The sequence below is a fragment of the Tinamus guttatus genome, unplaced genomic scaffold (assembly GCF_059628265.1).
Source record: "Tinamus guttatus ecotype Peru unplaced genomic scaffold, ASM5962826v1 Tinamus_guttatus_pri_ptg000629l, whole genome shotgun sequence".
NCBI classification, from domain to species: Eukaryota; Metazoa; Chordata; class Aves; order Tinamiformes; family Tinamidae; genus Tinamus; species Tinamus guttatus.
In genome coordinates, this window is record NW_028289163.1 from 948,052 (window position 1) to 1,171,613 (window position 223,562).

The window sequence follows — 223,562 nt, forward strand, 5'->3', positions numbered from 1 at the left end:
TCTGCAGGAGCCTCTGTTGGAGAAGCTGGTGCTGTCACTGCACCAGCAGGCATGACAGACTGGGTTAGGTTTACCACTAGGAAAGCATACCAAAAGGCAAAAAGAATTAAAAACTTACCCAAACCACCGGTAGGAAGAGGTCAGGAGACGCTGATGGAAGTGTTGTGAAGAGTGGGTGCTTTTATACTGCTCTTGGATAGCTTGGGGAATCTGAGGTTTGGTTAGCTTCAAACAGAAGCGATTACACGTCACTCCTCACCAGCATATAATCATTTTGCTCATTGTTTGCCATTATTAGGCAATTCCCAGTTTCCCCCACACCTTACTGCATCATCCCTCCGACGGCAGCAGCTTCTCCATGGATGAAATCTGTGCAGGCCACTATGAGGCAGAGAATGAGCATTTAGTTCTTGCACAGCTCATGCAAAGAGCTCATGACCCCACCGGTCATACTGCTTACAGACCTGCAGATAAAGAATTGCAGAGACAAATCCTTAGACAACCATTGTGCCATTGGAGAACCCCAAAATAGATCCTTAATACAGCTCAGAGTTGGGGAAGGAGTCAAAGGAAAGAGTAATCACAGAAAAGGATCTTGCTTCACTCCCACCTGAAGCCGATGAAGGCAGTGGGTTGATAACAGGAAGGATTTGGTCACTGAAGTTTTCAAAGGAAATGATCTATGGGGTGTAACACTGTGTAATGATGAGGCAGGGAGGGCTGTAATAATCAGGATAAGTTAGAATTTTCTTTTGCATCATCTAGATAAGCTGCATGTGCAATAAGTATGTAACACAGCAGGTCTTTACAAGCAGTGGTGGTTCATGTCCACGGGGATGATGAGAAACTGGATGTTAGTGTCCCCTTCACATCCCAACCCTCAGCCTGGCTGAGCTGTGGCTTGTGCTCCAAAACAGCCTCTTTGCACATAGTCTATAGGATGCAGAAATCTTAATCTACATGATCAATCTAAAAAAATGAATCCAACTGATAGCTTAACTCAGTTCTCCCCTGCCCACACACAGAGAAAGTCACTTATTTGTTCAACACAAGAGGCTAAACCAGGAGAAATGGAGAGAAAGGGGCTGGAGACTCTCAGAGGAGCTTTTACATGGAGGCTGCCTGGGGAAGTGGAGCTGCTGTTTTCTCACTGTCCCCTAATTGCTAAATAATAATTTTGATTGTGTCGTCAGTCAAGGTAATCGTTTTGTAGATCGTTTCTCCTAATGGAGCAGCTCCACCTTGAATTGCAGGACGTGGCACTGTGGCTGCAGGTGTTTCACACGTCCAGGCCCAGGGGATTAGCATCTCTGCTATAATCCCTTGACTCCATTGGAAGCTGATTTACTTTGATATGAAGCTTCAGATAACCTTTGAAATTACTTTACTGTCTTAGAGCCTCATCAAAAAGGCAAGTATTTTCCGTGGAAAGGTTGGTTCAGCCTTGGTTTCCTGCATGTGTGGTTTCCTTCTAGGCAGTGTGACAGAGATTTTTCTTCCTATCATATCTTGGGGCTGTTGATTTAAGGCAGGACAACTGCCTATTTTCATTTTTATAGTTCTCCGCACAATGGTTCTTGACTCTGAGCCGTGGTGCGGGAGATGAAAGGCCGAGGATTTGGTGTGTCCGTGCTCCTCCCGGCCAAGGCAACAAGAACCCAGTCGCCGGCTCTAATTACCGCTCTGAGAAACCGTCAATCAAAAAAATTACCCAATTCACTGGGGTGTTGTGTCAATAGGTGGCTTTGTGGAAAGCAGTGAAAAGGCAGATATTTTGCATTCTCCCAAGGTACAGTAAGAAAACACTGAGAAGGTCCAGAAAATAGGTGGAAACGTTGAAAGGGGCCGGTTAAAATACAGGGATTCCTATGAAGACCCAAAGAAGAAGCTGGACCTGGAGAGTCAGCAGAAAATCCCAGATTAGCATTTCCCTGCTCCTAATCTTATTAAGCAGCAATAAAGCAGTAAATACCAGCAATGCCCAGACTCTTTATTTGCCACCCTAAAGGGACAGAAACTGCACAGAGCCAGGACAGAAGACACTGTATTTCCCAAGGGGATTGGCACGAAGGGGCAATGCGATGTGAGTGCTGGCTGGGGATGACCTTCCTGGGGGTGTTGAGCTTGAGTGCTGGTTTGGTGACAGCTACCGGGTGATGCTGCATGTGGGGAACAGGCGCTGGGCACTTTTAGGTCAGAGCGACCCGGGCACACAGGGCACACAGTGCTCAGGACCCTGCAGTGCCGTCCTACCCTCCTACCACGCAGAATGGAGAAGTTTGATCCAATATCAAAGGCTCCCATGGAGAGCCTGGAGCGATGCGCTGCATTAGCACCCTGTGGGAGCCGTTTTGTCCAGACACCTTTCAATTAGGCGAGATGGGAGCCGCCGCTGGGAAGAGCCAGGCTGTCATTACCAGGAGCACTTCCCTCTTGGAAAGAGCTCCCTTCCTCTTCCTCATGCCATTCCCAGGGACCTTCACGGCCTCACAGACTTTGGGAACGTGTGCGGTCAGATAGAGGAGATAGCACTCCAAAAAGGGGTTAAAAAGTTTTGCTGTTTGGCACAGCTATTGCTTCAGAGCCTGGACGTTGTTTTTATGGACTGACATAAAAGCATCACAGGGAGGGAACAGCTATTTGCATCTCGGGTCAATCTGCCTCTGATCCATTACGTTTGCAAGAAGAATACGTTTTGGTGCATGATCGTGTCTTACCAACTCAAGATTTGGAAGCTGAAGTGTCTTGCTGTGATGATTTTCAGGGCTGATTCATGTGTAAGGATTAAATCTTGATGAGGGATATGGCATTGCCCAGTCCTTGCCCAAATGCGTGGGGGAAGCATTCCTACCTGCTTTAAAATGCCGCTTGCTCATAATGCCTTAATTGTTGCTACTTGTCAATCTTTTTAATAGTTCCACAGTCCTGGCCTTAATACTGCAATTTATCACAGCTCTTGTAAGGAAAAACTGTGGGCCCGGAGAACCAATGCATTGCTTGAGGTCAAGTAACACCCAAATCCATGGTACCATGCCAAAGTCCTCAGATTTGGCAGCGGGTTTTGCACATTTGCCGCTTGGTTGGTGAATACTTCACCTGTAAATAAGGAACCAAATTCTCCCAACCACCTTCTTGCCCCACCTGGTTGTCTTCCAGGTGCTGCCATGCAGAATTGCCTGCTAGTTTGTTTTTATCTCGATGGTCCAAAACTAAAACCCAGTTGCGGTGTGTAGGAAACGCTGGGATTTATGCTAAATGTGTAAAGAGACAGCAGCAACCAGCTGCACTCCCAGCCCCTGCACTGTAGTAGCTTTAAGACAACAATTATCTTTTCCATGAAAAGTGATCCCCAGCGTTCAATAAAACACCAGTGAGTGAAGGCAAAGCAAAGCAGCAGGGAGTGATGGGCAGGATGGCTGGGCAAGGGAGCCCTTTCCCCAGTGAGAAGGAGCCCGGGAGGCTCTTGGTGCCCGGCCAGGCTGCGAGGCCATCGGTGCTGCCGTCTCCCGTGTCCCTGCTGCGCCGGAGCCACAGGAGGGCAGCAGCTGCTGAGGAGCATCAGCCCCAGCAACCCGCATGGGCAGGAGAGCCCAACCTGCCCGCAGAGCATCCCCATGGCAAGAGCCAAGGCTCCGCATCCCCCGGAGCAGCCCGCTCCTTCCCCATCACCTGTGTCCAGCTATGGGAAGAAGAGAGTGTCCGGCTGTTGCTGAGTGACTTGGAAATGTCTCTGCACATTTACTAGGGCTGGTTTCTTGCTTGGGTTTCCTATTTCTCTTTGGAGGGGGTTAAGTTATTAACAAAACAACTCATTTTAAGTGTGGTCATATAGGGGATGGAGTTGTACCCCTAGAACTAAGGAGTCCAAACACCTTTCCGGAGACCCTGTTGGGCCAACAGCAAGAGCCAGGAGTCTTGGTCATTCACCTAAAAGGAATCAGCAAAAAGCAACTTACTGAAAATAATCAGTTTACTAGAAATATGTATACATATCCTTAATAGATATGGAGGTCAACGTGTGTGAAATCATGACCTCTGTTTGCAAATCTGAGTTATTACAGATTCTTGGGGAATGTAACCCCAGTAATAGACTGTTAGCCTTATATTAGCGTGCTGCTTCGCCCGTGTAATTCCTCGGCAGGTGTCTGCAAAGCGCCCCGCAGCCCTTTGCTCTGCGGAAGCCTTGGGATGTTTCTGGGTGGGTATAATTGCCCAAATGACATGATATTACCTGGGCACAAAAAGACCATGACTCAAGTAAACACACACACGTACGCAGGCATTAGAGAAGGAGAGGATGAACAGCATCTTTAGTATAAAAACAGTGTCTGAAATTGCTTGGGGTGAGCAGGATGGACTTCATGCCTTAAATGTCCCCTGCCTTGATGGACCATCAGTGGGGTATTCCGAGGTCCTTGGGCTTCAAACAACCAGAACTCTCAGCAGTAATGAACTCCCAGACCCCCACACTTTCATGTGAAAAAAGCATTCTTTGCAAAAGCCAGCCAGGAAAGATTTAATGCAGGAATATGAAGAGTATCTTGAATACAGGTCATTTTTGTTTATAGAAGAGTAAGGCCTCCAAACAGGACTGAATATGGTGCTCACTGCTCCAGCAGAAAGACTATTTCCATGCCTGAGATCAGGAGACTAAAAAAAATACTCATTTTGCTATAAGCTACCTAGAAATTTCTCCTGCCTAGCATTTCTCTGAATAGGGGTTCCACTCACTGCTTCCAGGACAGCAGCAGCAGCCTGGATTAGGCAACAGCAGCACATCTTGGCCTGCACAGGAGCATCAAACCCTCCGTTTTCCCCAGCTGTTGAGTTTCGAGCAGTCTGAGGAGAGTCTCCAGGGCAGCTTCTCTCTCTCTCTCCCCAAGGCTGAGTGTTGCTGAAAGAGCATTGGAAATAAGTAGCAGAGGAAAAAGGAGATCAGAAGGCCAATGGTTTGATGCAGCAGCCTTTTAATGTAAATGCAAAGTGGAGTAAACATTTGCAGAGAGACTAATGCAAACTAGAGAGAGTATATGTCTAGAGACAAGAAAGCTAAAACTAGTTCCCCCTTCCAGCATGACGCATTTCACAGAGATATGCACTTTCCTCACACTTGCTGAGTCTGACATTCAAATTCCATTTCCAGTCCCTATGCCTGATTCCTCCTTAACATACGGTCACTGTCAAACGGGGTAGAGAAAGCTAAAAGCGCAGGTGGAAGATGCAAAGCCGTAAGAAGGAAGAGATCGTTAATCTAAGCTCAAGCATTATACTAGCACTCCTTGTAGGGTCCTGATTTTTGGAAGTGCTCCCCTTGACTTCAGCAGAAAATCAGGGTCCTCAGCACCTTCAAAGCCATGCCTAGGGACCAACGGCCATGCTCCTTCGCTTCTTTTCCACTGAGCAGTCACTCAGTTTCTAGACCTTTCTGCAGGAGCTCCTCTTGCAAGGATGGGTCCACTTGGTGGAGTAGGTGTAGGAGCGCTCCGGGACGCACTTGGTGGCACACACGGGCTCACACCTCGGGGCGCAGGCGGGCTCGCACCTCGGGGCGCACTGCGTGACGCAGGTGGTCTCACATCTCGGGGCGCACTGCGGGATGCAGGCGGTGTCACACCTCGGGGCGCACTGCGTGACGCAGGCGGTGTCACACCTCGGGGCGCACTGCGGGACACACGTGGTCTCGCATTTGGTCACGCAGGGCTGGACGCATGGCTGGGGACATGGCTGCACACACGGTTGGATGCATGGCTGGACACACGGTTGCACACACGGTTGCACACACGGCTGGATGCATTCCGCGCTCGTACTTCCCACCGGCACCCCTGCGGCAGCCTGGATCTGCCCGATCTCCGCTGACTCGGTAGAGCCCACGAGCGTCTCCTGCGGGTAGGTGGTGAGGATGGGCCCCGGGATGGTGACCACGACGGGCGGCGGGAAGATGATCACCCGCGAGTCGGGGCAGGCCACCACGCAGGGCTCGTTGCAGGCGGCGGCCAGGGGCTCGGGGCATTTGGCCTCGCAGGGGATGGAGCATGGCTCGGTGCACAGCGCTTTCTCACAGGACATCTTGCCGCGCCGGAGGAGACCTGGGAGCCGTGGGAAGGAGCAAATGCAAAACCGAGTGAGCCAGTAGGACAGGATGAGTGCGCGAGCCCTGCAGAGCCACGGAGCAGCAGCTAGACTGCCACCACCCTGCTCCACTTTGCTTTGCTCCTTTTCCTTAACCAAATTCAAGCTCCAAAGGCAAGAGAGGAGCTAGGTAATGCATTGTTGCAGACAAAGTGAACCATTTTGTCTTTCGCAAAGGGATTGCTTATTTTCCAACTTGCTGAGCAACAAAGTAGAAAATGTGGGTGAGGCTTGGTTTGACTCAAACAATTTCTTCCTCTTTTTTTTTCCCTTAGCTATTTCGGACATGTTGCCAAAATGCACATTATTCATCTGAAACTTCTAAGCCTAAGACCTTATCCTCATGGTCCCACCCTTTCATGCTATTACATCTATTTTTGAATTAAGTCACAAATTCTACAGCAGAATGAAAGCCATAGGTGACTAAACCAAAACAGATCCAAAAATGTAACACACACTACAAAATATTTATAGAATAGCAGCTGACTCTGCTCTGACTCGAGCTATCTCTCCATCGCGGTGTTGATATTGCCTGTCTCCATATGCCTCTCTCCTAAACTAGATGAATTTCAGAAGCCCCAAGTCTAGAACAACACTGCCAAATGCATACTGCTGGCTAAGATATTTTAAAGCTAAATACATGAAACCTCACCAAAGTAATGGAAATTAGATATCTTTAATATGATCTAGATTTCAAATGAATTTTTAAACCTCAATCCACCAATGCCTTTAAATGAATACTTAGCAAATGGCTTCTTTATGAAAAGAAGCTCCTGAATATTGTAAAGAATTGCAGAATATGTATCCAAAACGCAGTCCTCAAGGAAACCCAAAGATCTCAAAAGTGACATTTTTTTAGCAGTAAAAGGCTACATCAGAATCCAACTTACTCAGTTCACGGAGGAGAAGTCAAGACAACCTGCTGGAAGCTCTGTGAATCATGAATGGGTTTATATACCGTCCTCGACCACCAGGCTGATGCAAGAAAATAACGTCATATTTGTGCATTAGGTTCCATTACTCCCCAAACAAAATTTGGTGTATAATTACAGTAATTGTTTTGCTTGGTGTTTGTGTTGATTACCCTTTTCTCGCCAGCATGTGACGTGCACATTCCCGGCTGCGGATTCCTTTCATTTCCCAGTTTTAAGCATCAAACCCATTCGTGCAGGGCTGGCAGTGGGACGGTGGACGGCAGGACAAAACCCCGGCTTGCACAGAGCCCTCCTGGTCCTGTGGCTCCTCCGAGACGCAGCAGGACAGATCCCTGCAGTTCCCTAGAAAAGAGGAACATATTTTCTATGCTTTGCATCAACACCTGCAAGAATGCATAAGGACCTAACCTAGCATTAGCAGCAAGCAAGCTGGCTAGTCTAATGCTTGTTAGGATGTGTTTACAGAGACAACAGTCACTGCATGACTGGAGTGTCAGGATTGTCCTGGAGAGACACTCCTAGCAGAGCTCAGACTTGCCCATGGTGGCCCAGCTCCTCACATGATGGTCAAGGAGCTTCCAAGGTGAGGAGGACACACTGCTTTGTGAGGGGTCATTGTGGGAGCCTTGGCCACCGCTGAGCATGAGAGGTCTCTTTCCCGGCCATATAGTCCTCCCAAGGCCACAAGGAAGAAGCACAAGGAGAGAAAGCTTTTTGGGGATGGTGAGAGGGACCCAGGAATTGCTCCATCTGGCTTGGGTGAGATCACTGTCCGTCCAGTCCCTTCCACAGTGGTTATGGTCACATTCGTGTCGGAAAAAATGCTGGTGAGTATAGAGAAGAGTGCTGTGGGAAACCCGGGAGAAATGAAGGGCACTCTGGGAAAGCTCACAAACCTGATTTATCCCTTTTTAATGTACGGGTATGCCAGGAAAAAATGGGGATCGAATTAGCTAAGATCCCTCAGGAAGACTATGGAGGACTAGGAGGTACTGTACTGATTTGTCCCCAGCTTGACATGCCGAAATGCAGCATTTCATGACATGTTTCTCATGACCCATCACCCTCAGATGGCAGAAGTACAATGCTATAGAAATAGGTATTCTGATGTGGAATAACAAATATTTGGTCAATGTATTTTAAAGGATTAGGATAGCAAATCCTAATCCTGGCTGGCTTTCAATCAAAAGAAAAAACAAAGGCATCCAAATTCCCCAGGTGTTTTTTCATTACCTGATTCAGAGGATCACATGGGCGACCCTGACATACATATTTCAAAGTGACGCTATGACTCAGTCCCATGGAGTTTAGTACTAGCAACGTATTATTAACATCACAGCGCCACAATACTTTGCATGTATTAAACATTAGAGGGTGTTTCCAAAACTATTTGAAAGCATTTCCTCAGAGCATTTTCAACAAGCATTTTTGCCTAGAGGATCCTACAAAGTCATTTTACTTCCAAGAGATAATTGATAGCAAGGACGTTGCAACATAAATAATAAACACAGATGTCGCACATGTATGGAAATGCAGGTGGGAAAACAAACCCAGAGACTGTGCAACGTGTGTGTTTACCTTGCTCTGGCTGGCAGGTCCCAAGAGTTTGAGGCAGCCTGGCCAGCACTGCCCAACTGAGTGCACAAACCCGGTTTTTACCCCACTGCTCCACGTGGGTCTTCTGCTGAGGGTTGCTTTGAAAAGCATCACTTGGGAGCTGTTGAGAAACAGGAAGAAAAAAAAAAGGCCAGTCTCAATAATACGTCTTTGGAAAAGTGACATGAGTCCATGAATGCTCTGGCAAAGCTCCCAGGGCAGCATCCTCCTGGATCAAATATTGGCCTGACAATATTTCCGATATGGGAGAGATGCCCCCGCTCTGCCTCGCGCTCCGGCTGCGTTTCGAGCTGCGGAGCATTTTGTGCACAGCCCAGCAGGAGGAGCAGGGCTCACGCAGGAGCTGCTGGTGGCACCTCCCAGGCCAGCTGTCCTTCCCGGGACCAGGTCCAGAGGGAGCTTTGGAGCCAGCCAGTATATAGACACACATACATATTTCCTTATTTACGTTTGTTTGTTTATATCAAATCAATGGTTGAGAAGTAATTGTACTATCACAGTTGGTTTCAGATAGCTAGAAAAGCGAAATAGCAAATACCTTTCTTTTTATTGTTGTTACAATATAAAAATATGACTCTCACTCCTGTTTTCCCACTGGATTTATAGTGGGGTGAATATTGCTTTTCTCTCCCTTAAAATTTCCTTTGAAATCTGACCAAGAAAAAGCTTTAAGCTCTTACTGCTTCCACTGGCCATGGGATGTCCATGAGGACTCCTTGCTGCTGCTTTGCTTTTCCACTGTTCCCTTCCCGGAGCTCCAGGGTCATGGGAGAGACCAGAGGAAACCACAGTTGATATTCCTCTGTTTTTGTTTGTTTTTTATTCACCTAGAGGTGCTTCACTGTTAGTCAGCAGAGCGGTCTGACCAGATTCAGCAGATGAGTCACTCCTTTACGGGAAAGTGTCTCAGTAACAATTAGGAGGAGCGGAGAGCCAGAGCTGAAGGGCATGTGTGCCCAAATCTGAGCATTAGGTGCTTCATTAGGAAATCTGCAAAGAGAGATCTTCACATATAAGAATTGTTACATTGCAATGAACTTAAATGGATATTAAAGGTCCTTATTGTTAAGGAGAACATGTCTGCAGTCACTTAATAGGTCTAGGAAGGCATCAGCTGATCTGCCTTTCTGAGCCTATGCCAGATGACATTAGGAAATTGCAACATGTTGTGCAAAACCCAATGGGTTCTGGCGGGTTGTTTCCCACCGGAGCACAACTCCGGTGCGTGATTTTCATATCACTCCTCCAGGACACTGAGACACACCTCAGCATTACCGCAGAATTACCCCAAACTTGAAAACAAATTGCAGAAAAAAAAAATCAGGATTGAGTTTGAATGCAGCATAGCTTTAATTGCAGGAGAAGTACAGCACGCGTTGGGCAGAGCATCCCGTGGAGCGGCCAGGATCCTGCCCAAGCAGTGGGAGTGGGACAGGGCTGCCAGGACCGGAGAGGTGGCCCCTTCAGAAGCCACCGCCGCTGCAGCTTCCTCCTCCCAGGGAGGATGCTCCAGACGTGTAGGACCTCCTGTATCCGTGGGAGTACCCCCCGATGCCGGAGGAGCGGCCTCTTCTATAGGAGCCCCCAGTGGAGGAGGACATGCCACCTCCATAGCAGCCCCCAGGGGCAAAGGATCCACTACCGCCGTACGAGCCAGAGCTGAATCCCCCTCCATAGGAGCCCCCCACTCCCCCGGAGCTGAATCCCCCTCCGTAGGAGCCCCCCAATCCCCCAGAGCTGTATCCTCCATAGGAGCCACCTATTCCCCCAGAGCTGTATCCTCCATAGGAGCCACCTATTCCCCCAGAGCTGCCCCCACCATAGGAGCCACCAATTGAGCTGCTTCCTCCATAGAAGGGGCCCCCTCTAAAGTTTCCATCGTTGGGGAGCACGGTGCCCACCAGGCTCTGCTGCGGGCAGGAGCTGATGATGGGGCCGGGGAAGGTGACGATCACGGGCGGCGGGTAGACCACGGCGCGGGAGTCCCCGCAGGAGGTGACGCAGGGCTCGTTCCAGGCGCTAGCACATGGCTCTGGGCAGGTCACTTCACAGGGTGGGTAACATCTGCTGCTCAGGAGCTGTCCACCTGAAGACATCTTTTGTGATGGAGATCAACCTGCAGCATAATTTAAGGAGTAGAAGTAACATGCAAGTGCAGCTCCACATCTTTATACAACCTCTGTTGACTACAAAAGCTCTATGTTTCCTGCTAGAATTAATCATATTTCCTGTAACATGAGAATTACTTCCGTGGAGATGCTCTTTGTTAACCCCATCTGAAGAACCATTCTGCAGTATGTGTAAAACTAAATAATAGACACAAAGACACCTTCTGTGGCAGTCCAGCATTGCCAACATTAAGGGACACAGCTTTCTAAAACACCTTTAGCTTGTTCTAGAGAGTATCTTACCACCCTCAGCACTAACCATTACTTCTGCTGAGGACATTCACTAATATAATAAACTCAACTATGAGTTGGGTTTTTTTTTTTTTGCTAGAAACAATTTTGACAGATCCTGTTGGTTAGAAACCAACAGCTGTTCTTGCTATCTAGTAATGTGCATGTATATATAAACATATGTATATAAAAACTTATCTTAAGAAATGCCCAAGTATTCATGTGTACTATTGGAATTACAGATGTGAAACAGCAAATATTTAATTTTCAGCCTCTTTTTTTAAACAACAGAGTTTAAAAAACCTCTTGCTCTTGTGCCTTGCCAGAACACAGCCCTACATCTAGCACCTGTACCCACTGAACAGCTACAAAGTCTCATCTATGAAAGAAATAAAACAAGGTTGATATAGCTGGTCATTGCAAAGCCTTGATGTAGGCTTCGTTCCCAAGTTCAACACCAACATCCCCCAAATAAAATAACAACATAAAGGATGCGAGCTTACCGGGTTTGCAGTGAAAACCAGATGAATTGAAGCTGCTGGTGAACCCAGAGCGAGCACTGCGCTTTTATATACCCTTCAACCTGCCGCTGCGTACGCAACACGCTTTCACGCATGGGCCTTAATAGTTAGCCAGCAAAATATTTTGCTGTATAAGCTTCTTCTAATTGTTCTAAGTGCTTTGATAACTGATAATGATTAGTAAATCAGCCTCACATTATAGAATATGCACAACACGCCCTTTGTCTCGCTTTAATCCTTAAATAGTTTTTATATTCTTTTTTTATTATCACCACCTCCCGACCTCATTTGGATTGCAGTGGCACTGAACTGGGCCCCGTTGGCTTTAAGCAAGCTGAAGAATTTGGCCCTGTCAGGAGAAATATTCTCTGTTCAGCAAAAAGACTCCCTTTAAATTCAAAATTGCAGAGAAAAGAAAAAAAAAGAAAAAAAAAACATATTTGCATTTTTTTGGACAAGGAACACATGTGTGTAGAATGTGTCTAATTTTCTTGGAATCTAACCAAAAATTTATGTATCTTGAGAGGTGAAGACTTCTTTCAAGAAAGCCTCTCTGGTTCTCTTAGATGAGTAGTTAAAAGTCTCATATTTTAGTAGATGAAGCAGTCTGTAAGTAGAAAAGTGTCTAAACAGAATTTTCTTTTTCAATAATCAGAAATCAGGGGAGAACATTAGATATGATCAATATTTTTGCCACATTATAACATATAAACATGATATTGATATGCACCAGCAATATCAAACACCCTGCTCTCATGCTTTATTTCTGGATCAAAGTAATGTAGTTCTGGATTTTGACTCAGTCATAGCCGTGAGTAGGGAAACCTACCCAAGCCTAAATGGTGTTTTTCCAAGCTGCTCCACTTTTTGCATTATTTAATGTTTATATCATGTGCTTCTGACATATTCAGACCTGGTTAGAAAATGGAACACGGAGAGCTTACAAGGTCAAGATCTTGCAACAGAATGAGAGCGAGTTCTGTCAGGCATCAGTGGGCAGCCCTTGATTTAGCAGTTTTGAAAGTCAGCAGTTTTGCTCCTCGCTTCACATGAACCTCCCCGGTTTCCCGCTGTTGAGTTGAGAAATACCAACTTACATAAAGGAACCTAGACAGTGACTGCTGCTTCTCCCCACATTTCAGCACCACTTGAGTGACTTCTATGAGAACCCAACTCTTTGCAACTCAGGCTTGAAAGAAGAAAAATGGAGTATTGTGCAGCAAAGCAATTTATGAGCTGGCTGCATCCCTCAGCCAGGTGCATCTAGACTCACTTCCCTTTCAACTCTTGTAAGGGCTAGGAATGATACCAGCTGCTAGTTAGTGTTGTCAGATTTGAAGGATAAAATAAAACACAGGGCGTGAAGCATTTGTCAAATGACTCGGAATTGAGAATAAACTAATGACCATATCACTTATGAAAACAATTAGAACAATTACAGAAATTATTCATATGGCAAAACATGGTTTGGCAACACTCAAGCTGCTCTTGCACAAAGTGTGGCTCACATCCTACCGGTGGTCTGAGCATATATAAGAGCCCGGTGAACGCTTCAGTCTCATAACACCTGCTCTTCTACAACTTCTTCTACTCTCTTCCAGATCTGGTAAGTTAGATTTCTTTTATTCTCTTTACAAATGATTAGGAAAATTGTTCATCATTGACTAAGGCCTCAGTCTTCCACTAAGAGTGTGATGCTCAGTTGTTTGTCTTTTCTAATATATATATGTATGTGTGTGTTGAGATTTAAATGTATGTCTTCGTAGAGAAAGATGTGAATTGTAAGACTGGATTCTCCAAGACACTTGGAATAGTCCGATATTGTTAACAGACTCTGGGGTTGTGTATTAAAATACAAAAGAGGAGCTAATTCCAAAGACAGGCCGTGCTTGGTTTTGCTCTCCTTGAATATCCATTTGAATATAGCAGGAGAAATCAAGTGGGGAAGTGTCAGTTGTGTTAGTTCATGCATGTGCATGAAACTACAAGATCTACAGATCTACAAGCGCTTTTCCCTCTGGCTTTTGAGCATCACACTTAGGCTTTATCACCTGCTGCAGGTTGACCTCCATCACAAAAGATGTCTTCAGGTGGACAGCTCCTGAGCAGCAGATGCTACCAACCCTGTGAGGTGACCTGCCCAGAGCCATGTGCTAGCGCCTGGAACGAGCCCTGCGTCACCTCCTGCGGGGACTCCCGCGCCGTGGTCTACCCACCGCCCGTGATCGTCACCTTCCCCGGCCCCATCATCAGCTCCTGCCCGCAGCAGAGCCTGGTGGGCACCGTGCTCCCCAACGATGGAAACTTCAGAGGGGGGCCCTTCTATGGAGGAAGCAGCTCAATTGGTGGCTCCTATGGTGGGGGCAGCTCCGGGGGAATAGGTGGCTCCTATGGAGGATACAGCTCCGGGGGATTGGGGGGCTCCTACGGAGGGGGATTCAGCTCCGGGGGAGTGGGGGGCTCCTATGGAGGGGGATTCAGCTCTGGCTCGTACGGCGGTAGTGGATCCTTTGCCCCTGGGGGCTGCTATGGAGGTGGCATGTCCTCCTCCACTGGGGGCTCCTATAGAAGAGGCCGCTCCTCCGGCATCGGGGGGTACTCCCACGGATACAGGAGGTCCTACACGTCTGGAGCATCCTCCCTGGGAGGAGGAAGCTGCAGCGGCGGTGGCTTCTGAAGGGGCCACCTCTCCGGTCCTGGCAGCCCTGTCCCACTCCCACTGCTTGGGCAGGATCCTGGCCGCTCCATGGGATGCTCCGCCCAACACGTGCTGTACTTCTCCTGCAATTAAAGCTATGCTGCATTCATACATTTGCCCAGTATCTTCTTTCTTATCTTTGCATCTACAATCCACATTGATTGTGAAACACAGCGCCCAGCGGCTGGCTGACAGCCCAAAACTTTCAGGCTTAAGTCTTTAAAAGAGAATTGGGCAGCTTTAGCAGGTGGCAGGACTTTCTGAGGAATGAAAACGTTGCACCCTGTGACACATTCCCGAGTTCTTGCCACAGCGTGGAGAACCCGTTTCCCCATGACATGCGGTTACGTGTCTCTCAACTACAGAGACACATAAAGATTGCAATCTACTTATCTAATTGGTTTCAAATGGAGCCTATTTCTTCAGTCATATTAAAGGCTTTGCTAGAAGCTCATGAGTTCCTCACCTGTAAGGATCATTAAATTAATCATAAATTTCTGTATCTTCTTAGAACGCAGGAGACTTAAGTAACTGCTTAGTTGCTTTGGTAGTCTATAAGTTCTTTTTGTCTGTCTCCAGAGAAGCTCTCAAGGAAAGTTTGCTTTATTTCTAATTTCACTCCATTTGATTCTGGATCTCCCTCATATATTTGCCAAATAACAACACTCAGATTGAATAAAGCCAGATTTTAACATATCTTTGCATACAGTAGTCTTACCTTGGGAATTCAGTCAGTCTCCTCACTTCTCTTTTCCCAGCAATAAACATGGAACACAACACCTGGAAGCAGATAAAATATGCTTTTGTATCAACTGGCATTCTTTAGGTACCTTTGAAAACATAGCTACAATGCCTGAAGCTCAACCTTCCCATGGAAATCACAATAATTTCTATAAAATGAGGTTCTAATCAACACATTGCGACAGAATGGATAGACAGACTCTTCCAGGAGCGAAAATCTCATTCTACTATAGAGAGGAAAAGAAAGTGAATTTTCAATCTCAGCTGACCACATCACAACTTAATCGACATTAATCAGTTTGACCTGCCCTGAAAAGGTCTTACTTCTGTAGCTGGCACTTTTAGATCTCAGCCATCACCTGACACAAAATGAACCCATTGCAGTAGTGGAAGATGATTTATCCAAGGGTTACCTATGCCAAGGGAAACTCTGTTGGCAATAGGGTGGTATCTGTTCCTGCATCAGCACAAATCACCGAGTCAGCAGCCTTAGCAACCTCTGCGCCCTACGGAGCAGCAATCCTGAACTGCTTTGCATACTTAAATTTTGAATGTTTCATTCAACCATCTCTTTTCACAACACCTGTATTTCCTAGGCAATTATTATCATATCAAAAAAGGATAATTGATGTTATTAAACATGCCCTAGGAAGCCTACTAGGCTAGGGGAAAGGACAGGACAAAAGTGATTTGGGGCAGAAAGAGAATCTGAACAGAATTTTAACACGCAGAAGAATTTTAATGAAAAACAGTTGCAATTTTACTATCATTTTTGGCCCTGTTAGATTACTTGCTTTGCACTGGCACAAGAAAAACAGAGCTCTGTAATTGTGAAATGACTAGTAAAAGATGGTATTAATTAAAGATATAGCATAACAGGAAAAAGAGGTGTGGGTTGGATTTCAGAGGTAGCAAGCAAGGGTGGTTCCCCACTGATGCAATGGGCTTTCCCTAGCTCCAGAACCAGCCCCTGCAAGAAACTGGATCTTGTGCTTTCATCTCCTAAGTCATTCTGCAGTCTGGGTGTATTTGGGCTGTCTTAATACAAGTCAGTTCCCAGAGCAAGATCCTTGGCTACTTCTGTAGGACCCTTCGCTTCAAAAGGCCCCTATCCTTGAGGGGTCCCCAGACCTGTCAAGAAGTCGCCGTGCTCCAGGATTGAATCTGCTTCTTCCCCTTCCAATAGTTATAAGCATAGTCAGCCGTAGACCTACTAGAAGAGAACAACTAAGATTTCTCTAAATCAGGAACTAAAGAAAAGGAACAAAAGAAAAGAGTGAGAAACCTTAAAAAGGCTTGATCAGGAAGGTAACTGGTGGGGTGGGGGAATGGCAACTGGGAAGGAAAAAAGGAGGAGCTGTGAAATGAGGAGCACCTGGAGAAGGATGGGCTGCACCTGATTTGTACTGGGGCTCTGCTGACACCTGAACATGATGGATTCTTGGCTGCAAGTTGCTTATTCCAGCTTAACCTCCAACCCCAAGAGCAATGCCAAGCAGCACTGGTCCACGTGCATCATGGAATCACTACTTTATTTTATAGACCCCTCCTAAAATAATGTAATTACCGTGGGAATAATAGGAGTAGAGGTGTTCAAAAATTCCTCATGAGCTCTTCTCCTGACTGAAATTCCTGTTTCATCAAAAAGCCTGCAGGCATATTATTTTAAGTATTTCTTTTAAAAATACTAATAAAAATATTTAAACCACCTGCAAAGTTAAGGTGGAAGAAATAATTTCCCAAACAACGAGCATGCGTGAGGTACATTGCAATCCTTAATTGTGAGTGAGCACGAGGGCATCCACGTAATAGTCGCCCGAGGGATCTCATGGTGATGCTTAACAAGCACAGATAATTTACAGCATAAATGCTCCAATTAAATACCCAAACCACAAGGACTAGGATATTCAAAGGAAGGAAATGAATGCTTTGCTTGACACAGCACTCTTTGGCACAGCCTACACACAAACCCTCTCTTGTCGTGAGGAATATCACGACCAAAACATCTCCCAGAGAACGATATTGTTTCTGCTGCTGGGACAAATTTCTCAGGACATGCCCCTGGGTGCAAGACCTTGTCTTTTAAGTCTGACTCTTAAGTGCATATGAATGAAATCCCCCTTCCCTTTGGGTCTACCACCTGGGACACTCAGACTCGGTTCCTATAGACCGGAGCCTGGCCTTGCCTCCTGCCGGAGTCGGGACACGTGCTCATTCCGGCACCTGCTGAGCTTCTCCAGGGTTATTAGAACAATTCCTCATGGATATTCAAGACTCACCTGGAAATGACTCTGAGTAACTCATTTGGCTTCAAAGTTGGCTCTGCACTGAGCAGGACTGTGTCAGGTGATTTCCAGAGGCCCTTCCGACCAAAATTATTCTCCAATTCTACTACATTTATTAGTATGTTTATTATGAAGAACCCCTGAAGATTGATATTGACCATATGTAGGACTTTATTCTTCTCTGATGATAGCCCTTCACTAACACATCAGAGCTGGTGGGTGTCCAAACTCTGCAGAAAGTTATCTTTGTTTAGACTCCTTTGTAACCAGAGAACTGCATTGAAATGAAAGTCAGAAGACAGTGCTATGATGCAACAGAATTTTAATACCAACAAGAGTGGAATGCACTCTCGCAATATGAGGCAATGCAGAGACAAAGAACATAATTTCCATCTCAAGAAGGACCACAACCAGTCATTCAGAGGAGCACAGAGCTCACAAGACCTTCTTTCATCTGTACCCTTTCACAGCCAAGTCCCACTACCTGCTTTTTCCCTCTATTCAACTTCAGAAAGAACAAAATATAATATCAGCAGATGGTAAATTAGTGCAACATTAGGATCATAAGCTTTAGGTAAAATACAGCACAAAGGAAATGAAAACACATGCTGAATCAGAGGGACACCAAGTGCTCCTACTGCCTTCAGCAGGAATAGTGGCTGCTTGGCGTATCTGATATCCAGGCCTGTGTGTCAATCATTAGTTTGCATCTTATTGGTTCTTGTCTTAGGAGTCTTTCTTAAAGACTTAAAATGACCCATAGTTTCCATAGCGATACCTATAGAACCCTCTATTGAAGGAGGGGAAGCAATTTCTACCAAATCCTGATAGAAGTGAGGTGCGGTACATACTGCTGAGACGAGAGCCTCCACCACCACAGGAGCCCCCCACTCCACCGTAAGAGCCCCCGGAGCCATAAGAAGACCCCCCACCATAGCAACTGCCAGATCCATAAGAACCGCCAGATCCATAGGAACCACCAGATCCATAGGAACCGCCAGATCCATGGGAGCTGGAGCCACCACCGTATCCCACGCCTCCGCCTCCATATGATGAACCCTCAAACTCAGGTATGCCGGTTCCCACTACGCTTTCCTGAGGGCACGAGCCGATGATGGGTCCTGGGAAGGTCACAACAACGGGCGGCGCGTACACGATGGCTCTTGAATCTGCGCAGGAGCTCACACATGGCTCGTTCCAAGCCTGAACAAATGGTTCCGTGCACGTCACTTCACACGACGGAGCGCAGCGGGCGCTAAGCATCTGTCCGTAGGAAGACATCCTTGCAGAAGCCAAGTCAACCTGATAGAGTGGGCAGCCATGGGAGCCAAAGATCAAACAGTTTTAGAGTAGCTTCGTTTGCACGGATGTGTGGAAAAGTATCCACCCTCAATAGTGCTTATCTCATGCTGCAAATGCTTTCTGAGGGTCCTGCCTCCCCAGCTCATCTCTCCAAAGAAATGACTACTGAGACTTTGAATCTCACCCATACTGTACTTACTCATCTTAACTGAGCTGCCATGCAAGTCTGTACATTTTTTGCCGTCGCTCACCCATAATAACAAATTTTAACCTCTCTCGGTGAGGTCCTCATTGGCTAATTTTATTGATAAGCTCTTGGAAAATGCAATATTCTTATCCAGTATCCTGTTCCTATACTTCATAGAGCAGCTCTGCCTTTAACAGAAGGCTTTACATCTCTCTTACATCTCTTGTATCTCTCTGTTCTGTATATTAACTTGGTTAAAGAAAGAAATGGTGCAAGGACAGCATCTTTCACTAATTCGTCAAAATTGCTACTATTCAGATTTATCGAAAAAAAAAACTCTATTTGCAAGTTGCTGTATCCAAGATCACTTTTAGACAAAAGACCTACATCAATATCGCTAACATAGGATGTAACCCCCATCCCCAGCTATACATTAATTTCTGTAATTATGAAGGGATGCAGTCAATCAGACTTACCCTGTCACCAAGAGGGATTAGGCAGCAGAAGCAGCTAAAGAGATCCAAGCTACGAGCACTTTTATACCGTGTCACGGAGAATAGAGAATGGGAGACACTTTTACGCAACCGTTAGCCGCATCTTGTGAAACACACTGTTTTCCCCAGGTAATGCCTTCCTTTGTTGCAATCGTTTTGATAACAGCTTATGATTATCAGTTGGTTTCCAATCCCACATACCATGATGCATACATTTACCCCATCTTATCTTTTCACCAAAAATCTCAGGAAATGGAATTTGGTTTGGCTTTCACTTGACGGCTTGGATCATGGGGGTAGCTCAGAGATGGGTCATCAACACTCTGCTAGCAACTACCAGAATCCAGTTTATCATTTGACATCTCACGTAACAACAACATCTGGGGATCCTGGGGAATTTTTCCATTTTAGAGGTAGTAAATAGTATTTTGCATGTTTTATGTTAAGTAGCTAATAATGTCCCACCAATGGCAGTGGGGACATATGTCCCCATGCACGACACAAATCGTATCCTGATTAAGCCGGCACTAGTAGACAACAAGGCAGTTCATTAGCTCAACCTATGACAAAAAAAAGTCCATGATTAACCACATCAACACAAACCTCTTTGCTATTTTCTTTTGACAGATTTTTAAAACTATATCTCAGAAATACAGGTGATTTTATTTCTGTTTATTTTTGTTTTCTGAAATCAGTGCAATGGCTGAAGGAATGCGCAGCCAATGGAGATATGAGAGCAGGCTGCATAGAGAAATGAGTCACATAATTTGCGGGAATAAGAAGTAACTAATAATTTCAATGATTAGCAGCTGAGCCAATTAAAACAGTTACCAAACCAAATATTATATAAGAGTAAATAAGGACTTCTTTGTTCTTGAGGTTGTTCAACAGCACCTACGACAAGGTCAAAACAACTTCCCCACTGCCCACAACACCAGCTGCACAAAATCACACTGGTTTGACCCTCTATATGGTCTCTATACCTTCATTGGCAGTGGTAAATGATGGTGAATCTGTGTTTTATTGAATGTAGGAAGAGCAGATTGGTGTTTTCAAGTCCAAACTGGGGCGAGCCTTCATGTTCTGTTCCTTGAAAAATGACAGATGAAATGCAAAGTGGTAGTTGGCAAAACAGTAGCATAGCTTTTAATATGACCTAAAACTCAGTTGCCTTATGTCAGTAATTTATATCAACTGAGTAGCTGATCCCATATATTTGCAGCAAAGATTATTGTAAAGACAGAGAAACACCTATCTTCCTTTAGCAAATGAAGGTTAAACACGTAAAGAAGTATTGTATTTAATACATATAGAAATAAAGCTAAATAAAATACACAGAAAAAAAGGTTGTTTCATATAATAGACCACCTCAGGGGTCTTCTGCTTTCCTATAGAAGAATTATTGCTTCATTAGAGAAAATAGCAAACTACATCAACCAGCAGCATGGCCCCAAACTTGGCTTTGCAACATTCAATGCAAACTCACCTCATGCAAATCAATTCCAGAGCAGAGCTTGAAAGATTCCTTATCTTGTTGGGTCTTTTTGTCCTGTTCTTTTGATGTTGTTGTTGTTGTTGCCAAACCTTATTGATTTTCTTGTTTCAGAAATCGCGGCGCTGCTCTCTGCTCCTTACGCACTTGCTTTGCATATGGAGATTAAATCTTAAAGAGGAGGCCGGTGTAATTGCTAGTCCTCTCCCCTGTTCCATGCTATAATTTTCTGAATTGGTCTGAAAGCTCATTTGCCAAAAAGGAAATAATCCATATCATTGTAAGAAAACCTTATTCTTAGTCTTCATTTTTTCTGCAGATTTTATCATGATAATTCAGGCAGATGTGGAATATAGTGCTTATAAGGGAATAACATATCCTCCAAGGTATCAGCATAGATAAGACATGAGTCATATGTGTCAGAGAGCAATCTGAGGGCTAGGGCACTTTTTGGATCCTGGACATCCCCGTTTTGGCTCAGGTCTCCAGTGTGGCAAGTGATCTCACCTGGGAAACTGTTTAGAAAACAACTCACTCTGGAGGGTTAATATTACTGAGTGCTTTTTCTTTGCCCGACTGCAAAACTGAAGATGAACTAGGGAGTTCAAGGACTAGCTCAGCACTGTCTACTCTTTTATATCTATCTGTATGTGTAAGATAAACCTCTCAGCTCTTCACCAGAACAAGACGCATTGTTGCAAGCATCTGAAAATGGGACTTAGAAAAGTCCCCGCACTCCTGGTTTAACGTCCCTTGAGAAAAATCCACCCTGCTCCCAAGGGCAACTCCTGGTCAATGACCCGCTCTGCTCCTCTCCCATCTGCAGCCTGGACATCAGTCCCCACCTCCAAATATTTAATGGCAGCAGGTAGCCCTTGCTCATTAAGTGCAGCGCTCATTACATGGATTTCATTTCTTATGAAAAGGACTGGTTGCATTTTCAAACAAAAGGTGGTAATTAAATAATTATATATTCAAATAACTCTTAAACTGAAAAATGCTTCCCTGCCACTCAACGCAAGTCGCTGGAGCACGGGAATGATTGTGCCACCATAATCGCTCAGTGTATCTTTAGTTTCCAAAACCAGAGCCAATGCTCTTTGGTGTGATGTGCAGCTCTGGAGCAGCAACGCATGGAAACAGGAATCGACATTCCAGCAAATATAGCTGGGAATAACACATCTGTCCTGCGGTGCAGAGCTGGGCAAGGGCTGGATCTTCTCAAATGCAGCAGGTAGAGCTGCAGAGACTTGTTTGCTGCCGGTGAGGAGGGATTTGGTGAATTGAGTTTTGAGTTGCTCAGACCAAAGCATCGCCCTTGAGCAAACATCCCACTTTCAATACCTCCTCAGCTTCCAGCATCTGTTGATACATTTGGCATGAACTCGTAGCTCTGCACCACCTCATGGCTCACAGAGGTGTGGCACCAATATCCAGTTTAATAACCTATTAATTCCAGTGCAGTAAATTAAACCTTCATCCTGGTTCGTTATCTAATTAAGCCTGTCAATCTCAGCAATAAAAACCAGCAGGCTGGCAGCTGGCTTTTGGTTTCCTACAGCCTGTTAGGTGGCAAAACCTGGCCCAGGCCCTTCTGAAATCCTTTATAGGCAGGATGGAGACAGAAGATGCTTTTGCCACTGAAGAGAAAGGGACATAGAGCTCTGCTCTCCACAAGTGGCATGAGAGTTTTCTGCTTCTATTAAAAAAAGCAACTTAGAAGTCATCTTCCACTGGTAAAAATCCTTTCCTGAAGCCCATTGAGAAGGTAGATCATTACCCAGGTGCTGGAACCACTGACAGGATGGGGTGGAGGGAGTGATTCAAGAGTGGGTCTCCAGGACTCCTGATTCCCGAGAACTCCACCCTGCAGACGACCTCATTACACTATTTTTCACAACCCTTTTTGCATGAGCCAGGCAAACAACAGCAGGTCTCTCCCAGCCCTGTTTCCCAGCTTATCTGGGGTGACGCCCCGAGACCCAGCTCACAGACCCAATCTTCTCAGATATATTAATTACCTCTTTGTGTTGGATCGATAAAGTAGGGCATATGCTAACACCTGTGAGACAAACAAGCTGATTTGCAGGAGCTTGCATTCTATGGAAGGAAAATAATCCAAGTTGCTCCAAATTTGCAGCCTTTTGGCTTAGCACCTGGAAAACCAGCAGAGTGACAAAGCAGCAGATTTATGAGCTTTTTTTTTTTTCCTAGAAAGATGCAGCAAGCTCAACACGCATTGAACAGCATCAATTTGCCAGTTGAGGGATCCACTGTTTATTTGGGAGACTCACTTTGGAAAAAAGAGGTTTATTGAGGGTAGGGAGGACACATGGACAAGACAGAGCAAATCATTAAACAGCAGCTGCCACAAACTGCTAACCAGACTATGTGGAATTAATGTGTTTAGCCAGTAGGCACCTGCCAATCAAGGAAAAGAAAACCAGAAAACCACTGTGATAATGCAGAATCTGTTTAATAGAAGTAAAAAGACAGGAGGAGGCTGCTAAAAGCAATAACACAGGTGGGTTCAGTGTGCCCTTCTGATGCTGTCTCTGCATTAAAACCTTTCTTTCTTCTGGTGTGTATTTCTCCAAATATTTTTCCCTTTTCTGTGCATTACACCAAATACCTTTGTTCTCTTCCTGCTAAGTAAAGCATAGAGAGGCGCATTTTTATTTCTGCTACACTTCTTCCCTGCAATGAAAGTGAGACCCATGAGCAAACGGAGTACAAATATAAATATATTTATAAGAGGAAAAAATGGGCTTCTTGTGGCCTGGGAAAGGTCGTTCTCATCAGCTTTAGCAGTGGAAAAGGCTCATTAGGTCTGAGCTGACTACAGTTACATTCATCTTGAAGCAACATTTGCTTGCCATTTTCCTGGCAAAGTCATGCAAAAAGAACAAATTGCCCATGAGGACCAGACATAGACACTTCAGGCTTTCTGAAAATAAATGCTAGAGTTGGAGGGAATTTTATGAGCCTTATCAGCTGCCAGAGAAGACACTGGAGGAAAAGGCTGAGCTAACATGAAACATTATTTAAGAGAGAGGCCAGTGGGATGGATGAGGTTGGGACTGGCTGGTGGCAGAGCTAGATAGCTGAGCTCTCCGTTTCTTTGCTGTCTGTGTTTTCCGTATCCGTGTTCTCCGCCTTTAGTTTCTCCTTCTCAGGAGGATGCTCTTCCCTCTGGCTTGCAGGGGACGAGTAGCGCAGGTAGCTGGGCCGGTTGCAGGGATGAATCCAGCGGGACACGTATATGTACGAGGTCCGCGGGGGCCGCTGGGGCTCGTAGCACGGGGGTGGCTCCGGGCACGCAGCTCCTGCTCGCAGGGATGCTGTGCATCCCTCCGGCACCGCAGAGCTTCCCACCAGCGTCTCCTGCGGACACGTGCTGAGGATGGGCCCCGGGAAGGTCACGACCACAGGAGGGGGGTATATAATGACACGGGAACCTGGGCACGACACCACGCAGGGCTCGTTGCAGCTGCTGGAGAGGGGCTGCGGGCACCAGGCGTCGCACGGAGGGCCAGCACAGTGCTCCCCGGCCAGGGACATCCCGCAGGAACGGCGGCCACCTGGAACACACAGCGGAGAGCACAGCGGTGTCATCCAACACCTCCCCCTTGCATGCTTGCCCTTCCCAACACAAGCAGGACCACCTGCTCCTTCCACTTGCACCCCAAGCTTGGCTCGGGTATTTGGGGTACGGGGCAAATTGCTGCTGCTTCAGCATCTCTATGTGAGCTGATGGCACCCAGAGATAAAGGGCACTGCCTTCTCCCTTCCCATTCCCAGCTCCCTTTCTCCATTCACCTACGGATGTCCTATCCTAAATCCTTCTCCCCCAGCATCCACCCTCCCAAAAAAGACCCATAGCCCTCTAGGGTGCACCCTTATCCAGTCACCTCCAGCCCCACACAGCCACCAGTCATCTAAGAAGGGCCAGTTGGTAGCCCCAAGCTAGAGGATGGGTAGAAATCACCTAGGATGGTTTGGTCTGTCCATGATAGCTCCAATCCTGGATTCCTGCACCTCTCCCCAGGTTGCAAGTCGTAACACACACACAGATGGACCAGATAGCAATCTTTTTCTTTGCCCGTGCTATCTTCTCTCTTGGCGTGGAGGCCAAAAGGACCCGGTGGTGGTGATGGGCTGTGTGGTGCTCCCCTCCCACAAAACCCAGCCCCAGGAACCTCCCTAGGCCTGCAGAGATGATTCGTGGTGAAGCTGAGAGCTCCAGGGAGATTCACAGCCTCTAACTTACTGCCAAGCCCCTGGATCCATCTCCCAGCCCTTTCGCAAGGGACTAATTACAAACCATATTTTGAGATTTATTTGTCGGAGATAAAAACTGCACCATGTTGGTGACTGCCTGTAAAGGGAACACTGCGTTTCTGTAGCTGGAGGAAAATAAGCAGCCACAGAGAAATTAAGCCCCTTCCAAGGTAGGTGACCAAATAATTCCCAAGAAATGCCTGTTATGAGGGAGAGGTTGAGGGGATCCCTCTCCTGCCATGTCCATTATTCCATGTCTGTCATTAGCCACCTTTATCAGAAAACCCCTTTTCTTCCATGCAGCAGGGAAGCAATGTCCACACAGAGCTTCTTTCTGAAAATGCTATCATTTGGGGAGGTCAAGACAGGCACAAGAAATCTCTGTCACTGTCTAACACCTCAAAAACTACACCTCACTAATTTGATGGATAAAAAGCACAGGGGAAGCAAAAATTTAGAACAACTGGCCTGAGCATCTCAGATCTGCTCCAAATTTCTTTATAAAAAAATTACTACCTAAATTGCACCTGAATTAATCTTAAAATACCTTTCATTTTGGATACCATATACACACATATATATGCATACATACCTATAAAATAAGGTTTTTATAGGAAAGCCAATCCCCATGGATAAAGCTTTAGGGCAGATGTCCAAGTACACAACTATATATTTTCTGGCAGGCTTTTCTAGAAAGGAACTCAATAACCCCTATAGAAACCACAGCATGGCTTAATGTTAAATCCCAGCTCCTGTTAAAGCAACATCTTGTTTGATATAATTAGATTGAGGTGTGAAGGACTTACCAGCTGTCCAGAAGAAGTCAAGAGAAGTGGCCAGAGGTGCCCCGAATCCTCCGAGTTTTATAAACTTTCTTCAACATCCAGGAAGATGAGACAACCTCCATGCATGAGGTCTTAATTACTTTCCAAACATTTTTTCCCGCATGTGTAACACTTCTAATTACTATAATTATTTTAACACTGTTTACAGGCATTATTCAATTCTCTATAGCACATACTGTTACCTTTTGTGGAGCACCCCTTGCATTGCATCTTTATGGGCTAAATTCATTGATGCGGTTCTGCCTGCTCTCCTTACACCTCACTCTGGTTTGCTCAGCAATGCCAATGGGGGGACAGATGATAGTAGATGTATTGCAGAAATGTCAGGCATATCAGCTTCAAGACATGGGATTTTAGATCCATTCTGCCTCACTCCATCACACTGTAGATATCAACCCAACTGGTACCTATCTATCTGCAAGTGCGATCAGAAAATGGAGAAGGAAAAACACCTGGGACAGAGCATGGACATCAACAACCTGTCCCCAAACCCTCAGATGCCTCCAGCTGAGCCCCATGCCAAAGTCTGCAGCAAGCACCAGCCCATGCAGAAAGCTGGAGGTTGTGCTGGAGGCTGAACATGTTCAAAAACATTTCCTAAAGCAATAACATAATTTAGAGCACCCCAGACAAGGAAAATCTCTACATTTACAGATCAAAACATCTAACAGGCTCTAAGAAACCTTCAGATATTTGGCATCATGGATCTGGGAGAGGAAATCCCATTTTTAAGAAATGATTGTGAATACAGGCAGAACTGAAAATGCAAAACGCCCTGGATTATCAGGGCTCTAAACTACATCCTGTTTATGAGAGTGACCTAAGACACTTTAATCAAAAAGTGCCTATTTTTAAAGGTGCCATTACTCAAGCTTGAGGTGATTGCCTAGGCTAACATGCTATTAATATTATAATGATAAAACACTCTGCATGCATGAAACAATAATGAGTATTTTTGAAAAGTGTTGACATTCCATGTTGTGAGGAAATCTCAGCTCCCTCGCCCTTGCAGTTGAGATTATTTTTCCATTATTTTCTTGCAGACCAGGAAGAATCCCACAGAAGTATGCAAGCAGCCAGTCCCAGCTCTGCTACCCCAAACCTCTGCTCTTGGGGAGCACTGACAGACAGGAAAACCACAGCTCGTGCCCTGCACACTGCCACTTGCATGTGGAACCACATCCTCAAGTGATTCTAATCATGTCTCTTTTTCTTAAAAGGGAGAAAAATGCCCCTAAACTGGAAATTCCCATTTTCTATGATGCTTGACTTGTGCAGTGTTCAGTGACACGCGTTGGATGTGCACTGAGACCTCTCCAATAGAGTTCCCCAGCGCCAACCATCCCAGTGGCCTCCCTGGGACCTGCTCCAAGATGCTGGTGGCCCTGGGGCAGAGCCAGCACCGGGCTCAGAGACGCGGATGTGCCACGGGAGGGCAAGCAGCACTTTCCCTGCTGGCCACGTAGCCCGGCTCGCGGCTGCCCTGGTGGCCACGGGGCTGCAGGGTTGAGTCACGGCACCGGGCTGGTCCTCCCGGAGCTCGGGATGCTCCAAGAGGGACCCTGCGTGTTCCGGGAGATGGAGGCTGCAGCACACGGCAGGAGGGGACAGGGACCAAGACCCCCAGCAGGGACAGCCTGAGCCCGGGCAAATGGAATGAGGCGCTTGGGTTTGTCCCGGCTCTTTTCAACACAAGTTTAAGAGAAAATTGCATTTCTGACCCAGCCTAAGGAGGCAGCAAGAGACACGCAGAGACCCAAAATGTCTAAGGCACCGTTTAACAGCTTGGTTTTCTGTCATCATGACGGGGCAACCCCAATACTCTGAGAAAAAAAACACGGAAAAGCTCCGATTTCGGGCATGGAACCCGCCTCCTCCGCGGCCGCCTCCCCGTCGCTGCCGTCCGCACCGCGATGCTGCATCTCCCTCCAGCGGCTGCTCACCCTGGTGCCACCAGCCGCCAAGAGGGACCGTCCCCAGGGGAGCAAAGGCGCAGCAAGAGCTCCCCAAGCGGGGGGAATGCCTGCAGGGACGACCAAGCTACCCTCCTCCGGGAAAATCCTTCCTTTTATCCAGGAAGGGAAGGGCAGAGACCCAGCTCGCCCCTTCGGGAGGCTCCAGCACGTATTCCCACTGGGATTCACCATGGAGCTGTGGCTGGGAATGGTGCTGGTCTCCCAGCACAGCCAGGGGTGACAGAGCTGCTGTCCCCAGGGATGGGGTCCCCACACAGGGCTCTGCTTGGTCTACAAGAGCCTCAGCACAGAAACACACTTCAGCCCTTACATACATGTTAGGAAACCCAAATATTGACCAAGCAAGATAATTATTTCCCGCTGTTGAGGAAAAGGGTTTATTCCAGGAAGAGCTGGAGGGGAAATCAAGCTCACCACCTGGTTGCATATCTGCAAACACAGACCAGCAACGTCACAGCACAGGCTGTGCCTGCCCCAGCTCCTGGTACAGGAGGGACCTTGGGCTTCCTCCTCTCCCCCGTCATCCCAGCCAGCCACCCCATGACCTACTGCTGGTGGGATCCACAGGGATCTCCTTACTGGAGAGTGGATGTCCCTGCTCTGCAAAGCCCAGCCAGAATTGCTCCTGGGACCAGGAGCACCTTTGCTTCCCTTACCTTGCACAGATCTGCAGCAGCATAGAAGGAAAAGCTTCACCAGGCATTCAAACAGAAAATAAATAAGACAGGGGAACACAGGAAACCAGCCGCAAACTGAGCTTTAATGTGACCAGCACAGCTGGGTGATATTTGACCCCTGACAGCAACAAGTCCTTGCAGGTGTGATCTCTGTAGCGCAGCTGGGGCTGTTTTAGAGCTGAGATCTGAGCAGCTGCTCTTGCATTTTTCAACTTCTACAGTATTTTCTGTTGCAGAAATAACTGAGGTCCTAGATGAAGGCAATCCCCCCCCACCAAGTGTAACACAGGGAAAACAAGGGGGAAGCACGGCCCAATCTGCACCAAGTTGGGGATGAGGAACAGGGGGAAGTCACAGGCCTGGTCCCCGGTGGTGTTTTGAGGGGCACTCCTGGAGTTCCATCACCAGAACCACTTGGCCGCGCAGCGACTCTTCTTGCCGTGGCCAGAGCCCTTTCCTGCACCGGCGTGGGGCCGGGCGGCGTGCGGGGGGACACAGGGCCGGGCGCCCCGGCTCTTGGCAATGTGCGGGGTGCCCGGGCGCTGCATCTTGGTCCCATGAGGCAGCGATCCCCGGGTCACGCAGGGGTCCCCTTTGGGTGCCGGCGTGGGCTTGGTGTCGAGGGGCTGCAGCAGGCACGGGGACACGCAGTGCTGCATGGGGTAGCCCTTGGTGCAGCGCTGCAGCGGGACGCCGCACTCCTGCAGCACGCGCTCCCGCAGCACGCGCTCCGGCGGCGCGCGCTCCTGCGGGCACTCGGTGCCGCCCTGCAGCGGCCGCGAGTAGCCGCCGGGCCCGGCGCGCGTGGCCGCGCGCTTGGAGCCCCGTGACGCCACCACGGCGCGCTCGCCGCGGCACGAGGCCGAGTACCTGATGCCGCACGGCGGGAAGCGCAGCTTGCCCGGCTCGGGGCACTTGGGCGCGCAGGGCGGCAGGCTCTTGGCCACGCGCCCGGGGCGCCCGGCGGCGCAGGGCTGGGGGCTGCACGTGGCGGCGGCGGCGGCGCGGGCCACCAGCCCGGCGGCCTCGCAAGCCTCGCGGCCCAGCAGCACGGCGCGGGGCACGCAGGGCTGGCAGCGCAGCAGGGGCAGCGCCGCGGCGCGCGGCGGGGCGCACAGCAGCCGCAGGGGCTGCAGGTAGCCCGGCCACGCGGCCACGGGGCTCTTGGTGATGCTCAGCGGGAGGCAGGTGCCGCTGGCGGCCGCCTGGGGCTGGGACACGCACGCGCGCAGGGTCTCCACGACGCTGCCGGCCGCGGGCAGGCGCAGGGGCTGGTAGCGCTCCCCGTAGCAGTTCATGCTCACGCGAGCTGCAAGAGAAAGAGGCGGCGGGTTGGCGCCTGCGTGGCCGTTCCCCCTCTCTGTGGAGGCTGTGGGTCGCAAGCCCCACGAGCAGGGCAGGAGCACCCGTGTGCCCCGTGCAGCCCCCAGCGAGCCCGGGTGTGAGCTCTGCAAAGCGCCTGGCAAAGGGGAACCTCCTTCCCCACCCGCATCCCCACCGGCCCCCCATCCGCAGCCCCGAGGATGAGGGACACCCTGGAATTAAAGGCACAAGTGGCAGAGGAGCCCAGCACGTCCTACCTGTCTTCGCGATCCCTGGGGATGGGTGGGATGGAGACCGGGGTGATACTGGCCTTGGAGCCGGCTCAGGTGGCACCAGCTCCGCCGCCTCCGTGGGCGCCGCGTTCCCGCTCTACATTCACCACCCGGGCGAGCTGGGAGGAGAGCAAGAACAGAGGAGACATGAGAGGGTTTTCAGAGTCGAGGGCCCGGCGGCCCCATCCTGCCAACACCCAGACAGAGCCTCGCGGTGCCCTGGAGGGATGCGAGAAATGCCCCAGCTCCAGTGGCATTTTCTGGGTTTCTAACAGGGCTGTTTGGAGGGAGGCAGGAGTTCAGAATGGTGCTCTGCTAGCACTGGCCTAACCTGATTCTTTTTTTTTTTTTTTTTCCATCATTTCCACAGTGCTTAGAGAGCAAGTGAAATGGCATTTCCCAAGCACCTCCCTCTCTGCCTGGGTTTCAGGCAAGACTGCCCAAAGCCTTTTCCTGGGCGCTGGGCAACTCTTGTTAATAAAACGTCCAGTCATCGCTGCTATTATTGTAATTATTGACTCATAAAAACAACTGTCCCAAAAACAAGGGCAGTGCTGGCGGCTGCCCCGTGTCCAGTGCTGATGCGGCCGGTGCCACCCCGTGTTGGGAGCAGGGGCTCTGCTCGCTTCTGGAGGGTATCTGCATCTTGGACTTCGTTTTATCATTATTAACAGAAATGTTGGCTTGTTTGGGCTCAGCTGGAGGCTCTGCCTGCTAAACTAACGCATCAGTGCCGAAGCCAGCCGGCTCTTTGCTGGAGTCATCGGAGCTGCTACATTCAAATCCCAAAAAAACCTTGGAAAAAATCTCTGTGCTTCTTCTGTGACTGCTGCCAGCACCAAGCCCGGCCCCACGGACTATCCGGGAGCGCGGCGGCGCCCACAAGCATCCGCTTCCAGGCTGGGATCCACGTGGAGGATGCGCTTGCTCCAGCCCACGTCCGCGGCTGCTTCCCCCGGGAAGGAGCCGGCCCTTGGGAGCGCAGCCGAGAGCCGGACAGACTTACCCGCCTCATGGGTCCGGAGCAGAGTGTCTGCGAGAGCCGGCCCGTGGCCTGGCTTTTATAGGGTGAATAAGTGCCCTGGGGCAGCCGGGGCGCGCGCGGACACCTCTAATTGCCCGGCAGCCCCAGCCCGGCCACGTGCGGTGGCACTGCCGGGAGGGTGACCCTTGTGTCCCCGTTCCAGCACGGGCACCGCCACGAGTGGTGACCGGGGACATCGGGGCTGCCCCGGTGGCTGCTCTTCCGCGTGCATCCCTTGAAAACCCTGTCTGGGAAGGGCTCTCGGCGGCTTAATTATAGCAGCCTGGGAAGGCAGCTGAATCATCCCAGTCGCTTTCCTGCAAACAGCAGGGATATCCCTGCAGATATCCCGCTAACAAACCCCCAAATCTCGCAGCCCCTGACTACAAATCCCTTTGCCGCAAATCTCTCCTTTAATATTAAATGATCTGGACAGGGATTTTACAGGTCGAGTGGCCAGGTGGGCAATGGTAAGCGAATCGGTACCAATTTTACGGAAAAAAATCCATCCGAGCCAGGCAAGCGCCAGCCCACACGGTGCATGAGCAACGTCGGTGCTGAGCCGAGCGGCTCCAGGCCAGGTCGCAAGTATTAACGCCACGATAGCATCATGCGCCGTCATCCAGAGCCTCCTAATTAATGCTGCAAAGGGCTCCGAAATCCTTTAATCTCCGGGAGACGCGCAGCGCCGCACGGGCGTTATTGCGGGCTCTGTTATTAGTCCCAATTAAGTGGAGGGGAAACTGAGGCACGCCGCGCTGCGGGCGCCCTGTGCCGTGAGTCAGGGCCAGGACTGGGCTTCGTGGCGCCCCAACGCGCCCATGGAAAATCTACGGGTTTTAGGTTTCTTTTTTTCCTGTAATTTTCAGAAAAGCAAAGCCCTGTGTCTGGCTACAGGGGTTTGTGTCCTAAGGGAAAGTTGTGATTTTGGGAAGAGGTTTCAGAAAACAAGTGGATGGGAAGGAGCCTCCTGGTGCAGCTGCCTCCACTCACAACCTTCAGCATCCAAACGCCGCCCTCCCTTCTCATCTTCCTAATGAGAAGCTGTTTTGTCTCAGCCCCATCTTTTTTCACTGTATTTAATACATGTTAAAAAAAAAAAAGCAAGAACCACCAGTGGGCAGAAAGACAAGAGATGTCATTTTGATGCCATTGAACTGTATTTATTTAAATAAGGATGCATATCTATATGTAATGTGTTTTCGGTACAATGTAGAGGGCACGTCTTTAGGCAGCGTAAACAACACAGGTAACGACTTCTGTATCCAAGGTTTTATAAAACAGCAGTGCTATGTGTTTCAGAAACACTTCTAAGCCTTTCTTCTCTTTCAAGGCGTGTTTTCAATATTCATTAAAGCAACAAAGTGCAAGAGAATATTAATGTATAAAAAACTTGCAGCAAGATTGGCTTCCCCGAGCCAGGAATCTTATCCATAAATACTTGGAGCTCTGCTGAACGCCAGCGCAGAGCCTGTGTTTTGCAGCAGGGCAATTGGGACCTTCCTAAACGAAGGCCGCTGCAAAGAGACTTACAAATCATTTGCTTGGCAAATTTACAGGTTTCTTCCAAATCTGATAGCAAACGCGTGTGGAGGCTGCACAGAGCCACCCGTCTGCTGCCGTGTCCCAGCTGGGTTCCGAGAACGGTCCTATTCTACCTACTCTTTTCATCTTTTTTTTAATCATTATGTGTTGCAATTAGGAGACCTTAAAGTCCCACTAAACTATGTAGTAAAGCAGACCAAGGAAGAACCACGGACACCCCGAGAGTAGCCAGGGAGATGCAAACTGCCCCGGACAGAGCTGAACTAGAGGGAAATGCTGGAAAAGGGAGGCGAGGGAGGTTCAGCGGATGCTGCTGGGGGGGACGCGGAGGCTGAAGCCCCTGCCCAAGCGGGAGCTCCGCGCCAGCAGCCTCCGCTCCTCTACCAGGGCCACTTCGGGGCAGAGCGGTATTTCTTGCAATGGCTGGAAATCTTCACCCCGCCAGGCTGGCACTGCTGCGGGGGGACACACTGCTGGGGGACACAAGTGGTCACACACTTGGTGGCACACTGCTGTGGGACACACTTGGTGGCACACTGCTGCGGAGCACAAGTGGTCACACACTTGGTGGCACACTGCGGCTGGGCACACTTGGTGGCACACGGCTGCGGGGCACAAGTGGTCACACACTTGCAACACTGCTGCTGGGCACACTTGGTGGCACACTTGGTGGCACATTGTTGTGGAGCACACTTGGTGGCACATTGCTGTTGGGCGCACTTGGTGGCACACTTGGTGGCACTCTGCTGTGGAGCACACTTGGTGGCACTTTGCTGCTGGGTGCACTTGGTGGCACATTTGGTGGCACTCTGCTGCTGGGTGACCTTGGTGGCACTCTGCTGCGGGATGCACTTGGTGGCACACTGCTGCGGAGCACAAGTGGTCACACACTGCTGTGGGACAGAAGCGGTGACGCACTTGGTGGCACACTGCTGCGGGACGCAGGTGGTCACACACCTGGTGGCACACTGCACCGGGGCGCACTTGGTGGCACACTGTGACGGGATGCACTGGGCCACGTACTGCTGCGAGACCCACTTGGTGGCACGCTGCTGCGGGACACACGTGGTCACGCACCTGGTGGCATTCTGCTGCGGGAAGTAGGTGGTCACGCACTGCTGGGGGATGCACCTGGTGGCACATTGCTGCTGGGGGATGCACTTGGTCACGTAGGGCTGCTGGGGGACACAGGTGCTCGTGCACCTGGCAGGACTTTGCTGCTGCTGGATGCACACGGTCGCACACTTGGTTGCGCTTTGCCGCTGCGGGACGTACGCGGTTGCACACTTGGTCGCACGCTGCTGGGGGACGCAGGCGGTCACGCACTTGGTTGCACTTTGCTGCTGGGGGATGCACGTGGTCACACACTGGCTCATGCAGGGCTGCTGCGGCGCGCGCTTGGTGGCACTCGGGAGGCACGCGGGGACACACGTGGCCGCGCACGGCCGCTGCGGCACGGGGGTGCTCACGCACTGCGTCACGCAGGGCTGCTGCAGGATGCGGGTGGCCACGCGCTGCAGGTTGGGCACGCACGTGGTCACACGCTGCGGCTGCTGCGAGAAGCTGGAGCCGGCCAAGCACTGGTGGGACACCCAGGGGGTGACGCACTGCGGCAGGCGGCGCACGGAGCAGCACAGCGGCTGGCACGACGCCGCGTAGACGCGCGGCCGCGGCGCTGGCAGGGGTTGCTGGTACACGGCGGGGAGGCACGGCGGCAGGTAGCACGACATCTCGGCAAGGCTTCGGCACGACTGCAAGGACATGGGACGCGCAGAGCCTCAGCTCCTCCCGCTGGGGACCTGCCGCTGGCGCCGCGTTAGCGGCAGGAGCTCGCGGGGACGCAAGCGGCTTCAGACACCTCCTGCCCATCCACTCACCCCTTCTACCTCCTTGACCTCCCGACACAGAAGGAGACCTCCCCATCCCTCCTGCAAGCACTAAACCCCATTCCCCCCTTCTTTTTGCCCAACAACCACCACCTCCGATGTCCCTTGGACCCATGGAGTCAAAGCCCCCAGCCCAGAAACAAACTCCGAGCGGCAGCTGTGGCCAGGAGAGCAAACAGCCCCGGGCAAGCAGGGAACCCCGTCAAACCGGGTCGGCCGCGGTCCGCGGGCCAGTCCTGGCATGGCAACCTCCACGTCCATTACGGAGCCGGGGCTGATTAAAGGCTAGAGTGGCCCCAGCCAAGGACCAGCTCACCCGCTTCCCAACGGCAGCAGCACGTTGCTGGCGCTCTGGAGCTATCCCGATTGCCGGGCACCTCCTTTGCCACCAAAGCAGCCTGTGCTAGCGGCCTCTGGGTGCTGCTTGTGGCCTCCCAGATGGCTTGGAACTGTCTGATGGAGGCAGAGGCCCCACTGGAGACACCAAACTCACTGGCTTTGGGATATCTTTCCAGTGAAGCATTCGTAGAAATAAAAAAAATCAGAAGTAAATTTGCACTTCAGCAGCCCTAGAGAATCATCGCGAACAGGACTTACCCCGCTCCTGGATGAGGACAGCTTCGTGATGTGACCAGAGAGACCTAATGGAGGGAGGGCATTTATATAGCTTCTGGACATGCCCCGGAGGCACGAGGCGCTCACGACATACCCCATTAGCGCCTATGCAAAGTGTGCCCCACGCGTGCGGCTGCGCTCATCCCCGAGGATGAGTAGGTGGACGTCAGCTCCTCATGGTATGGCCAATTATCGTTTGCATAATCCTTCCTGGCATGGGAAGACTGCGTGGCATTTGGAGCCGGGTGACAGCAGCGTCCCTGCCCCAGGGCTTTGCGAGGGGCCAGAGCAGCAGCGGCATCGCAGGGACAGGGGACAGGGCGCTGCTCACAGGGACCAAGTCTTGACCATCCTCATCCCAGCCACGCTCGGCTGAATCCCCCTGAACCTGCCCAGTGTCGAAGCCCTCGCAGAGCTTTAGCCAAAGCAACACCTTGTCTTTTATTTTCATACCCAGGAATCTCTATAAGATTACACATCTAAATCTGCTTAAACAGCATTAAAAACTACAGGACTAAAGAGATAACGAAAATCCCCATAAACCCTATTTGGCTCCATTTTAACTTTGGCAGTGCTGCCTCTCTGGGGACTTTCACTGTGTGCTGATTCGAGGAGGGTTTCCCTTGCGCATGATATTCCCTGCAAAACTGCAGCTCCCACCTTATCCAGGCAAATTCACCCTGTCCTAAAGTGGCTCCATCTAAGAAAACCCGTGAACATCCCACACGCATGACTCTGACCTCCTGGAGTGCAGGAAAATAAAATAAAAAAAAACAAACAGGGAGCCTTGGCACGGATAAGTAGGAAGAGGGAGCCGGAAAACACCCTGGAAGCGATGCCAGGGGAGGATTACAGGCGGGAGCACGCGGGGTGCCCGTAACGCAGGAGGAACGTGGAGGAGCACCCAGCGCGTGCCCAGGAATTCACTGCTCCCTGCTGGAATCGGCAGGAGGGCAGGGAGGTGAAACGGGGCAGATGGGCCAGGGGGACCTGGGGAATCACTTGCTAGCCCGAGCGGGGCCAAATTAGCCTTGCTCCGTTAGCAGCCACGGGCAGATGGTGCTGGGAGGGAGAGCCTGGGAGCAGCGCCCGGGGCAGAGCCCTCCTGCGGGCAGCAAGTACTCTGGAGCGGAATGACGGCCGCCAAGCCACGCTCGTGTCCCCAGGACGCTCTGCTCTGTCCGGGCGAAGCCACTAGAGCGCAGCAGCCGCCCGCGCACAGGGAGGCTCCGGGTGACTCGCGCAGCGGCTTCGCACCGGGCTCCAGCGGGGCCGGCCCGGCCCGGCCCGGCCACCTCCGTGCGACGGAGCCGCCAGCCCTCGCGACGGTCCCTTGGGCACCGACGGGACCGCAGCGAGAGCAGGGGAAGGGCAGCCCGGGCCGCGCGCACGGACTGCACGTTCCTATGGGAGCAGCTGTAATTAGGAAGCGGCACGGAGGCTGCAGACGCCAAAACTTTGCATGTTATTAGCCCAGCAAGGAGCAAATCCACAATATCGCCATTTCGGTGATCTAAGAGCACTGGAGGCCATGGTGCACTAAAGTGAAACCCTCCCCACTTGAGCTCCTTCTTGCTTCATTTTTTAAAAGAGTTTTATTACTTAATGAGCTCTGCCTGTGCTGCAATTAGTCACCCCAGCACCTTTTTGTTCGAGGTGTTATTAGGCCCAGGGGAGTTCAGTCTCTCTAGAAAACCAGACTATGGGATTGCAAGAGCCCGAGTGACTAGTAAAATCCCTGAATTCACTCTTTCAACACCAATGCAAGTGCCGTTCCCCCAGTCCCCGCACCGACACCGGCGCTTGCTTGCCAGGCTTCTCGCCAGAGCAAACCTGCAGCAGGACCCCGTGCAGCACCGGGTTCTGCTTCTGCGACGCATTTGCCACCCACAGGAGCTACGTTGGCTTCAGAGGCCACAGGTTCCGCTGCGGCTTCTGCCGATCTTCCTCGGGCCGGTGGGTGGTGGGTTCTGCTGGGGGGAGCTGACACGAGAGGCCCCATCACGGGCAGCTCCTCAGGTCCCTTCTCTGGCTCTGCCAAAGCTGGAGGAGCCTCTCGCTTGTCCTGCTGCCGACATCCCGCTGCCAGGCTGGGGCTGCAAACAGCATCACAAGGGCAATGTAGGGCTTGAGGAGAGAAAATATTGCAGTTTTTGAAAATTTTGCACCATGTTTTGGTGCTTTTTTTTTTTTGCTGCAGAGAGAGGAAAGAGAAGCAGAGGCAGCAGCAATTTTATTTGCAATATTGGTGGCTTTACCCTAATTCGCACCCCAGTGTGAGGATCAAGCAGCCTGTGAGAGTCGAGACAGCTGTGGCTTCCACCACTGACTCAGAGCTATGGAAAGCAGCAGATCCAAGATAATTCCCTCAAGAGTAATAATTTTCCCTCCCTATCTGCCCTCCTTGCTCCTGCCTGCTCCGGTCCCTCTCATTAGCTGACCCTTGCAGGACGATTCTCCTGTTCCTGCTGACTCTGCTTTGCAAACCAGACCCTCCCGAGCACCCCAGCAGGACCCAGCACGCTCAGGCAAGCGCTGCATCCGTGCAAAGCTCCTCGAAAGCGCTGGAGCGGATCCCTCCGTCCTCATGTGCGGGACACGTCACTAACCAAGCGCTCTGAAAACACCAAAATTCATCTCTCCATAGCAATGCAGCTAAGAGCCTTGGCTTTGCTTCTTTGCGATGTCCTCCGGGACTGATTCCCCTCGTTTCTCCTTGTACAACACAGCGATGCCTTCGAGGAGCAGCGCGGGGGCAAAGCAGGATTATCTGCACCCACAAGCAGCACCAGACAGGCACAGAGGCAGAAGAGGCTTCGTCTCCTGCAGCTTAATCTCAGTTAATCCCATTTGCAGGCAGAAGAATCTAAAATTGGCAGCAGCGATCTGATGTTTGCCCCCGCAGTAACTTGTATTATGACAAGCCTAATTAGCAGTATTTAATGGGTGCTTCAGAATCACACTTACCCAATGCACCTGCGGAGCAAAGAATCGATGCAAAGGCAGCGTGAGAGCTTGGGGAACTAGAAATTTCCTTATGTAGTGCGGGGCCCTGTCTGTGTATCACACAGCAACTGCATTTTCTGTATTACAGGGTGGTCCAAATCGCAGAAAATTTTTATGTTTTTTTTTTTTTCCTGCCTTGTCCTTTATGAGAGAAGCCTCCCTGTTCTTACGTGTTTTCTATTTTAGCAGCAAAGGCTCTTGCACTGGCCACACCTGAAGCACTAAAGCCCATTTTTTTCTTTAGACATTTCTCAAATGCTTCAAAACCTCCCATCTTCAGTCCTGCCTAAAAATAACAGCAAGAGGAAGGCCGGTGGCACGTTCACACTGAAAATTCCCAATGTGAGGACGGAATCTCTGGGATGCTCAAGGCCTTTTCTGCCTATCCCCCTTGCTGACCCCATAAGCGTGCATGACCGTGGGAGGCCTCGCTTGAGCTGGACATTACCGTGTTGTAGTGACCAGACCACAGCAGACAGACCGATACTAGGAAACTCAGTAACAGGCAATTATGTCTTTTGTCTCGTGAGATGAGTTAAGCAAGGTGTCCACCCTGGAGTGATGACAGAGCCAGCAATGAAGAACAAGATGGGGTGTTAACGAAACAGTGTCTAATTAAGCCATCAGGGCGAGTCTTGGCAGAGCCGGCTCGGCAACTTCTCAATTACACCACGACATGAAATCCAGGAGTGTAATATTTTCCTCAAATCATTTTCTCTGGGCATAAAAGTTCAAAGTCTTGGAGAGAGGAGGCAGGGAAGAGCATCCCTGCAGGCACTGGCAGCATTTGGCATCTGTGCAGAGCAGAGTTTGCAGGGACCCAAGGAGCGGATGGGCCCCAGCACCTGCACAAGCTGCCAGGAAGGCAGGGACAGGCCAGGGATTTTCTCGCTTGTGGAGTTATAAATTACCTGGGATCAGCGGGATGTGCTGGATGCTGGAGCTGCCCAGCCGCGCTCCTGGCTGCACGTTTCTCCATCAGCTCCCAAGCGTCCGAGCAAGGCGGGTTTCACTACAGAGGGAATTTGCCTCTAAAAATAGTCTTTGTGCAATTCGCATGGAAGGGGAAAGCAGTTACACCTCTGCTATGGGAAAAACATTCCCTCCCTTTCCACGGGCTGACTTCAGAGCCTCTTCCAGGATAATTACCACGATTTTTCTGCTGAGGTTGCTGACTTGCAGGTGAAGTGACCTCCCCGAGCCTCTGCAGACCTGGATCCCAACCAGGGCTTAAGGTCAGGCCAGCCCCACCTCCTGCTTCCCAGACAGGGCTCAGGTCGTCTCCCTTCCAGCTATGGAAAGTGATTTGCTTTAATCACTGGATGCTGCAAGTTGAGGCTGGAAATTCAGTGCCCAGAGTGGCTGCATGTCCCAGGAACCCGGCTGAAACGGCCGCAATGTCTCAACACGGGCTGTGCCCGCCCAGCCTCAGCGCTGCTCCACGGGCGCTACGTGCCCTGGCGCTATCAGGTGCTCTGCTTGATGGATGCAACGAGGGTTGAAGCCTCAACCTGGCGATGCACCTTCATTTTCTTCAGCTGAAACCCTTGATGTAATGACACGCATGGGCTCCCCTCCAAAACCCTGCTGTTCCAGCCTCCCCAGGCCAAAAAGTGCAATAATTACAAAACGCTGTCGTTTTTGCTCTGCTGAGCCTGAGCTTCTTCCCTTCCTGCTTTGCAGGGAAGCAGATCCCGGCGGGAAGGCCGTGCCGAGGGTGGCACGGAGCCTGCCTAGAAAGCAGGCGGGCAGGTTCTCCGGGCCGGGACGCGTCCCGGCTCCCGCCTGCGCCGGCCACAAGCGGCGGCAGCAGCAGCAGCGGAGGCCAGGCCTGACTCAGGACTCACTCCCGGGCTGCAATTCCACCCCTGGCTCGCGCAGGCCGGAGATTAAAACGAAGCCTCTTCCCGAGGCGGCCGGGGAGGCAGCGGGGCCCCACCTGGGGATGAAGCAAGAGGGGAAGGTGCAGAGCGGAGTCACGCGGCGCCGGCGTCCCGGGGTCCTGCCCCGCGTTGCCAAACCGGCATCAGTGGAGGCCGTTGCACCACAGCCGGCGCTGACGCTCGCGCCCGGCCCGTGGCCGCGATTGCATCGGCCGCGGCTGCTCTGATAAGGGCAAAAGGCTTGGGACAAAGATAGGCCCCAAAAACCAAATATGATGAAATTTGCCCCTGCGTGGGAGGCATCGTCTCCACTGGTGAAAGTAATCCTGCCATCAGCCATGGGGCCAGTCTGACTTTGGTCCAAAGAGCTTTTGAAAGTGTGAGAAGAGGTAATGGGCTTTTAATGTAGCTGATTTACTTCAGTTTGATGCAGTTTGGATTTAATTTAGTTCAATATAAGTGATTTTGTTTAGATAACTGAGCCATTTTCACTCCATAAACTTTTTACATAGAATGATGCTAAGGGAAACCACCCTACAAACGCCCTTTATTTCTCTGCTAAATGGTGAATTCTGGTATCCAACCAAACCAATCCCTTTGGATGTGATAAATACTGTTAAAATCCCTTTACTTTCCACAAGTCACAAGGACATAAATTCAGTTCCTTTTTCTGCTCAATTTGGATAGGCAGAAGCTGCATCCTCTGCACCAGGTTGAGTAGCCTCTATTCAAAGTCATCTGTTTTGCATTAAAGGAATGGAAACTGTGAAGATCTTGGTGGAAAAAGGAAAAAAAAATTAAAGGAAGAAATTCCTAAAAAGCATCTCATAGAATCAGTAGGAAATCACTTCAGAGAAATCACTGATGAGAGGCAGTCAGGAGAGGGACAGATCAGTGTCCCTGTCTTAAACCACTAATGTATCTTTAGAAGTGGGGACACGATCATTAGCTACCTTGAAATGACTCAGAGCCGCAGACTGAAGCGGAATTGGGCTGGATTAAACCGTCCCGAGACCCTGGGGGCTGGTGGGGTCTGCGGGTGAAGACCTCAAGAACCACCTTTCCTCACATTTCACCAAGATTTCGCTAAGTCACGTTAGTCAGAAAGGGGATTAAAATGCTTTCTGTCCCCAAAGCAGCCTCTTCACAATGCCTACGTGTAAAACAAGTCTGTGGAGGAAACGCACAAAAGCAGTTGTGAAAGAATGAGCTCATTACCTAGGAGGACTCATTCCCAGAAGGCAGGGCTTTGAAACCATATAAAAGTTCTCAAATCTCCATGCTCCACCATCCACTTGACTTCCTGCAGCTACCTGCTGGTCGGTTGGGTGAGTTGGAGGATATTGATGCTTCTTTTGGGTGATGTCTGGGATTTTCTGTTTGGTTTAATGTACAGAGACTCTTTAAAGAAGGGATTTATTTTACAGCTGCCTTTAAATGCATAGCAGAGTCCTGCAAAGAGGAGAAATTGTGTGCATGGGGGTAGGATGAGCAGCCTTGCAATGATACTGCAAGGCACTTCCAGATGGCACGTGAATCTGAGGATAGTTAAGTGCTAAATTAGATCCTTTCTGAAGACAAGATTAGATAAAATTATATTGGTTTGATTTAGCTGGTCCTGCCTTCAGGAAGGGGGAGGTCTAACTGGCCTACTAAAGCTTCTCCTTGCTCCGATTTCTGTGATTCCATGATTTATAGCAAGAATACTTTTAAATCTTTAGTTAATTGAAAAATCATGCTGTTTATGGTAGATTTGTGAGCACCAGGGCCTGCACAGAGCAGAGGGTGAAAATATCCCTGATGTGCTGCAATTCTCAGGCCAAGCACATCAGCAGCAAGATGCTAATTTGGCTCGAGATGTTATCGGGTTGCTATAAAGAAAATAGAAAGCGACACTTGATATCGATGTGGAGGAGCTGGAAGGATGTGGCAGAGGGGAATAAATCTGCTTTGAAGATGTGCTGAGAAGGGCAGGAGACCTGGCACGGGCAGAGCGCTCACCTGGCCCTGCATCGAGGGGACCTAGAAATGTCCCTTCCAAGCAACGAGCCTGTGACTCAAATTCTGTATTTGTGTCCTGAGATTATCCCTAGGAAAACAGGAACACGGGAATCAGGTTGTCCTGATTCCTGCCAGCCCCATGTGCTGCTGCAGGTCACGGGGACCAGGGTCCACGGGTGACATCTCTGCAGCTAATCCCTCCCGTGACTGCCAGGAGGACGGTGCCACCCGTGACCTCCTCGTCCCCTTGCGTCACCGGTGAAGTCAGAGCGAAACTGGGAGCCGCCTCATGGCTCCCAGTGCCGGAGGCTCCCGGTCCGACCGACCGGAGTGGGGCCAAGCAGAGAAGCAGGAGCTTGGCCGGAGCTCGGCCGGACACTCATTCCCGGGAGCCGCCTGCTTTACACCGGCTTCGCAGAGCAACCTTTAAAACTTGCGAATAAGACAAAACATCTTCAGGCATTTCTAAGCAGAGACGTTTGCTTTTTCTATTTTAAATTGCCTTGCAGTCTTTAATTTTCCCTTAATTCCATTCAAAATCTGAGAGTTATTTTAAAATAGGCAAATCTTCAGTTTTGTCAAAGGGAAATATTCTGTTGGATGCAGGTCTGGATGTTTTATCTACCTGCCGGTCCCCGGAATGTTTCCAAGCTCTTGCCTTCAGCCGTCGCTATGTTTTTTTGTTATTATTTTGGTTTCCTGAAGCCGCTACCAAACCAGCAGGTCTGTTATTTGCTGGAGCCTCCTCTCAGCTCTCCTTCAAGGAAATGCCAGGGAGGAAACGCGCTGGGCAGAGCGGAGCGATGCGGGAATTGCTCTGAAGTGCAAATTGGCTCTGTTGCAAAGCAGCAGCTCTGGAGCTGGCACTGCCCACGTCGCACCCCGGCTACGGGCAGGGAGAGAAGAGCAGGGACTGGGCAGGATGCAAAAGAAACAGGGAACCGTCATTCTTTCCATGCCTGTCTGCTATGGGAAAGCCACCTTGCAGATGAGTCATGTTTCTAGGGCTGGTTTCTCCCGCTTTGCTCAGCAGCCGCAATAACGCTCGGATGTTTCTTGCAGATTCCCTGCTCCGTGCAGCGATGTCTGGGCAGCAGATGCAGTGCAAGCAGCCAACCACCCTCCCGCCCGGGCTGCTCTCAAAGCAGAGCGCCGAGCCCGCGCCGGGCGCTGAGGCGCTGCCGTGTCCCCCGCAGCAGCAGCCCGATGTCCCCGTCCCCGCGGCACATCCAGAGACGGCTCCTGAGGTGCTGGTGCCGGCCCCGGAAAAAGCAGCTCCAGTTGCGGTGATCCCTGAGTGCCCGCAGCAGGAACAGCAGCAGCAGCAGTGCCCGCTGCCACCGACGCTCCCTCCCGAGCCTGTCCCGAGTCCTCCGGAGGAAGCACCGAGCAAAGAGCCGCAAGAGCCGATCCCTGTTCCCAGCCCAGAACCAGCTCCCTGTGGCCAGGAGAAGCAGCAGTGCAAGGAGATCCCGGTGCCGATCCCCGTTCCCAGCCCTGAGCCCGTCCCGTGTCCCCAGGAGAAGCAGCAGTGCAAGGAGATCCCGGCGCCGATCCCTGTCCCTGATCCGGTGCCATGCCCTCAGGAGAAGCAGGAATGCAAGGAGATCCCAGCTCCGATCCCCGCTCCCCTCCCGGAACCACCCTCCTGCCCCCAGGAGATCCCGGCGCCCGTCCCCGCTCCCTGCCCCGAGCCCGCCCCGTGTCCCCAGGTGAAGCAGGAGCGCAAGGAGATCCCGGTGCCGATCCCGGCTCCCCGCGCCCCGGAGCAGCCGGAGGCGCCGTGCGCGGCGCTGGAGCAGTGCTCGCTCTCGGAGCAGCAGCAGGAGAAGCTGCCGGCCCAGTGGCCCCCGGCGCAGAAGTAACGCGCCGACCCGCGGCGAGGCAGGAGCCCGAGAGCAGCCGGCCCCGCTCGCCCCGCAGCCGTTTCCATCGCCCCTTTAGCCGCTGCAGAATTCAGCCCTGCTTCCATCTCTCCCCGTACTAACGTTAACGTTATCCCACGCTAACACCCACGCGAGCGATGCTCTTGCGGGCTGGCTCGCGCGCTCGGCTCTCTCGCACGCGCGCTTGGCTTTAGTGCCCGAGTCCCCGTCCTGTCCCGGTTGTCCCGCCGGGGAGAGGCCGGGAGCGTGACGGCAGCTCAGCCGGGGCTCGGGAGGCCGATGCAGCCCCGGTCCCCACGGCGCAGCCCCACACGCTGCCGCCTGCTCCCCACGCTCCCCCCCGCGTCGCGCTTCGGGGTTTGGTCTAAAACAGCAGGATTTGGGGCTTGTGCAAAACCTGCCAGGAGCAGCTCTGGTCCGGGGCAACACGACTTGCAGCAACCGTGAACCCACAGTGCAAAATATCTTAAGCGATGTAAAACCTAGAGGCAAAACCTAGACCTTTTACTGAAGATCCATCACCCGCCAGGTACCCGCTGAGCTGAACGGGGTATTGGAAATAGCAGCCAGCTCAGCACATCCATGGGGATCTCACCTCACACTCACTAGGATCTGCAACGAGCAGCACAAGCCGGGGATATTGATGGAAAAGATAGAGGTAATTAAATCCAACTCAGACAAGTTTTGAAATAAATCACCCCCAGGCGCGGCTGCCACCCATCGCAGTGGCGACAGGAGCAGGTTTGCACGCGGGCGCATGTTTCATCACACGGTGTCATTGCATGTGTGCTCGGGACGTCGTGCTAATTATTTTAGGCTGATATTGTATCCAAGATGTATTTCACTGTGAGAATCATCAATAAAAGTGACTTTGAATACTGAGTTTTGGAAATTTTCAGTGGCTCCTGCGCCTAAGGGAAAAGGAGCCTGATTTTCACACAGTCCCTTCTCGGCTCCAAGCCAGAACCGCGGGCACTTCCACTCGTCTCGTGCTCTCCCCATGTGAAAACACCTGAAAACACCCCAAAACACCCAAAGCCGCTCGCCGTGACCTCCAGAGCAGGCACAGCGACGAGCGGAGCTGCAAGCCCAAGCAAATCCGCTTTTCCCACGCTGCGGAGGAGCCGGGAGCGATGCAATCTCCCGCATGCAGCCCCTGTAACCGTCTCACCTGCTCTTGGTGCCGCACGGAGCCCCCGGCTCCCGCTTTGCATCTCGGGCTTGTGCCGCCCGCAAGGTCCCGCAGCCGGATCCCGCAGCCACATCTGCATTTACGGGGATTTTCCTCCCCTGCCACCAAGCCAAGTGGAGAAAGATCAAATGGCTGAACCAGAATTCTCTTGCTGCAAAGTAGAAACACTCACAATCCTGTTTCTGCTTGTTTTAAAACCAAGACTACCTGTTCTGAGCAACTTCCCTTTTTTATTCAGGTTTAAAAGCTTTCTAAAGCCTTTTCCCAGTAGCAGTTATAGCACCACTAGAGCTGAAAAAAATAATAAATAAACAAATAAATAAACTCCAAAAAACTTGTTCGGATTGCCCTGCCACAGAGAACTGTGTCTTGGGGAATAGCTTCATTCCTTGTGAGACACCGGAATCCTCAGGTAAATAGTCAAAGCCTGGGAAAGTAATTTCCTGAAAGGCAACACCCCACAAAATTGCCAGCTGTCCAAAAAAGTGAAACATCATCATGATAACACGAAACAATCCCACAACGATTTGCAGCCAGAGATTGCACCCGTCCTGAGCTCAGATAATGTAAGGATAAAGAATCTGGAAAGAGAACATGCATGGGTACCTGTGTATATGCACGTTAGAGACAGGCACATATAAATTTAAAGGTGATTCCTGGGCTATTACAAGAAAGGAGAAGAGAATGAATGAATAATAAAGTGAAAAAAATAATCAAGAAGCAAATAATGCAGTTAATTACAATTTTATTGCAGCACACCCTGAGGTAAAGATCAGAAGGAAACGGCCTTGTGACTTTCCCATAGTTGGGGATGAATAAATCCTAGCTAATTTGTTGCATCTCTTTGTAAAGCAGTTTCCGCTTGCAAATAAAGCCGGCACCCTGCGAATTTCCAGCCGGTTTGGCGGGGGCAGCGCAGAGGAATGGAGCTTGCAGGGGAGCAGCTGCCTCTTGGCCCCGCCAGCGCCGGAGCTACTTCTGCTTCGGGCACTGCTGCTGTTGCTGCTGCTGCGGGACGCTCTTCACGGGACATTTCGCTTGTCCCTTTGGGGCCTGGCTCTGCTCCACGCTCTTGGGAAGACACTTCTCCTGGCACTGCGGGGGAATGTGCTGCTGCTGCTTCTGCTGGTGGGAAGACATTGCTGCTAAAGCTGCAAGGAAACCAAGGTGCCAGTTAGGTTGCTTTTCAGCCTTACACAATTCTCTCCTTTTAGCGTTTCAGCCTATCTTTTTTTAGCCTTGACTTCCAAAGTTAACTCTACCAGGGCAGACATGAAAGCTGCTGGCAATGGTGCAAGCAGGGCAGAAAGCCAGGGAGAGCTCAGGATTGCAGATGGTTTGAAAGAGGAAAAGAGCTCGAGAACGATCCCTCCATCGCGAGCCCCAGAACAGGACGGTGTCACCCACCGCTATTGGCACCCCGGGGACCACAGCAAGAGGCCTGCGGGTGCCCAATGGGTGCTAAAGGAGCTGCCAGCGGATGGTCACCCAAGAGCCAGCAGGTCCTCGAGGCTCTGGGAGCCTCTGGATGACCAAAATGAGAAGCAATTAAACAAGGGAAGAACCCACCGCAGGGGGAAAGGGCTGCAGTTGCTGCTGGAGAAACGCAAGAGGGAGAAATCACCCCCAGAGCAGAGTCCCAAACTGCCCTCCGTGCGTCAAACCCGTGCGGAAAGACTCACCTGGTGCCTCTGGCCGCGGGCAGGAGGGAAGGAGAAGCCGCCGGGATTCAGGAGCCTCCTGAAGGGAAGGCTTTTATACCCTTTCGGAAGGCTGCCCCGGCAGCCGATGACGACAGATTAACTTGATGACCAGAATCTTTCACAACAAGAACTTGCTCCGCTGACACCTCCTTAGTGCTGGATTTAAGTCAAGCTCTGACAGAGATGCTTTCGGGTGCGGGGGACTTGTTGATTTTCCGGGCAGGCACACCCAGCCTGGTAATAACTGGCTAATTCATTAATAATTCCCACTGTCCTGACCCTGGGCTCGGCTCCCACAGCCCAGCTCAGGCTTCGGAGCACGGAAATCCAGCCTGCATAGACCTTAATCCTCCTCCCTCTTCCTTCCCCCTCTAGGGACCGAAACATTTTATATCACCAACAAAATACAAAGTTGTCCCCTTATTTTAAGCATCCTTTTCCTTACCTTTGCTTTTCATTTCCCTCTAAAGAAACTAAAGGTTTCCGTTCACAGACACGGGGTTTGGTTTGTTGGCATTGTGGCAGGATTTCTTTTCCTCTCAGGTAAACCCATGCCCAATCCCCTTGAAGCTTTTCCAAGGAAGAAGGAAAACAGTTCAAAACAAGGCACTACCTCCAGCTCCAATGGCAAGGGCCATCCCTGAGCTCTCCTCAATGCCGTGCCCCAGGGGGTTAGATTTGGCCCCAGGGGGCTTGATTTGGTCCATAAACTACAGCCTCTTCTCCATTATAACCACAGGACCCACAGAGGAACCATGGACATAACTTCTGGTAGGCAAAGGAGAGCAGAAGAGGCTCATAGACAGGAGAGGAAGAGGAGGAAAAGGGAAAAACTACCACCCATCTTTGCACAACCCGCCCTTGTCTGACCAACCAGAGGTCTTAGTGACCCTGGGGTTAATGAGGACGAGGTTGGGCTAACTGGCTGCAGATAGGCAGACCTTAGCACTGCCCATGATCAACCGCAGCTGTGTAGGACAACAGGGTGTCAGGGCTTTTGCAACTCGCTCTCCCATAGGCACGGGAGCGATGAGCACTGCTCAGCCGGCCGCCTCTGCTGCTTCCTCTGCGGCTTTTGGAGCTTCCCGGTGGTGTCAACCATGGCTGCGAGTGGTGCCGTGCCCATGGAGCAGGAGCCGTGGCCCTCAGGACTGGTGGAGCCGGGTGGTGGAGACCCACCATGGGTGTCTCATCCCAGATGCGCCTCGTTAGCCACCGCACGTGGCCTCCTGACCAAGGCTGCTCCCACACCTGATGGTGGGCACCGATGCTGAGGAGCAGCCGGTGTCCGTGACGTTGTGGATGGCAGGATCCACCGGTGAACTCCCAAAGGTTTGGGCTCCCTGATAGGAATCGGGGATGGATGTTCCCAGACTTCCCCTCTATATCCTTGCTGCTCCATAGCTGTCTAGCCCCCCTACTCTGTTTTGCTGAACCAAAATGCACGTTTGGTGTAAAATCTCCATGCCTGGCCCAGGTGCACCTAACGCCTGCGCCTGTCGTTGATATCATCACCCTCGTGTGTTGACAGGAATCGCACAAAGAGGAATCTGCTGCAAAGCTACCCTTGTGCCCACGGGTTCATCGCGGGCTGATTTGGTAACAGTGTTTACACACACCTAAATATAACTCTTTTCTGTTGGAGATTAATCGCCCTCCACCCTTGCCTTAATGACACCGTAGGTGGAGAGCAATGCTCTGCATCCAGACACGGAGCCTGCACGGGAGACGGGTGGGAGCCGCGACAACAGGGCAGGGAACACCGGGCTCCAGACAAGGGCCTCCCTCTCCGGCCAGAATCCAAACAGAGACAATAGATTTGCAATAGAATTAAAACGCGATTGCACCAGGCAGACGTTAATGAGCCTGAAATGCCAAGTGCTCCGTGGGTCGCGGCGCCGGCGTCGCCCCCGCGCTGACGGGAGCAGATAGGAGCTGCAGCCAGACCTGCCCGGAGCCGCGCGAGGTGTCGACAGCAAAACCGGGGACAACGCTGCACCCTGGTCCCCGCGGGGGACCTGCCCCTGGACCACGAAGAGGTTCCTCTCCGGAAGCCAAACCTCACTCTCTGTTCCCCCTGGGCGAGGATTATGGGGAAAGGGCATCAAAAACACCACTTGGTCTCCAGCTGATTATTTTTTTTAAGAAATCATTAAAAAAACAGTAAGAATGCTTCAACAATTTCTCCTCTGCATTTGGGCTTTTCTTCTACTTAGTTTTACCTTTTACTTAGCGATATATCTATTATTATCATTATTTTCCCGTAGGACAAAACTCACTGTTCAGTATCTCTTAAAAAGTACTGGCCACATCCTGTTTACAGCGTTGGAAAGCATCGCTCCCCTCTAGGATGTGTTATAGGCATGAAGCCTTTGCAACCATACCAGATTCTTCAGAGGAAAACTAGAGGAAGGAGACCTTGAACCTGAAGACGTAGGAACAGAGAGAAGGACAAATGACAAGAGGACAGAAAATGCCATCAATGCTCATTTTTTATTGCTACGCATATGCATGAAAGGCAAGAGGAGGGTTAAAGAGTACAAAGGCAGAGCTCTTCCAAGTTGGCACCACTGCCATGGTGGAGCATCTCCTCAGGACACCCAGGACCGTGTTGGCCAACTGCAGCTCCCAAGGAGAAGAGGTGCCAAGAAAGCAGTGCAAGGGGCAACATAGGAAGCCAAGGCTGGAAACATTCGGAGCAACATTTCTAAAGCAAGGAGAGCAAGCGGAGGCCACGAGGCGCCGTTTGCAAGGCCCACGCGCTGGGGCGATCAGCAGGGCCGGGAGCGGGTCTCCTGGCACACGATCTTGCACTTCTCTGGGCACTTGGTGGCACAGACCTCCACGCACTTGGTCTGGCAGGGCTCAACGCACTGGGTGGTGCAGCACGTGGTGGCACAGGGCTTCGCGCAGACCTCCACGCAGGTTTGGGGACAGACCTCCACGCACTTGGTCTGGCAGGGCTCCACGCACTGGGTGGTGCAGCACGTGGTGGCACAGGGCTTCACACAGGGCTTCGCGCAGACCTCCACGCAGGTCTGGGGACAGACCTCCACGCACTGGGTCTGGCAGGGCTCGGCGCACTGCGTGGTGCAGCACGTGGTGGTGCACTGGGTGCCGCAGGGCTCGGCGCACGTGGTGGTGCAGCACGTGGTGGTGCACTGGGTCTGGCAGGGCTCGGGGCAGGGCTTCACGCACACGGTGCCGCAGGGCTCCACGCACACGGTGCTGCAGGGCTCCTGGCACGGCGGGCACTTCTTCACGCCGCACACAGGAGGGGCCTGGCAGGGCTGCTTGCGCTGCTCGAAGAAGGACATGTTGCTGGGAGTCGGCGATGCTGGTGAGAGAAGGAGCACGGGGTGAAGGTGCTGCTCACAGCGAGCCTGGCTTTCAAAACATATGTGACCACCGGCTAAAGGACTGCGAGAAACCTCCCAGGAAAAAGTGCACGCACGGCTTATTTCTGGATCTAGATATATGCCAACTAATACTTCCAGATTGCTCCTTCCTTCTTGGGAATGAGCAAGTGTCACTGCTAGGAAGACTAGAGCCATAGAATCGTAGAATCACGGAATGCTGAAGGTTGGAAGGGAGCTCTAGGGATCATCCAGCGCAGCCCCCTGCACACGCAGGGTCACCTAGAGCACGTGGCACAGGGCTGCGGCCAAGCGGGTTTGAAGATCTCCAGAGAAGGAGACTCCACAACCTCTCTGGGCAGCCTGTTCCAGGGCTCTGTCACAAACCCCGAGTTTCACAGAACTGCATCCAGTTACTCCTGGGAGATGCCCTGACATGAGAATAGCTTCTTTCCTGAGCTACCTAATGAAAGGAGCAGTTCCACTGCCCGTTGTCTCTTCATTGTTTTCTAGGGTCCTCATGGACACCAGAACATTGCTGCTCACGAGACACTGGCCTGTTAATCCAGGGGCTAGAGCCCAAAGACTGCAGTTCAAACACCCTTTCAAATCCTCCAGCTATATGTCATTGTTGATGCACTAAAATTAATAGGCTTATCCTCTCTGGCTTGGCCCAGAGGTTGCAGCTCCTCTTTCTGATGCATTTCCTCATCCTGGCTTTTCCCATATGTCTCCTACAGTTTTGCCCTAAGGTCTCCTGCAGATTCCTTCTTCCAGACAACCCTTCTTCCCACCCATCTCTTCTGAAGTCCCAAGCCTTACTCTGCAGCATCCAGTCATTTATTTAATTTCCCGACTTAACGAGGTTTTAAATTTAATGAAGATAGACTCCTCCCTCCTCCATGGGAGGTGGAAGACAGTCGGCTTCTGCAGAGATGACAGGATATTTCCACGTTCCCAAAGAGAAAGAAGGTGCCTAAGAGTCCAACATCCTCTTCCCCATCCCAGGAGGAATCCTGGGCCAAAGAGCAACACCTCTGAGCCGAGCTCAACACCAAAGAGCAAAGTTCTGCAGTCAGGAATACACTGTTTTGACCAGACCAACCAAGTAACACAGCCACTGCATCATTCCCTGATAAATCCAAGAAAGACTTACCAGTTCACCAATGCAGATGAGTGAAGGAGAAGTCAAATGCGCTGATGTGAACTTCAGAGCTCCAACCTTTTTATACAGTTCGCGTGGCGTCACCGGCGGAAACGAGGAAGCCCAGCGGTAGGGACACCCGACCATTAGCATCCCCACAAGCTCCACCTACGCATAATTTTCATATTTGTTAACATCCTAAATTTGGGGGGAAACCTCTTCCGGGAAAAGCATGTGGTACTGAGTTAATTCTGCTTCCACCTAATACCCAAGCTATGCAATTCCCAATTGGAAAATACGGTAATTAGAAAGAACCACATACTGGATTAATTGCTTTTTTAAAAAAGATTTAATATGCTCAGATATTTGCATCTGCTTCTAAGTGTCAGAATGATACCTTAGGTTTTTTCCAATACAGTTAGAATCAATGACTGTTATTAAGGAAAGTGGACAATTGGTAGGATTTTCCATGAGAAACATCACGTCCTAATTCTCATGGCAAGAGAGAGCTAATCCTACAGGGGCCTTTGGTGCTTCAGCTGGTTCTCCAGTCCCTTGCTGACCATTAAGACCATCCCAGCCCCTTCCTCCCCAAGCTCTTGGTCTATTAACCAGGTTCACATTTGGCAATTCCAAGCTGGAGATGACTCCGGGTCCCAGGAAGACTTCTCCAAGCCATTCAAGGGGACAGGCATTACCAAACCTTTCCTTCCATTGCCAAAGCAGTGCAAAGGGCCCCCACTCCATTCATGAAAGCATTGGGCCCAGAACTCCGTATTCCTGTATTTAAGCCTTAGGCTTATCTCACGCAGCTCCGGAGCCTGGAAAATCTTTATTTTTTGGAGATGTTCCAGTTAAGGGGAGTGGAACACAGGCACTTGGCTCTACCTCAATGTGTTTTTGTCATTCTTGCCAATTCCACCAATTAAATCATTTACACAAATGCTAAATGGGGAAAAAAATAAAAAATCCCATTCAGCGTGAATACTACGTCCTGTTTACACAGGAAACCAGAAGCCCTGCTCAGACTGATTCATTTCTAGTGTTTACATGGGGAAAACGGAATTCCTGCCCGAAACCCATGTGAGCTGAGGAATTGGTGCCACTTTGAGCTTCCTCGCGGCTCTTGCCTTCCCCTTCTCTCTTGTGGCTGCATGGGGACACGAAGGTGACCTGTCCTGCAGCTCTGCTTCATGCCAAGACTAGATGCAGCATTGCAGAACTGAGCCCCGAATTTCCCAAATTTGACATTGGCATAAGCAAAGCCCAACAAGATAGATCCCTGCAGATAATCAAGTGAACTGCTCAGATTTAGATGTCTAATATTCTGTCTGATTCACCTCTTTCCATGTTCTCATCCTCCTCCACTTTCCCTGGAAGCTTCTGCTTCTCCTCCTCTTTTTTGGAAGCTTTCTCTGCCCGGTTTTGGCATGGTTCATGCTTACCTGGGGCTCTCCACTCATCTGGAACACCAATGCTGAGGACTAGTCCCTTTCTATAGGGGGTTATTGTGTATCCTATTGTTACATTTGATTAGCAAGAAATTGAAACAACTTACAGGAAAATTAGATATTTTAGGAGCTGGAAATGGAACTGCGTTTGTAGTATGTGGGAACATCAGACAGCACTGGATGATTATTCTTAATTGACCCTTATTTGTGGAACTTTATTACATTTATGAGCAATTTGCTCAGTTGGCTGGTTCCATTAAGCTCAGTGACTCAGAGCTCCATAGCAGCATCATTTCAGACCCAGGCAAAAGGGCTGGAAAGAGGCAGATTTTCCAAATTTGCTACTTCTGAGATGCATTTAGTTACATGGGGAAGCCCAAGCTCTCTTGCAGCACCGGAGGCTGGGGCGATGGGCAGTGTGCCAAGGAAAAGAGCACCAGAACCAAAGCAAAAACCCAAAGCAAAGCTTTTTCACAGAAATCAAGGATACTCCCCACAATTTCCAAACAGTGAGGCCTTCCCAGCCCTCTCGCCCCCTTTATGACTACACATGCTGGAGTCTGGGGCTTGGTTATATCCAACTTTCCCACTGGGCACCAGGCGCCAAGAGCAGCTTCTAGGAGCAGCCGCGTCCCGGGGCTGCCCGTCCATCCCTGGCTCCAGAAATCCATGCATACCTCGGATGCCAGGAGCCTGAGTGTGCAGAGCAATTAGCCTCACATGAAAACAAGTGGCTTGTCTCCTCCACATCCCAGGGACAATTTGATCAAGCAATTAAATCATTACTTCTGGGGCTGAGAGGAGCCCCAGTGCAGCCCAATCCGCCTCTTTTCCTGTTTACACAGGAAGGTGAGTGTCCTACAAAGAATGATAAGTGAACATCCGACCAAAATTCCTTCCGGAAAAGAGGAGCTAGATGTGGTGATCGCAAGAAACTCAGATAATTTGATTATTTTTTATCTTCTGACAATTGTCGATGTCTTATTACTTGACACTTTACAGTGGGAATCTGTTTTTCCTTAGAGTTTTCCACCCTGGTAAACGAGATAATGCCCTGATTCTTGAAGAAGGCGTTATAGACCCCAACACACATTATGTGATACGGGAAGAGCCGTTGGGTCTATGGCGTTCACTGATCCCAGCGTGTGATTTTCTCCAAAAGTGTTATAATAACATATAAGAACATGACAGATTGGGTGTAAACATTCAGGAGTCAGGGGAAAAGGGTCCCTGTTCCTCTTGCCATGCCCCAACCTCCTGGCGCCCACCTGGAAATGAAATATCTGCTCCCAGTAATGGTTTCAGCCCTTTAAAAATTGAGTTTCCAAGCTCACCCAAAGGATTAAAGACGATGCAATTGGAGGGACACTAGGGAGAAATAGTTTAAGGAGAAATGGTACCTGAAAGCCCCTTTTCCTCTCTACATTTTCATATTTCCCTGAAGAAACACACAGGCCAGGGTGAGCACTGTGCAATCAAGAGCAGGAGCCAGGTCCTGCCCAAGGCCCCCAGGAGCTGCCCAGGCTCAGCTGGCCTTAATCTGCCCCACTGCAGTGTCCACAGGTGTGATTTATCACATCCCATAATGGGGAAAACTCCTCCAGCAGAAAAAGTGAAACAGAGCAAATTGTGGGTTAGTTGCAGCTTGGAGTCCTGGGGCATCTCCTAAGGACGGGCCGGTGGGTCCTCTGACTTCATCCGCACTCTTCCTCCCTGCTCTCTCCTCCTTTCTGCAGCTGTGGCCAAGTCCAAACCCCTCTCCTGTCTCCAGCTCTGTCCTCAGTGTGTGCAACAGCGAGATGTGTCCCCTGAGGATGTCACTCGCTGTCCAGAGAGCAACGTGCAAACAAATTCAGTGCTAATGGGGGAAGCGCTTGGCTCCCATTCCCAGGTTTACATGGAGGGCTACCAAAAATCCCCTGGGACACCCTGCAAAGAGCAGGAAAGATTCCTGCAGGATTCAGTGGGGAATAAATCCTTGCCAACCTTCCTGAGTGTCTTCATGCATTCAGCAGCTGCGGCCCCTCTAAAGAGAGGAGACTTTTAGGAGAAAATTAAGGGGAGAAAGTGCAACCTGTGGGAGTGGGAGAGTGAAGGACACCTGTGCAGACAGTTGATGCCAAGATCGATAGTTTTTATTGCTTCACATCTACAGGGAAGGAAGAAGACGGAAAGAAAAAGCAAATGGAGAAATTCCTCCAACCACCCCAGAGCAGAAGGATTGGAAGATCACACTCCAGGGCACACACAGTGCTCCTGGGGGTACAAAGTCACTTAGGTATGAGAAAAGCTACAAGAAAAGTCGCCGTGCCTTAAATAAATACAGGAGAAGTTATGTAAAAATGTAGGAAAAAACTACAGGAAGATCCTCCATTTCCTAGGGCACAAGGCAATGAAGTCCAGAGGAAGAGGTCCCTCAAGGGAGCACGCGCTTGCGACAACAGATATCGGCACAGCTGATGGCGTAGAACCGGGGACGGGCGGGCGGGCACGGGGACACGCAGGGATCCGGGCACGGGGACGCGACACTGACCGTGCCGCAGGGGTCCACGCACGTGGTGGAGGGGCACTGGGTCACCTCCCCGCAGCACGGATCCGCGCACTTGGTGACGCCCTTGATGGCTGGGCCACAGCACGGATCCACGCACGCGGTGACGCCCTTGATGGCTGTGCCACAGCACGGATCCACGCACGTGGTGGTGCACTTGGTCGCAGCTCCACAGCAGGGATCCACACATGTCGTGGCGCACTTGGTGACTTGGTCACAGCATGGGTCCACGCACGTGGTGGTGCATTTGGTCCCTTCTCTACAACATGGATCCACGCACGTGGTGGTGCACTTGGTCACAGCTCCACAGCAGGGATCCACGCACGTGGTGGTGCACTTGGTGACTTCCTCACAGCACGGATCCACACACGTGACGGTGCACTTGGCGATCTCATCACAGCACGGGTCCACGCATGTGGTGACACACTTGGTGGCTGTGCCACAGCACGGATCCACGCACTTGGTGCACTTGGTCACAGCTCCGCAGCATGGATCCACACACGTGGTCGCACATTTGGTGACCTTCTCACAGCATGGGTCCACACATGTGGTGCATTTGGTCACCTCGCAGCATGGGTCCACGCATCTGGTGGTGCACTTGGTCACAGCTCCACAGCAGGGATCCACACAGGTCGTGGTGCACTTGGTGACTTGGTCACAGCACGGATCCACACACGTGATGGTGCATTTGGCGATCTCATCACAGCACGGATCCACACACTGGGTGGTGCACTTGGTCACAGCTCCACAGCAGGGATCCACGCACTTGGTGGTGCATTTGGTCACTTCTCTACAACATGGATCCACGCACTGGGTGGTGCACTTGGTCACAGCTCCACAGCAGGGATCCACACATGTCGTTGTGCACTTGGTGACTTGGTCACAGCACGGATCCACACACTGGCTGGTGCATTTTGTCACCTCACGGCACGGATCCACACACTGGGTGGTGCACTTGGTCACAGCTCCACAGCACGGATCCACACACTTGGTTACACACCTGGTGACTTCTCCACAGCACGGATCCACGCACGTGGTGGTGCATTTGGTCACTTTGTCACAGCACGGATCCACACACGTGGTGGTGCATTTGGTCACTTCTCTACAACATGGATCCACGCACTGGGTGCTGCACTTGGTCACAGCTCCACAGCAGGGATCCACGCACGTGGTGGTGCATTTGGTCACTTCTCTGCAGCACGGATCCACACAGCTGGTCGTGCACTTGGTCACTTCTCTGCAACATGGATCCACGCACTGGGTGGTGCATTTGGTCACTTCTCTGCAACATGGATCCACACAGCTGGTCGTGCACTTGGTCACTTTGTCACAGCATGGATCCACGTACGTGGTCGTGCACTGGGGACCCACACAGCTGCACGGGTCCAGGCACCTGGCAGCCTGTCCCAGGCTGATATTACTCCCCAGATCCACATACTTGATGGTGGACTGAGTGACTCCGCCGTAGCAACACGGATCCACGCATGGATTTAAGCGCTGGACGTTACAGGCAGAGCCGCGGGAATCCACACATTGCTGCTGGGAGAAATTCCTGAGCGAGAAGACAGGAGGAGGAAGGCAGGGCTGTTTGCACTGGTACTCGCTTGGGCAAAACATCTTTGGGGAAGGGGAAAGGCTGGAAGAAGGAAAGGAACAAGCACTGTGTGAAACAGAGACATTCAGCTTGAACGAGGTTGCCTCGTCCATTGAGTTAAGCTACACTCCTTCCAACAGAATATGCAGCAATGTTTGGAAAACAGACTGAAATCCGTAGAGCCCTTAACCCCGCATGGAAGCATTTTAGGAAAGGTCGTAGCTACTGCCTGCACAAAGTACCGGCTGCTTCCCCACCTCTCCTGTCTTCCCAGCTCGTCCCATCCAGACGCCCTTCCAGGCATGGCTTGTCCTCGTAGCCTGCAAGTCTCCACTCCTTATCTTCCCTCCCACTCTTCCCTTTGAAGTCTTTGCCTTCCCTTTTGATCCCTGCAAAGCCCATAATTTCCTGGTTAGAGCAGGGTAAGGAGCTGGGCTGCCCTGAAAAGCTTCTCCATGGAGAAGGCGCAAACTGCAAAGCACCCGGCAAGGAGAGCATTGGAGGAGGACGGGACGAGCTCTTACACCTTGCTCAGGTATTTGCTAAGAGCCATACACAAATGTGGATACACAGAAGCACCAGCTCTTCTTGCTCTGCTAAGGACACAGCTAAAAAACACACAGCCCCATCCACTGCATTACCTCCCAGTAAGCCAAAAGAGACTTACCCAAATCAGCAGCAGGAACAGGCAGGAGAAACCAAAAACGATTTGAGAAACACTACAAAATGAAGCCTTTTATACAAGTTTAGTGTCCATGGCTCCGGAAGTGAGACACCTCAGGGGTATGGAAATAAAATCCAGGCCTGCTCCACCTCCAATCCTTAAATGACTTACCAACATTACAATTTTTAATGAAACCTGGCCACTGAGGTGGTGCGTACGACCACAAGACTGTCACCCGCGAGCCTGAATTCCTGATCCACATAGTTCAGCCTGGCTAAAGCCCCATCCATGGGAGCACCCACGTGTTGTGGTCAGCTCTGCTCCTTGGGAAGCGCGATATTCCCGTGCACCTGAAACTGGTTACGATTTTGGCAATAGGGTAGTCCGGGATGTCATCACACTGTTGACATTAAGACATTTAATTTCATTTAGTTCCGTCCAAAACTTAAAGAAACTCTATCCCTGTGGCCCATCTCTTTGCACTGGTGCCCCAGGGATGAGGAACCATCCGTGCTGGGTGCTGTGTCTTAGCAGTGATGTTTTTTGCACAGTCAAATCTGAGATTTCACGAAGCTGCTTGCAAAAGATAGCGCCGCATCCCTGACCGCAGCGTCGGAGTCACCACTTTCTGCCCGCCACAATTGTGGTCAAGGAAAGAAGCCCTTAACTGAAATTCCCTTGTTAAATGAGAGAAGGGAGCGCTAACAAGGGCAATTCTGGGCAAGATCAAAGACCATCGAGCTTCCTTCTCTGCACGCTCCAAACTAGCCCCAAGTCACTTGGTGACACAAGCGTGGAAGCCGCATTGCCTGCACACAGGGACATGGGCACACGGAGAGGTGTCCTTGTGTTGGCACGCTCTCCTCCCGTTGGACACGCTCTTGAGCATGGTGGTGTCCCATAGCAAACTGTGACAGCAGAAAGTTACACAGTGGCTTTTGGTTATTGCAATTGAAATAAAGAAATTCAACGTGTGTGACTGACTTGGGTTACCAAGTGATTTGAAGTAACCCTTAGTGCAATGGAGCTGACTCTGGTAAGCCGTTGGACCAAAGGGTGGTGGAGGCTGCTTCTCCTAGGACAAAACTGTTTTTCCGGGGCACAACCGCAAAGGGATAGAGGCAACATCATGGCATTGGAATATTGTGTTGTGTTTTGAGTCAGAGATTTTGGAGAAAAGGCAAAACATCATGAGATTGGTGATGATTTCATAAAAGTTTCCAAAAGCACCTCAGGACCTAACTACCAGGAGAACCAGATCTGAACAGGAGAGACACAATGGCAGAAATGGGCCAGATTTAGCTAAAGGAATCCTCCAATCCCACATCCCGTCCTGTTTCCTAATGGCACACGTGATGTGCTGGATGCAAGGATGATGTACTGTCCTGGAAAAATCCAACCCATGACTGTCCAAACATCTGATGGCAAGTCAAGAATCCATTCATTTCCCAAATTCTTCTCTGACATCAGCACCACCGAAAGGCCATGTGATCCGCAGCGTGCTTGGGCTCCCTCGAGGTTGCAGCCACGGAAATTGGCAGTTTCCATTTAAAAACAATTAGTCAAATAATCCATCGCGGGGCAGAGGTGGAGCAGGGCTGGGCAGGCCAAGGGGAGCTCGTCGGAGCGCCCGGGGTGCTGCGTGTCTGCAGGCCAAGCTCCTCTGCGCGCGCTGCAGAGCTCCAGCGCCGCTCGCCCGGCCTGCTCGGCCTCCCTGCTCGCTGCTGGGTGAGTATCTGCCGCCTCGGACAGACCCGAGCCCATCACCGGGGTTTCGGGTCTGCTACGCGCTGGAATAGCTCGGTGCCACCAGCCACGTCAAGGAAATGGTTTATTTCTCCTTGCGATAAGAGCTCCAAAGAGTAATCGTGATCTTCCTTTGCTGTCACCGCCACGGACGTCCTCCAAAACACGCTGTTGTCTCAGCTCTGGATTTAGAGGACTGAGATACGACCTATCCCGGAGCACAGACACTGCGGGCGCCGGCTGCCGCTGCTCTGCATGTAGTTACCCACCTCCGTGGCAGCGTCAAAGCGATCGCAGCCCTGTGCACGGCCAGGTGAGTGTGCTGAGCCCTCGCTACCTGCTGGGCTCCTTGCTGCCTTCAGCCACGTGGAAGGGGGGCAGTGGGAGATGCAGCCTTTGGGGCCCTCTGCAAGGCAGTTTCAGTGCTGGAACAGGTCTAGAAAAGAGAGGGCAACAGTTCCAAGTTTATAATTATAAATTAAATATATTAATGATAACTATGATTAATGATAATTGCTGCAAAATTCACCATTTTTTTTTAAAAAAAAAGAAAAGAAAAAGAATGGTCTGACGCTTTGCAATGAGCAGAGACCAAGGCTCGTTCTCCTTCAGCCTTGCTGCAGCGCAGAGATGTTCCAGCAGCGCCTGCCACCCTGCATGCCGCCCGTGGACGTGGACACCTTCCCCGTGCAGCGTGCAAGCTCCCTGGTGGAGCCCTGCACGCTGGAGGTGACAGGGACCTGCGTGGACACCTTCCCCATGCAGCATGCAAGCTCTGCAGTGGAGCCCTGCACGCTGGAGGTGACAGGGACCTGCGTGGACACCTTCCCCGTGCAGCATGCAAGCTCCTCGGTGCAGCCCATCCATCCTGAGGGCGCCATCCCCCGCGAGCCCTGCCCGGACGGGTGCTCCATCCCGCACGGGGATCCCTGCGCGCTGCCCAGCACGAGCCGCGTCGAGCCTGGTGTCCCCCACAGCGCGGTGGCACCTGGGGACAGCGGCTGTCCCCGGCCGGCACGCGGCCACCCCCCCAGCAGCACCATGGCCATCGTGGAGCGGTGCCTGGAGAGGTGCGAGAAGTGGCTGCGGGGCAAGAAATAGCAGCGCGCGACGGAGATTTTCCTGCAGAAACGGCATCTCCCTCTGGCGATTCTCCTCATTTCTCATTTGTATTAAGAGCAGACAGAAGGGTTTCGCTTTAAATAACTTTTTTTCCTCCGATTGGCTCTTAATTATGACCCTTATTTCTATTGCATAATGTTAAGTGCAATAAAAAGAGCAGAAATATGGGCAATGCAAGTAATTGCTTTCAGAGGCCTGTTTCTTCATCCTCAAACTTTTTTTCTTACCACATACAAATAACTCCTTTCATAATAAGTCTTAAATTCAGTTAGGATCATGTGGCTGGGCTTTCTATCCTCTTTTGCATGCATCTTTTAGGTTGAAATTATGATGAGAATATTAAGAAAAGTGGCTTAAAGGGATCGTTTTAACATCGTTTGGGAAAGGTCTTTTAAGGATACATAGAGGACAGCGGAGGGAAGCAGCGCAGACGCCTTCCTGTTGCCCAACTTCCAATCGGAGACGGGTTGAACTTGGCGCAATCAAAAGGCTTCACATTCCCGGAGCAACATTGGGAAAACGTCGGGAAGCAGCCGGGTTGTCTGCGAAGAGCTGCTGAGCAAAAGCCATTTTTACTGACCGATCGCGTGTCGTTCTCCGCGGCCTTAACGTCCTCTGTCACGAGGGGTTTTCCACCTCCGCACGGATATCAAATCCCACCTGCATGTTTGCACCGTGTGCGCGCTTAGAGAGTTGAAACGAGTCTGTGTATTGTAGCAATGATTGCAGCACATTGAATTGAGAGAATAAATCTTCGTGAACCTGAAAAGTTATTTCCTTTTTTCTTTTTTGGTAAGGAAATCCACCGCTCTCCTTCCCACAACACGGTTCCATTGTGCCCGGAACTCCCTATATTCTCCATCATGTTGCAATACGGCTCTGCTACGGGTTAGATTAGATCTGCAGCACTTGACTTTTGAAACACCTATAAATCAAACCCAAGATAGCCCATAGGAACGTAAAAACGACTGCGGAGCACGAAGGGAAGGTGACGAGCGGGGCACTGTATTTTACTGTGCTCCCAAAGCAGCCGGTGCAGCAGGCAGGTAGGCGCCGCTCGCTGCAGCGCAACGCGTTTGCGCTACCCAAACTGTTGTGTCCTGCCACCTAATCCCTCCCGCAGAATTCCCTCATCCCCGGTCCATGCTTGCAGGGATGGACGTGCCAGCGTGTCCGCAAACGCCGCGCCGGGGTCTCTAGCTCCTCAGAGGACTCCTTGGTCCACTCAGGGCCGTAAACACCAGGGGCTGCTCATGTTTTACGTGGAAGCGGAGCCTGCAACAGCGATTTTGCCTTCTCCCAACTCCTGCTCCTGCAGACGGTCTCCTGCCCGTCCTGGGGACATCTTGCTACTAGAGGAAACGGCCCCAAACGGAAGCACCAAAAGTTCCACAGGAACTTAAGGAAAAATTCCTTCCCAGTGAGGGTGCCAGAGCCCTGGAACAGGCTGCCCAGAGAGGTTGTGGAGTCTCCTTCTCTGGAGATCTTCAAACCCGCTTGGCCACAGCCCTGTGCCACGTGCTCTAGGTGACCCTGCGTGTGCAGGGGGCTGGATGATCCCTAGAGCTCCCTTCCAACCTTCAGCATTCCATGATTCCATGATCCTCCTCCTCCTCCCTTCACCCGTCACCACCACTGCCCGGTGACGCCTCGGCCTGTCACCAGGGTGGAGCGTAACTGGTACAGCCGGACGGACACCCGGAGCTTCAACACCAACAGCCGGGGGAGAGAGGGCAGGGAGCCCTGGGCTGGGCCGGGCTCGGCAGGAACAACCCGGGGGGCAGTTTTGGAGCAGCCCCCGGGCACAACCGGCTCTCGTGGCCCAGTAAAGGGGGAACCGATTCCCTCGCTCCGGTAGCGGCTTCCCGGCGCCCCGCGGGGCCGTCTCGTTCCGTCTCGCCCCCGTGCCGCCCCAGCCGGGCTGCGTGTCCCAACACGTCCCCACGGCCGCCGCGGAGCCCTTTGGAGCCGGCTGCCGCGGGGGCGCATCCGCAGGCCCCGCTCCGAGGGCTCCAGGTGCCCTCGGAGCACCCGCGTGTGGCGTTGGCGCAGGAGCAGCGTCCCCTGCCGGGACACAGCACGGAGCGGCCACGTGGAAGAGGTGGCCTTGGTCCCTTTGGAAAACGCTTCACCCACGGATAACACCCGCTTTGGCGCTGGAGCACCCGGCTGGGTGCACCAGGAGCGAATGAATCAGTGGAAAAGCTGCTCTTCCGCAGAGCATCCAACAGGCTGGAACAGGAGGAGGCTGAGACGCCCCCGTCCACACAGAAAGGCAAAGAAAGGGTTTAATTAACTCCTCCTAACAACAGTTCTTAAAATACGTACTAATTTTTTCTCAAAACAACAGGAGAAAAAGCATCCAGAAAAGTCTTCTTTCAGCCAAGAGATTAATTCCTAATTCTACTTGCGAGATCATTCAAATGCAGAGCGAGTCCTCAGGCGCTGGAGGCACCGCGCTGCCTTCCAGGGCGCTGCCGCGGGGAGCCCTGGAATCCAATTAGCTCCACGGAAATATGCTAAATATGCTCATTAGCATGTAAAAAAAGTAGAAACGTGTATTAGGGAAAAGCTGATATATCGCACTTCTTAATGTCACGTCGAATTAGCAATAAAGAGGCTCGCAACAGAAACAACTCGCCCGAATGGCTGCGAAGCCTCGGAGAAGAACGCGCTTCCCTCCAATTAGCCCCATTCCCGGCAGCGGCAGAGGGAGGCTCACGCGTGCCGGGCTCCAGGCCGGTGCTCCGCATGCGGAACAAGGCAGGAAAACCTGGGCCGAAACCTCCGCTCGGCGGGCAAGGAGGGAGGGAAACAGCCGGCCGAGGCCGAACGCTGCCCAAATATTTGTTTTTCCCACAAAGGCCAGTGCCGCCCTGGGGAAGGACGTGCCAGGACACGACTCCTACCCTGCGTTTTGGAGCCTGATGTCGCTGTCCTGCCCTCCCTGGGTTGCAGATAACGTCCAGCTGCGCTAAATGGGGCTCTGTCCCGTTCCCTGCTACCTGTTTCTTGCTCTTGTTCAATTTACCCACCCAGCGTTCATCCCTCTAACTCTTTTTTGTTGCATAAAACAGGTACGAGAGGCTGTTCAAGGCCACCTGTTATTGCCCGGGGTTGGCTATAAGAGGAACCACCCTGGCCAGGATCGCAAGGGGCTGGAGCGGGAATCAGCAGCAGGAATGCGGCTCGCAGCTTCCCGAGGAGGCTCCGGCAGGCGCCCGAGGCGCAGGAAAGCGCTGGGTCCTCATGCAAGAGGACAGTGAGGTCAACAGAGCACAAATACAGACTAAATACAGATAAAAAGGGGACAATTTTTGGTATTTTTCCCTGGATGGTAAACGGCAATGGAGCTGCGGGATGAGCCACGCCACAGGCTGGTCCCAAATGCCACTTGGTGGCACTATTTGAAAAGGTTTCTTCACCCGACACAGTCAGGAGTGAGGGTGTTTCTGGAAGGAATCACATCCATCTTGACATGATAATTTTCTTTTTTTTTTTTTTTCCTCTTTTCTTTCTTTTCTCAATGCCAACCCAAGGCGTTCCTGGCGGTCCCCTCCCCTGGGTGTCACTGGGGGATTGCACAAAACCCCTCTGCAAGCGCACGGAGCGTGGGCACTCCCCAGGCAGCACCCAAAGCTAAAACCTCCCACGGTAAAAAATAGCCTTTTTGGTAAAATACCTCCCAGACGTGTCTGCAGGTGGGGCGGGCTCCGATGGACCTCGTGGTGACCCGAGAAACACATCAGCGCGGAGGGTAACAAGGGAGAGATGAGGCCGGGGGACGGTGTAATTGGGCTCGGGGTGTTTCAGGGCCGCGCTCAGGGGTGTCTCCCTATTTAAACCCTCCGAGCACGGAGCTGCTCCCCACGGCGCTACCGGGGCTCCTCTTGCCCAGGGATTTCTGCAGCAGTCCAGAGATTTTTCTCTTATTCTCCATTTTCTTTCCCTTCTTCTACTTCATTCTGACTTCCTCCTCCTCTGGCAGCTCTTTTTCTCTCTCCCCACTCATTTCTCTTATTAAGAGTAATTTATCTGTGGAATAAACACACCGAGATCTCTTTTTGCCGGCTCTTTTCGCGCAGGCCGCCTCAGGTTTGCAGGGAGATGGCCCAGCTCCAGGGAAACGTCCTCGGCATCATCGGCACCTTTTGGGGAGACGGGGACCGCGGCGCACCGAGCAAGGAGGAGCTGAGGCGGCTCGTCCAGCACGAGGTCGCAGACGCCGTCGCGGTGAGCAGCGTCCTCCGAGCGGGGCGGCCGGATCCGACGAGCCTCCGCGCACCCGGAATTCCCCGCGGAGGCTGCGTCCACCCTGCTCTTGGGTTGATGCGGAGGGTTGATGGATTTTACCCCTGTGGTTGTTTCTTTGCAGAACCCCCGAAGGCTGGAGACGGCGGAGAAGGTGCTGGGCTGCCTGGACGACGACGACAGGGTTGACTTCAATGAGTTCCTCGCGCTGGTTTTCCACGTGGCCAAGGCTTGTTACAAGGAGCTCAGGAAGGGCCAGGCACTAGGAAGGGGTCAGGAGGCGATGGTCCAGGCAGAGGCAGGCAGGGAGGATGAGCAAGCCCAGGGAGCTGAGACCCTGGACACCCCCCAAACCCAGGAGGCACCAGATGAGGAGCCAGAGGCCCCTCAGGCTGAGGGGACCGAGGTGCTAGAAGGGGACCCAAAGAGAAGGGAGATTCTGGACTTGGAGACTGCAGAGCAGAACAGAAACACCCATCCGGCTGAAGAGAACGGGGCGCCAAAACAGGACCCAGATACCCAGGAGACCAAGAGGCCAGAACAGGGTCCAAACAACCATCAGGCCCCGGATGCTGAGACACAAGAAAATACCTCGAGCAGCCTCCAGGCCCCGGAGATGGAGTCAGCAGAGCAGGACCTCAGTTGTCCCTCTGAACCCCCAGCGAGAGACGCGAGCAGCGAGATGCAGGTGTGTGCGGCCCCTCAGCAGGACCCCGAGCCCAGCAAGACCCACAAGCTGCAGCTCCCGGAGCAGGGCGAGAGCCCTGGAGAGGGGGCCAAACCCCAGGAAACGCACCAGGATCCACCTCTCCATCGGAGCCACGAGCCGGAGGCGCCGGAGCTCGGCGCTGATGCACAGTTTTGATGCACAGCAAGACGATGGGGCCAAAGATGACCCGTGGCTAGCTCGGATCCATGCTCCTTCCTCTCAGTCTCCAGATCTTCACCAATTTGTTTTTTTAACGGGCATCACAGCAGAAAAGGCAAAACCAATCCCTCTTGTAACCAAGGCAGAAAAGGCAGTAGTAAATATGAATGCTGAAATACATTTCCCTCCATTGGCTACAGTGTGATCTGGGGCACATTCCAAAGTGCCCCCACAGAATTTTCCCCCTCTCCTTCAGCTACTTCAGCTCTTGGGATCTGCTTGGAGCTCATCCCCTGCCAAGATGTACATTTGGTCCAGTTTCACCATGGTTTGCATTCCTATTTGTCATCTCTTGCCTAACTCCTTATTAACCCCAGGCTTCACATCCCTGACGTGCACTGAGTTATTCGATGCCTACAGACCTTCTCTTCTACTTTTTTCGGGCTGCCTTTGCTTATGCAACAATAAAACTCAAGGCAAAATGACAGCGTGTCCTGGTGTGTTGCTGCGCGCGTGTTCTCAGCCCCACTCCGAACGGGCAGCCGGGTGCTGTGACACAGCCCAGAGGACCAGGGGTTCTGCCCTTTGCTCAACACGTGGCCAAGTTGCTCCATTTATCAGGGTTAGGCGGAGGGATGGACACACAGAGAGATGGGCTTGTCTTTGGGGCAGATATCCTAAAAGTGCTGCTGTCAGCAGCAGATTCCTCACGTTGAACAAACCTCAGCTTACATCAGGCTGAGTGTGCCCCGGGCTCCGAGGCGCTGGGGTTTGTGTCCCAGTCCAGCCGTGGTGGTGTTGGTGGTGTCTGCAGCACCAGTTCTGCCTCTGGAGACCTTCCCTCTCCTCCTCCCTCGGGCTCTGCTGCCCCGTCCTTCTCCATTGGAGCCAAAACGTCCCCAAAAGCAAAGCAGAGCCAAACCATGGGGCTTGACAGGTGGCTCCAGCCGAGCTGGCAGCCCAGCGGGAGGCCTGGAGCTACCTGAGCCTTTCAGTGACATCCCCAGGGGAGACTTCTTCCAAGAAGGCAGAGATCTGCAGGAACACAACGGCACGAGCGACCTCCGAACAGACCCCTCGCAGCACCCGGGCGCTCTTCATGCCTGCCACAAAAAGAAGAAACAGCTGCTGAACCCTGAAGGGGAGAGATTTGTCCTAACCCCGCTTAGCAACACTCTGAGAAGCAGGAGAAATGTGGAGCAGCCTGTGAAGACCCAAAGTCCCTTTTGGCCATGAAGTCCCTGAAGGAGATACGTGGATAAGACTATTCGTGTTTAATGTATATCTGATCCCAGCAGCAAGCAGGAGGCCAGCAATAGATCCCACACACAGTGTGCACAAACGGAGCCGTTTTCAGACTTAGTGCAGGTAGTTTGGGGAACAGAGTCTGATTTAAAAATGCAGACAGGAATATGGATAGCTCTGAAGACAGGAGCTGTCCAGGGAAGTCTGTGGAGATGCTCCTGAGGCTCAGACAGGTTTGGACCACCAGGACTCAGCACCCTGCTGGGAGGGTGATGCTCAGCCTGTTTTTCCCCATACTTTCTTTCACTTGCAACCTATCAGAAAAATCAGCAAATTATAAACGCGCCCGGCCCTCCTGTTCTGTGGCCGGTGACATGCAGCACCCAGACACCTCACTGGAAAATAAAACATCATTCCTCTGGGACACCCTGGAATTTCACAATTTGCTGCGTGCTGAATCAGAACAGAAAAATCAGCATTTCAAAACCATCTGCACGTATCCATCCACCATCCTTTTATCCATAATATTCTCCTGATGCCCTATGCAGCACCAGTGAAAGATGGGGCTCAACAACCACCGAGCCCTGCTCGGGACATGACTGCTGCACTCAGAGAAACACTAAGCCTGGCTGGAGTGATTCCAGTGCTGGTGCTGCCAGCTCCATGTGGGAATAAAAGTGAGTGCAAGAAGAATGTCTTGTGCTCACCTAAATTTGCCTCTGGCTCATTTTTGTTAATTATATACTGTGTTCTGAACAACACTACTGTATTTGAAACTAGGGGGTTTTCTTGGTTCCCTTTAACGAGAGTATTATAACAGAGTGAAAATCACCCAAGGGAAACAAAAAGCTCTTTAAGAGCCCCGGGAGGCTGGGAGGGAGCTGCTCCCTGGTCTCCCAGTGCTCCGGGATGAGGTGCTCTACGGGCTCCTCCGCAAGCAGGGACCGACCCCACCGGGCACCACGGACTCCTGCAAAACCGTGTTTGGCTCCGGCTCTTGGCTTGTGGCGTCCCCTTGGGTGGGCTGGCCGGAGGGACAGGAGCTCAGGGGTGCATGGAGGAGCAGGGAACGTGCGGTCGGCCAAGGAACAGCCTCCCTGCTCCCGGCCTCGCTCCGGGGACGGGGTTGGATTGGGAATTGCAGATGCTGCGGGGAGCGGGAGGGCCCCTGGCTGCTCTCGGGAGCTGCCTGCACCACGCACCTGGGCTCGTGCCCGCTCCTCCGTCCTTCTCCTCTGTCCTTCTCTGCTCCTGGTTCCTCCAGCCTCCCCTTTTCCAGACCTGCAGGCAACCCGCTTGGGTCTCTCTCACTCCAGGATGGCTCCCTGTGTGATATTCCACCATTGCAAAGGAGCTGAAGATACCTCAAGACAGAAAGGAACAAAACCACTTAATAACCTTAAGGCAGAAGCCATTTTTTTTCCCCTAGGGGACAGGAGATTTAAGATCCTTAGTTTGAAAATAAACTCTATTTTGGTGCCTAAAAAGTTCGAAAATCCCAAGTATATCTCCTCTTTTAAAGGGGGGGAAATTTGGGAAGGCTGAACCCCTGGAGAATTTGCGGGAAACGTGCTTTAAAACTTACCGGTCTGCTCCAGGAATGGCAGAAAATGTGGCAAAACGAGGCAAGCCCTTCAACGTGCGCATGATGCAAACGCCCCGTCCCTGCTCCGGCACCCGCAGCCGATCTCAGCCTGCCCAGTGGCCCAAGGAGCGCCCGGTCATCCCACATTGCTGTAACTCCTGCGGGTGGGATTACAGACTGTTATAGGACACGAAGTGCACAAGCTCCAGCTGCACTGTAATCCTCTAATTTTAATAATAACTCCAATCTACCATAAAATTACAGTTTCCCAAGGGTATCATTATCCCACAGGTGGGGTATAATTTGCACAAGTATAATTTAATCTTGAAAAAAAGCTTAAAAATGAAGTATGGTTAGTAACAATCCTTATACGCACTTATATGAGTATCCCCAAGGTGTTACCAGCACTAATTAATTAGGCTCCTACACCCACTATTATCTCACCTTACAGATGGGCCAGATCAGCGACTCACCCAAGGCTGTACGACAAGTTCATGCTCTGAAGCCTCCCCGCAATGTCTCTGTCACGCTTGTCCAAGCAGGAGCCTTCCTCCAAATCCAAAGCCAGGACCCAGGTGGCTTGGCTAATGTCTTCCTTATTTTCTCTGGGTATCAGGAGAGTTGGGGAAGAACGAAGAAATGAGTCGGTCTCTAATTAATACACTTGAAAAGATAAAAAAAGAAAAAAAAGAAGGGAGAGATTGTGGAGGTAATTACACCAAAAGCTGCCTAGAGCAACCAGATGAAGATTCAACATAAATCTGCACCTCAGTGGAGATGTTTTGGGTTTTAGTTTTAATTAAAGATCAAGCAAAGTTAAAATGAAAGTTGTTCTTAGAGAATGGTTAACTCGAAAATGTTCTTTCATGGTTTTTCTCAATGAAAAGTCATTGCTTATTAATCAGACATTTCCTTGTAAAAAACCTCACGTTTCAAACCTTACAATTTAAAAAATATTCCTTTTCTTCAGCAGAAACCTGAATAATGCAATGAAATTACCGAAAACAGTACATTTTTCAACATACCCCACGAGGACACCACCAGACCAAGATGTCGTGGGGGAATTGGGGATGTCACTGTCAAACGCCTCCATGTCACCATTTCAGTGGTGCCCAGGGGTCCTTTTGTCCTTCCTCTGCTGCAAACACCAGCCAGAGCGAGTCCGTTGAGCTCAGGCCCAAGGCGCTGAGAGAACTGCCCAAAAAAGCCCATGGATAATCCCTGATGTGCCAGTGCCGAGCTCCCAGGCCAGGCTGATTTCTTACTGTCCCCGATCTGCTCCCAATCTGCTCTACTAAATTCAACGTTTCCAGCAACATCCTCCAAATTTCACCCCAGCACTTTCTGTGTGTGCACATTCCTGTATGCATTTCTGCACATTATACATATATAAAATTATCACCTATACAGACACAAATATATAAAAAATGACACCCCACAAACATATCTTTAAGTTTTACAGCTATTTGAGTTTTTTTTTAAATCCTAAATAAAATCAACCTGTAAAATAACTTTACAACCCGGATTAGGCGGAACCGGCCAGTTCTTGAATTGCCACATGGTAACTGCTATTTCTGGGTGAAAATGATAGGTAAGGGGATGATAAGTTAAATAACCCGTTTGAGGACGTGAAGGTGCAGCTGGGTTTGGCCAAAGATGAATCAGGACAACGTCCACAAAGGGTGTCTCCTTTCTTTAGTTCTGTCAGGGACCCTATAAAAGAACTCGGATCCTCCGCTCACTCCGCACGGCTTCTCTGGAAACCCACTTGATCCACTGGTGACCTGGGTAAGTCGTTCTTTTTGAAATGCTCATTTTGCTTGCGAAGAACATGTTCTTGGCATAGGATCCATCGAGGGTAACAATGTCATTCCTGCAGCTCTGTTTCCTGGGAGTCTTTGATGCTTATATCCAGGAAAGTGTTATTTTGCGAGATTTGGACGTTTGCATGCTGTTAGCACCGTGTCTGTGCGTAGAAGCAATGGTCCTCTGAAGGAAAGAGTAGACAGAGTCGGGTTTTGTGCTTGATTTTGGTCTGGGTTCAGCTCGCAGTCACAATGAAGAGATCACAGAAATGTTCAGATTTCTGCTGAGATACCAAGAAATAGGATTTTGGGTACAGAGTGGGGTGCGTAGGTGCATGTGTGCATACATGTTACACAGGCAGCACGGCGGGCAGCACAGCTTCCCGTGTGCAAGCTGAGATCCCAGCTTTGATGCACCCCGATAACAGCCTTTGGGATCCTGCAAGGAGGAAGGCGGGTGGCTTTTGAGGTTTCCAGACATAAAGCTCAAGCAGGAGAACTACTTTCTGCTGAGTAGATCGCAGTAAAATTAAGTAGCTCTGACCTAGGTGATTTGGCAGTTCTCCTCTGGCCAAAATCTATTTGCCAGTGAATTGATGCTGTAATGAAAGATCCATCAGTTGATTTACGATACTCTTGGTCATACGAGGACTGACCACAGGGCTTGTTTTAATGCTCTACAACCTCTCTCTCTAAGCTGGCTAGATCTTGTGTAAGGACATGTCATCACTGCATCAGACACCCTCTAAACTGCTGCAGAGAAGCTGCTGTGTCCTCAGCAGTGTGCACCCTGGAACCATAACCACTTGGTATAGCACTACCTGGACAGGGTTTTGGGGGTATCTCTTGACTTCTAATTTCTCAGTCCCCTCCTCGTGATCTGTAAACGCACACATCCTGCCATCCCGCAGCAGATATTATCCAACTACACTGGCAGGCACCAAGGTGGAGAACAACCCCCTTCCCACTAACCCTCTGAAGCATTTGAATTTCTTCCCAGAGGTCACCACAGCACAGGAGCAGACACGGAGCCCATCAACGCGCACAGCCAACTTGAGCCCAGCGACTCCTCCCTCTCTGCTCACGCTCGGAGACAAATAAGTGTATCCTGACCCTTATATCTCCTCCTTTCCTTACAGGTTTGCTTGAATCTGCAGGAAGATGTCTCGCTTCTTAGACAGCATTTCCACCATCATTAGCGTCTTTTACGAGCATGCAGAGGAAGATGGAGACGGCTCCATCCTCAGCAGAAGGGAGATGAAAGAGTTTATCCTGAAGGAGTTTGCAGATGTCATAGCGGTGAGTGGGAGCCCTCAAAGCCCTTATGGAGGCCGACTGGAGAGCAGTGATTGCAGACATCTCCTCCGGGAGAGGGGATGACTTTCATGACCAGATGGCAGTGGGATGGGGAGGCTCTTCCCAAGGGGTAGCAGCAGATGCATGTCTCTGCACTGACTGCCTCAACAGCTGTTTCAACCAATTCTGCTATGAACAAATTGGCAAAAACTGGGAAGAAACTGTGGGAAGTGATGGTCTTCTTCCAAAGGAAATGCATCCAGTGGAAGAATACAGCACCTGTCAAAAGGAAGAGAACTGGCTGCTTAGCTATAGCCAGGGAACCACTAGAAAATTGGAGAACAAAGGCATGGGGGTGTTGTTGAGCTGTAAAGCTGAAGCTGTATGAGATGGAAGGAGAAAATATTGCGGTTACGCCTGTGTTTGTATTTCTCTGCAAAGGAGCAAGTTGCCTAAAACCCTGGTTTTGTTTTCCTGATTGTTTTCCCTGCAGAACCCACGTGATTCTCAAACCATTGACAAGATCCTGCACTTTCTTGAATGGGATGGTGATGGCAAAATAGATTTTAATGAGTTCCTATTCCTCGTATTCAGAGTGGCTAAGGCCTGCTACTGGTATCTGCAGAAAAGACCATGTCTTCTGCAAAGAACAAAGCTAATAACCAGTGGAAAGTCACTTCAAGAGCCTGAAATTAATAACAGAGGGCACCAACGTCAGCTCCAGGAAGAGGAACCACAAAGCGGTGAGAGTGAACGTCATCCATCCCGTGAACCTCAAACACGTGATACCAGGGCTCGCAAGCTTGAAACCGTGGAGGAAACGGAGAGTCATCGCCAGCAACGTAACACACGAAACAGAGATGGTGCAAGAAGAATCAGCAAATCTGAGGATCTAACATCTCAAGCATATAAAGAACAAAGCCAAGAGCCATGTAACCAACGTAACATTCGCCAGCCACCTGAGCTGGACGAACAAGAAGATGTACAGAGCCATAGTGAGTCAAGAAAGCCAAAACCACTGGGCGATGAAAGAGGTAGCCACCAGACACGTCAGCCAGAGCGAAAAGGAGAGGTGAGGACCCACTGTGGGCCACATGAATCAGAATCGCAACTCAACGAACGTGGCAGCTTGCAGGCACGTCAGTCTGAACCACAGGCAGATGAGAGAGAAAATCAAGAGGGGCCTCAGCCCGATCAAGTGGCAGACGTGAAGAGTCACAAGCAGCCAAATAAACCTCAACCACTAGGAAACCGGTGGAGTAGTCGTGAGCCACATGAGCCAACACCACAAGTGAATGATCAAAAAAACCATCGTCCACAAGACCAAGAGGCAGTGCAAGAAGCAGATAGGGGAAGTCGCAGTCAGCCACAGAAGACTGAACTACTCACAAACGGGAGAAGCGGCTATCAGCGCCGTGAGCTGGAGGCAGAAAAGACTGAAGTCAACCGCATTCAGGCACAGGAGCAAAAAGGAAAGCAAAGAAGAGAACATAAAAGCCCATATCAGTCATACATTGATGAACCAATACTAGAGGAAGGAAGCCGTTATGATACACGTGAGCCAGGAAGACGTGTATATGAAGAACTTCAATACAGAGAACCCAAGGCTGAATGCCTGGAGAGACAGAGGAAGAGCATTCAAGCAGAGCTGTGTGGAGAAAGAGATGATGGAAGAAGAAAAGCAGAGACATATGCAGACGAAACAAGGAGGGGATATTCCCGAGACCACGAAATAGATATCGAGAGAAGGACTAAAAAGGGACGAGTGCAGGAAGAACTCCCACAGGAAAGAAGGATCATTCGCTCCCGTGAGGTGGAAGCTGATGTCTCAGTGAGCACCCAACGCCTCACAAGGGAGAGAGAAGAGCCAGGTTCCAGCGACAACTACGAGCGCACCCGACGCACTGTGGAAGTGGCAGCTGAAGCTGACGTGAGGGTTCAACGTGTCACCCGGGAACCCGAGCCTCGTGGAGACATAGGCAGGAGAGAACAAGACTATGAAGTCGTCGAGGTGCAGAGGAGGCTTCGGCAGGGACGAGAGCGGGAAGAGCCCACACAGGAAAGGAAGATCATTCGCTCCCGTGAGGTGGAAGCTGACGTCTCAGTGAGCACCCAACGCCTCACAAGGGAGAGAGAAGAGCCAGGTCCCAGTGACAACTACGAGCGCACCCGACGCACTGTGGAAGTGGCAGCAGACGCTGACGTGAGGGTTCAACGTGTCACCAGGGAACCCGAGCCTCGTGGAGACATAGGCAGGAGAGAACAAGACTGTGAAGACATCGAGGTAGACAGGAGAATTCGGCAGGGACGAGAGCGGGAAGAGCCCACACAGGAAAGGAAGATCATTCGCTCCCGTGAGGTGGAAGCTGACGTCTCAGTGAGCACCCAACGCCTCACAAGGGAGAGAGAAGAGCCAGGTCCCAGTGACAACTACGAGCGCACCCGACGCACTGTGGAAGTGGCAGCAGACGCTGACGTGAGGGTTCAACGTGTCACCAGGGAACCCGAGCCTCGTGGAGACATAGGCAGGAGAGAACAAGACTGTGAAGACATCGAGGTAGACAGGAGAATTCGGCAGGGACGAGAGCGGGAAGAGCCCACACAGGAAAGGAAGATCATTCGCTCCCATGAGGTGGAAGCTGACGTCTCAGTGAGCACCCAACGCCTCACAAGGGAGAGAGAAGAGCCAGGTTCCAGTGACAACTACGAGCGCACCCGACGCACTGTGGAAGTGGCAGCTGAAGCTGACGTGAGGGTTCAACGTGTCACCCGGGAACCCGAGCCTCGTGGGGACATAGGCAGGAGAGAACAAGACTATGAAGTCGTCGAGGTGCAGAGGAGGCTTCGGCAGGGACGAGAGCGGGAAGAGCCCACACAGGAAAGGAAGATCATTCGCTCCCGTGAGGTGGAAGCTGACGTCTCAGTGAGCACCCAACGCCTCACAAGGGAGCGAGAAGAGCCAGGTCCCAGTGACAACTACGAGCGCACACGACGCACTGTGGAAGTGGCAGCTGAAGCTGACGTGAGGGTTCAACGTGTCACCAGGGAACCCGAGCCTCGTGGAGACATAGGCAGGAGAGAACAAGACTATGAAGTCGTCGAGGTGCAGAGGAGGCTTCGGCAGGGACGAGAGCGGGAAGAGCCCACACAGGAAAGGAAGATCATTCGCTCCCGTGAGGTAGAAGCTGACGTCTCAGTGAGCACCCAACGCCTCACAAGGGAGAGAGAAGAGCCAGGTCCCAGTGACAACTACGAGCGCACCCGACGCACTGTGGAAGTGGCAGCAGAAGCTGACGTGAGGGTTCAACGTGTCACCAGGGAACCCGAGCCTCGTGGGGACATAGGCAGGAGAGAACAAGACTGTGAAGACATCGAGGGAGACAGGAGAATTCGGCAGGGACGAGAGCGGGAAGAGCCCACACAGGAAAGGAAGATCATTCGCTCCCGTGAGGTGGAAGCTGACGTCTCAGTGAGCACCCAACGCCTCACAAGGGAGAGAGAAGAGCCAGGTTCCAGCGACAACTACGAGCGCACCCGACGCACTGTGGAAGTGGCAGCTGAAGCTGACGTGAGGGTACAACGTGTCACCCGGGAACCCGAGCCTCGTGGAGACATAGGCAGGAGAGAACAAGACTATGAAGTCGTCGAGGTGCAGAGGAGGCTTCGGCAGGGACGAGAGCGGGAAGAGCCCACACAAGAAAGGAAGATCATTCGCTCCCGTGAGGTGGAAGCTGACGTCTCAGTGAGCACCCAACGCCTCACAAGGGAGAGAGAAGAGCCAGGTCCCAGTGACAACTACGAGCGCACCCGACGCACTGTGGAAGTGGCAGCAGAAGCTGACGTGAGGGTTCAACGTGTCACCAGGGAACCCGAGCCTTGTGGAGACATAGGCAGGAGAGAACAAGACTATAAAGTCGTCGAGGTGCAGAGGAGGCTTCGGCAGGGACGAGAGCAGGAAGAGCCCACACAGGAAAGGAAGATCATTCGCTCCCGTGAGGTAGAAGCTGACGTCTCAGTGAGCACCCAACGCCTCACAAGGGAGAGAGAAGAGCCAGGTCCCAGTGACAACTACGAGCGCACCCGACGCACTGTGGAAGTGGCAGCAGAAGCTGACGTGAGGGTTCAACGTGTCACCAGGGAACCCGAGCCTCGTGGAGACATAGGCAGGAGAGAACAAGACTATGAAGTCGTCGAGGTGCAGAGGAGGCTTCGGCAGGGACGAGAGCGGGAAGAGCCCACACAGGAAAGGAAGATCATTCGCTCCCGTGAGGTGGAAGCTGACGTCTCAGTGAGCACCCAACGCCTCACAAGGGAGAGAGAAGAGCCAGGTTCCAGCGACAACTACGAGCGCACCCGACGCACTGTGGAAGTGGCAGCAGAAGCTGACGTGAGGGTTCAACGTGTCACCAGGGAACCCGAGCCTCGTGGAGACATAGGCAGGAGAGAACAAGACTGTGAAGACATCGAGGTAGACAGGAGAATTCGGCAGGGACGAGAGCGGGAAGAGCCCACACAGGAAAGGAAGATCATTCGCTCCCGTGAGGTGGAAGCTGACGTCTCAGTGAGCACCCAACGCCTCACAAGGGAGAGAGAAGAGCCAGGTCCCAGTGACAACTACGAGCGCACCCGACGCACTGTGGAAGTGGCAGCAGACGCTGACGTGAGGGTTCAACGTGTCACCAGGGAACCCGAGCCTCGTGGAGACATAGGCAGGAGAGAACAAGACTGTGAAGACATCGAGGTAGACAGGAGAATTCGGCAGGGACGAGAGCGGGAAGAGCCCACACAGGAAAGGAAGATCATTCGCTCCCGTGAGGTGGAAGCTGACGTCTCAGTGAGCACCCAACGCCTCACAAGGGAGAGAGAAGAGCCAGGTTCCAGTGACAACTACGAGCGCACCCGACGCACTGTGGAAGTGGCAGCTGAAGCTGACGTGAGGGTTCAACGTGTCACCCGGGAACCCGAGCCTCGTGGGGACATAGGCAGGAGAGAACAAGACTATGAAGTCGTCGAGGTGCAGAGGAGGCTTCGGCAGGGACGAGAGCGGGAAGAGCCCACACAGGAAAGGAAGATCATTCGCTCCCGTGAGGTGGAAGCTGACGTCTCAGTGAGCACCCAACGCCTCACAAGGGAGCGAGAAGAGCCAGGTCCCAGTGACAACTACGAGCGCACACGACGCACTGTGGAAGTGGCAGCTGAAGCTGACGTGAGGGTTCAACGTGTCACCAGGGAACCCGAGCCTCGTGGGGACATAGGCAGGAGAGAACAAGACTGTGAAGACATCGAGGGAGACAGGAGAATTCGGCAGGGACGAGAGCGGGAAGAGCCCACACAGGAAAGGAAGATCATTCGCTCCCGTGAGGTGGAAGCTGACGTCTCAGTGAGCACCCAACGCCTCACAAGGGAGAGAGAAGAGCCAGGTTCCAGCGACAACTACGAGCGCACCCGACGCACTGTGGAAGTGGCAGCTGAAGCTGACGTGAGGGTACAACGTGTCACCCGGGAACCCGAGCCTCGTGGAGACATAGGCAGGAGAGAACAAGACTATGAAGTCGTCGAGGTGCAGAGGAGGCTTCGGCAGGGACGAGAGCGGGAAGAGCCCACACAAGAAAGGAAGATCATTCGCTCCCGTGAGGTGGAAGCTGACGTCTCAGTGAGCACCCAACGCCTCACAAGGGAGAGAGAAGAGCCAGGTCCCAGTGACAACTACGAGCGCACCCGACGCACTGTGGAAGTGGCAGCAGAAGCTGACGTGAGGGTTCAACGTGTCACCAGGGAACCCGAGCCTTGTGGAGACATAGGCAGGAGAGAACAAGACTATAAAGTCGTCGAGGTGCAGAGGAGGCTTCGGCAGGGACGAGAGCAGGAAGAGCCCACACAGGAAAGGAAGATCATTCGCTCCCGTGAGGTAGAAGCTGACGTCTCAGTGAGCACCCAACGCCTCACAAGGGAGAGAGAAGAGCCAGGTCCCAGTGACAACTACGAGCGCACCCGACGCACTGTGGAAGTGGCAGCAGAAGCTGACGTGAGGGTTCAACGTGTCACCAGGGAACCCGAGCCTCGTGGAGACATAGGCAGGAGAGAACAAGACTATGAAGTCGTCGAGGTGCAGAGGAGGCTTCGGCAGGGACGAGAGCGGGAAGAGCCCACACAGGAAAGGAAGATCATTCGCTCCCGTGAGGTGGAAGCTGACGTCTCAGTGAGCACCCAACGCCTCACAAGGGAGAGAGAAGAGCCAGGTTCCAGCGACAACTACGAGCGCACCCGACGCACTGTGGAAGTGGCAGCTGAAGCTGACGTGAGGGTTCAACGTGTCACCAGGGAACCCGAGCCTCGTGGGGACATAGGCAGGAGAGAACAAGACTGTGAAGACATCGAGGTAGACAGGAGAATTCGGCAGGGACGAGAGCGGGAAGAGCCCACACAGGAAAGGAAGATCATTCGCTCCCGTGAGGTGGAAGCTGACGTCTCAGTGAGCACCCAACGCCTCACAAGGGAGAGAGAAGAGCCAGGTCCCAGTGACAACTACGAGCGCACCCGACGCACTGTGGAAGTGGCAGCTGAAGCTGACGTGAGGGTTCAACGTGTCACCAGGGAACCCGAGCCTCGTGGAGACATAGGCAGGAGAGAACAAGACTATGAAGTCGTCGAGGTGCAGAGGAGGGTTTGGCAGGGACGAGAGCAGGAAGAGCCCACACAGGAAAGGAAGATCATTCGCTCCCGTGAGGTGGAAGCTGACGTCTCAGTGAGCGCCCAACGCCTCACAAGGGAGAGAGAAGAGCCAGGTTCCAGCGACAACTACGAGCGCACCCGACACACTGTGGAAGTGGCAGCAGAAGCTGACGTGAGGGTTCAACGTGTCACCCGGGAACCCGAGCCTCGTGGAGACATAGGCAGGAGAGAACAAGACTATGAAGTCGTCGAGGTGCAGAGGAGGCTTCGGCAGGGACGAGAGCAGGAAGAGCCCACACAGGAAAGGAAGATCATTCGCTCCCGTGAGGTAGAAGCTGACGTCTCAGTGAGCACCCAACGCCTCACAAGGGAGAGAGAAGAGCCAGGTTCCAGCGACAACTACGAGCGCACCCGACGCACTGTGGAAGTGGCAGCAGAAGCTGACGTGAGGGTTCAACGTGTCACCAGGGAACCCGAGCCTCGTGGGGACATAGGCAGGAGAGAACAAGACTGTGAAGACATCGAGGGAGACAGGAGAATTCGGCAGGGACGAGAGCGGGAAGAGCCCACACAGGAAAGGAAGATCATTCGCTCCCGTGAGGTGGAAGCTGACGTCTCAGTGAGCACCCAACGCCTCACAAGGGAGAGAGAAGAGCCAGGTCCCAGTGACACCTATGAGCGCACCCGACGCGCTGTGGAAGTGGCAGCAGAAGCCGACGTGAGGGTTCAACGTGTCACCCGGGAACCTGAGCCTCGTGGGGATGTAGCCAGGAGCGAGCGTGAGTTTGACACAGTCGAGGTGGACAGGAGAATTCGGCAGGAACAAGAGCGGAAAGAACCTACGCTAGGCACTAAATATTTATTTGAAGGTGAAAGTAGAGACGAGAAGAGCTTCTACCAGACCGTAGAGTTGGATACAAAGGGCCTCCGCCTCGCAGGAGAGCCGGACACCATTTCCGACTTGAGCATACGCTATCTCCCGGATGAACCAGATGTACGGCCAGATGTGAAGGTCCTCCCAGAGCCTTGTGAGCCGCACACCGTCGCATACTTGGTCCATGTGATCCAGAAGCTAAATGATCCCGAAGCTGTCACCTACGAAATTGTCTGTCGCCAGCCCCAGCACTCTGGACAGACAGTTTATATGAGGAAATGCTACGTGTCACCCCGGCCTTCAGCAGTGCCGTGCGAAGGCAGCAGCCCCCAGGAGCCAGAACGCAGGGAAGACGAGAGCAAATCAGGGGAACCTGAGGAGCCTGAACCCGTGCAGTGTGTGCCAGAAGCGGCGCCGGGCAAGAGCAGCAGCCAGCAGCCTGCAGCTTCCAGCCCCGAGGGAAGAAAAGGGGACCTCAACGAGCCACAGGAGCTGCAAGACAGAGAAGGCTCCTGTGAGCAGGAGAAGGCTGAAACAGAAGTGAAGGAAGAAGGGCAGCAGGAACCACAAGCAGAGAGCATTAAGGATGAACCCGCTCCACCACGCAAGGAACCCGGAGAGGACGGGACGAACAACCAGCGTCCAAGGACGCCTGAGCCCAGTGCGGAGCCACAGAAGGGATCAAAAGCCAGCGTGGAGCGTGTCCCGAGGGCACCCGAGTCCAGCTGTCACCCAGCGCCAGGGGACGAAGACAGCCAGGCTCAGTGGCAGGAAGGAGAATCGCCCCAGCGGGAGGAAGGGCAGCAGGAAAACCAGCGTGCAGAGGGGGAGGCCGAGCGCAGCCAGGAGCCAGAGGACCAGGGGAAGGCTCCAGAGCCGCAGGAAAGCGAAGGGCAAAAGGCACCCGCAGGCAAATCGGGGCAGGGAGCTGCGGAGAAGACCCGTCCGCAGCCCCGCGCAGGGGAGGAAAGCGGCCGCCGGGAGCAGGATGCCGACGGGAGCGGCCGCCCGCGCCAGGAGGACAACGGCACGAGGAGCTGCAGCCAAGCGAGCGCGTCCCCGGCGCAGGGGGAAGAGCAACGTCCTGGCACCAAGCAGAGCCAGGGCCCTGCGGGCGCGCAGGAGGCACCGAGCCGCCCCGCGGCAGGTGAGGCCAAGGCTCCCTGAGGAGACGTCGGGTCTCTGCGGGGTGGTTGCTGAGCCTTCCCGCACCCGCTCTGAGGATTGCTGCTGCTCTCCGGGCTTAGCGCAGGCACGGAGCTATCCCAAGCTCTGCAGCTTCTGCTTTTCTGCATTATTTCTATCCCCCTCACACCATTTAGTCATTTCTTTCTTGGGATTGGACTCCTTGGGTGACCCTGTCCTTTAGACTCTGTCATCTCTGCCACCCCGCAGCACCGCTGCTCCTCATCTCCCCCTGTCCTCATGCCACCCAGCCCCTGCGCTTGACTTCTGCTGTGCAACACAAAAAGAAACCCTCCCAGTATCTCAATCCTGCTTATGTGGGGCCTGAAAATCCTCAAGGCTGGGAAAAAGACACCACTGAACGCAGACTCGGTGCTTTTGGTTACGCATTTTTGCTTTCCTAGCAGCTGAGCAGAATTCCAGCCCGTGCCAAGGAGATGCTGGAGCAGCTGAGCTCTGCTGTGGCTACCAGAGGGCAAGGGTGCGGGGGGGCCGGGCACGGGGCTTCCTTCTCCTTCACACTGATATATTGCATGAAAAAACACAATAAACAGCTGATGAGTGCACTGAGTGCTGCCCTCCTTCCTCCTGCATCCAAATTCCTCAAAGGCTTCTGCCTGGCGGGCCCCGGTTTGGACCCCTATCCCTCCTTGCCCTTTCATTAAAAACAAATCCTTCTGGTTAAAATAGTCCCCTTGGGCAACTAGAAGGTTGTGGGTCCCTCAGCAGCAGACGGGGCTGTGATTTTGCCATGGGATGGAGGGTGGGTGATTGGAGCCTGGCAGTACCCGCGACCGGTGCTGGGTGCGAGCGGAGCCCGCGGGCTGCTAACGGCAGCGGCTGGGAGGAGCAGGGGCGGCTCCGGCATCGCAGACGGACGCAGCCTCGGAGGAAGCGCACGGGGCTCCCCGCGCGGCTGCTTCCCTCTGATGCGGCGGGGACACGAACGGGGACACAGGGGACGATGGTCTCCGGGGCGCTGCCTTCGCACGCGCAACAGCCGAACTCTCGCCGACGGACACGGAGGGGCCGCGGGCAAACACGGGCCAAGCCTGGAGCACAACCGCCCGCGGAAGCGGCAGCCTCCCCACGGAGCACAAGGAGGAGTTTGCAAAAGCGCAGGGGGGACATGCAAAAGCCTGAGCTTTGCTGCTCCCCGGGTGGAAAAATCCCTTTGATTCATTGGCAATAAAATATGCCAAGTTTGGGATGGGGTGGAGTTGGGCAGGGAGGGACACACCTTGACCAGGACAGTGAAAACGGGTAGTTTGAGGAAGGAAAGTGTGGCGAGGTGGCCTCAAGGGGCCTCAGGGCAGGCGAGAAGCGAAGGGAGCCGCAAAGGGACGACCGAGGAGCAGTCGAGAGGGAGAAAAAGAGCTGGAAACCAAGGAAAGCTGAAAGACGCGGAGGAGAAAAAGGCGAACGAGCGAAAAGGGCTGGGGAGGCGGGAGGAAGGCCGGGCGCGCGGGGACCCGTTACGTGGCGCGGGGCTGAGTCAGGGCTGGGCGCTGCCCGGCGGGAAGGGCGGCGGCGGCGCCACCGCTCACAAGCGCCCCGGCTGCCGCCCGCGCCGCACCGAGCGCCCGCAGGCCTCCCCGCACGGCCCAGCCATGGTGAGACCCCACGTGAGGGGAGACGCGGGCCCCGGCCCACACAGAGGGAGGCAGGGGGATCCCTCTAGCTGCAGGGTGGAGATGGGGGGCAGCTGAGTCCCCTCAGCCTTCCCTCCAACTTCTCCTTCTTCCCCTTTCTCCTCCTTCCTCGTCCCCTCTTCCTCCTTCCTCGTCCCCTCTTCCTCCTTCCTCGTCCCCTCTTCCTCGTCCCCTCTTCCTCCTGCCCTGCTCTTGCCCCGGGGGCTGATGCCAACCCTGGGCTGGGGGCTGCGTCCCCCACTCCACCACAGAGGACACGTGGGGAGAGGCAGGGGCTGGGGACAGGGGGGACAAGGGCAGAAGCCACCTGGTTCCTCTCGCTCGAACCACAACTGACGCATTTCAGCAGGATGTGGCCCGGGAAAGCCCAGGGCAGCGGGAGGGAAGGGCCGATTCCTCCTCCTTTCCCCTGCGCTGCCCTTTGCCAAGGCCTGGAGCAGGGCTGGGGACATGGGGACCCTCTCATCCCACTCCCTGTCCCCTGGGTGCTGCCTTTCACCCCCCGCTTCCCACCCCTCACAGTTCCCACAGGAGCAGTTCAGGGAATCAGCAGCTCCTGCATTTTTGTCTCCTGACTCATTTTTCCCCCTGTCCAGACAGGACCAAGGGAGGGAAAGGCTTATCTTGCCAGAAGAGCAGCCAGGGCAAAAACCTCCCAGAAATCCCTCAAAAAGGAGCTGCTCTTCCAAAGTGCAGGAGTGGGCACGAGCTCTTCCCCTGCCAGGCAACCCTCCTAACGGAGCTGGCGCTGCTCCAGGGCCTTTTCCATGCTGGAGCTCCCAGGAACCCCAAAGCAGCATGACTCAGACCCCGTTCCTCTCCTGGGTATTTCCTCATCCCCCTCAGAAAAAACAATCCTGCAGAAAAATGCAGCTGGACAGGTTGAGCACGGGAAAGCCATTGCACAAGCCCTCCTCACCCCCACCTTCCTCTGCAAGTAACAGGGCTCTTTTTTTCCTGCAAACAAAGAAGTGGCTTCAAGGGGTGGCCTAAACTTGCTCTTGCTCCTGCAGTCGAAGGTGTCGCCCACAGAGACCGAGCGCTGCATCGAGTCCCTGCTGGCCGTGTTCCAGCGGTACGCGGGCCGCGAAGGGGACAACCTCACGCTCTCCAAGAGGGAGTTCCTGGCCTTCATGAACACCGAGCTGGCTTCCTTCACCAAGGTGAGCAAAATGCAGCAGCCTTTGCTGGCACAAGCAGCGTGGGGTTGGAAGAACTCACCTTTGCTAGCGAAGGATGGCCCCAAAAAAGTGTCCCAAGGGAATTCTGCCTCCCTGTGCCAACCCCTCTCCAAGGGGAAAGGGGGTTCCTACCTTAGCAGAGAAGGGCAAGAGGCAGCGCTGCCTCTAAGCGGGTGTTGATAGCAGATTCCTTGATGCTTTGCAGAACCAGAAGGACCCAGCTGTCCTGGACAGAATGATGAAGAAACTGGATTTGAACAGCGACGGGAAACTGGACTTCGCGGAGTTCCTGAACCTCATCGGGGGCATTGCGACGGCGTGTCACGACGCCCTCGTCGTGCAGGCCCCGGGCCGCTAGCCCAGGCGGCTCCGCCTCCCCCCGCACTGTGAACACGGCGTGAGCAAGAACCACAAAACCCGCAACGGGTCCCCTTGAAACGTGGGTGTCCTTATTCCTCGTTTTCTGAATAAAATAAAGGTTTAAAAGCCTAGCATAAGGCATGGTTTTATTATTGCAGCACAAGCCGGGGAAGTACTATGCCATCAGGCCAGACACCTGCAGAACCAGGGTTTCTGGTCCCTCTCCTCTGCCTCTCCACTGATGTGGGGACATGGGACTTCTCCCCCCTGCCTCACAATCCGCCTAAATTGTTCGTTTTCAGTCTTTTAACTGCTGGAAACTGCCATGCACCCAACTGGAGATCATCCAAGCTGCTAAAAAACATGCGGAAGGGCACAGTAATTCCAAATGATGTCACTATGCAAGGCCAAGATGAAGACAGGAACATCACAAATAACAACTGGAGCAGTAACAAGAGCAATTACACACTAATAATTAGTGGAAGCACCCCCTGCTGGCATAATAAATTATTTCAGCAACACAGCCTCCATTTTCTGGGAACTTAAAACCCTTCAAAGCTGGCAGCTTAAGAGCACGGGAAGGATGGAAAAAAAACTACGAAAACGGGAAATGAAATCCAATATCCATTCTACTTCAGTAAGACTAAGTGGGCTGCCAAGGTGGGGGATCAAGATATTCAATTTATTTTATTCATGGGAGGAGTAGATATGGTTGGAAATAAAGCTGGTAGAGCCAAAAAAAGTCAACAATTGAGGTGTAATTTTGAGCTGCTCTCCCACCATTCCCAAAGAGAGCTGAGCTCTTTCTGAGCACGGATGGGTCCTGTGCTGGTCCCAGGTCCAAACGGCACCACGCTCCACCAAGGGCAGTATTTTGGAGGGTGTGCACTGTACGGTACCAAGGTCTCAGCAAAAGCCACCCTTCGCCCTCCAAGAAGGATAGGAAACAGCAGCCTGGAAAAATCACATCTAGCAGATCTATAAACAGACTCTCTGGTTGCTACTACTCAAAAGCATTGGAAAGTCTCACTACACCATTCCTGGGAGGGGGAGGATTTGTCAGATGAGAGCACGGGCACAACTATGGTGAGGAGATTCGACTAGGAGCTGGAATGCTGGGAGGTAAATGCTTTAGCACTGTGAAACAGGACCGTTCCCCTCCGATCCTCTCACCTCCCCAGGACGGGGCAGGGCCCTAGCGGAACTGGAGCGGGCTGATCCGCAGCCCGAGGACATCTTTGCCAATCTCTGTCACCTGGAGAAGAAAAGGGAGATGATTAATGCTTAAAAGCAACCCAATAATCCAACCCCACGCATGGATGTCCCAGCCTACAGTCTTCAGGACTGCAAGGTCAGTCCCTGAAGGTAGAACTTAAACTACTTTGCATTTCACAATTCCCAAACCACTCCTCCTCAAACGCCAAGTCCTCAGGTGTTCAATTTTAGATCCAAAGCCCAGGTCAAGTCAGCTTAGGAGGGCAAAGGGGAAGGTGCTAGAGTGGATTCAGACGTTCAGATTCCCTTACCGTGGTGACACGGCAGATCTGCCCCTGGAACTCGGGAGAGTAGCAGGCTCCACTGAGCGGACACTTCTCCACAGGTTTGCCACGATATATGGGCCGGTAAGAGGCAGCACAGATGTCAAAGGGGTTGTGCATATCATAGTTGAGCTGGTAGGTGTCAGTGGGATTCTTCTCGCACGCGGACAGGATCTTGCGGGTCTGCAAAAAGGAACAATCTTGAGCAGAGGCAGAGCTACAGAGCAGCCCAACCAGAGGCTCCCACAGAAGCCAGACTAGATTCTACTGGTAACGAGCATAAATCAGACCGTTTCCTCCCACTGCCTCCTCGCTCCCACCAGCGAGCACCTCTGCTCTGATCACAAAAGCCTCGGCCTTGGAGGAAGCAAGTTGGTCCTCTCTGGACCAAGGAGATCTTGCTCCAAAGCACACGGAGCATCGGTGACACTCCTGACCACGCACTTTGCAGACCTACCTGCTGCGCCACCTCCGGCTTTGGACCCAGTTCCAGCAGGCGACGAGCAAAGGTAGCAGCTGTCTTGAAGTTTTTGAGTTTGAAAAAGAGGTTGAGAGCAGTGCGCAGCACCAAGATCATGTGGACGGGCTGCAGGTTGGAGTGGGTGAAATAGGCAGCCATCTGCGTCACGGAGAAGAAGGGAGAGATACAGTCACTAGCAATGAAGGGAGAAACTGTATGCCCTGAAAATGCTGCAAGGAGCACACCAAACCCCTCCAGGTGATCACAGCCACTTCTGCTTTAAAGGCAGGAAACCGAGGCACAATTCCACATAAGAGGAAATTGTAGAAATGGCCAAACTCATGATTTCCAAAGCCTTTTTAAGCCAAAAGGCTATTTTCTTCCCCAACTCCCTCCCAGCCATTCAGAGAAGAACGTCACAGAGATTCCCATACCTCACAGATCCGCTTCTGCTGCTCCAGGGTCTCCTTGGGCAGCTTCTTCCGCTCTATCTCCATCGAGAGCCCCACAATGTACTCCCGGCAAATGGCTATCAGCTGCTGGGCCTGGGGAGAGGAACACAGAGTCAAGCACTTGGCCTCCTGGGACAGGAGGATGCAGAATGTGGGCAAAAAGAGAGACATGTGCCTCTCACCTCAGCAATCTCCTGCTTGTTGTCCACCACCAGCAAGGGCACACTGAGCAAGATGGAGCGGAACTTCTCCACGGCCTCCTCGAACTTGCCGGCCGTCGTGAGCTGGTAGCAGAGCTGCAGGCGCTGGATCAGGTCGTTGAGTTTCAGCCCAACAGCAGGGAGGGCGTTCTTCAAGCCAGCATCCTTCCTGGAGACACCAGAGAGGGCTTGGAGAGGGCCAAACAGAGCCACTGCAGAGGGCATCCAGAACACAGCACCCCTAGGCTGTCAGCTCAACTGTAGCTTGTCAGCAACACTTGGACCTGGGGCTACACTGGCGTCCTCACCTTAGCCCCAACAGCATCTCTGCTTCTGCAATGCTGCCTCCTGCAACACCCAGCTGCCTCTGCATTAACACACTTTGAAAGGTTAACTTCATTTTTCTACAGCTGCTACTGTAAAAAAATCCCACCTGTTCTCTAGATTTCCTAGCAAAACCCACTAAACTTGAAACACTCCCATCAGAAAGGAAGGCTCCTCTCCTCTGGCTACAACTGAACTTCCAAGGTGCCAGGAAGGAAAAGGGCACAAGGCAAAGAGCACAGAGGAGGGGCTGGCCAGGCGCTCACCAGTTGCGGTGCGGGTATCCGTACATGCTGGGGAGACAGGGCAGAGCTTGGTAGGTCGTACGGCCACGGGCAAAGGTCTGCAGGAACAGCTGCTTGTAGGGCCCGAAGTTGGTGACTCCTACCTGGTCGTGAAGGAGCTGAAAGACATTGATCTGCTGAGTAAAAGATGCCTAGGGCTCTGCAGAGGCTGCACAGGCAGCAGCACTCAGGCTCTGATCTCATTTCACACACAGAAGGCATGGGGACAAGTGCAAGCTCTTTCCCCCCGCCAGAACTCCAGGGTAACTCACTCTCATTGCTGTTTCGAAGGAGCCTGCCAGGATGTGATCAACAGGGAGCTGGGAATTGTTACACCACACCTACAAAAAGGGATGAGAAACCTCTTAAAAGAGTCACTGTGAACACACACGTTTCCTCTACCTATTCTCATCACCCCTGGCCCCTGTAACGAGCTGCTGTGTCGTGCTCACAGCTGAGTGTTAACAAGGACTGAGCCCGGAGAAATAGAAAAGAAAGAAAAGAAAAACCAAATTAGAAAGTTTCTTGGAAAGATGACAAAAGGTCTGTCCCATCACCTGAGCAGGGCTGGTGCCTTTGGTGGGTGGCACGAAGAAACCATCCTCAGCTCCTCCTGCTGGACCAGCAGGTACATCCTGGGGAAACACACAGGACAGTGATTGGCAATCAAGCGTTTGACACAAAAGAATTTTTTCCCCCCTGCAAGCTTTCACGGCCTCGTGGCAATGAGGGGATACACAAGAAACCCCACAAAACTGCTCTGCACCCAAAAGCACCCCACCAGTTCAGGGGGAAGGTCCAAATCTTCCTCAACTTCCCATCCACCTCCTTCTTCCTGCCCTTTTCCTGCACCTTCTTCTCCAAAGCCTTCTCCGGCATCCACAAAACCATCTGCATGGAGGAAAAAAATCTCATTAGAGCTCTTATGTGCACACACGTACACTCTCTCTTCTCTCAGTTCTAAGCAATGCTCGGGGATACACCCACCTTCATCCAGCTGCAACTCTGCATCCTCACCCCAGCCTTCAGTGCCGACAGTGTCAATATCAATATCTGCAGCCAAAGCACCTCCTTTGCCTTAAAAAAAGGACAGGATTATCCATTTACTCATCTCTGAGAAGACGTTAAACAAAGAAGCAACTTAGGCTAACAGCCTCCCCTCCAATTGTCAAACACCATCCTCTGTTAAAAGGCCAAAAGATTTCTTGAGAGATTTTAAGGGTCGTGTAAAGATATAGCTGGATTCCAACCTCTGCCAGTAACAACAAATCTGAGGTTTAACAGCAACAGCTCAGGAGACACGTGCACAGCCTCAGCTCTGCAGGGATACAGCAATACCTTTGCTAGCAATTGTTCCTTCAAAGAATCCCTTGGAGACAGTCAGCAATGGCCAGTTGGTGTCCAGAGGCATGATAGGGGCTGGAGGTTGCAGCAATTTTGCATTGGGATCGATGTCTGGAATCTGGGCAGAAAAGAACAGAAATCAGCTCAAGGTCGTGTAAAGAAAATCCTCTTCTTTGACCTCTCCCCCTGCTTCCCCGGGCAAGACAGACAGTTTCAAGCTTGAAGATAAGCAGTGACTGGAGCAGAGGTGGTTCCTCCTCCTAGAAAGGAGCTGCCTCACCAGTTATACTAACACTATATTCCAGTGTCACCCTCTTCCCAGACTCTGGGGCTCCCATAGTGAAATAGGAAGCACTAATTCATTCACTAACCGTTTCCTTTTCAGGATCAAATGTTTCCTTCAGGCTTTCAGCTTCCTCATCCAGACCATGGGTTGCAGCTGTGAGATAGGCTAAGGACTCTGAAATGAGATATGGCCAATATGAGCCTCCCTCCTAAACTGCCTAGAGCAAGAAAAACTCATGCTGGCTTGCACTGCCACAAAGGAAAGATCAGCATCATGCTCAGATTCATAATTACAGCTTTGGGGGGTACCATTGGATTTAGTACTAGAACACGTGCATGAACAGAGCGTGTTCAGATGGTCAAAGTTTGTCTCCAGTCTCCCGGGTTGTATTCTAGCTCTTACATCACCTTCCTCCCATCTGATTCTGTTTTTCATGTAAGGGATTATATTATCTGCCTCCAGAAATTACTGCTTATTCACACCTCCTCTCCAACTTCTCCCCAGCCCACAGAGGCACATGTTAGTCTGATATTACTCACTTTGGCCACAGTTCTTCAGGATCCTCACCCTCTCTGACACATCTCCTAGATACAAGGCATTCTGGTAGTGCCCACTCATATCTTTACGGATCTCAGCTAAATCAAAAGAAAAAAAAACAGACATAATTGTATCTCTTTACATCTGGTTTTGATGTTGCCACTCATTCCCTTTTGGAACAACATTCTATTCCTTTTAGCTCGTTCTCCTTTGCTGCCATCCTGGGACTCACCTATCTTCATCATCTTGCGCAGCTTCTCCAGGTTGCCAGTGATGAGATAGAGGAAGGAGAGTCTATCAAAATTCTTGGTGCGCTGGTAGCACATCTCCACAATCTGGTGATTTCCCTGCAGCAGGGCCACTTCTCCCAGCTTCTCCCAGCAGTTCTTGTCATCCAGAGCCTTGGCTGCTTCCAGAGCAATCTAACAAAGGAATGAGATGTGGTTACAAGGGAAGACCTGAAAAAAAAAATAAAAACAGCTAAACACACACAGATTTCAGGGGTATTCCCTACCCCTCCAAAAGCAGTAAGTGGCTTTGCATAAGGCAGGCTTTCCTGCAGGCTCCCGTTCCTAACACCTGCATTAAGATTATAAGGATCATGGTATTAAACTGTGCCCTCAGCTGAGGGCCTGCATCTTAGCAGGGCTCCTATCATTCCCTGCTCTAGGAAGATCCACAACTCTCCCAGGATGAGGCAGATTCTGTAAAATGCAACGCAGCAAAGGCAAGGCAAGCGTTTTCTTCCCAACGTCACCCTCTCTTGCAACATAAAGTAACATTTGCCCCAAAAGACCTGGCTTTTCCACAGCACCACCTGCCACCTCACCTCAATGTTGCCGCATTCCAGCGCCAGGCTGAACCGGGTCTTCTCATCCTTGACAAAGTGCAGGGCCACCTCCGGGTAGCCCTTTTTTTGCAGGTAGGCAATGATGGACTGGCCCACGAGCTTAGCATTCCTCACCATGTGCAGCACCTGCAAGAGAAAGGCAGGAAAATGGATGGATTATCCTCCAGCCCCACACCACGGCCAAAGAAAGGGGCAGTGCTTCGCTTCCCTCCTCACCTCATCGTATTTTCTGTTGATCAATGCCAGTTTGAACTTGAATTCTGTGGGATCAATGGTGAGGACCCGGGGACGACATTCCCTGTCCAAGCAGTACACGTTGTTTCCCTTCACCCGCGTGACATAAATAGGCAGATCCAAGGTGCGGATGATGCCGTGATCCCTGCACCAGAACACAGCATATTCATTTGACTTGATCCGCTTAGTCCGGATTATAAAAGCAAGACCCTGCCTGAAAAACAGGTCTGATGTACCAGGAACAATACAAGCAACCCAAGATGAGGCTGGTCAAACCTCTAGTTGCTTTTCCTAAGCCCACATTGAAAAAAAAAAAAAAAGAAAAAAAAGAAAGAAAAAATGCATTTACATCAGCACCAATTTTGGCCTCTATCAAAAAAGCATCATAGTCTGTGTAAGAGCTGCTACTTCAGGGACTCCATGAACCATGACTCACCCAGTGGTGACAGCATATTTGATGTGGTTACTGGTGGTATAGATGAAAACCCCACTCTCATCCCAGGCGCCGCTCTTGACACGGATATTTTCATGGATATTACACAGCGACTCCAGCTTTCTGTTGCAGATCATGATGGCTGGAAATGAAAAACGTAAGATTTAAGGATAGGGAACTTTCTGTTGCTAAATGTCTGCCTCAAAATGTCTGCCTCAAAATAGCAAACAGAAAAGGAATTGTTGCCATTTGCCTTTACATGATGAAGGAAACTAGCTAAATTCTTTTTGCTCAATTTAAGAAATCCTCCTTTCTACAAGCCCTTGCAGAAAGGCTTTGCTGAAGAGACAAACTGGAGGGGTCCACACTGAATGTCCCCAGCGGCACCTTCGCTTGTGGCCGAGACACTGAATGGCCACGGCCAGGAGGGATTCTGCCCACCAAAGGGGAAGGGGCAGACGCGGTGCCCAGGACCCAGGGGAGACATTCAGGCCTCCTGTGCTCACCGTGCTTCGCCAGCAAAGCCACGTGGGACATGTCAGCCGACCAAATGACGTATTTCACCTTGGAGATCTTCACCGAGGCCAGAGTTCTGTGACAAGGACAGCACCGACATCAGAGAGCTGCACAACATCCCTCCTCCCCGCTGCAAGCTCTGGAGTTGTGGCCTGCACTCAGCACCCTGAGCCCAACGTGCAGATGCCCAACTCTTCTACCTACTGCATAGACTTTAGACCCTTTCTCAGAAACCTCAAATATGGTTAAAACCATCTTTAGAGCTTATATCCCTAAAAGCTTGCTACCACTTTGTGGCTCAAGAGCATTTTGCACAGATATAAAACCTAAGGGACTGGGCAAGCTCAGCCCCATCTTTTTTTTTGTTTTAATTTCTTTCCCCTTTTATAATACCCAATTCTGCAGTCACAGAATTTACAAGGCCATGGCACACATCTCCCTGTGATCAATGGCACGACGCCTGCAGCATAAATTGCACCTTGGCTACGTTTGCACTGTGCTTTTGGTAACAGTTGTTCGCCGTGGTTGGGACCAGCCTCACGCAGCCTGCAGCTGATGCTAAATTTTGGAGTGCATTAATAGCTATTACTTGTCCCCAGAGGGCACACGCCAGCAGGATTACAATATTAAAACTTCTCCCAGCAGGCTGAAACCTACCGCTTCTGCTGCACGTCAAAGAGGGTGATGGAGTCTGCATCTCTCAGCAGCAGGTTCCCGGTGCCAGCATAGAAAATCTCATCGCAGTTCGGCACCTGCACCTTCTTGGTGATCTCATTCTTCAGGTTTTTGATTAGAATCTGCCACACGATGAAGGAAAATACCACAGGAAAGTTAGGTACGATCTACAAACATGTAGAAGGTCATTTAAGCTCAGACACTGTAGAGCTAAACCCCAACGACGTGAGGCAAGAAACAGAAGACTCAGCCCTTCACAACAGAAATTTATCCTGCCAGAAAGCTCAACCATGTCAGTTTGTAAGGATAAAAAGCTGTGTTTCTTAGTGCACCTTCACACAGTGCAACCTTCCCCTTCCTCACCATTGCTGTCATTATTAGCTGTCTGATAAAATTTGCAAGCCCTCTCTGTAAGCGAATGTACAAAGGAAATAGAGAACACAGTGTAAATTAAAAGGGAAAAAAAAGTTGAGCAAGCTGACACAGGGGAACAGAAAGGGGGAGAAGGGAAAGCCAGGAAGAGTAACAAAACAGGCTTGCACTAAAACTGAATTTACTAAGCAAGAAAATACTGAATAATGCAATCACATGCTAAAAACTGATGTGTACAAGGCAAAGATTAAGACATTTCCTCTTTCTCCTTCCACCAAGTAAATCCAAATGGGAATTCTTTCTATAACTGCCTTTCCTCTTTCTCCTATTGCACTCCATGAGTGAGAACAAAGAGCTTTATAAAGAGCTATACCTGCTTTTTCCCCATTTACTCAGCACTTTCAGACTATGAAAGCAGCCTGGCTAATTTCAGTCCCCTTCTGGACAGCTTTCCTTTCTGAACTCACCTTCTCCAGCAGGCCTCCAGCTACCGAGAGGTAACATTTATAGTAAGATAAGCTGAACGGTATTTAAATTCAGTAGATTTGCATCATATTACGTTTCCTTACACTTGCAGCCCAGCCTCTACCGACACTGCTTCGCCAGGCTACGCAGACCCCCGATAATTCTGTTAACCCAGTTTTCCTGCTTTGTGCTCAGACGCTTCCAAGTGACAACGGGCCCGGTTAAAACGATGACCCCGTTAGGGCTGTCCCTTACCGAGTGCATGCGGTCCAGGACTGCGAAGCGGTTTCGAGCTACCCACACAGCTGTGAGCCCGGAGGAGCGCTTCCCTTCGGGGGCTGCGGAGAGCAGAACGCAAGGAATAAAACCTCTGGCAGGCGCCACATTAGTCAGTCTCGTTTGATCCCATCTTGTTGCTGGATCAGCTGCTCCCTCCTAATTCATGGGTAACCCGGGGCCATTCGCGGGGTTCCTCCCCGCCGTGTCCTCGCGGGTCTCCCCGCGTGGCCGGCGCCAGCCCCTCTCGGCAGCCAAGGCACAAGACGGAGCCAACGCCGCTGCCTGGCGCGGAACGGGGCCATCCCGGGCGACAGCGCCGTCTGTCAAGCTAACGAGCAGGGCCCCGCTGGCCAAGCGCACGGAGGGTCCCGGCGTCGGCACGGCCCCCGTTCCCTCTCCCCCGCTGCAAAGCAACATAACGAGCTGGAGGAGGCAGCCCGCGCGCTCCCCGGCACGCAGATGTTCTCCGGGCGGCGAAATGTCCCTATAAACACAGCGCTCGGCACGGGAGCAGCGCGGGATGCGGCTCGGATGCGGGTCACGCACGGCCCAGGAAGGCAGCAGAGGGAGGGGACAGGCGAGGTGACAGAGCTGCTGCTTTGGGGGAAAAATACACAGTTTCTGCTTCTTCAGTTTTCTGCTCCTGAAAACAGGATTGCTCTGGGAGACCTTCTTACCAAGTCTAGTGTCATTTGTGGCAGACCTCTCAACTGCAATAAAATACTTTGAATATACTCAGTAACATTTAATCTATATAAAATGGCTAAAAAGCTCCCTTTGTCTTCCTCTCTCCAAAATACACCTGCTGACTGTACTGACAAAGAAATCTTCCCTTCGTTACATCCTCAGACACTAATAAATCTCCAGAGAAGTAAGCTAGATTCCAGGCTGTGTCATTCATCACTCCCACTCGCTTCGAAACCTTTACTGCCATGACGACAGAGGCAGGAGGAACCAGCTGGAGTTTCAGATCCCAAGTGGAATTCACAGTTAGGAGAAAGAAAAAAAGATTTTTCTAAATCATATTTGGACTTGTAAATTGCACAAAACTGATTGGAATTTGCCGAGAGGAAGAATGAATACTGGTGCCCTGGCACTGTCACTTTTATGGCCACTTTTCAGAGCATAAACTCTTTTAGAACAAAACGTATCTGGTTCAAATTCATCTTTGTTGACAAGCCAGGAAGGCTGCCTGCTGCGTCGAAAGGGAAAATGGAAAGTTCCTAATAACAAAATTATAAAATATATATTTCTAGCAGTAAAAATCTGGGATGAACATGAATTTTTCAAGTCAGTGAAGCTTATGATATAGTAAGCAGGAAACCTGCCAAATGATGTGTGCTGCAGGGGCACTGGAAAACATGGAAAGAGAGTCCAACAAGAGAGGCTTAGAGAAATGAACCTTTCATATACATAAAACACACACAGACACAGTATGAGAGCAGAGGAAGGGATAGCTATAAAGAGACAAAACACTAGGAAGGCTTAATGTGAAGTAGGAAACACCTACCATCAGGGTTCTGGGAATCTGCATCCTTGGGAATGGTGTAGAGGTCGTAAGTGCTGTTCTCTAAGTTGCTGGCTCTCTGCAGGAGTGGAAAAGAAAATAAATAATAATAATAATAACAATAATAATAATAAAGAGGTTTTCCCCTCCCAATTACAGACCATTGGAGCAGGACAACTTTTAAAATAGTAAGAAAAAAAAGGAAGTCTGTAAAAGGAGAGGAAAAGGAACAATTCGGCAGGTATCAAAAATAATGCACAAAACACTTCACCCGTAGAACTGATCCTCAGTCTAGCTTTGTGTCTCACATCCTCTCAGCTTTTGGGACTTGGTGTTAAGTTGTATATTGAGAAGAGAATCACGTTCACAGCCCCTGGACAAGTTTTTGAGCACATTCTGCAGCAAACTGGCTTACCGTGCAGAGGAGGACAGCGTTCTCAGCTGGATTATACGACATGTTGAATACAGGGAACTTGGAACCGCTGAAGAGGAATGATGAAGAGAGTTAGTAATGGGGCAGATCAGGATTTTTTCTACTATCATCTCAAAAATCCTCTTATTTTTTGAAATACACTATCAACAACAGCTCTGTTTTGATGAATTTCCTGACTCAAAAACACAAGGGAAAGAACTAAGACATTGTTATTTTCTAAATAGATAGCCAGCATTTTAGTTTAAAGTTGCTTCAATTGTGAAGCTAGTTACAGGAAGAAAAAACACAAGAGTATACATATAAAAATTGACCTAAATCAACTTCTTTCAGGCTTTGTAGCTGATCTGAAAGAACAATCAACCAAAGTTGAATTGCTGAGCAGAAAATGACAATATAATCTATTTATCAATGAGGAACTAAGCAGCAATTCAGCTTCCTACCTTCGCAGCTGCATGACTGCCACGTCTTTGGAGCTGTTGAAATCGAGCTGGCGGAGGAAACGGTCCTTCACATAATAGAGCATGTTCCCGTGCACGGCGTAGGCAGGCCGCTCGCGCTCCAGTTTGAACACAATCATCCCACCGTCATGGCCTGCGAAAAAGCGTTTGAGAATTCACACGTCAGAACTAATGCGTTTTTCTTGTCATGCACATGGCATGACAGCCTCTAAAACAAAGAAAGATCCAACAAAATCACCAGCACTGTCAGCCACATCTACTACTTTTTCACTGGAAGAAGTGATTTTATTTCCTTCCCAAGTGCCATGTTTCCATCCCTTCAGATTTCCCAATAATCTAAGATCTGGAAAAGGATCTTTTCCATCCAATACATTTAGTAACATCTGCAAAGTGTTTTGCAAAGCGTGCTAATGAAAACCAAATCCTTGTTGCAAAGAGTTTCTGCATAAAGAACTTCCTTTGCTGTGGTCTGACAGACACTGAGTAGATCTCTCACCTGCAGCAAAGAGGTTGAGGTTGGGATGAGCAGCCAATACCCAGAAACGATCGTGGTCACGGCGAAACGTCTGGACACCAGTCCTAAAAGTGCAAGAGAGGAACGAAGGAAAATAAACAGAATGGAAACCTTGATGTAAGTGCCAGTTCACAAAATGAAGACAGTAGAGAACATCTCTGGCATTAATTATGGGGAAATCAGCTCAAAAATACTGAACTCTAAACTAACCGTTTCGACATATCCCAGACCCGGATGCTCTTGTCTTCGGAATTGCTGAGGATCAGCTCCTGGCGCGGGTGGAAGACGGCGCACGAGACGTTGTTGTAGTGTCCACGGCAAGTGTCGACCTCCCAGGCCTTCGATTCTAACCGAAGCAGAGCACAATTAGGAAGCTAATGCTTAAGAAAGCTCAACCGCACGTAGCAGAAACAAGTCACTTTGGAAGGTGGTTTCCACGGGCTGCTGGTTACTATATCACTGGCTCCGGAATAGCTCCCTTTCTTATTGCACTAGTTTACAACCAAAAAACTTCAGAGCCAAGCCTAGCTGTTCCTACGAGCCTCTGCTCAGATGTGACTGAAAAACAAAAGCAGCTTGAGGTGTTGGCTAGAGAATGAGCTCTCAGACTGCAGAAGGCAACATTGCAGCTGCCTTATTTACCCCCGAATTGCACAGACAGGCTCACGAGTGTGTATTATCTTCAGGCTCAACCTATAGGTGTTTGGACACAGGTTTAACTCTTCTACTTAGCCTGCCCTTCTTTCTGTGAGCTCCCTCTTACCATTCATGCGCCAGATCTTCACTTGGCGATCGTCGGCTCCCGACACGATAAGGGGCATGGTGGGGTGAAAGGCAGCCCAGTTCACTCCACGGTCATGGCCCTGCAAGCAAAACAGTCACCTGAAGCCTTCCCAGGCTCGGAGAGAGTCTAGGAAAAGGGACTGGGAAAAGGGATACCCCCCCACACCCACACAAGGCAACAGCATCCATGACTGAACTGAGGTTTTAGTTGTATAGAGAAAACCACATCTGCTAGGTTGCAGTGCAAACATCTCCAGATTTCAGTCTTACACTTCTTAAAAATAAATGCCCTATCCTGCAACAGCGTGTAAAGAGCTGACTCAAGTATCGGCTCCTTTTTCCTCCGCTGTTTTCCAGATCTTTTGGAGGATCGTTTGAAGCCATCGCAGGGACTTCATTAAGTAAAGCTGCAAAGGCTGCACAGCCACATATACGAACACGGTACCTCAAGAACGTGCTTCACAACTGCATCTGTTGTCCCAAACAAATCCACCCCAGTTATTCCCCTGACATCCGACTCCACAGCTCCAGGGGACAGGTTCTTCTTCCTTAGGCCTTGAGGAACAAAGGAAAAAGGAGAAGCAGGGGCAGAGGAGGCAAAAAATACACAATCAAGCCAGTATTTTTAATTTAGCAACAAGTTGACCACTCTTTGGGGCTGTTTACCCACATTTTCAGGTGGAAAGGAAGAATGTGAAAGAGTGGAAGAGGGTGAGAGGAACATCCAGGAGACCCTTCCACTTTCTCCAAAAGTGCAAGCTCAGATTAGACAAGTCCAAAGGAAAGTCTCAATGCAGGACACCATACAAAGGGTCACCTCAGCTCCCTGAGAGGGACACGGAGCAGAGGACAGGTGACACATTCCTGTTTCTCACTCCTTACGTGCTAATCTGAGCTTGCAATTTTTCGGCTGTTTTCTTCTGTCAGTTTGAGGACTGCTCTCACTCACCTCCTGAATTTGGACAATCTACCTGGAAAACAAGGGATTTTCAGGGGCTGTTTTAAGAGGGAGATTTAAGGTAAGGGCCTAGGCTCAATAACCTCCAAGGAAGCTGGTCTAATGAAATCAATGCATCAACCAGTGGCCTGAAACAAAACATGAATGCTCTGGGTGAGGTGCACACACACAGATGGTCCAAAAAGCAGCGAAGAGCTTGAATGGCTGAGTGGAAGCTTCTACAAAGCTGACACAAACCGCCCCAGAAAGCGAGAAATAAAACATACATAATCGAGGGATGGTGAAAGAAGAAACACAGGACTTTTAAAAGAAAAAAAAATACTTGAGCCTTTGACAAGCCAGTGAAACAGGACTGAAACACAAGTGGAAAATTTCTGGGCAACTGCACAGATCTAGAGGGAAGGCAGGACACTCACAGAACATACCAGCCTCCTGCACGGCGCTGGGGAGGGAGCAGGGAAAGAGGAAGGGCTCAGCACACAGCAGATATTAGGCAGTGTAAGGGCAAATCTAGAAAGGAGACACAGTTCAACAGGCACAAGAGCACAGCGAAGCAGCCAAACGGGAACATACGTTATTGCAACCAACAAATGGGAGCTTAGGAGGGAAGAAGGAAGAGAAATGTAAAGCATGGGGATGTTCCTGGGATCCATTTTGGGAATACAGAGGTTAACACACTAGGACGACAGTTCTTCGCAATTTTTTTGCTCTATTCTCCTCTTCTTCCCAATTCTAATTCTTCCCAAGAAGCTCTATCCCTTACCCAAGACTGAAACTAAGACGGGCTCTCGGGTGCTGACTGTTCTGCTGCTAAGCACTTGTTTCATCCTCTCCTCTCAGCCCGTTGCATTCAGGGAGCAATTAAAAAGTGCAGGGGAGGCTGAAGTGGTGCAAAGATTTGGCCAACCATGAATGTAACCCACTGTGGATGCCCAGGGAGAGGCCAGGTCTAAAAACACTCTCTGAAGTCTGAGCCTAACAGTGAATTAAAGGCCAAAATCCTCCGATGATCCTCACTTAAGCTGCTCATCCCAATAAATTTGAGCCTGGACAGAATAAGGAAGATCCCTGCCTAGCCACAGACATCAATATTGGCCAACTGGGAGGAAGCCAGGGGAAAAGGAGAGAAGTTGGTGGGTGATGTTACTGCATGTACAAAACACTCTGCTCGTGAACACTAACACTCTCCTCCTGGGTTAACGATTAAAGAGAGACAGAACAGGTTATTTCACAGTTGCTGTAGGTTAATATCATCACTGTAAGCAAGGGCTTCATTCCAAAGCACAGGCAAATCATACAGGTTTCATGCATTTTAATATATAAACATGCCCATCCTGACTGCATTCACAGAATCTCTCTCAGGAGACTAGCAAGAAACGGGACTCTTTAACCTCCATCCTATTTGTTCTGCATTGAACATGGTTTTGAACATGCAGCTCTGAAGACAGAACATTTCGGTCCACAGAACTCCATTTTTCCAAATGGCTCCATTTTTCACCTCTTCCTATTTTTTCTCTTCCCACCAATATTCTTGCCCTGAGCTGTCTGACCAGAGCAACAGCTGAGTCAATAACTCTAAAACCCCTCATCACATACCAGCCAAGGAAAAGCAAAAAAAAAAACCCTCTGTACCATCTCCAAAGCTATTTGGCAGCAGGATTTCTGCTGAGAGAGAGTCTGTGGGAGAAGGCAGCAGCGCAGCTTGCTGGCAGAAGAGCTGTTAGACTCCCCGTGCTGGCAGGACAGAGACGGGGGACAGGTTTTAAATAACCACCTCCTGTCCCCAGCCCCTCCTGTTGACACAGCTGGCCATGTCTGAGCGTGTACCACGAACCAGGGTGCCCAAGCAGAACTGCAATGCTGAGAGCATCAGGTGGAGAGAGGAGCACGGGCTCTGGGAGCTCACAACATCACAGCAGCCTCAGCAGCGTCCCACCTGCCTCCCTCCAAGCAGCCCCTTCTTTTCTACTATCTTTTTCTCTCCATTTTCTGCTACTATCTACCTTTTTCTCCATTTTCTGCTACTATCTACCTTTTCTCTCCATTTTCCTTTTTCGTTCAGGTATCTTCTGGCAATCGTTAAGTGACTTTGTGGCCTAGCTCTAGCCTAAGAAACACCTAACAAGAAGTTATTAGCAAAATGCTTTGGAGTTTTGAGTTGCAGATGAGCAAGCTGCGCACGGAAGAAACCTCTAACACTGTCTTCCTGCACAAGCAGGTTACAAACAAGGACAAAAAGAAAAGAGTCTTTTTGTCCTTTTTTGTTCTTTTTAGCTTTATCTCAGAATGAAGGACTTATCGTTGCCTCCACAGCTTTTCAAGGGGATAAAGATGATCCACAAATCTCAGGAATTCCTCCTACAGGGCTGGCACATCAGCAAAGCTGACTCGGACAGCACTAAAAAGTCAGACTGAGATCTCACAGGGGGAAATCTCCGTCTTTAGGGGTTTCCTTCCCTGCATAAAGCCACGGTGACTTGGTCTAGTGCTGAAGACCTGCTTCAAGTGAAGGCTGGATTAGATGGACCCCCAAGGTCCCCAGCAACCCATGGTGCCAAAATTGAGGACTCGGGACTCTCCGGCAGCAGAGGATCGTGCACTTCTCTGCCCGAGGCTCCCGGTCACCCAGCTGCTTTTCCTGCTCTCAGATACGAGCCGACTCGTTCCTGCCTCACTTGGCTTTCAGCAATTGCAGTTTTGCCGTGGGCTGACCCCCTGGAGACCCCCTGGATCTGGGCAGCTCACCAGAAATATCCCAAACGCGCACAGTCTGATCCAAGCTGGCCGACACGACGAGGTCCTCAGAGGGGTGAAACTGGGCACACATCACGTAGTGGTTGTGTCCTGTCAGCACGCTGCAACAAAAAGAGGGCAGAAAACACCATTTAAACAGAAAGAGACCATTCACTAGCATCCAAATAAAAGAGCAAAGACTGAAAGATACATTCACAATCACCAGTTTTGTTGGTTCTACTTCTGCAACTATGCCCAGTTTTTAAACGTTATTAGTATTTCCCAGTTGAAAACAACCCCTTTAGGCTGCGCCCCGACCCTGCAGTTATTTATAAAGCACCCATTGACTTTACCAAACACAAGTCCTGGACTGCCAATTCCAAACACGAATCGTCTGATCATCAGAAGCACTCAAGATCCAGGGGTATTCCTAAAAGGAACAGCATTTTGTAAAGGAAATAATCATTCATCTCCACTGTCATCTCTACCCTAGACGTTTTTCTCCCTTCAGACAATTTCTTTGCCAAGGACTCCCGCCCAGGGAAGCGGAATGGATCCCATTTCATACAGGAGGAGCCTTACGTGGTGGAAGAAGGTCGTGCGAATGTAATCCAAGTGCCCCAGCAGGGTGAAGAGACAGCGGCGCAGCTTGTAATTCCAGACCTGAGCACACACAAACAGAAGGGAACGGATGCACCACGGCCCACCGGGACCTCTGCGGCCTCCTCGCAGCACACGGAAGATTCCAGCTCATTTACAAACCCCTCTATTCCACAACAAGGCTCTAACACAAGCGTAAAGAGGTTTCAATTTATTAAAATTGCCACTAATCTTAATTACCAGCCAATCTTAACCTCCTAGCACTATTTCTCCCCTTGCTCCCTCCCCCTGTTGGCAGTTTCCCTACAAATCCCCTCGCCTGGGCAATATCCTTGGCAGAAAGAGAGACAACAGTGGGGGGATTACCCCAAAACAACCACCTTTACCAAAATAATTACCTTGATTTTGTAATCGTCGCCTCCAGACACGAAGAGGGGCTGCTGCTTGTGGAAGTCGATGCCTCGAACGGGCCCTAGGGAGGAAGGAAGAAGCCAGTTGAGGGTACACAGGGCCGGGACAGCCCCGCTCTCACCCCTCTGTTTCTTTCAGGAGCGACAAAAACGTTAAAGCAAACAACAAATTTCATCCCATAGGGTAAAACTGACATCGTGCTGGTTCCATCAACGCTCGCAGGTCGCGCCGCCTCCCTTCGGACGCGATTCCAACCTTTTCTTTTCCCCTAAATCAGTAATTAGGCCAAGATCCCACTTTGCGGATGCACCCGGGGACTGGGAAATCACCCAGGCAGGAAAAGAGGGCGAAAACGGCAGTAACGGCTCCGGTAACAGCCCTTGGTAACAGGCCCCGGTAACCGACTCCTGGGGACTGGTAACTCCCCGGTAACAGTCCCTGGTAACTGGCTCCCGGTAACGGCCCCAGTAACCGGTTCCCAGTAACGGGCCCAGTGATGGCCCCCAGTAACGGACCCCGGTAACCGGCTCCCGGTAACGGGCTCCAGTACCCGGCCCCCCACTCACCGTCGTGCTCGTCGAACTTGTCAATGAGGGTGCACATGCGGTAGTCCCACAGCTGGATCACGCCGTTGTGGAGGCTCGTGAGGATCCAGGGCCGCTTCGGGTGGAAGCTCAGGCCTGAGGGGAGGGAAACGGCGCCGTGAGGGCCCGGCCGCGGCGGGGCCGCCGCGCTCCGCGGAAACGGGGCCCGTCGCTCCGCACCTTTCACCCGGGCCGACTTGGTCTCGAACTTGGTCAGCATCGTCCCCCGCTGTCGCCGTTACCGCCGTTGTCGCCGATGTCGCCGCCCTCCCGCTCCACGTCGGCGCCCCAGAGCCGCTTCCGCTTCCTCCACCGCCCCGTCCCGGCTACCGAGTCGCGGTCCTCCCGCGGTGCCAGAGCGGCTTCCGGCGGCGCGGAGGAAGCGGAAGGGCTGAGAAGATGGCGGCGGGGGGCGGCCGCGGGACGGAGGCCGCTGCCGGGAGCCCCCGGGCCCCGGGCCCGGCCTGGCCGCGGGTGTGGGCGCTGCTGCTCGTCGCGATGGCGGCGGGTGAGGCCGGGGCCGCTATGGGGCGGGCGAGGGGGAGTTCCCCGGGACTCGCCACCCGCCCCCGGTGAGGGGAGAGCGAGCGGGGACGGGCCCTGGTCTTCTCCGTCGCGAAGGGACCGGAGGGAAGCGGGTTCCCGTGGGGTTTCGAGGCTCGGGTGACGTTCCCGTGGGGTTTCGTGGTTGGGGGGACGTTCCCGTGGGGTTTCGGGGTTGGGGATTTCCGTGGGGTTTCATGGTTGGGGGGACGTTCCCGTGGGGTTTCGTGGTTGGGGCGACGTTCCCGTGGGGTTTCGTGGTTGGGGGGACGTTCCCGTGGGGTTTCGGTGTTGTGCGTGGGGGTTCCCGTGCAATTTTGACGTTCGGGGGGCGATTCCCGTGGGATTTTGCGGTGAGGGGGGCACCTCCCATCGGGTTTGCGCCCGGGGGGCTGCGGTTCCCGTGGGGCTTCGGCGTTGGGGGGTGGGAGGAGGCGCCCCAGGCCCCCCCAGCCCCTTCCAAAGCGCCGCCCGCCCCCAGGCCCGTGCGGGGGCAACTCGGTGGAGAGGAAGATCTACATCCCGCTGAACCGCACGGCGCCCTGCGTCCGCCTGCTCAACGCCACGCACCAGGTCGGCTGCCAGTGTGAGTACGGCCCCTCGCTGCTCCTTTTCCTGGCGCCTTTTAGCCAAAAGGCACCTCCTCCCCTCCGTTCTGCAAGCTGCGCTGTCCTTGGCCTCCTTCCCGCTCGGCTTTCCGCGCTCGTTTCCATCGTTGGCCTCCGCTCTCTCTCCGCAGCCTCCATCAGCGGCGACACGGGGGTGATCCACGTGGTGGACAAGGAGGAGGACCTGAGGTGGGTGCTCACGGACGGCCCCCACCCGCCCTACATGATCCTGCTCGACGGGAGCCTTTTCAACAGGTAAGACCCCATCACCCCTTTCCACCGTCCCAAAGGAGCCCCGAGGACATGAGGGGCTCCGATCTGATGCTGCTTTTCAAACGCCACATGGTTAATGAGCCCTGAGAGCACCAGCGTGCAGGAAAGTTGGAGAGTTTTCGCCGTGTCTTAGCGCTTAGATCCGTTTCTGTCTCCCAAAATGGGCAATTTGGTTCCTTAAATCCAAGAGTTCTTCCCTGTGTAATTTCTGCTGCTCTGGTGTCCCTTGTACCTCATTCAATGAGCTCGTTCCCATCTGTCTCGTGCCCTTTGGGACAGGGGTGAAGTGATTGGGGTTTTTTTGCTTGTTGATATTATGCACAATCATGCAGATTCTCGAGAAGACTGGGGGAAAGGGGACCAGTTTTGATCCAAAGCACCAAGGGATGCTCAACTGCATCTGTAGCGTGTTTGGGATTGAAACTTTTGGTTAACTTTGGGTTAGGAAAGACAAGTTTGTGCTCCTCTGTGCCCTGTTCCAGGAGGGTGCTGCTGCAGCTCAAGGGAACCTCCCGCGTTTCAGGCCTTGCCGTAGCCGCTGCTAAACCCAGCCCTCCCCAAGGCTTCTCCCCTGGTTTGCAGTGCCCCAACGATGGGTTTGGTAAGGCATTACGTTATGAAAATGTTTACCTGGACACTGATTTGTTGCAAGTTTGATTTTCTTGGACATATGAGACGTGTACTTTGTCCATGCTTGGTCATTAAAGCCTCTTGTGTTTGTACAGGTTGGGTGGAGCTCGGAAATTGCACCTTGTTATTTCTCACACATTCCAATTTACCCATTTCTTCGCTTTTCCAGGTGTCTATTCCAAAGATTATGGCCCTCAGTACGCGCACTGCAATAGCACGGTGTGGAATCCCGTGGGCAGTGGGCTTTCCTACGAGGATTTTGACTTCCCTATCTTCCTCCTTGAGGATGCCAACGAGACTCAAGTTATTAAGCAGGTACTGCACTTTGCAGGCAAGTGAGAGAGGGGATCTGCACGTGGCCTGAGAAAGGGGGATGAATTGCAGGGCCAGTGCTGCTACAGAAACATTAAATTTTGTAATAATTTCTCTTTCTTCCAGTGCTATCAGGACCATAACGTCCCCCGTGACGGGGCTGGCCCGGAGTACCCCCTGTGTGCTATGCAGCTCTTCTCCCACATGCACGCTGTCACCAGCACTGTCACCTGCATGCGGCGCAGCTCCATCCAAAGCACCTTCAGCCTTAATCCAGGTGAGCAGGTCCCCCTTTGGGGGATAAGGCCAGCAGGAAAAAGGGGGAATAGTAAGAAAATGGCCCCGGTGTTGTAGTCCCAGTTCTTGAGCTGCTCTTGCTTCCTAGAGGTGGTGTGTGATCCTCTTCTCGACTACAACGTGTGGAGCACCCTGCAGCCCATCAATTCCTCTGGAAAAGTCGACCCTGACAAAGAAGTCATTATTGTTGCTACTCGAGTAGGTACCTTTTAACGTTGCTCTGGGATGCTGGGAGAATGGAATCTTCCCTTGCTGGAAGATACCTTCCTAAATATTTTAATTTCCTTCCATTTTTTCAGACTTTGCTTTACATCTGACTGTCTCGTTCTGCAAGTAGGTCCCTTTTAGAGGGCAGAGCCTATTATTTCAGCATAAGAACATCTGGGTTTTAATTCTGCTTGTCTTGCTACATGACTTAGGGCGTTTCTTCAGTGATGCCAAACCTTTGAGGAACCAGACAAGTAGAAATAGTTAACATTTCTGCTTAGGGTTTTTAAGATTTTACATTTCATTAAGCTTTGGTTCTTTTTTTCACCAACGGGGTGAGTTGTGAGGTGGGCAGAGGCTGCGGATTTGGCTTTGCCAGTGAAGTGCTGGGTTCTGATTCCTCACGGCCTGCGTGGGTGTTTCTTGCCCCTGCTTTTCGTGCTTGCAGATCGACAGCCACTCCTTCTTCTGGAACATTGCCCCGGGGGCAGAGAGCGCCGTCTCGTCCTTCGTGACCCACTTGGCCGCTGCTGAAGCCCTTCACAAAGCGCCCGACGTGCAGCTGCTGCGGAGGAACGTCATGTTCACCTTCTTCCAAGGGGTAAGAGCAGCAGGAGTGTCGCTCCACCGTTTGGCTTATTCCAAGGCAGCGCATCCATCCTTGGCTTCCTGCAAACAAACTTTCTGCAAGCCTTTCTGCAAGGTCGTCGTTGGCGTCCCCATACCCTGGTTCTCTCCACTTGCTTGGTGAGAACAAGATTCCAGCTGCTCTGGGATAGCAGGAGCAGATGGGGCTTCTGCTCGGGCACCCTGTTTCCTGCCCCCCAGCTCATTCTGGGCGAGTGACACAAACTTTCCTTTCGCTCCTCTCTCCGCAGTCCCTCGATCTGTTTGTTTTCTGCCTCACCCCTGTGCAGGGGGGAACGCAGCAGCTACACTCCACATCCTGACACAAAGCCCAGAAAAGACTAGATTAAAATTATATGTGTTGACAGCAGTGAAATGCAGCTCACTTCGGAGAGCCCAGCGCTGGCGTTGGCAGCTGCGTTAAAGCAGAATAAGCTGCTGGAGGAGGGACTGATGGCCAACAGCTGATGTTCCCCTCAAGGCATCTCCACTGATGGCTGCTTTTGTGCAGCTCTGTGAAACTGGCTCCCACAGCCCCACGCTGTGGCCCTGTGACTTCCTCCCTTCACCCTCCCCAGCGCATCCGTAGCCCTGGTTGGAATTTCCCTGGGGGAGATGAGCGCAGTGCCGAGGCCTGGAGTCTCCGGCGCGCTCCCGGAACGTGGGAGGCATTGAGACCTGGCAGGAAATTAGTCCAGGGGGACATATAGAGGCTCCTGCTGTTACTCCCTTGCAGTATCCTGCGAGATATCAGTGCTCACTGAAACAAAAGTCTGACTTGGCCTCTGTATCTTTGTTGCTTGTGCAATTCATGGGCTGTCCCTGCGGTCCTGCTCTTTGCCTCCACTTTTGTCCTTTTCTCCATCCCTGCCTGCAATCCCTCTGTTTCTCTCTGAGGTCTAACCCTCGCGTTGGTCCTTTAGCGGGTGCTGTAGGCACTTTCACACATAACTGATGCAGTTGTTGGCCATTGAGCTCCTGGTTCTGTTCTACGTTGGCCCCTCAAATCCTGCTCGTGGGTGAGCGAGGCAGCCACCTCGTGATTCCTGTGTGATTTTTTTCTTTTTTTTTTCTGTTGCAGGAGACCTTTGATTACATTGGCAGCTCGCGTATGGTGTATGATATGGAGAAAGACAAGTTTCCTCTCCGCTTGAACAACATTCATTCATTTATAGAGTTGAATCAGGTGTGGGATGAGTTAGGGGCTCTCTATTTCCCGTTTCTCTTTGATGATATAAACGTGGCTTTTCCAGCCAGTCTTTTGCTGGGTTTGACTTCTCCCTGCGCTGGGTTTCACGGTGGGCCTTTTCCTTGCAGGTGGCTCTAAGGAATGACTCTGTTCTGTGGATGCATACGGACCCCGTCTCTCGGAAGAATGAATCTATTCAAGGGCAGGTAATGGAGAGCAATCTGCGCCAGCCACGAGGCTGTCCAATCTTTAAAACAATCTTTAAACTTCCCAGAGAAATGCCGCTTCCAAAAGCATAGCAGAACCGTGTCGTTTTCTCCTCTTTCCAGGTTGAAAACCTGCTACAAATCCTGAGCAACAGCAGTACAGGAGCAAATGTGACTTTGCAGGAGGTCGGATATTCCCAGCCTCTTCCCCCCTCCTCCTTCCAGCGCTTCCTTCGGGCCCAGCACATCCCGGGAGTGGTCCTGACCGACCACCGCGCGTCCTTCCACAACAGGTACCTGCCCGGAGCGGGAGGCCGCGCCGGCCGGGGCCGGTGGAGCCGGCGGAGGCTCCGGCTCCCCGCGGGCTCCGCGCGTGCGGAGCCGCCGTCCAGGGGGAGCCCAGGAGCCAACACGCGCCGTGTAATTGAACGGGCGCGACATAATTATTCTGACAACCGAAAGAAATCCAGTTTTGTACAGAAAATGTTCCCCACAGCTGGCTGGAAGCCAGAGGTGAGCAAATGGCAACTGAGCGTGCCTAAGCCTCATCTGTTCTTCCAGAAGCTGCTTTTTTTTCTTTTTTTTTCCTTTTTTTTTTTTTTTTTTAATATGGCTTTCTATTTGTGGTGGCAAGGAGCCCCAGGCATTAGAAAGGGCACTTTCATTTACCCCACCTGACCCTACTGCAGTTTGTTCCATGGAGATCATCTCTTCCTCAACATTGAAAGTGGGAATGTGGGGTGGAAGATGGACAGATCCCCTTCATTTCCACACCCCCACACGTTATTCAAATTGTCTCTTTCATCTTCTATCCTATGCTGTTTCTGGGAATATTTGTCGGGATAAAGGAAGGGGGAAGGAGCTTCCTTTTCAGCTCCAGATCTGTCCTGAAAGGGCAGGAAAACGCACAACCCCACTTGTGTGTGACCCATGTTTGGATTTGAGGGATGTGTCCCAGGTGGTCTGGGAATGTCAGGTGCATCTACCACGCACCAATTGGTTTCCAATCCAGCTGCGGCCGCTGCAGCTACGTTGATGTAAACCTCTCATTAACTTGACTTGGAATTCCTCCCCAACCTCGGGATTCCTCCCCGGGATAAGGCATCAGTCAAGTCCCCTGGCACGACCTGCATCATGAGCTCTCCTCTCCCAGGGCCTTGTGCTTGGGTTGTTGCTGCCTCAGTTTCTCTGCCCATTTAATAGATTGGGCTGTCGCCCACCTGAAAGCTAATCACAGCTTGTAAATTGCTGGGAGATCCTCAGATGGGAGAAGCTGTGGAAGGGCCAAGTTAATTATAAAGCCTCATTAAATGGTTTAAGGAGCGTGTGGCAGGGTAGTGCTTTGGCAGGGCTCTGCCTCTGCTCCCAGGAGGCTGCTCCCACTGTTTGCTTTAGGCACGCTCTGAATTGAATTCCATGCCCTGTGGTTTTTTGTCCGCCCCTTCTCAGCTCTGTTTGCCTCCTTCTTTTCAGATACTATCAGAGCATGTACGACACTCCGGAGAACATCCGCGTGGAGTACCCTGAGGGGCTTAGCCCCGAGGAGACCCTGGAGTATGTCACAGACACAGCCAAGGTGCCTCCCCTACGTTTGCTTTCGCTCTGGGATGGATGGGGCTTTGGGTAGGGGTGGACAGCGAGCAGGATCGTGGCAGAGGGGGACATCGGAGTGCCCTGTGTGGTGACAAAGGCAGCAGGCACTCGCATGCCAGCGCGGTGCGGGCGCTCTGATAGACGTGTCGGTTCTGGCTTGCTCTCCCTCCTTGTGCTGGATCTGCCTGTCTTGATTAACACAGAGCCCTCTTCCTTTGCAGTCCCTGGCAGAAGTTGCCACCGTGGTCGCCCGTGCTCTCTACCAGCTTGCAGGGGGAGCCAGCAACACCTCTGCTATTCAGGCAGATCCAAAAACGGTACGAGCAGATGGAATTGAGTCCCTGGCATCTCTGTTGAGCCCTCACGTACTTCCCTTCTGTCTCTGTTTATATGTGTTTACACAGCATGCTGTCCTGTCTGTCTCCGTGAGGCTTTGCCTCCCCCTTTCTCCCATTCCCCACCAAAGCCAAAGGAAAATGTTTCCCCCTTCTCTGCCACCATCCCGCTCGATCTCAGGGCAGGCATTGAGATCCACAAACCTCTTCTAAAACAGAGCTCTCCCATTTCACAAAGCAGAAGAGGAAGCTGAGGCCGAAATGGCAATATGTGCCCCAGGGATCGGCCAAGGGGACAGTGGAGCTGGAATTAAACCCAGTTTTCCCAATGCATCCCTGTGTTGTATGCAGTTGCAAGATAGAGTGGTTCCTTTGCTGTGCTCTTGGCCTCTCAGCCAGATAATCCTGAGAGAGCCCCTGAGATGCTGTATTCTCTCCTCTTTGTATAAACCAATTTCCATCTCTTTCCAGGTCGCTCGAATGCTGTATGGGTTTCTCATTAAAATGAACAATTCCTGGTTTCAGTCCATCATTAAACCAGACCTAAAAGTAATTCTAGGTAAGTGTGATATAAGGAATAATTCAGGATTGGGCTTGACCCCATGTGTTACCTGGCGGCTTTCTAAAGTCCTGTAGAAATGTCATCTGCTTCTGGCCTTCCCACTGCCAATCCCAGTTCTGTGCCTGTTCCAGGTGATGTTCCCCAACACTACGTAGCAGTTTCCAGCCCCGTGAACACTACCTACCTCGTGCAGTATGTGCTGGCCAACCTCACAGGCACCGTTGTCAACCTCACCAAGGAGGAGTGCTTGAACCCTGAAAAAGCACCCAATACTGAGAAGGAAGTAAGTGGCCTTCGGAAGAGCGTAGCACATGGTAGATGAGGAAGGAACTGCTGTCTCGCTTGCTGTTTTTCTGCTTTTGAAGAAATCTGGTTGGGAATCCTTTCCGTTCCCCATAATCCCCATGGGAGAACTGGGGAAACTCCTCCAATGAGGAGGCATTTTAATGCCCAAGGGCAGAGAAAGGGTGGGCAGACGGATCCCATTACAGCAAGAACAGCCAGTAAAGCCCCCTTTTCCCTAGAGATGCGTGTGGGGTTGCAGAGCGGGGCAGCTAGTGTAATAATTTGCAAGTGCTGCCCCCTCATGCCCTGTTTTCTTCACAGATGTACGAGTACGCCTGGGTGCAGGGCTCTCTGGACCCTAACTCGACGTCGCGGGTGCCCTTCTGCGTCCGCTCCACCGTCCGCCTGAGCAAAGCCCTCTCCCCTGCCTTCGAGCTCAGGCAGTGGGGATCCACGGAGTACTCCACGTGGACAGAGAGCCGCTGGAAAGACATCCGTGCCCGGATATTTCTGGTAGCCAGCAAGGAGCTCGAGGTAAGCTTGTGCATACTTTAAAAAGGAAAGTAGAGGAAAGGAAAACGTGTGGTTAGGCAGAATCCATAGGGCACTGAATAACATCTGCCAGCTCAAGGAAGCGTTCGGAGGTTGTTAGGAGATCCTGTGCCATCGTCATCTGTGAGCTCCCCAACTAAGAACAGCCTGACTTTGACCCTTGGGTCCAAGGGGGACACCCTTGAGAAAGGGGTGACAGGAATGTGTGGTCCCTTCCCACATCCAGCTCCTTGTGGGGTAACAACCTAGTCGGCCACGGCCAAGAACGCAGAGGAATCAGAGTCCAGACTGAGCTCTATGACTGGGTGTGATATAGCTTAAGTACCAGCAGAATAAGGATTAAGTTGACAGTGACTTTTGGACTGTGCCCTCGTGGCAACGATGTCACACCCCCTTTTCTGGAACTGGTACTGGCTCAACTTACTTCATCTAAGCAATGCCACTTCCTCCCCTCTAATAGATGAATTCCCTCAGTGATGAGATGTCCATCCAAAGCTTTGCATCAGAGACTCCCTTTCTCCCCAAATTCTGGGAGATGATGCAGGGCTGTTGTCGTAACAAAAACATTAAGTGTCTCTCCTTCCTCCCTAGATGATCACTTTGGCCGTGGGCATCGTCATCCTCATCTTCTCTCTCCTCGCCACGTATTTTATCAACGCCAAAGCAGATGTGCTTTTTAGCCTCCCTCGGGACTCTGGGGCAGTGGCTTACTGAAGAGTCTAGGAAGTCCTTGGATTAATTTTGTCAAAGAGAAAACTACACTGGAACGCCCCTCTCTCCGGATAGGGACGCAAACGGTTCGCTCCAGAGCTTCCATGCTCAGGTTCTGGGGTCTGAGCCCCAAAACGCAAAAGACTTTCCCAGAAAACCAAGCTGACCAAGTGCCAGCGAGATTGTGACTGCCTAAGAAGTTCCTCAAAGTTCCCCAAAGTTCCCAAAATGACAATTTCTTTGTAATTTGTCCAGACTTCTGAGCAACTTGGGAGGACTGGTCCTGGATGCTACCAAGATGACAGTGCGATGGGTGTATCCCCGAGATGAGAGCGAGGTTGGAAAGCATAAAGGAATTTTTTTCTGGGATGTACGTGGACCGTCGGAGCTCTGTGGTGTCTGACAGTGCTGGTTGCCTGTTAATGTCAAACAGTTGCTGTGAATCTGTGTATACTACAATGCAGGGAGTGCAAGGTTTGTCAAACAGAGGCTTAGGTGTAAAATGTCCTTTTTTTAAAGGTGCAATATTTCCTGGGTTTTATGTATATATATATTATATATATATATTAGTTCCATTTAATTAAAAAAAAAAACAAAACTCTGCTTACACATTAACCCATTGCCTGTATTGTCTTAGTTGCTGCCAAAAGGACCGAAAACACTGGGTCTTGCAAAATGCTCTGGGCTTGGGAGGATTGGAGCTTGTCTGATTCGTTTTTTTTTTTAACTCCCAGTGAAACTTTTGAAACTTTCTAGGACTGGCTGAACAAAAGAGACTGTTCCCTTAGGCAGGACAGGGGGCTCGTTGGCTGTTCGAGTCCCCTGTTTAGACTGTAAGCCCCCCAAGGCCGAGGGTTGCCCTGTACAGGGTCACCCCCATCGTGGTTGTTCTAATAAACGTGTTTTCTAACGAGCGTGTTTGCACACTCTTGTTTGCTCTGCTGCTGCTGCACAGCACCCCGCAGGACTGACCCTGAGGACTGCCCGTCGTGATGGACCAGCCCGGGAGAAAGAAGCTCTCAAGGATCCAGATTCTCTCTGTTGTATGAAAGAAAGTTCCCTTGTTTGTCAGCAGTCCCGATTCCGAGAGGTAACGGTGGCAGCATCCAAAGTTAATGGTTCCAAACTAGGTGGGGAGGATTAACCATCGAAACCAGAGCTGGCCAGCACTAAACCACGCATCGCTTTCCTTAGAGTGCAATGCAGGTGAATTGTATTTAAGTCTTGTCTCAAAAACATGAGTTTCAAAGTAATTCAGGCTTTGCACTTTCACTGCTTCCCTTAGGGAAGCTTTTTCCACTTGCTAATGCATCTTGCTATCAGAACACTGTTCCTGGTGCTTGGTGGGATGTTTCTATGCCTGATATCCTGCCATTTCTCCTAGCAAGGCTGAAGAAAGTTTTATCTGAATTTACATGGAGGCACCTTTACTTTATTATGAGAATTTTCACCCCTTTCCACACCAAACCTTGGAACTCATCCCAACTTTGTCAGAACAAAATCAGCCCCCCTGAATTATCCGAACAGAGTATTTGTGTGCATGCAGGTTTTCTGCAGGGTGCAGAAGGCTTGTGCTCTGCCATGGTTTTATGATTACATGAGGGGTTTTTGCTTCCCTAAGGTGAGTTTATTTAGCTTTATTTAGCAGCGAGATGCTGAGATCAGGGGTGACTCATCAATAAATTTTGTCAACATAGATGGAGCTCTCAGTTTTAAAATTAAAAAAACTTCCCCCCCCACCATGACCCCTTCTCTGTGCTTCTCTGCTTGGTTGTGGTGGGGAGGACAGTATTTGTTTGCTTTTTTCTTTTCCCTTGAAGGCTTCGCTTTGGATTATTTTTTCTCCTTGTTTTCTTTCTCCCTGGATTGCTGGATGCAGCTGGGAAGTGAAGGAGCTCCGAGAAGGGAGGCAGCAGCCCCGGCTTTCCTGTGTCCCTCCTCCAGGTGACAGTGACCCTTCCCTGTCCCCTTTTCATCTGGAGCGGCAGCCTCTCCACAACCTGTTTTCATGGGAATCAGGATGCTCCCTCGACCTTGAGGTGAACGGTACCTAAAATATGGAAGTGTTTTGTTGAGGTAGAGCAAATATTAGTGAAATGAGTCACTTTGTGTGACGTGGGGAATTAAATCCCCTTATACCAGCAACGAGACCACGCAAAAAAAGTCCTGTTCCAGCACACGAAGGGAGCAGGCGGGAGGGAATCTCGATCCCCCTGACCCATTTGGTCATTTATCCTCGCTCCCGTGCTCCGAACAAAGAGCTGACAGTGGATTTGGGAGTGCTCGTTCCTCTCCGCCGGGAGCAGGAAACCATTTGCTTCCTTTGTGCGCTGCTACCGCCCCGGCAGCCCCCGGGGAGCCGCTGTCTGCCGCTCCAAACCCAGGGCTAGTGCCTGATCCCAGGAAAGCTTCGCTCCCAACACATCCTCTCCAGGCTGAGGACATTTATCCATGGGGAATGTTGCCAGTTTAAAAACGAAACGGGCTCGGCCCCGTGTTCCTCTTCCCTCCTAAATGCAGAAGCAGCCCCTGGGTTTGCAGCGAGCTGCCTCCGTTCCTGGTGTAACAGCAGCTGTCCTCAGCTGCTCGAGCCTTAAAGTTGATAACTCCCTTGATACACTTTTCCTCATCACTCCAGAGATTATGTGCATTAATTAGAGCATTCCTAATGCTAATAAGCAATGGAGAATAAGTGCCTTCTCGGTCCATGAATGTGGAAAGTAGTTTGAGGACTGGCATCTACATAGGTTTATTTTTATCTTTGCAACGAAAGCAAAGCTACGGAGTTCTGGGATGCAACCACATATGGAGGCTGCCAGTACAGCCTGGACCTTCACAGCCCTTCCAGGTGGGAATGAGAAGCACTTTCTTTTCCAGTTTTCCTGTTTCTGCTCAGTGCTGTAGTGTCAGATAGCAGCACTGAGCGACAACGCGGAGCTGTTGGGGTGGCCTTCGTTGAGGTAGGCTGATGGAAAACAAGATAATTCCCCTGTTCAAAGCCTGTTGGCTTTGGTAATTAAGTAAGTTTGCATGGGAAATTATGCAAAACATGGAAAGCAAACAATTTTCCAGATCCGTGGTGCCTGGTCGGCTTTGAAACAGCTTCTCCCAGTGTGTTATCCCTGCTGCCTCTCGGCATAGGGAAGGGATATGGAGCAAGCAGCATTTGCCCCTGGCTTCCATGCTCCTCCTCAGCGTGGGGGACTAAAGCTCTGGTCCAGCAAAGCCATCGAGTTCAGGCCCTGGGAAAAGGCCCTGTTGTGTTTCAGACTTTGGCTTGTTGCTTTGAAGCGCAAGTCCTTGAATTTCTTCCAGAAATTCTGCGTTTTGTAGGTGGGTTAAATCATGGCTGGTCTAACCAGTTCTTCCCGTTCCTCCAAGATGCTGGACGCCTTTGAGTCCTGTCCAAGCTCTTGGCAGCCCTGGCTGCTTTTGCAGGTCACTATTTCTGCTGGGTTAATGAGATAGAGGGTGGCATCTGCCAGGCCCCTGCATGTGCACCAGGAATGGCCTTTGGCTTCCCAAGGGGCTTCCTCTCCTGCCCTTGCTCGGTGGGTCGGGAATCACTTTCTCCATCACGAAGCGGAATTAGCCCAGCCTCGACCAAGGGAAGCGGGAGGAGAGCGCGGCAGAGCAGCCAGGAGCAAATTCGCCCTCAAGAGACGGAGCAAGTTCGACCGGGGGGAATAAAGAAGTGATGCAACCGCGAGCAAGTCTTGGCACCGGATAAACACCGTGACGCCAGCGAGCGCCCGGGCGGCTGCTCCCGCGGGTCCTCGTGCCGCTCCGAGCTCCGGGGCTGTTCCCGGCTCCGGCTGCAGCGCACGGAGCTGCCTTTGCTCCTGTCCTCGTAGCTGCTCCTCGGCCTGCAGCTGCAATGGTGCAACTCGAGGTCCCCCTCTTGGTGCTGCGATGGTGCTGGGATCACCGGGCTGCCCCGAAGAAGCTTCCCCCAACCCATTCCCAGCCGGAACAGGACCCGAGCGGGGGTTTTGCTGCAGAAAGGGGCAGCTGCCGCGCACGGGCCCTGCCCTCGGGCCCTCAGCCGTCCTGTCGAGACTCCCCGCTTCCCCCGCGGATAATTTGCAAGCAGCAATTTCCTCTGGTCCCTCCCCACGTGGCTCCTGCCGGGGATTTCTGCACAAAAAGGAGATGCCACCGACTCCGCCGACCCCTGAACTCGGCTGCCTCGGGGGGCAGAGGGCTGGGGCTGAGCCCAGAGAGGAGGGTTTGCAGCTGCCCCTGCGCCCTGCGGGGAGACATATGGGGGTGACAGTCAAAGAGATGGGAGAAAGGAGAGGAAACGCGCCCGGGCCTCCCCGCTCCCGGGAACTTTATGGCTCTGGAATATTAAGAGGCAGGAAAGTTAATTAATACCCAGAACAAAGCCAGGGCTGTTTGGCTTCTGGGTGAAGGAAGCAGTGGAGACAGGAAGGGAAAAAAATTGGTGTCTTCTTAAATAATCCGTTTTCTACGTTTTGTCGGCAGCTTAAATAGAGATGAAGCAGCTTGGGGGACAATATTGGGAGACCAGAGGAAGAGACTTGGTGACAAAGAGCAGGGGAGTTTGCAGGGCGCTGGGGGAGCGGGAGAGGCAGCCAGGAGCAGCCGAGCGAGCGGGGCCTCGGCTGGGGCCCTGACACTGCTCCAAGAAGTCGCTATTTCCCTTTCTCAAAGCGACGCTTCTGCCCTGCTCCTTGTGTCCGTTCCTCAAGGGCCTCAGCTGGGGTTATTGCAGGGGGGACGTTTAGTTGCAGCTCCCAAATGAACGCGCAGACCTTCCCCCTCCTCCGTGCAAGGCTCCGGGGGCTCCCGCTTGCCCGAGGCGCCGGGATGGGACGGTGCAGCCTTCTCCTTGCTTCCCGGCTCCAGGAATCGGGTGCAAAGAGATGATTCCATGCACTGAGCCACAGGGTCCCGTGGCCCATCCGGAGCTCTGAAAAGCAGCCTGGAGCAGCCCTCGGCTGTGCCTGTTGGCACCGCGGTCGCTCCGTGCGCTCGGGAGCTGCTGCAGCCGCCGCTGGCCGCCCTCCGGCACCACCCGAGGCCAAGACGTGTTTAAAATCAGCGTCTGGATGCTACAAATGGGAGCGCACGAAGCGCCGGGCCGGATGATGACCAGTCCGCGCCAGTCCCATCGTCGCCAATGGGACCAGCAGCTGCTGCGGGAAAGGCCAGAAGGCCCCAGGGTGACCCGGAGCCCCAGGGGACACCTGGGATCCTCGGAGGGGACTTACTGGAGCCCCAGGAGAACACGTCGTGCTGCCCCTCGTGCCGTTGCAGCCGGCGGCCCCGGCTCTGCCCCGCACGGAGAACGTCCAGTCGCAGCCGCCGTCCGTCCGTGTGTCCGTCCGGCTGCTTGTTGGCATTTCTGGAGGTGGAGGCTGAGGATGGAGGACGCTGCCAGGGGATCCTTCCCCGGTGCCAGCGCGGCTTTAGCAGCGAGGTGGCTGGGGCTAATCAAGATCGACGTGCAAACAAAACAGCATCTCGGCGTCCCGGAGCCAGCAGAAAGGGAGAAGCAGATGGGCTGGAGGAGGCAGGGAGCTGCTGCTAAATGGATTGATGGAGAGGCCTTTAAGAGAGATGGATTGGAGAGGGAGCCGCTGGAGGAAAGGGCCGGGGCGGCCACGCTGCGAATGGGGCAGGGGCCCAGGGACATGATGGGAAGGGAGAAAGGGCTGCAGATAACAGATGGATGGACACAAAGACTGGAAGGGAAGAGAGGGACAGATGGACAGGCAATAGAGAGAGTCAGGAGAAGAGAGGGATCTGAACGTAATTAGATTGGATCCGATTATGACAGACTCGATTAGAGCAATATTATGATCAGGAGCTTCTGTCGCTATTTGGCTTTTAGGGGGGAACAAAGCCAGGGAGCACGTGTGGAAGGGGACGAGCGGCGGCGACGGGGACCGGGCGGGATGAAAGGAGAGGGGCTCCTTGTGAAAGCTGTCAGGGTGGTGGTGACAGATTGTCTGGTTATCGAGCACCGGGGCCGTCTGTCAGCGCCCGTTCACAAAACCTGCACTCAATAAAAGCCGGCGAGACAAAGGCGAGGAGCGGAGAGGGGCTCTGGGCGAGCGCCGGGGCCGGGGGAGCTGCTGCTCCGCTCGGCCCGCGCGCGGGGACCGCAGGTGCGCGCAGGAGCACGCGTGTGCATGCGCGGACGTGTGCATGCATGTGTGCATGTGCTCACGTGTGCATGCGCTCACGTGCCGCGGGCCGGCTGCACGCGTGCCGACACCCCAGCACCTGCGGCTCCACTTCCCACTCCACAGCGCGCAGCAGGGCCACGTCGGACACCCCGCGAGCGCCGCGTCCTGCATCCCGGGTCAACGGGGCAGGAGAAGGTGCAGGGAAAGGAGCAGGAGCGCGCGCGAGCCGCCCGGGCGCAGCGGCGCGAGGGTTAAAGCCGTCTGTTTTCCCCGACAAGCGCAGCCCAGCGCGTCCCCGGGGGCTCCCTACAATATGCCGCCTCGTCTCCTGCCAAATGCTGCCCTTTCTCCTCCCGGCTCCCGCCTCGCCGGGCCCTCGGGGCGCCCGGCGCCGCTCGCTCCGACCCGGCGCCATCCTGCACGTCGAGGCGGGCGAGTCCTGCAGGGCATCAGCCCCTTGGACGGGATCACCCAGCGCAGCAGCTCGTGCTGGCTGGGCCAAGGGCAGCGAGAGGCTTTGGGAAGGTGGCCCCATTCCCACCCGGGCTCCCGGGCTCGCTTCCTCCCCAAAGGCCGTGCTGGAAGTGGGGGAAAGGCCAGGATTGACCCGGTGCGCTCTGCACCCGTTGGTCCCGTCGGTCCCATTAGGCGCCCGCCGCCTGCTCCTCGGTGCCCCAGCGGTGGCCGCGCGGCCACCTGAGCCCCCGCGAGCGCTACCACCATCTGCCATGCGCTGGCAGGGCCAGGGCTGCCTGGGTGCCCAGCACTGGGAGCAGCCCTGGGATGCAGGGAAGGATGGGGATGGGGATGGGATGGGGATAAGGATGAGATGGGATGGGGATAAGGATGGGATGGGGATAAGGATGGGATGGGGCTATGGATGGGGAGGGGACAAGATGGGATGGGGATAAGGATGGAATGGGCATGAGGAGGGGATGGGGATAGTGATAGGGATGGGATGGGATGGGGAGGGGATGCCCCCGCTGGTACGGAGGCCATGGGCAGTAGGGACACTTGCGGACCTTGGGTCAGGGGTCTCCTGATGCTGAGGATGGTGGAAGGTTCTCTGCTCCTTAGCGGCAGGATTGGGAATCAGGCGGGCGAGAGGCAGAAGTCCAGCCCCAAGAGCCCCTCATTTGACCGCTGAATGGAGCAGCGCTGCCCAGAGCAGCAACCGCGACATCGGGGCGCCTCCTCTCTCTGTCCTCCCTCTTCTCCCTCAAACTTGGGTGCGGGGGATCTCAGGAGCCTCCGCCGCGTGGAGGCGGCTGCTCCAGCCCGTCCAGGAGAGGCTCTCGATGCTCCGGTGCCGGCCGAGCGCCCGGGCACGTGCGCCGGCCGGTCCCCGCGGTCCCCCCGCCGCGTTGCCGCTCCCCTCCCGCCTCTCCGTTTCGCCCTTATGAAAAATGCATGGGGAACAGATGTCGCTTCTCCCGGAGCGCCCCCGGCCCACCACCTCCATCCACCCTCCAGGACCACATCCAACCTCCACCTCCCTCCGCTCCCGGGGGGCTCCCGCCTCCCCGCAGCCAATGACATCCCCTCTCCCCACGTTAATATTTATGAGGGGGGGGCGCCGGAGCGGCCAATGAGGCGGCCGGGGTCGGGCCGGGCGCGCGACGCCGGGCCATATATATAGGGGCGCCTATAGCGCGTCGGGGCACACGCGTCGCCGGGGCGGCCGTCGCGGGGCGCGGGGGCCGCTCGCACCATGACGGGGACGCGCGGGATGTCCCGGCGGGATCGCCCTTCCCCGCCGAGGGACGGCTGAGCCGAGCGCCCTGGATTCCCGGAGCCGCGGCCCGCCGAGAGAGCAAGCCCGGAGCTGGGAATGGTGCTTGGATGTGGGGTAAGGGGGCTGCCAGGGACGAGACGGCCGCGCGCCCGGGCGCTGCCGGCAGCTCCCAAGTGCTGGTGCCCTTTGCGGAGCCGCCGGGATCTCTCGGAAGGGATCCCCGGCCCTTCCATGCACTCCGCACTGCGCTTCTTGGAATAAGAAACTGGCCAGAAAGCGGATCCTGGGCATGGGCTGAGCCCTGCCTGGGTGGCCAGGGAGCAGGGACAAGGACGGGAAGCGCCGCTTCCCGCTGGGCTGCCAGCGCCACCGGCTTCGCTGGGCTCAGGTGGAAGGACCGGGACAAGCGCGGGGCAGACGGGCATCTCCCAGCGCCGCGTTTAAGGAGGCGGCGGTTCGCGGTTCACCCGAGGGCAGGGGCAGAGGAAGGAAGAGCTCGAGGACGAGAGGGCTGAGGGGGCGGCTCGGCCCCGCGCTGGGGCTGCCCTCGGTGCAAGCGACCGCGTGTCCCAGCGACGTCCCGACGCCGCCGAGCGCGGACAGGGCCCCGCGCGGGACTCCCGTCTGCGCCCTGGGTTCACCACAAGCTCCATTTGCAGAGCGAAGAAGGATCGGGCCTGGCCCCTTCGGAGCCGGGATAACGGGGAGGCAGGAGAGCAGAGAAGCCAGTGCAAAGAGCGAAGCGCGTTCCCCATCCCTGGGTGGAGGGTGTCCATAGAGCCGGAGTTGCCAGCGTGGAGCTGCACGTGGGGATGCGGTCCCAGCTGAAACTCCCTCCTCCTCCTCCTCCTCCCGGCCAGCTTGGAGCAGAGCTCCAGGGATGGCCATTGCGGATGGGATCCCCCGGCTCCATCGGGCTGCGGAGCGGGGCTCCCAGCTGGGGTTTGCTCCCAAGTGCGGAGCAGGAGGGCTGGAGCACGGGAAGGGCGGTCCCGGCTCTGCGAGCAGGACGGGGGAGCAGGGGAGGAGCACGGACAGAGGGAAGGAAAGTGAGGGAGAAGAGAAAGTTTGGGAAAACTGCAGGGATCGCAGCACAGCGTGTGGCTATCGCCAATGCGGCTCGTTTGGGAATTGAAGTTCCTTCCGTGTTCCCAGCCCGAGGGCTTCCCGCACATCACTTTTCCTCCGGGCTTCAGAGGGCGGCGGAGGCATCGCTGGGTCTGCTCAGGCTCCCACTGAACCGTCCACGCACGTCGAGGGCTCTGCCCGCTGCAGGGACGGCGGCTCCCTCCTTCCCGCTGCTCCGTAGCCCTCCGTTTCTGTTCCCTTGCCGTGCGGCTCATTCCAGGCTCGGCTCTCTCGGAGCTGCTCCCAGGGCACCGCGTCCCGCGGGGATCCGGCTCCTGTTTGGACACACGAAGCCGAGCAGCTGTGTTGGTTTCCATATGTCTGGGGTGCAGCATCCGTGACATACGGGCTCATTTAGCATACGGGCGCCCCCCCGCCCCGCGGGCTGCCTTCCCCCTTCCGCGTCCACCACCTGGCCTCCCTCCGGAGCGCCGGGAAGCGGCGGCTCCCGCAGCCGGCGGCCGCCGGAGCGCGGGGCCGGCTGCTCCCGTGCAGGGGGCTGGGAGCCAGCACAACCCATCCTATCCGTCCCATTCTGTCCTGTCCCGTCCCACCTCATCTCATCCCATCCCATCCCATCCATCCTGTCCTGTCCCATCCCACCTCAACCCGTCCTATCCATCCCGTCCTGTCCTGTCCCACCCCATCCCACCTCATCCATCTCATCTCGTCCTGTCCCATCCCACCTCATCCCATCCCACCCCATACATCCCGCCCTGTCCTGTCCTATCCCACCTAATCCCATCCCATCCATCCTGTCGTGTTCTGTCCCATCCCACCTCAACCCATCCTATCCATACCGTCCCGTCCTGTCCCATCCCATTCCACCTCATCCTGTCCCATCCCATTCCATCCATCCCATCCCATCCAGGCGGACAGCACTGAGCGCCCTGTGCTTGTTTTTCCAGAGAGCATCAGGAGCCGTCGCCTCTGACAGCTGAGGACAACCAAGCCGGGTCCCGCCGTGGCCACACGGAAGAGCCGGGGAGCACCCGCCGTGCCCCACACGGATGCTTATTTATTTATTTAACTCATATGCCCCTGCCTTCCTATTGCCCTTGTTTATTGAGGAAAGCACCCGCTCGCCCAAGGGGCTCTCCAGGGAAAAGGGGAAATGGTGACGCTCCCTCGCCGCCACCGAGTGTGATGAGGAGGAGGAGGAGGAGAACAGCCGGCGGCGCCTCGTGAGCCGCGGATTTTCTCCTTGGATCCGAGCGGTTCTGCTTCATCCCACCCCCGGCTGGGCCTGTCCCTGCTTCTCCGAGGCGCCCGTCCATCCCTCTGCCCTCTCCTCCCGAAATGATGCTCAACTCGGACCAGACGGAGCTCGACCTGCCGCCCGCGCGCTCGGAGCCTGAATCCGTGTTCGGCGGCGGCGCGGGGGACACGGGCGGCCAGGCCCGCGGCGGCGCGGAGCCGGGCGATCCCGTGCGGAAAGAGCTGCAGCACCTGAGCCGGGAGGAGCGGCGGCGGCGGCGCCGCGCCACGGCCAAGTACCGCACGGCGCACGCCACGCGCGAGCGCATCCGCGTCGAGGCCTTCAACATGGCCTTCGCGGAGCTGCGCAAGCTGCTGCCCACGCTGCCGCCCGACAAGAAGCTCTCCAAGATCGAGATCCTCCGCCTGGCCATCTGCTACATCTCCTACCTGAACCACGTGCTGGACGTCTGAGGCGCCCCGGCCCGCGTCCGTCTGTCTGTCTGCCGCCCGAGCGCGTGCCGGGCGCCTGGGCCGGAGCTTGCCGTCCAACTGTCCTTCTCCTCCTTGAGCCACGTGTTGGGATATGCTGTGCCTGTTCTCCTCCGTCTGCTCCAAGGGGCCGTGTCGCCGTCTGCCTATCCGATATGTCCCGTGTGTCCCCGCACCGAGCCCGGGTCCGTGTGTCTTTCCATCCTGCCTGCGGAAGGTCTGGGCCCTGGGCCCTGCATCTCCCATGGCCACGGATGCTGCCTGGTCCTCTCCGTGCTCCTGCTGCGAGTCCTGCTCGGGCCGCTTGCTGGATCTGAGCCGGGGGGCTCGTCCGTCCGCCCCCTGCTCCATGGCCACCCCCCAGCCCGGCCGCTCTTGGCATCTCGGCCGCTTCTGTCCTGCCCACTGGGCACTTGGACGCCCACGCTGGGACCGTCCCACCCACGGGACAGCCCGGAGCAGCCCTGAGTCCAGGTCCGGCTTTCTGGGCTCTCCCGGACTATTCCTGCCCCAAAAGCAAGAGCAGAGTGCGATGCTGAAAAGGCAGTTGCAGGACCCGGCGGCGCTTTCCAGGGACGGAGCAGAGAAGGGGGCACCTGCGGGATCCGGCATCGTCCCCCAGGCACCGAGCGGGACGTCACTGCCGGGAGCCCCGGGGCCCCGGATTAGCACTTTAACTGCTGCTCATGGGTGTCACAGGGGCCCTAGAGGGAAGGACCCTGGGGAGTCCCAGAGCCCGGCCCCGGCCCCCCAGCGCTCCCAGGACACCCCCAGCCCCCGGGGAGATGGAGGAGGTGAGAGGAAAGGCGGATCCCGGCAGCCTCCTCTCCAGGCAGGGTGCGCGCTGAGACTGGCGGCAGCTCGTTGCAAGAGTGAATGTTTTGCCTTGTTTGTGGTTTCGTCTGTTCGGTTGTTGGGATTGCTTTGGTTTGTTTGTTTTTGAAGAGTTAATTTTGCACTGGTGGGGGCAGGAGCGGGGGGCAGAACCCCCCGTTGTGCTGAACACGAGACAGGCAGCGCCCGGCCGGGCTCTCTGCTCGCTCCCGCTTCGCCCCGCTCCTCATTTTCCCTCTTGGATGCCGTGGCCGGAGCGGCGCAGGGCAACCCCCCTTCCCTTGCCCCCCCAAGCCACGTCTCTGTGCCACGAGGATATTTATTGAATTAATTTATTGATAAATGTTATTATTTATTTGCTGTGTTGTGCGCTTTTTGGGAAGGAAGAGCAGCAACCGGCGATGACGGGGCTGATGGCGGGGAGACCCCGTGGCAGGCGGATTCGGAGGGATGGGGGGCGGATTCGGAGGGATGGGGGGCGGATTCGGAGGGATGGGAGGCCGGCCGTGTCCCCGGGACGTCCCCACGGCGGCGGTGGCGCGACAGCAGTGCCATCTGCTGGGTCCCCTGCACAGGGCCCTGCCACCGCCGCTCGCCCCGGCCTGGAGCATCGCAGTGTCCCCAGCCCTTGCATGGGTGTCACCAGGCGCCGCGAAGGACCCAGCTCGGTCCCACCGCAGCTCTCGGGGGACACGGACAGGGAGACAGAGCAGCCCACGGTGGCATCACCCCGTGTACCCAGATTTGTCCCGAGCCTCCGCGGGGACCAGGAGCACAGGACAGGGGGGCCGGTCCCCAGCGGGGAGGGGACAGCCCTGACACCTCCCTTGGCCCTGCCCCCCGGGGGTGCTCCCAGTTCTGCCCTCCTGCTGCTGCGCCGAGAGGGAACCAGGGCCTGTGAAGCACCGGGTGGGAGGATGTCACCCGGCCCTGGTGGCCGGGAAGGAGCTGGAGGGGCCACGAGTCACCGGAGGAGCGGGAGGAGCTGCGGGCGACGGGACCCAAATGCTCCTCAAGGGGCGCTGCTGGGCAGGACTCGGGCAGGCGCCGCACTGCATTGCATGGCCCCGCACTGCATTGCATGGCCCCGCACTGCATGGCCCCGCGTTGCACGACCTCGCACTGCACGGCCCCGTGCTGCTGCACAGCCCATGCTACAATGCACTGTACGACTGTGCACTGCACAACCGTACACTGCAGGGCTTCACGCTACAGTGCACGGCCCGGCCCGGCCCGGCCCGGCCCGGCCCGGCCCGGCCCGGCACTGCACTGCACTGCACTGCACTGCACTGCACTGCACTGCACTGCACTGCACTGCACTGCACCGCACTGCCCCCTTGCACCGCGCAGACCCTCCTCCCCTTTAAGAGAAAACAATCCATTTAAATCCCGCCAATGGGGAGCGCCCGCGGGGCAGCGCCGCGCGCCATTGGCCGCCGCGGGAGGGGGCGGGCCCCGGCCCGGCTCATTGATATAAAGCCCCGGGCGCCTGGGGCGGCTGTTCCGGGCAGCGGCGCCACCCCCGCCGCGCCCCGGCCGCCATGGGGACCGGCTGCCCCCTCCCCCGAGGGACCGGGGTGACATCGTCCCCCCCGTTTTGGTCCCCGGGGCTTTTGGGGCCACCCTGCACCGGTCGCCCCCAGCCCTGGGCGCCCCTTTGCTCCTTGGAGCCGCCGAAGGGGCCGGGGTCCCTCGGGGGGTCCCGGACCCCCCCTGCAGCCGCGGATGGGCAGGAGCTGGACCCGGGGGGTCCCGGGCCTCAGGGAGGCCGGAGCGGGCAGGGGCACCGGCCCCGCTGCCCCCGCCCCTTTCCCAGCTCCCCGCGCCGAGCTGCGAGGCCGCCCCCCGCACGCGTTTCCTGCGGGGCCGCCAGCGGCCCCTTCGGCCCCCGAGCGCCTCCGTCCCTCGGTGCGGTGCCCGCTGCGGGGTCCGCTGGGCATCGCCCCGGGGGGAGGCAGGAGCCGGGCCCTCCGTCGCGGGGTGATGCGGCTCTGCCCCGCGGCCCTGGCGCCGGGAGCGCTCCGGGCGCTGTGTCCTGCGGCGCATCCCGCTCCCATCCCGCGCCGCGTCCCACACTGCGTCCCGCCCCGCTCGGCGCCGCATCCCGCGCCGCCCCGGGCACGGCAGCTCGCGGGGCAGGGCCGGGGAGGGCCCTCCGCCACCCCACGGGGCGCCGGGGAAACCGGCCCGCCGGGTCGCTGCCGCTGGGCCGGGAGGCTCCGCGGCGCGGGGGGACCGGCCCATCCCGCCCCGACCGCGGCCGAGCACGAAGGTGGGGCCGCAGCGCGGCCCCGAGGCGGCTCCTCCGCCCGGGGCGGGGGGTCCCGGGGGGCGGCGGCGGCGGCCGCCCGGGCTCCATCGGGGCCTGGAGCGGCGGGAGCCGGGAAGCGCCGGCGGGTACCGGGCGGCGGCCGCGGACAATGCGGCTCCCGCCCCTTTAAGGGCGCCGGGAGCGGAGACAATGGGCGGGCGCGGGGGGGCGGCCGGGAGCGGCGGCGCGGGCGGGGGTGGCGGCGGCGGGGCCGGGAGCGGCGGCGGCGGCGGCGGGGCCGCTCCGCGGGGACTCGGAGTTTCCGCCTCCTCCTCCGCCTCCTCCCCGCGGCCCGCGGCGCTTCGGGCCGCCCGGTGCTGAGGGGGCCGCGCACAAAGGTGCGAGCGCGGAGCGGCGGCGCGGAGAGCGGCGGCGATGGTGAGTGCGGCGGGTCCCGCTGGAAGCGGCCTGGGAGCCGCCGACTTTCCCGGGCCGGCGGCGGGCGCGGGATGCGGCGCCGGGGATGCGCCGGGCCGCCCCGCGCGGCCGCAGCTCCTCGCAGCGCGGCCCCGGTACGCGGTGACTTCCCCTGGCCGAGGGTCGCGCCTTGCGGCCGTCCCCGTCCCCTCGGGCCCCCTTTGTGCCCGGCGCGGCGGGGGGGGGAAATTCCCATGGGAAAGCGCGGAGCTCCGGCCGTGTCCTGCGGGGAGCCGGGCTGGGCTTCGCGCTGCAGCCGTGCCGGGGGCTGGGATGGGCCGGTGCCGCCGGCGGGACCTGCGTGGCCGGGACCCCCGGGCTCTGCTGCCCACCCTGGCCCTGAGCTCCGCGGGCCACATCCTGACACGGCTCGTGCGGGCGCTGTCGGGGCGCCGAGGGACCGGGCGGGAGCTGCTGCCTTTTCCCGTGGGAACAGGAGTCCATGAGCCTGTTCCCACCGGCCTTGCTGCGGGGACTGAGGCAGTGCTTGGGAAAGAGAAGAGGAGCAAAGCATTAAATGGAATCACAGAGCCCCGGGGGTGGCGGTCGCTTAATCACCGTGAAGGGGGTTGCACTGGGGCCGAGTGGCCCTGCCAGCGCCCGAGGAGCTCTCCAGGCCCCTGGCTCCTCCGGGCCTTTTTGGAGGCTTCTTTTTTGTTTTGGGGAAAGCTTGGGCCAGCAACGTACAGAGCAGGAGACTTCCCTGGAGCCAGAGGCGGCTCCTCGCCGAGTCGTGAGGCTGTGGGGTGCCCAGCACCTCCATCGCTGCGGCCTCCTCTTCCAAAGCGTTGGAAAAGGGCCCAGCTCCAGCTAGGGCTCTGCTCGCCCCAACAGACCCCGCATCCAACACAGCATTTGGGCCCCCCTCGCTGTCCGCAGCAGGGTCTGCTCAGCCCAGGGCTGCCTGATCTGCAGCTGGTCCCGGTTCCAGCCGGGAGCTTCCCCGGGACAACAGCAACACGCCGCGGAGGGTGGCTACGGAGCGGGCACGCAGCGTTGCCCCCCATTCCATGCAGCTCCAGCCATTGGGAGCCGCTCGGATCAAACGTGGCTTTTGCTCCCCCCGGCTCACAGACAATAGGGCCGGAGGGCACCCGGGGAAGGCAGCGTGTCCCTTTCCCGGCCGGCAAGCTTCCCTTCGGATCCTGGTCCCTTTTACCCAGGGCTGCTGGGGCCAGTGGGTGCTCTCTGGCTTCATTGTCCAGCGGGAATGCTTGCAAAAGGGCCTTGGAAACGCCATGGAGCCTGGGCATGGGATGAGGCCTGGGCGCTTCGTGTCCGTGCGAACACCAGGGATGGGCAGGTGGAGAGCGCCTAGATCCAGCGACGTCCAGGCCGGCATCGTGCGAGGGAGGAGGCTGCAAACAGGGAGCGTCGCCCGCGAGGGGCTGGTCCAAGTGCAGCTCCGAGGCCTCCGCTTGGTGCCAGAGCGGAGTTTCCCACCATCCAAGCGAAATCCCGCTCCAGCCAGGTTTCGGTGTAGATGGGAGGGTGCCGGCTTGTGCAGCACTTGTGGTTTCTCTCCCCAAGGATCCGTCCTGCTCCGTTGTCCACTGGCTCTTTGGCCTAGTTGGATTCTGTCTCAGCTCTGCCTTCCCAGGCTGGCCCATGGGGGCTAATTCCACTTGCCCGCCACTGCCTTGTGGGATTTGCTGGTGTTAAGGGATAGACGCTCGGAGCAGATTGACTAGAGCTCCAGGTGCAGCAGAAGTCTCTGCGGCTGTACTGATTTTGGGGTAGAAACTGGCCTTTTGTGGCATTGATGCAACACGTCCAGGACTGAGGCCCTGGAAACGCTCTTGGAGAATGTCCTAAAATGAAAGAACCGGCCCCAAACGCTTGTCATCGGCTGGGTGAGGGAGCTGCTCTGCCACCGAGTGTCTGCTGACCAGGGCTGCAAGGCAGGCTTGCTCCCAGGGCCCTGGGATTTGGGATGCAATGGAGGAAGGGAGCCGGGAAACATCCTGGGGCCGGTGGGAATCTCCTGCAGCAGCGGCTGGGAGCAGCCCTGCAGTTAGGATCCCTCGGCGCTGCCACGCTTTGCAATGCAAATGCTCTGCTCTTGCATTGAGCCCTTTTCATGCAAATTCACGGGTTTTGTGCGTTTTCCCCGCTCCAGTTCCAGATCTGGCTCCGTCCTTCCCACCTGAGCCAGCGCATCCCGAGGCAGCCATGAAGCCGGACACAAAGCGGGATGCGGGGCTGGGCCGGAGGGCGGTTTTCCTGCGGTTCCCGCGGGATTGCAGGCCGGAGCAGGCGGCACGGGAGGCGCGAGCCCAGGACCCACGCGGAGCCCGGACCTTCCCCCGGACATTGTAGCAGTCCTGGGCGAGTGTAATTGAAGGCGACAGTTTGGAAGGGATATGAAGCCGCCTGCAGCTGAGCCAAGGCCGAGCGATCGGGGGCAGGACGGGAGCACCTGGGGAGCCGGGTTAACCCTCTCGGGCGCTTCTGTGCCTCCTCTCTGCAGCATTTCATCCAGTGGCTCCCGTTTTCCTCCCCGGGATCCACTGCAGCAGGGGCAGCTTCAGAGCCGGATCCATCTCTGGCCAAGCTGCAGTGCCACCCTGCCCAGCCCCACGCGGAGGATTCCTCGGAGAGGAGCTCTTGGGTCTCTCCTTTGGGGCGGTTTCGCGCAAACGGCGCTTGGTGGCGGAGACTCAAAGGCTGGGCGAGAAGGCGGCCCCGTCCCTTGCTTTGAACCCCGCGCCGGGCATTAGCATCGCCCCCGCGCGCCGTCCAGCCCGGGCTTGACGGTGCCGCCGCGGCGGAGCCCCCGGGCGCTGCGGGCCGGGAAGGGCAGGTTCGGCCCTGGTCCGCGCGCGCCCGGCTCCTGCGCTCGCTTTGCCGGCTGGAAGCTGCCGGGTGCTGCTGGGTTTTTCCTTTTGGAAAAGAAGCACCCGTTGCTGGACGCTCCACCCGGCTCTTGGGCTGCTCAGATGCCTTTCCTCATCCTCCTAGGCAAACCTATATATATATGTGTGTGTGTGTATATGCATTTAAAAACCCTTTCCTCCATGGCTGCCAAGGCTGCGGCTGCTCCCTGAGAAAGGGCGGGCGGCTCCATGCCCGGAGTCAGGCGCTGGATGAGCCGTTGCCACCACCTTTCCCACCCAGGAAAGCTGGAAGAGCCTGGTGGGCCCGGCATGGTGGTGGAGCTAGGGGAACCGGTGGGAGCACGAGGGGTTCCCACCTCTGGGAATTTGCCATCCGGCTGCCTTATTTCCAAAGCCACCCGGCAGAAGTGATGGCTCCGCAGGGATTCGGTCCCTTTGCTCATGGAGATCCCTTGGGAAGCGCATTGGGTGGCTCTACGTGCCGTGGTCCCCCCGGTACCTCCCGCTTGGCACCCGTGTCCCGTTCGTGGCTCCCGCTCTGATTCCCGTCTCTTCCCTTGGCCCCGCAGGCAGCCCGCGGAGCCCCGGAGCCGCATCCCGGCGCGTGAGCCGCCCTGCCGCCGGCTCGGGATGCTCCCGCGCGCCGGAGAGTGAGCGAGCGGCGGCAGCGCCGACCCGCCAGCGCCGCGGTGAGTTCCCGGCGGGACGACGGCCCCCCGGGATTCCCTTGGGAAGCGCGTCCAGGCGCCTAATGGCGCTAATGAGCAAGCCCGGGAGAGGGGAGCCGGCCCCCCGCAAGGGGAGCAACCGGCCACCCGCATTGTTCCCAGCGGAAACCTGATCCTTCCCGCAAACAAAGCGGGAAAAGGGGGGTCCGGGGCGGGTGGGAAGGGGGGGCCCTTCCCTTTCTGCCCCTCGCGGCCCCTTCCCCCAGGGCGGCCGCTCGCGCGGGCCGCCGGGATGCGAGTTCCCGGCGCCGGTGCCATCTCCTAGACGACCGGCGCGGGGGGGCTTTTGTCTCCATAGTGATAAATGTGCGGGAATCCGGCGCGGGGACAAAAGGATCCCTCGTCCTCGACCCCGGCTCCCCCCTCCGTCCCCTGGGAAGAGGGTTTTATTGGGCCGAAATGGCGTTTTCCTGGGAGCTCGGCCCCCAGCTCCGAGCGTAGCCCGCGCCGGCTCCTTCCCTGCCGGAGCCGCTCGCTCCGTGCTCCGCTTCCCGGGTCCCTTCTGGAGCGGGAAGGCTCCAGCCCTGCACCTGCACCCACGCTGGACTGTGCTTTGGGGTGTCCGAACAGCGCTCGGTACCCAGTTACAAATATATATACATTTATATGTGTATATATATATACACACACACACCCCATAGGGATTTGCATATGCAAAATCCCCCCTGCTTCCCTCCTGCTCCGTTGCGGACATGGAAGATCTGCTGATCCCGGAGCTGTGAGCTCCAGGCCAGAGACTTGTCCCAGCAGAGCCCCAGGTCTCCCAAATGAAACCCTGCCGGAGCTGAGTTATTTCCATGGATATATTATTTTTCGAGTTGGCCCCCACCTCAGGCCCTCCCTTGCCCTATAAAGTAACAATTGGGTTATTAATTAAGGCATAAATCACCTGGAATGGGGCAGGGAAAAAGGGAGCAAGGAGGAATCCAGTGTCCAGCTGCAAAGGGAGAAAGTCTCCAGGGGTGACCTGGCGCCTGCACCGTGGCTCCGGGCTCCCATCCCGGCGTCACTCCGGGCTCTCATCCCGCATTGCTCTGCATTCCCGTCCCGCATTGCTCCGTGCTCTCACCCCAGCATCGCTCTGCGTTCCCATCCCGCATCACTCTGCGTTCCTGTCCCTCATTGCTCCGGGCTCTCATCCCAGCGTCGCTCCGTGTTCTCATCCCATGTCACTCCAGGCTCTCATCCCTCATTGCTTCGGGCTCCCATCCCACTTCGCTCCACGTTCTTGTCCCGCGTTGCTCTGAGCTCCCATCCCACGTCGCTCCAGGTTCTCATCCCTCATTGCTCCAGGCTCCCATCCCATGTCGCTTCACGTTTCCATCCTGCATCACTCTGGGCTCCCATCCCGCGTCGCTCCGTGTTCCTGTCCCGTGTCGCTCCGGGCTCCCATCCCGCTTCACTCCAGGTTCTCATCCCGCGTTGCTCTGGGCTCCCATCCCGCGTCGCTCCGCGTTCCCGTCCCGCGTCGCTCTGAGCTCCCATCCCACGTCGCTCCAGGTTCTCATCCCTCATTGCTCCGGGCTCTCATCCCGGCGTCGCTCTGTGTTCCCGTCCCTCATTGCTCCGGGCTCCCATCCCGCGTCGCTCCACATTCCCATCCCGCGTCACTCCGGTGTCCGGCGCTGCTGCCGACCGTGCCGGCTCCTCCGCAGGCGGCGGACCGTTTTCTCCGGAGACGAGCCCCTCGCAGCCGGTCAAGATAGAGTCCCTCAAGGTGACGGTCGACCTGCTCAGGGCGCCCCTGGGCCTGAAGAAGCCGGCGCTGAAGGAGGCAGCGGCCGCCTTGGCCGCCGTCCCCAAGGCCGCCACCGTGGAGCGCTACAAGGGCCGGCGCTCCGACAACATGGACAATGAGTCGCAGTACTCGGGATACTCCTACAAGTCCGGCCATTCCCGCAGCTCCCGCAAGCACAGGTGAGCGGCCGGGGCGGCCGACGGCGGCTCCCGCTTCTCCGCTGCGCTCACCCTTCCTCTCCCTCCGCTTTTCCAGGGACCGGCGGGATCGGCACCGCTCGAAAAGCCGGGATGGGAGCCGCGGGGACAAGTCGGTGACCATCCAAGCCCCGGGCGAGCCCTTGCTGGACAACGAGTCGACCCGGGGCGACGAGCGGGTGAGAGGGGATGGGGTAGGGTGGGATGGGGATGGAGTAAGGTGGGATGGGGATGGAGCGGCTCCTCCTCTGGCGCTGCCTCATGCACGGGAAACCCGGGAACCAGAGCAGCTTCAGGGCTGCTTTAATCCATGCGGCCGCATGCCGGTATCCGGAGCGCTCCCGCAACCTGGCGCCCATGCTCCAGGCTTCAAATCCGGGCAGGATTGAGGCTTTATTGACGCATTCGGGCTTGGTGGCGCAGACCCAGGCTGCATCCAGGCGCCCGTCCCGGGATGCTGCCGGCGCGGGCGCTCCCGACACGCTCCCTCGCCCGCGGGAGCGGTGGAGCCGGTCGGGCGGACGGGGCGCCGGGAGCGCCCGGAGCCAGGGCGGGCGCAGGGAGGCGCCAGGGATGAAAGGGGCCGGCGGCCGCCCCGGGCAGCGGGCACGGGGCTGGGAACGCCCTGGGGAGCTGCTCCCTTGGGATGGGGATCCGGGTCGGCTCCTTCCCCGCTCGGCGCCCGCGGGACGAGGTGCGCCGGGGTGGGAGAGCGGCTCCCGGGCGGATCAGACGCGGGAGCAGCTCCGTGTTCCCGCTCCGCCTCCCTCCTGCTGCACCGCAGCCCCGGGCAGCAGCTCGGCCCTTCTCCGGCTGCGGGAATACACAACGGCACCCGGAAGCCTTTTCCAAAGGTTTCCACCAGGGCAAACCACGAGGCCGTGTCAGGGCCGTAGCGTTGGCTCCGGTCCCGCTAACAAAAGGATTTACCTGGGAGCGGGATGCTCGGAGCCTGCAACGCTCCGCTCGTCACCGGCCCGGCCGGCCTCTCCCGGTGACCCATCCTGGTCCCGCAGGACGACAACTGGGGCGAGACCACCACGGTGGTGACGGGCACGTCGGAGCACAGCATCTCGCACGATGACATCTCCCGCATCACCAAGGACATGGAGGACAGCGCCCACCTGGACTGCTCCCGGCACCTGGGCGTCTCGCTGGCCGGGGCGCTGGCGCTGCTCTCCTTCCTCACGCCGCTCGCCTTCATGCTGCTGCCCCAGCTGCTGTGGCGGGAGGACCTGGAGCCCTGCGGGACGCCCTGCGAGGGGCTCTTCATCTCGGTGGCCTTCAAACTCCTCATCCTCCTGCTGGGCAGCTGGGCGCTCTTCTTCCGCCGCCCCAAGGCCTTCTTCCCCCGCGTCTTCGTCTTCCGCGCGCTGCTCATGGTGCTCGTCTTCCTGCTCGTCGTCTCCTACTGGCTCTTCTACGGCGTGCGCATCCTGGACTCGCGGGACCGCAACTACCAGGCGGTGGTGCAGTACGCCGTGTCGCTGGTGGACGCGCTGCTCTTCGTGCACTACCTGGCCGTGGTGCTGCTGGAGCTGCGGCAGCTGCAGCCCCAGTTCACGCTCAAGGCCGTGCGCTCGGCCGACGGCGCCAGCCGCTTCTACAACGTGGGGCACCTCAGGTGGGTCCCGCGCGTCCGCCGCGTTGGCGGAGGAGGCGCCTCCGTCCGTCCCCGCGGGCTCCCGTGTGTCCCCCGTGCCGTGCTAACCCGCCGTGTGTCCCCCGCCGCGTCTCCTGCAGCATCCAGCGAGCGGCCGTGTGGATCCTGGAGAACTACTACCACGACTTCCCGGTGTACAACCCTGCCCTGCTCAACCTGCCCAAGTCCGTCCTGTCCAAGAAAATGTCCGGCTTCAAAGTCTATTCCCTCGGCGAGGGTGAGCGGCCTCCCCTCGCCTTCCCCCCCGTCCGCATCCCCCCTTGTCCCATCTCCTCCTGTGTCGCGCTCCCGGCGCTCCGGCTCCGTGCGCCGTCGCGACGCCCCCGCTTCCCCGCAGAGAACAGCACGAACAACTCGACGGGGCAGTCGCGGGCCGTGATCGCCGCGGCCGCCCGCCGCCGCGACAACAGCCACAACGAGTACTACTACGAGGAGGCCGAGCACGAGCGCCGCGTGCGCAAGCGCCGCGCCAGGTAGGGCACGAGCGGGACCCCGGGATGTCCCCGGGGCGCGGGGGGGTCCCCCCACGTCCCCGGCTCTGCCCAACACGTTGTCCCTGTCCCCACCAGGCTGGTGGTGGCCGTGGAGGAGGCCTTCACGCACATCAAGCGGCTGCAGGAGGAGGACCAGAAGAACCCGCGCGAGATCATGGACCCGCGCGAGGCCGCCCAGGCCATCTTCGCCTCCATGGCGCGGGCCATGCAGAAGTACCTGCGCACCACCAAGCAGCAGCCCTACCACACCATGGAGAGCATCCTGCAGCACCTCGAGTTCTGCATCACCCACGACATGACGCCCAAGGTGCCCTCCCGCCTCGCTGGCGTCGTAACGAGGACGCGGGGTGCGGGGGAACGTGTCCCACTGGGAAAACGTGCGGCCCTGGGAGCTCCTGGGGCTGCCACGTGGGGACATGAGGTGATGGGGGGACATGCTGGTTCATGGTGGTGATGTCCCTGTGCTCCTGCTTCCCACAGGCCTTCCTGGAGCGGTACCTGAGCGCCGGGCCCACCATCCAGTACCACAAGGAGCGCTGGCTGGCCAAGCAGTGGACGCTGGTCAGCGAGGAGCCGGTCACCAACGGCCTCAAGGACGGCGTGGTCTTCGTGCTCAAGCGCCAGGACTTCAGCCTGGTGGTGAGCGCCAAGAAGATCCCCTTCTTCAAGCTCTCCGAGGAGTTTGTGGACCCCAAGTCGCACAAGTTCGTCATGAGGCTGCAGTCGGAGACCTCGGTGTGAGCGGAGCAGGGACGGAGCGGCGCCGGGGGGACGTCCCCAGCGCCATCCCGCCCCGTCTCGGCACACGAGGGCCGCGTCCCTCCGTCCCCACCGGCTCCTGGCAGAGATCCCCCCGGGAAGCGCGTCCGGCCGCGCGCTCCGGGGCCGCCACCCAAGGGCTACGTCTCCCCACTGGATTTCTCCTCACCAGCATCCGCGAGCGCCATCGGGTCCCCAGGACCCTCCTCGCGCTCCTCTCTTCACTCAGCAACTGTCTCCTCTGGCCTTAACGCATCGCCCGGTGTCCGGGGTTGGTTTTTGACGATCTCGAGAGGCTCTGGAGGCCTCGGCAAACCCCTCTCCAGTCGGCGGCTGCTACAAAAACCTCCCCGAAGACACTGGAGCCTGCCCGGCACCGCCGCGTCTCCTCGCGTCCGCAGCTTCCGCGGAAGCAAGAGGAAGACTTGGGTTTTGTTTCAGGAAAGAGTCATTTCCGTGCGCTCCCTGGGGAGATTCCTGCTTGTCCCGAGTGGCTCCTGCACTCCCACGTGGCCGGGGCGCTGCTTTTTGCAGCCTTTTGGGTCCTTTAGCAAGTCTGGACTTTTTTTTTTTCCTCCTGGCAGGTTCTTGATGAATTTTGCTTGTGCTGGGGCCGGTACGAGACGGTGGCTGCGAAAGCCTCTGCCTTTCCCTGTGCTTCCCCCGTCCTTCCTTAGGGTCACGGATACCTCACGGAGCCTCCCGGCCCCACGGCCCCGGGAGCTGCCCCCAGCGCCTCGGAGCCCTCCAAGCACTAAACCGTCCCCCGGCGCTGCCCCCTTCCCGCTCCTCTTTGCATTTGCACAATATCCCATTTTTTTTCCCTCCCTTTTCCCAAATCTTCTATCCCATTCCCCCAGGGGCTTCCCGGTAACCAGCAGTAGCACAAATCGGTCGCCAGCAGCAGGCGCTGGGGGGGCAGCACCTGCTCCCGGGGCCCCGTGTCCCGCTGCATCCCGGGAATCCTCCCGTTCCAGCTGCCGCCGCTCTGAGCTTCCAGTCTCGTTTACACCAGCGCTCCGGTGCCGCGGGCTTCGCTCCCGCCGGCGCCGCTCCGGAGTCTCCCAGGTCAATTCCTGTCTTCCAGCCTCTGCCAAAGCTCCTCGAGCCGGGACCGGATGGGCCGAGCGCAGATCCCGCCGGTCCCGGCCCCGCCGGTGCCTCCCCGTAGGGTTTCCATTGCAGAAGGGAGACGTGGGAGGCCCAGACCGGGATGGGGAGCTCCCACTTGGAGTTGGAGAAGAATAAACCTTTCCGTTGTTTTTTTTGTTTTGTTCCGTTTTCTTTGCAGAGCCGAGACCTTGTGCATGCGTGTAGAAAGTTGTAAAATGTAAAATTGTTTTTTAATATATAAAAAGCTCGTTTTTACAGTTTGCAGTGGACCGAAGCATTACAGCAGTGTTAGGAAATCTTGATTTTTTTATTATTATTTTTTTTCATAGAGGAACTAAACTTGTACAATTTTTTTTTCTTTTTTTTTTTTTTTTATAAAATAAACACTTTTGACCTTTTCCCCTGTCTCCTGGCGCGCTGCGGGCGGGCGGTAGGAGCTGCCCGGCGGCTCCCAGCACCCGCTTGGCCCCAATCCCCGCACGGGGCCGGGATTGGGTGCTTGGAGGGGGAGTCTCCCGCTGGGAATTGCAGGACGCGGCTGGGAAGGGGGGTTGCGATCGCCCTTGCGGCTGCCGTGACTCGTGGCACCCGTGAGCTGTGATGAGCTCCGCAGTCATCAGCGCGGCCCCTCGCTTGCCGCTTTTTCCCCGCTCTGTGTCACGGAGCAGCGGAGGAAACTCCCGCCGGCCCCCGCAGTCCCCGCCCGGAGCGGAGCCGCCTCTTCCCCTTGCTGGAAAGGGGCCGCCCGGGGAAACGGTGACTCCTCGGCGCGGAGCCGCCGCTCTCCCCGCGCGCGCGGGTTTCCGGGGCGAAACGCCGCGATTTCGGCTTCGCCCACGCGGCCTCCCGGCCTCGCGGCGTCTCAGGGCTCCGGCTCGCGGGGGACGGTCCCGCTCGGGTGCTGCTCGGGGGGTCTCTCCGGCCCCGCGCGCTCCTCCTGCAGCGTGGGGACACGGAGCGCCCCGTGTCCGCGGCCCCGCTCGCTCGGAGCCACCACGGGGGTTTCGGGGGGGGACTCACCTCAACCTGGGGGGCCACGTCGGGAAGGGGGACGGGGGCTGCATCCTCCAGCTCTGCAACACAAGGACGCGGGGTGGGAGCAGAGCGGGAGCGCCGGGAAGCAGCCCGGAGCGGCGCCGCGGCTGCAACGGGACCTACCCGAGAAGTCGCTGTCCGGGGCCGCCCCGCTGCCGCTTTCTGCAAAACAGAGGCCGCGCTGAAGGCGCCGCCGGCACCGGGGCAGGGAACAGGTTTCGCTTTTGCTTTTTGCTGCCCCAGAGGCTTCCTCGGAGCTGGCGGCAGGGCAGGAAAGCAGAAGTGGGGTCTGCGGCAACGCGGGGGCCGAAGGTGCGAAAAGCGAGAGGGGAGCGGAGCCGCCCGCAGAGTTTCGCTTTGCGCGGCGGAGCCGGGGGAAAGTCCTCGGCGGGGCCGGGGAGGCCTCACCTGCCCCCTTGGTCCGGCTGTAGGTGAGGAAGAGCACGAGCAGGGCCACGGCCACGAAGATGACGGGCGACCAGTAGCGCACGGGGACCCCCGAGGAGCTTTCTGCAAGAGACGGAGGGTCTCGCCGGGCACTGCGGGTGCCACCGCGGGGCTTGGGGACATTTGGGGCACTCACGGCTCCGGTTCCCCGCTCCGCCCGGCGGGGCTGCCTCCGTCCACGCCGCCGGCTCGTCCCCGTCCCCGACGGTGCCGTTGGGGACCCCCTGCGGCCCCGGGCTGCCGCGGGGCGGCTCGAGGCTTTGGCCACCCTGGTCCTCCGTGGCAAGCGCCAGCGCTGGGGGCAAAGCGCAATAACACACATCAGTGCTCAGCATCGCCGGCAGCATCGGAGCGATTCAGCCCTGATTCCGCAGAGCCGGACGCCCCCCCTGCAGCCTTCGGCTTTCCGGCCCCAGCGTTCGCGGCGGCTTCCTGCGCTTTGCCCGGAGCGCACGAGAAAAACCGCGCGCGGAGGCGGAGGTGCCACCTGCACAGGCCGCACATGCAGCTGCACCGAGCGGTGCCACCGGGCCGGTGTCACCCTGTCACCCCCCCGCCGCCCCATCCCGGCGGCCGCCGCTCACCGGCTCCGGAGCACAGCACCGCCAGGCACATCCAGCCGGCGCCGGCGCCGCCGCGGGGGTCCATGGCGCTCTGTGCCCCGGCGCAGCCGCCCGCGCAGCCCCTTCCTTCCCCTTTTTCCCTGGCCCGCGGCTTCCTCTGCACCGCCCTGGGGCCCAACGGCCACGTAGGGGCCTGGCAGGGGTGACTGGGTCCCCATGGCTCCGGCGCCACCGCCAGCCCTTTCCTTGCTCCCGCTCCAGCATTCCCAGCTGGAGGGCTGAGCACCGGCTGCAGGGCTCTGCATCCAGGTCGTTTCATTACTCATGACCACAAAGGAGCATAAAAATGCTCCATCCTGGCCCCAAAGCTCCATCCTCACTCCCAGCGCCACTTGGTCCCAGACCGTTTTCGCTGGGAAAAAAAAACTCCGACAGATCCGAGCTCGGCGGCACCCAGTGTTTTTATTGCAGCAGCTCCCGCGGCTGCTGCTCCCATCCTGCGTGGGCAGCACGAGGAGGACCCGGGGACGTCTGTCCGTCCGTCCGTCCATCCATCCCACAGGGACTCCCAGCTCATCCGCTCAGCCCTGTCTGCCATGGGAGGGCCTCCCTGCGGGATTGCTCCTGGAAAAGCTGCTGCGGAGCTTCCTAAATGCCCCGCAGCTCTATTTTACACCTATATACACAACCAGCCGCTGCAATATTTACACCTCATCCATGCACAGAGAGAGCAGTGGGGACAGCGGTGGCCGCGGTGCCAGGCGGCGCTCGCTGCCGCGTGCCCTCGTGCCGATACCCGTGCAAAGACGCGGCCGGGAATTCCGGCTGCCGCTTCCTCCACGGATCCCGGGGCTCAGAGCAGCTTCATGGAGCCGGCCGGGCCCGCACGCCGCTCACCGTGGCGTAGAGGCTCTTGTCGCCCTGCGCCGCCGCGGCGCCGACGATCTTCTCATCGTCCGTCTGCGGCTGCGGAGAGGGGAGCCCGTGCGGATGGGCGTTGGGATGCGCCGGCGTCCGCGGCGCTCCCGCTCCCGGCGTTCCGGAGCCGCCGCTCACCTGCGCCGCGCGCTGCACCGTGGAGTAGATGGTCTTGGAGTTCTCCCCAGCCGGTGCCGGTGCCTTTTTGGCCTGCGCGGGGCCCTGCGGAGCCGGTTGGAGCGGCGTTGGGCAGAGCGGGAACCCCAATTCCGCAGTATGCGGAAAAGCCGGTGCGGGGGGACTCACCTGCTTCGTGGGGCCCACCTGGGCGTACACGGTCACCGCCTCGGTGCCCACGTCTGCAAGGGGCACAGGAAAGTGCTGAGCGTGCCCTGATCCCAACCCCTCGCCGCTCCCGACGCCACCGTGTGAGCCGCTCCGGGATTTTCCCTGGGACCTTGTGCCGGAGCAACCTGATCCCAGCCTGGCGCAGGGAGGGGAGAGCCCCGAACCTACCTGTGCTGGGGTTGGGGCGCACGGGCCACGAGAGGATGCGCTGGAAGCGGCGGAAGCAGCAAATCCCCACAACGGAGAGGAGCACCACGATGAGCAGCGCAACCGCAATCGTGACGTAGGTGGTGGGAGAGACCCCTTAAAAACAAGGCAAAACATGGAAGAACATGGAAAATCATTGGCAAGCGGCTGCGGCGCAGCGGGACGGGCCAGGGACCGGGCCGGGATGGGGCTCACCGGAGACGGGAGTGCGGGAGGCGTTTTCTGGTGGCAGGGCCAAGCGGCGCCGCGTTGGGGAGGGAGAAAACAGGGAAAAGGGAGAGCCGTGAGCGCGTGCGCGGGGCCGCCGGTGCCGGGCGCCGGGCGCGCGGCGCTACCTGCGCAGGAGGCGGCGAGATGCACCGTGACGTTGCTGCTGCTGACGGGGTTCCGGGCCGTGCAGGTGACGGGCGGCAGCTCCGGCAGCGGCCGCTCCTCCGGCAGCTCCAGCAGCGGCCCCGACGCGTTGAGCCGCGAGCCGACCGCGTCGCTCCAGCCGTAGGAGACGCCGGGCCCCGGCGCGGAGCAGCGCAGCTCGTAGGGGCACGGGGCCCACGAGCAGTTTCGGTGGCTGCAGGTGATGGTCGGGGGCGGCAGCTCGGCTATGGGGAGAGGGCGGTGAGAGCCCGGCGGGCGCACGGTGCTCGTGGCCATAGGGGAGCCGCTCACCGAACACCCGCAGCTTGAAGACGAATCTCATCTTGGCGTTGAGCTCGCCGGCGTAAGTGCCGGTGTCATCCGGCACCAGCCGCGAGAGCGTGAGCGCCATGCCGCTATGGGAGAAGGAGATGCGGTCCTTATACTCGAAATCCAAAAAGTTGGGGTAACCAGTGCTGTTCACGATCACTCGCACGAAGTTCTTCATGCTCCAGAGCAGAGTGCTCTCAATCCGGCCCGGGATGCGGAAGGTGACGGACTTGCCCACGGTCCCGGTCACGTCCATCACCGTGTCCGGCTCGGAAGAGGCTGCGGACAGAGCAGAGGCAGCTGCTCTCCCCGCAGGCGGGAAGCGGGAGCCCAGGGCGAGTTCCCCGCTCCAGCCTTTGGGAGACGCGTCCTGTTCCCGTCCCCCGCGGCTGAGACTGCCGGGGTTATGACACGAGTGAGCGCGGGGAGGCGTTTGCAGCAGAAGGGCAGGAGCTGCCGGGGCTTCCCCTGCACCGCGGGGCCGGCTCCTCGCCCGGGGCCGCTATCGGCCGCAGCAGCCGCGGCGAGGGGAAGAGCGCGGGGCGATAAGCGCCGGGCGCAGGAAGGTGCCGCACGCGGGGGGCCCGCGGCGAGGAGGAGGAGCGGGAGCGGGAGGAAGGCCACGCGGGGGGCTTTGCGGCCACGTGCGCAACGCGCTCGCGGTTCCGAAACCCTCCCGGTGGCCCTGACGTGGCCTGGCAGCGCCCTGGGGACATCCCAGGGCTGCAGGTGCCGGAAAGCCTGCGGATGACCCCAGGGATGGCAGAAACCCCCGCGGGCGCCCCCATGGATGCGGGAAACCCTGCGTGAGATCCCAGGAGAAGAGGGATCCGCGCACCAGCCTGGGCAGCTGAGACCCCGCGCACTCGCTGCACCGCACGCACGGGCAGCCAGGCCGGCCCTGCGCGCGAAAGCGATGCCGAGCGCCCGGAGCCGTCGCTTCCTCGGGAAGCGCCCGGCATCCCGGATCCCGGGAAGCATCCTTACCTGCGGGATGGAGCAGCAGGAGCAGCAGGAGGTACCCGGAGCCCCCCATGGCCGCGCGGCTCCCGCGGCGCCGCCGCCTCCCCGGCCGCCGCCGCCGCTCTGCCGGAGGCGGAAGTGCCACTTCCCACCAGACCCAGGGTGCAGAGTTTTTGGGGGGGTTTTTGCTCTTTCCTTTTTCGTTCACGGGGTTTTAGCGCCGCGACGCAGGCGGCCGCGGGTCGAGCGGCGGCTCCCGCTTTGGGAAGGGCCGGGAAGCAGCGCGGTGCCCGCTCCGACGGGCATTAAGGGGCATTAAACACCCTGACATTAACCCGCTGCACCCACCTGGGTCTCTCTTGCGGAAGGACACGGAATTGGGGCGCTGCTTTAGGAGCTGGGGTCGAGTGCAGCCTCCCGCTGCGTTGGGAAGCAGGAGCCAGGGCCCCTCGTGCTTTTCCAGGCAAATCAGCTGATCTCCAAGAGCAGGGAAAGGAGGAAGTGAGGGGTGAGCAATGGCCGAGATTCCCCTTTTGCACTGGACACACAACAGCACCGGGAAGGGGCTCCAGGCACCCGCGTGGCTCCATCCCGGCGCTCCGGGTTCTGCCCGTGGATGCACGGATGCACATGCAGAATCTGCAGCAACCCTGCGCTCAGGGTGTTCCCGGGGATCAGGGGCCTGTTTTCCTGCCGGAGCCTCCGCTTTGCCACACGGAGCCTCCCCCGTCGCCGCATCCGGGCCCGGATGCCGGCGGCCCTGGCAGCTCCGTGATAAGGAGTCTCCCAAAGAAACGAGCCCAAGCGGCTGCCGCGGCCCTGCCAGCGGCTCCAAGTGCTGACGGCTCCCAGCTCCCGGTTCCCGGTTTCTGGGTCCCGGTTCCCGGCTCCCGGTGCCGACAGGGAGCACATGGGGCAGATTCCCAGCCCTCCAGGCACTAAGTGACCCGGAGCAAAGGGGCCCTAAAAGCAGCTCCGGGGTTGGGATGAAGGAGGAGGCGTCTGGCAGGGAGGGAAGTGACTCCAGGTCAGCCCTGTGCGCTGGAAGGGCAACCACAGCGCGGCCGGGACATGGGAAAAGCAGCCTGGAAAAGCAGCATTCCCAGGTGAGCCCGGGCAGACGGCAGCTCCCAGAGGAAGGAAGCTCGTTTGGAAGGAGCCTGCACTTGGGATCCCTTAAATTGGGCCAGGGGAAGGTGTCGCTGCTCCATTCCGCCGTCCTTCGGGCTGATCCGCCGCCGTCTGCTCCCGATCCGCAATCCGCTAATCTCCTTAGGGCCTGGCGCCGAGCCCAAGCCCTTTGGCTGCCGAGCCGGGAAGCCCTGATCCCACAGGGAAACTGCAGCACGGAGCCGGGATGCGAGCTGGGATGAAAGCGCTTCGGTCCACGGTATCGCACGGGAGTCTTCCCGGTGCTTCCCAACGGAGACACAGCGGTGCCGGGAGGCCCAGCGGCACGAGCACCGGATCCGCCGCCCGATCCCAAACTTCCACCAACCTCCTGACCCCGGGAAATGGGAGAAGAGAGGCCGGTTTGAGGCAAAGCTCCCAGGAGCTCAGCTGTGCCCGGGAGGTGGCAGCACATTCCCGCCTCGTCCCGCTGCATCCCGGAGTCCCCCGGCCCGGATCCGGCACGTGGGAATGATTCGGTGTCTCTTAAAAAACGACATAGTTTATAAAAAGTGAATTCCTGGCTGGTGACCCTGGCAAAATGCCACGTGGCATAAATCATGGAGGGGCAGAGCGTGGAGAAGTTCTCATAAATAAGTTATCCGGGGCCGCCTTAATGTTCCCCGTAAATTACTCATTCAATCTCCCGTCTAAACGCGCTCCTGGGAAAATTACTCGCTCCTGCTGCGTTATGAATTAGGACCGGGCAGATAAGGACGATCGGGAAGCAGAGCCGGGCTGGGACCGCGGAGGCCTTGGGGGTGTCCACAGGGATCCAGGCTGCTCCCGGAATTCCGCGTGTGCCGGGCTGAGGCCGGGCGCCCTCGTGCCGCCGATGGAGGCGTCGCGGCCCCATCTGCTCCGCGCTGGCTCCGCCGTCTCCGTGAGCACCAGCTGGGAGCTGGCGCCCGGCACCCGCCTGGCACCCGGCACCGGCTCCGGGAAGCGGCGGGAAGCGGCGGGAAGCGGCGCGGCAGCTCCGGAGCTACGTCCGGCCCCGCAGCCCTCTCCCTGGGACTGCTCCGTGATTGGGGAAAGGGAGGGAAAACAGCATCAGGGAGGAGAGGAGGCTTTGGCACCCGGCCCCCCGCAGCGCCTGCTGTGGATTCTCTGATGTCTGATATGCGGGTTGAGCACCTGGGCCCCTCTTCTCCCATGGGTGCCGACTCCTTCATCCCAGTGACGTTTCCAAGCTGCCAGAGAGTTCGGAAGTTGTCGGAGAAGGCGTAGGGAGAGGCAAGCGCCAGCACGGGTGCCCGAGCCGCCTTTCCTTGGGAATTTGGGTTTCCTGCCGCTCGTGGCAGCCTTTCCGTCCATGGAGCAGGCCGGATATGGGCAAGCGGCGCCCGCCGCGGCCCCTCCTGGAAGGCAGTTAATTACCGAGGACGGGAGGTCGCGCAGGCAGGAGGCTGCTTCCTAATTGCTTTAATAAGAATAATAACACTAAAGAGCGCTGACGCGGGCAGAAGCGCCGGGTGGAATTCTCCAGCCGTCCCGTTAGACGACGGGAAAGGGGATCCACCTGCCGCTCCCAGCCGAGCGGCCGTTCCCTTCCCTGCATCCCGCCGGACTCCCCGCCGGCACCCGGACTCCGGGGCCCCGGCGCCGGCGGGCCTGGCCGCCCGGGGCTGGCTAACGAGCGGCTTCGTTAGCCATTCCGCTCCGGCGCGTACCGAGCGAGCGCGCCGCGCGCTGGAAGCCGCTCGGCGCCGTCAGGCTCCGGATAAATATCATTACGGCTGTTGTTATCGCCGGCGCAGATGGGCTTTCACGGGCCGCCGCGCTCCGCGGGGGATCCCGCCCCGGCGCTCCGGAAAACAAATCGCCGGCGCCGGCCCCGCACGCGGACGCCCCGCCGGGACGCCCCAGCGATGGGCTTGGACCGGGGGACGGCGACCCGGTTATGGCCACGGCGGAGGGGACGCTGCCGCCCTGGCGCCCGGGTTGATGGGCCCGTGGTCTGGGGGATGCAGAGCGGGTCTTGCTCTGAACCCCCTTCTCGACCTGCTGTGGGGTCTCTGCAGGTCTAGGGGGGCTTTTGGGCCTCCTTTTGCATGAAGCTGGGTCAGCATCTGTCCCCAAACCGCCCCACGAGTCGCCTCCCCGGGGCAGCCACCGGCATTAATTTAATAAACCAGCCTTTATTTTGCAGCTCTTCTCATTGTCCCCGTCCGTCTCGGGCTCCTGCCATCGGCCCCCGTGTCCCGCCAGCCCCGCGGGGAGGGAGGCAGGGGCCGGGCGAGGATGAGGAGGCCGGCGCAGGGAGGCAGGAGCCGGGCGAGGATGAGGAGGCCGGCGCAGGGAGGCAGCCGCGAGGCCGGAGCGGAACCGGCCTCGGCAGAGGGCAGCAGGGAGCCGCGACGCCGGATCCAGCTGCGGCCCCTGGGGGCCTCGGCACCCCCCGGCGCTGGGACCAGGCCCATGGGGATGGGGGGCTGCTGCTGGAGGCCCCCTCGGGGAGGCCGGGAGGAAGAGGAGGAGGCCGCGAAGGCCCGTGCTCCGCGCAGCCTCCCCACGCGCCATCCCGGCACGGCCCGCGCGCTCCGCTCCCTTGGAGCGCCCCAGGCTGCCCCTTCACAGCGTTTCCGCTCACACCCTCCGGCCTAGAAATTCCATTAAGGAAGAAACCAGCAGCAAGGAGAGAACCCAGGAGAGCCGGAGCAGCCGCCTCGGGCGAGCTGAGCGCGCGGCGCCGCGGGCGTTCCTCCACCCAGGGCCTTTAGCTGGAGCTCAGGAAGTTTTCAAGAGGGAAATGGCAAGAGGAAAAAAGATAAAAGCGGTTCTGGAGGGAGGAGAAGCCGCCGGGAGCAGCGGCGGCGCGTGGGGCTGCCGATCCCCATGAGCACGGATAGGGAAGCACGCACGGCCTTGCACAGACTGGCATGCACATGCATGCGGTGCAGCACGCCTGCACACGCGTGCACAACACACCCGTGCAGCCGTGCACAGCAGCAGATGCACACGCATGCAAGCGCACACATGTGTGCACACCAAATTCATGCGAGCACACGCCAGCACGCACATGTGAGCACGCACGTGTGTGCACACCAAGCACACACCAAGCACACACATGCATGCACACCAAGAGCACACCAAGCACACACACACACGTGCACACCAAGAGCACACCGAGCACACACATGCACACACCAAGCACGCCCCGGCATCCACACCAAGCACACACCAAGCGTGCACCAAACACACACATGTGAGCACACACACGTGCGCCCACTAAGCACATACCCACCCACACCAAGCACACACATGTGTGCACACCAAGCTCACACTGGCACACAAACCAAGTACACACCAAGCACACACACGTGCGCACACACATGCGTGCACACCAAGCACACACACCACACGCACATCGGTGTGCACACCAGGCACACACCAGGCACACATCAGGCACACACCAAGCACACACACATGCACACACACATGCACGCGCACCAAGCACACACCAAGCACACACACCACATGCACATCGGTGTGCACACCAGGCACACACCAGGCACACACACGTGCACACACACATGCACACGCACCAAGCACACACACCACGCGCACATTGGTATGCACACCAGGCACACACCAAGCACACACCAAGCACACATCAGGCACACACCAAGCACACACACGTGCACACACATATGCACGTGCACCAAGCACACACCAAGCACAAACACCACACGCACATCGGTGTGCACACCAGGCACACACCAGGCACACATCAGGCACACACCAAGCACACACACATGCACGCGCACCAAGCACACACCAAGCACACACCAAGCACACACACCACATGCACATCGGTGTGCACACCAGGCACACATCAGGCACACACCAAGCACACATCAGGCACACACACGTGCGCACACACTTGCATACACACCAAGCACACACCAAGCACACACCTAGCACAAACACCACGCGCACATCGGTGTGCACACCAAGCATGCACCAGGCACACACCAGGCACACACCAGGCACACACCAGGCACAAACACCATGTACACATTGGTGTGCACACCAGGCACACACCAAGCACACACCAAGCACACACCAGGCACACACCAAGCACAAACACCATGTACACATTGGTGTGCACACCAGGCACACACCAAGCACACACCAAGCACACACCAAGCACACACCAAGCACACCCCGCTGCACACCCCGCTGCACACACCAAGCACACACACACGCGCGCACACCAAGCGCGCACCAGGCACCCGCGCGCGCACCCGCGCGCACGAACCCCTCGCGCCGCGCACGAGCGCGCCCTAACGCGCCCCCCCGCGCGCTCCCGGCCCCGCGCCGCCCCCCCCGCCGCCTCCTCCCCAACTTCGCGCCCCGCCCCGGCCCGCCCCGGCCGCCCCCCCCGCCGCTCCCCCCGTCCCCGGCGGCCGCGCGCACTCGGCGGCGCGGCTGGGCGCGGAGCGGCGCGAGCGGAGCCGCGGCCCGCGCCCGTCCCCGTGGCGTCGCGGCCGGGCCATGGTGTGAGCGGCGGCGCGGGGCAGCGCGGGGGGAGCGGGGCGGCGGCGCGGGGCAGCGGCCACCCCCGCCGCCCGGTCCCGCAGCCGGCCGCGGCGGGAGCATGCGGAGCCTCCTCCTCCTCCTCCTGACTCTCGCCGGCGCCCGCGGACAAGGTGGGTACCGGTACCGGCAGCTCCGGCTGCCCGGGGCGGCGGCGGCGGCGGCGGCGGCGGGAGGGGGGGTCGGTCCGGTCCGGTCCGGCCGCGGCTGCCCGCGCCCCGGCGCGATGCGCTGGATGCGCCGCGGTGGGAGCGGGATGGGGCCGGGGACGGCGGGGGGAACCGGGCTCGGTGCCGGGTGGCCGCCCGGTTCGATCGCGGCGCGGCCCCTCGGGCTCGTGGAACCCGGTTCGGTCGCGGTCCTGAGATTTCCGCGGTCTCGGTCTTGGGCCCCGCCGGGGTCCAACCCGACGCAGTTCGGTCACGGTGGGGGACCCGGTCTTGAACCAGGGCACCCCCGGTCTCGTTCGGAACCCGGTTCAGGCGCGATTGGGCCCCCCCCGGTTCGGTCGGGACCATGGCTTGGTCCTGGGCCTCCCTCCCCGCCGAAACTCGGTCCTGGCCCCCCGCCTCGGTGGGGATCCGGTCTCGGTACCGGGACCCAGGTGGTACTGGTCCCGCTGGACCCCCTCCCCCAGCCCGGGTCCCGTCCCCCTGGCTTCGGTCCTGGAGGTCTCGGTTCCGATAGAGCCCAGTGCGGGGCGGCTGCTCCGATTTAGGACCCAGGACCCCCGGGGCGCCTCGGGGTGACACGGGGTCGGGGCAGAGGGGGGGAAGGGAGGGCCAATGTCCCTCTGTCCATCCAAAGGGGGGACCCCCTGATCCCCCCTGGGACGGGGTGGCCGGGACCCCCCGGCCCTCCCTCCATGGACTGGGGTGGAGGGAGCAGCCCCAGAGCCCCCCGGAGGGCCGAGCTCCGGCCTCTCCCGCTGCGCCGAGGGGGGGAAACTGAGGCAGGAGGCGCCGCTCGGCCGGGGTCGCCCCCTTGCAGTGGGGCGCGACCCCCCCCCAACACGCACGGAGCCCCGGCCGGGCCGGGGGGGCAGCCCCTGCGCGGCCTCCGGCGCTTCCCTGCTGCAAAATCCAATCTAATTTTTAATTAAGGGGGCGGCGTTGGGAAGATGCCGGAGGAGGGGGGGAAAGGGCAGCGCGTGGAAGTGGGGTTAGGAGGAGCCGGCAAAGCGGCTTAGAGCCGAGCCGGGGGCTCCCGGCCCCCCCGGGCTCCAGGGCTCCGCGGGCTCCCGGGAACAAAAGCGCCCGCTCCCGCTCGGAGCCATGCGGAGCTCGCGGCAGAGCCCGGCAGCGCCCTCGGCACCGAATTCAATAACTCTTGGCCTGGAGGGGGGAAAAAAAAGAGGGAAGAAAGGGAAAAACGAGCCGCCCGCCTGGGCCCCAGATAAACAGCGCGGCTGCCGGCGGCTCCGCGCGGCACGACGGGCACATTCCTGCGCCAGGGAGGGATGCGGCTTCCCGCGCGGCCCGGAGGTGCCCGGCCGGGGCTGCCGTCCCGTTAAGTTTTCCCTCCTCGGGCAGCAGCGATGCAGAGGGACCGGGGGGGATCTTGCTGCCTGGTGGTGTAAAACGCCTGACGGGGCGCGTGTGCATGTGCGTGTGCATGCGTGTGCATGCGCATGCATGTGTGTGTGCATGCTCTTGTGCCCATGGCTGCACGCGCCAGCATGCGTGTGCATGCACGTGCATGTGCATGCATGTGCGTGTGCATGCTCTTGTGCCCGTGGCTGCATGCATGTGCATGCTTGTGCACACACGTGCACGCATGCTTGTGCATCCGTGTGCACGTGCCGGCGTGTCACGGGGGGCGGCGGCGGCAGGGCCGCTCGCGCCGTCAGCGCGCGCTCGCACCACGATGTTGAATGGGTTTCATCACTCTTCATTTCTCACTAAATAATTTTCTGTATCTTATCTAAATGAAACCCATTATTCTTCCCCCCATTTCAATCACTCGCCGTGATTGCGCCTCAAATTGAAATATTTATTCATTTTCTGGGCGATTCTTTTTCTCGCCGTGGCTTTTTCCTCCCCCCTGCTTCCCCCTCAAGGAAGAACGGTGGAACGGGAACGCCGGCGGCGGGAGGAAGGGACACGGCAGCAGCGGGTGCCGGGGAAGGGGTTGGTGCCATCAGCGAGGGCCGCTGGACCGCGCTGAGACCTGGTGCACTCGCTGCATGTGCAAAAGGCGGCCCAGGGATCCCCTGCAGCAGAGCGGGAGGGATGCCGGATCCGGCTGCTTCCGGAGCGGCCCGGAGAGGCCTCGAGGACGTGGCCACGTTTCCGGCACTCCGGCCTGGCTGGACGCAGCGGGATCCACACGTGTAGCGAGCGCCGGCGGGTCTCAGGCTGCCGTTGCGGGGGGCTTTGCAGGGAGATGCTGCGGGGCCGGAGCCGGTGCCCGGAGCATCGTGGAGCATCCCAGCTCCGGAAGAGGAGGCCGTGCAGGGATCGCCGCGCGCTGGGGCCTGCATCCCGCAAGGCGCCGACGCGTCCCGGCCGGCACCGGGCCCGGCAGCCCCATTCCCGCGGCCGGGAACGCCGCCTCCCCGCTGCCCCTTCCCCGCTCCAGCAGCATCCACTGGCCACGGGTCAAGCAGGGGCCCAGGCGTCCGGGCAGGAGCGTCTGTGTGCCGGGGGCTCCGTGCCGGGATCGCAGCGGCCTCTCCGCAGAGCCGCCCTAATTGCTCGCCCTACCTCGGGGCCGAGCATCAAAGCGGCCGCCGCTCCCTCGCCGCCCTCCTTTGCGTTTTATTATCTCTTAATTAATCGCTGCAGCTCTCGCACTTAGCCGATAATTGCGGTCCCCTGGGCCCGCGGCTCCGCTCGTGCCCTCGCGCTCCCGCCGTCCGGCCCGTTCCCGCTGCAGGAGCTCCGGAGGCGGCGGCGCAGCCGGAACCGCGCGGGACGCCGGAGCGGTGCCGGCCGCGGGCAGAGTTAATGGGATCGGGAGCCCCAGGAGCCGCCGGGAGGTGAAACCCCCCGGAAAAGGCCGGCGAGGGGCAGCGAGGCGGCTGCCGCGGGGCCGGAGCGGTTGCCGGCGCTGCCATGGTGACGGGCGGATTATGATCCGCATGGAAATGAAAATACGAGGGGGGAAAAGGCGCAAGAGGGGAGCAAGGAGGGAGGAAGCAACTTTTATTTCCAGGCGGAGAGCGGTTGTGCGCCTCGCGGCGTTGCCATGGGAACGGCGGGGAAAGGAGACGGCAAAGGGTGCGTGCGGGTGTGCAAGGAGCGCGAGCGTGCAAGGAGCGCGCGTGCAAGGGGAGCGTGTAGGCAAGCAGAGCGCGTGTGCAAGGGGAGCACACGTGCGGGGAGCACACGTGCAAGGAGCACGTGTGCAAGGAGCGTGAGCGTGCAAGGGGAGCGCACCTGCAAGGAGCACGTGTGCAAGGTGTGCAAGCGTGCAAGGGGAGCGCGCGTGCAAGGGGAGTGCGCATGCAAGGGGAGCATGCATGCAAGGGGAGCGCGCGTGCAAGCGGAGCACACGTGCAAGGAGCGCGAGCGTGCAAGGACCGCACATGCAAGGGGAGCACGCGTGCAAGGCAGCGTGTGCGCACGTGCGGCCCTCGCCCGGGCGTCGGGGCGGCTGCGGGCTGGGAACGGCCGCTCGGCTCCCGGAGCGCCGGGTCCCTCCCGCTGCCCCCACGGGCCAGGACGGAGTCTCCGTGCGGAGCCTCTTGCTCCATCCCACCGGCACGTGCGGCTCCCATCTCCCGCCGGAGCGAATCCCGGGATCCTGTGGCCCTCCCGCGCGCGCCGGGGCAGCAAGGGTTAAGCGCCGGCTCCCTTCTCTCCCTCGTCTTCCAGAGAGCCTTGGCAGGAAATTCCTCAAATTCCAGGCGCGTAGGATCATCGCGGGCTGCGACCGCAGAGCGCGCGGGAGCGGGCGCCAGGGCCGCGCGCGCCAGCGTCGCCCCGGCACGGCCGGCGGCACCGGGGGGACACGGGATGCGGGACACGGGATGTGGTACTGTCCCCACGGCGCTGGGAGCATCCCTGGTGGTGCCCGCCCTGCAGAGGCTGGACACAACTCGGTGCAGCGGTGCCGGCGGCGCCGTTCCCGCGGGACACGGGGCGGGAAGCGCCCGCTGCCGCCGCGGCCCTACGTGGCGAGGGAGGAAGGCGCCGGAATCCCGGCGCTCCGCAGCGGGAAGGGAGCCCGAGCCGCCCCCATCCCGCTCCCGTTTATCCATATGGATGGGACAGGTCCCGTGGGCGCCTAACGAGCGCTGCTAACGAGGCCGGGCCGGCGCCCGGAGCCGCGCGGCCCTTGGCTGTGGATGCTAATCCCGTTATTCCGAGTGCTCTCATTAAGGCAGCGGGAGCGAGCGCTGCCCGAGCGGGGCCGGGGCTTTTCCTGCTTCCCTCCGTTCCCAAAGCGGAACGGCCCCCTCCCCCCCGCGCACACACACAAAAGTCTTAATTAGACATTGTTCCTAACGGGGATGTTGCACAAATTAATTAAACGCGAGCCAATAACCGGCGCTGCCAACAGCCCCAGAAACGAAGGGGGAATCAGGAGGGTGGAGGTACCACCAGCTCCTCTGCGGGGCCCCTTCCCGCTCCGGGGTCTCTTCCCGCATGGAGCCCCCGGCTGCTCCTGGCTGCCGGTCCCGGCTGGAGGTGCCCGTAGGAATCAGCTCCGTGGATGTGGGAGCGCGGGGGCTGGCGGGAGCCCGGCTGCAGCGCCCCGCACATCTGCAGCGCCCCGCACATCTGCAGGCCCCGACGTGTCTTTGCACACGTGCAGCTGGAGCACACACACACACATTGCCATGCATGCACACACACGTGCACGCACACAGCTGGAGCACGTAAACACGTGCACACGCATTCCCAGACGTGCACACAGGCGTGCACACACATCCCCATACGTGCACACATGCCTGTACATGCACACACGTGTGCACGCACACAGCTGGAGCATGCACACACATTTCCATACATGCACACACACTTCCATACATGCACACACACATCCCCATACGTGCACACATGCCTGTACATGCACACACGTGTGCACGCGCACAGCTGGAGCATGCACACACATTTCCATACATGCACACACACATTCCTATATGTGCACACACATTCCCATACTCGCACACATATGTGCATGCACGTTCCCGTACGTGCACACACATTCCCATACTCGCACACACACATTCCCATGCTCGCACACATATGTGCATGCATGTTCCCGTACGTGCACACACATTCCCATACTTGCACACACATACATTCCTGTGTGTGCACACACATTCCCATACATGCGCACACATTCCCACGTGTACACACACATTCCCATGCTCGCACACACACATTCCCATACGTGCGCACAGCTGGAGCGCACACACGTCCTCCCTCTCCGGCCCTTCCCAAGCTGCTCCGGCCCCGCTCCGGCCCATCCAGGCACTTTGTCCTTCTGCCTGGCTGCTCCTTTTCACGGGATTAGCTGCGGAGGAGGCCGCCCGGCTCCCTGCAAACTTGGGCAGCCGGACGGGAGACAAAGAGTCCGGCGGAAACAGAGCCGGGACCGCGGGGCCTTTTCTCCTGGGGCTTCCTGCTGGGATTCCTGCTGGGATTCCCAAGCTGGGACTTGGGAAGGCCTCAAGCGGCTGCTCCCGGGGCCGAGGCCGGATCCCGGAGCCGGCACGACCTCCGCTCCCGCCGCGGTTCCGCTTCCTCCATCCGGAGCCGGCGGCCCCTCCGTCCCAGCGGCTTCCCTGGACCTTGTGGCCCACTGCTGCACCGAGCGGGCCGGGTCTCTGCCGCGGCGCGGCCGCTCTTCCCCCCGGCATCGCTCGGGGTTTTGCAGCGCTGCAAATAACGCGGATCCGGGGGGGATTTCCACGTGGCGCTGCCGGCCGGGAGGTCAGCGGGCTCCGTGTTATTGTTGTTAGATGGGGAATATTGAAGGCTCCTTGGGAAGGAGAACGCAGCCCGGCTCCCCCGCTGCTCCTGCCTCTTCCCAACCAGCTTTTAATTGAAAATCGCTTTGCTGGTTCCTCGCGCCGCATATTTTCACCCGGCACCTAATTGCCCTTGTCCCCCCCTGCTCTTCCTCCTCCTCCTCCTCCTCGCCGCTGGCCGGGAGCGTCACCTGGAAAATTCCCGCCTCGCTTCTCCCCGCGGCTCCGTCCCTTCCCGTCGGGAAGGGCTCGGCGGCGGCGGCCGTCTCCCGGCCGGGCGCTAATCGAGGTGGAATATTTGAGCGGCCGGGAAATGAGCTGCTAAATTTGTTGGGAGATTGGTGTCAGAAGCAATCGCGGGGCTGCTCCTCCGCGGCGCGAGGAAGACGAGGAGGAGGAGGGAGAGCAGCGGCCCCGGGCGCTGCGGGAGCCGCCGGGGTTTCCATGCGGAGCAGCCGGAGGGGAGGCCGCGCTCGGCTCCCCGAGCCGGCAGGGAGGAGGGCAACCAATCTCCTCCTCATTTGTTTTTATAATTTTGCCTTTTAAAAAATGAAAGGAACTGGAGCATCCTTTCCCCGGAGAGCTTTGCTACCGCCGGCTCCCAGAGCGGGAAGAGCGGCAGCGGGGGGAAAGCGGCACCGTGTTCCCGCCGGCCGGGGCATCCCGGCTGCCGGCGCTCCCGGGAAGGAGCATCCCGGCCTCCGGCATTCCCATGGGAGCATCCCGGGGCGCTCCGGCGGTGCCCTCGGATCCCGTTGTGGTGCCCAAAGCGCCGCCGGGATGGGGAGGCCGCGGGAGCTGGGGGTGCTGGAAGGCACCGCCGGCCTCACCCTGGAGCCGCTGCCGCGGGATTTCAATTAACTGGGAATTAACGGAGAGGAATATTCAATTAACGTCAATCAGCGCGGGATTAGAGCGGGGAGATTGTGAGGACCGGCCTGGCTGTGTTTGGGCAAGGATGCTGGCAGGGTTCGGCACAAGAGGGCTCGGAGCCGCCGCTGATCCGGTTGCATCCCGGTCCCCGCGCCCTCGGCATGGGCAGCCCGGCCCCGCCGCCGTCCGGATGCGTTAGCGTTAAAAAGCGGGAGAGGAAAATCCGGGAAGGCAGCGAGCGGCTTGGGGCGAGGAGCGCGCGCGGCTGCTCCGGCCAAGCCGCTCTCGGAGCTCCCGGAATCCTGCAGGCAACGAGGACCGGGGGCAGCCGCTCCGTGACAGCGAGAGCCCAAACGGAGCTGGAAATAGAAGGGCCGTCGTGTCCCGGCCACCCCCCCGTGCCTCGGTTTCCCCGCACGGCCTTTCCGCTCCGCCAGGCAGGGCCGCGAGGAGCCAAATCCGCTTTGCTCCCAGCAAAACCGGTGCAGGGCTTATTCCTTCCCCTCCCTGCGTGTTATTTTTCCCTTTTTTTCCCCCCATATAAATAGAAGCGAACAACTTGGGAAGTGGAAGGGGGAAAGGCTTAAATTTAAAAGCAGCAAGAAGAGGAAAGGGAGGAAGGAGAGAGATAAAATAATATATATATATTAAAAAAAAAAAAAAAAAAGTCTAGCGCGGGGAGATTTAGCTCCATCTGAAAGCTGTCAGCGCGAATAAAAAGCTTTTCTTTGAACCCTGAGTTTAATAGCGAGAGGAGAGAGAGGGAGATTGGAGCACCAGCCCTGGGGCTTAATCAGGCCGGCGCTGGATAAATAGGGGGAGACAGGGCCGGGAACGCGGCTCCCGCCGGCTCCGTGCTCCGCGCGCGGCCGGGGCCGGCCCTGCCGATGGGAAAAGCGGGTCGGAGTCGCCGGTGTTGTTGGAGCGGGGGGGTGGGCTGCAGAGCTGCCCGGTTTGGGATGGATGGAGGGATGGACGGATGGATGGATGGAGGGATGGATGGAGGGATGGATGGGATGCACGAGGTGTTTGTTGGCCCCATAGAAAGATGCACGCGCTCTCCGGAGCCGACACTTCCCATCCCGCCTGGATGCGCTGCTGTCACCTGCCTCGTCCCCCCTTCCCGGCAGCACCTTCCCTTTGATGTCGGCTCCGTCTCCCCGCGCTCCGGCAGCCGCTCCCGCCTCCCCCTCGCCGCCTCCTTCCCTCCTTCCCTTTATCTCCCGCTCCTTCCCGCTCCGCTGCCGAGGGGCCGCGAGATCAAAGCGGCCCGGCCGCCCCCGCGTGTCCCGGCTCTCCGAGCCCATTCCCGGCCTCCCACGGCACCGGGGCTCCCGGAGTCCCCGTTCCAGGGAGCATCTCGGGAGCCTGCAGATTTCCACCCCTGTCCTTGTGTTGGGGACAGCGCCGGTGGCTCAGCCCCCCCGCGCTAAGCGGGGACGCCGGGATGCTCCCGGGGGCTCCCGGGAAAGCCGGTGGCTCCGAGGGCTTCGCTGCAGGATCAAAGGCAGCCGCCCGGAGCGGGGGGTCTGCAGGGGCCTGGGGACATCATAGGGACCCGGCGGCTTCGTTAGCTGCAGCTCGCTCCTCCCGGGAGGGATTTCTGCTGCAGTCGCTGGAATTTCTTAAGGAAAAGCTTTGGAAGGGGGAGAGGAGAGCGGCCCGGTGCAGAGGCAGCCACGTCCAGGCGGGCGCACGTGGCCCTGGGAGTGGAGCTCGATGTCCCTCCACGTGACCGGGATCGATGGCGCCCGGCGTGACGGAGCCACAGGCCCCAGTGGGCCCCGGCGTCCGGGCCCACACGCGTCGCCCTCCCTCCGCAGCCGCCCAGACCCGCTTCGTGGAGGAGCCCGAGGACCAGACGGTGGTGGCCGGGCAGAGGATCGTGCTCTCCTGCGTGGTGCTCAACTACTCGGGCATCGTGCAATGGACCAAGGACGGGCTGGCGCTGGGCATGGGCCAGGGGCTCAAAGGTAGGTGGCTCCTGGATGTCACCTCCCTGTGTGACACGTGGCCTCCAGGTGCTCGGGAGCAGCACTGGGAGCCCTGCACGCACCGGGGTGCAGCGGGATTGGGATTCTGGGGGCACCGGGATGCAGTGGGCGCCAGGATGCAGTGGGTGCCAGGATGCTGTGGGCGACGGGATGCTGTGGGCAATGGGATGCTGTGGGCACTGGGATGCTGCAAGCACCAGGATGCTGTGGGTACTGGGATGCAATGGGTGCCAGGATACTGTGGGCACCGGGATGCTGTGGGCACTGGGATGTAGTGGGCATCGGGATGCTGTAGGCACTGGGATGCTGTGGGCACCGGGATGCTGTAGGCACTGGGATGTAGTGGGCACCGGGATGCTGTGGGCACTGGGATGCAGTGGGCGCCGGGATGCAGTGGGCGCCGGGATGATGTGGGCATTGGGATGCAGTGGATGCCAGGATGCTGCGGGCGCCAGGGTGCCGTGGATGCTGGGATGCTGTGGGCAATGGGATGCTCCGGGCACTGGGATGCTGCAAGCACCAGGATGCTGTGGGCACTGGGATGCAATGGGTGCCAGGATACTGTGGGCACCGGCATGCTGCGGGCACTGGGATGCAGTGGGTGCCAGGATGCTGTGGGCACTGGGATGCAGTGGGCACCGGGATGCTGCAGGCACTGGGATGCAGTGGGTGCCAGGATGCTGTGGGCACTGGGATGCAGTGGGCACCGGGATGCTGTGGACACCGGGATGCAGTGGGCACCGGGATGCTGCGGGCACTGGGATGCAGTGGGCACCGGGATGCTGCGGGCACCGGGATGCTGCGGGCACCGGGATGCAGTGGATGCCGGGATGCTGCAAGCATCACGATGCTGCGGGCACTGGGGATCCCATGTGCAGCTCCAGGGCCCCCTCCTGCCCCTGGGTCCCCATGTCCCTCAGGGCCAGGCTGTCCCCAGGGCCTGGCTCCCGTTTCCCCTTCCCGGCTGCTCCGGGGACGCGGAGAGCCCCGTGACGCGTCCCCGCTGCCCGCAGCCTGGCCCCGCTACCGCATCGTGGGCACGGCCGACTCGGGCCAGTACAACCTGGAGATCAGCGACGCGGAGCTCTCCGATGACGCCGTCTACGAGTGCCAGGCCACCGAGGCGGCGCTGCGCTCGCGCCGCGCCAAGCTCACCGTGCTCAGTAAGCAGCGAGCCCCGGCACACCGGGAATGCCGCCGGGATCTTGAAGGCCTTCATCGGTATTCCCAGCGTGGTGGCATTCCGGGGCCTGCAAGCGCAGGAGCTTTGATTTCCCTGGCTTTTGGGTGTTGGAAGGGGAAAAACATGGCAGGAATGGGGCTTGGGGGCAGCTTTCTTGCTTTTGATTCCTCCCCGCTTCCTCCGGCGCTGCAATTCCCCTTGGGAAGCAGGATATGAAAGGCGGGGGGCCGATCCAGCGGGAACATCCCCGGCAAAGCGGGAATGGGCCGGGGGGGGGTGGCTGATCGGCCGTGTCCCCGCAGTCCCCCCCGAGGATCCCACGATCGACGGGGCACCCGAGCTGCTGCTGCGCGCGGGGACGCCCTACAACCTGACGTGCCGCGCGCGCAGCGCCAAGCCGGCCGCCACCATCGTGTGGTTCCGCGACGGGCTGCAGCAGGACGGCGCCGTGGCCAGCACGGTAAAGCCGCGGTGTCACGGTGGCCACCGCGCGCGGCCCCGGCCCTGTCACCACTGCCACCGCGCGCGCGGCCCCGGCCCCGTCCCTGTCCCCGTCCCCGGCCCCATCCCCATCCCCGTCCCCATCCCTGTCCCCGTCCCCGTCCCCCCCGTGCGCGGCCCCGTCCCCGTCCCTGGCCCCGTCCCCGTCCCCAGCGCCATCGCGCGCGCAGCCCCGTCCCTGTCCCTGTCGCCACCGCGCGCAGCCCCGTCCCCGTCCCCATCCCCATCCCCGTCCCCATCCCTGTCCCGGTCCCCGTCCCCGTTGCCACGGCGCGCGGCCCCAGCCCCGTCCCCAGCGCCACCGCGCGCGGCCCCGTCCCCGTCCCCGTCCCTGTCCCCGTCCCCAGCGCCACCGCGCGCGCAGCCCCGTCCCCGTCCCTGTCCCCGTCCCTGTCCCCGTCCCCGTCCCCGTCCCTGTCCCCGTCCCTGTCCCCGTTGCCACGGTGCGCGGCCCCAGCCCCGTCCCCAGCGCCACCGCGCGCGGCCCCGTTCCCGGCCCCGTTCCCGACCCCGTTCCCGTCCCCGCCGCCACTGAGCGCGACCCTGTCCCTGTCCCCGCCACCGCGTGCGGCCCCGTCCCCGCCGCTCATCCCGGGCGCATCCCGGCAGGAGCTGCTTCCCGACGGCAAGCGGGAGAGCACCACGAGCCAGCTGGCCATCAACCCCACGGAGCTGGACATCGGGCGCGTCTTCTCGTGCCGCAGCATCAACGAGGCCGTCCCGGCGGGCAAGGAGACCTCGGTGAAGCTCAACGTGCACCGTGAGCGCCGCGGCCGCGTCCCCGCCGCGCGCGGGTCCGTCCCCGGCCCCGCCACTGCCACCGCCGGGACTCGGCGGCCAACACCGACCTCCAGCGGCTGCCGCGGGAAGGCGGCGGGGCCGGGGGGGCTCGGCCGGGCACCCCCCTGCAGCGCCGCGTCCCCGCAGATCCCCCCACGGTGACGCTGTCCATCCAGCCGCAGACGGTGCAGGAGGGCGAGCGCGTCGTGTTCACCTGCGCGGCCAGCGCCAACCCCGAGATCAAGGGCTACAGGTGAGGGGCGGCGCGGGGACGGTCCCCCCCCTCCCGCCGCCCGCTGTCCCCTCCACTGTCCCCGTGTGTCCCCAAGGTGGGCCAAGGGCGGCGTGGTCATCGAGGAGGCCCGGGAGAACAGGTACGAGACGCAGGTGGACTACTCGTTCTTCACGGAGCCCGTGTCGTGCGAGGTGCACAACGCCGTGGGCAGCACCAACGTCAGCACGCTGGTGGACGTGCACTGTGAGTGACGCGGCGGCGCCGGGCGGCCTCCCCATGGCGTCCTCCTCCCCATGGCGTCCTCCTCCCCATGGCATCCTCCTCCCCATGGCTTCCTCCCTATAGGATCTTCCTCCCCACGGCATCCTCCTCCCTATAGGATCTTCCTCCCTACAGGATCCTCCTCCCCACGGCATCCTCCTCCCTACAGGATCCTCCTCCCCATGGCGTCCTCCTCCCCATGGCGTCCTCCTCCCCATGGCTTCCTCCCTATAGGATCTTCCTCCCCCCTACAGCATCCTCCTCCCCACAGCATCCTCCTCCCTATGGCTTCCTCCTCTCTACAGTATCCTCCTCCCCATGGCATCCTCCTCCCTATAATATCTTCCTCCCCATGGCGTCCTCCTCCCCACGGCTTCCTCCTCCCTATAGTATCCTCCTCCCCATGGCATCTTCCTCCCCATGGCATCCTCCTCCCCATGGCGTCCTCCTCCCTATAGTATCCTTCACCCCATGGCATTCTTCTCCCTATGGCATTCTCCTCCCCACGGCTTCCTCCTCCCCATGGCTTCCTCCCCCCCACGGCTTCCTTCTCCCCACGGCTTCCTCCTCCCCATGGCTTCCTCCCCCCCACGGCTTCCTCCTCCCCACGGCTTCCTCCTCCCCATGGCTTCCTCCTCCCCACGGCTTCCTCCTCCCCATGGCTTCCTCCTCCCCACGGCTTCCTCCTCCCCATGGCTTCCTCCTCCCCGGGGCACCCCCTCTCTCCACCCCCCCCACTCAGCACCCACCTGGCGGCCTCCCCCCGCAGTCGCCCCTCGCATCGTGGTGGACCCCAAGCCCACCACGACAGACATCGGCTCCGACGTGACGCTCACGTGCGTGTGGGCCGGCAACCCGCCGCTCACGCTCACCTGGACCAAGAAGGAGTCCAACATGGTAGGGAGGGCCGGGCGGGCGGGCGCGGGGCGCCGCGCGCGCGGCCCTGACGCTGTCCCCCCGTGCGCAGGTGCTCAGCAACAGCAACCAGCTCTACCTGAAGTCGGTGACGCAGGCGGACGCGGGGCAGTACGTGTGCAAGGCCATCGTGCCGCGCATCGGCGTGGGCGAGCGCGAGGTCACGCTCTTCGTGAACGGTGAGCGTCCTCCTCCCCATGGCATCCTCCCCATGGCATCCTCCTCCCCACGGCGTGCTCCCCATGGCGTCCTCCTCCCCACAGCGTAATCCTCCCTATGGCATCCTCCTCCCTATGGCATCCTCCCCATGGCGTCCTTCTCCCCACTACATCCTCCCCATGGCACCCTCCTTCCCATGGCACCCTCCTCCCCACAGCGCCTTCCTCCCCACAGCATCCTCCTCCCCATGGCATCTTCCTCCCCACGGTGTCCTCCTCCCCATGGCATCCTACTCATGGCATCCTCTTCCCCATGGCACCCTGCTCCCCACATCTTCTTCCTACCCCTGGCATCCTCCTCCCCACAGTATCCTCCTCCCTATGACACCTTCCTCCCCATGGGGCCCTCCTCCCCAGAGCATCCCCCTCCCCATGGCATCCTCCCTAGAGCATCCTCCTCCCCGCGGCCTCCTCCTCCCCACGGCCTCCTCCTCCCCATGATGCCCTCCTCCCCATGGTGCCCTCCTCCTCAGAGCATCCTCCTCCCCATGGCATCCTCCGTCCTAGAGCATCCTCCTCCCCAAGGCGCCCTCCTCCCTGGAGCATCCTCTTCCCCAGAGTATCCTCCTCCCCGTGGCACCCTCCTCCCTAGAGCATCCTCCTCCCCACGGCCTCCTCCTCCCCACGGCCTCCTCCTCCCCATGGCGCCCTCCTCCCCACAGCGCCCTCCTCCCTAGAGCATCTCCCTCCCCACGGCCTCCTCCTCCCCACGGCCTCCCCCCGAGCCGGCGCGGCCGCCCTGACGCCCCGCGCGCCTTGCAGGGCCGCCCATCATCTCGAGCGAGGCGGTGCAGTACGCGGTGCGCGGCGACCGCGGCAAGGTGGAGTGCTTCATCGGCAGCACGCCGCCGCCGGACCGCATCGTGAGTGCCGCCCGCGCGCGGGCCCGGGCGCCGGCGCCGCCGGGCCTCACGCGCATCCTCCTCCTCCTCCTCCTCCTCCTCCTCCTCTTCCTCCTCTTCTTCCTCCCGGCTCCAGGCCTGGGCCTGGAAGGAGAACATCCTGGAGGCTGGCACGCTGGAGCGCTACACGGTGGAGCGGAGCAACACGGGCAGCGGCGTCCTGTCCACCCTCACCATCAACAACGTGGTGGACGCCGACTTCCAGACGCGCTACAACTGCACGGCCTGGAACAGCTTCGGGCCCGGCACCGCCATCATCCAGCTGGATGAGAAAGGTAGCGCCCGGCCCGGACGCCGGGGCCCCTCGCGCCTGGCCACGCTGATGGGCCCGTGTTGCCGTCCCCATAGAGGTGCTGCCCGTGGGCATCATCGCCGGGGCCACCATCGGGGCCAGCATCCTGCTCGTCGCCTTCCTCGTGGCCCTCGCCTGCTTCCTCTACCGGCGCCGCAAAGGGAGTGAGTGCCGGGGACGTGGGGACGTGGGGACGTGGGGACATGGGGACGTGGGGACAGGGACACAGGGACATGGGGATGTGAGGATGCCAGGACACGGGGACACGAGGACGTGGGGTCATGGGGATGCGGGGACACAGGGACACGGGGACGGAGGGACATGGGGGCACAGGGATGGAGGGATGCAGGGACGGAGGGATGCAGGGACATGGGGACGCGGGGACATGCGGATGCAAGGACATGGGTACGCAAGGACATGAGGACACGGGGTCATGGGGGTGCAGGGACATGGGGGCACAGGGACATGTAGACAGGGGGACGTGGGGACACAGAGACATGAAGACAGGGACACAGGGACATGGGGTCATGAGGATGCAGGGACATGGGGACACGAGGACATGGGGACATAGGGATGCAGGGACACGGGGACACGAGGACATGGGGTCATGGGGATGCGGGGACATGGGGACACAGGGAGGGAGGGATGCGGGGACATGGGGACATAGGGACACGAGGACAGAGGGACGTGGGGACGGAGGGATGCGGGAACATTGGGGCATGAGGATGCAAGGACATGGGGACACGGGGATGTGGGGACATAGGGACGCGAGGATGTGGGGAAACGGGGATGCGGGGATGTGGGGACACGGGGACGTGGGGACGTGAGGACACAAGGATATGGGGACGTGGGGACATGGGGAAACGGGGACGCAGGGATGTGGGGACACGGGGACATGGGGACACGGGGACGCGGGCGCACGCGGTGGGCACTGAGGCTCCCCGTGGCCGCGCAGGCCGCAAGGACGTCACCCTGCGCAAGCTGGACATCAAGGTGGAGACGGTGAACCGGGAGCCACTGCCGCTGCACGCGGAGCGCGAGGACGACGCGGGCAGCGTGTCCACGGCCACGCGCGTCATGAAGGCCATCTACTCGGTACGCGGCGCCCGCGGCCGCGCGCCCCGCGCGCCGCCCGCGCCGCCCGCCGCGAGCGCCCGCTCTGCCCCTGTCCCCGCAGTCCTTCAAGGACGACGTGGAGCTCAAGCAGGACCTGCGCTGCGACACGCTGGACACGCGCGAGGAGTACGAGCTCAAGGTGCGGCGCGGGGACGCGGGGCGCTTGGGGACACGGGATGCGGGGACATGGCTCACAGGGACACGGGGTCCAGGGACACGGGGCGCTTGGGGACATGGCTCGCAGGGACACGGGGCACAGGGACACAGGGCGCAGGGACATGGCACGCAGGGACACGGGGCGCAGGGACATGGGGCACTTGGGGACATGGGATGCAGGGACATGGGGTGCTTAGGAATACGGGGCGCAGGGACATGGGGCACGGGGACACGGGGTGCAGGGACACGAGGCGCAGGGACACGGGGCGCAGGCACATGGGGCGCTTGGGGACACGGGATGCAGGGACATGGGATGCAGGGACACGGGGTGCTTAGGGACACGGGGCACAGGGACACAGGGCACAGGGACATGGGGCGCTTGGGGACACAGGGTGCATGGACATGGGGCGCAGGGACATGAGACGCAGGGACATGGGGCACTTGGGGACACAGCGTGCACGGACACAGGACACAGGGATACGGGGTGCAAGGGGACATGGGGCATGGGGACACGGCGCAAGGGGACACGGGGCGCGTGGGGACACAGGGCATGCAGTGACATGGGGTGCTTGGTGACGTGAGGCACTTGGTGGCACAGGGCACTCAGTGCACAGAGTGCTTGGCATGGGGTGCTCGGTGGCACGGGGTACTCGGGAACATGGGGCTCTGGGTGACACCAGGTACTTGGTGACACGGGGTACTCACTGACACAGGGCAATGGGTGACATGGGGTGCTCGGTGACACGGGGCACTCGCTGGCACAGGGTGCTTGGTGACATGTGGTGCTCAGTGACATGGGGCACTTGGTGGTGTCGAGTGCCCAGTGTCATGGCGTGATGGTGGCATGGGGTACTCAGTGACACAGGGTGCTCGGTGACACGGGGCGCTCGGTCATACAGGGTGCTCGGTGATATGGGGCACTCGGTGACATGGGGCGCTCGGTGACACGGGGCGCTTGGTGACACGGGGGACTCAGTGGTGTGGAGTGCCCAGTGTCATGAGGTGATGGTGGCACGGGGTGCTCGGTGACATGGGGTACTCAGTGACACAGGGCACTCGGTGACATGGGGCGCTCGGTGGCACAGGGCACTTGGTGACATGGGGTGCTTGGTGATATGGGGCACTCAGTGGTGTGGAGTGCCCAGTGTCATGAGGTGATGGTGACATGGGGCGCACAGTGGCACAGGGCACTCGGTGACACAGGGTGCTCAGTGACACAGGGCACTCGGGGACATGGGGCGCTCGGTGGCACAGGGCACTCGGTGACATGGGGTGCTTGGTGATATGGGGCACTCAGTGGTGTGGAGTGCCCAGTGTCAGGAGGTGATGGTGGCACGGGGCGCACAGTGGCACAGGGTGCTCAGTGACACAGGGTGCTCAGTGACACAGGGTGCTCGGGAACATGGGGCGCTCGGTGGCACAGGGCGCTCAGTGGCGTGGAGTGCCCGGTGTCATGGGGCGATGGTGACATGGGGCGCTCGCTCATATGGGGCGCTCGGTGACACGGGGCACCGGGCAGTGTGGAGCGCCCCGTGCCACGGGTCCCTTGGTGACACGGGGCGCCCGGCGTCCCCTCAGGACCCCACCAACGGCTACTACAACGTGCGCGCGCACGAGGAGCGCCCGGCGTCGCGCAGCGTCCTGTACGGCGACTACCGCGGCGCGGGCGGCGCGGGCCGCTACGACGCGCGGCCGCCCTCGCGCCTCTCGCACGCCAGCGGCTACGCGCAGCTCAGCACCTACGGCCGCGCCGGCGCCGACTACGGCCCCGAGGCGCCCGCGCCGCCCGCCGACACGGCCAGCCAGCTCTCCTACGACAACTACGGCAGCCACTTCGGCGGTGGCTACGCCACGTACCGCCTGGGCTACGGGCCGGCGCTGGAGCGGCCGCCCTACGAGCCCTACGAGGCCATGGGCAAGTTCGCGGGCGCCGCGCGCTTCTCCTACACGTCGCAGCACTCGGACTACGGGCAGCGCTTCCAGCAGCGCATGCAGACGCACGTGTGAGTCCCTGATATTCAGGGGCTCCCGCCGGCTCCGCTCCGGGATCCGCCGCCGGATCCGATCCCTGCTGCTCCCAGGAGCCCGCTCCGTCCAGGCCCCTCCGCGCACGGAGGAGACTTTCCCTATATATATATATATATATGTACACGCACGTATATATATATATAGGTAAGGTCCCCGTCCCAGCCTGTTCCCGTTCCCTGTGCCTTGGTGCGGCGGGGCCGCCGGGATGCGCGGAGCAGCCGGCACCCGCTCCGGGCCGGGGCGGCGGGAGCGGCGGTGGATCCCGCCGGCACGTCCCCCCCGTGGGCACGGGCTCCTTCCATGAATGTATATGAAGCTATAGGGTGTAGAAGTAGCTCCCGCCGGGAGCCGGAGCGCCGGACGGGAGCGCGTCCCGGCTCCGGGAAGCAGCTCGGCAAATCCCGAGCGCATCCCGGCTCCGGGGCGCCCATTCCCGAGCCGGCAGGTACGAAGCGGGGCCGCAGGGACCCCCCCTGTTATCCCACCCCACGGTACTGTCCGAACGGGCCGCCCCGGTCCCGACTGAGCCTCCGAGCGCCGTCCGCCCCTCGGGCCGGTGCCGTTTCCGCGATGGTGCCTGTTTGAACCCCCGGGATAAGCGGAAAGGGCCCCCCCCCATCCATAGCAATAGCCGCTCCGCAGCCCCTGGCCGGAATCCCGGGATCCAGGGGGTGCGCGTCGGAGCCGAAGCTTTAAATTAACCCCCGGCACCGGCGGGGGGGGCGGTTCTGAGGCCACGTGTCCCCCCATTCCCCCCGGGAAGCTCCGGGAATCGGCCGCATCCCGGAGCGCGGAGCGGGAAGCGGGTCCCTTTTCTTAGCACAGGCTGTTTTAGACCCTTAGAGAGACGTATCTGTGATCCCCTGCCCTGCCCCGAACCTTCCTTTTTTTTTTATTTTATTTTATTTTTCATTTTCCTCTTTTTTTTAAATATTATGTACTATATTTTTAGTCTTAAACACAATATATTATATATATTTAATTTTTTTATATATATATATAAATATAAATGTTAAAAAAAAATAAAAGGGGGGGCTGCCTCGTGCTTCTGTTCCGCCCAAAGCGGGGCACGGGGGGACACGCGGATCCGGAGCAGGACCCGCGGCATCCCCGGAGCATCCCGGGCTCCGCTGACCTACTTCCCGGGCGCTTTTCCCGGGAGCAGGTGCCAAGCGGAGCTGCCCTCGCTCGGCTTTTATTTCATTTTCGCAGCCGTCGGCGCTCGCTTCGTGGCTTCGCTTCCCTGCAAACGCGGCCCGTTCCCGCGCGCGCTTCCACGCCTGGTTTATTATGCATGAACCAGGCAATTTGCCGGCTGCTCCCGGGACCCATCCTTAAAACAAAAAGGTGCTTTGTCATTCCTAATGGCTTTTGCTGGAACGCGCGCCGGGAGCGGGATGGATGCGCTCGCTCTGCGGGGATGCAGCCGCGTTCGCTTCGATCCTGCTGCCCTTGGCTCCTTCCCCTCTGCACGTGGGCAACGGGGACGGCTCCTCCAAAGCTCATTTTTTTGGGGTGGAAAATGTGGAATCCCCAGGAATGTGGGATGGAGGAAGAGCCTCCCCCCCAAATCCGCCCTGCAGCAGCAAGCGCCGCTTATTGGGAGCTTCTTTAAGGGGGGAGCAGCAGCCGTTTAGCTCCAAGGCGCCCTAAGAAACCTAAACTAAACCCCGATCCCTGAAGGACACAGTGGATTTGTCCCCGGGAGAGCAGCGCCCAACACGCTGCAGCCACGCAGGGATGCGGCGCCGCTTCTCCCCTCGCCCCGCCCGGAATTTCATCTTCCAGCCCTCCCTTGGCGCGGCCGGGGATGGAATTTTGTGTTTTCTCCCCAAAATGGGGGATCGAGCCCCGCCCCTCCCGGCCCGCCCCGCCGCGGCCCCTCCGCCCCCTGCCCCGCCCACCCGCTCACTGAGCCCCGCCTCCGCCCCGCCCTATTTATACCCTCGCGATCTCGCGAGATTTCCCGCCAAGGGGCGGGGCTGTTTCGCCGCCGCTTCTCGCGCGAGCTGCCGCAGGCTCCGCCCCCTCCCGTGAGCGCCCCGCCCTCTCCCCTGCGTCACTTCGCGGCGGCCGGTGGCGGAGAGGCCCCCGCGGGGGCTTTCGAGGCCGCGCGCGGGGGTGGCCGCGGCGGTGCCTGAGTGCCGGGTTGGCGGGGGAGGGGAACGAAACGGAGCCCCGAGGGGACGGGGGTGGCGGAGGACGTGAGGGGCGGGAGGAGGTTGAGGCGGTCGGGGTGTGGGATATGGGGGGGCCTGGGGGCTCAATGGGGCCTCTGCGGCCCTGCCTGGGTCTCCACGGCGACCGGGGGGCCCTGGGGGTCGCCGTGGGGCTCTGTGGGGAACCGTGGGGAGCTCTGGGGGCTCTGTGGGGCCTGGGGGTGCCGCGGGGGTCGCTGTGGGGCTGAGGGCTCTATGGGGACCCAGAGGTTCCTGGTGGATTTTCTGGGGGGCCCTGGGAAGCCTTGGGGGCTCAATGGGGCCTGGGGGCCCCGGCTGGGCTCTCTGTGGGGGCCTTTTTGGGGGGGGCTGGGGGCTCTGTGGGGCTGGGGGGCTAATGGCTTCCCTATGGGGCCCGGGGGGGCCGGCTGGGCTCTCTGTGGCACTGGGGGGGCTTTGGGGGACTTACACGGGGCTCTGTGGGGCCTGGATGGGGATGGCTGGGATCTCTATGGGGACCAGGGGGTTCTGGGGGGCTCTGGGGAGGCCGGGGGGCTCAGTGGGGTCTGGGGGTGCTGCTGGGGTCGCTGTGGGGCTCTAGGGGGAAACGTGGGGAGCTCTGGGGGCTCTGTGGGGTCCTGGGGGGGTTCTGGGGTCTCGGGGGGCTGTGGGGGCTCTATGGGGGTGGCCGGGCTCCCTCCAGCTAACACTGGCACCCGGCAGCTAAGGAGGGTGATTAAGGAGGAACCCACGGGGGGATGTTCCCGGGAATCTCTTGGGAAAGAGCCCGAGTTCAGGAGGCTGCTGCCTCCTGCAGGCCGTGGGAGAGGAGGGATGAGAGCGGGAGGCTCCCGGTGTCCAGGCAGGCCCCGTCCCAGCCCCGGGAGCTCCGGTGATCCCAGAGGATCCCACGTGGCACCCGGGACCTCTTCCCGGAGCTGGGATCGCCCCATCCGGGCAGCCGCAAGGCGCTGCCTGCCGGGATGCGCCGGCTCTTTCCGCCATGCCCTGTTTTCCAGCACTGGGAGCCGGTGGGATCCTTGGAGCGGCGGCGCTTTCCCGGGCCGGCACTTCCCTCTGCTGGAAGGCTGGGAGGGCGCAGCCCATTCCCAGCTCACACCTTCCATGGGGATGCGGAATGGAGGAGCCGGCTGTGGAGCTCTCCGGCTCCGGTGAGTGGGATGAGTGCCGGAGCTTCCAGAAATTCCTAGTTTTGACACAAATGCTCCTCGATGGCTCCCTGAAATCTCCCCTTTTCCAGAGCCTGGGCTGGGAATTCCACCAGGATGCTTTTCCTGGCTGTGATTCCTGCACAGGAGGGAGCTCCTGGCTCTTCCCAGCGCTGCTGGCTCAGGATAAATCATCCGGCTCGCTCCAGAGCACCGCAGATCCATCCCAGTGGTCCCAACCTGCACTTCCAGATGTCCAGCAAGCGCGTGGAGCCCCCAGCCTGCCCGGAGATACCCGTGGCTTGAAAAAAGAGGAAATACATCCATGAGAAACCAGCCCTTTCTGTGTTCCCCAGGACCAAGGGCTCTGCCTGGGGGATGCTCCGCAGGGATGAGCCCCCGCACATCTCCATAGGGGCCGATTTGCCCTTTTTTTCCCCCGGATCCCGCATGCTCTGGGGCCCGGCGCCCTCGGGCGCTTCCTGCCGCCGTCCGGCCGCTTTGTTCGCTGCTTCCTCAGCGCTTTCGGCGCCCGCAGGTTTTCCCCGGCAGCTGGAAAATCGGCCTCAGCGACTTTCATTTCCCCCTTCCCTTCGAGAGGAGCCCTGAGCCCGCGCGGCTGCCTCTGGTCTGGTCCGCAGCCTCCCCTAGTGCCTCAGTTTCCCCAGGGTTTAGGCACCGCAGCCGAGGGGCTGCCCTGTGGATATTTCCCCTTGGGAATCGGGATGTGGAGATGGTCTCGTCCCTCCCAGGGCTTCAGGAGGCTTGGAATGGAAATGGAGCTGTCTGCGGCGCTGTCCCCTGCTGCTGTCCCCACGGGGGACCGTGCTGGCACAGCCCGGAGTGGCCACCGGGGCCTGCCCACAGGGTTGGGGACGTGGGGCTCTGCACCAGCACTGCCCGCTGTGTCCCTGCTGGTCCCCCTGTTCCCTGTGTCCCTTCTGGGCCCCCTGTGTCCCTCCTGGATCCCCTGTTCCCTGTGTCCCTTCTGGGCCCCCTATGTCCCTGCTAGATCCCCCGTGTCCCTCCTGGATCCCCTGTTCCCTCTGTCCCTTCTGGGCCCCCTGTGTCCCTGCTGGATCCCCCATGTCCCTCCTGGATCCCCTGTTCCCTGTGTCCCTCCTGGATCCCCAGTGTCCCTGCTGGATCCCCTGTGTCCTTCCTGGACCCCCTGTGTCCCTGCTGGACCCCCTGTTCCCTCTGTCCCTGCTGGATCCCCCGTGTCCCTCCTGGATCCCCTGTTCCCTCTGTCCCTGCTGGATCCCCCGTGTCCCTGCTGGCTCCCCTGGCCCCGGACGCCTCGCGGGGCTGCTCCGCTCCCCCGGCCGCCCCTCGGGAAGGGGATCCGGGTTCCGCTCCGCCGCCGCCGCCCGCGGGAGCAGCGCAGGGACCTCCCCGCACCCGCGTCACCCCCCGCGCGGGACCGCGCCGAGAGCGGCGGGGCCTTCCCGCCCCGCGGAGGGGACACGCGGCGCCCCGGCCCCGCGTGGGCGAGCGCAGGAGCGCGCGGGGCTCCTCGCTCCTCCCCGCGCGGCTCTGCCCACCGCGGCGGCGGCGGGAGCGATGGAGCGGGGACCCCGCGGCGCCCGCCCGCTGCTGCTGCTGCTGCTGCCCGCGCTGCTCGGCCTCGGCGCAGGTGAGCGGCGGCACCGGCACCGGGAGCGGGGCGGCTGCGGCGCCGGCGGGACGCGCGGCCGCCGGCGAGCGCGTTTGCAAAACCGTTTGCAAAACCGTTTGCGAGCGCGTTTGCAAAACCGTCTCCAAACACGTTTGCGATTGCGTTTGCAAGCGCGTTTGCGAGCACATTTGCAAACCCGTTTGCGAGCCCGTTTGCGAGCACATTTGCAAGCCCGTTTGCAAACCCGTTTGCGAGCCCGTTTGCAAGCACATTTGCAAGCCCGTTTGCGAGCCCGTTTGCGAGCCCCTTCGCAGGCGCCCCCGCGTGCGGGCGGCTGCACGAGGAGGTTTCGTGGCCGGACCCCCGGCTCCGTCCCCCGCCGGTCGCTGCTCGCTGCACGTCTGATTTCCTGGCTCCTTTCCAGCGCCTCGGGGGCTGCTCCGCGGCCGCACAGCGCTGCGGAGAGGCCGCTGCCTTATGTAAACCGGGAGCGAGGAATCCCCTTAAATCCCCGCCTGCTAATCCATACATTCAATAATTCCCACAAAACCTCCCCTTCTTACAGCGAGCGTTTAATAGCACGGGCGGATTAGCGGCGAGGTTTTATCCCCCTCCAATTTAATTGGCTTCAGGAGCATCTCGCGCGCCGGGCGGGGAGGCGGCCGCTCCGCCGCGCGGCGCCGGGCACCAGACGCAGCTCGGTGGAAAATAGGCGGTTACGGAGCCTCTGAGTTATTTTTCCAGCCACTTGCTTTGATCTAAGTAATTCTCCGCCGTTGGGCTGGCGGGGGATGCGAGGCTTGGGGTAATGTCACGGAAAGCCCGTGCTGGTTCCTGCTCCTCCTCCCGGGAGCTCCGGGAGACTCGACCTGGAAGGATCCCGAAGCCAAATCCGCGGTGACAGCTCCGTGCTGGTGTCCCCCGTCCCCCCCTCCCCGCGCTGTCGCGATCCGGGTCCCTCCCGCGCCGCGGTCCTGGCGGGAGGGACCTGAGGTCACGGCCGCTTTGCAGGGAGCGCGTTCCCGAAATCCCGGGTAAACAGGATAACCGGGGGGGCTCCGGAAGCCGCCGGATTGTCCTCGCCGGAGCCCTGGCTCCCGGCTGCTTTTCCTACCCGTCATTTCCCCCCGGCGCCTCCAACAATAACGCGGGGCCGGGATGGAAGGCGGCAGCCCCGGGGCTGCGGGGGCTCCGTGAGCTGGGAATGGAGCGGGATGAGCAGCTCCGGTGTCGGGAGCAGGATGGGATGAGCAGCCCTGATATTGGGAATGGAGCGGGACGAGCAGCCCTGGTTTTGGGAATGGAGCGGGATGAGCAGCCCTGGTTTTGGGAATGGAATGGGATGAGCTGCCCCGGTTTTGGGAATGGAATGGGATGAGCTGCCCTGGTTTTGGGAATGGAATGGGATGAGCTGCCCCGGTTTTGGGAATGAAGCGGGATGAGCAGCCCTGGTTTTGGGAATGGAATGGGATGAGCTGCCCCGGTTTTCGGAATGAAGCGGGATGAGCATCCCGGCCAGCCGTGCCCGACGCCTCGGGATGCTCCCGCCCCAGAGCCCCCACTCGGGCTCCGGCTCCCGTTTCCCAGCGCGGGGAAGCTCGGGAGCGCCGGGGGCTCCGGCAAAAGGGTGCGGGAGCCGCCGCGAATAACCAGGAGCGGAGCCACAAAAGCTCCGGTGAGGCGGAGCGCGTCGCGCAAAGCGGAGCGAGGGGGCAGCTGCAATTCGGGCTGCGCGAGGGTTTTAGCCCGAGCCAACGCTCCGATTTCTGTATTTAATCTGCTTTAATGTATGGGCGCATCTGCTTCCCTTCCCCCCGGCGCGGGGGAGGCCACGCGGGGGCCGCCCCCGGCCCCGCCGCCATCCCGGGATGCGGCTCCAGCCGCAGCGGAGCAGGGAGGGCTCCCTCGGGAGCATCCCGGTTCTCCCGCCCCGGGGACAGCGCGCGGGCGACGGGACAGATGCCGGGGGGCGGCTGCCCGCCCCGGTCCTGCCGGGAGCTGCCAAAAACAGGGAGAAAGCCAGAGAGCTGCCAAAAAACAGGGAGAAAGCCACGGAGCTGCCTGCGGCGCCCGTCCCCACTGCCAGCTCCTGCGATGGGGACAGGGACGGGGCCATCCCGCCTCGGCCTGCCCGGGCACCGCTCCGGTCCCCCAGGATCGGATCCTCAGCATCCTCCTCTGGTCCGATCGGAGGCCTCCGCAGGGAAGGGGAGGTCGGGAAGGTGGAAGCGCCAGCCCGACCTGGAGCATCTGCTGGTGGGATGGGGGATGTGGGATGTGACACATGGGACATGGGATGTGGGATACGTGATGGGAGATGCAGGATGTAGCACACGGGACATGAGATATCGGCTGCAGGATGGGGGATGTGGGATGTAGGATACAGAACATGGGATGCAGGACGGGGCATACGGGATGCGACACATGGGATGTGGGATGTAGGATACAGAACATGGGATGCAGGATGGGGCATACGGAATGTGACACGTGGGATGCGGGATGCAGGATGTAGGACACAGAACATGGGATGCAGGACGGGGCATACGGGATGCGACACATGGGATGTGGGATGCAGGATACAGAACATGGGATGCAGGATGGGGCATACGGAATGTGACACATGGGATGTGGGATGCAGGATGTAGGATACAGAACATGGGATGCAGGATGGGGCATACGGGATGCAACACGTGGGATGTGGGATGTAGGATAGAGAACATGGGATGCAGGACGGGGCATATGGGATGCGACACATGGGATGTGGGATGCAGGATACAGAACATGGGATGCAGGATGGGGCATATGGGGTGCGACACATGGGATGTGGGATGCAGGATACAGAACGTGGGATGCAGGATACAGAACATGGGATGCAGGATGGGGCATACGGGATGCGACACATGGGATGTGGGATGCAGGATAGGGATATGGGATGCAGGATATGGGATGCAGGATGGGGATGCGGGATGCAGGATATGGGATGCAGGACCCTCCCGCCGCCTGCCCGTGCACGGGGCCACCTTGTCCCTTGCTCCTCAGAGCTGCTGCTCGGCCAGGCCCCGGCGCAGCCCCGGCCGGTGAGCGGCCTCCGCGGCGGCTCCGCGCTGCTCTCCGTGGCGCTCCCTCCCGGCGCCAGCGTCCGGGAGATCGAGTGGAGCTTCATGGCCCGCGGCGGCGGCAGCGGCGGCGCCGCCATCCAGGTGGCCGAGCTGGGCCCCGGCGGCCTGGAGCGCCCCGACCCCGGCGACCGCTTCGCGGGGCGGCTCGACGCACCCAACGGGACGGCCCTGCGGATCCGCCGGCTGGAGCCGGGCGACGGCGGCGTCTACGGGGCGCGCGTCAAGCTGCGCCCGGCGCTCGTGCTCGACCAGGCCTTCGAGCTCTCCGTCTACGGTGAGCGGCACCGGCGGCGGTGACGGGGACGCACCGGGCGGCCGGCGCCTCCCCGGGGCTCACCGGGGCTCCCCGCGGCAGAGCCGGTGCCCAGCCCGCGCAGCCGCAGCCGGCTGCTGGCGCGCACGGCGCGCTGGTGCAACGTGACGCTGCAGTGCCAGGGCGCCGGCGCCGTCAACGTCACCTGGAGGCCGGGTGACAACAACGGCGGCGGCGGTGGCGGCCAGCGGCAGCTCTCCCCGGACGGCACCACGTTGCGGCTGGCGCTGCCGCCCGCCGCCGCCAACGGCACCGCCGCCTGCACCGTGAGCAACCCGGCCGACAGCAAGGAGGTCGTGTTCGACCTGCGCGAGATCTGCCGGGGCGCAGGTGAGGCCCGGCCTCCACGGCGGCCTCCGGAGGCTCCGCGTCCCGGGAATCGCCCGTTCCACGAGTCCGCGAGTCCGGCTCTGCCTCCCGCTCCAGGGGCAGCCGCGTCCTTCTCCACGTCGGGATACGTCATCCTGACCCTCATCCTGCTGGCCGGGAGCCTGGGAGGAGCCTTCTGGTGCTGGCGGATGAACAGCGGGAAAGCGGCGGAGCCAGGCAAGGCCCGGGAGACGGGAACGCGGCCGCTCGGCTCGCCGGGATGCCGGGATGCAGGAGCAACGGCCACTCGGCTTGCTGGGATGCCAGGATGTCAGGGTGCCAGGGTCCTAGGATGCTGGAATGCCAGGATCCCGGGATGTTGGGATGCCGGGATGTCAGGATGATGGGATGTCAGGATGTCAAGATGCTGGGATGTCAGGACCCTGGAATGTTGGGATGCCGGGATGCCAAGTTGCCAGGATGTCAGGATATTGGCATGCCGGGATATTGGCATGCTGGGATGCAAGGATGCTGGGATGCCAAGCTGACAGGATGCCAGGATGTTGGGATGCCGGGATGTCGGGATGCCCGGATGTTGGGATGTTGGGATGCCAAGTTGCCAGGATGTCGGGATGCCAGGATGCCGGGATGTTGGGATGCCGGGATGCCAAGTTGCCGGGATGCCGGGATGTTGGGATGCTGGGATGTTAGGACGCTGGGATGCCAGGACGCTGGGATGCCAAGTTGCCAGGATGTCAGGATATTGGCATGCGGGATATTGGCATGCTGGGATGCAAGGATGCTGGGATGCCAAGTTGCCAGGATGTCGGGATGCCGGGATGCTGGGATGCCGAGATGCCGGGACACCGGGACCCCGGGATGCGGGAGCCGCTCGGCTCTCACTCCCGCTCCCCCGCAGCCGCCACCCCCCCGGTGCCGGCGGCCGAGAGCCCCTCGGACCCGCAGTACGCGGAGATCGTGCGGAGGAGCCCCCCGGAGGGCAACGACCAGGTGAGGCCCCGATCCCCATCCCGATCCCGGTGGAGCTGCCGCGGGGGCCCCATCCCGATCCCGGCGGAGCCTCCTCCCGTCCTCCCCCAGCGCCTTCGCGAGCGGCCTCCATTGCAGGGCCTCCGTGTTCCCGAAAAGGCCGCGGAGCGGAGCCCGCCGGAGCCGGCGCCCGTCACCACCGTCTACGAGCAGCTCCGCCGGCCGCCGCAGAGCGCGGCCCAGGAGGTCACCTAGACCCGCGGTGCGTCCGGCCGCGGCCGTCCCCTCCGGGCGCCTTCCCGGCCCCCCGCGGCGGCGCCTCCGTGCGGATTCCGCGCTGCGGGATTTGCGGGATGAGGGACGCGGGGGGTTCCCTCTTCCCGCAGGCGCCAGCAGAGCTGGAGCATCGGGATTCCACGGAAGGGCTTTGCCAGTGCGTCGTGTGCCAAATCCGAACCCTCCCGCCTCCGTCCCGCTCCCGCCGGGGGAGCCGCCGCCGCCGAGTCGTCGCCCGCCCTCCGGTTCCTCCCGCGTGAAGCCCTTGGAGATTCCTTTGGGATGGACCAGCCGGAGGCTGCTCCGGGATGGAGCCCGGGCCCGGGATGGGGCAGGGGGTGCCACAGCGCCCGGCTCCGCACGCGGCTCCGGCGGGACCAAACCCTTGGGAATAGCATGGAAACAGGGAGCGGGGAAGGGCCGTGGCACACAGCAGATCCCGGGATGCGCGCGACCGCTGGAAAAGCCTCCGTGTCCCTGCGGAATGTCACCAGCGGGCTCGGGAGAGCCAGCACGGGAAGGGTTTGGGCACATCCCGGTGGATGCAGAGCCGGTCCCATTACCCTGGGGCAAACAGTCCCCATCCCACCCCATCCCGACCCCCTTCCCGGCCCTCCGGAGCGGCTGGAGCTGCCTCCGTCGGGGAGGAATCGCCCCCGCCTGCCGCCACCAGCCCTGCGCCCCTGTGACACCGCGAATAAACGTTGGTGAGATGGAGCTCGGCGCGTCCCGATCCCGGCGCGTCCCGATCCCGACGCCACGCGGGACCTTTCCCGATCCGGCAGCCGCTTCCCTGGCCGGGGTGGGGACCTTCCCACAAGGTGGAGGCCAGGGAGGCCCTGAAGGACGGGGCTGGATGTGGCTCCCCGGGCAGCGGGACCCCCACAGCAGCCCCACAGGATGTGGGTCACGGCCCAGCAGGGTCCCCATGAGGTGCTATGGGTTCCCGTGGGTCTCTATGGGTCACCGTGGGTCCCTATGGGTCTCCATGGGTCTCTGGGGCTCACCAAGGGTCCTTGTGGGTTGCTATGGGTCACCATGGATCACTGTGGGTCACTGTGGGTCCTCATGGGTCCTTATGGGTCTCCATGGGTCAACAGTGGGTCCCTGTGGGTGGCGATGGGTCATCATGGATCACTATGGGTCACCATGGGTCCCTATGGGTCTCCATGGGTCTCCATGGTCTCTGTGGGTCATCAGTGCATTGCTGTGGGTCACCATGGGTCCCTGTGGGTTGCTATGGGTCGTTACAGATCTCTGTGGGTCACCAGTGGGTTTATGTGGGTCCCTGTGGGTCCCCACGGGTCCCTGTGGATGGCCAAAGGGCTGCTCTGGGTCCTTATGCATTGCCATGGGTCACCATGGGTCGCTATGGGTCTCTGTGCGTCACCAAGGCGCTGCTATGGGTCCCCGTGGGTCGCTATGGGTCTCTGTGCGTCACCAAGGCGCTGCTATGGGTCCCCACGGGTCCCCGTGGGTCGCTACGGGTCGCCTTGAGCCCCGCGGGGGCGCCCTTCGCCTTCCGCGTGCGTTGTCCCTGCGCGGCTGCCGTCGGCGCGGGGCGGGGCCTAGCAGGGAGGGGCGGGGCGCCGCCCTGTGGCCGCGTCAGCGCCGGCGGGGCGGGGCCTATCGGAGAGGGCGGGGCCTATCATCAGGGGCGTGGTCTGTGGGGGGCGTGGCCTAGCAGGGAGGGGCGGAGCCGAGAGGCGCGCCCGCGTCAGCGGGGCGGAAGCGGAAGCGCGTGGGAGCGTGCGCGGAAGCGTGTGGGCGGTGGCGGCGGTTCCGGTTCCGGCGCGGGGGAGGCAGGCGGCGGCGGCGGCAGCAGCGAGCGAGGCAGCGGCGCGACCCCCCCCCTCCCCCCGGTACCGCGGCCGCCGCGACCCCCCTCCCCCCCCGCGCCGCCCCCCCAGGTGGGTCCGGGGGGAGGAACCGGGACGGGGGGGGCGGATCCCGTTACCGCGGTCGGGGGGGGGGGGGGGGGTTCCGCGCGGGGGTTGTTGGGGGGAGCGGCGGGCGCCGCCCCCGCCCGCGGGGAGGGGGAAGGGAGCGGCGGGCGGGTCGGGACAGGCCGCGGCGCGGGGGCCTAACGGGCGCCGCCGCCATTTGCATGAGGGCTTCAAAGCGGCGGCGGCGGCGGCGCCGCCTCCCGCCGCGGGGAGGGAGCGGGGAGGGAGCGGGGAGGGAGGGCCCGGAGCCGCCGCCGCCGCCGCTCACTCCCTTGTGCCCCGCAGCCGCAGGGCGAAGATGAAGGCGGGAGGCAGCGTCGTGGACAAGGCCGAGGGCGCCGCAGGTGAGCGGGAGCCGCCGGGATCCACCGGGATCCCCCGGGATCCACCGGGATCCGGCCGCGGTCGCGTCCCCCTCTCCCGCTTTTCCCCCCTCTCGCCCCGGAGCTGCTCCCTGCATTTCCCATGTTTCTTTTCCACCCTTTTGAGGCCTCGCGTTTTAAGGAGCACGCTGGAAAATCCGCATGTTTTTGAGCCTGGGAGGGATCCCTAGGGATCGCCTCGTGCTCCAGCTCCCGGGAGCGTTGCAGGAACCGCTTCGTTTTTGAGTGTTTTGCGATCCCCCCTGCCCGGTACCGCGGAGCCCCTTCGAGCGCCGGGGGCTCCGTGATCCCCAAACGGTGCCCGAGGGGCCTTGGAAACCTCCGCGGCGGAGCGGGGAATCCCTCCGGGCACAGCGGAGCGTGCGGGAACGCGCCGCAACGGGGGGTTTCCACGCGCCGCTCCCAAAATCCGGGCGGCGGGGGCCAAATTCGGGCCCTTTTCCCTGCTCTGGGACACGTCAGGTTCCGACCGGAGCAATCTCAGGGGCCCCTTCCCAGGATTTGTCTTTCCAATGCCCCTTTTCAATTTTCCCCTCTCTGTTCAGGGAAATGTGAGAGGGAGGTGGGAGAAATGCAGAAGTGGGGGAAAAGCTGGAGCTTGGAAGGGGTTTTTTTTGTGCTTTTCGTTGATCCCTGTTGGAATTTCAGCTGCTAGAGGCTGCACTCTGGAAAATAAATCACATAAAGATGCACGTGTGGGGGGGGGCAATTCCCGCTTGGATTTTTATCCCCGCGGGGGGCCGTTTTTCCAGGCTACCACTTCCCGGAGTGGGCCTACAAGACGGAGTCGAGCCCCGGCTCGCGGCAGATCCAGCTGTGGCACTTCATCCTGGAGCTGCTGCAGAAGGAGGAATTCCGCCACGTCATCGCGTGGCAGCAGGGCGAGTACGGCGAGTTCGTCATCAAGGACCCCGACGAGGTGGCCCGGCTCTGGGGCCGCAGGAAGTGCAAGCCCCAGATGAACTACGACAAGCTGAGCCGGGCGCTCAGGTGAGCGGCATTCCCGGGATCCTCCTCCTCCTTGTGCTGGGAGGACAGAGGGAATTCCCGTTCGGCACATCCTGGGTGCTTCGGGTTGGTCTTACCGGGGTGGTTCCCTTCCAGGGAGCTTTTCCGACCCTCCTCGTCGCTCCCGGTTTAAGGAATGGAGCGTGGGAGGGAAGCAGGGGGATGAGCCCGCTCCGGAGAAAGCGGCTCCGCTTTCCAGCACCCTCGCGGTAGGGTGACACTCTTGGCCCTGGTGACACTCTTGGCCCTGGTGACACTCTTGGCCCTGGTGACACTCTTGGCCCTGGTGACACTCTTGGCCCTGGTGACACCCGCATTTCCCTTCCAATTCCTCCACCTTGGAAGCAGGGAGGAATGTGACAGGGAATCCCCCACATGGCCGCTGTTTTGCTCCTCATTCCCCAAGGACACGACTTGCGGCACCAGCTCCCTGGGGCCACCAGAGTCCCTTTGTTTTGGCCACGGCTCTTCCATGCTTCCCACTTCAGGAAAACTTCCATTTAATTTAGACCCTTCTGGACCCGCTGAGGGTTTTCCAAGGTGTCGCTTCGTATTTTGGGGTGGATCAAGGGAAAACCAACAGTCCCACGAGGTATTTTAGCGCGGAGCAGCCCGGATCCTGGCGGCTCCTGGCGTTATTTGCGCCGTCCGTGCCACGGATCCCGCCACCTTCCGCCCTCCGATACCTCCTGGGTGGAGCTGCCGAAGACAAACAGGGCAGCAAACACCGCGGGCTCCTAATGGAGCAGGAAGGAAACAATAAACGGGAGCGACGGCGCCGGCCTTGGTATTTGGGAGTGGAAAATGCTCCCCGGTGCCAGCCCCGCTCCGGTGACAGCGGCGGGGACACGAGTCGGGGACACGGGCTGTGACCTCCAGGCTTGGCCCCTGGCTGCTGCTGCCACCGGGAAGCGTCCCGGGAATTGTCCCTGTTCAGCTCATGGAGCTCGGGGACGCTGGGAGCCACCTAAGGGACATGGGGCAGCACCCCCAGGCCTGGTGCCAGCTCCAGAACAGGCGTGGGCAGATCCAGGCATTGGCTCAGCTTTGCCTTCCATTTAGGATCTCCCCTTTTCCCTTATGTTGGAAAAAACAAGACAGTGACCTGTAATTTAGAATTTCCTGGCAAAGAATTCCTTAGAAAAGGCACAACTGTTGCTTGGAAACTTTTGGATCGACTGGTATTTTCTGGTGAAGAAGCTCTCCGAGGAGCTTCTCCCTTGTGGATAGGTCAGAGGTGGCTTTGGGAATCGGCGAGTGCCGCCAGCATTCCAAGAAATGGGATTGCCGAGTGCCCTGACGGCTCTTTTATTTGGCAGATATTACTACAACAAGAGGATTCTCCACAAGACAAAAGGGAAGAGGTTCACCTACAAGTTCAACTTCAACAAGCTGGTGATGCCCAACTACCCGTTCATTAACATCCGACCCAACGGTGAGTGCGGAGTCGGGAAGCGCCGGGAAGGCCGAGCGGCCCCGTCCCGGTCACCTCCTGCCCTGGAGGCTGCGCCGGGGCAATCGGCGCCGCTCCTGATAACGCTTTATCAGGAACGCCGCTCCTTCCCCCGGCTCGGCGGCCTCCGGGCAGGCTCCGCGCGTCCCGGTTTCCTCTCGGAGCTGCCGGCTTTATCAGCGCCGGGAGTTTGCTTTGCTCCTTGGATGGGGCCGTCCTGGCGATAAGGAGCCCGCAGGAGCGGGGTCTGCGGCTCCAAAAGGAGCCTCCTCGTCCTGCAAACGCCCCTGCTTGCTGCAATTCTGCTCTTTCGCTAGCAGAAGGTTTTATATATATTTTTTTTAAACCAAATTAGATTGGGAGTTTGTGGAAATAGCGAGCATGGAGCAGTTTGCAGGGTTTATGGGTTTGAGTAAAATCCCAGGTATGCCTCGATTCTCCCTGCGGCACAACGGCACGCTGACGCCGGGGAGAACAAAAAGCGCTTGGAAGTGGAACACCAACGTTCCCTGCTTGTTTTGGGAGCCTTTGAGTCCCTTGCCAGGCTGGGAGCAGGCGCTTGGCTTGGATTTGTCCTGGAGCAGCCTCAATGCCGTGGCTTTTCCCAAGCAGGGTCCTTTGTAGGATCCCTTTTGTGGGATCCTGCTCCGTCCCAAGCAGGATTTTTACGGCTGTGGTGGTGCCATGCAATGAGGGCAATTAATGGCAAACGAGTCCATGGAAATGGAGATTTTGGAAGGGAGGGCTGAGCTGCAAACCCTGCGCGCGCAGGGATGGGGGATCGCGAGGCTGGACGAGCTGCTCTCCCAGCACGAGCTCCAAAGCCTCGTCGGGAAGGGAGAGCAAAAGGCAAACGGGGGTTGGATGAAGCCTCTGCAGCGGCAGAGCAGAGCGGAGAGGAGGATTCCTCCTCCGTGTCTCCCTACGGACGGCAGCGACCGCTCCGGGATCTCGGCAGCTCAACCCGCTGCGTCCCCGGGGGCCACCAAGTGCCCAAACGGGCTTCAAAGGCCCCATCTCCTGGGCAAAACCCCCCAAAAAGCCGGGGCTGGAAGCCCCGCGGTATTCCCGAAGGAATTCTGCTTCTCCTGGGTGGGAGCTGAATCCTCCAGGAGCCCCGAGCCAAAACGTGGGGGTGGAAGAGCACGAAGCCGCGCTGCAAATCTATAATTACTCGCAGCAACAAGTCCGGGCAGTTCCTGCTCGATGCTGCTGCTGCTGCTGCTCCTTTTCCCCTGTTTGCAGCCACTCCCTCCTGTCTCTGGGGCATGCATTTAAAAAAAGGACTTTGGAGAACTGGAATGCACTTGTCTAATTACAACCTGTTTTCTTTCCTTCTGGCTGGGCTGGGGGTTGGGCGGCCGCTCCGGCCTCTCCCTCTCCCGGAGTTCGGGAGCGGAAGGAGCCGGGAGCCGGCGGGGGGCATCGGGGTGAGGGGGAGAAGCGGCCTCGAGGGCGGCTTTGGGGCACCGCAGAGGCAGGGGGAATTGGGGAAAAGGAGCCAGCGGGAGTTAGCAGAACCAGGGACGAGTAAACGTCTTCCCGGCCGAGCACAAAGCAGGGATTTGCAGTATTCCCTGCTGGGAATTCCAGGCTTCCCCGCGCGGAGGTTGGAGCCGGGGTGCCCCGCGCTCCGGTCGTGCCCGGCCTGGAAGCCGCCTCGGAGGCGCCGGGCGGCCCTGGAAGCTCCGCGGGAGCCGCAGGAGGATCCGGCTCCGGCAGAGGCGGCTTTGGAGGCGGCGGAGGCGCCGGGAGCAGCTGGGAACGGGCTCCTCCCCGCTAATCGTAATGGTGATAGCGGGCGGGATCCGTGTGTTCCGCTTCCAAATGCCTCCGGGCGCATCCAACACGCGGCTCCTCGCTGGGGATTTAACCTCTTCCCTCTCTCATCCCGCTTTTCCCTCTCTCCCCGTCCCCGCCGCAGGTGTCGTCCCGCAGAGCGCCCCGCCGGTGCCCACGGCCTCGTCCCGCTTCCACTTCCCGCCGCTGGACGCCCACTCTCCCACCGAGGACGCCCAGCCCGGCCGCTTCCCCGCGGGCTCCCTGGCGCCGCCGGCGGCCGAGGCGCTGCCGGAGGCTCCCGAGCGGAACGCCGACGCTCCGGAGCTGGAGGACGGCTCCTCGGAGTGGCGCCGCGGCGCGGAGCTGGCGGCGCCGCCGCGCGCCAAGCGCAAGCCGGACATCGTCCTGCCCCTGTTCAGCCGCCCCGGGCTCTACCCGGACCCGCACAGCCCCTTCGCCGTGTCCCCGCTGCCGGCGCGCGGCGGCGTCCTCAACGTCCCCATCTCTCCCGCCCTGTCCCTCACTCCCACCCTCTTCTCCTACAGCCCCTCTCCGGGGCTCAGCCCCTTCACCGGGAGCAGCTGCTTCTCCTTCAACCCCGAGGAGATGAAACACTACCTGCACTCGCAAGCCTGCTCCGTGTTCAACTACCACCTGAGCCCGCGGACGTTCCCCCGCTACCCCGGCCTCGTGGTGCCGCCGCTGCAGTGCCCGGCGCCCGCCGACGAGCAGCCCCAGTTCCCCATCAAGCTGCAGCCTCCGCCCGCGGGCCGCAAAAACCGGGAGAGACTGGAGAGCCCCGAGGAGCCGCCGGCGCCTCCCGCCAGGGTCAAGGTGGAGCCGCCCGCGGAATGCGCCGCGGAGCCGCCGGGAAAGGAGGAGGAGGAGAAGGGCGAGAGCCGGGAGGAAGGCGGCGCCGTGGAGGAGCGGAACGGGGCCGTGTTCGCCCGGCCGGCCGCCCCGGCGCGGGCTCCGGAGCCGTGCGAGGAGCGGGAGCGGCGCGAGGACGCGCTGATGCCCCCCAAGCTGCGGCTCAAGCGGCGCTGGAACGGCGAGCGGCAGGACGCGGAGCGGCCGCGCGGGAGGGCGCCCGGGGCCGGCGCGCGCCTCGCCGCCGCCGCCGACACCTAAAGGCGCCGCGCGCCGCTCCCGCCGGACGCGGAGCCGGGAAACCGGGGAGCGGGGCTGGGTTGGGGCGTCCCGGGGATTTTGGGGGGGTTTGGGGGGTTTCCGAGCGGGAAGGGCGAGCGCTCCCGAGCCGCTCCCGCCTCCTTCCCGACGGAGAGGCTTTCCCGGCCGCCTTTGGGGAGCGGGGAACGTTGCACTGGCCGGAATAGGAGCGCGGGAGGCGCCGGAGAGGTGGGATGCGGCCGGAGCGCGGCGCTCCGGGCCACCCTCGTTGGCTCTTTTAGCCTTTTTGGAAAAATAACTGCAGAAGCCATGAGCAAAATAGAGAATCTTTCAGGGAAGGGAGTGGGGCGGGAAGAAGAAGAAAAAAAAAAACCCTAATGCCTTTAATATACGCATTAAAATGTACCTTTTTTTTTTTCCCAATTGTATGGGTGGAGCTGGGAGCGATTGGGAGCCTGACGCGGATTGTGGGGAGCTGCGGAATGCCAGGAGCTTGGCGGGATCGCCCTCCCCTTTGTTCCCCTATCACCTTGACTCATGCCTTAACTACGCCAACACTTTACGGGATCAGGGTCTATGGACACGAGGAGCCCGGCCGCGGCGCTTCCGGAGGCCTCGGAAGGACGTTCCCGCAGAGGGCGGCTCGATCCCGGAGGGAACGGGAGCTGCGCGGGAGTTTGCCGTGGAAACGTTGCTGTATTTGCTGGGAATGTGCTCTTTCCCTCCGGAGCTGCGGCTCTCGTTACAGGAATTACCTGGAGTTCCGCATCCCGCCCAGGAGCGCCCTTCTCTCCCGCTCCGCAGGGGCAAAGCTCCGGCAATTCCTTGGAATTCCTTGGAAGGGACTTGGAAGCAGCCGCTCTCCAAGGAGAGAGGGAGCCCCCGGAGCCAGGAATTGGGGGGAACTCAGGAACTAGGAACACGAGGCCTTTTGGAGCAGCGATTCCCAGCGGGACCCCCTTGCACCCAAGTGCCCGAGTCCGGGAATGCTGCTTCCCCTTGGGAGAAGGGGGGGAAATCACCTTTTTTCGCACTTCAAGGAAAAAAAAAAAACAGGATTTGACTACGTGGGACTGTTTTGGCTTTAAAAAGTTGGGATTTGGGGCCGGCGTTTCTTCTCATAGCCATTGCACTGCGACTGGGAGCTCCGGCTTCAGGGATAAAGGACTCCGGACCCTCAGGTGCTCCAGGTTCAGGGATAAAGGACTCGGGATCTCAGGACACCGGCCCAGCAGCAGCTCCGGGGAGGAAGCTTATAAATACAGTTCTAAATAAAAACCCTATATATTCCGATGTGCCAAAATATTTAAACTTGTGAAGTTTAAATGGGCGAGATCTCAACGTCCACCTGTATTAATTAATCAAGAGCATGTTAATGTTTAAACCATTTTTTTTTTGCTTTGTTTAGTCATAGAGAAGCCGTAGGAAAGAGACTTTGAAGCGGACAACCAGCTGCCATCCCAGGTTGTATTTTAGGGGGAAAAAGCCCCGGAGCGACACCGGGAAGGGAGGATCAGCCCGGAACGGCGGCCGGGCCTCCCCGATCCCTCCTGCCTCCATCCGGACGCGGATCCGGCGGGAGCATCCCGGCGCGGAGCCCGGAGCAGCCCCTCTCCAAGCATTAACCCTGCCGCTTGGTTGTCCCTTGGTTTTTATTTATTCCATAACGACGTTTTCGTTTTTAAAGTAACCTCCTTTGCTTTATTTTATTATGTTTTTTTTCTTCTGGATCCTGGTGGGTTTCAAGAGGATTTCTGCTTTTTTTTGGGTTTGAATCGTAATCAGATTGTTTTAAAAAAATAAATGTTCGATTTTAGAGTGTTTTTAAGGAGAAAATATTTACCGATAGCTTTTTTTTTTTTAAAGAAATCACTTTTCCTGAGGCATGTTGTTTATTAGACTCGATTCAGCAGGGATGAGGATGGATGCATACACATAAAGCAGTGAATTTGCCAGCTCGAGCTGTCCATTGCAAGCAGGATTCCAAGTGTGTGTGTATATGTACATAAAAATGTAAAGTAGTCTTTAAATACTCCATTGTGCAGTGCCTTTAGACGTTCCACTTTCTATAAAGTCTTCAAAAAAAAGGTTGCATATATATATTATATATATATATGATGTAATGTTATAGAAATATATGTATAATATACATATTTTTTCCAGGGGTATCTGATAGCTCTGTATTTTGTTATGGAAGTTGAAAGAAAAAAGAAAAAAACAAAGTATTTTACCTCAAATTAAGAAGTTAAATAAACCTTTTAAATAAGCAGCTCTGCGTGTCGCTCGCTCCGACGGGAAGCGGATTCGGCCCGGGATCTCTCCCAGGTTTTTCCTAGAGGTGGGAGCTGGAAGCAGCCGGGCCCTGCGGCTCCGGGGGTTGTTTTTCCCAAGGGAGCTGCCGCCTCCGGTTCTTATTTACGGGAGCAATCCAGCCGTGCTGGAATGGGGCCGGGAATGTCCCCTTTTTGGGGGGGATTTGGGAATGTTTTCGGGTTTGCGGTACCGGCTTTCCCGGCGTTGGAAACTCGGGAGTGGCTCCCGCGAGCGCTCCGGGTCTCCCGGAGGGTTTTCGTCACCCCAGATCCCACAGGGAAAATGTCTCCGTGCGGCATTCCCGGCGCCACGGCGGCCGCACGCGGAGCAGCCAAGCGACCGCGGAAAAAACGACGCGGATCCGCGGCCGCTCGTCCAATTTCTTTTTTTCTTGGAGAGAGAAGCAGCCCCCGGCTCCGGTTAACCCGCTGCTTTCCAGGGAAAACCAAGGCGGCTCCCGGGATCCCCGCGGGCGTCGGGAGCTTCCAGGATCGGCCGCGCGGCCCTTTCCCAAGGCGGCTCCGGCTGCTCTTTCCAGGGGGGCCCAAACCCGGTGCTGGCCCCCGCTTTGCTCCGGGTGCCGGGATCCTGGGAAGGCGCCCGGGGACTTTCCAGGGTGCCGGGATGCGGAGGGGGGGGGGGGTGCTTGGGAGGTCCCGGAGCCGCGGGATGAGCCACCACGTGCCCGGGATTTCCCCATCCCAGGCGCCTCTTCCCGTCTTTTGGGGGAAAACGGGGCCTTTTCCAGCCTTCTCCTTATTTCAGGACGAGGTCTCTCCTGGTGCTGGGGAGGGATAAACCCGGCAGGAGCGACATTCCCAGGCCCGGGAAAGGGGCCTTTTCCCGGTGGCCCTTTCCTTGCCGAGGCGCCCGGCTCCTTCGGAGCCCGTTCAAGTCCGGGCAGCGCTGGGAGCAGGAAGAGGAGCAGGGAAAAGCCAAGCGGTGCCGAGCGCACGGCACTTCCGCATGGATCTTCCCTTGGATCCCGGGATGAAGCCGGGATCCGGCCCCGCTCGGCTCCTTGCTGTCCCCGTGGCCCCTAATCCCCTTGTTTTAACAGCATTAAATGCTTTTAAACGCCCTTCACCTCTCCCCGCGGCAGAGCGGGAGATTGGAGCAGGATTTGGGAGAGATAAAGGGGCAGGAATCTCGCTCCGGGGTCGCAGCCGCGTTGGCCTGGCCCTGATCCATGGAACACGCTCCCTCCCCGGCCCAGCGTCCCGGCTCCGTGTTGGGATCCCAACATATCCCGCGGGAGCGGGTGCCGGCCTCGCCGGAGCCCTCTGCAGAGCAGCGGGAAAGGAGCAGGGCGGGAAGAGCAGCGCGGAAAGGGAATGCGGGAGGAAGAGCGGGACACCCGGAGCGCCCGATGCCTCCGGATCCCAGCAGCCTCCCTGCATTTCTGCTCGGCTCCCAGTACCTGGAATTGCCCTTCCCGTGTTTACAGGGAATCGGGAAGCGCCGCCGCTCCATGGGCGAGGGGCAGGAAGGGCCCCGCTCCCATCCCGGCTTCATTCCCCATTCCCGCCGATTTTTCCTCCAAGCCCAAATCCCATGGATATTCAAACAGCGATTTCCCTTCCTTGGGAAAGCCGGTTTCCTCTCCGTGCCCACGGGCGCATCCATCCCGCTGCTCCTGGCCTTTCCCGTGCCGAAATTCCACTTTCCTGCCTGCTTTTCCCTTTTTCTCTGGGAAAGGGGGACGTTCCCATGTGGAGCATCATAGGAAGGCGCCTTCCCTGAGAGCCGCGGTCCTGCCGCTGCCTTGGCTTCTCTTCCCGATGGGACACACGGATGCTCCGGGAGGGCCAGTGGGACACAGGGAACAGGGGGGTCCCTACGGATCGGCATTTTGGGGAGGGGGGGGAAATTTCCAGCCTCCGAAGGGAAATCCCTCTGTGCTGCCCGTGGGAGATCCCGGCCTCGGCAGCTGGAGGCTTTTCCAGGCTTTTCCGGAGCCATCGGAAGGTGCCACCGGCCGGGGTGGCCAAAAGCCCTTTGGGAGCAACAACGTCCCCGTGCGGGAGGGCGGCTGCAGGGTGGCCTGGGCGCATTCCCTGGGATTTGGCCGCATTCCCTGGGATTTGGCTGCATCCCCTGGGATCGGGGCGCCCGCCAGGGCCCCGGCCCTCCCGCAGCCCCGGACGCTCCGTGCGCTCCGGATGCTCCGTGCGCTCCGGCACGCGGCCGCCTCCATCCCGGTGCCACAGCAGCCCCCAGCGGCTGCGGCGGGGACGGAGGCCGGAGCCGGGGGCGGATGCAGGCCCGGATCCGCGCTCCCGCCGCCGGCTCGCGGCATTCCCGGTTCTTTCCCATTCCAGGGCTCTGCTGCCGCCGGGACCCCCATGGCACCACCCACCCTGCTGGGAATTGCGGTGCCGGGAGGGAAGGGGCCGGGATTCCCGGGAAGGCCCCTGCAGGCCGGGAAGCGCGGGAGCAGCAGCTGCTCCTATAGGTCCCCCATAGCCCGGCTGTGTGTGCGTCCCCCCACAGCTGGACTGTCCCTGTGCACCCCCCTATATCTGGGTTGTTCCTATAGGTCCCCCCATAGCTGGACTGTCCCTGTGCACCCCCCTATATCTGGGCTGTTCCTATAGGTCCCCCCATAGCCAGGCTGTGTGTGCGTCCCCCCATAGCTGGACTGTCCCTATGCACCCCCCTATATCTGGGCTGTTCCTATAGGTCCCCCCATAGCTGGACTGTCCCTATGCACCCCCCTATATCTGGGCTGTTCCTATAGGTCCCCCCATAGCTGGACTGTCCCTATACACCCCCCTATATCTGAGGTGTTCCTATACATCCCCCCAATGCCTGAACCGTCCCTATACAGCCCCCTACACCCGGGCTGTTCCTATAGGTCCCCCCATAGCCCGGCTGTGTGTGGGTCCCCCCATAGCAGGGCTGTTCCTATAGGTCCCCCATACTGGTCTGTCCCTATACAGCCCCCTACACCCGGGCTGTTCCTATATGTCCCCCAACCCTCGGCACGTGCCTTCCCTGCCCACAGCCCCCCTATAGACCGGGGCTCCCCATAGGCCCGGGGGGTCCCCGCGGCGGCTCCCGGGGCGCTGCCCGCGGCCGGCGGCGCCAGGCGAGCCCGGGGCTGCCCCGCGGCCGCTAGGCCGCAACGGGCCGGAACCGGCACCGGGCGCCGCTCCGAGGCCGGAATCGGCACCGGGCGCCGCTCCGAGGCGCGGGGCGGGGAACGAGCCCGGCCGGGAGGGGAGGGAAGAAAGGAGGGAGGGAGGGCGCCGCGCGCCGCCTCCCGCCGCCGCCTCCGCCTCCCGCCGCGGCCGCGCCGAGATTGCGGAGCCGCCGCCACGATGTGGCCGGGCTGAGGCGGCGGCGGCACCCGCGGCCGCCGGGCCCCGCGCGCCGGGCGGCGGCGGCTGCTGCTCTCGCGGCGCCGCCTCGAGCCATTTTGTGGCGCCGGGAGCGGAGCGGGAGCAGCGGCGGCGGCGGCGGCACCGGGGGCGGCCCCGCCGCGCGCCGGGGGCCGCCGCAGGAACCATGAGCGTGAGGCCTCCCCCGGCGGCCCCGGACAGGTAGGAGCGGCGGCCCCGGCATCTTTGTGTCCCCGCCGGGCGTTTTTGTGTGTCCGGGGGTTTCCGTGTCCCCCCGCCCGGGTGTCTTCGCGTCGCCCCCCGGTGTTTTCACGTCGCCCCCCGGTGTTTTCACGTCGCCGCCCGGGTGTTTTCGCCCCCCCCCCCCGGTGTTTTCGCCCCCCCCCCCGGTGTTTTCGCCCCCCCCCCCGGTGTTTTCGCCCCCCCCCCCGGTGTTTTCGCCCCCCCCCCCGGTGTTTTCGCCCCCCCCCCCCGGTGTTTTCGCTCCCCCCCCCCCGGTGTTTTCGCCCCCCCCCCCCGGTGTTTTCGCCCCCCCCCCCGGTGTTTTCGCCCCCCCCCCGGTGTTTTCGCCCCCCCCCTCGGTGTTCTCGCCCCCCCCCCTCCGGTGTTTTCGCCCCCCCCCCCCCGGTGTTTTCGCCCCCCCCCCCGGTGTTTTCGCCTCCCCCCGGTGTTTTGGTCGCTCCCGGCCGCCCCCGGCCCCACTTCCTGCCGGGCCTAGTCGGGCGGCCGCGGGGTCCGGCCGGGCTCCCGCCGCCCCCGGGATCCTCCCGGCCATTCCCGGGGCCCAAAACCGGGTGTTTTTCCCCAGGAAACCCCCCGGGCGACGCGTCCCTTGTCCCCCGGTGCCCGGGATCGCGGCACCTTGTGGGCAGGTGCCCACGGGGAACCGGGATGAGCTCCGGGACGGCAGCCCCGACCCCCGGCTGGGATTTATTTGTATTTATTATTATTATTGTTATTACTATTTTTATTTTTCCTGCGGCACCGGGGCCCTCCGGTGGCTCCGTGTCCGGCGCATCCGCCGCGCCGGGCCCCTCCCTTGGCCGGCAAACGCGGATCCCAGGGATCTATCCGGAAAAGCCGGAGGGTGCGGATCGCGCTTCCCGGGAACGCCGGGATCGGGCGTCTCCGAGCGGCGGGAATCGCTGCCCGCGCCTGGGGTGGGAATGGCGACGCGCCGGGATCGGCGGATCCGGCTGCACCGGGGAGGCAGCGCGGGGATTAACGCGAGGAAGCAGCCCCGGATCCCGGGAATAACGGGGCCCTCGGCGGGGAAATCCGGGAGCTCCGGGTTGCGGCTGTGTCCACGGTGCCGCGCGCGGCCTCATCCCGCTCCGGAGCGCCCGGGAAGCAGCGCCCGGACGCGGCTCTTCCCGGGAACCGCAGGCGTCAAGGTCACCCCGGCCCGGAGCCGCCTTCCCTGTTTTTGTAGGAAGGGGGGAAAAAACCCCAAAGCAGCTTAAAAAACCCCCATCCCAACAGCAGGAGCCTCCGTCCTGATCCGACTCTCGGGAGCGTCAGTGTGGGAGAGGGAAGGAATGATGGGAAACTCGTGGGAATGATGGAGCCGGGGCCATCCCAACGATGGGAAACTCGTGGGAATGATGGAGCTGGGGAGCGACCTTGGCATTTTGTGCCCTTCTTTCCACGGGCTTCGCTCCCAAGGGATTCCGGGATATTTGAGGGATTCACGGAGCATTTCCGCATGGCAACGGCTGGGAATGGCCTTTGCTTGTTGGCGAGCTGCTTCCGCAGGAGCCGGGATCTTCCCTGCTCCGGGCTTTTATTTGGAAAGAAGGTCAGGAAGAAAACGTCCCTTCGGGGTAGGTTATTCCCTATCTCGCTCCTTCCCACCTCGCATCCCAAAAGTGCCGTCGCTGGAGGCCGGATAAACCAGATCTGCTGGTCCGGGCTGGCGCGCGCTTCCCGACGGGCCCGTTAATGATTATCCCGCCGGATTGCGGGAGCCGCCTGGAAAATGGCTGGGAGCTCGTGGGGCTTTTGCCGGCACCGCTTCCCGACGGATGACGCTTTCCCGGGACACCAAGAGCTTTCGGGAGCCCCCAAATCGGCCTCTCTTGTGTCCACCTGGCCCAGCTGTCCCGGAGCTCCTTCCCGTCGGGAATTGCAAAAATTTCCAGCACCCAGGCCATTAGGAATACAGGGAATGGAGCCTGCGACGCCGTTAAATAACCAGGGCTGCTGCTGTGTTCATTGTGTTAATTATTTTTTTTTCCCGTCCATTTAATTAAAAATCTTAATTTAAACGGAGCTCCGGCAGAATCCCCGGCCTGCCGCAGCCGGGTTGCTTTGGGGCTCCAGGGATTTCCATGCAGTTTCCTGCTTGGAAGTCCAAAAAGGGCCGTTGTGTGTTCTAGGAAGGGAAAAGACGGGAGGATAAATCCGTGTCCTGTGGAACGGGGGGTTTAACCGCAAAGTGAGGCCAAAAATGGGGAGAAATGCCTCTTTTTCCCCCTTTTTCTTTATGTTTTCCAGCAAATCCCCAGCTGGAAGCGGCCTCTCCGCACAAGCTTAGGAGCAGACCCGTAATTACGAGTTTTCCCGATGCGTCATCCCTGTGCAATCGAATAGCTCGGGAGCAGCTCCCGGGTTTGTCCCCGCGCCCGGCATTCCCGGGGCTCTCCGTCCCGTGCGGATCCCGGCGGGATGCGGGAGAGGGCGGCCGCTCCGCCCGGAGCCGCCGGGATTTCTCCGGATGGGGATGCGCAGCCCTCGCGGCCCTTCCCGGCTTTCGGAAGCTCGGGAGCCGTGGAGCTATTCCAAGGAGAAGCGGGGATGCAGCCGGGCAGATGCGTTTTCCCTCCGCCTTGTGCCGGCGAGGGGGCAGGGGAGGAAGCGGGATCATTTTTAGCTGAAATTCCTTCCTTCCTTCCTTCCTTCCTGGCCCCGGAATACCAGGAGGCAGCGCCAGGCCCTCCCTGCAGGCTGGGAAAGGGCCCTCGGGAAGCGGAATGCGCATCGGGAAGCGCCGGATCATCCTAGGATTGCTGCAGCAGCTCGAGGCATCCCGCCCCAGCACTGCCTCCCAAGCTTCTTTTTTCCATATATTTTTCCATATTTTTTTCCCTCTTTTTTCTTGGTTTTAACCACAGCTTTTTTCCCGCAAGCAGCTCCATGCCGGCCCGGTTTCCCTCCCCGCTTCCCAAGGAGCACGTCTGCTGGGAAAACATTCCCTCTTCCCAAGAGACGGGATTGCAGGGAGCAACCCTTGGGACAAATCCCAAATCCCGGTGTCTCTCCCGGAGCGTTTGCAAAGCCCTGGCTGGAGCCTGACCCACTTGGAGGGGTTGATCCTATTTCTCTCCTAATCTTTTAATTGTGGATTTCGTGGCGCTCCGGCTCCCGAGGCTGCGGCCTTTTCCATAGGTGTGTGCAGGAGCATTCCCAAAAGAGGCCGGGAATGTCCCCCCGGAGCCGCCGCTCCGTTTGCTCCGTGGCCGTCGGAAAAGGGGGTTAATCCACAGCAATGGGGAAGGGACCTTTGTAATGGACAGGAATTCTGCTTTTCCAAAGTATTTCTGAGCAAAAAAAAAGGAATTGCTGTGATTGAACTAAAAATAAATTGGGGAAAAGAACCGCAAAGCAGAAAGCGGAATTCCCATGGATTCCGTGGAGCAGAGGGCACCCGTTGGGATGATGTGGATGCCTCCAAGTCATCTTTACGGATGCCCTTCTGGATTCCCCTTCTGGAAGTTGGCAGCGCTCCGATTGCTCCGAGACCTGATGAGTCAAGGGCCTCTGCCGGATTCGGCCTTCGGTTCCCAAGGAATTCCGAGCCCCGGAGCCTGAGGGAGTCTGGAATCACTTTTAGGAGCCCTTGGAGCCGTGTCCTCCCACTCCAAGGGGTCTCTTCCCGACCGGAGCCCTTCCCTACATGGCATTCCTGGAGCTGGGAATGGCCAAGGCGCCTCGTGCGGGAGCACGGCCCTTCCCCTGGGAGCGCATCCCGGAATCGCCGCCAAAATGGGAATCATTCCGGAAAAAAAAAAAGGGCTCCCTAAGTCAATTAGGAAGCGGCTTACGCAAAGCCGAATTAGAGGCCGCTTTTAGCCTGGAAGCGGCTCACGCTGCTCGGCGGCTCCGTGCCGGATAGCGACGGATCCGTGCGGCAAAGGTGACACCGGAGCGGCCGGGGTTATCCCGGCTCTGGCTCCAGGTAACTCACCTCCGGGAAGAGGCTTAAGGGCTCTTTATAGCTCCCGCTTTGCTCCTCTTAAGAGCCGGCGTCCGGGCGGATGTCCAAAGAAAGCCCAATCCGCCCGTGGCCCGGATAAAGCGGCATCATCCGGAGCATCCGGAAGAATGCGCCCCGCTCCCGCGCCGGGCACCGTCGAGGACACAGGGATGCTCCATGCGGGGACATTCCCAGCTGGATGCACAGGGGGCTTTTTGGCCGGCATCGGCGCTGTGTCCTTGGGAAAATCCCGCTCCTTTTATTCCCTCAGGCCGGGAAGCATATCCCGAGCCCGGCCCGCGCGGGTCCTTCCCAAGGAGGAGTCACCGGCAGGACGATGCCTGCGGGTTGCTCCAGGGAGCCGTTTCCCGATCCCGAGGGATGGGAGCGGAGCGCGGCCGTCGCTCCGGAGCCGCCGCTGTTCCGCCTCCCGCTTGGAGCGGCTCTTCCCGGGAAGCGGCTCTTGGCGCTGCCCTGCGGATGCCGCCTGCCCCGTGGTGTAGTTTGGCTCTCGGAGGAAGCTCGGGAATGCCGGGATTGGCACCGGAGGGGCTCGGGGAGCAGTGGGAGCCGGGCTGGCGCACCGGGAAGCTGCAGGGAATCCGTGTGGCGCCTACGGAAGCGGAGGGAATCGCGCCCCGCGTCGCCGGCCCGCCTGGAATGGTGGTTGCAGGAAGGGGTTGGGAATTTTCCTCTTGGACACGGGCTGCGGCGCGGGCTCCGCGTCCCTCTCTTGATCCCTCCATCTCCTCCCGCTCCCCTTCCCGGCTCCATCCTCCCTCCTGCTTCCAGACCGGGAAGCGAACGGCAGCCCCAGCTGCCCAGGTACACGGGGCCGGGAATCCCTTCCTTTTCCCTCTCTTTTGGTGCCTCCGGAGCCTCCTGCCCCATCCCGGCGTCATTCCGGCACGCACAGAGGCCGGGGCCTTTCCCGGAGTGCCGGCTCCGGGCGGAAGCCGCTTTCCCGGCGCGCGGAGCTGTATCCCAGCGGAGCTGTATCCCTGCGGAGCTCTCCATCAGCGGCGCTCCGTCCCCGCAGGTTGGGCAGCCTCTCCTCCGGGAGCGACGCTTCCTCGGAGCACAAGTCTCCCGGGCACCGCCGGCAGCCCTCGGATGCCGCCGAAACCACAGGTAGGGATTCCCTTCCCGCTTCCTCCCGGGAAAGCCGGGAAGGCGAGCGGGGATCCCGGCGGGCGGGAGGAGCCTCCATGTGAGGCTCCCGGGCAGCCAACTGGGATCTGGAGGTCACATCCCCTCCTCGGCCGCTCCGGATGCTCCGAGCGCGATTCCCGGCGGGAATCTCCGGGGCAGAATCCCCCCATGGCGGGGGTTGGGTTGGGAAGGCGGCGGGAGCGGGAGCCTCCCTGCGCCTCCGGCCTCTCCCGCAGGATTGGTGCAGCGCTGCGTCATCATCCAGAAGGACCAGCACGGCTTCGGCTTCACCGTGAGCGGCGACCGCGTCGTCCTCGTGCAGTCCGTGCGGCCCGGTGAGCGCGGGGAGGATGGGGAGGAGGAGGAGGATGGGGAGGAGGAGGAGGACGGGAAAGAGGAGGAGGAGGAGGAGGACAAGGATGAGAAGGAGGGGGAGGAGGAGGTCGAGGAGGAGAAAGATGAGGAGGAGGATGGAGAGGAGGATGGGGAGGAGGAGGATGGGGAGGAGGAGGATGGAGAGGAGGACGGGGAAGAGGAGAAGGAGGAGGAGGAGGATGAGGACAGGGAAGAGGACAAGGACGAAGAGGAGGAGAAGGAGGAGGAGGACAGGGAAGAGGAGGACAGGGAGGAGGTGGACAAGGAGGATGGGGAGGAGGAGGAGGATGAGAAGGAGGAGGATGAGGAGGAGGAGAAAGATGATGAGGAGGAGGAGGATAGAGAGGATGGAGAGGAGGACAAGGATGAAGAGGAGGACAGAGGAGGAGGACAGGGAGGACGGGGAGGATGAGGACGCGGAGGAGCACGGGGAGGAGGAGGAGGACAGAGAGGAGAAGGGGGACGAAGAGGAGGAGGATGGGGAGGATGGAGAGGAGGACGGGGAGGAGGATGAGAAGGAGGAGGAGGACGAGGACAGGGAAGAGGACAAGGAGGAAGAGGAGGAGGACAGGGAGGAGGAGGACAAGGAGGATGGGGAGGAAGAGGAGGAGGAGAAAGATGAGGAGGAGGATGGGGAGGATGGAGAGGAGGACAAGGATGAGAAGGAGGAGGACAAGGACGAGGACAGGGAAGAGGACGAGGAGGAAGAGGAGGAGAAGGAGGAGGAGGACAGGGAAGAGGACGACAGGGAGGAGGTGGACAAGGAGGATGGGGAGGAGGAGGAGGAGGAGAAGAAGGAAGAATAGGAGGAAGATGGGGCTGCGCCTTGGGTCGCCTCTCCAGGCTGATCCCCAGCACGCTGGGGTGGGTGGGGAATTCCACAAGGGAATTCCCTTTGGCAGCCCTCGGAAAAGAGGGATTCGGCGGCTGCTGCGGGAGCCGCCACCGGCTTTGCCGAGTGCCCGGCCTCGGAGCCGCAGTTCCGACGGACAACGAGCTGCTTGTTCCACAGCGGGTGCTCCCGCCACCTCCTTCCCCATTCCGCTCCATCCAGGAAAAACGGGAACATGGGGAAGGGAAAAGGCTGCACGTTTCGGGGGGGGAGCTCCATGCTGGAATTCCGCCCTCCAGCAGCAAGAGGGGACCCCAAATCGGTCCCCTCGGCCTTGAGGGACTTATGGGACACCCCGGGGCCGGGCAGCAGCTCCCTCTGGGAATGAGGCTGGGAAAGCGGCAGGAATCCGAGCGATCCAGCGCGCGCTCCGCGCCCGGAGCTCGCCGCCACGGCCCCTCGGCTTGGAGCCGAACCCGTGGAAACATTTCCTCTTGGGTTTGGCTGCAGGAAAAGAGAGTTTTTCTTTTTCCATGGATTTCGATCCCAGCGGGTTTTGGTAGAGAGCGGGCAGGGGGAGACCGGGCGGAACGACACCGTGTTCCCGAATCCTGCGCTTGGATGCGGGCACGTGGGGCCTTCCTAACGCTCCCTGGATGTGCAGGAGTCATCCTAGATGACTCCTGGAGATCCTTCGGCCACCACCGCTTGGAAAACTCTTGGAAAACACTTGGAAAACCCCGTCTCCAATTCCATGGTCACTTTGGGTAACAAGCGCTCCGTGTCTCTCTCATTCCAGGCGGAGCAGCCATGAGAGCCGGCGTGCAGGAAGGCGACCGGATCGTGAAGGTGACGAGCGGGGCCGGCGCCGGCGGCTTTTCCGCCCCGCGTTCCAGCCTCCGGCCCCGTTTTCCTTTTCCCGCAGGTGAACGGCACGATGGTGACCAACAGCTCCCACCTGGAGGTGGTGAAGCTGATCAAATGTGAGTGCCCGGAGCGCGATCCCGCCAGGGGATCAGCGGGATTATCGGGAGCCGCCGGAGGGCTCAGCCGCACGCCGAGTGACCGGCGTCTTTCCCCCCTGCCCTTTTCCTTGGATTTCCTCCAGCCGGAGCCTACGTGGCGCTGACCCTGCTGGGCTCCCCGCCGCCCTCGGCCGGGCTCTCGGCTTCCCCGCAGGACGCGGGATCGGCCGGGATCCCGCGCGCCGTCCCCGCGTGTCCCCCGCCGCCGCCGCCGCCGCTGCCGCCGCAGCACATCACGGGCCCCCGGCCCCTGCAGGTGACGGTCCCCGCGGTGCCACCGGGCACACGGGCGCCGCAGGGACGGGAGGGTGACGCCGGCTCCGGCTCCTCGTTCCAGGATCCGGAGGTGCAGAAACACGCCACGCAGATCCTGCGGAACATGCTGCGGCAGGAGGAGGCGGAGCTGCAGGTACCGCGGCCGGGCCGGGGATTTTCCTTAGGGAAGAGCAGCCCTCGGGATGGGCATTCCCTGCTCCGAGCTCCGGGCACCGGGATAAGCTCATCCCAACTTTCTGGGCAGGCCTGACCCCCTCCTGCTTGTCCAAAAGGCCTGAGATGGGAAATGTTTGGGCGAGGGGCAGCTGCCCCTTCCCTGGGGAATGGCGGGACGGAATTCCGGGCTGCGGCGAGCCTGGGCTCTCCTGTCTGTTCCCAGCGCTACCGCGAGCTCTACAACCGGAACCCCGGCACCGGCGTGGAGGAGCAGATCGAGGGCGCCCGCCGGCGCCTCAGCCAGCTGCAGCTCAAGATCCTGCAGGAGACGGGCGGCTCCGTGGTATGTGGCATTCCCTGGAATTACGCGGGGAATTCGCAGAGCGGCTGCTCGTTCTGTTGTCACGTCACCGTCCGGCTTGGAGCCCGTCACAGCAAGGTGACGCCGCTTCCCTCTTGTTCCCGGGCCAAGGAAACCTTCGGAATGCAGCGGGAGCAGGGGGGACACAGCGGGAATAGCGGGGATACAGCGGGAATAGCAGGGACGCAGCGGGAACAGGGGAGACTGGGCTGCGTGACCCATCTCCGCGGGGGCTGCTCAGGACAAGGAGCTGCTCCCGGTCTCCCAAACTCCCTGCGATTCCCGGGAGCCGCGGTGGACCGGAGGATCCTCTGCTCCGTGCCCGGGTGTCCCCACGCACCGGGTAACATCCCGCTGCTCCAACGCGCGTCCTCCCATTCCAGGATCTGGGGCGGCTTGCGGGGGACGCCGGCCTGGCCAATTCCCGGGCTGCCGAAGGTGAGTTTTGGGGGGTTTTGCCCCTTTCCCGATCCGTATGGGCCCTCCTGGCGCTTCCCCGGGATTCACTATGTTCTCTGCTCCCAGGACGCCTCTCCCTGGACTCCCAGGATGGTGACAGTGGCCTGGAGTCGGGCACGGAGCGGTTCCCCTCCGTGAGCGAGGTAGGAGCAGGGTCGCTGCCTCCCAGGGCAGGGACCAAAAGCCTAACAATGTCTAGATATAGATACCTTAATATCTTAATATCTATATCATATAGATATCTTCATATCTGGATATCTTTGTATCTATAGATATTTTTATGTCTATAGATATCTTTATATCTAGCCCGAGGTGGATGGAAACTACAGCCTGGCTTAGATGTAGGGCTCTGGGCATCCTGCCCTCGGGGCTGTTAGGAGTCAGGGGCCTCGTTTGGCAATGCTAATTATTTATATAGCTCTTAAAAAGCTGCATTTCCCCTAAGGCAGCCCTGGCTCTGAATGGCCTTCACCTGCCACGGCTGCATCAGCCCTGAAGCCTTAGGGTCCAGTTTGTGTTCCTGATCCTGGAGCTCCTCTTAGCTCCTCTTGCAACGCCAAGAACCCTCCAGGGTTTACGGAAGGCTCCTTGGAGCCTTTGGGAAGGTCTCGGGAGCGCCCGGGGCGTCCCGTGACGGCGGCGCCGTGTCCCGAGCAGGTCTCCCTGAACCGCAACTCCGTCCTCTCCGACCACGGCGTGGACAGCCCGCGCACGTCCCCCGTCGTCGCGGCCCGCGCGTGCCAGCGCCATCGGCGCCAGGGCTCCGACACGGCCTTCGGCGCCGAGCAGGTGGGCGCCGAGGGCACCGGAGCCTCCGAGCGGCCTCGACGCGGAGCCCGGCGCGTCCTACCCGTCCCGTGTCCCCCGCAGGGCCTGGAGCGGGCGGCGCGGCCCCTCATCATCGGCCCGGAGGAGGATTACGAGCCGGGGTGCTTCAATAACGAGGTAACAGCGTCCCGGGAGCTTCCTGGCTCTGGCCCGTCTCTCCGTGGCCCTTCCGCGCAGCTCCCTGTGCCCTGGCACCCGGAGAGCGGTGGCATTCCGGACTCCCGCTAAGTCGGAGGCTCTGCTGCCACCAGCGGCCCTGCCCGCGCAGGGATTTCCCCTGGGGATGAGCTATTCCTGAGGGATTCATTCCTTGCCTCCCTAACTGGAGCGTCCTCCTTTGGCTCTCCTCCTTGCCCAGTGCGACTCCCTCTTCCAAGACCTGGGAAAGCTGAAATCCCGCCCGGCCCATCTGGGCGTCTTCCTGCGCTACATCTTCTCCCAGGCAGATCCCAGCCCCCTGGTAAGTGGCACTGGGGACAAAGCCAGGCGGGTGGTGCCTTGATCACCTTCCCGTTTTCCCTGGGAGCACCGGAACGTTTCTCTCCCGCTCCTCTTTGCCGTGGCAGCGCTTTGCACGGCCGTGTGCCCGCGCGGGAGGGCCGGACGCCGCGGGGTTTCGCTGCCTCCCCGTCCTCTCCTCGGCACCGCGGCGGGTCCTGCCCTTGCCGAGATCCCCGCGGTCGTTTCCTGTTTCGCGGCGCTCCGGCCGCTGCCGTGTTGAGTAATTCTCCTTCCTGTTTCTTCCTCTTCCCCCTTCTCGCCCTCTGCCCGTCCTCCCTGGTCTCCCGTCCTCGCAGCTGTTCTACTTGTGCGCGGACGTTTGCCAGCAGACGCCCACGAAGGATTCCCGGGGCTTGGCCAAGGACATCTGGAACATCTTCCTGGACAGGAACGCGGTGAGGGCCGGCTCGGTTGGGATCCTGCATGGCCACCCTGGCTCCTGCAGGAGATGGGAATCGAGCAGCTGGAAAACCTTCCAAGGTTGCAATTCCCTGTGGCCTCCCCGTGCGTGGAGCTGCTTGCTCCGAGATGCAGGATCGATGCAGGCGGTTGCGTGTGCACAGGGAACGTTGTGCTGGGTTGTTGGAGCGGTGTCGTCCAAGGGTGGGATCCCCTTCAATCCCACACTATCCCATTATTCCGGGAAGCGCTTCCGCAGCCCCTTGCAGCCACGTTCCCCGCGTTGCTCTGCTGAACTGCCCTCTTGCTGCTCCTCTCTCCGCAGCCTCTCCGAGTGAAGGTGTCCGAGCAGCTCCTGGCTGAAATCGGTGAGTGAGGAGGAGGTGACATCCACAGCCCCTCTCTGTGTGCCAGCTGGCGTTGTCACCTTGCCCATGGCAATGCCACAGGGCTTCATCAGGACCCTCCTGGCATGGAAGGGGGGCAGGCAGTCCTCTGCTCTCCAGCATTTGGCCCTGCTAGAGAGGGAATGTGTTTGGAACCGGGGCACCTCGGTCCTTTCCCAGCTCTGTCCTTGCTGTCCCGCAAAATCTTCTGCGGGAGGTCTCTTCCCTACCAGGAGGGGATGTCTCAAGTCTGAAGGGGAGCCAGAGAGTCCCTGCCTGGGGGAGCCAAAGCTCCAGGGAGCAAAGAGCAGGGAGGAGCCTCCGGGAAGGCTCCCGAGGTCTCCCTACCCGCCCTCCGGAGTCCCTAGAAAACCCTCTGCTCCCTTCCTCGGGCGCTGAGCCCTCCTGGTGACGCTGGCTGTCGTCTCGTGTCCCCAGAGACTCGCCTGCGCTACGGGGACGATGTCCGAGTCGCCCTCTTTGAAGCTCAGGAGATGGTGATGCCTGAGATCCAGGAGCAGATCCAGGACTACAGGTGACAGGGTGGCCTGGGCACCCCCCGTGTTGTTCCTCGTGCTCCTCCCTGCGGCGCTGCCCACGCGGGGCCCCTGTCACCCGGGTGGCCCTGGCTCGTCACCCTGCGCGCTGCGTCCGCAGGACGAAGCGGACCATGGGCCTGGGCAGCCTGTACGGCGAGAACGACCTCCTGGAGCTGGACGGGGACCCGCAGAAGGAGCGGCAAGTGGCCGAGAAGCAGCTAGCCCAGCTGGGTGACATCCTGTGAGTGCCAGCCTGTGCCGCGGGCAGCTCCTTGTTCCCTGGGTTTGCGGGATGGAGCATTGGGAGAGGGATTGGGCGCGGGGTCCTTGGTCCCATTGCCTCCCTGGCTCCATGGATTTGCCCTTGGAGCGTGGCGGGAGAGCTGGGAGCCGGTGCTCCGTGCGGGATGGAGGAGCAGGAGGGAGGGAATCCCCAGGGATGGCTTCTCCCGGCGCCTGGGTGCAGGAGCCCCTTCCAAACCCGCTCTTCTTTCATTCCCCGTCTCTCTCTAGGTCGAAATACGAAGAGGACAGGAGGTGAGTGGCCTGGGGACGGCAGGTGGGTGTCCAGGTGTGTCCAGGTCCAGCCCCAGCTCCCAGTGCCACCCGTGTCCCCACTGCCTGTCGAGGTGGCCCTGGGCAAAGCGCAGGGTGGCCTCTTCCCCTGGGCTCCTGCTTTAGCCCCCTCATGTGCCCTAGCTTGCCGGCTCCAACTGTTTCTTGCCTTTCTTTCCTCCTCCCTCCTCTCAGCTGCCACGGGGGCATCCTCTCCGTTCCGGGGCCACGTGGACCTGGCGTCGCCCTGCAGCCCCACGGGATGTCCCGGCCTCCTCCTCCTCCTCCTCCTCCTCCTGCGGCGCCGGGGCCGCGAGCCGCGGCCTCACGCTCTGCTCTCTTGCAGCTCCCCCATGGCCTTTGCCCTCAGCACCTATATGAACCACACAGGCATCCGCAGCCGGGAGCCCCGCGGGGCCGGCGCCGGCGAGAAGGCCCAGGCCCTCCCGGACAAGGACAAGTGGCTGCCCTTCTTCCCCAAAACCAAGAAGGTTCGTGGCTTACGGGCTGCTCTTCCTCTGCCCTGGCTCCCTTCGCTGCTCCAGGACTCCCTGCTCTCCGGAGTGGGGAGCTGGGGTGGCCCTCAGAGCCCCCGTGGTAACACGTGGCTTTGTCGGTGCTCCCCGCGTGTCCCAGCAGAGCAGTAGCACCAAGAAGGACAAGGATGCCATGGAAGACAAGAAGCGCAACCCCATCCTCAAGTACATCGGGAAGCCCAAAATCTCCTCCCAGAGCAGTGAGTGTTGGGACCTGCCGGGACCTGCTCCGCTGCCTGCAGATCTGCAGCCCTCGGCGCGCGCGGGGCAGCTGGGGGGCCTTGGGCACCCGTGGGACTCCCCGTGGGCTCTGTCCCCAAATTCCTCCTGCGTAACCGTCCCGTGGGCTGTGCCGGTCTCGGTGTCGTGGAGGTGACAGCCCAGGAGCTCCTGGGGAGGACTGAGGTGGTGGAGATGTGTGCACGTATGTGCACATGTGTGTGTGCACGTGTGTGTGTGCACCTTCCTTTTGCCCCCCTTCTGCTTTGAGTTCTCATGGCATTAGCTCACACGCTCCCTCTCGGCCTCCTTTGCTGTTGAAATGCAGGATTGATTTGACATCTCATTTTTGTTTTTCCTTTCAGCATTTCATGTCCCTTTGTCCCCTGTTGAAGGTAAAAGGCCTCTTCTTTTATTTGCCATTCACCTCATACGCTCAGTTTTGTTTTCTCCCCTGCCCCGAGGTCCTCAGTGTCGCTGCGTTGGGTGTTGGGGTGGGCCTGGAAGGACACGGGCACAGCCAGTGCCAAGGGCTGCCGTCCCAGTCCCATGCCAGCCACGAGCTTGGCACATCTTTTGGAGGAAGGTGGCCTTGAGGACCCCCTTTCCATGCGGATAGGAATGCCGCTAGCTCCGTGGCTTCCTGGCGCTCCGGCTGGATGCTGGAGAAGGCCGAGGCGGCGGCGCCGGCGTCTCCTCCTTGTGCCGCTCGGCGCCGGCTCTCAGCGGCTCTGCCTTGTTGTCCCAGCAGTCAAACCCGGCAATGTGAGGAACATCATCCAGCACTTTGAGAACAACCAACACTACGAGAGCCAGGAGCCCGGCACGCAGCGCCTCTCCACCGGCAGCTTCCCCGAGGACTTGCTGGAGTCGGACAGGTAGGCAGGAAGGGACAGACCTGGGGGACACGCGCGGCCCGGGCTCTCCACGGGCTCCAGCAGCCGCTGCCTGAGATCCCACGTTTGCAGCCATGGATAAAGCTCCCTGCCCTCCTCTCCGGGCTGAGCCTGACTCCTGGCTTTGCCCGCTGCAGTTCCCGGGCGGAGGTGAAGCTGGGCCGCTCGGAGAGCCTGAAAGGCCGCGAGGAGATGAAGAAATCTCGGAAAGCGGAGAACGTGCCGCGGTCGCGCAGCGACGTGGACATGGATGCGGCGGCCGAGGCCACGAGGCTGCATCAGTCGGCGTCATCCTCTGCTTCCAGCCTGTCCACGAGGTGAGAGCAGCTGGGACAACCTGGCTGGAAAGGGCCTTCGGGAGGGCGCTGGGACCCTTTGGCAGCTGCCGGGGCTGAAAGCCAAACGCCTTGGGCTGAATTCTTGGGAATTCCGAAGGTTTTGCCGGACACGTTGTTCCGCGCGAGGGAGGCGCGGGGCAGCCTGTGCTGGGGACGCCGCCGTGACTCTGGGTTCCCTCCGCAGGTCGCTGGAGAATCCCACTCCTCCGTACACTCCCAAGATGGGACGCAGGTGAGTGGGCAGGCCGTGCCGCCGCCATCCGTACAGCGCCGCGCCGCTGGCCGGGACCCCGGGGCTTTGCTGTCGCCTCCAGAGCAGAAGGGCCCCTGGCGCGGGCCGTGCTCTTGCCGCGGGGGCCGCAGGGCTTCCCCCCGCTCGTATCTTCCTAGCTTTTCCCTTCCCATAACTGGGCTTGGACACGGCACAAGGGGAGGCGATTGCCAGGGCTGCCGGAGCTGCCTCAGGGAGGGAATTCCTCCGGCTTGGAGCAGTTCTGCTGTTTAATGTTAGCTCTCCATCCTCCTAGGGCTAGGGGGCATCTCTGTTCCCTTGTGTCTCACACAGGAGCTTAATGGACCTATATAGATGTCTGCTGGGGGACCTAGTCTTTTAGCTCGAGAGTCAGAGGCTTGTGCTCCTTGTGCTGAAGGTTCAAGCCCAAGTAGGGCCCAGGTAGATATTGGCTGCACTGGGAGCACCGTGGGGTGGGCTCGCTGGATCCGCGTCACTGCAGAGTACTCCCACCTCCGCCTTTCATCCTCCCAGGAGCATCGAGTCGCCCAGCCTGGGCTTCGGCCTCGACCCCTTCCTCCCCCACCTCCTGGAGGACGAGCAGGGCCCCCTCTCCGACCTGGAGCCGGAGCTGGACGCGCAGAACTGGCAGCACACGGTGAGCCGGGAGCTGGTGGCCAACCTGCCGCAGAAGGAGATCGACCGCCAGGAGGTGATAAACGGTGAGAGGAGCGCGGAGAGCGGCGCCCGGCGCCGGCTTCCTCGGACACGGCTTCCCGGGACGCTCGCCTACCCCTGCCTGCCTTTTGCCCAGAGCTTTTTGCCACGGAAGGCTCTCATCTCCGCATCCTCCGAGTCCTGGACCTCCTCTTCTACCAGCGCATGAAGAAGGAGAGTCTGCTGTCCCGGGAAGAGCTGGCGCTCCTCTTCCCCAACCTTCCTGATGTGATAGAAATCCACAGTAAGCCTCTTCCTTCCTTCTCTCCTTCCTTCTGTAGCAGGGCCACAGAGTGGTTGACACAGCCCCTTCTGGCCACCCCTGCATGGGGACCAGCCACTCGAACCCTCCCTGCCCGCAGCATCCTGCTGTCTTGTTGCTCTGCCTTCCCATTTTCCTCTCCCAGGAGCTCTCTGGCTTTTCTGGGATCTGCCAGTGCCCCTGTATGGGCTGCCCAGGCCATCCCAGACCTTTGCACTGGGGACAGGCACACTCTTTGCCACGTTGCATCTGTAATTAACAGCTCTAATTAAAGCTCACTCCCGAGTTGGGGAGCCAAGAAGACCTTGTTCTTCAAGCAGGCACCTGGGCACGTGGCTCTTGGCCTGTGCAGCGTGGGGACAAACGCTGGGTCCTCTTTGTCCCGCTCACATCCTCTCGTCCCTGTCCAGATTCCCTTTCCGAATCCATGAAGAAGCTGCGGGAAGAAGGACCAATCATCAAAGAAATCGGGGATCTCATGTTGTCTCGGGTGAGGAGAGGCGGCTGCCCAGAGGAACGGGGGTGACAGAGCCCCAGGGAGGCACCTTGTGTCTCATGTTTGGGGTGGCTGCTCGAGCCTGCTCCCCGCTGCCGCCCCTAGTTCGACGGCGCGGCCAAAGAGGAGATCCAGCAGGTCGCTGCTGACTTCTGCTCCTACCAATCCATCGCCCTGGAGCTCATCAAGACCAAGCAGCGCAAGGAGAGCCGCTTCCAGCTCTTCATGCAGGTTCGGCCCTCCCTTGGGCAGCGCTTTGCCTGCTCCGGAGCTCTCCTGGCATTCCCTGATCCCACCGCGGGGTTCTGGCCCCTCTCTCCCGCTCCAGGAAGCGGAAAGCAACCCGCAGTGCAGGCGCCTGCAGCTCAAGGACCTGATCATCTCGGAAATGCAGCGCTTGACCAAGTACCCGCTGCTGCTGGAGAACATCCTCAAGCACACCGAGGGTAGGGCACCGCGCGGAGCCCGCGCCGCACTCGCCCCGTTCGGCTGCGCGCTCCCATCCGAGGGCATCCTCTCCCAGGAAGCAATTCCTCATGCAGGAGCTCCAAGGGCAAAATCTCAGGGCTGTGGGGAGGATGCGCTGCGTTTCCAGCGGGAAGAGCCAGGCTGGGCGGGTGCTGGGGGGGAAAACCCCCCTCTGCTCCCTTGGGAGCTTTGGGAGGCTTTTTGTGCCGGGGATGCGGCTGGGAGCCTGGTGCAGCGGGACGGGAACCCACGCTCTGCTCCGGCCCCGTCCCAGCGGGCACCTCGGAGCACGACAAGCTGTGCCGGGCCCGGGACCAGTGCCGGGACATCCTCAAGTACGTGAACGAGGCCGTGAAGCGCGCGGAGAACCGGCACCGGCTCGAGGGCTACCAGAAGCGCCTGGATGCCACCTCGCTGGAGAGGACCAACAACCCCCTGGCCGCCGAATTCAAGGTAGCGCCCGCTCGTGGGTGGCACTCGGGTGGCACCCGGGGGCCGCCCTGCGCTCACCGCCAACCCCCCGGCCCCGGCAGAGCCTCGACCTCACGTCCCGCCGCATGATCCACGAAGGGCCCCTCACGTGGCGCGTCAGCAAGGACAAGACCGTGGGTACGGCCCTTCCCGCGTCCTCGGCGGGCACGGTCCCCAGGGTCCCCGAGGGCACCGCGCGGGGCTGAGCCGCGTCTCCCGTGCCCCCCAGATCTGCACGTGCTGCTCCTCGAGGACCTCCTGGTGCTGCTGCAGAAGCAGGACGAGAAGCTGGTGCTCAAGTGCCACAGCAAGACGGCCCTGGGCTCCTCGGACAACAAGCAGAGCTTCAGCCCCGTCCTCAAGCTCAACGCCGTGCTCATCCGCTCGGTGGCAACAGGTAGCGGGGACAGGGGTGACGGGGAAGGAGCCGCTGGGGACCCGACCTGCCCTCCCTTGGGTGCCGGGGGCGGATGGAGCCGCCGTGGAAATGGGGGAGGCAAGAGCAGGGCCGCGTCCTCTGCCGCCTCGTGCCGTCCTCCGGCTGCGTCCGATCCCGGCCCGGCTGCTCCGGGTGGGCCGGGTGGAAGCCCCGGCTGCCGCCTGGCCCTGCCCTCCGTGTCCCCCCGTGTCCCCCCGCGCAGACAAGCGAGCCCTCTTCATCATCTGCACGTCGGAGCTGGGCCCCCAGATCTACGAGCTGGTGGCCCTGACGTCCTCCGAGAAAAACACGTAGGGATCCGGCGGGGGCGGCGGGGCCGGGGCCGGGCCGCGGGCGTCCCCGGGCGCTCACGGGCTCCGCGGGCCCCGCGCAGGTGGATGGAGCTGCTGGAGGAGGCGGTGCGGAGCGCCACGCGGATCACCACCTTCCCGCCCAAGCGCCACGCGCCGGAGCCCGCCCCGGCGGCGCCGTCCAGGTGAGGGCCCCGGCGTCCGGCCCCGCGCGCGCGGCCACGCGTCCCCCCGGCGCCTCACGTGGCTCCGTCCCCGCAGCCCGGCCGTGCCGGACCCCGACGGCTCCCCCGGGCTGTCCCAGCGCGCCGGCTCCGCAGCCGACGACAATCCCGAGCTGCTGGGCGAGGAGAAGCGCCTGGAGGAGCCGGAGGCCAAAAGCAGCGAGGTGGAGGAGGACGAGGAAGAGGAGGAGGAGGAAGAGCTGCCCGCGGCTCCGCCAGCCCCGCAGAGCGGCGCGGAGCCGCCCGCAGCCGAGCGGCCGGGCTCGGCCCTGCGCCTGGCGCTGCCGGAATTCCCAGCTCCCGGCTTTGCCGAGGGGCTGGCGGAGGCGGCGCTGGAGGACGGTGAGTGCCGGGGGCCGGCGCGCGCGGCGGGAGCGGGCGCCGCGGCTCCGGCGCCAACCGCCTCCGCGTGTCCCAGTGGAGACCCTGCGGCTGCTGATCCTGCGGCGGCTCCTTCCCGGGCGCGACGCGGAGCCCGAGGACGACGTGACGCCCACGCCGTCCGTGCACGCCTGGGACGCGGTGCTGTCCAGCCAGGACTCGGCCTCGCCGGAGGAGGACGCGGCGCGCGGGACGGAGCCGCCCGCGGCGCCCGCCGACGAGCCCAGCAGCTACAAAGTGGTCCGGAAAGGTGGGCGCCGCTCGGAGCCGCATCCCGCTCGTCCCGCCGCTCCGCAGGGCGCTCCCGCGCGGCCCCGTGTCCCCAGGGTGCCCCTCGCTGGTGGCTCTTGGCCGGGGCTCGTGCAGGGTGCAGGTCCCTCCCGATCCCCCCGTGCTGGTAGCGAGGGCAGCTCCGTGCTGGGTGCTGATGGGTGCAGGGGATGGGGTGCTGGTGCTGCTGGGGGGTTCTGGTGCTGGTGCTGCTGGTGGTGGGTTCTGGTACTGCTGGTTCTGGTGCCGGTGGTGGGTTCTGGTGCTGGTGCTGGTGGTGGGTGCTGGTGCCGGTGGTGCTGGTGATGGTGTCGCTGGTGGGTTCTGGTGCTGGTGGTGGGTGCTGGGTTCTGGTGCCGGTGGTGGGTTCTGGTGCTGGTGCTGGTGTTGGGTGCTGGGTTCTGGTGCTGGTGGTGGGTTCTGGTGCCGGTGGTGGTGGGTGCTGGTGGGTTGTGATGCTGGTGATGGTGGTTCTGGTGCTGGTGGTGGGTTCTGGTTCTGGTGCCGGTGGTGGGTTCTGGTGCTGGTTCTGGTGCTGGTTCTGGTTCTGGTTCTGGTTCTGGTTCGGGGGGGCGGGGCTGGCTCACCCCTTCCTTCTCCCCCCTCCCCCTCCCCCCCCCCCCCACTTTTCGGGCCGCGCAGCCCCAGAGGAGGGCGCTCAGGAGGCCACGCCCCCGCCAAGCAGCAGCCAATCAGAGCCCGAGCTGCAGGAAGGAGGCGGAGCTAATGTAGATGGTAACGAGACCCCGCCCCCAGCCCGTGTCCCCCTGTGTCCCCCGGAGGCCACGTCCCCTTCCCCGCCAGGGCAGGGGCTGCCCTGCTGTCCCAGCACCCCGGAGGTGGCCGTGTCCCCAGCCAGGACGTGTCCCCTCAATGGTGGCCGTGTCCCCGGCAAGGACGTGTCCCCACGGCAGCCGTGTCCCAATGGTGGCCATGTCCCCAGCCAGGACGTGTCCCCTCAATGGTGGCCGTGTCCCCGGCAAGGACGTGTCCCCACGGCAGCCGTGTTGAGGACCTGTCCCTGAAAAGGACCTGTCCCTGGCGAGGACGTGTCCCAATAGTGGCTGTGTCCCTGTCAAGGACGTGTCCCCGTCAAGAACGTGTCCCCGCAGTGGCTGTGTCCCCACCAAGGATGTGTCCCCACAGCAGCCATGTCCCAATGGTGCCCATGTCCCCAGCGAGGACATGTCCCCACGGCAGCCATGTCCCTATGGTGGCCATGTCCCCAACCAGGACCTGTCCCCTCAGTGATGGCCATGTCCCTGGCAAGGACATGTCCCTACAGCGGCCGTGTCTCTGTTGAGGATGTGTCCCTGAAAAGGACCTGTCCCTGGCGAGGACGTGTCCCAATGGTGGCTGTGTCCCTGTCAAGGACGTGTCCCCGTCGAGAACGTGTCCCTGCAGTGGCTGTGTCCCCACCAAGGATGTGTCCCCACAGCAGCCATGTCCCAATGGTGGCCATGTCCCCACCAAGGATGTGTCCCCTCAATGGTGGCCGTGTCCCCATTGAAGACGTGTCCCCCGCGGTGTCCCCCATTGCCGGACACGGCCAGGGACAGCGAGTGCCCAGGGCCCCCCAGCTGGCACCGACGCCGCTGCCGTCCCCAGGCAACTACTTCTACGTGGCCGAGGCCCCGGCGGCGCCCGCGGGCGCCCGGCAGCGCGAGGAGCCCGCGGAGGCGCCCGGCGCCGCGCACGACACCGACCTCATCCTGCGCACGATCGAGCGGCTCGCGCGGAAGCTGGAGCAGCTCAAGGTGAGCGCGGGGGCTCCCCGGCGCCGTCCCCGCGGCGTGACCGTCCCCATGGGGTGCCTGTGTTCACCACGTGCCTGTCCCCACGGTGTGCCCATTTCCACGGCGTGCCCGTCCGCACAGCGTGCCCATCCTCCCCGTGTACCTGTCCCCACGGTGTGCTCATGCTCACCACGTGCCCGTGCTCACCTCGTGCCCGTCCCCACGGTGTCCCTGTGCTCGCCGCATGCCCGTCCCCGCGGTGTCCCCGTCCCCACGGCGTGCCCATCGCCATGGCATGCCCGTCCTCACCGTGTGCCCGTGCTCACCACATACCCATGCTCACCTCGTGCCCGTCCCCACGACGTGCCCGTCCCTATGGCGTGCTCGTCCTCCCCGCGTCCCCGTCCCCACCATGTGCCCATCCTCCCCGTGTGCCTGTCCCCACGGGGTGCCCGTGCTCACCACGTGCCCGTCCGCACGATGTGCCCGTTCCTACGGTGTGCCCGTCCTCCCTGTGTGCCTGTGGTCACCTCGTGCCCATCCTTGCGGTGTGCCCGTCGTCACCTCGTGCCCGTCCCCACCACATGCCCATCCTCACCGTATGCCCATCCGCCCCACGTGCCCATCCCCATGGCGTGCCCGTCCCCACGGTGTTCCTGTCCCCACCTCATGCCCGTCCTCACCGCGTGCCCGTCCCCACCTCGTGCCCGTCCCCGCGGCGTTCCCGTCCTCACCGCGTGCCCGTCCCCGCGGCGCAGGCCCTGGAGACGGCGCACCGGGAGCTGCTGCGCTCGCTGGCACGGAGCTCGTCGGCCGAGGACACCCCGGTGGGAAGCAACGCGCCAGGTGAGCGGCTCCTTCTCCGGAGATCCTCCAAACCCGCCTGGATGGACCCTGTGCCCGGGTATCCCCGCTGGAACCGGTTGCACTAGGCGATCCCTCGGGATCCACCCTCAACCCTTCCGGAATTCCGTCCCCTCCAGGCTGCAGGGCCCCCCTGGCCGAGGACCTTTAGCGCCGGACGGAGGCGTCGTCATCGTCCCCAGCTCCGCTCCGGCGCTCCCGGCGGCCGCTCCGCTCCGGGGCCCACACTGGAAGGCGGGAGCCGGCGCGGCGGCCCCGGGCGCCTCCTCCCCGCATGGCAGCCCCGGCCGCGCGCGCTGGATCCAGTCTGTATAAATGCACTTTGGTCGCCCCGCGCCGCGGCCCTCCCCGCCTATAAATAGGGACGAGCGTCCGCGCGCCCGGCCTGTAAATACCCCCCTCGGCCCCTGCCGCCGCCGCCGGACGCGCCGCCCGGTCCCGCTCGCCCCGGCGGCTCCGTCCCGCTCAGCCGGGCCCTCCCGGCACCATCCCCACGGCTCCGGGGACGGGGACAGCAGCGCGGGGACATTCGGCCTCCCTGCAACCCTGCACCAAGGCCAGCGCGGGGACGCCCGATATATATATTATATATAATAGAGCCAAGACTGGTTGCTGTTGGATGCTGTATAATGTTGTATTTTCTTCTTTCCGCTGGTAAAAGAGTTGGGTGTTTTTCTTCCCGTCCGGGCCGCTACGCGCCCGGGCCCTGCTCCTCGTCGCCCTTGGGCCTGCGCAGCGGCTCCCGCGGCCGCAGCAGCTCCTGGAGCCGCGCGAAGGCCGGGCTGGAGGCCGGGAACAGGTTCTTCTATGCGGGAAAAGCCGGTGCCAAGTGGAGGCCGGGCAGCGGCGCCGGTGCCAAGTGGCCGGGCAGCGGCACCGGAGCCGCCCGCGCTCACCTGCAGCGCCAGGCGCAGCGGCCGCGGCCTCGCGGCGGCCGCCCCCTCCGCCAGCGCCACGAAGGCCTCCAGGCCGCGCTCCGTGATGCGGTTGTCTGCGCGGGGAGGACGCCGGTGACGCCGGTGACGCCCATCGGGGCCCCGCGTCCCCACGTCCCCGCGCTCACACGCCAGGTTGAGGTTGAGCAGCTCCCGGTTGCCGCCCACGAAGACCTTCCCGTCGCGGTGCTCGGCCTCCTCCAGCAGCGCGTTGGGCTCCTCGGCCGCCGCCGCCGCCATCGGCGCCTGCGGATAAAAGGGCCCCTGGGGGGGCAGCGCGGTGGGGCCGGCTCGGGCGCCCGCCCGCCCGGGGGTCCCTCACCTCCGTGTCCAGCGTGGGGCTGCGCTTGTCCCTGCTGCTGCCCTTGGCGCCCTTGGCGCGCACGGCCTTGGCCTCCACCGGCGCCGGCACTGCGGGAGGCCGGGCGGGCGCTGAGCAGCACCGGCCCCCGGTGCCACCGCAGGCCCCGGTGCCAACACGGCCCCTGGCACCGCCGCGCTCACCTTTCTTGCCCGCTTTGGCCTCCTCCTTCCGCCCGGGCTGCGCCGAGGCCGCCGCGTTGGAGGCCCCGCTGCCGCCTCCCGGCCCCGGAGGCCCCTTCTCCTCCTTGCGCTGCTGCTCCTGCCCGTGCTGAAGGGGACACCGCGGGGGGTCAGCGAGGCCCTGGCAGCCCCCTGGGCGCCCCCGGCCTCCGCGGGCCTCCGGCCTCACCTTCTTCTTGGCTGCCGCCCGGTTCTGCTTGGCCGCCCTGTCCTGCGCGGCGCCCGCGAGGCCCCAGGGCCGCTCGCCCCGGGCCCCGTCGTGTCTCTGCGCGGCGGCCTCGGCGGCCCAGGGCAGGGGGCTGCGGCTGGCGCCCGGTTCCTGGACGGGTCCCGGTTGTTCCGCGCCGTTCCCGGGCGCGGGAGCCGCCGTCCCCCCGGCCCGGCCGCGGGCGCTCACCGTGCGCGGCGGCCCCGGGGCCTCCCTGAGCAGCAGCCACCTCCTCTGCACCACCTCGGCGTGCGTCAGCGCGAAGGGCGCCAGCACCTGCGGGCGGGCGGGTGCCACCAGGGGCTCACATGGGGACGGGGTGGCCACGGGGACCGCGACGGGGCACCCACCTCGGCGAGCCGGAGCGCCCCGGCGTCACCAATGACGTTGTGGGACAGCGACAGGGACAGCAGCGAGCGGTTGAAGCGCAAGCCCTGCAGGGCCAGCACGGGCTGAGGGAACCCGGGATCCCAATTCCATCCCGGGATCCCAATTCCGTCCCGGGATCCCGATCCCATCCCGGGATCCCGATCCCCCGCGTGGCGCCGCTTCCTCACGTCGGCGATGTAGCCGGCGCCCGCGTCGGAGATGCGGTTGAAGGCGAGGCCGAGCGAGACGAGGCTGCGGTTGGAGGCCGCCAGCGTGGAGAGGCTCTGCCCGAGGAGGCGCGCGGCCTCGTCGCCGATGCCGTTGTGCCGCAGCGAGAGGTGGGCCAGCCTGCGGGGCGGGCGCCGCCGGTCCCCACGCGGCTCCGGCTCCGTGGGGAGGCCGGGAGCGGTGCCGGAGCCGCGCGGAGGCCGCGGGGAGGCCGGGAGCGGCGCCGGAACCGCGCGGAGGCCGTGGGGAGGCCGGGAGCGGCGCGGAGGCTGCGCGGAGGCCGCTCACGTGCTCTCGGGCCCCAGCAGCTTGTAGAAGGAGTGCTCGGGCAAGGGGTTCCCCTCCAGGCTGAGCGTCCTGGAGGAGCCGAAGCCGCGGGATTCGCTGCGCCGGGATGCGGCCGCGCTCCGCGGCACCGACCCGAGCGCTCCGTCGGGAGCCCCGCGTCCCCCCTTACCGCAGGCCGGGGCAGCTGGCCAGGGTGGCCAGCAGCGAGGGCAGCAGCAGGTCCGTGAGGCCGACTCTCCAGAGGCTGCCGGGGACGGGGGGGTCAAAGCCGGCGGCTTCCCCGGGAGGACGCGGAGCCCCCGGAGCCGGGCAGGGGATCCCGCACTCACTGCACGGCCTGCAGGTTGCCCAGCGTGGGCAGGCACTTGCTCAGGATGCCCAGCATGTTCTCCTCGAGTTTCCAGCCTGCCGGAGGGAGCGGGAGCAAAGGCGCGGGATGGGAAGTGTTGCGGTGCTCCGGATCGGTGATCCGGAGCATCCCGCGGGAAGCTCCCACCTCGCAGGAAGACCTCGCGGACGCTGCGGGGGTCCTCGCCGTCCGTCTCCACCTGCACGCGGGGCTGGAAGTAGCTGTATTTGCTGTGGATGCGGGCGAGGCGGCTCTCCAGGTCCTGGGCGCCGCTCGGCTCTGCCGGGCACAGCGGGCGCTCGCAGCCGGGAAGGGCTGGAGGCACCGGGATGTCCCCAATGGTGAGGAGGGGGGGGTGACACTCACCAGGGGTGGCCGGGATGTCCCCAATGGTGGGGAGGGGGGTGACACTCACCGGGGGTGGCCGGACGGCGCCGCGGGGTCACAACGGGCGCGCGGGAGAAGCCGGCGCGGGCGCAGAGCTCGGCCAGGTCCAGCTCCAGGAGGCCGCTGCACTGATGCTCCTCTGCACAGCGACGGTGTCACCGCCCCCGGTGCCACCGGTGTCACCCGCCCCCCCCCCCCCCCCAAGTGTCACCCCCCCCCCCAACCTGTGCCCTGCTCGGCCTTCCTCGCCGCGCTCTGCGCCTCCTCCTCCTCCTCCGCGGCCGGCCGCGCCGCCGCCTTCTCGCGGGCCGCCCGCTCCCCCTTGCGCCGCGAGGGCGGGCGGCGGCCGCGGGCGGCGCCCGCGGGGCCCTGCGCAAAGGGGCGAACGGGAAGCGGCGGGGGGAGGATCGCGGGGCTGCGGACCCGGTTCGGGCCCCGGTTCCGGGGGGCGGGTCTGCACCGGTCCGGTTGGGGGCGGGGGGGGGGGGGGTCCCACCTGGCTCCGCGCCGCCTGCGCGGCCTCGCCCGTCACCATGGCAACGCGACGCCGCGCGGAGTGGGCGGGGCCCGCGGTAACGACGGCGGGGCGGGGCCGCGAGGAGGGGGCGGAGCCTTCGGAGGAGTGGGCGGGGCCTTGCGTAGTGGGCGGTGCCCTCGGAGAGCGGGCGGGACTCTTGAGACTGGGCGGGGCCCTCTGGTAGTGGGCGTGGTCTTACTCAGTGGGCGGGACCATGCGGGATGGGGCGGGGCCTCGGAAAGGGCGAGGTCCTTGTAGAGCGGGCGGGGATCCTGGTAGTGGGCGGGGCCCTCGGCAGTGGGCGGGGCTCTCGGTAGTGGGCGGGGCTCTCGGTAGTGGGCGGGGCCCTCGGCAGTGGGCGGGGCTCTCCCGGGTCTCCTTGCCCGGCCCCGGTGGGTCCCGTGGCCGGATCTTTCCCGGTGCCGTCGCCGCTCCCGTCCCGGTGCCATCGCCGGGCCCGTCCCGGTCCCGGCCCCGCGTGTCCCCGTCCCCGTCACGACCCCTCCGGCTCCCGCGACACCAACAACCTCCTTTATTTACAACGGGGCCGCGCGGCGCCCGGACGCCGGGGCCCCTCAGCGGTCCCGGCGGCAGCGCGGCGGGGACGGCGCGTAGCGGCGCCCGGGCGGCACGTCGTAGTGGCTGGGGACGTGGCTGTTCTTGGGCCGGTCGTAGTGGCCGGCGGCGGCCTCGGAAGGGGCGTCCCCGTCCCCGGGGTCCTCCCCGTCCCCGGGGTCCCCTCCCTCGGTGGCGCCGATCTCGGCGTAGGACGTTTCCCGCCGCACCGGGGACTTCATCTCCATGTAGCTGCCCTCGGGGCCCTTGGCGGCCAGCGAGGGCAGGTCCCGGATGGTGGCGTAGGGGTTCTCGCTGCCCAGGGAGCTGCCGCTGGCGCCCAGGCCCTCGGCCGCGCGCTCTGCGGGTGAGCGGCGCCGGCGGCGTCACGGCGCGCGGGGGGGGCCTGGCCCGGTCCTGGGCCTGGTCTGGTTGGGCCCCATGTGGCCCAGCTGAGCAGTGTCCCAGCCATGTTCCTATCCCATCCCAGCCATGTCCCAACCATGTTCCCGTCCCATCCCAGCCTTATCCCAACCACGTTCCCGTCCCATCCCAGCCATGTCCCAGCCATGTTCCCCTCCCATCCCAGCCATGTTCCTATCTCATCCCAGCCTTATCCCAACCACGTTCCCGTCCCATCCCAGCCATGTCCCAGCCATGTTCCCCTCCCATCCCAGCCATGTTCCTATCTCATCCCAGCCTTATCCCAACCATGTTCCCGTCCCATCCCAGCCATGTCCCAGCCATTTTCCCATCCCATCCCAGCCATGTCCCAGCCATGTTCCTGTCCTGTCCCAGCCATGTCCCTACCCCATCCCAGCCTTATCCCAACTATGTTCCCATCCCATCCATGCTCCTGTCCCATCCCAGCCATATTCCCGTCCCATCTGAGCCGTGTCCCAACCATGTTCCCGTCCCATCCAATCCCATCCCAGCCATGTTCCTGTCTCATCCCAGCCATGTCCCAGCCATGTTCCCGTCCCATCCGAGCCATCTCCCAACCATGTCCCTTTCCCATCCCAGGCAGGTCCCAGCCCTGTCCCAGCAATGTCCAATCCACATCCCAACCCTATCCCACCTGTTTTCCAGCCATCTCTGAGCTGTGTCCAAGCTGCAGCCCAACCAGGTCCCACTCCCACCCCAGCCTGGCTTATCCCAGTGGTATCCCAGCCGTGTCCCATCCCCTTCCCGCCCGCTCCATGCCCGGGACCACCTGCCTTTGCCGTGGAATTGTCCCAGGCTGCCGCTGTAGCTGTAGCTGTAGCTCCGATCCAGGTGTCCCCCTGGGAACCAAGGAGCTGGGAAAGGGCCGGATTGGGGGTCCCCGTCCTGTCCCGTGGGTGGACGCAGGGACCCTCATCCACCCCGCGGCCGGTCCCCTCCTACCCCTCAGGCCGGGGGCCCCGTGGTGCTTCCAGTCCGGGGGCAGCGTGACGTTCCCTTCGGAGCAGTACGGCCGCTCCGTGGGGGCCAGGAGCTTCCCGACGGGCACCTGCGGCCGGGATGGGGCGGGTGAGCTGGCAGTGCCGGGCGCGAGGAGCCGCACCGGGCTGCACCGCACCGTGTCATGGCATGGCGTGCCAGGCTGCACCGTGCCGTGCCATGGCATGGCATGCTGGGCTGCACCGCACCGTGCCATGCCATGGCATGCTGGGCTGCACCGTGCCGTGCCATGGCATGGCATGCTGGGCTGCACCGCGCCGTGCCATGGCATGCCAGGCTGCACTGTGCTGTGACATGCCATGCCGGGCTGCACCGTGCCGTGCCATGCCATGCCGGGCTGCACCGTACCGTGCCATGCCATGGCATGCCAGGCTGCACCATGCCATGCTGCACTGTGCTGCACTGCACCGCGCCGTACCACACTGCACTGCATCATGCCAGGCCATGCTGCACCGCGCTGCACCGTGCTGTGTTGCACTGCCTTGTGCTGCACTGTGCTGTGCCCTCCTGCACCGTGCTGTGCTGCACCGCACCGTGCCGTGCCATGCTGTGCCATGCCGTACCACACTGCACTGCATCATGCCATGCCATGCCACGCCATGCTGCACCATGCTGTGCTGCACCGTACCATGCCCTCCTGCACTGTGCTGTGCTGCATCCTGCCATGCTGTGCTGCACCCTGCCATGCTGTGCTGCACCACTCCATGCCGTGCCATGCTGTGCCATGCCGTACCACACTGCACTGCATCATGCCATCCCATGCCATGCTGCACCACGCTGTGCTGCACCGTACCGTGCCCTCCTGCACCATGCTGTGCTGCACCACTCCATGCTGTGCTGCACCGCACCGTGCCGTGCCATGCTGTGCCATGCCGTACCACACTGCACTGCATCATGCCATGCCATGCTGCACCATGCTGCACCATGCTGTGCTGCACCGTACCGTGCCCTCCTGCACTGTGCTGTACTGCATCCTGCCATGCTGTGCTGCACCGCTCCATGCTGTGCTGCACCACTCCATGCCGTGCCATGCTGTGCCATGCCGTACCACACTGCACTGCATCATGCCATGCCATGCCACACCATGCTGCACCACGCTGTGCTGCACCGTACCGTGCCCCCCTGCACCGTGCTGTGCTGCACCACACTGTGCTGTGCTGCACCCTGCACCGTGCTTGCTGCACCCTGCCGTGCTGCACCGTGCCATGACACGCCACGCCGTACCTGCCAGCCCGCGGCACCGTCCGGGGCGGGCAGGGTGCAGGGCGACAGCGTGTGGTAGCTGGGGTTGGAGTAGTAGTGCGCGGCGTCCGGGGGCGGCAGGTCTGCAGAGCCGCCAGCCCGTGAGCCCCGACGGCGCCACCGTCCCCATCCCGCGCCGCCACCGTCCCCGCGGCGCCGCCGCTCACCTGGCACCACGTAGTCGGAGGCGTCGGGCCGCCCGGCCGCGTAGGCCACGGCCAGCGCCCGGCCCTCCTTGCCCTTCTGCCGCAGGCGGTAGCAGGCGGCCGCGGCCACCGTGGCCACCAGCAAGGTGGCCAGGGCCACCAGGCTGAGCACCAAGGCCAGGGAGCCGGCGGCCGCCGGCGGGGCCGGCACGATGCTGAAGGGCGGCTCTGGGCTCGCTGCGAGAGCGCCCGTCAGCCGGGGGGGGCCCAGGCGTCCGGGACCTCCCCAGGAGCCTTATCCCGCCCGGGTACATCCCGCTGCCCGGGTGCCACCAGGAGCCCCATGGGGACAGGGTGGGAGATGCTGCCAGCACTGCGGGCCCTGTGCCCCTCTGAGCCCCTGGGGGGGGCCGAGCCAGGCCCCTATAGCCCCATATTGCCCCATAGGGCTCCTCAGGGCCCGCACTCACGGCGGGAGCAGTCGGCGCCGGCCCAGCCCGGGGCGCAGAGGCAGGAGCCGTCGACGTGGTGGCACGAGGAGCGGTTGCCGCAGGAGCAGGACAGGCTGCACTTCTTGCCGTAGCGCCCGGGCGGGCAGGCTGCGGCGGCGGCGGCACATGAGACGAGTTGCCCCGGCCTCAGCCCCATGTGTGTCCCCCCCCGCCAACCCAAACCGCGCGTCCCGGTGGCACTCACGGCGCTGGCACGCGGGGCCGCGGTAGCCCGGGGCGCAGGTGCAGGCGCCGTCACGGGGGGAGCAGGCGGCCCCGTTGCGGCAGCCGCAGGGCTGGCTGCAGCCTTGGCCCCACCAGCCCGGCTCGCAGCTCCGCTCGCACCGCGGCCCTGCCGGGAGGAGGAGGAGGAGCGGGAGGGATGAAGGGGCGCCCGGTGCAGCCCCCACCGCGCCGTGTCCCGTGCGTTACCGGTCCATCCCGGCAGGCAGCGGCAGGCGCCGGTGACGGGGTCGCAGCCGTCGGCGTGGGCGCAGGAGCAGCGCTGGCTGCAGCCGGGGCCGAAGGTGCCGTTCTGGGCGGCAGGGCCACGGGTGTGAGCGCCACCACGGGCACCCCGGCCCCAGGCTGTGCCCAGCCCAAACCACTGCCATGTGAGTCCCATCCCATGCCATCCAATTGCCATGAGTGCCATTCCCATGCCATCCAATTGCCATCTGAGTGCCACCCCATGTCACCCAATTCCCATCCTCTGCCAAAGCTATCCCATGTCCAATCTATGCCTATTCTGTGCCATCCCTGCCAATGCCCACTTCATGCCATCCTATCCCACCTGATGCCCGTGCCATCCCATGTGCAATCCATGCCATGGCCACCCATGCTGGTCTATCCCGCCCATGCCGTCCAATGCCAGGCCATTCCCATGCCAATACTACCCCGTGCCCAATCAATGCCTATTCCATGCCATGCCATCCCCACCTATGCCCACCCATGCCATTCTATCCTACCCAATGTCCATGCCATCCCATGTCCAACCAATGCTATCCCATGCCATCCCAATCCCACCAATGCCCATCCTATCCTACCGAATGCATATGCCATCCCATGCCAATGCCAGGTCATTCCCATGCCATCACTATCCCATGTCCAACCCATACCATGCCCAGCCATTCCAAACTATCCCACCATGCCCGTGCCAATGCCAGGCCATTCCCACGCCATCCATGCCAATGCTATCCCATGTCCAACCCATACCACGCCCAGCTATTCCACAGTATCCCACACGATGCCCATGCCAACGCCAGGCCATTCCCATGCCATCCATGCCAATGCTATCCCATGTCTAACCCATACCATGCCCAGCCATTCCACACAATGCCCATGCCAGGCCATTCCCATGCCATCCATGCCAACGCTATCCCCCCCGATGCCATCCGGCCCCCCGGCCGCGCTCACCACGCAGGGCTGGCGGCAGCGGGGGCCGCGCCAGCCGGCGCTGCAGCTGCAGGCGCCGCTGCGGGGGCTGCAGGCCGCCCCGTGGGCGCATTCGCAGCTCCCGTTGCAGCCGGGGCCCCACGTGCCGGCGGCGCAGGGCTCGGAGCAGTCGGCGCCGCGCCAGCCTGCGGAGCCGGGAGGGCACCGTGGGCACCATGGGGCAGGCAGGAGGTGCCCCCCGTCCCCGCGCCCACCCACCTTCCTTGCAGACGCAGGTGCCGTCGAGCGCGGAGCAGCCCAGGGCGTTGCGGCAGGAGCAGCGCCCGGCGCAGCCCGGCCCGAACGTGTCCGCGGGGCAGGGCGAGGAGCAGTGCTCGTCCTGGGGGGGCACGAGGTGTCGGCAGCGCCCCCCACCAGGGGAAGGGACCCCCCCAGGCACCCCCCACCCGGGTCATGGGGACAAACTGGGTGTCCCCAAGCCCCTCTGCACCCATGGGTGCTGTGGCCTCCCCCTTGCTCCTCCCATGGAGGAGCCCCCTGAGCTCTCCCGGAGCTCCCGCGGGGATGCCCGGAGCCACCGCGGGCGCCGGGACGCACCGTGTAACCGGGGGCGCAGTGGCAGCGCCCGCTGGCCGCGTCGCAGGTGCCGCCGTTGAGGCAGACGCAGGGCTGGAGGCAGCCGGCGCCGAAGGAGCCGGGCGCGCAGCTCTCGTTGCAGAAGAGCCCGGCCCAGCCCGGGTGACACTGGCACTCGCCGTGCAGCGGGTGGCAGCTGCGGGGACACCCGGAGCCTCAGGGATGCCGCCCCGCGGAAGGGCCCCGGCGTCCGGGGGAGGCGCTGCCCACCTCTGGCTGTGCTGCGGGTGGCACAGGCAGCGGTTCTCGCAGTGCAGCCCGTAGAGGCCGGGCAGGCAGCGGCGCTCCTCGCAGCGGCTGCCCTCGAAGCCGGCCTCGCACAGGCAGGCGCCGTCCACGTGGAAGCACTGGCCCCCGTTGGCGCAGTCGCAGCGCTCGCCGCAGTCCTGCCCGTAGCGCCCCAGCGGGCACCGCTCCCGGCACCTGCAGGGCCCGGCCGGCAGGTCCCCACGGGCACCGGGAGGCTCCCCGCGCCTTGCTGCCCTGCTCCAAGCTGAGCCCGTGCAGCTCGTTGCATGCCCCGCTCCGGCACTCACTGCTCCCCGGTGAAGCCCGGCGCGCAGCGGCACTGCCCGCCCTGCGGGTCGCAGCTCCCGCCGTTGTGGCAGCGGCACTCGCCCCGGCAGCCCGGCCCGAAGCGCCCGGCGGGACACGGCGTGGAGCAGATCTCACCCTGCAAAGGGGGCGGATTGCGGCACCCGCCACGGTGCCAGGCGGGCGTTGAGGCCCGGGAGGCTGCGGCGCGGGCCCTACCATCCATCCGTGGGGGCACAGGCAGGTACTGGAGCCCGGTGGGTGGCAGATGCCCCCGTGCTGGCAGGGGCAGGGGGTGGCGCAGGGCGTCTCCTCGGTGCCGTTGGGACAGGGCACCTCGCAGCTGCGGCCAGAGGATCAGTGGGTGCCCGGGGTGCTGGATTCAGTGCACCCAGGAGCCCCAGAATCCCTGCACCGGGGCTGCTGGAGACAGGGCACCCAGCAGCCCCAGCATTCCTGCTCCGGGGATTCCAAATGCAGTGCACCCAGGAGCCCCGGCATTCCTGCTCCGGGGAGGCCAAATCCAGTGCACCCAGGAGCCTCAGAATCCCTGTTCTGAGGAGGCCAAATCCAGTGCACTCAGGAGCCCCGGCATTCCTGCTCTGGGGCTGCTGGAGCCAGTGCACCCAGGAGTCCCAGCATTCCTGCTCTGGGGATTCCAAATGCAGTGCACCCAGCAGCCCCGGCATTCCTGCTCCGGGGAGGCCAAATCCAGTGCACTCAGAAGCCCCGGCATTCCCGCTCCAGGGATTCCAAATCCAGTGCACCCAGGAGCCCCGGCATTCCTGCTCCAGGGATTCCAAATCCAGCGCACCCAGGAGCCCCGGCATTCCTGCTCCAGGAGTGCCCGGGCCGGTGCCCGCTGGCCCGCGCAGGGGAGCCCCGCGGGGCCGGTACTCACGCGGGGCCGGCGAGCTGCGGCGGGCAGAGGCAGGCGCCGGTGCGGGCGTCGCAGGCGGCCCCGGCGCGGCAGGCGCAGGGCAGGCGGCAGCCGGTGCCGTAGGAGCCGGGCGGGCAGGGCAGGCGGCAGAGCGGGCCGGCGAAGCCGGGCGGGCAGGCGCAGGTGCCGCTCAGCGGGTCGCAGGGGGCCCCGTGGTGACAGGGGCAGCGGCGCTCGCAGCCCGGGCCCCACCGCTGCTCCTCGCACTCTGCAAGGGCGCAAGAGCCGCCTTCACCCCGGGGGGCCCCGGCGTCCGGGCTCCCTCCCCCGGCATCAGCCCCACTCACGGCTGGAGCAGTCGGCGCCTCTCCAGCCCGGCTCGCACTGGCAGCGCTCGGGGGCCGCGCAGCGCCCGTGCACGCACTCCCGGCTGCAACGGGCTGCGGGGGGGACCGTGAGGACCAGCCCGGGGGGCAGCCCCCGGCCCCGGCCCCGTGTCCCCCCGCACTCACGGATGCAGCCGTCCCCGCTCTCGTAGTAGCCCTGGCAGCAGTGGTAGCGGCGCCGGTAGTCGGTGCGCACCGTCTGCCGATACGCCGTCCGGTACGCGATCCTGCCGGCGGGGGCGGCGTGAGCGTCCCCAGCTCCGGCCGGAGACGGGACCGGGTGGGATACGGGGATGGGATGGGGGTGGGATATGGGGAGGGACGGGGGTGGGATACGGGGCGAGATGGGAGGTGGGATACGGGGATGGGATAGAGATGGGATACGGAGACGGGATGGGGGGGGATACGGGGCGAGATGGGAGGTGGGATACGGGGATGGGATGGGGGTGGGATACGGGGATGGGATACGGGGACGGGACGGGGTGGGATACGGGGATGGGATAGAGATGGGATACGGAGACGGGATGGGGGGGGGAGGATACGGGGCGAGAGGCGGGGGTGGGGTACGGGGATGGAATGGGGGTGGGATACAAGGACAGGATAGAGGTGGGATACGGAGACGGGATGGGGGTGGGATATGGGGCGGGACGGGGGTGGGATACGGGGATGGGATGGGGGTGGGATACGGGGATGGGATACGGGGCGAGAGGGAGATGGGGTACGGGGCGAGAGGGAGGTGGGATACGGAGAGGGGATGGGGGTTGGATACGGGCCGAGATGGGGGTGGAATACGGGGGCAGGGTAGGAGTGGGATACGGGGACAGGATAGCGGTGGCATGCGGGGCGAGATAGGGGTGGGATATGGAAACGGGATGGGGGTGGGATACGGGCCGAGATGGGGGTGGGATACGGGGCGGGGGGGTCTCACTTTTGCCGCGGGCAGGGCTGGGGGAAGCCCAGCGCCCCCGTGCAGGGCTCCTCCGAGAGCACCACGTGCGGCTTCGCGTACGACTCCTTCACCGCCACCGTGAAGCTGCCGGGCAGGGCGGGCAGCGTGGGCGGGGGGGGGCCGCTCCTGCAGGACGCCTGGGCCCCCCCGCGCCGTGCCCCGTCCCTACCTCTCCCAGTAGCTGCAGACATTGGGGTCGCTGGGGCGCAGGGCGGCCAGCAGGCAGACGTGCAGCGCCAGCACCGCGGCCCGGGGCACCATCCTGCGCGGGGAGCAGCCGCCGTGAGCCCGGCCCGCGGCGCCGCCGCCGCCCCCGGCCTGGCCCGGCTCCCCCTTGCACCGCCCGGGGCCAAGGGCGAAGCCGCCCCCGCAGCCGGCTCCTTCGCACGGCATCGGGGGCCAGGAAATGCTCCGGGCCCCCTAATCGCATCCAGCTGGGGCCGAGGGAGCCGCCGCGGGGGGTCCGCACGGTCCCCATCCCTCCACCCCGGCGCCGCTCGGCCCCTCAACGCGGCTGCTCCCGGGCTGGGACCAGGTGACTCCGGGCGAGTCAAACCGCTGGGAACCGGCCCCGGCCCCGTCCGCCCCGGGGCTGCGAGCAGGAAACGGCCCCGGAGCGTCGCGGGGAGCGGGCTGGGAAAGCGCTGCCCTCCCTCCCGCTGCGGCTGCGCCTTGCACAGACCCCCCCAGGCCGAGACCACCCTCATTAACTACCCCAACAGCGAGACCCCCCCGGGCCAGACCCCGGCACCGGCAGCAAATCCCGTTCCCGACAGAGCAGGGGGCCGGGGGGCGGCGACAGCGGCCGCTCCGCTTGCCCCATCCCAGCGAGATTCCCAGTTTATTCTCTGGGATCCGCGGAGCTCTTGCTCAACACGTGATGGATGCTCCTCGCCGGGGCTGCCAGCAGCGCTGCCTGCGGGGGGGCGGCTCAGCCTGGGAACCCGGACTCCTGGGCCCCGCGAGAGGAGCTTTTGCAATATCCAGCCAGAGGCGCGAGGTCCTGCCGGCCCCGTGTTTACGGGGACAGGCAGCTCTCAGCTCTCCAATAAATACACGTGTGAAGGAGGAGGAAACAGAGGCTTCCTGATTCCCGCAGCTGGATTTACTGCCGCTTCCTCCCGTTCGCGCGGAACCCCCCGCTCGCCCCAAGCGACCCCTCCTGCCCCTGCAAATGCGACGGTTTGTTTTTCCTCCGATGGAAAAACGGCTCCGTTACAAGGTCTCCCTGCGGCTCCCAAAAACCTCCCTCCACCGAGGAAAAGTCGCCCTGCGTGGGAAGGGACGGGCCGAACGTGGAGCTGCTCTGCCCCGACCCGGGACCCCCGGGAGCCGGGGGTAAAACCCCGCACCGGGCGGAGGGAGCCGGGGGCCCCGAACTGCAGGATACACTGAGCGGCGCTGGCAGGAAAAACCCGGAGGAGTCACGGGAGCCCCGGGCCCCCATCCCCGTGCCCGCCCCCTCCCCGTCCCCGCGGGCATCGGCGCCACCCGCCCGTCGAGGGCGGCGCGGACGTGCCCAAGCAGCGGCGGGGGGGCCCCGGCGTCCGGCCCCCCCCGCCACGGCCGATTCCCAAAGGAGTCGCCGCTGTCGCTGACTCGGGGGTTCCCCCCCCGGCCCTGATCCCGGTCCCGGCCCGCAGGTCCCCGGTCCCGGGGGTCTCACCTGGCCGCGGGGCTGCCGGAGCCGCCGCGGGCCGAGCGGCCGCCCGGGCTGGCTCGGAAGAGGCGCGGAGCGGCCGTCGGAAGGGGAGGGAGGCCCGGAGCCGCTCTCAGGAAGTTTGAACGAGGAGATGGCTGCGGAAAAGGGATAAGGGAAAAAAAATGCTCTCGCTCTTTTTTTTTTTTTTTTTTTGGCCAGAACCCAGCCGGTTTGCAGCACCACCACGGCCGGGGCCGGCTCCACACGGCTGCGGGCCGCGGGAGGCCCCACGCCGCCCCGGGGCGCAGAGTTGAGCTGTCCCTGTCCTTGTCCCTGTCCCCGTCCCTGCGCCCATTCCTGTCCCTGTCCCCGTACCCCGAAGGCTCCCGCGGGCCAGCGAGCGCGCACGGGGTGGGGGGGGCGGCGGTGTCGCCCGCCCGGGACCCCCGTGCCCCTCTGCCCCTTCCCCCGTTCCCGGGGCGCTCCCGGGGCGGCGCTCGGTCCCGTGGGGCCGCCGCGGGCCGCGCCGTCGAGGCGGCGCCGCGCGGGGCTCCGCGGCCGAACAGCAGCATCTGGCGGCGGCGCGGAGCAGGACCGGGCATCGCCCCGCACCGGGGATACCCCCCGCCCGGAGCCGGGAGCATCCTCCATCCCGGATCCCTCGGCACACACCCCCTGCAAGCCCGCATCCCTGGACAGGCACCATCCCAGAATCCCTGCGGACGCGTTGCCCCTCCAGCCCCAGATCCTTGGCACGTGTTGCTCCCCAGCGCAGGCCCCCTGTCCATGGATCCTCGGCCACATAACAGCCCTCCAACCTGGGAATCCCAGCCACAAACGGCCCCTGCACCCGGGATCCCGGCAGCTCAACACGGCCACGTCCCCCCCTCCGCTCCCCATACGCAGCTGCCCCACGGTCCCAGCGAGCGTGTACATTAGCCGGCCTCAAGCGATGTCAAGGCGCCGTTAATTGCCTCTCCTCGTTACACTAATAGCTCTAATCACTCATAACGATTTTCACGTCCCAGCGTGGCTCAGCAGCCCTCCCTCGCCCCCTGCTCCATTAGGGGCAAGCCCACCCGCAGCCTGGGATCTGCCCCGAGCGCCTCGGAACGGCTCTTCCCGGAGCCCCACGGTGCGGAGCTGGGCACCGAGGCCTCGCTGGGGCTGGGCCGGCCTCTGCCCTGGAGGAGGCATCTCCAGAGCTAATGGGAAATATTGCTCGGGGACACTTGTTAGTGCGGAGATGCCTTTGCAGCCCCACTGAGGCCCTCGGGGCTGCAGTGGGGGCCAGGGGGGCTGCTCGGGATCTGGCCAGCATTGACTTCCCCGCATCGGGATGCCCAGTGCTGGGTTTGTACTGGTATCCCCTGCAGAAGAGTTGCGGTTTTCAGTAAAAAAGCCCCAAATCCAGGGTGCCATGGCCCAAATCATGGCTTGCAGGACACCCTAGGGTGCTGGCAGGACCCAGACCCTGGCACGGAGTCAGGGGGATCCCTCCTTCCTGGGGATCCCTCCCACCCCTGGGATGCTCCTGGCCTTGGACAAGACCCAGAGAGGCCGGGGGGACCATCAGGCCCAAACCCCTCGTTAACCCTCATTAGTGGGGGCCTCTCCCCAGCCCGGCCCTCCTGGTGCCTCTGCGGCCCCAGGCAACTTTTCCAGGGAGCAGAGCCGTTAATTACCTCATTGCCAGAGTCCATTACGGCTCCCGCCGGAGCGGGTGAAATGGAGAAACTGCCGGGTGGGGATAAAAATCGATCAGGGCTGAGCACCGGCGGGGAGCGGGCGGGAAGGGAGCCACTGCGCTTAACCCTCCTGTCCCCGTGCGGAGCTGGCATGTCCCCCATGGAGGGGACCGAGTCACGGCCGGCTCCGGTGTCCCATGCGGGCGCCCGGCCGCTTCAAGCCCTACGGGGGCTCCATGGCCACCCTCGTCCCCCGGGAAGCCCCCGGCTCCATGGGCCACCTCCCCGGGGCCCTGTGGCCACCTGGCTCCCTGGCCCGGCCGCAGCTTCCCGGCCGCAGGGAGCAGTATTGACCGAAGAGGCAATTTAGAGCGCGGCGCTGGCAAAGCTCAAAGTTGTAATCTTGTTCCTTCCTCAAATTAGATAAGAGGGGAAGGACCATAAATCAGCGCAGGCGGCAATTAGAGGGTGCCCAAGGAAAGGGGTTGCTGGCCCAGCCGGGCCAAGCGGCTCCGGAGCCCCCCTGCACCCACACGCTACAGCCCTGGACATGGACAGGGCTGTGGGGAGCCCCAGTTCCCTTTGCTGTCCCCCCTTTTCCTGGTTGTCCCCTCTCCAGGCTGGGGGACCAGTAATAACAGGGCTGGGCTACAAGCCGGGTGCTGGAGACGGCCCCGGTTTCCTGCTGCTGGGGCCACCCCAGAGCCCAGCTCGGTGTCCCCTGCGCCCCTCGGCCCCCCAAGTCCCTTGGCAGTGGCCAAGGAGCTGCCAGGGCCCGGCCTGTGCAGCCTCATTACCCAGATGAAATCAGCTCAGCTCCATTACGAGCAG

The 223,562-nt window shown here is 59.2% G+C and overlaps 17 protein-coding genes across 18 annotated transcripts; 9 read left to right on the forward strand and 8 right to left on the reverse strand.

Moving 5' to 3' along the window:
- Positions 1-10,144: 10,144 nt before the first annotated feature.
- Positions 10,145-10,777, reverse strand: LOC104577001 (uncharacterized). Its single transcript, XM_010224427.2, has one exon. The coding sequence runs from the start codon at positions 10,775-10,777 to the stop codon at positions 10,145-10,147; it is 633 nt and encodes a 210-aa protein (XP_010222729.2).
- An 18,203-nt stretch (positions 10,778-28,980) lies between these two features.
- LOC148592244 (uncharacterized) lies at positions 28,981-29,877 on the reverse strand. Its single transcript, XM_088535496.1, has one exon. The coding sequence runs from the start codon at positions 29,875-29,877 to the stop codon at positions 28,981-28,983; it is 897 nt and encodes a 298-aa protein (XP_088391622.1).
- A 3,246-nt stretch (positions 29,878-33,123) lies between these two features.
- LOC148592245 (uncharacterized) lies at positions 33,124-34,473 on the reverse strand. The gene is made up of 3 exons (XM_088535495.1): positions 34,163-34,473; positions 33,805-34,114; positions 33,124-33,450 (listed from the first exon to the last, which is right to left on the reverse strand). Exons 1-3 carry the CDS (start codon positions 34,471-34,473, stop codon positions 33,124-33,126), a joined length of 948 nt encoding a protein of 315 aa, XP_088391621.1.
- An 8,736-nt stretch (positions 34,474-43,209) lies between these two features.
- On the forward strand, positions 43,210-43,999 carry LOC148592246 (uncharacterized). The gene has a single exon (XM_088535466.1). It carries the CDS (start codon positions 43,217-43,219, stop codon positions 43,997-43,999), a length of 783 nt encoding a protein of 260 aa, XP_088391592.1. The 5' UTR covers positions 43,210-43,216.
- Positions 44,000-55,282: 11,283 nt separating this feature from the next.
- Positions 55,283-57,031, reverse strand: LOC104577003 (uncharacterized). Its single transcript, XM_088535467.1, has one exon. It carries the CDS (start codon positions 57,029-57,031, stop codon positions 55,283-55,285), a length of 1,749 nt encoding a protein of 582 aa, XP_088391593.1.
- Positions 57,032-71,455: 14,424 nt separating this feature from the next.
- LOC104577006 (uncharacterized) lies at positions 71,456-83,519 on the forward strand. The gene is made up of 6 exons (XM_088535468.1): positions 71,456-71,593; positions 72,084-72,585; positions 72,694-79,535; positions 79,656-80,283; positions 82,943-83,136; positions 83,360-83,519. The coding sequence occupies exons 1-6, from the start codon at positions 71,456-71,458 to the stop codon at positions 83,510-83,512; spliced, it is 8,457 nt and encodes a 2,818-aa protein (XP_088391594.1). The 3' UTR covers positions 83,513-83,519.
- A 1,167-nt stretch (positions 83,520-84,686) lies between these two features.
- Positions 84,687-102,017, reverse strand: COPA (coat protein complex I subunit alpha). The gene is made up of 33 exons (XM_088535507.1): positions 101,925-102,017; positions 101,727-101,840; positions 101,148-101,221; positions 100,732-100,812; positions 100,503-100,579; positions 100,162-100,271; positions 96,904-97,013; positions 96,439-96,538; positions 95,886-96,021; positions 95,658-95,740; positions 95,144-95,294; positions 94,686-94,752; positions 94,274-94,349; positions 92,740-92,822; positions 91,630-91,769; positions 90,963-91,048; positions 90,460-90,598; positions 90,006-90,168; positions 89,769-89,915; positions 89,172-89,361; positions 88,942-89,037; positions 88,488-88,576; positions 88,111-88,234; positions 87,760-87,849; positions 87,554-87,663; positions 87,330-87,407; positions 87,045-87,113; positions 86,755-86,891; positions 86,147-86,333; positions 85,947-86,057; positions 85,510-85,671; positions 85,041-85,235; positions 84,687-84,769 (listed from the first exon to the last, which is right to left on the reverse strand). Exons 1-33 carry the CDS (start codon positions 101,962-101,964, stop codon positions 84,710-84,712), a joined length of 3,675 nt encoding a protein of 1,224 aa, XP_088391633.1. The 5' UTR covers positions 101,965-102,017; the 3' UTR covers positions 84,687-84,709.
- A 225-nt stretch (positions 102,018-102,242) lies between these two features.
- Positions 102,243-110,678, forward strand: NCSTN (nicastrin). Its single transcript, XM_088535469.1, has 17 exons — positions 102,243-102,252; positions 102,769-102,873; positions 103,027-103,150; positions 103,651-103,769; positions 103,968-104,113; positions 104,237-104,387; positions 104,496-104,605; positions 105,063-105,215; positions 106,323-106,427; positions 106,559-106,636; positions 106,760-106,929; positions 108,110-108,212; positions 108,451-108,546; positions 109,036-109,123; positions 109,258-109,409; positions 109,733-109,945; positions 110,555-110,678. The coding sequence occupies exons 1-17, from the start codon at positions 102,243-102,245 to the stop codon at positions 110,675-110,677; spliced, it is 2,046 nt and encodes a 681-aa protein (XP_088391595.1). The 3' UTR covers position 110,678.
- Positions 110,679-120,994: 10,316 nt separating this feature from the next.
- NHLH1 (nescient helix-loop-helix 1) lies at positions 120,995-121,366 on the forward strand. The gene has a single exon (XM_088535332.1). It carries the CDS (start codon positions 120,995-120,997, stop codon positions 121,364-121,366), a length of 372 nt encoding a protein of 123 aa, XP_088391458.1.
- An 8,790-nt stretch (positions 121,367-130,156) lies between these two features.
- Positions 130,157-133,363, forward strand: VANGL2 (VANGL planar cell polarity protein 2). Of its 2 annotated transcripts, XM_088535545.1 has the most exons (7): positions 130,157-130,428; positions 130,505-130,625; positions 131,463-132,070; positions 132,190-132,326; positions 132,447-132,582; positions 132,679-132,910; positions 133,084-133,363. In XM_088535545.1, exons 1-7 carry the CDS (start codon positions 130,358-130,360, stop codon positions 133,342-133,344), a joined length of 1,566 nt encoding a protein of 521 aa, XP_088391671.1. In that variant the 5' UTR covers positions 130,157-130,357; the 3' UTR covers positions 133,345-133,363. The 2 variants fall into 2 exon arrangements, with proteins under 2 accessions (XP_088391671.1, XP_088391670.1); XM_088535544.1 differs by having other exon boundaries at positions 132,190-132,582.
- A 4,021-nt stretch (positions 133,364-137,384) lies between these two features.
- Positions 137,385-139,713, reverse strand: LOC148592248 (SLAM family member 9-like). The gene is made up of 8 exons (XM_088535470.1): positions 139,665-139,713; positions 138,660-138,956; positions 138,329-138,592; positions 138,189-138,215; positions 137,955-138,089; positions 137,745-137,797; positions 137,577-137,660; positions 137,385-137,486 (listed from the first exon to the last, which is right to left on the reverse strand). The coding sequence occupies exons 1-8, from the start codon at positions 139,711-139,713 to the stop codon at positions 137,385-137,387; spliced, it is 1,011 nt and encodes a 336-aa protein (XP_088391596.1).
- Positions 139,714-153,892: 14,179 nt separating this feature from the next.
- KIRREL1 (kirre like nephrin family adhesion molecule 1) lies at positions 153,893-162,708 on the forward strand. The gene is made up of 14 exons (XM_088535471.1): positions 153,893-154,121; positions 155,156-155,305; positions 155,628-155,785; positions 156,436-156,586; positions 156,754-156,859; positions 156,936-157,084; positions 157,872-157,999; positions 158,070-158,196; positions 158,998-159,098; positions 159,214-159,412; positions 159,486-159,593; positions 160,385-160,524; positions 160,607-160,684; positions 162,280-162,708. Exons 1-14 carry the CDS (start codon positions 153,893-153,895, stop codon positions 162,706-162,708), a joined length of 2,253 nt encoding a protein of 750 aa, XP_088391597.1.
- A 4,912-nt stretch (positions 162,709-167,620) lies between these two features.
- Positions 167,621-172,661, forward strand: LOC148592249 (SLAM family member 8-like). The gene is made up of 6 exons (XM_088535472.1): positions 167,621-167,693; positions 170,715-171,068; positions 171,150-171,437; positions 171,534-171,653; positions 172,336-172,427; positions 172,545-172,661. Exons 1-6 carry the CDS (start codon positions 167,621-167,623, stop codon positions 172,659-172,661), a joined length of 1,044 nt encoding a protein of 347 aa, XP_088391598.1.
- Positions 172,662-174,913: 2,252 nt separating this feature from the next.
- Positions 174,914-180,385, forward strand: ETV3 (ETS variant transcription factor 3). The gene is made up of 4 exons (XM_088535473.1): positions 174,914-174,972; positions 175,764-176,001; positions 177,339-177,454; positions 179,397-180,385. Exons 1-4 carry the CDS (start codon positions 174,927-174,929, stop codon positions 180,383-180,385), a joined length of 1,389 nt encoding a protein of 462 aa, XP_088391599.1. The 5' UTR covers positions 174,914-174,926.
- Positions 180,386-186,196: 5,811 nt separating this feature from the next.
- On the forward strand, positions 186,197-207,071 carry ARHGEF11 (Rho guanine nucleotide exchange factor 11). Its single transcript, XM_088535474.1, has 40 exons — positions 186,197-186,243; positions 191,277-191,368; positions 191,626-191,724; positions 193,396-193,445; positions 193,522-193,579; positions 193,705-193,877; positions 193,959-194,030; positions 194,277-194,396; positions 194,798-194,852; positions 194,940-195,016; positions 195,531-195,662; positions 195,744-195,818; positions 196,060-196,161; positions 196,499-196,597; positions 196,927-196,969; positions 197,426-197,522; positions 197,645-197,767; positions 198,040-198,063; positions 198,428-198,572; positions 198,721-198,817; positions 199,202-199,231; positions 199,585-199,714; positions 199,870-200,049; positions 200,255-200,302; positions 200,837-201,024; positions 201,117-201,263; positions 201,692-201,771; positions 201,883-202,008; positions 202,106-202,223; positions 202,520-202,698; positions 202,779-202,854; positions 202,946-203,113; positions 203,358-203,445; positions 203,529-203,630; positions 203,707-204,011; positions 204,088-204,300; positions 204,963-205,055; positions 205,929-206,077; positions 206,815-206,902; positions 207,040-207,071. Exons 1-40 carry the CDS (start codon positions 186,209-186,211, stop codon positions 207,069-207,071), a joined length of 4,308 nt encoding a protein of 1,435 aa, XP_088391600.1. The 5' UTR covers positions 186,197-186,208.
- A 540-nt stretch (positions 207,072-207,611) lies between these two features.
- Positions 207,612-210,762, reverse strand: LRRC71 (leucine rich repeat containing 71). The gene is made up of 15 exons (XM_088535477.1): positions 210,724-210,762; positions 210,452-210,596; positions 210,256-210,366; positions 209,988-210,155; positions 209,821-209,896; positions 209,661-209,735; positions 209,492-209,560; positions 209,164-209,323; positions 208,957-209,040; positions 208,568-208,882; positions 208,360-208,486; positions 208,178-208,266; positions 207,984-208,101; positions 207,817-207,911; positions 207,612-207,725 (listed from the first exon to the last, which is right to left on the reverse strand). Exons 1-15 carry the CDS (start codon positions 210,760-210,762, stop codon positions 207,612-207,614), a joined length of 1,785 nt encoding a protein of 594 aa, XP_088391603.1.
- Positions 210,763-211,319: 557 nt separating this feature from the next.
- On the reverse strand, positions 211,320-219,669 carry PEAR1 (platelet endothelial aggregation receptor 1). Its single transcript, XM_088535475.1, is given in 19 exon segments — positions 211,320-211,660; positions 212,517-212,582; positions 212,686-212,791; positions 213,967-214,067; positions 214,152-214,553; positions 214,601-214,729; positions 214,827-214,973; positions 215,054-215,100; positions 216,111-216,201; positions 216,275-216,395; positions 216,614-216,788; positions 216,863-217,075; positions 217,189-217,325; positions 217,406-217,529; positions 218,088-218,334; positions 218,414-218,506; positions 218,579-218,679; positions 219,381-219,485; positions 219,571-219,669. Coding segments are annotated over 19 exon segments (2,838 nt in total). The 5' UTR covers positions 219,663-219,669.
- Between the last annotated feature and the right edge of the window lie 3,893 nt (positions 219,670-223,562).

Bases quoted from the DNA above. Each gene is read 5' to 3' on its own strand.
- LOC104577001 (XM_010224427.2), bottom strand. From the start codon at position 10,777: ATGTCTTCAGGTGGACAGCTCCTGAGCAGCAGATGTTACCCACCCTGT.
- LOC148592244 (XM_088535496.1), bottom strand. From the start codon at position 29,877: ATGAACTGCTACGGGGAGCGCTACCAGCCCCTGCGCCTGCCCGCGGCC.
- LOC148592245 (XM_088535495.1), bottom strand. From the start codon at position 34,473: ATGTCGTGCTACCTGCCGCCGTGCCTCCCCGCCGTGTACCAGCAACCC. The intron at 34,115-34,162 runs GTGCCTCCCGAG...GCCCTGCATGAG, and splicing joins GCGGCCACGTGTGTCCCCGC to CCAGTGTGTGACCACGTGCA. The intron at 33,451-33,804 runs GTCCCGCAGCAG...TGCGCCCAACAG, and splicing joins CCAGGTGCGTGACCACGTGT to CAATGTGCCACCAAGTGTGC.
- LOC148592246 (XM_088535466.1), top strand. From the start codon at position 43,217: ATGTCTGGGCAGCAGATGCAGTGCAAGCAGCCAACCACCCTCCCGCCC.
- LOC104577003 (XM_088535467.1), bottom strand. From the start codon at position 57,031: ATGTTTTGCCCAAGCGAGTACCAGTGCAAACAGCCCTGCCTTCCTCCT.
- LOC104577006 (XM_088535468.1), top strand. From the start codon at position 71,456: ATGTCTCGCTTCTTAGACAGCATTTCCACCATCATTAGCGTCTTTTAC. The intron at 71,594-72,083 runs GTGAGTGGGAGC...TTTTCCCTGCAG, and splicing joins AGTTTGCAGATGTCATAGCG to AACCCACGTGATTCTCAAAC. The intron at 80,284-82,942 runs GTGAGGCCAAGG...CTGCAAACAAAG, and splicing joins ACCGAGCCGCCCCGCGGCAG to AAGTGGCTTCAAGGGGTGGC.
- COPA (XM_088535507.1), bottom strand. From the start codon at position 101,964: ATGCTGACCAAGTTCGAGACCAAGTCGGCCCGGGTGAAAG. The intron at 90,169-90,459 runs GTGAGTCATGGT...GTTCTGGTGCAG, and splicing joins AAATATGCTGTCACCACTGG to GGATCACGGCATCATCCGCA. The intron at 85,672-85,946 runs GTATGGGAATCT...TCCGTGACGCAG, and splicing joins AGCAGAAGCGGATCTGTGAG to ATGGCTGCCTATTTCACCCA.
- NCSTN (XM_088535469.1), top strand. The intron at 104,606-105,062 runs GTAGGTACCTTT...TCGTGCTTGCAG, and splicing joins TCATTATTGTTGCTACTCGA to ATCGACAGCCACTCCTTCTT. The intron at 108,547-109,035 runs GTACGAGCAGAT...ATCTCTTTCCAG, and splicing joins TTCAGGCAGATCCAAAAACG to GTCGCTCGAATGCTGTATGG.
- NHLH1 (XM_088535332.1), top strand. From the start codon at position 120,995: ATGATGCTCAACTCGGACCAGACGGAGCTCGACCTGCCGCCCGCGCGC.
- VANGL2 (XM_088535544.1), top strand. From the start codon at position 130,358: ATGGACAATGAGTCGCAGTACTCGGGATACTCCTACAAGTCCGGCCAT. The intron at 130,626-131,462 runs GTGAGAGGGGAT...CTGGTCCCGCAG, and splicing joins CGACCCGGGGCGACGAGCGG to GACGACAACTGGGGCGAGAC. The intron at 132,911-133,083 runs GTGCCCTCCCGC...TGCTTCCCACAG, and splicing joins CCCACGACATGACGCCCAAG to GCCTTCCTGGAGCGGTACCT.
- LOC148592248 (XM_088535470.1), bottom strand. From the start codon at position 139,713: ATGGGGGGCTCCGGGTACCTCCTGCTGCTCCTGCTGCTCCATCCCGCA. The intron at 138,090-138,188 runs GTGAGCCCCATC...CTTGTTTTTAAG, and splicing joins CTCCCGCACTCCCGTCTCCG to GGGTCTCTCCCACCACCTAC. The intron at 137,798-137,954 runs GTAGGTTCGGGG...TGCCCCTTGCAG, and splicing joins GCGCCCCAACCCCAGCACAG to ACGTGGGCACCGAGGCGGTG.
- KIRREL1 (XM_088535471.1), top strand. From the start codon at position 153,893: ATGGCGCCCGGCGTGACGGAGCCACAGGCCCCAGTGGGCCCCGGCGTC. The intron at 158,197-158,997 runs GTGAGCGTCCTC...CGCGCCTTGCAG, and splicing joins GGTCACGCTCTTCGTGAACG to GGCCGCCCATCATCTCGAGC. The intron at 160,525-160,606 runs GTACGCGGCGCC...CTGTCCCCGCAG, and splicing joins TCATGAAGGCCATCTACTCG to TCCTTCAAGGACGACGTGGA.
- LOC148592249 (XM_088535472.1), top strand. From the start codon at position 167,621: ATGGAGCGGGGACCCCGCGGCGCCCGCCCGCTGCTGCTGCTGCTGCTG. The intron at 171,438-171,533 runs GTGAGGCCCGGC...CTCCCGCTCCAG, and splicing joins CGAGATCTGCCGGGGCGCAG to GGGCAGCCGCGTCCTTCTCC. The intron at 172,428-172,544 runs GTGAGGCCCCGA...CCTCCATTGCAG, and splicing joins CCCCGGAGGGCAACGACCAG to GGCCTCCGTGTTCCCGAAAA.
- ETV3 (XM_088535473.1), top strand. From the start codon at position 174,927: ATGAAGGCGGGAGGCAGCGTCGTGGACAAGGCCGAGGGCGCCGCAG. The intron at 174,973-175,763 runs GTGAGCGGGAGC...CCGTTTTTCCAG, and splicing joins CAAGGCCGAGGGCGCCGCAG to GCTACCACTTCCCGGAGTGG. The intron at 177,455-179,396 runs GTGAGTGCGGAG...TCCCCGCCGCAG, and splicing joins CATTAACATCCGACCCAACG to GTGTCGTCCCGCAGAGCGCC.
- ARHGEF11 (XM_088535474.1), top strand. From the start codon at position 186,209: ATGAGCGTGAGGCCTCCCCCGGCGGCCCCGGACAG. The intron at 195,663-195,743 runs GTGGGCGCCGAG...TGTCCCCCGCAG, and splicing joins CGGCCTTCGGCGCCGAGCAG to GGCCTGGAGCGGGCGGCGCG. The intron at 201,772-201,882 runs GTGAGGAGAGGC...TGCCGCCCCTAG, and splicing joins GGGATCTCATGTTGTCTCGG to TTCGACGGCGCGGCCAAAGA.
- LRRC71 (XM_088535477.1), bottom strand. From the start codon at position 210,762: ATGGTGACGGGCGAGGCCGCGCAGGCGGCGCGGAGCCAG. The intron at 209,736-209,820 runs GTGAGTGCGGGA...CGTCCCCGGCAG, and splicing joins GGCAACCTGCAGGCCGTGCA to CCTCTGGAGAGTCGGCCTCA. The intron at 209,041-209,163 runs GTGAGGAAGCGG...CTGGCCCTGCAG, and splicing joins GCGCCGGCTACATCGCCGAC to GGCTTGCGCTTCAACCGCTC.